The following is a 288,358-nucleotide window of genomic DNA, read 5'->3' as shown; positions in this document are numbered from 1 at the left end:
ATCATGACCTGAGTCGAAATTAAAGAGTTGAGTGCTTAACCAACTGAGCCACCCAGTCACCCTAGGTTAAATGTCTTTTTTTTTTTTTTTTATATTTTTTTTTTCCAACGTTTTTTTTTTTTTTTTATTTTTGGGACAGAGAGAGACAGAGCATGAATGGGGGAGGGGCAGAGAGAGAGGGAGACACAGAATCGGAAACAGGCTCCAGGCTCCGAGCCATCAGCCCAGAGCCTGACGCCGGGCTCGAACTCACAGACCGCGAGATCGTGACCTGGCTGAAGTCGGACGCTTAACCGACTGCGCCACCCAGGCGCCCCTAAATGTCTTTTTTAACATACATTCTTACATCGTCATAATTACCAGATAGTTTCTCAACATTCTCTAGAGTAGCTGATTTTTCAGTCTCTTCTCCAAAATTCCATGGACTTACATAACCTGATGAATTATTGAATGTATGTATGGCTATACAAATACAAATATTTTTAAGCTCTTCATGATTCACTGTTTCATTTAAATCCAAGGGCTATTTTCAAAATGTTCTGGGTTTTATTTAAAAAAACACAAGCTGTCTTTTGAGGTATTTATATAGATTTTAAACTAAAATTCACAAACTGGCAGGCTGTTTTCTTTGGCCTGAATGGCACTTTAATTTTTTAAATTATTTGATATCTTCTAAAATTGACATATTTCTGGCAGGATAATCAGATATGTTAGGGCTTGTATTTCCAGATGGCATCAATCAAACTAAAATGAATCATACCTGCCCGCTTTCCATGTAACCACAGGCAAACTCTGCCAAGTTCACTTATTTCATTACCTTGCTGGCCTCTGAAGATAGCTCTTCTTGTGACTCACTCCTCACCCCCATGATCACAGATTTAAGAATGGCAGATAAATTTTGAGTACCGAATCCTGGATCCCGATTACTTCAGGCCTTCATATGAGTACTGGTGAGTGCTGGAGCCATACCATGGAGATCTGTGATTCTATTGCTGACTTTTCTGCAGTATCTGTAATTTTCAGCCTGGGATTAGTTTGCTCAGTTCCCCAAGATGCCTCAAAAATACATCTTTCCAACTTTACACGGCACATTCTCTCTCTCTCTCTCCATGTTTCTCTCTCAGAATTAACATCGACTAAATGAGAGTGAAGCTCCAAAGATGCTAGGTGGCCTCGGATCATGAATCTTTTTGCCTTTTTGTAGGAAGTTCAGAAAACATCCTGGAAAATCTCTCTAGATAGCTCAGAGAAGAGTGGACAGCTACTGCTGAGGGGGAGGGTAGGGAGTTGAGATTGATGAGAACTTTGTGGCCAAATCATTGGGCAGATTCTAAATAAGATCACTTGATTTTCCTTACATCTTGTCTACACATTCAAGGAGACCATCACTTCAAGACAGTATATAACATGCAAGATTGCAAAACCAGATAAACTAAAAACAAAACAAAACAAAACTGATGGCTGTTTAAAATGAAATCCAGGGGCATCTGGGTGGCTCACTCAGTTGGTTGAGCGTCTGACTTTGGCTCAGGTCATGATCTCATGGTTCGTGGGTGTGAGCCCCATGTGGGACTGTATGCTGACAGCTCAGAGCCTGGAGCCTGCTTCAGATTCTGTGTCTGCCTCTCTCACTCTGCCCCTCCCCTGCTCGCGATGTCTCTCTCTCTCTCTCTCTCTCTCTCTCTGACAAATATAAATAAACACTAAAAAATTTTTAAAAAAAGAATTGAAAGAGTTTATCATAGTGGTCTACGTACACAAAATGTGCTGGTATAAAAATGAGGATATGAAATGAAAGACACAGAAGATGGAATCTTGTAATAAGCACTCAGACAGTAGTGATGGCCACCAGCAGAAGAAGGGTGTGTGGTAACCCAGGCCTCAAGATGGGCACCCACCTCTAGATGCCACCCATCAGTGGGTTCCAGGGGAGAGCTGTCAGCAGGAACTAACTCCCCACTCACCCCAGCCAGTATCTTGACCTCTGCAGGTGGAGTATCAGTGGAGAGGAAAGCCGCAGGGAGGGGATCCCGAGTATAAAGAGACTGGATCCTCTCTCCATCCCACCAAAAAGAGACATGTAGTGTATTTAAGTGTCAATTCAATAAGACCATTTCTTATTCTGACTCTTTAGCATAAACTAGTGACATAACATCAAAGTGAAATTACGATAAGTCATGCTTTAGATAACCGAGAGAATGCCAGTCTTGCCCTGGGGTGATCTGAATAAGTATAAGGTAGACTGCTTCAAGCTGTCCACTTTTAATGTGGTTTCTCTCAGCTGAGCCTTGGAAAAGGTGGAATGGCTGGTGAATGGAGGAGAACAGTTCTTCTACTGAGTGAACACCCACACCCCCTCCACAGTTGATTGACTATGGTTAAGATCAATGGTCCCTTGTGAGAGCTCAAGGCCAACAAAGGTTCATGCTTAATTAAGATCGTGTCAACTCTACACTGAGTGGAAGTGTAGGGTTGGTATTCCCCTTAAGCAGTTGTTTAGAATTTGCCTAAATACAGAGATAAATTTATGATAAAAGTTATAGAAGTCTTTGTCATATGACATGGCCGGTAATATTTCCATCTGGAGAACGATATTAAAGTAATCATAGACATGTATCTGCTTCTCTGAAGCTCCCATAAAATGCCTGTCAGAGCTGCTAATCTTTGTTGCACTCAGCAGATAAATTGTTTGCAAGGTATACGCTAGGGTAATAATACCACCACCAAAACTAATATTAAAATTAATTCTTAATATCCAGAAGCATCTATCAGAAGTAATTAGATTTTGTATTCTTCCTTGATGAAATAATTACCTGGGTAGAAGCGTCAGTCTCAGCCATTTCTCATTTTAGAAAATGATATCATATCATCTGTTAATAAATGAGTGTTGATGTTCTTTTTTCCTGATAGTGGGATGGCAGCTACCCAGTGGATCTAAAATGGTCTATTAAATTATGGAGAGAACAAAATGAAAGTATAGGGAAACATTGGTGAGATTTACAAGTATTGAAGTCCATTCAAAATCCTTTGTAAAAGCCATTCTAATGTGAAAATAAAGTTCGTACACACTTTCTCTTAAGAGGAATAGAAGAAATATTGTAACCTCTTAGAAAGTGCTTATTGCACATCCAGGATTTAGTATCTTAACTTTTTGGTTATTTTGAAAGGCATAAAAATCTTAATAGAACTTAGTTCTTAACCTGTTGTTTAGTTTGTTTGCTTAGTTCAGAGTTCATAGCCCTAATGATCTTGAATGCTTTGTGACCCAGTCCAGCAAATCTTTATCAAGCTTCCAGATTCAAGGTACCATGTCAGTTAAACAGCTGAATAAGATGAGTAAGTCATGACTTTTCCTTCTCAGCAAACAGAATAAGCCTCTCCAGCTTGATGGCTCAGATCATAGGTCCTGTAGTCAGACTGCCTGGTTTCACATCTGACCTGTCCCATTTAACTGTTTTATTTAACTTTGGCAAAGTAGTAGATGTCTCTGGTTTCAATGTCCTTGTCAAACAATGAGGACAGTACTACTTTCCTCATAAGACTGGCATAAGGAAGAAATGCGGTAATCCCTGCAAAGCCCTTAGTAAATATTCAACTGTTGATTATTAATTATTCTTATTTTTGTTGTTGGTGACATTTTGCAGACAGCCTTCCATGCTTTATGAGAGCGCACAGCATTTCCCAGAGGTCCAGTCACATAAACCAAACTCTCAAGAATTGTGAAGAAAAACAAATGACGCTTCAGGATATACGATGTGAAATGTAGCTCTCAAACAGGCTGGAATACCATTCTTTGCCTGACTAACCTATCAGATCGTGGGAAGGCACATAGACTCACCTTGTGTGCTTGGTGAAAGCCATCTTTCATATATGTAAGTTTTAGTCTTACAGCTGTAAACATCTCCTAGTTTAAGAGAGTCATCATTTCTCCAATGAAATAGAAATGGTCAGGGTCCCTTGCCTAAAGTTACCTTTCTTCCAGATTGTGATTAAATGGACACTGCCATTATTTGCTTCAATCACTCAGATCTTTCTAGTACTGCTTAGCTCATCGTCTCTCTTCCTACTTCCCCTCCCAAAGAACGCAGCCCTTTTTAGGCTGCTGAAGACACAGCTGGGTTGCAAATAGAAATTCTTGGTCTATCCAGTGCCTTTAATATGCCTTGGGATTTATCACTTAAATTATTTGGTGTGATTTTTAAAACTTAATAATAGTTCAGAGAGAGTCTCAATTGAGTGTCCCTCAGTAGTTTGCAAGAAGAAACAATAATGATCATGGATGGGAAGTAGGGAAAGGGTAAAAATCAGTACAGATTTCCATTTAGTTTGCATTTCCAATCGGGAGATCAAGAAAATTTTTTTAACATTATGTAAGAAAAAGTCAAATGACTCTGAAAGTACTAGCAATATAGCCCAGATTTTCATTATTTTATAATATACTTGTTTGCCTTACTGCCTTCAGAGACATTAAGAGAATGTTCCTAAAAAAGCAATTTCAATGAAAGATCTATTAAAATGTAAACACGAGGAACTTTCATATTGTTGCACCTAGAAAGATGTTTTGAACTGAAGTGAATAAATAATGTTTATTTATGATATGTTCACTGATATGTTCACTGTTGCCTGTTAGGTGAAAGATCTCTCTTCTGTTTGACTCTATATGAAAACAGGTGTGCATTTGACTATAAACACGCATGCACACACACACACACACACACACACACACACACACACACCAAACACATATGTATGGAATGACACAAATTATACACAAAGACTTTGTGATATACACAAAGGTTGATTTCATGCTTTCAAAAAAACTGGTTTTTATTTTGTAGACCTGTTGATCCTAATGAATAGGACTCAGGTAATTGGTCACATTTTGCTGTATTAGGAAAGAAGCCTCATATAGGAATCCTCAGCTTAAATTGTTCATAGGTTGCTTACAATGGATAGTCTTACGCGCAGATGAAAAAAGCATCTTGTCAGCTGGGACAGACTCTAACACAGACCAAGATAGAGACCCCGCTTTTCCTGCATGGTCTCCTGTATTTCTCCATACGTTTCTCTTCCTAGTGAAATTAATAAAAGGACCCTTAACATGAAAACTGTATCTGGCTTTAAATATGTAAAACCAATAGCAACTGTAAATATGACTTTAATTAATTTATTGAAATATATTCAGGATTTAATGCAGTTGGAGAGCTTAGATTGGCTCTCTGGTATCTTTTAATAAGGGAAGACAGATAAATATCCTTCATATTATCTAAATATGAGGAACAAGGAAGCAAATGTCAAGAGGTGGTACATCATAGCAATCACAATTATTATTATAATAATAGGATAATAGGTAACTTCCATTCATGTGTCCTCTATGCTGGGTACTCCTCCAAACATTTTTGTATGTACTAACTAATTTAATTTCTCCCAGTCCTGCTGTGATGAAAGTTATGTTACAGTTGTTATTAACATATTAGGAATCCAAGGCGCAGGAAGGTGCTGCCCAGGATTACCTATCTGCTAAGTGACCAAACACTCATTATGTAACCAGGAAGTCTGGCTAGTGAAATCAGTAAGTTGTGAGATACACACACACACACACACACACACACACACACGTATATTTTAAATTTCTTTTTTTATGTTTAATTATTCTTGAGAGAGACAGAGACAGAGTGCAAGCAGGGGAGGGGCAGAGAGAGAGTGAGACCCAGAATCTAAAGCTCTGAGCTGTTAGAACAGAGTCCGACGCGGGGCTTGAACTCGCAAAGTGGGAGATCATGACCTGAGCCAAAATCAGACATTTAACCGATTGAGCCACCCAGGAGCTCCAGTAAGTTGCGATACCTTTTATAGCAATGAAAGATAGAAGGAAGAAAACAAGAGAAAGCAACTGTTTTAGAGGCCTACTCAGTGCCAGTACCTAAACCAGGCATTGTAATTGTTATTCGCGGGTGATACCAATTGCAAGGCCTGAAACTCTTGCTCTTACATTTTTACCCAGAAGCCTCTTGGGCAGTTCATAATTTCCATTGCTTTCAGTGTTCTTCTCTATACATTAAGGGGTGGTACTTACTTCTTTCTAAGAATCTTTCCAGTTCTGATCTTCTGCTTCTATGCCTAATGATCAAATAAAACAGCTTTTCCTTTTTCTGTGACTACCTATGTCTGACTCTGTCACCTTCTTTTTAAATCTTGATAGGTTCTAACATTTACAGTCTGGTTTTGGAGAGTAACATTCTGCTTACATTGGTTTCTATGGTATCCTACCGCTTCTCCACCACAGTTCCGTGCCTTCGAATATAAATTCATTGGCAAAAGTATTTTGTGTAGGAAATCAAAGAAGTTTGTAGACTGCATCCTCTACAATTTGGTTTTGAAATTTAAGGGCCAGCTATGTATTTGGATCCGAGAAGGTGGTTTTTTTTTTTTTTTTTTTTTTTTTTTTTTTTTTTTTTTTTTTTTAACCTCAAAACGTGATGCAGAGCAAACCTCTTAGAGTATAATGCCTTTCCTCCTGCAGAGTAAATTCCTAATGGCTGCTGGATGTACCTATAATCCCAGGATTTAGGAAAGTTTTTTTCAGGGGAAGTGGACTGTGACCCCAATTTTCCAAGGGAGATTTAATACTCAAGCTGCTTCATACCACAGATTGAGTCAGGGATACCAACAGAAACTAACTCCCACTAGAAACAAACCCCTCTTCCTGTGAACCTTATCTTGTACCCAACTTCATTAGATGAAAATGATATCACAGTTCTTAAAGTAACAAAAAAAGGGGAGAAAGCATTTTAAACATTTATTTTCATAAAAAAGAGAGTTAGGAGTTCTTGAACAAATATTTTCTTTCCAAACAGTGCACTTTGATTTTTCTAAATGTGCAGTTTATTCAAATGAATAACAAAGAGGCAGTGATTGCATTCTGGGTAAATCACTGGGCTCAGCCTGTGGGAAAACAGAACTCTTGCTTATAAAAATAATCAGAGCACTCTAGGATATCAGAATTTATTTAGAAAAGAAGTGAAAATGGAAAAAGTAGTAAAATAACCCACAAAGGAGACAAGAGTGCTGAAAATTGTATGCGGATATTGTAAAGCAGTGGAACAGATAAAGAATGTTTTATAACGCATGGTGTATTTAGATGGATCCTGGAGAATCTGAAGGATAGAGAATCTGAAGGAAGCAATCATAATTGGTTAAACGTCCGACTCTTGATTTGGCTCGGGTTATGATCTCACAATTTTTGAGTTGGAGCCCTGTGTTGGGCTCTGTGTTGACAGCGTGGAGCCTGCTTGGGATTCTGTGTTTCCCTCTCTCTCTCTGCCCCTCCCCAACTCATGCTGTCTCTCTCCATCTCAAAATAAATAAATAAACTTAAAAAAAAATAGGAACAATCACTTTGTTGGATAGGTAACAAGACATCACTTTCAGTTACTATTCCTTCATAAAATTAACAGTCTTTGTAATCAGAGAACCAGAAAGATGGTTGATACTTCCTAGACTCCTCACCATTTATTTGTCAGGTTGTAACACAGAAAAAGGTGTCACTCAGTTTTCTCTCTCCTCATTGCACAAGCTTTTCAGAGATTTCTGTGTGTAGATACTCTTGAGCCCAGAGGAACAGGCACACACAAACAACCACAACAAGGTGACAAGTGCCAACACATGTATGAACAAATGAACAAAGTGATTTGGAAGGGCAGATGAAGAAGAACGTAAGAGAGATCACAAGATCTCAGGAGTCTTCATAGAAGAAATAACATCTGAGTAATCTTTCAGGATGAAAACCAGTCTTTCAGACAGGCAAGGGGGATTGGTAGCTGCTTTAATCACACTTTACTCTTTCTACCCTGCCATAACATTAATAAAACACATCAAAGTAATGAATTAAAGATTTGTGTTGGGGTACTTGGGTGGCTCAGCTGGTTAAGCACCTGGCTCTGGATTTTGCCTCAGGTCATGTTCTCACAGTTTGGTTCCTGAGATCAAGCCCTACATGGGACTCAGGGCTCACAGTGCAGAGTCTGCTTGGGATTCTCTCTCTTTCCTTTCCCCACTTGTGTGCGTGCTCTCTCTCTCTCCTTATTTCAAAATAGATAATATTGAAAAAATTGTGTTAAGCTTTTCTAACAAGTTACAGAATCTCAGTCCATAAACCAACTTATGAATCAAATTGTAACTTCCCATTATTAATATGTGTTCTCCGTTTGTGATAGGTTTGTTTACTTTGCATTGTTTCTGTAGATGCAGCCTTGTTATAGTCCTCGAGAAAGTTGTTTTGAATTGTAGATCTATGAGTTTTAAGTAAGTAAATGCTAAGTTTTAGACTCCTCTGCCTGAGTGAATTGACATACTCCACCAATCTCTGAAATGGTTTATTCTCTGGGAGAGTGCACTGATCCTTTTTGATCTGATTAGTCTTTATTAAAAGAATTGTATAATGAAATATATGTGAAACATGAGAAGAGTCTACTTTCATTAATTGTTGGCATTCATCCTTAATGAACTATGGAGCTATTTGGGGTATTCTTGCTCAAGTTATTTTTTTTTTTTTAATTCTCACTTTGGAAGGCAGTTGGCAGTTTCTTAAGAAACTAAACTTGTTACCGTAAGTAACTAAACTTGTTAACTTATTAGTAGCTGAACTTATTATTAAACTCTTAGCATATAATCACACTCTGTGGCATTTACTCAAAGGAGTTGAAAACTTAGGTCCACACAAAAACTTGAACACAGATGTTTATATAGTAGCTTTCTCCATAATTGCCCAAACTGGGAAAAAAAAAAAAAAAACAAGATGTTCTTCAGCAAGTGAACGGATAAGCAAACTGGTATTTTCACACGATGGAATATTAGTCACTGCTAAAAAGAAATGAGCTATCAAGCCATGAAAAGACACAGAGGAAACTTAAATGCATATTTCTGAGTGAAAAAAGGCAATCTGAAAAGGCTATATTCTATTTGATCTCAACTATATGACATTCTGGAAAAGACAGAATTCTGGAGACCATAAAAATATTAGTGGTCACCAGGAGTGGGTGGGGAGGGAGAGCTAAATAGGCAGAGCATAGAGGATTTTATGGCATTGAAACGAGTCCGTATGATATGATCATGGTGAATACATGACCTAATACATTTGTCCCAATCCATAGAATGTACATCACCAAGAGTGAACACTAATGTCATCTATGCACTTTGGTGATAATGATGTGTGGACATAGGACCATCACTTGTAATAAATGGGCCATTCTGGTAGGGAGTGTTGATAATGCTAGGAACTATGCTTGTATGAGATTAGTGGTATAGGAGAACCTTTGTACCTTCTGTTTGATTTTCATATAAACATGAAACTACTCTATAAAGTAAAATCTATTAAAATAATTTTTAGGGGTGCCTGGGTGGCTTAGTTGGTTAAACACCCAACTTTGGCTCAGGTCATGATCTCGCATTTGGTGAGATAGAGTCCTGCACTGCTTTCTGTCCTGACAGTGTGGAGCCTGCTAGGGATTCTCTCTCTCCCTCTCTCTCTGCCCCTGTTTTACACACACACACACACACACTCTCTCTCTCTCTCTTGCTTTCTCAAAATAAATAAACTTAAGCACATTTAAAAATAATTTTAAAAAGAGCTCTGATTTGCACAATCCTCAATCTGGTTGCATGATCCATCTTTATTAATGGTTGCATGTATCCAGAAGGATTATTACACATTATTATTAGATCACCTGATTTGACTATGTATATATCATGGTATCCCCTATGTCCGATAGCATGTAAAATTATGTCCAACTTTTAACATGTCGTTTTATTTGGTGTTAACACTATACTGTTGGTGTTAACACTCATACTATTTTAGAGTTCTTGACTTTCCATTTTATACTTCTTTTACATAGATTCCTGCCATTAATCATTGAATTATAGAAGTTTTTGTCAGGTTGTATTACATACATTAACCCTAAAATATTCCCTGTTGAAAAAGGGCAAACAAATAATAACACTAAGACTGCTATTTGTACCAAGGTATTATCCTGATTTCTGGTCATTGTTTTAAAAAGTTTATTCATTTTGAGAGAGAGGGCACACAAGAGATGGGCAGAGAGAGAGGGGGAGAGAGAATCCCAAGCAGGTTCCATGATGTCAGTGTGGAGCCCAACACGGGGCTCGATCCCATGAGCCATGAGATCATGACCCGAGCAGAGATCAAGAGTCAGATGCTTAACCAAATGAGCCACTCAGGTGCCCCAGGGGTCATTTATTTTTATATTTATGATCTTTTCTAGCTTAGTTAACTGATAGATTTATTTGATACTTTGCAATAATGTATTGTTCATTGGATGTTAATTATTTCTTTATTATTAATTTATTCCTTCTATATAAAATACTTCTCCCAAACTTCACTTTAGAACTCATTCCTTACATGTTTGATACTTTGTTAGTATTTCATATAATTATCACTTACCCACTGAATGAAACCTACGGAGGTTATTTTATACAAGTGATTCTGGAACATTTCACTTCAAACTTGTCTGTGGCTTTTCTTCTGGTAGCTAATGTCATTTCAGTAAAGTTCTCACACCTGTTTGGAAGAAGCATAGTCTGTTTTTTGTTTTGAAGGTCATGATTTACATTTTTATTAAAATCCCTGCCTACCTGGCTCTTTCATTCTTTATGTGTAGGTGCATATCTTTGTCCAGGTTGCTGGCCGGGAAATCACCTTTTTCCTACCAAAGGCTTGCATTCCCCAGACTTGGAGGGTTTAAGTTTGAAATAGAGATTTAAAAAAAATTTTTTTTTGCAGAGTATTTTGCTACTTCCAACCTCTTCTTTTTTTTTCAATGTGTTATTCATTTATTATTTAGCCCTGGCCTCCTTCCCCTGTGTTTGTGGTTTTACCTCAGCACTACTGTTCTGTGTACTACATTTCTTACCTTCATGTTTACATAGCTCTCTATCACCTGAACTCTCTTTTTTTTTTTTTTGTCTTTTGCTTCCCGTTTGTCTTTTCCTCTCAAAGCTTCTTTGTTTAAATAATAGATGGAGAGTTTATGATCCTAGAGTGTTGAGGGATGTATTTTATGAATAAAGAAGGTGAGAATAGAAGCAAAGTGTATAAGCTCTCATGATCTGGTTTATGGTTATAATGTTTTGTTTTTTCCCACAATATCTGAGGTTTCCCCAAATAATTTCTGTTGTCATCCCCATATGTGATATAAGGAAAACCTTTGGGTCATGTCATATTACTAACCATATGCATAAAATAGATACCCCAACTGAAGACACTCATTATTAGATTTCGTTAAGAAGAACATAGAGGTTAGGGTGAGAAAGTAATACCGTACAATTTTTTGAAACCAGAAGTGTAAGCCCTCGAAAAGAAATAAATGAGCCAAAGGGACTCTTATTACCTGAGTTACATGGCTTCCATTCCTATTAATTCTTATATTATTGTCATGAAGATGTTGGTGGTGTTTCCTTTATCATTTTGGACTCTACCTCCTAATTGTTTTATCTGAGGGCTCCATGGTACCTGTTTACCATCTTATCCTAGTCCCCTTTCTTCCTCTTTACTCTGTATGTGACCGTTCACGGCTGCGCTATTCCACTGAATTATCTCTGCCTAGAAGAGAGCCCCATTTCTTCTTGACATGTAGGAAAAGTGTTGCCAATAACAGAGGGCCAAGCTGAAAACTCTTCACGGCAATGTGACAGTTACTGAGTTTGAGTGATAGAGAATGCAGTTCTGAAAGGGAATGAGAACAGTTACCAGGTTAAATTAAGGAGAGCTCCAATTAACAGAAAGTCTGAAGAAAGAAATGATTTTCTAGGGCTATTCTTCAAGAAAGACAGCCTATTAACATTCTCAAATATTTGTAAGAATCTTGTTTCTGCATAGCATATAAAGATATACCTCCTCACCAGAAACATGCCTTTCAAGTTCACTTCCAGGAAGCACTGTATTTTGTTCCTCCACCAAAATGACAATTTTCATGACTTAAATCAGTCTATGAAATATAGGAAGGTATATAACCTCATATATCATATGATAAGGTAAGCATTCATTTATTTATTTATTTATTTATTTTAATTTTTTTAACATTTATTTTTGAGAGACAGAGACAGAGCATGAGTGGGTGAAGGGCAGAGAGAGATGAGGAGACACAGAATCTGAAGCAGTCTGCAGGCTCTGAGCAAGCTGTCAGCACAGAGCCCGATGTGGGGCTCCAACCCACAAACCGCGAGATCATGACCTGAGCTGAAATCGCTTGCCCAACCGACTGAGCCACCCAGGTGCCCCTATTTCTTGAATTAACCTCTACAGAGGATCAAGCACTCCTTAGGAATTGCTGATCTTTCTTAAGATGATGCAGCCTTTACTTTCAAGGGGTTAAGTTCATTGAAGAAGACACACACATGAACAGGTTTTCACCTGTTCAACAGGTGATTAACAGGTTATGGTGTACTGAATGCTCTGATATTTTGTGCCATGTTTTACAGTCCCTGTTCATATAGTCCGTTATGCCCTCTGTTCCATTTCCACATAGTAGTGCTAGACTCACCTGAATAGCGTAGAGATGTACCGATGTATATATGTTTGTTGGAGACCTTATGAGTTGAAGAAAGCATTGCTGGATAGCCTGGGACCTGCCACATTGGATGGATCCTTTTGCATGCCAATAGAGACAAATAATTATGTCTAAGATGCTGCCTTAGTATTTCCACTAGGGAAAAAAAATTCAGTGTATATAGAAATGGAGAGGTAAGACAGGTAAAGAGTATGATCAGAATGTCTTCCCAAGTCCTACTATGTTAATATTAACCTTTGGAGAAAAATAAGAAAGATGGATAAAACTGGACTTTACATCCCTTATCATTTGAACCCGTCACTTTCTTGGCCAAGCCATGTTTGAATATGTTGCACATTTTTCCATCTATGATAGATAACTAAAATTCTTTAGAATTCCACCATGTGTATAGAATTACATATCATAAAAGTTGGTTCACTCTCCTTGTTAGTCCAGTATACCGTGCTTTTATTTATTGTGCATATTGAGAAGAGTAATTTCATGTGTATGGTAATAACAAGCTAATCCAGGGACGCCTGGATGGCTCAGTCAGTTAAGTGTCCAACTCTTGATTTCGGCTTAGGTCATGATCTCATGGTTCATGAGATCGAGCCCTGAGTCGGTTTCTGTGTCGGTTTCTAACAGTGTGGAGCCTGCTTAGGATTCTCTCTCTGCCTCTCTCTGCCCCTACCCTTCTCTCTCTCTCTCTCAAAATAAATAAATAAACTGAAATAAAAACAAAAAGAAGCTAATCCATCAGTTAACTAAACCTGCGTGTAAATATATGTTCTTGTCCATTACATTACCCTGCTATCCCTTTGGTAATGTAATCTTACCCATCTCAAGTCTGTTCACCATTTATACACATACCTCTTAATGTGGTTTTGTGCACCTAAATATTTCCCAAGAAGCATATTTTCATTGTTCTGTTCACTTTGTTTAACGACCTCATACTTCACATAATCTTGGAGTTAAGATTTTTTTCACTAAATATTATTTGCTGAAATTCATCCATGCTGCTGCATATTAACATAATTTATTCATTTTGTCTGCTTTATGATAATCCATTGTCTAAATACACCACACCTGATCTGTGCTCTCATCACAAACAATTGGACTGTTTCCATTTGATTATTTGTTTTCTATTGTGAGCAATATTCCTATGAATATTCTTGCCCATGTCTTCTGTTGTACATGGACAAGAGTTTGTTCTGTGTTTATGTTTAAAAGTAGAATTATTCCCTTGTAAATTATGTGAGGTTTAGCCATAGGAGATAATGGTAAACTGTTTTGAAAATATTTGTACCTATTTATACTCTTAATACAAATGGGCAAGATTGTTTATGGCCATGTGCTCTCTAACATTTGCTACTATCACATTTATTTTTTAATTATTATTTTTATTGGAGTACAGTAGACACACAATGTTACATTTGTTTCAAATATAGGACATAGTAATTTTCAAGTTTATACATTATCCTATTTTCATCACAAGTGTCCCTGCCATCTGTTTTGATCAATTCAGTAATGTAAAAGGACATCTCATTGTGGCTTTAAATTTCCCAGACTTCTAATAGTTTTCTTCTTGAGCAACATGCCTATTCATAAATTTTGCCATTTATTTTTCAGTTCTATAGGTTTTGCTTTCCTTACTGATTTGTAGTTATTTTAAAAATGTTCTTCATACTATTCCTTTGGTGGTTGTTGACCTTGTAAATATTTCCCCCCATGTTTAATAGGTCCTTTTACTGTCTTGTTATCCCTTCAGATGAGAAACTGCCATTGATTTTAACAGAGTAAAATGTATTAATTTTTTTGAACAGTGATAAATGGGTTTTGTAATTCCCCCGCCTGAAGGGAATTGAAGGGTGCTTGGGTGGCTCATTAGGTTAAGAGTCTATTGGTTTTGGCTCAGGTCATGATCTCACACTTTGTGAGAACGACTCCCCCACCATGTGGGGCTCTGCGATGGCAGTGCAGAGTCTGCTTGGGATTTTTGTTCTCTCTCCCCCTCTCTCTGGCTCCCTCAAAATAAATAAATAAACTTTAAAAAGTTAAAAAAAGATAATTACATTTGAGGAGCACCCGGGTGGCTCAGTCGGTTGAACATCCGACATTTGGTTTGCGCTCAGGACGTGATCTCATGGTAATTCTCTCTCTCCCGCTCTCTCTCTGACCCTTCCCCACTCATAAACTCTCTCTCTAAAATAAACAAACAAACATACAAGTTTTACATTTGATATTAATATTCTCAATTGATCTGGAGTTGAATTGTATATATAGTATGTGTTCTTTATATTTTTTTTACCCTATATATAACCATTTTTTAGAGCATGGCTTTGTCAATGGTCCCTCATTCTTTGAATGACCTAGTGTTCTACCTTTCATATGTTGCATAAATACATGGTTTTACTACATTAGTGAATTTCTCTATTCTTTGCTAAATGCACACTGTCTAAATTTCTATTTCTTTGTAAGACCTGCTATTATCCTGGTGGATTTTGACTCTTGAATCTTCCATTTAAATGTAGAAACAAAACATTCCATTTAAATCAGTGTTGAAACTTTAATTTGAATTGTATTCAGTATGTAGATTACTTTGGGGGTAATTGACATATTTGTGACACTATGTGTTTTTAATCTGTGAATATAGCATCTCACTTCACTGAGGTCTTCTCTAAAGTGTTGTAATCAGTTTTTAGATTTTACCTGCAAGAGGTCTTGCCCTTGGATTCATTCTTAGCTAACTTTTTTTTTCATATTAGCATTTTCTCTTTAATTATTTTATTCTTTTAGTTGTTTATTGTTACATAAAATGCAGCTGTTTTTTCTTTAACATTAAGCTTACAAGCAACTACCTTGTTAAATGCTGATCAAAATGATTTTGTACATTTGTTCCCTCACTGAAGTTCCCTGAGATAGGGCCTTTCTCTGCTTCCCAACATTGAAAAGATCACTTTACAGACTGAAAACAAATACAAAATTTACCTGATTTATCTTATGAGCCCATAGTTCATAAAATACATTTGGTATTAGCAGAACTTGATCTAGTAGAGGCCTCATTAAATTTTATCAACAGAGAGTGCTACCTGCATGCTTCCAAATCCCAGGACCCTGAAACAGACAAGACCACCCACACCCATCTGGCTTTTCTTTAGGTAGGTACACTAAAAATTTACAGTAATAAAAAATATAAAGTTATACTGGTGATCTGTGATCTCACTACGTGTAATTTCATGATTGCAAGGGATAGAAATGTGATTTTTTTCACATTCCACAGAATTGGTGGTTCAATCTCCTCAGCACTCTTCTGCTTAAAGAAATTCAGTATTGGTGTGCCTTGGTGGCTCAGTTGGTTAAGCACCCAATTTCAGCTCAGGTCACGATCTCACTGTTTGTGAGTTCGAGCCCCGTGTCAGGCTCTTTGCTGACAGCTCAGAGCCTGGAGCCTGCTTGGGATTCTGTGTCTCTCTCTCTCTCTGCCCCTTCCACTACTTGTGCTCTGTCTCTGTCTCTCAAAAATGAGTAAATATTAAAAAAAAATTGTAAGACATTCAGAATTTTCCCATTGTTCACAGAAAACAGCACCAAATATCGATTATCAATGTATCATTTTATTTATTTACTTATCTTGGTGTGTAGGCTTGTTGAGATAATCTCTTTTATTTTGGGACAAATAAAAAGATGGGCTATTTGATGCTTGAAAGTCATACATTTCCCTTCAAATCACATGAATAGAGAAAATTAGCTAATTTTTGTAAGAGATAAATTTCCTTTGGAACTTGGTGTCTCCCTTCCAGATGACAAATTTTGATTCTATTAGCAAATAACAAACTTTGATTCTGTAGCAAATAGCAAAGGAGACCTAGATTCAGAAAGGAAGACCATGAATAATGATCCATTTGATTTGGAAAATGAATCTTGCACCCCACCCCTCTGGCAACCTTTGATTCTCTGTATTTATGGGTCTGTTTCTGCTTTTTGTTCATTTGTTTGTTTTATCTTTTAGATTCCACATAGAAATGAAATCATGTTGCCTGTCTTTGTCTGACTTATTTCACTTAGCATAATTCACTCTGGGTCCATCCATTTTATCACAAATGACAAGATCTCATCTTCTTTATCTATTCATCTGTGGATGGACACTTAGACTGCTTCCATATAATCTCTTTGAAAAATGTGTTAGCAATAAGTATTTAAACTTAAGGTATATTTATAAGAGTGCAACTGCAAAGCTTATGATCAAATAAAGTGTGTATATCTGTTCAGCAGTAAAAACTCAGTAATGCATATAACCGCACTGTTTATAATAGCTCCAAAGTGGAAGCAACACAAATGTCCATCGACAAGAGAATGGATAAATACACTGTGGACTAATTATAACAATTTATATGGCAATGAAAATGAACCAACTATTGTTATAAGCAATAGAATGAATTGATCGCTCAAATAGAATGTTTTAAAAATATACTAGATGCAAAAGAATGTATCTGTGATTCCACTTACATAGAATTCAAAAATAGGCAAAATTAATCTAGGGTGTTAGAGGTTAATGTTTCCTCTGCACAGGGAAATAGAATGTGTGACTAGAAAGAAACAAGAAGTGCCAGAGTTCCAGGTGTTGCTCTCTTTCTGAACTTAGATGGTAGTCACACTGTCAGCTACATACTTATGATCTGCTCCCCGTTCATTATGTGTGTTACACTTCATTCAAAGGTTTATTTTAAAAGTAAATGATTATATATATATATATATATATATATATATATATATACCATATCTTCTTTATCCATTCATCAATCAATGGATATTTAGACTCTTTCCATATTTTGGCTGTTGTTGATAGGGTTGCTATAAACTTTGGGGTGTATGTGTCCCTTTGAATCAGCATGTTTGTATCCTTTGGATAAATACCCAGTAGTGCAACTACTGGATCATAGGGTAGTTCTACTTTAAATTTTTTTAGGAACCTCCATACTGTTTTCCAGAGTGGCTGCACCAGTTTGCATTCCCACCAGCAGTGCAAAAGGGTTCCCTTTTTTCTGCATCCTCGCCAAAATCTGTTCTCTCATGAGTTGTTGATTTTAGCCATTGTGACAGACATGAAGTACTGTCTCATCGTGGTTTTGATTTGTATTTCCCTGATGATGAGTGATGTTGAACATCTTTTCATGTGTTTGTTAGCCATCTGGTATTTTCTTTGGAAAAGTGTCTGTTCATGTCTTCTGCCCATTTCTTCACTGGATTATTTGTTTTATGGATGTTGAGTTTGACAAGTTCTTGATGGATTTTGGATACTAACACTTTATCCAATATGTCACTTGCAAATATTTTCTTTTCCTTCAGTTGCCTTTTAGTTTTGTTGATTGTTTCCTTCACTGTGCAGAAGCTTTTGATCTTGATGAGTTCAGAGAAAGGCAAATATCATATGATTTCCCTCATGTGGAATTTTAGAAACAAAGCACATGAACATAAGGGAAGGGAAGGAAAAATAGGATACAAATAGAAGGAGGCAAACCTTAAGAGACTCTTAAATACAGAGAACAAATTGAGGGTTGATGGAAGAAGGTGGGTGTGGCTACATGGGTGATGGGCATTAAGGAGGACACTTGTTGGAATGAGCATTGGGTGTTATATATAAGTGATGAATCACTAAATTCTACTCCTGAAACCAATACCACACTATATGTTAACAAACTTGCATTAAAACAAAAAAAACTTAAAAAAAAGTAGAAAAAACATAAATCATTTTGGGTTTCCTGGGTAGTTCAGTTGGTTGAGTGTCTGACTCTTGATTTTGGCTTAGGTCATGATCCCAGTCATGGGATCAAACTCTACATTGACCTCTGTGTTGATCCTGGAGCCTACTCAATATTCTCTGTCATTCCCTCTGCTACTCTCTCCCTTTCATGCACACACTCTTTGTAAAATAAAAATTTAAAAGATAAATGCTTTTTGTCAACTAAATAACTCTTTTGAATTAATTTTCTGAAAGAAAGCATGGTAAACAAAGAGCCTATGATGGAAAAATGTAATGATTGTAGTACGTGATGAAACATGCATAGATTTTAAGGTTTAGATTTTATAAAGTACATTTTATTTACTTTTAAGATACATTAATTTACAAGTAAATCATTTTTATCTGGCTGGTTTTATGACATAGCACCTATGAAATATGTAAAGTGGTAGAGACAACTTTGTAGATATATCTGTGTGTTTGAGTTGTTTGTGTGCTTATATATTTTTCTCATTTTAGCCCAAATGTTTGTACTCCTTTCCTGATTTTTGTCTTTTACATACTTAAGTAAAATCAATATTCAATCAGTGTAGTGTATATTAAAGGCTTAGTCTTAGTAGCTTTATAAATGTGCTTTGATCCCTCTCTCATAGAAATGACAACTGAGGGACACACATTCACTTAGTTACCAACTCCCAATAACAAGGGACGGAATCAGTTTGAAAGTGCCATCTTTTGCTGTCGCTGAATTCCTAGTTCCACAGTCCTCACTTTCTTGAATTAGTTTTAAAATTCAGTGTCTCTCCCTTTCTAAACTTTAAGCTCCTTTACTACAGAAAACATATCACAATACCTACAGAAAAAGTAGATACAGATATATGTTGAATAATAGAGTATATTAAGTAAGCCTTCATACACACACATATACCATTATTCTTTTCCCATTGATGAAAAGCTCATTTAATCACAAAACCCTTCCAAGGCCTAATCGCCAATCTAGGCTTTTCATGATCTACATACAGAACTATCATCATAGTTTTATACCTTATTTTAAAAATTTTAATGCATCTTTAAATTTTTTAAAAAGTTGATTATTTTGAGAGAGAGAGAGAGAGAGAGAGAGAGGGAGGATATGCATTTGCGAGTTGGGGAGGGGTGGAGAGAGAGGGAGAGAGAGAATCCCAAGCAGGGTCCATGCTGTCAGTGCGGAGCCTGACATGGGGGCATGAACTCACAAGCCATGCAGATAATACCTAACCCAAAATCAAGAGTCAGACAGACGCTCAACCGACTGAGCCACCTAGGTGCCCCTAAAACAAAAATTAATGTATTTTTGACTATTAAATTAATATGCAGGGCCCCCTGGGTTGCTCAGTCGGTTTAGACTCCAACTCTTGATTTCAGCTCAGGTCATGATCCCAGAGTTGTGAGATCGAGCCCGGCATCAGGCTCTGCTCTGAGCATGGAGCCTGCTTGGGATTCTCTCTCTCCTTCTGCCCCTCCCCTGCTTACACCTGTGCACATGCTCTCTCTGTCTAAAATTAAAAAAAAAATAATAATAATTTTCAACTATCAACATTTTTCAAGTTTATAGTCTTTTTTAAATGAAGTATATAACTGACATGCAGTGTTACATTAGTTTCAGGTTTACAACACTGTGGTTCAACACTTCTATAGGTTACACAGTGCTCACCACGATATGTGTAGTCACCATGTGTCAACGTTTGACATTATTACAACATTCTTGTATGCTCTATGCTATGCTTTCCTTCTCCATGATTTGCTTATTTTATAATTGCAAGTGTGAACTTCTTAATCCCCTTCATCTCTTTAACCCATCCCCCCACCACCACTTCTGGTCTGGCCACCACCAGAGGTGGTTTGCCATATTTATCCTGAAGTAAATTACTTTGTTCTCTATATTTTAAGTCTGTCTGTTTTGTTTTTCTGCTTTGTTTTTTTCGATCTTCGTTTGTTTTTTTAATACTACTGAGTAATTACTCGATTATATGATGATAGCAAATAAAAAGTCAAGTGCACATTTTAATAAGTTATATTGAAGCCAAAACACTGTAAATGAAAAGATGGGCATTTTTTGTAGGTATACTTTTGCTGTTTTTCTCATTAACATGTTGTTGTGTTTTTCAAATAGTCATGCTTATTTAAATGACAGATTTCTTTATTTTCAGATCAAAACACATAATCAAAACATATTCCCAAATAAAGTATGAATGTTGGCAGGGGTTCAATATTCTTGATTTTAAAAGAAATTCTAGGAATCAAGTGGAATGAGCCATTTCCTTTAACTAATGAAATGAGATAAGGCACTCTATTTTCCAGCTATCTGTTCTTATAAGGGTTGGAGCTAAAGTAGAATGAATTGAGTGGTTTGACTATAAATAGGAAATAGAGCAGTGCCATTTACAACATAGTACGTTGAATTGTTTACCTGCCATATCCATTGGCAAGTGTAAAGTCCTCTAGTGAACCACTTACCTTGTTCTTTATGCTGGTTAAAAAAAAAATCCTCATATGTAAGGAAAAAAGAAAGTCACATGTCATTTCACTTCTTCAAATTCAATCTAGGCTTACAACTTGGTTTGCTTTTGAAAATGAGTTTTGTCTAGTATTTTTCTCTCAAGTACACCCTTAACACAGAAAAATACTCACACATTGTTTTTAGACAGATTCTTGTTTTTTTCCAGGATTTCAAATGGTTCTGAAAAGGAAAGTAAGTTTATAAAAGTACTACCTACATATACCATAAGAGTTTCTTTTAAAGAGGAAAACAAATCTGGAAAGTCTGCCAAGTTATCTCAATGTATATTTACTAACATTTTAGTAAATATTAAATGGTCTTGGTTCTGGATTTATGAAAACAAAACAAAACAAAAATACAAAAAGGACCACCTTGTCCTCCAGACAGTTTAACTATTACTGGGATATGGGTCTCAAGTGTTAGCTCAGAGATGGAGGGAAAAGACTTCATCAAGTAATTTTCCAAAATCACTTGGTAGAAATTTAGAAGAATTAGTGTAAATTATGGAATGCCCATCTTGCAAATAAGAGAAAACCAAGCAGGGAAAAACCATATTGCCCATTCTAGACAACACTGCACCTGTCCCAGGCTGGCTCCCAACCTCTTCTCTTTAAAATTCAGATTTTACCTTCCCTTCTCTCTATAGCGGTGCCTCTATCCCACCTTTTGGAACTCCTTTTACTCTATAATTTTCTATTGAGTAAAAGTTTTTTGCCTAACTCATCCATGATCTCTCCACTAGGGAACTGAAAGAAAAGAAAAAGGAAAAAAAAAAGGAAAAAGAGGAGAGAAGGGAGAGGAGAGGAGTGAAGGAAGGATAAAAGAAGGAAGGAAGGAAAGAGAAAACCTTTTAATTTTCAATGATGCCATTACTATTGTAGAGAAATAAGGAATGAGTAGCAAATTAGACGGGAAAATGTTATAAAATTTCTAGTTATCTTAGAGAGTCCTTGTAATTATTTTTTGGTTTATATTTATTATATATATTTATAAATATATAAAAATATATCAGTTTGCTTAAAATTTCTTCCTGGTAATACTGTCCATATATCCCGAGTTTCTTACCCGTTCAATCTTGAAACCCTGAAATGATCTTCAAGACATTCAATAATCTAATACCTGCTCTTTTATGGGCATCAGTCAGTTAGAAGAACATCAAGCTATAAACAACTCAATGTCCCTCCTGGTAAATGCATCCCACATGGAACTAAACAGGCATTGCATGTTTCTGTCCAGAGCTGGGTAATACTCAGGTCAATGTACCCCTTATTTTATAAGGAAAAGATCTCTCTCAGTCTTCTCGAGCTTAAGGTAGGTTTGACCTCCCTTATGCTAGTTGTTAACACATTTGTATGAATGTACTACCCACTTGTATTTTGTTCTCAGCCTGTATCATCTATTTTTCATAATCTCCTTTTAACTATCCAACTGACCCCCATAGTCTGCTCTTACCTGACATCAAGTATGTTAGGACAGAAGTGGTAAGATCCCGGAGGCAAAACTTTATACTATGCAAAGTTTTAGCTCTAAGCCCAGTAAGGATTAAAATGAGACACTTTTTGTAATCTAGTATGAAAAATAAGATGCAAATTCCATTGCTAACCAGTGCTTTTGAGCAAAAACAATTTACAGAAAGCTGGGAAAGACGAACTGTTTGGTTTTTTTTGACTTAGAAAAGCAGCTTACAGTTTCATAAAAATACCTATAATATTTTTGAAAGACTCCACCGTTTTGTGAAATGATACAAACCTTCCAAGTTTAGAAGGTCCATTTTCTGAACTTTTCAGAGATTAAAGCAGTCTGCAAATAGTGTGAACTCTGAGATTACCAGCCCCCTTTCCTGGTAATAGTAGTTTGTCTTTACAGGCAAGTGATAAAAATCACCACTTAAATCACCTGAAGGAAAAATACAAACAAAAGAGAAATGCTTCTTAGTGGCTAGAAAGAATACTGGAGCAGCTTACAAAATCAAAGAAGAAACACTTAGCATGAAGGCTTCAGACAAGATCCTGGGATTCGGGGCTAGCAGGACTCTCTGATCTCTGCTAGTTTTTACTGGATTTCATTTTTTCCATAAAGCTTATCTGCTTTGTGAGAAAGGTCTAATGAGAGCCCTGTAATCTTAATATTTATGATCCAAGACGATAAGAATCTTGACTTCCATTTGCAATTCAAAACTTACGGGAAGGACTCCAAATGACCAAGCCTCGGTTACATTTGTGCCGCTGCAGTGGCACAGAAGGCAGCCTGATGGTTGTTGATACTGCAGGAAATGAGTAAAGGGGATAGGTTTTCCAAGGGATGCGCAGTGTTCTTAGAAGAAGGATATTAAGAAACTGTCCTGAGCCTTGTGAGTATGAGCACCAGGGTGCCTACACACACACACACACACACACACACACACACACACACACACCACTCACTCACTACTTACCATGATTTAATTCAATAATTCACTTGGGGATCCCTTTTTAGGAAGTTAAATGTGTCCAGTGGGGACTGACCGTGAATGATGTAGTACATGCAGCATCATCCAATACCAGGCTGAAGAAGAGTGAACTGGAAACAGGGCCACGTGGCAACAGTTTCTGAAATATATTCTTTTGTCCTTTGCAGAATGGTAGCAGTCATGAAAATTCCTCTCAGTGAGGCAGAGATTGATTATTCATTGGATAGAATTATCAGAAACACACAAGAGTATGGGCGCCTGGGTGGCTCAGTTGGCTAAGCATGTGACTCTTCATTTTGGCTCAGGTCATGATTTCATGGTTCCATCCCCATGTTGGGCTCTCTACTTGGGATTCTCTCTCTCCCTCTCTCTCTCTCTCTCTCTCTCTGCCCCTCCCCTGCTCCCTTGGTCTCTCAAAAATAAATGAATAAACTTAAAAAATATATACAAGAGTAGATTTTGCACCGTGATAGACTACCAGGTTGTAAACTAGGAATGTATATGTGAGTCCGTGAGTCTAATTTTGTATTGGAATCCTTCATCCATTTAGCTGTGTTTTGGGCATTTGTGCATTACCTGCATGCAGAGATAAATCCCGTGAAAAAAAAATCCTGTCAGTTTCCTAAAAGGGCAGACATTTCTGTTCAACTTAATTCCACATATGTGCAGTACCACTTAGGCACATGATACTGAGGGGAAGCAAAAATGAAGAATTGTTTATTAGAGAGGAATTCGCAGTCTCCTGTGGCAACCTCTCCCTCCCGGCACGTGCAAATGCATAAAAATAAAAACTCATACAGAGTGGTGGAGCATTTAGGACTTAGTATTGCACTGTTAACCAAATACTGTGCACACACTCATGTGTGTATCTCTGTGTGTGTATATGCAAGAGGGGCTGTCTAGGAGAACTTTGAAAAGAAAAAAAGCATAGTCTGAGTAATTTTCCTGTAAGTCTGAATCCTTTCCCCTCTCTACCCTGTCTGGTGAACTTGTATATAACAGAACTTGAGGATGAGATTGGAGAGGAAACCAAGAATGAGGAGACTCCAGTGTTGGGGGAAGTTGAGTTGAGAGCTGAGTCAGAAAGCAAAGTTACCACGGGCCCCAAAGAATCTGGAAATGATTGCCCCAAGTGAAGGCTACAGAAGTAACTACCAAAGCCTGAAGTGGGGTTCCAGGAATCTGCAGTTGAGGAAAATGAGGGGACGAGGCCCATGGACTGGATCAGATGCAGATGGGCATAAGGAGAGGCACTCGGTGAGCCCCTGTTGCCTTCAACGATGTCATTGTGAGGCTCAGTCACTAAGGTCAACACGCTGTGGGTGGAGTAGCCAGGAAATGCATGCCTCCAGAACATAGCACTCTTCCTGGACACTGGTAAAGAAGTAGGCTTTGAATTTATTACCTTGATATATCATATGATATCTTACAATGCTTAAAAACAAACAAACAAAACAGTTGGGACAGATTTTTAAAGCAGAATAAGTAATGGAGATCGATAATGTACCAAGGCAGATGCACGTAATTTAGATAAATTGACCATATAATTCTGGCGGCAGCAGATTCATGTTTTAGGAATATGGCAGATCCAAAAGGTCTGCAAACCTTTAAGAGCTGGATAGAAAGGCAGTTTGGGTAGGGAATGAGGGGCGGGGGAGGGGGTGGGGGTGGGAAAGCCCTGTTTAGATAATAGGATTACCTGGTTTCCAGAAGTTTGTAATGAATGGTAAGAGCCTAGTGTGTTACAAACAGTATCTGCAGAACGTAATAGAGAATAAAATAATGTTTCCACAAATTAGAGCTTGCTGGAGATCCACTGCTGAAATATAAAATCACACTTTTAGACGATAGAACAAATACATCACTTAGACACTTTTCAGTGATAGGGTCTACCCATAACCGTTAAACAGACGAAACCATAAGCCAACATTATCCTCATATCAGAGTCTTTTTCTGTAAATAGTGGTTTCTTACAAGCGCTTGACATTATGCATGTGACTAATGAAGAAGACTGTGGTTATGCCAGTTATGTCAATTTGCTTTTATTTTTTTGCCCCTGATTAAAGAAACTTGGGTTTACATTTAATTCCTGTACAATGATGTCAAGCTGTGAAAAATTTTACCCAGTTTGAGGACCCCGCAGCTTTCAATTTATCCCAGTTACTAAGACAGATTGCAACTCGGAAATACCGTAGTGGTGCCTTACATAATTTTGAGTAGGGAAAATAGCTAGGGGTGATTAAATACGATGTATATTTTGAAAAGACACTTCTAAGTAACCCAGTGATTCATAAGGTAAATAAGTCACCCAAGGTTTTTATTTTGTTTTGTTTGTTTTTTGCTGAGGTATGTGGAGCATCTCTGGAGCCACAGATCATTTAAACGTTATGGGATGGGTCTTAAATTTCCAGCATAAGCTGCATCTAGCCGGCCGCTTGCAAGTTAGGGCCTGGTGGAGCCATTGTGGAGCTGACTTCAAATCCCTCCTACCATAAGAGGGCTTCTGGGAGGAGTAAAGAGATGGCAAAAGAAAGAGATAGGTGGGGCTCCTGGGTGGCTCAGTCAGTTAAGTGTCTGGCTCTTGATGTCAGCTCAGCTCACGATCTCATGCTTCATGAGTTCAAGTCCCTTATCGGGCTCTGTGCTGACAGCACAGCCTGCTTGGGATTCTCTCTCTCCCTCTTTTTCTGCCCCTCTCCTGCTCAGTCTCACTCTTTCTCAAAATAAATAAATACACGTTAAAAGAAAGATATTGATGAGAATAGTTACTTCAGGAATTGAGGAAGGAGTTGCAAGTGACCCCGTATTGATTGTATTGAGTGTATTGGTCATGTCAGGGAGCTACAGGGGAGAAGTATCAGTGATGAGATTCCACTACAGATTCCTGGTCACATAAGACCACTCCTGGCCCCTTTTCTCTTTTATCCTTGCTTCTCATCCAAAAACACAAGTCACAAATACAACATAAATACAAAACATACTTGTATATATAAAACAAATCTCTATATATGTATGGAGGGAGAGAGGAAGGAAGGAAGGAACTTTTTTAACTAGCTTCTTTCTAAAGGGCCCCTGAGTCCAAAGAACTGTTGCATCTTCAAAACATACTGCCTAGGGACACATGGGTAGCTCATTTGGTTGAGCAACTCCCTCTTTATTTTGGCTCAGGTCATGATCTCACAGTTGCTGGGATTGAGCCCTGTGTCGGGCTTTGTACTGACAGCATGGATCCTGTTTCGGATTCCTCCTCTGCCCCTTTTCCCCTTGTGCACTCACTTACTTTCTCTCTCTCTCTCTCTTTCTCTCAAAAATAAATAAATAAACATTAAAAAGAAAACCATACTGCTTCAGGCCCACAACACACTGATAGCTCATGGTTTATAGCCTGATGTCCGCCCTATGTGGGCAGTCCCAGTACAACAGTTCAGCCATGTGTGACTCATTTGTTTACCTCCCCCCACCCCGCCCGAACTGAACACTTTCATGCCTGTAGGATTTATAATTAAATAATCATTGAGTTAAATACACAAAATCAAGCTGTATTTTCATATCCAAAAATACTATTATATTCACAGTCAAGTGTAAAGGAGAATATGAAAGCCCCGCGGAGTATCCTTCTTGCATTCTGTTTATAATTCACTGTGGCGTTTGCCAAGCTTTTGCATTTGTTATAGATGGAGGTAGTATTCCGTTCAGAGGTTAAATTTTTGGTGCTGCCCGAAAGCGCTTCTTGCGGCTTGGCTTGTTAGAATTCTGGGGTGTTCTCCTTTTACAACTTTTTATAATGTATTCATCTTTGGATGGGGTAAAGGGTATCGCGTTGTGGTGATTATTAATAGATGAGGTGCAAGTATGCTCGGTCTGCCCATGATGCTCATTTCTACCTTCTCCTCAGTTGCTGTTTGAGATAGTCACTCTGGCTAAAGGGCTTAGGCTCATGTTTCTCTTTGTCTAGCAAGCTCTAATCTCTCTCTTAGGAACCAAGTACCTAGCTTCTTTTTTTTGTTTGTTTCTTTTCGTTTTCTGATTATGTGATCCCTTAATGGACTAGAAACTTCCAGAAGGAAGTAACATGGGGTTCTTCTTGTGTCTATTTGTACATAAACCTTTGACTCTGGGAACTGGAGCACCAGTATGAAATATTTCTCAGTAGTGTTCTTTAGCTTTAAAGGATTAATTTACTACTATGTTTATTTTAAAAAAAAATTAAGGGAAATAAAAGAGAGTCGAAACACACTTTTATTTTCTTGGGTTTTGTTGTTTAAAATTATAGGCAGTCGGGAGAAACTGATTCATGTTCTGTTAGCTAGGTGTCCAGTTTTCACCAAAAGACCCTCTGGTGTTTGGAGGTTGTTTTGTTTAACCCACAGAATGACATAACACATGATACTTCATTTTTTGTGCTTCCTCATGATATAGATTCTGTCCTCTAAAGACTTTGTAATTCTGCTAAAATCAAAATTTATTTTTGCAGTTCTCAAAAATTATTTAATATCTACTGTCTGTGTTGACAGTATTTCTTATTTACACTCCATATTACATTTTACATTTTTTGTGACAGTTAAAGGTAAATCATACTATCAGTATACAAATAGATGCTTAGTTGATCCATAAACATGATTATGGCTTAAGATATATTGTGACATATATTTACGCTCTTTTAAAGAATAAAAGGTCTTTGACTGTGATACATTTTTTAAGTTATTTATTTAATTTGATTGAGAGGGCACAAGCGGGGCAGTGGCAGAGAGAGAGAGGGAGAGAAAGACAGAATCCCAAGCAGTCTCCACACTGACCTCACAGAGCCCAATGCGGCTTTTTCACAAACCCTGAAAAGACCTGAGCCAAAACCAAGAGTCAGGTGCTTAACTGACTGAGCCACCCAGGAACCCCTTCAACTCTGATATTTAAGGATGGCCAATGGTATCCGCTTAGCATTGCCACACTAACCTGTGCTAATTCTTTATTTACATCTTACTATTTTTCTGAACATTGGTGGATGACCTAGACTGATCCTCAGCAGACAAAGATCAGCAGTGAGTCAAGTCTTCTGTAAAGGAAACAATTAGGTCATCCTTCTGTGAGTTGCTCGGGGATTTTGAGGAAAGCTCAAATCTGGCTAATTCAAAGTAAAATGGTTATGGTGATTTTTACAGCAATCTTGAGATTAATCACTGCTGTTCTTGGAAAGGCTGTGTGTTTTTTGCTAATTATTTTGAGCACCCTGAAGAATAAATGAATAATTATAGAGAATGGCTATGTCCTTATTTAAGAACAGAAGGGGATATAATGGTACCTCGGACCCAGACTGCTACCCTCACCTCACTGTGCATAAATTGTGTACCCTATTTTATACTACTTTCCATTTTTCACTCTCACAGATAGGAAAAACCTCCATGGTAACAGCAACCAGAGGGCCTTAGTTGACAATTTTTCACCTAAGTCAGGAAATGTAAAGATAGGCCATAAAAAACAAAATATGTAACTCTCTGAAAATTGCTCTATCTGGTAAACATCTCCTATATATTCTCGCAGTTTTAAGTGAAAAATAACATGTGCTTGCATCTTGAGAACAAAAGATGTAAATTATTTAAAAACAACCCATCTGCTTGATGCTATTCTACAGCACAGGATTCTAGAAGTTTTGTTTGCAAACATTAAAAGTTTTGGACACTAAAAAAAATAACATTCTGATTCTCACACCAAGGTGTGATGAACCTTCAAACCAAAGTTCAGACTGTCGAGCATTCATGATTTCAGCAGAGTTTTGAAAGAGAGCTATGAGACATTAGCCATAGGGAAAAAACAGGAGGAGAGAAATAGTCACTGTAACATGTAATTAATCCCCTGTTCTTTCTCGAGTTCTTGATAGGGATGCCTGGGGAGTGGGGAGGAAAATGAGAGCTTTGGAAAAAAAATGTCTGAGGATTTCCCACGGCATGTCCTCAGCTATTTATGTGTCTGGCAGAATGGATTTCTATTCTAATTCATTGAGAGCAATGCATATATTTCTGTGATTGTGTGTATCTAGGTGTTCCTATGACCCTTTGTAATTACTTCTCGGAAGAATATATAAGAGTTTCAAAATGACAAATGCTCCAAAGTGTCAGTATTACACGAATACATCTGGGCATAAGGATATTGAGAAATACTAAAGGAAATATTATATGTTACTAGCTAACCTGAGAATACCGTACACTTAGCAGTTTTTAAACTATGACTACTTTAAAGAGAAGAATTGAGAACATCTGGTTAGAAGCTTAAAACCTAAACAGTCCCTGAATGTTCCATGTGTACTTGAAGAGAACATATATTCTGATGTTGAATCTAGTGTTCTATAAATGGCAAATAAGTCACGGTGGTTGCCATTAGTGCTTAAATGATCACCTCCCCATCCTTTGTACTCTTACTGTCATATAATTCATTTTTATATATGTTCTAAGCTCAGTATTACATTGGTGTTATGTTTATTTTAAAAAGTCAGTAACATTTAAAGAGATTTTCTTTAAAGACCTTTATTTTTATCAATGTATTACTCATTCCACACTTCATTTGTTACCATAAAACTTGCTTTCTAAATGGCGTCCTTTCCTTCCAGAATAATAAAAAAGTCCTCATTCTTGTACGGCAAGCATTTTTCGGCTGTCAAGTGTCTTTATTTAATGTGTTTATTTCATTTCTAATGCCTTCATTTGTGATGACAAATTTAGCTAGTAAGAATTCCTGAGGACAGGCATTTTGTTTCTTTCAGTACTTCAGGGGTTTAATTCTGTGGTCTTCTTGACTGAGACACAATGTTTAAGATTGTTTCACTGTGTGTGATGTATTTCTTTCATTGAATCTAACACCATTTTCTTTCTCTTTCTGGATGCGCTAATGGTTTTTGCTTTTGTTTTGGATGTTGATTATGCTGTGCTAGGAATATTATTTTTGTTGGTTTGTTTTTGTTTTGTGTGTGTGTGTGTGTGTGTGTGTGTGTGTGTGTGTGTGTGTTTTGCGTTTTTCCTGTTTGGAGATCTATGAACTACTTGGATTTGTGTGGGTTGACATCTTGCATTAATTTATTATCTCTTCAAGTTATTTCTTCTGCGATTTTCTTTTTGTGGTGCTTCATTACCCCTTGTTAGACTGATACTATCGTGCAGAGCTTGGGCACTCTTTTTCATCTTTAGTACTCTTTTTCCCCATTATCTTTCAGTTTAGATAATGTCTATTGCTCTGTCCTTAAAGTTCACTTCTTTTCTCTTTTATATTTAACACAATTATATATCCATTGAATGAACTCTTTATCACTAATGACCATAATGTAACATCTGGAATTTTTTTTTTTTTAATGATTTCAATCCTGAGTAAATCTCCCAGCTATTCACATATGTCATCCAACTTTTCCACTAGTTGTTTGGAAGTTCTGGTCTAAAAGTTCTACAAATGGACCATCTCTGAGTCTGCTTGTATTGACTCCTTACTCAACAGTAGGTGCCATTTTCTTGCTTTCTTCATGTCTTACACTTCTTGACTGCATACTGGATATTGTGTGTGTAACAAAACAAAACCCCAAGGGGAGCCTGGGTGGTTCAGTCAGTGAAGTGTCTGACTTCATTTCAGGTCATAATCTCCTGGTTTGTGAATTTGAGCCCCACATTGGGCTCTGTGCTGACAGCTCAGAGCCTGGTCCTGCTTTGGATTCTGTGTCTTCCTCCCTCTCTCTGCCCCTCCCCCCTTGAGCTCTGTCTCTCTCTCACAAATAAATACACATTAATTTTAAAAAAATGGTATGGGAGAGGTAAATTTTGCTTACTCTTCCAAAAGAGCCTACTTATTCTTCTTTTAGGCTATTAGAGTGGGGATATCAGTCAATTTATGCTGTAATTTAGCTGGGTCTGGATTTTGCTGTTGCTCTAGTTAGATGTAGTGTATATAGTTCAGTTGATTTTGGAGGGTGGGACCGTAAGCTTCCTTTTATCAATCTCAGTGCCAGCCAATGGCACACTAAGGAGAAGCTAAGGGCTGGAAGTTTTGTCTCACATTTTCTATCCTGTCTTCCTACTTTGACTTGCCCCATGTGCCTGCACCTTCGGGGTGTCCCTCCCAGTTCTACCCCTTACCTAGTGGTAGACTGTGTTTTGGTTGACCCTAAAGTGAACTCCCAAAACCTGCTTTCCTCCGGTAATCTGGGCTTACTCGGTGGTTGTGCTAATGATGTGACAAACATGAAACATAAGAAATAAAAAATATATTAGTCTTGACACTAACAGAGATTCTCAAAGGAGGAGAGCCTTCAGAGGCCTGAAGTTGGTGGTGACAGGTGATTGGAGAAAAGGCAGGATTACAGCAGTGAAAGGAAGATTTCATTTCATGTGAGTTGCCAACCACTTGGGTGGATTTGAACCTTCCCTAACCCTTACAGATATTGCCAAAAACAGAGCTTCCTTTTCTAAACTGATCACAACATGCCGTAAAGACTGTTTATTGGGCCACTGGTGTGGCTCAGTCAGTTAAGTGATGGACTGTTGGTTTTGTCTCAGGTCATGATCTCATGGTTTATGGGTTTGAGCCCCACCTTGGGTCTGTGCTGGCAGCATGGAGCCTGCTTGGGATTCTCTCTCTCCTGTTCTCTCTCTGTCCCTTCCCCTCTCATGCTGTCTCTGTCTCAAAGTAAACAAATCAAATTGAAAAAAAAAATTTAAAGACTGCTTATAAATTTAACATACATGAGATGTTTGAGGTATCAGGTAGAGATACAGGTAGACTTGAGGACAGGTGAGTAAGGGTCCTTTGTGGAGCATCCCTGTTTCACACGGGGCCTATGTAAATAGTAGTTGGTTAAACTTTACAAACTGGTAGGTTCTTCTCATTGCAGATGGCCAGTGCCTCACCCATTGTAAGAAAGACCTGGAGTATGGAGAATTTTGGAATCTCTTCTCTGCCTTCAGATGATATACAGAAGGAGTGGTTTGTTTAGTTCTCAGGGATGTTTCTTTCACTTGGATTATCATACCCTGATTGTAGAAATTTGCTTGGTTTTCCTGTTCAACTTTCAGACCATCTCATACCTGGTGTACCTGTGCCTTCCAGGAGGTCTTTCTCATTTTTCTTCTTCTTCTCACCATTTTTGGAGCTTCATCAAAGCCTGTGAAAGAGAATTGGCAGGTGAGTGCAAATTCTCCTTGTGACTGGGGTACCCAAGGATTCAGGAGCTCATTCTCAACCTTTGCAAATTAGTTGAGAATCTGGGCATGTTTTCTGCATCTGTAATGGTTCCTTCCTTCCTCCACTCTCTGCCAGAACAGAAAGCTTGTGTCCATTGGGGGAAATTTCCTATTGGATTTTAGTTTATTAAGTTACTTTGCAACACCAGCTCTTTGATACGGTTAAAGTAAGCATGTTGTAGATAATTCATCTTGTTCTCACTGTTGGAGTAGGAGAGTTTTTACTTCTCTGTTGAGGCTTCTTGATTATGGATCTCACTTTTTCTGCAGGCCTTTTAATTTTTGTTAAAAGCTATACATGGTAGATGATATATTATGGCAATTCTGGAGTCTTTATATTTTCCTGAAAGTTCTTTAGCATATTTTCTGTACTTAATTGATGTAATCTGTCTCCTTCTTGGTATGTGGTTGTTGTTGCTTTATTCTTTAAGTGCTTAGTTTTTATTATTTTTTGCTTGGCTTCTGAATAGTTGTCCCATTGTCTGCATGTTATTGGGTTCAGCCAATTATTTGGGTAGCAGTTATGTCTAAACTCCTTAAACCCACAAGGTTGCTAACCTCTGCTCTTGGATCTGCATGGTCTGGACAATATCCTCAGAATTCAGCCTGTACTTACATCTCTCTTGGCTTTTACTTTTTTTTTAAATTTTTTAATGTTTATTCTTGAGAGAGAGAGAGACAGAGCATGATTGGGGGAGGGGCAGAGCAAGAGAGGGAGACAAACAGGCTCTGAGCTGTTAGCACAGAGCTGGATGCAGGGCTCAAACGCGGGGTTGCCATGAGATCACAACCTGAGTCTAAGTCGACATCTAACTTACTGAGCCACCCAGGTGCCCCATCTTGGCTTTTACTTTGTGTGGCACCCTGCCTGATCTTCCTTGGAAACATGCAGAGTTTCCCAGCAAAGTATATGAGAGGGACTTACTTTGCCTTATATTTGTGGATGAAGCAAGTTTCCTTGCCCACTTGGGATAGTGACTCCACGGAAGAGTTACATGTTTTTTCCTTTTTCTTTTCTTTTTTTTTTTCAACGTTTTTTTTTTTTTGTTTTTTTTTGTTTTTTTTTTTTTTTATTTATTTTTGGGACAGAGAGAGACCGAGCATGAACAGGGGAGGGGCAGAGAGAGAGGGAGACACAGAATCGGAAACAGGCTCCAGGCTCCGAGCCATCAGCCCAGAGCCTGATGCGGGGCTCGAACTCACGGACCGCGAGATCGTGACCTGGCTGAAGTCGGACGCTTAACCGACTGCGCCACCCAGGCGCCCCCCCTTTTTCTTTTCTAATGTGTTTGCTATTTACACTGGCATGATACCATGGGTTTTGCCCTCCACTTCAAATTAAATCTTCCTCCTCCGAAGTAAGGCTACTGAGTTTTCGCCCATATTAGTGGTTTGCGTGAGCCTCCAAACAGAAGGTTTTTGCCTATTAACATCTGATGTTGTAGATTAGTTCTGTCTGTGTTTGAACTACATATAAATAGAAACATGGAGGGGCGGGTGGCTCAGTCAGTTAAGCATATGTAGACTTGAAGAAATAAGACAAAGGAGCAAAGGAGCAAAACAAGACAGGGGCAACCCAAGAAACAGGCTCTGAACTGTAGAGTACAAATTGATAGTTACTAGAGGGGAAGGGGGCCTGGGGGAATGGATGAAACAGGTGACAGGGATTAAGGAGTGCACTTACTGTGATGAGCACTGGTGTTGTATGGAGTCGTCGAATCACTATATTTTATACCTGAAATTGATATTAGACTGTATGTTCACTCACTGGAATTTAAATAAAAATGTAAAAAATTATTGCAAGGAGTGCCATTTGGTGAGTCATTGTTATTTAAGAAATTGAGGATTTAGGTTTTTCCTAAAACACAGTATGATTCCCAGTGAAGTAATTGAATACATTTGCCAAATAACTAAATGGATACATTTGGGACTGATTCTCCAGCTTGAAGGATATATTTAATTCTATCAAAATGGAATGCAACTAGAAAATGTAGCTCCCCAAAATTAAAATTTATTCATAAGTATTTGAAGAACACAGTGTCACAATAAACACTGCCCAATATGATTAGCAGTTTCACAAAAATATAATATCAGAAAACATAAGCATCAGAATATCATAAGAAATGGTTTCTATTAAAGCAATACATAATTATTTTCATATATATATTTGTATATATATATATATGTATATATATGCATATATATAAGGAACTATAAGTTCCTAATTACTGTGATTCTATTCTGAATATTACATTTTGTTCAGTTTGATTAAACATAATTATGCTCAATTTGAACCTATTTGAAATACAATTATATGAAAACTGTTTTTGTATAAATTTACCAAATGATTTTTTTTGATATGATAGTTTATTTTTAAAATATTATTTAGTTAACGTACAGTGCAATATTGGTTTTAGGAGTAGAATTCACTGATTCTTCACTTACATACAACTCCCAGTGCTCATCACAAGTGTCTTCTCTATTACCCATCACCCATTTAACCCATTCCCTGCCCACCTCTCCTCCAATAACCCTCACTTTTTTCTCAATAGTTAAGAAACTGTTTTCTGGTTTCCCTTTTCCCCCCTCCCCCACCATGTACATCTGTTTTGTTTTTTAAATTCCACATATGAGTGAAATCATATGGTATTTTTCCCTGACTTTTCTCGCTTAGCAGAATACAGTCTTGATCCATCCATGGCATTGCAAATGGCAAGATTTCATTCTTTTTACAGCTGAGTAATAGTCTATACACATGCGCGCGCGCACACACACACACACACACACACACACACACACACACACCTTCTTTATCCATTTATCAGTTAATGGATATTTGGGTTCTCTCTGTAGTTTGCCTATTGTTGATAATGTTGCTATAAATATTGGAATGCATGTATCCCTTCCAACGTGTGTTTTTGTATCCTTTGGGTAAATACCTAAGAGGGCAGTTGCTGGATCTTAGGGTAGTTCTATCTGTATTTTTTTTGAGGAAATTCCATACTGTTTCCCAAAGTGGCTGCACCAGTTTGCATTCCCACCAACTGTGCAAGAGAATTTCCCTTTCTCTGAATCCTTGCTAACATCTTTTGTTTCCTGTGTTGTTAATTTTAGCCATTCTGACAGGTTTAAGGTCGTATCTCATCATGGTTTTGATTTGTATTTCCCTCATGATGAGTGATGTTGAGCATCTTTTCATGTGTCTGTTACTCAGATGGATGTATTTGGAGAAGTGTCTATTCATGCCTTCTGCCCATTTCTTAACTGGGTTATTTTTTTCTTGGGTGTTGAGTTTGATAAATAAGTTCTTTACAGATTTCTTTATCAGATGTGTCATTTACAAATATCTTCTCTCATTCTGTAGGCTGCCTTTTAGTTTGGTTGATTGTTTCCTTCTCTTTGCAGAAGCGGTTTTTTTTTTTTTTTTATCTTGATGAAGTCCCAATAGTTCATGTTTGCTTTTGTTTGCCTTGCCTTTAGAGATGTGTTTAATAAGAAATTGCTCTGGCTGAGGTCAAAGAGGTTGCTGCTGTGTTCTTCTCTAGGATTTTGATAGTTTTCTGTCTTAGATTTAGGCCTTTCACCCATGTTTATTTATTTTTATGTATGGTATAAGAAAGTGGTCCAGTTTCATTCTTCTGCATGGCACTGTCTAGTTTTCCCAACACCATTTGTTGAAGAGATTGCCTTTTTTTCCATTGAATGTTCTTTTCTGTTTTCTCAAAGATGAGTTGACCATATATTTGTGGGTCCATTTCTATGTTTCCTGTTCCATTGATCTATGTGTCCATTTTTGTGCCACAACCATGCCGTCTTGGTGACCAAATGTTGGTAATATGGCTTGAAATCCAGAATCACGATGCCTCTGATTCTGTTTTTCTTTTTCAGGATTGGTTTGGCTCTTCAGAGTCTTTTAGGGTTCCATACAAATTTTAGGATTGTTAGTTCTAGTTCTGCAAAAAGAAAAATGCTGGTGGTGTTTTATTAGGGATTGTATTAAAGGTGCAGATTGCTTTGGGTAGTATAGACATTTTAAATTTCTTTTTTTTTAAGTTTATTTATTATGAGAGAGAGAGAGAGAGCGAGTGCACACAAGCGCACAAACGGGAGGGTCAGAGAGAAAGGGGGGGGAGAGAGAGAATCCCAAGCAGGTCCCATGCTGTCAGTGTGGAACCTGATGGGGGCTTGAACTCATGAACTGTGCGACCATAATCCAAGCCAAAACCAAGAGTTGCCTGCTTAACTGATCCACCCAGGTGCTGCTGGGTAGTATAGACATTTTAACAATTTTTGTTCTTCTAATCTTTGAGCATGGAATCCTTTTTCATTTCTTTTTTTGTGTCTTCTCCAATTTCTTTCATAAGTGTTCTATACTTTACATAGTATAGATCTATATTTCTTAGGTTTATTTTTAGGTATCTTACAGTTTTTGGCGCAGTTGTTAATGGGATCAATCCTTAACTTACTTACTTACTTACTTTCTTTCTTTCTTTCTTTCTTTCTTTCTTTTGCTGCTTTATTATTGGTGTATAGAAATGCAACAGATTTCTGCATGTTGATTTCATATTCTGTGAGTTTGCTGGATTCATGTATCAGTTCTAGCAATTTTTTGGTAGTCTTTTGGGTTTTCTACATAAAGTATCATGTCATCTGCAAATAGTGAAAGTTTGATTTATTCCTTGCTTATTTGGATGCATTTTACTTCTTTTTGTTGATGGATTGCTGGGGCTAAGACTTCCATTACTCTGTTAAATAGTAATGGTGAGAATGGTTATCCTTGTCTTACTTCTGACCGTAAGGTAAAGGCTCTCAGTTTTTCCCACTGAGGATGATATTAGCTGTGCATCTTTCATATGGCCTTTTTGATGTTGAGGTATGTTCTATCTTTCCCTACTTTGTTCAGGGTTTTTATCAAGAAAATGCTCCATTTTGTCAAATGCTTTTTCTGCATCTATTGACAGGATCATTTGGCTCTTATCCTTTCTTTTATTAATGTGGTGCACAATGTGGATTGATCTGGGAATATTGAACCAGCCCTGAAAACTAGGAATGAATTCCATTTGATCATGGTGAATGATTCTTTTAATGTAGTATTGAATTTGATTTGCAATTATCGTGTTGAGAATTTTTGCATCCAAGTTAATCAGAGATATTGGCCTTTATATCTTCTTTTTAGTGGGGTTTTTCTCTGGTTTTGGAATCAAGGTAATTCTGGCTACCTAGAATGAGTTGGGAAGTTTTACTTCCATTTCTATTTATTGGAACAGTTTGAGAATAGATACCAACTCTTCCTTAAATGTCTGGTAAAACAATTACCCTCAGAAGCCATCTGGCCCAGGACTCTTGTTTGTTGGGAGATGTTTGATTTTACTGGTAGAGTTTCTTTGCTGGTTATGGGTGTGTTCAAATTTTCTGTTTTGTTCTATTTAAGTTTTGGAATTTGTCAGTTTCTAGGAATTTGTCTATTTGGTCCAGATTGCCCAGTTTGTTGACATATAATTTTTCATAGTATTTTCTTATTACTATTTCTGTGCTGTTGGTTGTGATCTCTCTTTCATTCATGATTTTACCTCTTTGGGTTCCTTATCTTTTCTTTTTTGTAAGTCTGGAAATGGGTTTATCAGTTTTGTTTATTTTTTCAAAGAACCAGCTCTTAGTTTCATTGATCTGTTCTTCTGTTTTTTTTTTAAATGCCCTATATTTATTTCTTCTCTAACCTTTATTATTTCTGGTATTCTGCTGGCTTTAAACTTTATTTGCGATTCCTTTTCTAGCTCCGTTATGTGTAAGGTTAGGTTGTGTATTTGGGAACTTTCTTACTTGTTGAGATAGGCCTGAATTGCAATACACTTCCCTCTTAGAACTGTCCTTGGTGCATCTTTCATTTACTTCCATGCATGTTTTATATCTTCTTTAATTACCTTCTTTAACTTCCCAGGTAAGCCATTCATTCTTTAGTAGGCTGTTCTTTAACCTCCATGTATTTGAGGGCTTTCAAATTTTTTTCCTGTGATTGATTTGTAGTTTCATAGTGTTATGATCTGAAAAGATACGAGGTATGATCTTCATCTTTTTGTACTTGTTGAGGGCTGATTTGTGACCCAGTATGTTATCTATTCTGGAGAATGTTCCATGTGCACTTTAAAAGAATGTGCATTCTGCTGCTGTAGGATGAAATGTTCTGAATCTATCTGTTAAGTCCATCTGGTCCAATGTATCTTTCAAAGCCATTGTTTCCTTGTTGATTTTCTGTTTAGATGATCTGTCCATTGCTATAAGTGAGGTATTGAAGTCCTCCTATTACTGTATTATTACCAGTGAGTTTATGTTTGTGATTAATTCATTTCTGTATTTGGGTGCTTTCAAGCTGGGGTCATAAATACTTAAAATCATTAGATCTCCTTGATGGATGGACCCCTTAATTATGATATAATGCTCTTCATCTTGTTACAGTTTTTGTTTTAAAATCTAGTTTGTCTGATATAAGTATGGCTACTCTGGCTTTCTTTTGATGTCCATTAGCATGATAAATGGTTCTCAATATTCTCACCTTCAATATGAAGGTGTGTTTAGATCTAAAATGAGTCTGTTATAGGCAGCATGTAGATGGATCTTGTTTTTTTTTTTTTAATCCATTCTGATACCTTATGTTTTTTTATTGGAGCTTTTACTCCATTTACATTCAGAGTGATGATCGAAAGATATGAATTTAGTGCTATTGTGTTCTCTGTAGAATTGCTGTTTCTGGTGATACACTCTGGTTCTTTCTAGCCTTTGTTGCTTTGGTCTTTGTTTTTGCACTCAAAGGGTCCCCCTTAAAATTTTTTGCAGGGCTGGTTTAGTGGTCACAAACTCCTTTAATTTTTGTTTTCTGCGAAACTATTTCTCCTTCTATTCTGAATGACAGCCTTGCTGGTTAAATTCTTGTATGCATATTTTTCCATTCAGCACATTGAATATATCCTGCCATTCCTTTCTAGTCTGCCAGGTTTCCATGGACAGATCTGTGAACCTTATCTGTCTTCCCTTGTAGGAGGTTAAGGACTGTTTTTTATTTTACCCTGCTACTTTCAGGATTCTTTCCTGATTGTGTATTTTGTAATTGGACTATATATGCCTTGGTGATGATTGGCTTTTGTTGATTTAATGGAAGTTCTCTGTGCTTCTTGGATTTTGATGTCTGTGTCTTTCCCCAGATTAGGAAAGGTTTCAACTATAATTTGTTTGAATAAACCTTTTGCCCCTTTCTGTCTCTCTTCATCTTCTGTGACTCCTCTGATACAAATATTACTATCTTTTAATCAGTTGCTGAGTTCCCTAAGTCTGCCTTTATAATCCATGACCTTTTTCCTCTCTTCTTTTCAGCTTCATTATATTCCTTAATTTTGCCTTCTGCATCACTAAATCAATTCTCTGCCTCATCCATCCTTACTCTCATGGCATCCATTTGGGTTTGCATCTAGCTATAGAAATTTTAATTTCAGTTTGACTAGATTGTAGTTCTTTTGTATTTACAGAAAGGGATTCTCTGGTATCCTCTCTGCTTTTTTTTAAGCCCGTATAACCATTGTTTTAAATTCTAGTTCACACTATTTACTTATGACTGTATTGAGTAAATCCCAGACCATGAGTTATATTTCCTGTTTTTTATTTTGGGTGAATTTCTCTGTCATGTCACTTTGTCCGCAAAAGAAAGTAAGAAATAAAAAAAGCAAAAATAAACAAACAAACAAAAAAAATGAAACAAGCAAAAAACAAAACACAACAAAACTAGAGCCTGTCTGTATTTTGGTATGCTTGTTAAAAGAATTTAGATACAAAAAGAAAAAGAAAAGGAAAATAATCAAAAAATATTAAAAATATATAAACACATACATAGAAAATAAATAATAAATAAAAAATGGAATTGAAAAAATAAAATGAAAAATAATTTAAAAAATAAAGAATAAAAGTAAACAGAAAGGTAGATCCAATTTCTCTTAGAGCTGATGCTTTGTAGTACTGTATGATCAGTAGACTTGGTGAAAGGGAGTTGTTTGTGCTGGTCTTCTGGGAGAGGGCCCTGCTACGCTGATTCTCTGGCTGACTTGTTTCAGTGGAAATGTGCCTCCAGGGTATAGTGGGGTAGGGCTTGGTGTAAGGGGATCCTGCCTCCACTAGGTGGTGCTTTTTGCTGAAGTCTTTCAACGCTGATGGATAGGATGATTATGGAAGTGCTCTGCTCTCTAGCCCTGGAGCTGAAGTATCACACACCCCACTCTTCAGGGAACCCTTACAGAAGAACAATTAATCACCCTTCTGGTTTCCCTGGTTTCTGTCAGAACACTGCATTCACCCCACCTGTATCCAAGCTTTCTTTATCTCAGGTGTGCCAATGACTTTCAAAACTCCCAATTTTAGGGACTCCTACATGTGGACTCACTCTCTTCCTCTGGGGAAGGGTCTTACCATGCTTTTGATTGTCCAAGTGAAGAAAGCAGCTCCATAGCCACAGAGCAGTTCAGAGTTTGTCAAAACAGAGGAGGGGCACCTGGAAGGCTTAGTCCGTTAAGTGTCCAACTTTGGCTCAGGTCATGATCTCCTGAGCTCGAGTCCCACATTAGCCTCCATGCTGATGGTGAGGAGCCTGCTTGGGATTCTTTGTCTCTCCCTCTCTCTATGCCCCTTCCCAGCTCACTTGCTGTCTTTCTCTCAAATAAATACATTAACTTAAAAAAAATAAAACAGAGCAGAAAGTTGACACCCCTGCTTTTTGCCCTCAGTCCCAGTCCCCCCTCCTATTCCTGAAAACAGTACAGCATGTTGGAACCACCCAACCATCTTGAGACCCAGGGGATCCTCAGACCACATTGTCACTCCTGAGATTCTGCCCTGCTTTGCCACCTGACTACCACCAGGCACATACCCCACTGTAGCGGACTTCTCAAAGTTCAGATTTCCTACTCTGCTGCTTAGAATACCTTGTGGTGACCTCTGTAAGCAGGCTCCCTCCCTATCACTGTACCCGCGGCTATGTCTCCCCTAAGTCAACCATCTGCACCTCTACTTTCTAGAAGGTGGTTGCATTTCTATGTGTAAACTTGAAGTTTTTTTCTTTCAGACTTTCAATTGATTTCTTGGGTGTTCAGAATGATTTGATAACTATCTAGCTGTGTTCAAAGGACAAGACAAGCTTAGGGTCTCCCTAATCCTCCACCATCATAACTTTACAATATCGCTTGAGGAAGGGTAGCTCTACAAGTAGTAATGGTGTGTAATGGAGTCTACTGAATAGGCTTCTCACAATGAAGAATCATCACGATTCCTGAGGAACAGTTCAGCACAATGTCAGCTAGTTCATGGTTGCTCTCCACTGAATAACTATTGGAAGAATAAACAGAAGGCATATAAACATGTCTACTAATATTTTATCTGGGTGGAGTTAGAGCCTTCATTTTGCTTTAGATCTCAAATCCAGAAAGGCCAGGGTCATCAATCTTTCTGATTTTGAACTATAGCTACACAGATTTTTGACCTCCAGTTTTTAGGGAAAGTACACCTATGTTAGTAAAGATTTGCAAACTCATTTTGCAATGTCTCTAGAGTATGTTTGATCTTCCTATGTTTAATACTTATGGATATAATAATCTAGGTATAATCTTTAAGGGGTTTCTACCAACTGGCATTCACACTTTTGAGCATATTTGAATCTCAGATACATATAATTATTAGCCCATACTCTAATGATTAAGGGTTTGCATCTTCATTTCAATAAAATTAATGCAAATAAGACTCAAAGGAAAGAAGGGCATTCCCCTTACTCTAATACTGGAAAGCTAGGGGAAATCACATTATAATATAGGAAACATTAAAAGTAACTCAATCCTAAAGAAATGTCCCCATAACTGATTGTCCTTGTGTATCATATCCTGGGTTACAGAAAAATATTGATTGGCAAGAACTATTCTGCCACCAACCAGACAACTGGAAGGTCACTGTCACACTCTGCATGCTCTATTTACTCTGCTAATCTCAACGCTTGTTTTCTTTGGAGCATCATCTTGGAGACACTAACATTTAAAATTAGCCAGTTGTGTACTTAATTGTATTAAGAGAGAAAGATTTGAAAATAAGGAACAGCTATAGCCTTGACTGCATTATTGGCCAAAGGAATCCTATATTAATAGTTGCAGCAGACGGTAGCATAAGGAAGATGTTTATAATTAGTCATGAATTATCCAAAATCATAATGGGAGGACAAATATGAACAAATTTTGAAGCATCAGAGTACATGCTTGCGTGTGTCAAATAAAAAAAATTATGGAATTAGATAAGAGAGACTTTTTTCAAAAGAACTATGGCAATATGGCAAACTTTGATCTCAGGATGTGCAGCACCTCCAAATAAAACCTGAAAACCTGTTTTCTTTTCTAGATAGGGATAAGCAGAGTTAGCAGGCACTTTTAAGAGAAAATAGGGCAAGCAGGGCACATGAATAGATAACAGGATTGGGGGGTTGAGAGGAAATGTTTTTTGCTGAGCTCACCTCATTCTTGGGATTAACTTTTTTGGGAATGTGTTCTTGCATCTTATTGCTTGCTCAGATGTGGTGGAAGGAGGTGCAAACTAAAGGTCAGGGGTCCCTGGGGAGAGAAGCCTGACTAATGTTTAGCCCATAGACAAAACAGGATGTCATATTGGATTGTTGAAGAGATGGCCTTTTTTTCCATTGAATGTTCTTTTCTGTTTTCTCAGAGATGAGTTGACCATTTTTTTGTGGGTCCATTTCTATGTTTCCTGTTCCATTGATCTATGTGTCCATTTTTGTGCCACAACCATGCTGTCTTGGTGACTACATGTTGGTAATATGGCTTGAAATCCAGAATCAGGATGCCTCTGATTCTGTTTTTCTTTTTCAGGATTGGTTTGGCTATTCAGGGTCTTAGGGTTTCATACGAATTTTAGGATTGTTTGTTCTAGTTCTGAAAAAAAAAAAGTGCTGGTGGTATTTTATTAGGGATTGTATTAAAGGTGTAGATTGTTTTGGGTAGTATAGACATTTTAAATTTCTTTTAAGTTTATTTATTGTGAGAGAGAGAGAGCGAGCGAGTGCACACAAGCGCACAAACGGGAGGGTCAGAGAGAAAGGGGGAGAGAGAGAGAATCCCAAGCAGGCAGGACCCATGCTGTCAGTGTGGAGCCTGATGTGGGGCTCAAACTCATAATCCACGTTTTTATGTGTTAATGTATTTTCTTATTCATGCATTAAAAATATATACACTTATATAACATTACCAAAAAAGAGGTTTAAAGATAATATTATTTAATAAGTTGAAATTTGAGGTTTTAAAATATCATTACTTTTATCTAACCTATTACAGAACAATATTTACAGTTCATTGATTGAATGAATTTGAATGCTAAATTGAAAAATACATTCTAAATCGATAAGAGTACATGACTGAAAAATACCTGGCACTGGGTGTTGGCCGTTCAGTGTCTTTAAATATTTATTCAAATTTTAATTTCTTTTGATATCTTAAGATATGTAAGATATAAGATCCTTAACAAATGATCATAGTGTTTCATTATTCCAAACACTAAAGTATATTAGAGATTTTGAGAAAACATTTTTAAGTTAATGGAATAATAAATTATAATTCATATTGGGAGTTTATTTTTAAAATATGACACCTAAAACTTTATTTGGATAATGCACATAGACTAACTTTGAGATCTAAGTATTTTTGGGGTAGGATGGGCAGGAAACAGCATATTTACTCTGTTGGCAAATGTCATGAATATGAAATTCATAGAATTATATTTATATCTGGTGGCCATCTGATCTACCAGGAGTTCTTTTAATTACATGGAATATATTGCTAGTACCTAAAAGCTGCATGATAGCCCATAAAATTTCTCTTAATATTTAATATCCTCAAGTTGGATTTTATTCTCTAGACTAACAAATTTATATTAAGTCTTGTAGATCTCAGGGGTAAAGGAAAATAATATATGAAATAGAATTCATATTTGGTCTCAAGGCTAGTGTTGAATTATTTAAGGCTTCTGTGCTTACAGATTGCTTAAATTATAAAAAACCATGCTGTAACAATTTATCATTATCTCACTAAAATGATAATTATCATTGTGCTTTATTAGAGATAATGTAAAGAAATTATTAAGTCATTACCGAGATCTTCTGCTATTACAGAGAGCACAGATATAAATAAAAAGAGCGTGAAAAATGTATCGCTCATGTACTTTTGCACTTTCTTACTCTAAAAGTGATTTTGTAAACCCATTTTCATCTTTCTGATCTCACAACATCTCATAGGAACCTTAGAGTTCTTTTTTCTGTCATTAAATTTCATCACTACCCCCCTCGCCCACCCTGGGATCTCTCTAACTGCAGTGCCTGTTCTCTGGGAATAGGGAGTCACCACCTCTAATTCACACAGTCCTCTGATGCCAGACTAATCCTCTTAAAACACTACTTTCACTGCACTTATCTTTCTCATAAACCTGCAAGATCCCCTAATGGCTTGTCACATTGAATTCGTGTTCTTAAGCCTTGTCTGATCGAATAATTTAAAAACCTATATTAACTTTTACTTTTGTTCTTCTTCCTGTGAGAATTCTCAGACTATTGTCTGAACGCATTTTGAAACAGAATGAGGATCTAGGACTAAGAACTACAGGATAAGAGGGAGAAGGTGAGGTGAGAGAGCAGGTAAAGGAACATTTTTGAAAAGAAGAAAGGAAAACAAAAGCATCTGGACCTTAGAATTCAACTCACAAAGCGGTCAGATTGAAAGAGGAACTCTGTTCTCCTGAAACTATGCATGGCTTGGATATTTTGAGGCAGTGGGCACCAGTAATGAAGGTAATTATTCTGAAGCATTCATGGCAAAGGTGGGAAGATCATCACAGAATTCCCATTTCCACTATGCTTTGAAAGTGGCCCTAGCCCCATGGTGGAATCCTATGAGTCAGATATTATAATCTTGGTAAAAAAAAAGGTATTTTTAAACTCATTTGCATGTATAATAACATTACAGAAACAATCTGTCATATGTCCACTAATGCCTTCAGGTTCACATCAGGTTTCCTTTTAGGGAATCCTTCATAATTTCTACCCAAACTTCTTCCAGCCTAGGATTGCAAATTCAGCTGGACTTTATTCATGTTATAAATTAGACGTTAAACTCTTGATATTACACATTGTACCTTGAATTTTAATCCCTAATGCTTACCTGGCACACGGGAGGCACGTCCAAAAATAAGAAGTGTACCATTCATATTTTAATGGAATATTGGCTTGTAACTATGTACTTGATGATGATCTAAGAATGAAGGGAAAAGCAGAATCAATAAACAAACTAAAATCATTGGTTTCATAGAGTTTCTACTCCAGTGGGTAGAGATAATAGATCCATAAATGAAAATAAAATATGTCTATGGAATAATAAATACAAAAACACAAGCATGGATTTTGTCCACATTTTAAAGACCCTTTCTTTGAATAGTATTTTCATCCTTCAGTCTCAAAAACCTAGAAAGCTTTGAGTTCTTTGTTCCCTATTAATTCTGAAAAAGGAATACAAACATATAAGAGAATAAAGAATGATTCAGTGGGGCATTGTCTTCCACATAGAGGAGTGGATCAAATGTTCTTGAATGAGATGGGCAGATACCTGCAGAATTGTTGGAGGCTCTGAGGCTGCATCTCGTTCAGATGATTGCTTCCTCTTCAGACTGTGTCTTCTCTTACCTTATTCCAGCAGTTTATTGGAAGCTGAAAAAACTGTATAGGTCAGTGGACACTGAGGTAAATATTTTTTGTGATTGTAAGCAACCACATATTTCCTTTTGTAAGGCTTTAGCTTGAGTTTTGGCGTTCTTGTAGTCAGGAGTTGACATAGAATTGGAGTTTGCCATTATGGTTACACTCAGTACACAACAGGTATCACATTTCTTGAGTGATAACTTGTTTTTCATTTGATTCCTCTTTAACCATATCTACTTCACTCTTTAACCAGATTATTCTCCCTGCACTGTGCACCAGATAAAATACAGCTTCTGTGGGTCTGTCAGACATGGTCTGATGTTATTATTAAAGTATGGTAGTATAGTGGTGGTGGGGGGGGTAGGATAAGGAAGGACATTCTCTGACACTCTAATTCAACCTCAGTCCAGGCAATGTAAACCTGGGACTTAACACTGCTGCTTTTACATATGTCTGTGCCTCTTATCCAGCTGCAGCGACAGGTCTAGGAAGCTTTTCTCCTGAGGTAGACTTCTGTAATTATTGCTCTCCTCTGGTCACAGGAAGCATTCACTGGTGCCCCAAAGCAAGCACTTTCATTATGTTTCTCCACCAGGATAAAGCGCTCTTTTTTCCTTAGGAGAAAAAGGAATTGGGTCTAGATGGAATTTTCTTTCACAGTGGCTGCTGTTCCCCTCTTAGAATTAAAAGAAAAAAAATGCTTTTCACAATTCCCAGTTCCTCCCTGTGTGGGTCTGGTAGAATTTGTGAAGGAGAAACCTGCAAAAGAGTTCTTGTATCTGTAGCTTTCCGGCTTGATGCTCTCATGTTGGCCCACACATGGCCTTCAGCAATTTGTTAAGGATTTTTTTCACTGAATCTTCTTCATGGCTTATATCCATTCATCAACATCTTCCCCAAATGCGTGGGTCTAATTTCCTCTTGAAGGCTTTTTTCTCTGCCCATATTTCAGCTGAGTTCTTGGCCCTATGTCCTCCACTCTCTCAGGAGTTACAGAAAAGTCATTTATTATCAATTCTCCCAAATTTTAAGAAAATTATTATAACAGTGGAATTCACTCTTTCTAGGTCTCTACATCTCTCAGCTAAACCTGGACATTGATATTTTTGAAACTACTCAGGTGACAGTTATGTGCAGCCTGGGTTAAGGACCCAAATATTATAATATGCATCTCAGACAGAAAAAGTAAAAATTTGAACTATGACTTGAGTGGTCCTACGTAATCAGTCCTCTGCCTTATTTCCCTCATTTTATTTCCTACCATGCTCATCCTGCCACGCTCATCATTTTTTTTTTGTTTATTTACCTATTTTGAGAGAGAGAGAGAGCGTGAGAGCACGCTAGCTCACGAGTGGGGTAGGGCCAGAGAGAGAGAGGGAGAAAGAGAATCCCAAGCAAGCTCCATGCTGTCAGCACAGAGACCAATGAAGGGCTTGATCCCGAGAACCATGAGATCATGACCTGAGCCGAAATCAAGAGTCAGATGCTTGGGGTGCCTGCATGGCTCAGTCACCTTGGTGGCATCTGACTTTGGCTCAGGTCATGATCTCACAGCTCCTAGGTTCAAGCCCCACGTCAGCCTCTGCACTGACAGCCCCTCCCCCCTTTTGTGCGATTGGTCGCTCTATCTCAAAAATAAGTAAATAAACATTAAAAACAATAAAGGAGAATATGTATATTGAAACTCTCTGGCTTATTTTACCAACACTTCTGTAACTCTAAAATTATTTCAAGTAAAAATTAAGACCAAAATACTTTCTCAGTCAAAAATTGAGGCAATGTATGGCCTGCAGAGCAACTCTTCAAGAAATGTTAAAGGAAATTATGGAGGCAGAAACAATGTCATAAAAGTCAGAAATGCACCTACTCAAGGAAATGAAGAACATTGGAAATACAATTTTGAAAAGATAAATTCCTTTTTCCTCTCATTTCTAATTTTTCTAAAAGATGACCATTTAAAGGAAGGCAGTAGCAGTGTATCGTGTGCTTAAAGCATACAAGAAAGCGTATACAAACATATATAATGTTAGTAGCATAAAGAATGAGAGGGAGGGATTTGGGTTCTTTTGTAAGGTCCTAACAAAACATGAAGCAGTGTCATTATATTCAATGGCATAGGAAATTATTTAAATGTTTCTTATAAACACTGTCAAGCCTCCTAAATCTTTTTAATGAGTTATACAGAGTAATTCTAAGTAGATAAAGTGGGATATAAAGCATACAACAATATTAAGCACATAGAAAACACAAAAAGTGAAAAAAAATACACAACGAATGCATCGAATGGAAAAGATCTAGAATAAGAATATTAATTAAATCTTATCAATATTCACTTTAAATTATAACCAAAAGAAAGCTGGAAGAGCTGCGTTAATTTCAGAAAAGTAGGTACCAGAACAAGTAACCTAATCAAGGATAAAGAGTAAAATGATGTATAAATAGAGGGGTAATTAAAATAATTAATAGTGTGTATACACTTAACAGACTTTGAAAATTGTGTGAGGCAAAAGGTATATGGAAAAGAAGGAATAGAAAAATTCACGACTATAGTCATGTACTTGAGCACATCTCTGCCAGTAATAACATAAAAGGATACACATGAGTAAGAATATAGGTGACCTGAACACCACTGTCAACCATCTTTACATAACTGACATTTATAGACCTACACAAATAGAGTCGGCTCCTTTGACAATGATTCACAGCCATTTTCATGAAGAAATGGTAGCCTTTTCCATTTGCCTCCTTGGACATCCATATGCCAGTAAATTAACCTTGACACGTATTTCATACCTTAGACCTCTATTAGCTCAAAGTATACTAGATGCCTAAATGTAAAATGTAAGACTATAAAACATCTTGGACACAAGTTTATATGACCTTGTGTTTGATGATATAAGGTACTTTACAAGGGAGTATTTAGGATGATGATACTACTCTGTGTGACATTTTGATGGTGGAGACGTGACTATGCCATTTATCTAAACCCGTAGAAAGGTACATCCCAAAGATAAACTTTTACTGTCTGCCTTCTTAAAGATGTATCTACAAAGGTACAGGTGAAATCCAGGATGAAGTGTAGAGTATAGCAAATGAATCCAGTCGTATTATGAATGTATGGTAGACACTCAGTACGGGAGATAAGAGAAAAGAAAGCAGAGCTAAATAACTCTGGCAGCAGTGTCTTGTCTAGATACTGTAAGGCTAAATATAAAAAGAACTATACATAAACACTCTGCTTGAGTTGGTAAATTTATTTTTCACATGGGTATGGTTTAATAATCTGGAAGCACCTTGACATGCATGCTAGGAATGAACAAATAAGCAAATAAATTATAGATAACGGAAGCCAGGTTTTCTACTGTCAGAGAAAAGAAGTTACAAATAATCAAGAGGAAGTCTATCACGGAGGCTGCAGTGCTGGATTATAGTCGCAGATACAATTATGAACTCATATTTACTGTAATGTACTTATAAATAGAGACAGAAATAAATATAGCCATGTACATAGACATAGACATATTTTCTCTGTGAGAGGTTAGAAACAGGGATATCCCAGGAGCAATTATTTCAGGTAGATCTTGGTTTTCAAAGGACACTGGGCCATTAAAGAAATGTCTGATTTGAAGTCTGGGCGAGGGAAATCTGAACTAAACCAAGGGCAGCATAAGACACAAAGTAAAAAGGTACAAAACAAGCAATAGATGAGGTATTTTAAAAGGATACAGGAGACTGGGACACCTGGGTGGCTTAGTCAGTTGATTGTCCGACTTGGGCTCAGGTCAGGAACTCATGGTTTGTGAGTTCAAGTCCAGTATTGGGATCTCTGCTGTCATCGCAAAGCCTAGTTTGGATCCTCTGCCCTCCTCTCTCTCTATCCCTTCCCCACTCATGGTCTTTATCTCAGAAATGAATAAACATTAAAAAAAAAAAAAGGATACAGGAGACAGTCTGAAAGGGCCCCCAGTGGACAAAAATCAAACAATTTGGGAAAAAAAATTGTAGTTATAATTAAATAGTGAAATCACTATTCATGAATCCATACTGGTATACATAAATGGTTGAGTAAGTAAGTAAATAGGGAAAAGATTTCCAAATAAAGCACATAAAAACAATGAAGGAATTATAAAATTACTAGAACACCCCCGTAAACATAGCTGAGGAACACTAAAATTAGTTGGCAAAGTGACACTTTAAGAGGAAACAGGACACTTGCAGTTAAAAAGAACTCTCTGCCTGATATCTATTAATTACTATAGTAGTTTTTGACTTATGTCCACAGTTCCTTGGATACTCTTCCTATCAGGAGATGGATTTTACTCTTTTGTTCTTTTTATATGGTTAAGACATAGTTAATCACTCCTAACCCAGTGGGGAAAGGAAAAAATAGTAAGTTTACAGAGGGAAAATTTGGCCAACATGACCTTAACCAAGTAATCCAGGTTGGTATGACTAATAATAAGTCATGTTTATGTCATGTATCCCATGACATGGTGCAGTGAGAAAGGCACATCATTTCTGTGATAGTCTTTCCAAAACTTTATAACCTCAGTCTAATTAAGAGAAAATCGACAAACCAAGTCAATGGATATTCTACAGAAAGAGGGATGTTCTAGCCTTCTTCAAAAACTATCTAAGGCAGTAAAAACAAAGAAGCAAAAACAAGGGAAGGTGAAGAATCTTTATAGATTACGGGAGGCTAAGAACATAAGGACTAAATCCAGTATGACATCCTGGATTGGATCCTGGAACACATGAAGAGCATTAGTGGAAAAACAGATGGAATCCAAATAAAGTGTCCAGTTTAGTTAATAATCCTGAATCCGTGTTAGTCTTGATCAATGTAGCATAGTTACGTAAGATGTTATACGAGAACTGTCTGTAGTATCTTCTGCTGCTTTTCTGTAAGTCTAAAATAGTTTCAAAATAAAACTATTAAAATTAAAAAAGAAAAATCCAGTTCCTATCTTTACTACCATATTTTAAATTTAATTGGTTTTGCTCAAACCTATCAAGGAGTGTTTCCTTTTAATATTTACAAAGTCGGTTTTTAAAAAATGGTTGTGAAGCAAGTTTTCATTAAATAGTGGTAATTATTACTCTAAATAAAAGAGATAATCAGCATTAAATATTTTTGGTGGGAAGAACTATTATTCTTCATTCATGGTCAATGTTGGATCTTGTGTGATGACCCCCCTTGAGTATGCGGATCTTTTAAAAACTGAATTCAGTCCTAGCTGCATGACAGCATATTAAAATTTCTTGGGTAGGTTTGAAAATATACGATCAGTATCTCTTAATTGAACTTTTTCTCTTTTTGTTTTTCCTGAAGTGGGATTAACATACAGCGTTCTCTTAGTTTCAGGTGTACAGTATGATTCAACCATTCTGTACAATGCTTAGTGCTCATCGCGATTAAGTGTACTCTTAATCTCCTTTACCTCTTACACTTACTTTAACTTTTAAAATTAACTTTCAATCATCTTTATTCACAATCATAAACAGTGAAATGCAAGCATTTTGAATGTGCCTTTGGATTAATTTTGAGAAATGTATGCATCCATGTAACCACCACGTCAATCAAGATACACAACATTTCTATCACAGAACCTTCCTCTTACCCCCTTGTATTAAATTCATAAGCCAATATCCCCCTTACACACCCAAATTCGGGGAGATGCTGATATGTTTCATTCAGTATTGATTAGTTTTGCCTCTTATAGAATTTTACATAAATGAAATAGAACAGTATGTAGCATTTTGTATCTGGCTTCTTTCTCTCAGCATAAGCAGGTTATTGGGTATATCAGTTTCTCGTGCCTTTTTTAAAAAAATAATGTTTATTTTTAAGAGAGATGGACAAAGGACAAGCAGGGGAGGTGCAGAGAGAGGGAGACACATAATCCGAAGCAGGCTCTAGGCTCTGAGCGGTCAGCACAGAGCCTGAGGTGGGGCTCCAACCCATGAACCATGAGATCATGACCTGAGCCGAAGTCTGACGCCCAACCTACTGAGCCACCCAGGTGCCCCAAGCTCATGCCTGTTTATAGACTTTTGAGTTGTGTCCAGTTTGGCACCATTATGAATTTTCGTGTGGTCATGTGTTTTTATGACTCTTGGATAAATTAGTAGGGGTTTAATCATATGGTAAATCTATGTTAAACTTTATAAGAAACTGTCAGGTTCTTTTTGAAAATGGCTACACAGTGTTATGCTCTATTAATAATTCATGGGAGTTTAATGACACTTCATTATTGCTGAGACTTTATATTGTCAAACTTTTATCATGTAATCTTGTGCAGTGGTATCTCATTTTACTTTGCATTTTTCCTGAATTAGTTATATCGAGCACTTTTTCATGTGTTTACGTTTCACGGAACTGTTTTTTAAAGTCCCTGTCTAAATCTTTTTGTGATTTTTTAATGCTTTACATTCTAATTGTTGAATTATCAGCATTCTTCATATTTTCTAGATATAAGTATTTTGTCACATGCGTATTAGAAATACTTTCTCCCAGGCTGTGGCTTGCTTTTTCATTTCCTTAACATGTTCTTTCCAAAAGCATGTGTTTTTAATTTTGATGAAACTTAATTTATCATCTATAATTTTTATCAGTTTTTTCCATTTATCTTTTTTTACCTTTCATGATTAGTGCTGTGAAGTCCTAAGAAATAGTTGCCTAAATTTCCCAAGTTCTTTTTTCCACAGTTTTTCTCAAGTACTTGAATTGTTCTAGATGCAATATTTTGTGAAATTGAAATTATTTTTCCTCTGAAATAGCTACCTAATTAGAAGCACTGCCTTATTTATTTTTTTTTTTTTTTTTTTTTTTTTTTTTTTTTTTTTTTTTAATGGGATATATATTTTTTTTTTATTTTTTAATATATGAAATTTACTGTCAAATTGGTTTCCATACAACACCCAGTGCTCATCCCAAAAGGTGCCCTCCTCAATACCCATCACCCACCCTGCCCTCCCTCCCACCCTGCCCTCCCTCCCACCCCCCATCAACCCTCAGTTTGTTCTCAGTTTTTAACAGTCTCTAATGCTTTGGCTCTCTCCCACTCTAACCTCTTTTTTTTTTTTTTTTTTTTTTTTTTTCCCTTCCCCTCCCCCATGGGTTTCTGTTATGTTTCTCAGGATCCACATAAGAGTGAAACCATATGGTATCTGTCTTTCTCTGTATGGCTTATTTCACTTAGCATCACACTCTCCAGTTCCATCCATGTTGCTACAAAAGGCCATATTTCATTTTTTCTCATTGCCACGTAGTATTCCATTGTGTATATAAACCACAATTTCTTTATCCATTCATCAGTTGATGGACATTTAGGCTCTTTCCATAATTTGGCTATTGTTGAGAGTGCCGCTATAAACATTGGGGTACAGGTGCCCCTATGCATCAGTACTCCTGTATCCCTTGGATAAATTCCTAGCAGTGCTATTGCTGGGTCATAGGGTAGGTCTATTTTTAATTTTCTGAGGAACCTCCACACTGCTTTCCAGAGCGGCTGCACCAATTTGCATTCCCACCAACAGTGCAAGAGGGTTCCTGTTTCTCCACATCCTCTCCAGCATCTATAGTCTCCTGATTTCTTCATTTTGGCCACTCTGACTGGCGTGAGGTGGTATCTGAGTGTGGTTTTGATTTGTATTTCCCTGATAAGGAGCGACGTTGAACATCTTTTCATGTGCCTGTTGGCCATCCGGATGTCTTCTTTAGAGAAGTGTCTATTCATGTTTTCTGCCCATTTCTTCACTGGGTTATTTGTTTTTCGGGTGTGGAGTTTGATGAGCTCTTTATAGATTTTGGATACTAGCCCTTTGTCCGATGTGTCATTTGCAAATATCTTTTCCCATTCCGTTGGTTGCCTTTTAGTTTTGTTGGTTGTTTCCTTTGCTGTGCAGAAGCTTTTTATCTTCATAAGGTCCCAGTAATTCACTTTTGCTTTCAATTCCCTTGCCTTTGGGGATGTGCCGAGTAAGAGATTGCTACGGCTGAGGTCAGAGAGGTCTTTTCCTGCTTTCTCCTCTAAGGTTTTGATGGTTTCCTGTCTCACATTCAGGTCCTTTATCCATTTTGAGTTTGTTTTTGTGAATGGTGTGAGAAAGTGGTCTAGTTTCAACCTTCTGCATGTTGCTGTCCAGTTCTCCCAGCACCATTTGTTAAATAGACTGTCTTTTTTCCATTGGATGTTCTTTCCTGCTTTGTCAAAGATGAGTTGGCCATACGTTTGTGGGTCTAGTTCTGGGGTTTCTATTCTATTCCATTGGTCTATGTGTCTGTTTTTATGCCAATACCATGCTGTCTTGATGATGACAGCTTTGTAGTAGAGGCTAAAGTCTGGGATTGTGATGCCTCCTGCTTTGGTCTTCTTCTTCAAAATTACTTTGGCTATTCGGGGCCTTTTGTGGTTCCATATGAATTTTAGGATTGCTTGTTCTAGTTTCGAGAAGAATGCTGGTGCAATTTTGATTGGGATTGCATTGAATGTGTAGATAGCTTTGGGTAGTATTGACATTTTGACAATATTTATTCTTCCAATCCATGAGCAGGGAATGTCTTTCCATCTCTTTATATCTTCTTCAATTACCTGCATAAGCTTTCTATAGTTTTCAGCATACAGATCTTTTACATCTTTGGTTAGATTTATTCCTAGGTATTTTATGCTTCTTGGTGCAATTGTGAATGGGATCAGTTTCTTCATTTGTCTTTCTGTTGCTTCATTGTTAGTGTATAAGAATGCAACTGATTTCTGCACATTGATTTTGTATCCTGCAACTTTGCTGAATTCATGTATCAGTTCTAGCAGACTTTTGGTGGAGTCTATCGGATTTTCCATGTATAATATCATGTCATCTGCAAAAAGCGAAAGCTTGACTTCATCTTTGCCAATTTTGATGCCTTTGATTTCCTTTTGTTGTCTGATTGCTGATGCTAGAACTTCCAGCACTATATTAAACAGCAGCGGTGACAGTGGGCATCCCTGTCGTGTTCCTGATCTCAGGGAAAAAGCTCTCAGTTTTTCCCCGTTGAGGATGATGTTAGCTGTGGGCTTTTCATAAATGGCCTTTATGATCTTTAAGTATGTTCCTTCTATCCCGACTTTCTCAAGGGTTTTTATTAAGAAAGGGTGCTGGATTTTGTCAAAGGCCTTTTCTGCATCGATTGACAGGATCATATGGTTCTTCTCTTTTTTTTTGTTAATGTGATGTATCACGTTGATCGATTTGCGAATGTTGAACCAGCCCTGCATCCCAGGAATGAATCCCACTTGATCATGGTGAATAATTCTTTTGATATGCTGTTGAATTCGATTTGCTAGTATCTTATTAAGAATTTTTGCATCCATATTCATCAGGGATATTGGCCTGTAGTTCTCTTTTTTTACTGGGTCTCTGTCTGGTTTAGGAATCAAAGTAATACTGGCTTCATAGAATGAGTCTGGAAGTTTTCCTTCCCTTTCTATTTCTTGGAATAGCTTGAGAAGGATAGGTATTATCTCTGCTTTAAAAGTCTGGTAGAACTCCCCTGGGAAGCCATCTGGTCCTGGACTCTTATTTGTTGGGAGATTTTTGATAACCGATTCAATTTCTTCGCTGGTTATGGGTCTGTTCAAGCTTTCTATTTCCTCCTGATTGAGTTTTGGAAGAGTGTGGGTGTTTAGAAATTTGTCCATTTCTTCCAGGTTGTCCAATTTGCTGGCATATAATTTTTCATAGTATTCCCTGATAATTGTTTGTATCTCTGAGGGATTGGTTGTAATCATTCCATTTTCATTCATGATTTTATCTATTTGGGTCATCTCCCTTTTCTTTTTGAGAAGCCTGGCTAGAGGTTTGTCAATTTTGTTTATTTTTTCAAAAAACCAACTCTTGGTTTCGTTGATCTGCTCTACAGTTTTTTTAGATTCTATATTGTTTATTTCTGCTCTGATCTTTATGATTTCTCTTCTTCTGCTGGGTTTAGGCTGCCTTTGCTGTTCTGCTTCTATTTCCTTTAGGTGTGCTGTTAGATTTTGTATTTGGGATTTTTCTTGTTTCTTGAGATAGGCCTGGATTGCAATGTATTTTCCTCTCAGGACTGCCTTCGCTGCATCCCAGAGCGTTTGGATTGTTGTATTTTCATTTTCGTTTGTTTCCATATATGTTTTAATTTCTTCTCTAATTGCCTGGTTGACCCACTCATTCGTTAGTAGGGTGTTCTTTAACCTCCATGCTTTTGGAGGTTTTCCAGACTTTTTCCTGTGGTTGATTTCAAGCTTCATAGCATTGTGGTCTGAAAGTATGCATGGTATAATTTCAATTCTTGTAAACTTATGAAGGGCTGTTTTGTGACCCAGTATATGATCTATCTTGGAGAATGTTCCATGTGCACTCGAGAAGAAAGTATATTCTGTTGCTTTGGGATGCAGAGTTCTAAATATATCTGTCAAGTCCATCTGATCCAATGTATCATTCAGGGCCCTTGTTTCTTTATTGACTGTGTGTCTAGATGATCTATCCATTTCTGTAAGTGGGGTGTTAAAGTCCCCTGCAATGACCACATTCTTATCAATAAGGTTGCTTATGTTTATGAGTAATTGTTTTATATATCTGGGGGCTCGGGTATTTGGCGCATAGACATTTATAATAGTTAGCTCTTCCTGGTGGATAGACCCTGTGATTATTATATAATGCCCTTCTTCATCTCTTGTTACAGCCTTTAATTTAAAGTCTAGTTTGTCTGATATAAGTATGGCTACTCCAGCTTTCTTTTGGCTTCCAGGAGCATGATAAATAGTTCTCCATCCCCTCACTCTCAATCTAAAGGTGTCCTCAGATCTAAAATGAGTCTCTTGTAGACAGCAAATAGATGGGTCTTGTTTTTTTATCCATTCTGATACCCTATGTCTTTTAGTTGGCGCATTTAATCCATTTACATTCAGTGTTATTATAGAAAGATATGGGTTTAGAGTCATTGTGATGTCTGTATGTTTTATGCTTGTAGTGATGTCTCTGGTACTTTGTCTCACAGGATCCCCCTTAGGATCTCTTGTAGGGCTGGTTTCGTGGTGACAAATTCCTTCAGTTTTTGTTTGTTTGGGAAGACCTTTATCTCTCCTTCTATTCTAAATGACAGACTTGCTGGATAAAGGATTCTCGGCTGCATATTTTTTCTGTTTAGCACACTGTAGATATCGTGCCAAGCCTTTCTGGCCTGCCAAGTTTCAAAGGAGAGATCAGTCACGAGTCTTATAGGTCTCCCTTTATATGTGAGGGCACGTTTATCCCTTGCTGCTTTCAGAATTTTCTCTTTATCCTTGTATTTTGCCAGTTTCACTATGATATGTCGTGCAGAAGATCGATTCAAGTTACGTCTGAAGGGAGTTCTCTGTGCCTCTTGGATTTCAATGCCTTTTTCCTTCCCCAGTTCAGGGAAGTTCTCAGCTATAATTTGTTCAAGTACCCCTTCAGCACCCTTCCCTCTCTCTTCCTCCTCTGGGATACCAATTATGCGTATATTATTTTTTTTTAGTGTATCACTTAGTTCTCTAATTTTCCCCTCATACTCCTGGATTTTTTTATCCCTCTTTCTTTCAGCTTCCTCTTTCTCCATAACTTTATCTTCTAGTTCACCTATTCTCTCCTCTGCCTCTTCAAGCCGAGCCATCGTGGATTCCATTTTGTTTTGCAATTCGTTTAAAGCGTTTTTCAACTCCTCGTGACTGTTCCTTAGTCCCTCGATCTTTGTGGCAAGAGATTCTCTGCTGTCCTGTATACTGTTTTCAAGCCCAGCGATTAATTTTATGACTATTATTCTAAATTCACTTTCTGTTATATTATTTAAATCCTTTTTGATCAGTTCATTAGCTGTTGTTATTTCCTGGAGATTCTTCTGAGGGGAATTCTTCCGTTTGGTCATTTTGGAGAGTCCCTGGCGTGGTGAGGACCTGCAGGGCACTTCCCCTGTGCTGTGGTGTATAACTGGAGTTAGTGGGCGGGGCCGCAGTCCGACCCGATGTCTGCCCCCAGCCCACTGCTGGGGCCACAGTCAGACTGGTGTGTGCCTTCTCTTCCCCTCTCCTAGGGGCGGGATTCACTGTGGGGTGGCGTGGCCCGTCTGGGCTACTTGCACACTGCCAGGCTTGTGTTGCTGGGGATCTGGCGTATTAGCTGGGGTGGGTAGGCAAGGTGCACGGGGGCTGGAGGGGCAGGCTTAGCTCGCTTCTCCTTAGGTGATCCACTTCAGGAGGAGCCCTGTGGCAGCGGGAGGGAGTCAGATCCGCTGCCGGAGGTTTGGCTCCGCAGAAGCACAGAGTTGGGTGTTTGCGCGGAGCGAGCAAGTTCCCTGGCAGGAACTGGTTCCCTTTGGGATTTTGGCTGGGGGATGGGCGGGGGAGATGGCGCTGGCTCCTTTGTTCCCCGCCAAGCTGAGCTCTGCCGTCCGGGGGCTCAGCAGCTCTCCCTCCCTTTGTCCTCCAGCCTTCCCGCTTTCCGAGCAGAGCTGTTAACTTATGACCTCCCAGACGCTAAGTCGCGCTTGCTGTCGGAACACAGTCCGTCCGGCCCCTCCGCTTTTGCCAGCCAGACTCGGGGGCTCCGCTTGGCCGGCGAGCCGCCCCTCCGCCCCGGCTCCCTCCCGCCAGTCCGTGGAGCGCGCACCGCCTCGCCGCCCTTCCTACCCTCTTCCGTGGGCCTCTCGTCTGCGCTTGACTCCGGAGACTCCCTTCTGCTAATCCTCTGGCGGTTTTCTGGGTACTTTAGGCAGGTGTAGGTGGAATCTAAGTGATCGGCAGGACGCGCTGTGAGCCCCGCGTCCTCCTACGCCGCCATCTTCCGGCACTCTCTCAGCACTGCCTTATTTAAAATGCCATCCTCTTAGGATTAGATTAGCATAAATTAAGACGTCCTTTATCCTCCTTTATCTCTCTCAGAAGCTGTATAAATAATTTAATTAAGTTCTGTAAGCTTTGCTGCAAAGAATGACTCAAAATACGTCTGTAGACCTCTGGGGGGTTGGGCCCTCAATTTATTTATAAACCAGACAATCATGCTGAAAAATATGTGGTTATTGAATTTATTTTCCCTTAAAGGATTGAATTACAACCTTCAAAAAGGGCAGGTGATATAATTAAGTTTGTTTATAGCTCATAGTGTCTGTATCTGATTAACATTCAACGAGCTCTCAATCTTCTATTATTTCTAGGTGCTTTAGTGTGTTTGATTACTAGTTCTGATGAATTTGGTGTATATTGTCTGTTTCAATCTTTCATGCTTCCTTCTGGGCAATGTTAAGAGGGTAAGTAACTAAAGAATGGATAAGTCTGGGAATCTGACCTGTGAATCACACTGTTAGCCTTGGGGAGCTTGTCTGAATATTCCCCCACATCTGGGAGTCCTTAGTAAGCACAGCTGACAGAATTGTAGAACATTTCTGGAATATCATTTACTTGGCAAAGAGTTGCTCTAGTCACTGTCTTTCCAAGCACATGTCAAACATAATTTCATGGGAAAATGTGGTGTCCAGAATAGGATTCTTGTGAGACCACAGTGTTTCTGGGTGGAGTGATGAGAAAAATCAACTGTTAATGCAATATCAGAACATAAATTATTTTTAAAAATCTAATAGAAATCCAATTTAAAGTCCCAGCAAATAAATGAATTTATATTTTTATGTGAAGTCTAAGGATTGAACGCTGCTTATTCCTAACGGCTTATGCTTATATATGTATATATATCCATACATACACACGTGTACACATATGTGTGCATTGCATACACACATATGTATGTGTGTGTATATATACAGAGAGAGAGAGACTAGGGAGTAGGATTTTTTATTAGAATGTTGAATCTTGGAAAAAAAGTAGACAGGATTTTTGTAGTGATTGCTGCCTGTCGCTATACACTTACATTACACGGACTTTATACCATATGATTCAGCATGTATGTAGTCGAAGATTATTTACTTTTCCCTCTTCTGGATTAATTGTCTTCCCAAATTTGCTTCATTTATATTTTAGTGCCTTACGAAAAACTGACCATGACCAGCTGACTGTCTTGTCAAGTTAAGGTAACCACCCATCCTGGGTCTCTGTCCTGCATCCCCCTATGGATGAGAAGGAATGTTTTGGTTGGGCTTGTTTATTGTAACAGCTAACTTAAGAAGAAATATAAATTGTTTAAAGTAAGGTAGTTTTCTCACAAAGAAATAGGGAACCAGGCTAGAGAAAAGTAGAAGAGGCAAGAGAGTTTCTGTTGAAGGAAGCACAGCCATGGTCATTCCTCAAGACCTGTCTGGTTAAGAAACTTCCTAGAACAATAGAGGTCTATGCCCTTGGAAACTTGAAAAAATTTAAACTCTTTGTGTACCTGTTACTTTCCAGAGAGGCACAGATCCCCAGAAGGGACATTCTGCTATCTAACACTTATCAATGCCTGCATTCTCTTGCTAGGTTGGGAAGAAGTAGTAGAAGGTTTCTCGACTTTCTTTAGTGGGTAGAGGAGATTTCCTCCTCCTAAGACACAGCAGTGGTGATTGTATCAAATAAGAATTTTCTTTGGATAAGTGTAGTATAATAAGTATTAAATTACCACAGGCTGCATAGATTCCAGGGTTTTCCATTCATGTGCAAACCTCCCCACAGTATATTGGGCAGCCTTTTGGATTCTTGCATGTTGATGTAAGGTAGTTAGGGAAAATGGGGCTGAGCTAACTCAGGACAAAATCCATGAGCTTCAGAGGGATGAGGAAAAAAGACTTCACAGCTGAGGCCTGTAGTTTGATAAAGAATGGGAGAAAAGGGGTGGCTGGGTGGCTCAATTGGTTAAGCATCTGACTTCAGCTCAGGTCATGATCTCACAGTTCGTGGGTTCAAGGCCCATGTTGGGCTCTGTGCTTATAGCCCAGAGCCTGGAGCCTGCTTCAGATTCTGTTTCCCTCTCTCTCTGCCCTTCCCCTGCTCTCACTCTATCGCTGTGTCTGTCAAAAATAAATAAAAATTGAAAGAAGTTTTTTTAATGGGAGAAAAAGTGAAGATGAGGCAAAATCTGAATCTCCTTTCGATAGAACTGTCAAAAAGTCAACATATACCCCTTTTTTCCCTCTATTTTTACTTAAACTATGAAATGAATGCTATTTCCATAGTTCTATGAGGTCCTGAAAGTGGTTTTGTTTTTGTTTTCATCTTACCATAAGCATACATAAATCTATTTTAGTAGATTTAAATAAGAAAGTATATGTTAACTTCCTAGTACTGTTGTAAGCACATAAGAGAAGTGCATCTTCTAATATACTATCAAAATCTCACACAGTGTATTTTTCTTTTAGTTTATTTATTTTTGAGGAAGACAGAGACAGCATGAGTGGGGGAGGGGCAGAGAGAGAGAGGGAGAGGGAGAATCCCAAGTAGGCTCTATGCTGTCAACACAGAGTTCAATGCAGGGCTTGAACTCATAAAAGTATGAGATCATGACCTGAGCTGAAACCAAGAATCATACACTTAACTGACTGAGACACCCAGTGGCCCCTAACACAGTGCATTTTAAATATTTCTAATCATTTGCCTCCTGTGTCCTAATGCAGGCCCATGGTCGGTAGTTTATAATGGTTGCCGAATGAATAATTTTTTTCTTCATTCTTTCTCTCCCTTTACTTTGTTTCTTTTCCTTTCTTTCTTTATTCCTCGTCTGTTTAAAGCACTTCTTTCAAGATGTCAAAAAATTGTAGAGTGACAACAAGTTTTGAAAGAAAAACAGATGCTAAATTATAATACTGGACAAAGAGAAATATATTTTCATAGATAATATGTACTTGCATATTTCTCTCTTCTGAGAGAAAAAAAAATGGAAATCTTCCATTTTACAGATGAAGGAATTAAGAAGGACAATGAAAAGCAACCCCCTCTCCCCGATTTATTTGTTTCAATATTGTCCCTTACTGTGATCTTTTATCAAGTTGAAAGCATATATTAAAAAATAATAATAACTGGAGGGACCTGGATGGCTCAGTTGGTTGAGTGTCCAACTCTTGATTTTGGCTCAGGTCAGGATCCCATGGTTGTGGGATCAAGCCCTGCATTGGACTCCATGCTGAGCATGGAGCCTGCTTAAGATTCTTTCTCTCTCTCTCTCTCTCTCTCTCTCTCTCTCTCCCTCTCTCTCCCTCTCTCTCTCTCTCTCCCTCTCTCTCTCCCTCTCTCTCTCCCTCTCTCTCTCCCTCTCTCTCTCCCTCTCTCTCTCCCTCTCTCTCTCCCTCTCTCTCTCCCTCTCTCTCTCCCTCTCCCTCTCCATCTCCTTCACCTTCCTGCCCTCTGCTCCTCCCCCTCCCCTTGAGCACTCTCTCTCTGGAAGAAAGAAAGAAAGAAAAATGAAAGAAAAAATGAAAGAAAGAAAAAATGAAAGAAGGGAAAAGAAAGGGGAGAGGAAAAGGGAAAGGAAAGGGGAGAGGAAAAGGGAAAAGGGAAAGGGAAGACAAAAAAGGAAAAGGGAGAGGAGAGGAAACTGCTTAAAAAACAACTAGTATGCTTTTTGAGCCTTTCCTTTCCCCCCATTAATATGTTGGCAAGATGGTGAATGATTAAAGCTAATACGACAAACATTACCCATAAAATTAATCAAACACTAGAATAACTGAGAGGATTATAATTTATTCTTTCTTACCCAGTGTTAACTTTGGAAAAAAAATTATCTTTGAAACTAAGTTAATATAACAAACTTTTAAAATATAATTTATTATCAAATTGGCTTACATACAACACCCAGTGCTCATCCCAACAGGTGCCCTCCTCAATGCCCATCACCTGCTTTCCCCTGTCCCCCACCCCCCATCAACCCTAAGTTTGTTCTCTGTATTTAAGAGTCTTTTAGGGTTTGCTTCCCTCCCTCTCTGTAACTATTGTTTTTTTTTTCCCTTCCCTCCCCCCATGGTCTTCTGTTAAGTTTTTCAGGATCTGCATATGAGTGAAAACATATGGTATCTGTCTTCCTCTGACTGACTTACTTTATTTAGCATAATACTCTCCAGTTCCATACATGTTGCTGCAAATGGCAGGATTTTATTCTTTCTCATTGCCAAGTAGTATTCCATTGTATATATAAACCACAACTTCTTTATCCATTCATCAGTTGATGGACATTTAGGCTCTTTCCATAATTTGGCTATTGTTAGAGTGCTGCTATAAACATTGGGGTACAAGTGCCCCTATGCATCAGTACTCCTATATCCCTTGGGTAAATTCCTAGCAGTGGTATTGCTGGGTCATAGGGTAGATCTATTTTTAATTTTTTGAGGAACCTCCACACTGTTTTCCAGAGTAGCTGCACCAGTTTGCATTCTGACCAACAGTGCAAGAGGGTTCCCATTTCTCCACATCCTCACCAGCCTCTATAGTTTCCTGATTTTTTCATTTTAGCAACTCTGACTGGCGTGAGGTGATATCTGAGTGTGGCTTTGATTTGTATTTTCCTGATGATGAGTGACGTTGAGCATCGTTTCATGTGTCTGTTGGCCATCTGGATGTCTTCTTTGGAAAAGTGTCTATTCGTGTCTTCTGTCCATTTCATCACTGGATTATTTGTTTTTAAGGTGTAGAGTTTGGTGAGTTCTTTATAGATTTTGGGTACTAGCCCTTTATCTGATATGTCATTTGCAAATAGCTTTTCCATTCCGTTGGTTGCCTTTTAGTTTTGTTGATTGTTTCCTTTGCCGTGCAGAAGCTTTTTAATCTTAGGCAGAGATACTGAATCATCTTATAAGAGAAATAATCAGAACCTAGAGGCCAAATTTTAGTATGGGGACAAGTTTTATTGAACATGCAATTTCTGAGTCATGTGAATTTTTTATGAAAATGTGAGTTAATTTGTGTATGTCTATGTGGTAGGAAGGTGGTGTATTCCGGATTTTCTGGGAAGTTAGGGGGTAGACATTAGAGAGATGGAGTGAAGGATTGAATCCACTAGTATTTTTTTTTCCTCTTTTATCTTGGAATGATAATTATATTCATATATAAGTTCACACTTTTGCCAGTTAATCTTTATTTTTCAGCATGACTTAAAATCAGGACCAAATTTAATAGCTAGAGGTACTAGTGAAAAGAATACAAGTTATAACTACACTGACATTTCTGTAGGTCATATATCCTTCCTTAATTTCAATAGCATTACAAAAATTTGCAACAAGGGGCAAGTGCTGCTAAGTTAAAAAAAAACAAAAAAACCCAAAACTATTTCATTAGCTACTCTTCAGTAAGGGAGACAAAATTCTTCAGCTTTAAATCCCATCAGTATAAGCAACTTCCCTTTTTCAAGTTATATGTCCATTCAGGGATATTTATTTTTTCTTTTTTTATAGAAACTAAGTTTTTTTTTTTTATTTTTTTACGTTTTTTTTTCTTTTTTTGAGAGAGACAGACAGACAGACAGACAGACATGGGGCTCAATCCCACGAACCATGAGATCTTAACCTGAGCCAAAACCAAGAATCAGACACCCAACAACTGAATCATCCAGGCACCCCTTATTCAGGGATATTTCTAAACCATACATTTCATTTGATACTTGCTATAACTTAATTACATCAGGAACTATTTCAAATTTGCCATATATAAAAAGTAGATACAGATAAATTGATACATAGGTAGCTACTATGTGATGCACATATAATCATAACAATGTATAGATACTGGATAGTATAAATAATTACCTAAGTAATTTTAAAAAGGAGATTTTTCTTTTATGCATGTATCTATTTAAAAAAATAAGTGATCTAGATTGTAATGTGACAAAGAATCACCAGTAACATTATTTGTAAAGGTCTAGAATTCCAGACTCCCAGAATAAACATCTTGAATAGCACAGAAACTGAATTTTTAAAAACAATTTATTAGCATAATGTGGTTTTTAGACATGAACAGATTGATCTAGACTAAAATGGTGGTTAGAAATCCAAGGCAACAATTAATATTAATACACACAGAAGTCTACGTAGAAAAATGTTAGTTGTAAAGACCTAAAATGTATTAATCTTTCATATTAATAAATCACGAGGAGGGAGATGGATGGGGATGGGCTAGATGGGTGATAGGTAATTAATAAAATAAATCATGAAATGTGTGTGTGTGTATATTTCTGTATAGTTGTTACATCATAAGGGACATGGTATTCAATGATTACACAGTGAAAACTTCAGATAATTATTGAAATATTAGCATGTTCTAGGGAAAAAAAGCTCAAACATTTGGGACAAAAATGGGCATGTATTTTGTTACTTGATTTGGAAGACTTCTTTGCTTCAGATGTATTTCACAACATGAGCTCAGGTAGATATTTTTCTTCATGTTTTAAAATTGACCACTTTTGTAGTTTTTACATATATTCTAAAGGATGTTGAAGTATATACACAGAAAAAATTACTGCCTAAGCAGAGGTTAATATGTTTGTTGTTTCATGTTGAGTACTTCTTCTAGCATGTAGTTATGCGTTGTTATTTTCAAATAGTTTTTAAAATCACGGTGGTTGATAGAAGGGTCTTTACTACAAAGTCAAAGAATACAAAGTATTCATTGCTTTCTCAAAATAGTCTCAAATACCAGTACATCTTCTGAATATTATGATCCATACACTATTTTTCATGATCTAGTGATCCTAAGTCTGTTTTATGACAGTATTTACATAAGTAATTGGGAGGGAGTTACTTTGAAAAGAACATCTAGCTATTTTGGGGAACGAAATTTAAGGCCTCCTTGGTGAGAGAACAGTTCTTGTAGCTGTAAAACACTCTGAACTTAAACATTACCTGACTGACCAATTGAAAACCTCGTTGGAAAAGACGAAGTATTTCCTTGGAAATGAAATGATCAACTCAACGATACACTATTGTTTACTTTGTTGTGAGTAGTTCATATTTCACATTCCTGTTTTTTATATTTTTAAAGTTGATTATTTGGGCAATAAAATAAACCAATATCACATTTATCTAGTATAAAATGCTCAGTTTAAAACCACATGATTTTTTTGTCAATACATTACCTAATAAATTAGAGCTATTCAAAATGCAGAATCAATAAATTTTCTTCATTAGAATCCCAACTGCCTCTTAGGGGCTGAGACTCATTCTGGCCTCTATGTTATGATTCTTTTCTCCACTCGGAGGGGAAGAAGAATAGAGATTTTAGGGTTGAAAAATTGGCCTTTTCACAGGCAGAGTTACATGAACTTTGTCTTACTGTCTGTCTTGTCTCTCAATTCTTATAGTTAGGAATACAAAATAACTCAGGAGGGCTTTACCTTAAGAAAGACAGAGAGAATTAACATTTGTGTTTATGAAAAATGATACTGCTTCCATGGGAGGAGGAGGAAAACCTGGTCTACTTTTGAGGCTCCTCCCCCTGCTGTTAATAATACTAATTTAGCATTCTGGTGGGGACCTTATATATAAGAGGCTCTAATAAAAGTTATTACCCTTTTAATTTCTCATGTTGTTTAGACATTACTAAACTAGATGACAGCTCCTGAAAATTATATCACCTTATAGATGCTAATCAGCTTATAATTTTTAGGTAATACACTTATATTTTAAGAGCAGTCTTTTGAAATTATAACAACGTAGGTAGAATGAGTCATCCTCTAGTGAACAGGGTAAACTTGATTGCTGGTCATCAGGGGGAAAGGATATTCTGGTACTAATTCTACCCAGCATATCACACTAGGTAGGACACCAGCCCCTCTGACTGAGGTGATACTGAAAAAGTAGTGAGTTACATTCCCCAAAATTCATCAGAGAGAATTTTAGCTTCCTGCACCCTTTTTATCACTTGTAATATTTCAATGTTTGATGACTACAGTTAATATGTCTACTACAAATACAGAATATTTCTTTAATCATTGCTTTGCAGTGACATTCAACTTAGGTAAGGTTCAGTGATAAAACTATAAGTCTGCAGTTTAAAGGTCACCTGCCCCTGGCTCTTTGTCCTGGAGAGATAACAGATAAACTTACTGGGTTTGAAATATTTTAGGATAATTGGAATGGTTGGTGTTTTGGAGAATATATTGTGGTTTTGTAAGGGGCTTACCTAATGATATAGTTTTCAATAAAATGCTGTAATGTGTCACCCACAGTATAGCGTATTTCAATTCTCCATCATTAATTTGCTGTCAGGATTGCATAATTGATATCATCGGTGACAGTTTAGTGCTTATACTGGTAATTCTAGGACTACGTGATAAGCGTGATTGTGTTGCTCTGTTTTTTCTTAAATTCGTTTTTATGATTCGTGATAGTTTCATGTCTTCTACAGAAAAACATAATAGCCAAAGATGTCAAGCAAGGGCTCTGCTTAGACATCATATGACCTAGGATTAATTTTTCATTCAAAAATAACATATTGGAGGTTATCATTAAAATTGCTGTGTTCACTAGTTTGTTAGGATCCCATCGATGTTGCATAGATGCATTATTTTAAATGCATTTTTATTTTTCCTCAATTCAGACCTTTCTTAAGCAAAAAAATGAAGCTCTGTAATTTCTGTATAAAGGACTGGTTAATAATGAGAGTGTTTTAAAGGCTTTTGGGGGTAGAGGTGGGCGGGGAATGACTCCTGACCAGGGATATGTAAAGTATTTACATGCAGTGCTGACGATACTCCTGATGATACTGCTGAAGTTGGGGAACATAAATTTTTGTGGCTCTAATTCCAACAATTGTGTACTTTTCCCTGGCAGTGCTCAGCAACCCAGGTTTAAAAGCTTAATTATATTAACAAGACACAATGTAATCAAGAGTTAATTGTGCTTATAAATAAAATGGTGGATTCAGCTCTCATTGAGTCACTTTCCTGCTTGAATACCTGTTTTGCTCTCCATCCCTTGCTGAATAAAGTCTTAAATCTTTACCTTGGTATTCAGTGCACACACACCCCCATCACTGTCCTATACGTAAGCATTTTTCTTCAGCCCCTTTCACTCTCAACAGTGATTATTGTCCATTCTGCTTGCTGCTCTCTTAACTGAATTGAGTCACTCACAGCTCCACGAACAATCCTTTTTTTCTAGCCTTATTTGCAAAAGACATGTCTGATAAAGGGCTATTTTACAAAAAATACAAAGACGCAACCATAAACGAACACACACACAGTTTAAAATAGTTGCAAGACCTTAACACACCTCACCTAAGAAGATACACAAGTGGAAAATAAACACGTGAAAATCACATGTCACCGGGGCAATGAAAATGCAAACGAGATATCGCTACAGTAGTATTAGAATGACCCAAGTCTGTTATAACATTCACAACACCAAATGCTGGTGAGGATGTGGAACAATAAGAACTCTCATTCATTGTTGATGGGAATGCAAAATGGAACACCTTGTGGAGGACAGTTTGGTGATTTCTTATAAAACTAAATATACTCATAACATATGATCCAGCAATCATGCTCCTTGGTCTTGACCCAAAGAAGTAGAAAGATTAGGTTTATATCAAAGCCCACGTACCCAGTATTTCATGGAAGTTTTATTCATAATTGCCAAAACTTGGAAGTAACCAAGAGGTCCTTTAAGTGGAGGCAGAAATAAACTGTGGTACCCCCCAGATAATGGAAATATCATTCAACACTAAAAAGAAGTGAGCTACCCAGCTATGATAAGACATGGAAGAAACTTCATTGCCATTTAATGGAACTAAATGAAGTAAATGAACAGTGAACTCAATGAAACAAGTTTCTAAATGAAACCAATCTGAAAAGGCTACATACTATACAATTCCAGTTGTATTATATCCTGAAAAATGCACACTATAAAGTTATTTTTTAAATGTTTATTTATTTTTGAGAGAGAGAAAGAGAGAAGACCACAAGCAGGGGAGGAGCCAAGAGAGAGGGAGACATAGAATCTGAAGCAGGCTCCAGGCTCTGAGCTGTCAGCAGAGATCCCTGTCACAAACCCAAGATCATGACCTGAGCAGAAGTTGGACGCTTAACCAACTGAGCCACCCAGGTGCCCTTGGAAAATGCACACTATGGAGATAGTAAAATGATCAGTGGTTGTTGAGAGTTAAGGAGGTAAGGTAGGGATGAATAGGCAGAGAACGTAGGATTTTTAGGGTAGTGAAAATACTCTGTATGATACCATAATAAGGAATAACTATCATTCTACATTTTTCCAAACCCATAGAACGTGGAACAGCCCAAGTGAACTGAACTGTAGATTATGGGCTCTCAGTAATAATCATGTGTCAATGGTGATGATAAGGGAGGCAGTGCATGTGTGGGGACAGAGAGTTTATGGGAAATCTCTGTACCTCCCTCTCAATTTTTCTGTGAATTTTAAACTGCTGTAAAAAAATAGTCTTAATTTTTTTTAAAAAAAGTGAAAAAAAAGTGGGCAGAGTTTCTGAAGAAAAATTTTTTAGAATCTTTTTTTAAATGTGTATTTTTGAGAGAGAGAGCATGAGTGGGAGAAGGGCAGAGACAGAGGGCGACAGAGGATCAGAAGTGGTTCTGTGCTGACAGGAGAGAGCCTGATGTGGGGTCAAACTCCCTCTTGAACTTGGATATCCTGGCCTGAGCCAAGATCATGACATGAGCCAAAGTGGGATGCTCAACTGACTGAGCGAACCAGGCGCCTCTGGAGTTGTTTTTTACAGCCCTTAACTGCTGTCATCCCCAGGGGTCAGTTCTAAGGACTCTTCCTTTTTCTGCTTCTTGGAAGTTTTCTCAGCTCTCTGGTTTCCAGTGCAATCTCTATGCTGATAAATTCTAAATGCAGTGACCTCCCCTTTTCCGTTGGGGGATACACTTAAGACCCCTAGCACATACCTGAAACCGTGGATAATACCAAACCCTACGTAGAATATTTTCTCCTATACACGCACACTTAAGATAAAGCTTCATTTATAGATTAGGCACTGTAAGAAATTAAAACAATAACCAGTAAAATGGAACAGGTATAACAATATACAAAATTAAAAGTTCCACAAATGTGATCCCTCTCTCGAAGGATACTACTGTACTATGCTCACCCTTCTTCTTATGCTGACGTGGACATGATAAGACAGCTATGTGATGAAGTGAAGGATGTGGACACGGTGATGTAGTTAGGCTAATTTTAACCTTCTGACAATATATCCTGAGAGCCATCTGCCCTTTAGACCATAGGTAACTGCAACCACAGAGAGCAAAACTGTGGATAAGGGGGTGTTACTGCATCTTTTGAGTTACATTTATGTACCCTTTTGTGAAGGGAAATTTTCACTTGAATATTCATGAGGAAACCCAATTGAAGTATTTCAAATATTCTTCTCTATTCCCAAAGTGTTTGTACTCTACTGTTTCCTGTTTGAGTAAAGGGCATTGCAATTCAACTAGTAACCTAAAATCAGAATCTTAGGCATCTCTCATAACTGCCTTTAACTCAGTCATCCCCTATCCAGCCAATCGTTCCATCCTGTCATTCATCACCAAATGTGTTTGGACTCTGTGCTCTTTTTCTTTTTCTTTTTCTTTTTCCTATTTCTATAACCGTCATGGTAGTGCCACACTAAAATAGTGAAATGTGTATTGGAATTATTTCTCTCTCACATGTTCTCTCTCACCTGTAATCTGCAGACCTATTGATCTCCTCTCCCCCACAAAAAAGTAAAATGAAATCTGATTTTACCACTCTTTGTATTAAAGCACTACCTTTTTTTTTAAATGTTTGTTTATTTTTGAGAGAGAGAGAATTCCAAGCAGGCTCCTCACCATCAGTGCAGAGCCCAGCCTGAGGCTTGAACCCACAAACCATGAGATCATGACCCAGCTGAAACCAGTGAAATCAAGAGTTGGACGCTTACCTGACTAGGCCACCCAGGTACCCCTAAAAACACTTCCTTTAATGGTACTCCCATAATTTTAGGATAGCTAAACCTCTTGGGACAAGGCTTTCAGTGACTGATGTAATCTGCCCATCTCTTTAGATTCTCTGTCTCCGTATTCAATCTCACCTTCTGTTCTCTAGCCAGCTAATTGACTTTTAGGTTTTCAAGCTGCTCTGCTTCCTTTGGTACTGGGCTTTACCCCACATGGGATGTTTACTCTCCTGCTCAAAGTCACCTGCCCAGCTCTTACATATCCCTTAGGTGTGTTCTATGTCCAGAACGCAGCTTTCATTTTCAGATCCAGGCAAAGAATCTGGAACACAGTAGGAGAACGTAAGACATGTTCACTTCTCAATAAATACCTACTGAGTGAGTTTTTCTTACCTCACAGTGTCTCAAGGCTCTTATTAGACTTCTGTTTACATTTCTAATTTTGTATCAATATTATTTAACCAAGGGTATCCCACAATGTGAAATTCTCTACCTGTGATTCTTGCTTGTTTGACTTTATTTGTGTCTTCCTCCAAGTATGCTTAATGACCTATTGTTTTATAAATACTACTATTTATAATACTACTATCCCTATTATTGCCAATGCTGATAACAATGATATACATGGTAATTATAATAACTAATATGCATTGAACCATTGTGGTAGAATTATATTGTGTCTTCTTTTACACAACTGTAATGGATATTGTACATTTGAGTAATCAAAAGGACTAGAAAACTGGCACTAAACAGCCTCTAGAGAGATGTATTTGGTGACAGAAGTATCAAGTTGGATTTCATATTTAATCTATTTTGTTTCATTTTTTTACAGTGTTAATTCATTTAGTATGTGTGTAATTAAAAGATAAGACAAAACCAACAAGCAGGGCAACCAATGAGATGAATAACATAACCAAGGTTCTAGGTAAAAAGAAAATAGGAACCATCTAGAAAACAATAAGAACTTGCCATTATGAATTTAAGGCAATATTTTCCAAGAACTAAGCTAAATTTTTTACATAAATCATTTCATTTAAATTTCATTGTGCGAGGTAAGTCATGAGTGTCATTGTTTATGAACTGTATTCCCGTCTAGGTAAATAAATAAATTATTATGAATTCTGTCTAGATCATTTTGATTTCATAGGCATGGAACCTCTAAACTCAAGAGACATGGAAAAATTTACATAGAACTGAGCAGAAAATAAGGAAAAACAACAACAACACTCATTACATTTCAGAAACCAAATCAAGGCAGCCCAAACCATCTGTTAAGTGATGAAAAGAAACTGTTAGAACAACAAGGTGTCTGAGTGGGGGGCAGAACCTCACCCTCCAGGGCAGATAGAAAAATAACTTAGGTTAAAAAAAAAAATGGCTTGAGAAAGCACAGATAGAATGAAGACACAATTTACATTTAAAAAGAGGAAATTTAAATTTCATAGAAAAGATAACTCAGATAACCCACCCTTTGCTATGTTTCTCTTTCCCTCTTAAACAGATAGATGAACAAATGGGTAGGCAAATAACAAGGCATCTGAGTCTCTGTTCCTTCTTTCCTTTATATTTCTTAGTATTGATCACCTTGTCCGCTTTCTGCCAATTGTATCGTTTCACATTGTCAATAGAAAAATAATTACCTCTACAATTAGTTGTCAGTTTAAAATATCTAATTGAAAGATTTTAGTGTCAATGAGATCTTTTGTGATGCCTCCTTTTATATGTTCATGTCACCATTGCCGTTCATTTCTGTAACATTTTGGAACCTTTTTACTACCTGCATTCTTAACCTTATTTAGCATTGCTCTTCCTAGGGATCTGGGGTTTCCATTTGCAGTATTGGTTATTAATTTGTAATAACTGCACTTTTTCTTATTAACAGAGGTAGGCTGAAATTCAGAATTAATCTCCCTAAGTTAGGAGGAGCACACAGTTTTCAAAGTTGCCATATTTGCTAAAGTAAAGGACTGTAATTCGAAGTGATCTATTTAATTATTAAATTTTCTTTCACTCTTTTTGATAAATGAGCTGTACTTGTTGGCTTGGAAAATGCATTTAAATTTAAATGAATTAAGAATAATAATTTTGAAGACCTCTTGATCTTCCTAAAAAAAGTCATTGCCTACATGGATCTTCATTAAAAAAAATAAATCTCACATAAACACCTAGTCCCATTTTCTTGTTTGGCACAGACCTTGCTATTTAAAAATGTGTATTTAAATAAAACTCTAGGGACCCAAAGGAAACTGTTAAGGAATTACCTAATCATTCAAGATGCAGGTTGATTTCAGGTGCCTGGGTGGCTCAGTTGGTTAAGCGTCAGACTTGGGCTCAGGTCAGGATCCCACAGTTTGTGAGTTTGAGTCTTGCGTGGGGCTCTGTTCTGACAGGCCAAAGCCTGGAGCCTGCTTGGGTTCCTGTGTCTCCCTTTTTCTCTGCCCCTCCCCCATTCTTGCTCTGTCTGTCTCTCTCTCTCTTAAAAATAAACAAACATTAAAAAAAAAAGCAAGTTGATTAAATTGTATTTGCATGGCCTTCTAATGTACTTACTTTTATAGAAAAAAAAAAAACTAAGTGGAAAGGTTGTTTTCATTCACTATTCCCTGAGAAGACTCACTGCAAACAGTGTAGTTAGTTAGGTTTCTCAGTGTATTATAACCAAACCAACAGTGAGTTCGCTTTTTGGTGAGTCAGAAGCTGTGCCAGGTTGAGTTGATGCACAAAAGAAACCTTGATTTGTAGCAAATAAGGAGATCAGGGGGAAGGCTTGCCTTCAGGGCAAGGATGGATGGGTTCCTTTTATTTAGGGTTAGGATGAATATTTACATAGGGGAGCCAGGTCATTGGATATAGAGGTGGGCATAAGGTCACACATGTGCCTTAAGGGAACGTGCCTATACACACATATGTTATGCCACTGAGGCTTGTGCTCCTCCTTGGGCAGAGTTTTTTGTATCCTAATGAGGTAAGGGTATTTGTATGTCATTCTAGAAGTCACTCCATGGGGGGCACCTGGGTGGCTCTGGGTTAAGATTCCGGCTTTACCTCAGGTCATGATCTCGGTGAGTTCGAGCTCCCTGAAGCCTGCTTCAGATTCTGTGTCTCCCTCTTTCTGCGCCTCCCCCACTCACGCTCTGTCTCTCTCTTTCTCAAAAATAAATAAACATTACATTAAAAAAAATTAGAAGTCACTCCATCGTCCACAAGTACGAGTCAGAGTTTGGCTCAAAGTGGTCTGGGTGGTCTGGGCCAGGTGGAGGTCTTGTCCAGTCAGGTGCTTTTGCTCAAGGGGTGGTTTTGCTTTCCATTTACCGGAACTAAGAGAGGAGCTGGAAACAAGAGAGCTTTAGAAGGAATGTGGATCAAAGGTCAGTGAATACAAGCATGTAGGCAGTAAGGGTCAGGTCTTGGGGTCTAGCTGGTGACAGTATGACATCATGTAAATTACACCTGTTCCTTATATTGTAACACTGACACAGTAAGTTCAGCATACTTCAGAAATTCAATATTGGAACTCTTCTGTTGTAGTATTTCAAAAGTCAATTTGAAATATTAAGCTGTATTAAGTTTGTGTGTGTGTGTGTATATATATATATATATATATATATATATATATAATTATGATGAGCATATACATATATAATATATAAAGTTATATTAACATTTTCTTACACAAGGTCATTTATAATTTCCTCAGTTCAGCAGTTCAACTTAAAAAAACTTGCCAACTAAAAAATCATGTTATTTTCTTCTTTTACTATTTTTTCTTTTACTATTATCTTAAAATAACATTAAACATACATAAAAATAACATCCACACTTTGGGCTCTGTGCTGCCAGCTCAGAGCCTGGAGCCTGCTTTGGATTCTGTGTCTCCCTCTCTCTCTGCCCCTCCCCGACTTGTGCTCTGTTTCTCTCTATCAAAAATAAATAAACGTAAAAAATATTTTAAAAAATAACATTAGATGATGCTATCAAGTGGATTACTCCTGTATTGGCTTATTTCTCTTGTTCTCTTTAATATGGTGACTTCCTCAACATCTGATCATGTGTTTTATTTTCTCAGAAAATCAAGAGCACTGTGTCTATCTATCTATCTATATTTCTTAATTCATAAGAATAAAAACACAAGAACATATATGAACAACTGTTAAGTGGTATGTATATGAAGCTTTCTCTCACTGTGTAATTTAAAAATTTTTTATCTTGTTACTGATATTTAGCATTTGGGTACCAGTAGCCAGGCATGATGGACTATTCTGATTGGTCAGATGACTGTTCTGATACAGGTCTATATATACTTTTACATTTTTTTAATGTTTTATTATTTGTTCTTGAGAGAGAGAAAGATGGAATACAAGCAGGGGAGGAGCAGAGAGAGAGGGAGACAGAATCTGAAGCAGGCTCCAGGCTCTGAGCTGTCAGTGCAGAGCATGATGCAGAGCTGGAACTCACAAGCTGTGAGATCATGACCTGAGCCGAAGCTGGATTGCTTCACCGACTAAGCCATCCGGGTGCCCCTATGTATATTTTTATATACTGTACTGGTCAGTGTATATTTTGAATACCATTTCTGCATATAATACGGAATGAGTAGGTCCATAGAGGTATTTTCACTATTGAAAAATATAAACCAGTCACAATAGACCATCAGTCTCCAGTTTGCATTTATTGAGTACTGGTCCATACCAGATACTGTGCCGAAAGCTTTTTGTTCATTAATTATTTAAATCTTCACAGCTACTACACAAGTAAGCTACTATAGTTAGCCCCATTTATTTTTTATTTATTCTTTAATGTTTATTCATTTTTGAGAGAGAGATAGACAGAGCATGAGTCAGGGAGGGGCAGCGAGAGAGGGAGACACAGAATCCGAAGCGGGCTCCAGGCTCTGAGCTGGCAGCACAGAGCCCCATGTGAGACTCGGACCCACAAACTGTGAGATCATGACCTGAGCCAAAGTCAATTGCTTAACCAACTGAGCCACCCAGGGGCCACTATAGGTAGCCCTTTAAAGGGAAAACAGAAACACCAGAGAGTAATCAAATTTTATAGAATTCTTCGGTAATAGTGAGTTGAAACACTAATCCACTACTCTTTGATACCAACATCCACATTGTTTTAGTCCCAAACTGCATTGTGTCTTGAAAAAACACAAAATGCATTCTTGTCTCTTAAAACTAAAACATAGTTTGTCCAGTTCAGTATTTTAACTGATCCCGACTCATAGAAGATTGTTTGTAAATGTTTTTATGGTGACCAACATACTTTACTTAAGTTGATACTGCAGTACTACTCTGATTTAGACTCTGGAGTGGTTATTTTTTTCCTATGTGAATATGTTGAAGAAAATACAATAATAGCTATTATTTTGTGAGCTCTGGAAATGATGAAATCACCGAACCAGAACTAGTGGCCCTTTTGTTATCTGCTTGACTTAGCTTGTATGCAAGTATGTATTTTAAAGTAATTTTCGTTGTTGTTGTTTCTTGTGCTGACAGTTATGGAAAATTTAATGAAATTAGGCATATAGATTGCCTTGGAACTTCCCATACAATGACAGTGAATATGGTGATGGCGCAATCTTGATACCGTTTTCTGGAATAATCATCCTGCGGTGTGAAAGCATGATTTATTCTTACATTAATTAGGATGGTCAGTCCAAGTATTTCTTTGAGTTCATATTGATACTCTTATTTTTGGTGTTATGGTTTCTGTTTTTCTGCGTGAGAATTACTATAGATGTTGCTATTAAGCAGAATAAAATGTCATAAATAATGAAATCCTTTACTAATTTAATAATCAGTGGTGATAAAATCTGAATTTAAAATCTTAATTTCATGAACACATACTGGCAAGCAGAAGTGCTTAGGTGTAGAATAAAAACACGCTCATTTCCTTGTGTTATATGACTGACTGGTGGAGTTCAGCTTATTGTTTATATTCAAATTAGGGAAATATAGGTTCAAGTATGGGTATGTAAATTAACAACATTTAGGTGTTTCAAATGTCATGTTGCAAAGTGGATAACAACAGAGATGCATTTCACATTTTAAAAAAGCAAACAAAAATATTTTTAAAAACCAGAAAGCCGAAAAGATTAAAAAACAAACACCCAAACTCAGTGCCTATTATAGTACTTACGAACTGCATCAGAAACTGAAGTTAAAAGCTCACTAAACTTGTTGGGGTGCCTGGGTGGCTCAGTCGGTTAAGCGTCCAACTTTGACTCAGGTCATGATATCATAGTTTTTCAGTTTGAACCCCACATATGGCTCTGTGGAGCCTGGAACCTGCTTCAGATTCTGTGTCTCCCCCTCTCTCTGCCCCTCTCCAGCTTGCACTCCATCTCTATTTCTCTTAAATGTAAATAAACATTGAAAAAAATTAAAACAAACAAAAAAAAAACTCACTAAATTTGCTTAAAAGCAAAATTAAGTAAGGTTGCTTAGAAGATGCTTAAAAATGAAATGGTGCAGGTTAAAACTGAAAACATGAAAAGAGGTATATCATTGACTCTTGAACTGCACACTTCAGTTAGGGGAACTGACCCCTGTGCAGTATAAAATTTGTATATAACTTTAATTTCCCAAAAAGTTAACTGCTAATAGCCTACCCTTCCCTGGAAGCTTTCCCAATAAAACCAGTAGTTGATAAGATCCTATTTTGTGTTTTATGTACATTGTATTCTTACAATAAAGAAAGCTAGAGAAAAGAAAATGTTATTAAGAAAATCATAGGAGGAGAAAATATATTTACAGTACTGAACTGTATTTACTGAAAAATGTGTGCACATAAGTGGGCCAAGTGCAATTCATACCTGTGTTCAAAGGGCAACTGTATAAAATACATAATATAAAGGCAAGAGATGTTCAATTCCAATAGAAACTTTACTAATAAAACATCATTACATTAAACCAAAAAGGTCATTGTATAAAAATGTAAATAATGTAAAATTCAGTATATCGCATGGGAATGCAAGCTAGTGCAGCTGCTTTGGAAAACAGTATGGAGGTTCCTCAAAAAACTAAAAATAGAACTACCCAACCACCCAGCAAGTGCAATACTAGGCATTTATCCAAGGGATACAGGATGCTATTTCGAAGGGACTTTTTTGGATGTAAATTTAAAATAATAAAAAATAGAACGAGTTAAATAAAAAAATCAGTATATCTCATTCATGTATCAAAACACCACATCAAACAAACTAGAAAAGGATAAACAGATATACATTAAAAAAAGTTGTTAAGAATACAGCTTTACTGTGGAAGTTTAACAATTTTTCTGTCTTTGATATGACATTTACCAAAAAGTTAACTTTTTTGTATAGATACATATATTTTATCCTTATCATTATGAAAGGTAGTTAATAGTTAGACATGACATTGAATAGTTAGACATGACAATGAAAAGGGAGATAATGTGTCTTCTTTCCAAAATCAAACTATTTACATATAAAATGCATATATTCAACAAGTTAAAACTTCCCTAATTTGTAAATAATACAAAATAGAGACTGTATTTTATCATAATTTTAGGACATTATCATTCAATTTTAAATAATAGCAAAAAAGAATACAACTACAAAGGAAAATAAAACTGACAAATTAAAGAAAATGAAGAGATAAAAACTAAAATTATAGAATGTGAATTGGTGAGAGAGAAATGACATCTAACAATACTTATGGAATGACATCGTATTAATAATTGATAAAAAAATCACTAAGAGTGTAGATTATGAATCTGAAATATTGAAGCCAAATTAGCTGAACATTGGCTGGATTTTAGGATCATATGAAGAATCCCACCTGAGTCTATCTGGTTAAATTAGAAAGAAAGTCCGCCTATGGATCTTAGCATTCACGGTATTTTGTCTTTTATAAACACGGAGCGTGATTGCAATGTGCAGCAAATGTTAGGAAACACCAATCAGAACATCATAATGAGACATTACCAACTAACAAAAGAACAGAAATTAAAGAAAAGTAAAAATGAAAGCAAAGGACAAATTTATTAGAAAACAAAAAATAACGTAATTGAAAAATCCGTAAGCTCTTTGTAGAAAGGTTAGTGAAGTAGATTAATGCTCAAGAACCTGGTTGCTAAAAAGAGAAAGTGAACATCGGGATCAAGATAAGCAATTAATCAGAAGGGATATTATCTTAATAGATTTCATAAAGGCTCATAATAAGAATCATACATTTATTGTATTTATTTAGTTAATTTTACCTTCTTATTCTCAAGTTAGTTAATGTACAGTATAATCTTGGTCTCAGGAGTAGAATCCAGAGACTTACCTCTTACATATGATGCCCGCTTCATCCTGAAAAGTGCCCTCCTTAATGCCGGTCCCCATTTCACATCCCCCTACCTTCCTTCAGCCCTCAGTTTGTTCTCTGTATTTAAGAGTCTCCATGGTTTGCCTGCCTAAGAGTCACATACTTTTGATTATAAACATAAATTATTTATAAAATGGGAAAGTTGAAAAATCAACATTCGAAAATGAATAACAAATATTTACTAATTAGAAATGAATGCTTTTTAAAATCTCCTTTCATAATACCAACTACAAAGCAGTAAAAATCAGAAGAAATGTTCAAAATCTCTATGAATGAAAATAAAGGTTTTCATTTCAAAACAAAAGAGAATCGGAATCAATTGAGAGTGACCCTTCAGTCTTGTATAGGAAGGCTTAATATTCAAAGGACTGAATAATTCTTCAAATTTACCTCTAAACTTTGAATTATTTCACTGAGATTGTTACTAAAAATTAAATGAATCCAAAATTCCATCTGACAGAAAGTAAACAAAAATTGAGATTACATGGAATTTTTTTCAAAGTAAAGATGGGAATACATGCACTGTCATCTATTAAACATATTATCAAATTACTAGGAAAGCAACAAGCTGATAATATCTTCTTGATGTTAGGAATACTCACTGGAGCAGAAGAAGATGTCTAGGATAGAGGTCATCATTCATGGTGCATGACAAAATTGGCATCTCAAATCATAAGTACCTTTTGTTTAAAAACATTTTTTTTTCTTTTAATTCCCTTGCCTTTGGGGATGTGCCGAGTAAGAGATTGCTACGGCTGAGGTCAGAGAGGTCTTTTCCTGCTTTCTCCTCTAAGGTTTTGATGGTTTCCTGTCTCACATTCAGGTCCTTTATCCATTTTGAGTTTATTTTTGTGAATGGTGTGAGAAAGTGGTCTAGTTTCAACCTTCTGCATGTTGCTGTCCAGTTCTCCCAGCACCATTTGTTAAAGAGACTGTCTTTTTTCCATTGGATGTTCTTTCCTGCTTTGTCAAAGATGAGTTGGCCATACGTTTGTGGGTCTAGTTCTGGGGTTTCTATTCTATTCCATTGGTCTATGTGTCTGTTTTTATGCCAATACCATGCTGTCTTGATGATGACAGCTTTGTAGTAGAGGCTAAAGTCTGGGATTGTGATGACTCCTGCTTTGGTCTTCTTCTTCAAAATTACTTTGGCTATTCGGGGCCTTTTGTGGTTCCATATGAATTTTAGGATTGCTTGTTCTAGTTTCGAGAAGAATGCTGCAGCCGCTCTGGAAAGCAGTGTGGAGGTTCCTCAGAAAATTAAAAATAGACCTACCCTATGACCCAGCAATAGCACTGCTAGGAATTTATCCAAGGGATACAGGAGTACTGATGCATAAGGGCACCTGTACCCCAATGTTTATAGCGGCACTCTCAACAATAGCCAAATTATGGAAAGAGCCTAAATGTCCATCTACTGATGAATGGATAAAGAAATTGTGGTTTATATACACAATGGAATACTACGTGGCAATGAGAAAAAATGAAATATGGCCTTTTGTAGCAACATGGATGGAACTGGAGAGTGTGATGCTAAGTGAAATAAGCCATACAGAGAAAGACAGATACCATATGGTTTCACTCTTATGTGGATCCTGAGAAACATAACAGAAACCCATGGGGGAGGGGAAGGGAAAAAAAAAAAAAAAAAAAAAGAGGTTAGAGTGGGAGAGAGCCAAAGCATAAGAGACTGTTAAAAACTGAGAACAAACTGAGGGTTGATGGGGGGTGGGAGGGAGGGCAGGGTGGGTGATGGGTATTGAGGAGGGCACCTTTTGGGATGAGCACTGGGTGTTGTATGGAAACCAATTTGACAGTAAATTTCATGTATTAAAAAATAAAAAAAAAAAAACAAAAAAAAACACATTTTTTTTCAAATTATATATTAGATTCCAGGTTAATTCTAGTTATGATTATACGATTTTTAAAATGACTATAAATTGCATGCTGAAAATATATACCTGATCATTGTTAGAAAATATTTTCTAATCATAAAAACAAAAGTAGTTTATGATTCCACTTAGAATGTAGAAATTGACAAGAGAGGGTCACTTACACCCTAACAGCAAGTAATAGATAATTTAAATGCTTAATTTGATAAAGCCCATGAAGGAGCTGAGTCACAAGACACCCAGTTGAATTAACAAAGATGACAGGTCAGGGCACCTGGGTGGCTCAGTCGGTTGAGCTTCCGGCCCGACTTCCCCCCAGGTCATGATCTCAATGCGTTCTTGAGTTTGAGCCCCACATCAGGCTTTGTGCTGACAGCTCTGAGCCTGGAGCCTGCTTAGGACTGTGTATGTGTCTCTCTCTCTGACCCTCTCCTCCCCCATCTCAAAAATAAATAAACATTAAAAAATTTTTTAAAAGATGACCCATCCCTCTCTCAGAGAAAGGATTGGATGCAAGAAAAGTTTTGCCTTTTGGTGAGCACAGAAGGAAGAGGTAGCAATCATAAAAGACAATAAAGTTTCACTGAACAGAGAGGGCATAAAAATACAATTTAATAAATGCTATTAATGTATACCAGCTGGAGTAAGAAAACAGCTAAATGCCCAGGAAATTGTAATTCACAGAGGATATGATATTTTTAAAGGTCAGAATTCAGTTACAGAGAACAGAATACACTATGGCTGGTTTAAGCAGAAAGAGCCTTGATTCCTGTATACTTAAGTCAGATGCTAAATCTTTAGGACATCTGAAGAATCAAGAAGTTTGGTTTTTAGGATTGGCCCCCAAAGCCACCCTCCAGACCTGAGCCATTGAGAAACTTCATCTCCTGGGATCAGGAATCTGCATGACTATTCAGCAAGTTTCAGTGGTAGCTGATGGAGTTAGAACCAGATCACCACTCTGCAGTGGGGAAGGCAGATAGGAACTGACTTTTTTAACCGCCCAGCATGAGAACAATTCCATGCTTGGGGTGCCTGGGTGGCTCAGTCAGTTAAGGGTCCGACTTCTGCACAGGTCACGATCTCATGGTTCCTGGGTTCAAGCCCCGTGTCAGGCTCTGTGCTGATAGCTCGGAGCCTGAAGCCTGCTTCTCATTCTGTGTCTCCCTCTCTCTCTGTCCGTCCCCCAGTTGTGCTCTGTCTCTGCCTATCAAAAATTTTTTAAAAAATGTAAAAATTAAAAAAAAAAAACAACAACAGTTCCTACTTGCCATCACCCTTACCAGCAGATCAAATGCTCCACACCTCTGAAAGCCATAAAGCCAATGACTACACATTGCAACCGCAGTTAATATTTCCCCAGGAAAAAATAATTTCACCCAGATTTTATTTGCCAATAAAAACAGCAGTAGGATTCAAATCTATGTCTCCCTTCTGAGTTCCACATTTGGAGTACATCTGACTGGTAGATACCAAATTCCTTCTAGCCGCTACCCTGGCTGCAGAGGATTCTAGAAAATGTAATTTTTAGCCTCCCAGTCTCTACCGAGGAGGTTTTTCCATTGGAAGCGGGTTGAGATGGGCTGCATGGTTAATGCCATTTCACCCTAGACACTACTAAAATGTTTGCACTGGGCATTAAAGAAGAATAAAAATGTGCCAGGAGAGGAAACTGGAAGAAGTTCTTAGGCAGAAGAAGATGTTGGCAACTGTAAAGTAGGAAAACAAATAAAAATGAATTGAAGTTTATTTTTGAGAAGCACAAATAGATGGGGTGAGCAAAAAATGTTTGTGTGGATGGCTGGTGGGGGATTGGAAGGATTTTGAGTACCATTTTACAGTAATTACATTTTGCTTTCGGAGGAATGGGGAGCTGATAAGTCTTTAAAACTAAAAAAGTACTGAATCCTACTTTTAGGGAAAATCAGGATGATATTAATGATCCAAGAACTTTTAGTGTTTCTTTTAATGTTCCTCCTAAAGGGATCTTGACGTACCCAAGAACATGTTAGCTTTCCAGCCTGAAATCTGAGCTGCGATGTAGAAAGAATGCTCAGCATATGTGTGTAACTGACCTGAATGTCCTAGGAACCAAGAAGTAATTTAAATAAGAAAAATAACAAGAGCCTAAAAATTAAATGTAGGCTTATCTGATATGGTATATATTTTTATAGAGTATATAAAAACATGTGTATATTAGGGGCACCTGGGTGGCTCAGTTGGTTGAGCATCCAACTTCGGCTCAGGTCATGATCTCGCCCCTCGTGGGTTCGGGCCCCTCATCAGGCTCTGTGCTGACGACTCGGAGCCTGGAGCCTGCCTCAGATTTTGTGCCTCCCTCTCTCTCTGCCCCAACCCACTCGCATTCTGTCTCTGTCTCTTTCAAAAATAAATAAACGTTAAATTTTTTTTTTAAATATGTGTATATTATATATATGATATCTGTATTAAATGAGCTCAGGAAAGAGAATCATAAACTAGCAAGGAAAGTTCCTTAGAAAAGCAAATTTGGGAATTATGGAGTTAAACACATTCTCTTGGTTTACTGCAAAATGCTCAGGTTTTATAACCTAATGTGCAGTTTGAATCTTCATGTTGCTGATGTATTATGCATCGTTTTTCACAATTATTTGACAAGGGAAGTATATTTTCCTATAGCATTTTGGAGGACTAGTGTTTCACAGAACAGATTTTGGGTATACTGACTTAAAGACATTGGATTTCTTAATTATTTCCAGACCCCTTGGGAAATAATATATTTTAAAAATTTAGGTTAAGCCATCAGTTAGTTTATCTTTGGATATTTGTATTCATTTTTAATGTGTTTCCCTGAGCATTTACAAAACTAGGCACTTCTTAATTTAACTTGGCAGCTGGAAGGGAAATACAGCATGCACAATTAAATTTATAGATTTTTTTTTTAAAACATCCTTTACCCATTTTCTTTATACCTCCCCACATAACAAACATATTTTTGTAAGAAATGGTAACAATTTTTGTAAACTTCGCAGTATCTACTTTACTTTCTTATGTTTACCTACTAGGACAAAACAAAACAAACAAGAAAACAAAGCCTTAAACAGACGACAGGAAATTGGACAAATGAAATAAGTGTTTGGGAAACCCATAGGCAGAATTTGATACTCATTATTTCAAATGAAGAATGTTGATTTAAATATACGGAAAAGACGTAGAATTGATATTTCAGCAGATGTCAGCACAAAAACTGCTCAACATAAATTGGACCAAGTTGAACAGGTAAAGGAAGGCTTTTATTCAAGGATAAATAAATGGTTGGAGAAGCCATTCTGAGCTCAACTTTCCTTGAAACATTGGGCTGGAAAAAAATTTTTTTTTCCAAATTTTTACTTAAATTCCAATTAGTTAACATACAGTGTAATGTTAGTGTCAAGTGTGCAAGTGAATGATTTCATCACAGGCAACACCCTGTGCTCATCACAGGTGCACTCCTTAAACCCCATTACTCCCTTTTTCTAAAAATTTTAAATTCTTGCTAATTAACATATAGTGTAATATTGGTTTCGGGAGTAGAATTTAGTGGTACATCACTTACATAGAACACCCAGTGCTCATCTCAACAAGTGACCTCCTTAGTGTCCGTCACCCATTTAGCCCATCCCCTCACCCACCTCCCCTCCATCCACATTCAGTTTGTTCTCTATCATCAAGTGTCTCTTGTGATTTGTTTCTCACTCTTTTCTCCCCTCCACCCATGTTCATCTGTTTTGCTTTTTAATTCCTCATATGAGTGAAATCATATGGTATTTGTCTCTCTCTTCCTGATTTATTTCACTTAGCATAATACTCTTGCCCCATCCACATCATTGCACATGGCAACATTTCATTCTTTTTTATGCCTGAGTCATACAGGGCTCACGAATTTCTAAAAGCTAAGTTGGGGAGATCATAGGACATCTCTGCTTGATAATTGCCTTTAATCAGAGCAACAGTAAACTTTCTCTTATTTTCGTAATGGGAGGTAGTTTTAGAATTTGGAATAAGTTGTTTTGCAGAAGGTGGGCTCCTATCTTCCCACAGATACTGAGAAATTGGGGATCGATCTTCCTGGATGAACTACACTTCCAAGGGAGGGCTCCCAAGTCCTTGAGAAAGACTGCCTAGATCATAAAACTTGCAAGCAGCCTTTTAAAAGATTTACATCTAAAAGGGCAGTGAAGGGATTTACAAGGAAATGTTTTCTGAACTAAATGTTCTAAGAAAAGGGAGATCAGAGGTCTGCAGTGAGGAAGAAACCTATCTAAAGTTGAGTCAAGCTGAGAGGGAGATGAAGGCTGTCTTGGGCACAAAATACAACCAGAGATGGTGGGTGTACCAGTTTCTAGGCATTTCCACAATAGTAAATTTAGAATGTATGGATTGCAAGATACACAGATCAGTTGGAGAATATATCTTCTCAAGGACTGGACTAAACCAATATTTTTACTATTTCTTTGTTTCCAAAGAGTCTGTTGACTGAAAAGCAAAACAAGAAGGGACATATTTTATGACACTCCTTTGAAATTGCTGTCTGAAAAAATAAAGAATAACAATTGTAATCCTAAAATTCCCACTGCAAACAAAAAGCAGCTACATGCTAATACTTAACACTTTTCTGTGTTAAGTTATGTAATAACGTATTCACATTAGAAAATGTGTATAAAACGTTGTCATTCTCTCTTATGATTTACTGTAGTGTCCTACTTTTCACATGTGTAATTAGCCAGCAGTTACAAATAAGACCACATCTCCTGGCTTTATATGTCTCTTTTATTGGCACTGTTTAGGTTAAATACTTTTAGGAATGCCCAGGGTTAACTCCTTTGTGCTCAAGCACAAGTCTGGTCAGCCACCTTGTGACGTCTTTTTACACAATTTCTGCCATTGAACTTGCTTTCTCCGTGGCTGGATTTCACTGCACACTCAGGGAAGAGTATCAAGATGTGCTGGGTGTCTTAATCTGGTCTTTTGATAATGTCCTAATGTTCTTTCAGTGATGTTTCTGACACCCTGGGGTTTGTGATTTTCTTTCTTATTTTTGCGTGAAATTATTTTTAGAAAGTCATGAAACTTTTGCTATGTGTGCTTTTATATGTTACAGAATTGTAAGTTACCATTTTTTCCCCATATTTATTAGTGGTTCTTCTCATCAGGACCCTTATAGAAGTCCATGATGAAATAAATGCTACATTGACTACACTTCTCCACATTCATCTTCTGTCTGTCCTTGAGGCTTTATGAGTGTGCTATCCTTGTCACATGCGCCTCTGTCTTCTTTTGGGATTAGTTCTTTCCAAGAGTCTCATAAGATACTCATGCATACATATCTGACTGAGCCACCCCATGCATTTTCCAGACTGTACACAGACATGCCTGATCTGTAGTTTAGGTTTAGTCTCGAATCTGTAATACTTGATTTTTGGAAGCAAAAATTCTCTTACTCATTCTTTTTCTTCTTGTATTGGTTCCATTAATTCAAGGGTATCATATCAAATTGTGGTCCCCCAAATGTATTCATTTTAAGTAGGTACGTAAATTTTAGTTTTATTTTGTATAAATATTGCACACACTTTTCAGAAATAATTAGAACATGGCTATGTTGTACAATTTGCAAGAAAGGTGTGGCCCATGTACCACTTGAACTTGAAACCTCTGCTCTTTCCTTCAACAAAATGCCCATCTTGTGTTAGAGCTAGGAATGTGGCTACACTAGTGAACAAAAGAGGCTAATATTCTTGTCTGCAAGAAGAATATATATGTCATATGTATATAATAAGTTATATATTGTGTGTAAATATACATATATATTCCATATAAAAAATTGAGAAAAGATTAAGAATTTATCTTCCACATGTGTGCCAATAACTCCTTATTGCTTCTTTTAGCCTTACTGTCTTCATAATGTTTTTCTTAATGAAGAAATGCAAATTTGTATTCTATTAACTGTAACAGCTGCTTCACTGTCAATGAGGGTTCCTTTTATAGGAGACTGTCACTTAATTTTTTTTTTAATTTTATTTTTTATTTTTTAAAATTTACATCCAAATTTACATCCAAAATAGTGCAACAATGATTTCAGGAGTAGATTCCTTAGTGCCCCTTACCCATTTAGCCCATCCCCCCTCCCACCTACCTCATGTAACCCTCAGTTTGTTCTCCATATTTATGAGTCTCCTCTGTTTTGTCCCCCTCCCTGTTTTTATATTATTTTTGTTTCCCTTCCCTTATGTTCATCTGTTTTGTCTCTTAAAGTCCTCATCTGAGTGAAGTCATAGCATTTTTGTCTTTATCTGACTAATTTCACTTAGCATCATACCCTACAGTTCCATCCATGTAGTTGCAAATGGCAAGATTTCATTCTTTCTGATTGCCGAGTAATTTATTGTATTTATGTATTTATAAATACATAGGTGTATTTATACCACCTCTTCTTTATCCATTCATCCATCCATTTGGGCTCTTTCCATACTTGGCTATTGTTGATAGTGCTGCTGTAAACATGGCAATGCATGTGTCCCTTTGAAACAGCACACCTATATCTCAGACTGTCACTTAATCTTAGGAGGAAAAATATAAACTTGTTCTGTTTTTTCCTAAACAAACACTCATGGTAAAAAAGGCAAGACAACGAAAAAGATTTCAAATCCAAGAGTCCTCTTCCTTCCATTTTTTTTTTTTTTTTTTTTTGTAGGTCAGTAACCAGGGACTAACTACCTGACTACTGTGACTCACTTTCCTCATCTGTAAAATACAGCTAGTAATAACTTTTTGAAAAGGTTGTTGTAGCAATCAAAGAGCATAGTAACTATGGGCTGATGTTGCACGTGGGACTTGATGGGCACTTACAACGTTGATTAGGTTCCCTTTCACTCCAGGTCTCAAAAACTGGGACTGGCTATTTGCAGGGGCACCTGGTTTTCTCTGTGGGATAAGCTTCTGACTCTTGATTTCAGCTCAGGTCTTGATCTCACGATTGGTGAGTTCAAGCTCTGCATTGGGCTCTGCGCTGACCACACTGAGCCTACTTGGGATTCTCTGTGTGCCTTGCTCTTTGCCCCTCCCTCAAGATCTCACTCTCTTAAAAAAAAAGACTGGCCACTTGCAAATCAGATTTGTGCTGCAAAAACTTAAGAAACCTGATAAGACTGAAATAAAAATGGCCCTAGGAAATTTGAATCTCTATTCTTCATTCTGTCTTATACTTAAATTTTGAATGAAACACTTAATAATACTGTCTTGTGTTATGTTTTTTTTCTTATCTCATGTGTCCTGCTATAGTATGAAATCCTTGATGGTCATGGAAAACGAGCATCACCTCTTTATTCTAAAGTGCCCTTGGAAAGGACTTTGTACCAAATCCACTCTTCTTATGTATTTTTTCTGTTTTTAATCTGTGTCTGTATCTCTCTCAGTTCACATAGATCACCCCTCCCCATATCCATAATTAAAACAATAAGAGTATGCCTTATTTTAGTAGCTTATCAGGAAGAGTTGATAATATTCACCTTTAAAAGAAGTTCTTGGGGCACCTGGGTGACTCAGCATGTGCAGTATCTGACTCTTGATTTTGGCTCAGGTCATGATCTCACTGTTCTGTGCCATCAGCACAGAGCCTCCTTAGGATTCTCTCTCTCCCTCTCTCTCTGTCCCTCCCCCGCTCGCTTGCACACTCTCTCTTTCTCCCTCTCTCAAAAATAAATATTAAAATTTTTTTTAAGATTTTCTCATTTTATTTTCCTCAATTTAGCTTTTAATTGTCAGCATTTTCAAATGCATGCAGACATAAATTCCATTTCTTTCTGTATCCCTGGGTGTCTCTTAAATATATTGCTTCTGTTGTTAGCGACAACCAAGATAAATTATATCGCACTGTTATGCATGATAGAGCAGCAGGGCACCACTGGGCCCAATTCACTCGATTTCTAAAAGTCTGTTAGGAGCTTTCACACCAGAAGCAGGGGGTTATATACACAGAGAGAGTTATGTATCCCAACCAGCTACTCCCTCTCCTGTTGTAAGTGGAATCCATGCTTTGCCACATCCAGCCTCCTCAACTACGTACCTCACAGGTAAATAAACCACCGAGGAGATCAAGTAGGCAAGATTTGCCTGTCAGTCAGTAATGGCACTCACAGGGAAGAAGTTCTCAAAAGTATCTGAATATGCCAGATGCCTATTCACACAGGAGAAACTGTAAACAGTGGCTCTGTTATGCCTCATGTTACTTCACCTTCACCAAACTAAAAAAAAAACTTTCTCTGAACAACCGTCAGTAAGATCTAGAAAGGTACGGGTATCTGGGAGTTTGGGATTCTATCCTCCTTTCCTTCCTTACTGACAAGGTCGTTTCAGCAAGTTCTTGAAAGGTTCTATGTCCTTTTAATTCATTCCAGAAAGCCAGAATTGAGAATTGGATATCTTCCACTAAGTGGACAGGAAAACAATGAAGAAATCAGATTTTAGTTTGCCCAGAAATACTTCACTGACCAAAATGACAGAATGGCATGTAAATTTAGATCTGTTAGGCTTTCATCTAAAGGCCTGAGGAATGCAGTACTTTGAGTAGAAGAGTCTGGAAGTACAGTAGGGAAGCTATGAGTGCTAAAATTGGCATAATTTATTGTCGTAAAGATTCCATGGTTATTAGGGTTCATGGGCAGCTCAGTCACTTGGGCATCGATTCTTGGTTTAGGCTCAGGTCATGATCTCACAGTCTGTGAGTTCGAGCCTTGTCTCAGGCTCTGCACTGTCAGCATAGAACCTGCTTGAGATTCTCTCCCTCTCTGCCACTCTCCTGCTTGTGTTCTCTGTCTCTCTCTCATAGTGAATAAATAAACTTAAAACACAAAAGATTTCATAATTAGTGTCATCTCTTCTCATATATGGACCATACTCATCCAGTCTTCCAGCAATAGTAGCAAGAAAGGGTGGTGGGAGAATAAATTACAATTGGGAGAGAGGGGCACCTGGGTGGCTCAGTCAGTCAGAAGCTCAGTAAGAAGCATGTGCACCTTGATTTCGGCTCAGGCCATGACCTCACAGTTCATGGCTTCGAGCCTGGTGTAGGACTCCATGTTGATAGTGTGGAGCCTGCTTGGGATTCTCTCTCTCCCTGTTGCTCTGCCTCTCTCTTGGTCTTTCTCTCTCCTTCTCTCTCTCTCAAAAATAAATAAACAAGCTTAATAAAGAAGATTGGGAGAGAGACACAGAGTTAGGGAGGAAGGGAGAGAGAGATAACTGAGGTGCTTTGTTTTGTTTTAATTAGATTTGCTGGTTTCATCATGACTGTTCACCACAACTAAACATTTTACCTGATAGAAGAGGCAAGAATGAGTATAATACCTGGTTTAGAAAACTGAAACTGGGGTACTCTGGCTACATTGTTGGCTCTGAGAAAGGTCTCTTGCTGTTCTTGAACAGTCGCTCTGCTTTCAGGGAAGCCACGAAAACATGACCAATGATTACAAGTAACTAATATTTATATGTTGGCATTATTTTGTTCTTTAATTCTGGTTACCTATGAGGTAGGTCCTTTATGATTCCTGTTTTGCAGATGAGGAATAGGAGACTCATAAAAGTGAAAAGAAATTTTCCACTTTACATGCCAATTATTTTTATATCTAGAACTTGGTTCTCTTGATAGCATAGTCCAATTCGTTCCTAACTTTATATAATAGCATTGTTTTGTTCGTTCATTGAGTATATATAAAGATGCAGACCTAGGTGAGCACTTATTATTTAGAAAATCATAAAATTTATTAAATGTATTGATTTCTTTTGTGATAGGAGGTGAGACAGTCTATCCAAATTAAACATAACACTGAAGATCCATATTTCAACAAATAAACTGATGAAACAGTAGAGAAATACCTGAAAAAACATGCCAAAAATATTACTGAAGTTAGTGCACTAAATTAGGTTTCTACTTTTCTAAATGCTAAATCAAACTATTGCGTTGTGTTAAAAGAAAATATGTGGGGTGCTTTGTTGGCTCAGTTGTTGACTGTCCAACTATTGATTTTGGCTTACATCAGTATTTCACAGTTTTGTGGACTTGAGCCCCACATCGGGCTCTGAGCTGACACTGTGGAGCCTGCTTGGGACTCTCCTTCTCTCTCTGTGCTCTTCCACCACTCATGCTCTCTCTGTCTCTCTCAAAATAAGTAAACTCTAAAAAAATTTTTTTTAAAAAGAAAATATACAAGCTCACACATAGAGAAATGTTTCCTTTTAATATTACATTATAGAAGAATTTTGTTGTTATTTCATTCTTTAAAGAGGGGGCATTGGGCTATAACAACAATAAAAAATAGTATCTACTGTCATTTTGCTGAAAGATATATTTTTAAAATATGTTAATTTTTTTCATGATGTAAAAATAAAGAGTTGAAGATACAAATGAGGGAAGCTAGTTCTTGGGAGGTTAAACTTACATGACCTCACTTTACTTCTTTGGATCATGTAATTCCACGTTTCCTAAAATGTGCAAAATAGCTTAGCAGGATGGCAGCGATTCCTGGTTAAAAAGCCCCCAAGAGAAATAAGCTTGCAAATTCTGGGTCAGATTGAATAGTTTTATCTTCCTCATGGTGACCAGATCTTGAGTTGTGAGAGTGGTTACTTCAGTTTTTGGAGGTAATTATGGTGGACAGTGTTTCCCAACATCAGTGACCATACCACCTTTATTCTGGAGCATCTTTTGGGAACCCACTTTGGAAAAGGAAAGATCTAATTTACTGCTGTGGTAGGACATGGGCAGTCCAAAGCATTAACGACACCTGCCTTATGGATTCTCCCTAAATGCTAACTTACAACAAAGTCATGATTATAACCCATCATAAATGCTCTGCATTGTTCATTAAGTTGTGTTCCAGATCCTTTAGTTAGCAGATACATATCATGCTTTTTAAAATAGAAAAAAGCAGTCCTTGTTTTAGAATCCCACTAGTTTATTTCCTCGAGATGCAGGAGGGATAGTATTGCCCAACTATCAGTCTTTTTAGCTTTTTTTTTTTATTAGTTTGTATTCACATATTTTTTTCGACCATCTGCGACAAAAAAGAAAAAAAATGTGAGGCACAGGATGTGGAAGACATTATTTTGTCTTGGGCAACTATAAAGATAGGATTACTTCTACTATGTTGTATCTATCAGAATTCTTTGCTAGGTAAAGTTGTAGTGTCAACAAACCCCAAATAGGTAGCTTACAAAAAGATTGATTTCTTCCTCATACTGTTGTTTATCTACAGATTGAGTCTTCTGTACTTCTGTTCTGTGTTTCCTATTCCAGGATCCAAACAGAAAACAAATCTTCTGTATATGGCTCGTGTCTCTTTCTTCTTTGCGGCAAACACTACTACTGCTCACGTGCCCTGGTTAAAACCAACGGTGAGGCTAAGCCTAATGTCAATGGATGGGAAGTGCATTATTGGGGAGCAGTATTTAAACCTCTTATAGGAGGGTGCACTTTTTTTTTTTTTGAGAGAGAGAAAGGGCATGAGTGGAGGTAGGGGCAGAGAGAGATGGAAAGATAACTCTACGAAAAGTCAGTGCTGTCAGTGAAGAGCCCCATGTGAGGATCGAACTCATAAGATCACGACCTGAGCTGAGATCAAGAGTTGGACGCTAAGGTGACTGAGTCATCTATGTGCCTCAATACATTTTTTTTTTCAAATAAGTTATTAAGTTTTGATGTTGTAATATTTATCACAGGAAAGAATGGAGTTTGTTGTTTTTGTCATACTCAAGTAGGCTCTCTCAACTCTTATATATAGTATCTTTTTTACTGCATTTCTGATTATGTTGAATGCTTCAGTCACTTGCAAGTTAATGTTTACATTTAATATATCAATTTTATTCCAAATTATTGTGATATAAAATAACACTTGTTGTCTTACACATTTCTTTTCACACAAATTTTAAATGTCAATTCTTATATGAATCTCTAAATACAAATTTTTCACTTTTAAATTTTATGTTGCCATATTTGACACTTAGCAATACCTCACTACAGTATTTGCCACTGAAATTTTTATTGTATGTTTTCATAATATGGCTGCAAAATTTGTATTTACTCTTTGTGTTTTACATATTGTTCATAATATCTTGAATCCTTTGTGCACTGTTTCTCCTAATAAGTTTTAGAATTCTCTGTCTCTCTTTTTTTTTTTTAACTGAAATAGAGATAAAATTGGTCCATCTTTGATTGCATTTGCAGTAATATTACAGAGTAATGTCAAGAGAAGTGATGGTCATTCATCTCACATTTTGTTTGGGATGCTTTTCCATGTAGGGAAGATGAGCAAAAGCAAAATATTACAATAGGCCTAGAACATTATAGATAATATGTTAAGAGAATGGATAATTAATAATAGCATGGAGTTTATGATGACCATAGACATGTGTTAGTACAATATCTTGGGTGAGGGCCATAATTTACTGACCCTGCTGCACACCTCTGGACCCATCACTGCCTTTACTGTGTGGACACGTGCAACACAGGAAGCTCCACCCAGTGGCTGAGCATGGCAGAGACCCATCATGGCAAGATGTGGACTCCTCCAGTGGCTAAATCTGGAGGGAAGACTCTTTGCTCCAGGCAGAAATTTCTTGAAACATGGTTCCTGTAGTCTGAAACCTTTCCTGTCCAATTTTCTTCCTTCTCTCTGTCCTTTTATAAGGTTTCAGATCCACATCTTGGTGTGTAGGCTTTCTCGTGTTCACACCCCCAACATATTTTTTGGCACATGTTATCGTTTCCTGGAATCTCCTTTTCATAACTGAGACTTGTGCATGGTAGATATCTAATAAAATTAATTCATTTTTAAGGCTGTAGCTACTATTGTCTCTAAGCAACGTGAAAGTGCAATGTGCATGGTTACAGGAATATTTATTTATGAATAGATACTCGTTCTTTGAAATTAATTTAAACCCGACCTAATAGTCACGGCGTGAATATTTTGTTCAAGGAGATTGGAAAGCAGTTTAATTTCCGCCCTGCCCATTTCTCTGTTGCTTTTCACATGGCATTCTGTCTTAAATATACCATCAGAATGTCATATAGTGTTTGCATTTCAAAAATTATTTCCTCCTGGGTTTGACGTTGCCTCCAAAGCCCGAATCAGGGAAATAGGCACTAACTCCTACTTAAGTGGAGAGGGTAAAAATTGTCCACTTGTTTAAGATTAACATGTATTTCAGGTTGTCAAAGTTATAATTAATTAAAACACACAAAAGGTGCTTTTCTTAAGGATTTACCTGTCTCCTCAATATTATACAGGTTGTACATTTTTTTAGGTGATATTAATATGTCACATTTGTGATACAGGTCAGTAGAGAGGAATTTTAGACAAAAAATGAATCTTTGACCTACCTGTGATACATATATATAATTAGATAAGTTCACAATTGAATCAGTCTATGTTCGAGCTTAAAATTATTCATTGTGAGCCATGATCAGCATTAAGGACTCAAATGACTGACAGACTTCTTAAGGTTCTATCACTGTACAAATAGTGAATCAAGTTTTAAAAAATATCGAAACTGTATAACCTCTTTTTTTCTCCACTTTCTGTGGTGGAATTTTATGAGAATGTCCCTGTCTGGCCTTGCTAATCAGTGTGGCTAACTGACTTGTAACAAATTCCTTTGTGAAGCCATCATTTACTCTGAAGGTGTTGCAGTTCAACTAATGACTTGGTGGATGGGTTTGTCAGGACCTTCTGCTGGGATTAATGTTATCTGTCTTCCCTGAACAAGTTAAAGAACAAAAAAAAATTAAGAAATAAAATGCAGAAAGATTTGAGGAAATAATGATCAATATTTAATGTTATTGGGAATTTCAACTATTCTCATTAGAATTGATCCTAATATTCACCATTTATACTATAAATCTTAGGATAAATTTCACTGGTTTATTATTTCCATGTAGCATAGTAATTTACTTGACTTATCCAAAATAAGTATACATGAAACTACATTTTTTTAATAACTATTTTTGCGCTTGGCAAAAGCAATAAACCCAAGATGTTAGAAAAGAATAAAATAACGCCTGAATTAATGGTACCAAAGTATGAATGAAAATAACATTAATGCAATGTAAAATACAAACAAAAACAGCTAATGAGATAGGGATTCAAATAGAAAAAGTTTAGATTCAAGAGAACTCACAAATTAGAATTATACTAAAATACAGTCACCTATTGAGACAAGGCAGTAAAACCAATAGTACACATTGTTTCCTAAAAAGATGGTAAATCAGCATTATTTCTGTTTCCAGGTATCAATTAAATGTGTTAAATCATACTGTTTGTTATGGTAGCAAGAGATAGAGAGGTTTGAACAAAATTATTTTGGATCAAGGTGATGGGGAAATAATCTTCGGTAATCATTTCTGCTATTTAACTGAGGAGATTATTATTCCAATGAAGCTAAGTAAATAGAGGTGAATGAGAAAATAAAGAGCACTGTGTTTAAATGAATTCATTTATTTTTACTAATGTGGAAGAAATGTTAACGGTAAAACTGGTGAACCTAGGATACATGTACTTGATTACTGTAGGTTTGTTCATTTTATTTTCTTGCTAAATACACTGAAATTAAGCTTTACTGAGGGAAAATAAAGGATAAGGGTTACTTTGAAGTGATGCTCTAATCCCTTTTGTTTGCTAATGTATGTGGAAATAGCTTAGTCGGCCCTGGTGTTATCATAAAATACTATAGACTGGGTGGCCTCAACTGTAGGCCGTGATTTCTCATAGTTAAAAGCTAGAGGTCCAAATTCAAGGTACTAGCCAGCTGGATCCTGGTGAGAGCTCTCTTCTATTCATAGGCACTTTTTCACTGTGTCTTCTTCATCTAGTCCAGAGACAACTGTGGAGCCTCTTCCTTTCCTTAGAAGGACGCTGATGCCATTGGGAGAGCCCACTCTCATGAAGCCACTTTTACCTGAACCTGTCTCATTTCCAACCACTGTCACATTGGGATTTAAATTTGGGAGGGCACAACACAGGCCATAGCAGTCAGGTCTCAAATCATTAGTCGTCTGTAATTCATTTTGTGCTTATAGGCTTGAATACAGAGAAAAGAAAAAAACTTGAACTTTTCCATACTCCTTTCTTTAGAAAGGATAAGAAGCTGCTGAAGCCTTGCCCACTTTTTTCTTTCTTTCTTTTCTTTTTTTTTCTGAATGTCCATCTGGTGACAGGATTTGGAGACGAGTACGTATCGGCCAGAGGACCCATCAAGGTGGGAACGGCTGTGTTTTTCTTATCCGTACGTGTGCCTTAAAGTTAGTTATTAGAATGTCCATATGGCAGTAGGAAAAATAGCACTCAGTAGACAGATGTTGAAACAGCAGACAGTGATGCGGTTCAGTTTGCTTCGTGCTGCCTTGAATTCATTTTTTTATTAATTGAGTGCGGTGCTGCAGGGAAAGGAGGGAGTACGGTGTACCTGTGTGATTTTCAGATGTGCAGTAACATTTGTATTTCCTCTCCACGTCTGGCTGGTTCTTGTTTAATGTTTTAATATCTTAAGTTGTGATACTAGATTTAGATCTCTGTTCCCATTTGAATATTATTTTTAAATAAATAATTCTGAAGTTCCTTTGATATTCTTCAGTAGATTATTTTTCTTACTATTTACTTTTGAGGGGCGCCTGGGTGGCTCAGTCTATTAAGAGTCCACCTGGGGCTCAGGTCATGATCTCACAATCTGTGAGTTTGAGCCCCATGTTGGGCTCTGTGCTGACGGGTGGGAGCCTGGAGCCTGCTTCAGTTTTTGTGTCTCCCCGTCTCTCTGCCCCTCCCACTCTTGCGCTCTGTTTCTCTTTCTCTCTCTCTCTCAAAACTAAACACACATTAAAAAAAAAAAACCTAAATATTTATTTTTGAGAAAGCACGAACAGGGGGAGGAGCAGAAAGAGGGGGGACAGAGGATCCAAAGTGGACTCTGCATTGACAGCAGAGACCCCAGTGCAGGTCTTGAGCTCATGGACCAGGAGATCATGACCTGAGCTGAAGTCAGATGCTCAACCAAATGAGCCACCCAGGTGCCCCTCTTCAGTAGATTATTGATGTGCCTTAGAATATCTGTCCATTGAATGTCAGGTCAGATCTTCAATTCTCTGGAGTCACAAGACAGTATGGAAAAGTGATGGCTTACATGATGGGTTAATCGAAAAGAGACAAAGTGGCAAACCATGAAATAGTCTGATTCAGGTCTTTAAATGTTTACCCTGACCCATAATCTAAATCAGTGCATTCACAAAGTAGGTTCACAGCTGTCACGAGGAAAAGACTCGATGCTGATTCTTGCCTGATTGTTTTACAAGCTGTAATACGGTAACAAACAGGGCTCTTTATTTATTTTTGTCTGTTTATTTATTTATTTTTGAGAAAGAGAGGGGAGTAAGGGAGAAAGGAAGAGAGAGACAGAGAATCCCAAGCAGAGTCCAAGCTGTCAGTGCAGAGCCCGGCATGGGGCTGGAACTCATGAACCGCGAGATCATGAACTGAGCCAAAATCACGATTTGGTGGCTTGACGGACTGAGCCAGCCCATGCGCCCCAAAAGGTTATCTTTGTTGTCGCTCTCGCATGCGTGTATTAGGGAGTGTGAATGCCCTTCTGTGTTCGTGGTAATAATTTCAGGAGCAATTTGTTGCTTCAAAGATGATGATAATTTTCAAGTATGCATACCTCTGTTACTATCTTCTTTTGCTCGACATAATGCCCTCAAGATTCATCCACTTATGTGAAGTATCTAAGGTAGTCAAACTCAAAGAAATACAAAGTAGAATGAATGGTGGTTTCCAGGGGCTGGGAGAAGAAACTGAGCACTGACTGTTCAATGTGTTTAGAGTTTCAGTCAAGCAACATGAGAGTTCTGGATTCTCTTGGGCTTAGAGTTGACAGAACTGTACTGTACAATGACATTGACTATACTCTCCACCTAAAAATTTGTTAAAGGGGTAAATCTTATGGATTGTGGAGGTTTTTTTTTTAATGACAATTAAAAGGTAAAAAATAAAAATAAGTAAAAAAGAAAAGTGTTGAGGGGTGGGGCGCCTGGGTGGCTCATTTGTTTGAGTCCAATTTATGATTTCGGCTCAGAACATGACCTCATTGTTCATGAGTTCGAGCCCATATCGGGCTCTGTGCTGGCAGGGCAGAGCCTGCTTGGGATTCCCTCTCTCCCTCTCCCTATGCCTCTGCCCTAGCTCTCTCTTGCTGTCTCAAAATAAAGAAAAACTTAAAAAAGAAAAAGAAAACAGACAGTGTTCCTGCCGGAGTAAACAGTGCTGCAAACCCAGGGGATGGATATATATATATATATATATATATATATATATTTTTTTTTTTTTTTTTTTTTTTCTTTTAACGTTTATTTATTTTTGAGACAGAGAGACAGACCATGAATGGGGGAGGGTCATAGAGAGAGGGAGACACAGAATCCAAAACAGGCTCCAGGCTCTGAGCTGTCAGCACAGAGCCCAACGCGGGGCTCGAACTCATCGACCGTGAGATCATGACCTGAGCTGAAGTCAGACGCTCAACCGACTGAGCCACCCAGGCACCCCCTAAACCCAGGAAATTTGAAGGCACATAAATTATCAGAGTGTAACTGGTTTACAAACTGCAGTAGCCATCTAGCTTCTGAACGGCCCTTTCTGTCTCAGTAACTGACATTTCATCAGGAGGATAAATACATTTGTGCCCATAAAAATATAATTTGATGATCTCGATAATACATATGATAATCATATATAATAAATTAGTTTAATTTACAAATGATGACATTTAAAGAAGAGGAACCCAACTGTAACAAAGAAAGATGCATAAGCCTAAGAGAGATGCGAGACAGTTGCTTTTTATTAGAAAAGTCAGTGCCAGGAAAATGAATTTGTAAGGAAACCTCTGTAGACGATTACGCTGGGATAACTTGAAATATATGCAGTGTCTGTATATGTTTTCAGATTTCCGCAATCCTGCACAACAAGTATATGGACCCCTCTCACACCTATTATAGCCATCACCTGTACAATCCACTTAAAGTAAGGTCACTAAATGTGGCTTGAGCCGAAGGTTAACACATGTCATAAGATTTGCTTGAGTCATCAGGTCTTGTACTGTGGGGAAAAAAAAAATCCATCTTTGAAAAGAGTTTGAATAGTCACATGGTGGCATCTGCTATAAGAATTTTCTTCATTTAACATTCATTTCAAGGACCAACGTCTTCATTTCCCATTCAGTTGCCATATCACGCTTATGACCCTGAAAATGTCAGTATCTCGTTCTTTCACCTTGTTGCCCTGGGGTTAGAGAATACTGAAGTTGTAACTCTGCTCTGTTGGAAGAATTACAAAGGCAATGTGTAGTAAATTTTAGTCTTGCTGGTAATACTGTATTTCTCAAAGAAAGTATCTAAAATAAGAAAAATGATTATATATATTTGGTGGCACTAGTTTCATGATAAACATTCCTTTAGTTTTCAACTGTTGAAATACAAAATGTGTGGGGTGCCTGGGTGGCTCAGTTAATTGAGCTTCTGACTCGATTTTGGCTCAGGTCATGATCCCAGGGTCGTGGGGTCGAGCCCCACGTTAGGCTCCATGCTGAGCGTGGAACCTGCTTAAGATGCACTCTCCCCCTCTGCCCCTCTCCCCTACGTGCATGCTCTCTTGCTAAAATAAAAATAAAAAGTAACATTCTCATGGGGAGCAATTCTGTTTCAGTGTCACCTTGGTACACAATGACAGCTATAAACTCAGGAGCCTGGGTTTTAATCCTTTATCACGTTCTGTACCAGTTATCAATTACTTACTGTGTAACAATTCACCCCAGTACTTACTACCTAAGAACAGAAAAAAAAAAGTTTATCATCTCGCAGTTTATTTTCTGTGGATGAGTAATGTGCAAACAGTTTAGCTAAGTGGTTTTAGTTCAGGATATCTCAAAGGTGTGCAATCTATATATTGACTGAGGCTACAGTTAATTTAAGGCTTGTCTAGGTTGGGGAGTGTGTGTTTCCAAGCTAACTCATGTAGCCCTTTCCACAGGGCTGGCTCGGACCATGGCAACTGACTTGCCCCAGAGCAAAAGAGTCAAATAGAGTAAGAGAGCTTGCAAGACAGACACTACAGTCTTTTACAATCTAATCTTAGGAGTGACTTTTGATCACTTCTGCCATGTTTTTTGTTGTTGCTGATGTTGTTAGAAGAAAGTCAGTAAATCCAACCCAAACTCAGGGGGAGCAATTACACAAGGGTGTGAATATCAGGAGGGAGAGATCACTGAGGGTTGTTTTAGATGTTGGTTCCTACCACCCTTAGCACATGTCACGTTTTTTTGGGTTTTTTTTTTTTTTTTTTTGCTTGCATAATAGGACTAATGATACTAGTCTCATGTAAATGAATTGGTCTTTGTAAAGCATACAGAGCAGAGTAAGCTCTCAATAAGTGTCACTGTGATAAGGACTTCTTTTGCCTGAGTCTCTCTTATCTTTAGTCCTAACTTCTCTGTCTAGCTTCAGGTTTTCTCTGCTTCCATCTCTTCTCCTTTCAGGCCACCAGACTATTTTTATTGAAACACAACATTTATTGTTCACTTGTATGGTTTAGACTCAAAGTCTCTCTCACAAAGTTTACACCCTACCTTTCACTGTCTTTTCTAATCTGGTCTCATATTTCTCAGGTACCCAAACAGACTTGGTTTTAATTGGGGGAGTATCTTGATTTTCCTTGTATCACACTGGGTTTTGCCTTTTCCCATAGTTTTGTCTACATTAAGTCTTTAATGCAAGTCTCCCTGACTAATACTGCTTTTTTAGCACTATGAAGACAATGTTGAACAAGGTAATGCTTGTCCTTAGGGAACTTCTGATTTCATGGAAAAACAGTGACATAAGGGAAGATGATGATGGAGTAGGGTACATTTTTCCAATAGGTAATGGGCATTGCTGCTACAGAAAATCCATGTTAATACATCATAACCTAGGTTAAGGATTAAAGAGTACATCCTGAAAGCAGTTACATTTAATATTATTAGATGGGAAGGAGAAGAGGAGATAACTAGTTAAAAAGTATAAGAACTGATGGGTTGGGAGAAAGGATGGATGGAAAAGCAATTTTAGGGCATTTGCAAATAAAAAGCTAGTCACTAGTTGTTTCATTTCAATAGGTTATACTTAACCAATGTGATTATAACTAACCCATCTAGTAAGAACACTCTTCCTAATTCTCCTCCATATCTTCTACTCCTAGATTCAGACACAATAGACGTTGCATAGTAAGAGCTTAACAAAATACTCATTTGATTAATTTAGTGTTAATGAGAGATTCCCCTTCAGGCTGTGCTCATATTCCACATTACCTGATGATTTTTCATAAGCGATTAAAACATGTATTAATAGGAACACAACACTGTAACTTTCAATATCCCTAATGATTTTGTGTTTATTTCTATGATAGTGTATATACCTATAATAATTTTAAGAAAATATTATAATTTCCAGTAGGGGTTCGTTTTAGATTGTGGTACTATGCAAGGAATCTTACAAGTCTAGGTCCATTTTAAAGAGGGAGTTCTCTGCATTTGCCTTTTACTCTAGTTTGCCATTTTTATATGATGACTTTGGAGTCAGACTGTCTGGGTTCAACTTAGAGGTAGCTAGATAAATGAGTATATTTTATATTGAGGAATAACTAACATATAATAACATTTTATGAGATTCAGGTATACAACCTAATGTTCTGATCATTGTATATATTGGGAAGTGACGATCACAGTGTCTAGTGAATAGTCACCACACCATTACAATGTTTTTTTTTTTTTTTCTTGCAATGAGAACTTAAAAAAAGATGTTTATTTTTGAGAGAGAATGAGCTAAAGCATGTGTGGAGGAGAGGCAGAGGGAGCGGAGAGAACGACTCCCCAGCAGACACTGAGCTAAGACCCCCACATGGAGGCTCCCTCTAACGAATTTCGAGATTATGACCTGAGCCGAAATCCAGAGTCATATGATTAACCGACCGGACCACCCAGGCGCCACACTTGGGATGAGAACTTTTAAGATCTCTCTTAGCAACTTTCAAATATACATATGGCATTATTAACTTTAGTCATCATGCTCTACATTATAATCCCAAGACATACATATTTTATTATTGGAAATTTGAACTGGAACTTTGAACCTCTTCAACCGTTTCACCCACACTTCCTTATCCCTAGCTCTCATAATCACCAATCTATTATCTGTATCTATAAACTCAGATTTTTGTTTTCTGGATTTTTTTTAGATGCTCTATATAAGTTAGTAGATATGGTATTTGTCTTTCTCTGCCTGACTTATTCTATATATCATAATGCCCTCCAGGTTCACCCATGTTGTCACTAATGGCAAGATTTCGTTATTTGTTATAGCTGAATAATATTCCATTTTGTGTGTGTGTGTGTGTGTGTGTGTGCGCACATGTGTTTGTAACAATTTCTTTATTCATTCCTCTATTGGTGGACACTTAGGTTGTTTACATACCTTGGTTATTGTAGACAATGCTGCAGTGAACATTGGGGTGCATTATTCTTTTGGAGTTAGCATTTTCATTTTCTTTGCAAAATAGCCAGAAAAAGACTTAATGGATCATATGGTAATTCTATTATTTTTAATGTTTACTTATTTTTGAGAGAAAGAGAGAGAGAGAGAGAGAGAGAGAGAGAGAGAATGAGTGGGGGAGGGACAGAGAGCGAGGTAGACACAGAATCCAGAGCAGGCTTCCGCATAGAGCCCGATGCGGGGCTCAAATTCATCAACTGTGAAATCATAACCTGACCCAAAGTCAGACACTTAACTGACTGAACCAGCCAGGCACCCCCAGTAGTTTCTATTTGTAATGGTTTCAGGAACCTCTGTACTATTTTCCATAGTGCTCCACAATTTTACATTTCTACCAACAGTACATGCGGGTTTCCTTTTCTCCATATCCTCACCAATACTTGTTATTTCTTCTCTTTTTAATAATAGCCATTTTAATGAGTATGAAGTGAAATCTCATTGCAGTTTTGATTTAGTTCCCTGATGATCAGTGATGTTGAGCATCTCTTCACATAACTGTTGGCTATCTGTGTGTCTATTCAGGTCTTTTGCCTGTTTTAAATTAGATTGTTTTTTGGCGATTGAGTTCTATGAGTTCTTTATATACTTTGTATATTAACCTTTTCTCAAGTATAAGATTTGCAAATAATTTCTTAAATTTGGTAGGTTGCCTTTTCATTTTTTTTTTTTTTTTGATGATTTCCTTTGCTGGGCAGAAGCTTTTCAGTCTGATTTAGTTTCACTGTATTTTTGCTTCTGCTGTCTTTGCCTAAATATTTTAAGATAAGTTATTTAACCTCTCAGTCTCACTATTTTCATATCTAAAACGGAAGTAAAACGGCCACTTTATGAAGTTTTAATAATTACATCATGTAATGCACTTGGCACCGTGAAGGTATCTCCAGCCTAAAATGCATGATTTAATGAGCATTCATGGTGTTGAAGAAATTTTGACTTAGTATCCATTGTTTTTATCTCAGGGTGATGCTGAATTCATTCATTCATTCATTCATTCATTCATTCACTCATACATCTATTCATTTATTATAAATCTGTCTATTCATTTATTATTATAAGATAGAGTATCTACCATGTGCCCGGCTTCTGTTGGGTGCTAGTGAGGCAGAGACGGATAGTAAACATTCCCTGCCCTGTAGTTGCTTATAGGATACAATGTAGAATCGATATTGGGGCTGTCGGATGGAACAGTTTGGCAAATGTGGTAATAGAGCCAGTGTGGTGGTGTAAAGAAAAGTTGATCAACTTTGTTTCAGGAGGAATAAGGCAAGAAATGCTTCCTGGAGTAAAAGCATGTTTGATCTGAGTCTCAAACAATAGGAATTTACCATGAAGAATATCCAAGGAAATCCATTCCCAAAAGAGGAAAAGTGTATAAAGAATACCCAGGTAGCATGGTGATTGTAAAAACTGTAAATAGTTTGCTATGGATAAATACTGAATTCAGGCATGATGTTTTGTTTTAGGAAATATGTGCGTGTTGTCTATTATCATGCATGGCATCATTCTTCCCGTGTACATTAAAACACTGTGTCTCTTCAGTCATATTCTTGTCATCGTTTCATCCTAGTTCTGTTTTTTTAAATGTTTATTTATTTTGAAAGAGACAGATAGACAGTAGGGGAGGGGCAGAGAGCAAGGGAGAGACAGAGAATCCTAAGCAGGCTCCCCATGGTCAGCACAGAGCCTGACATGCGGCTCAAACTTGCAAACTGTGAGATTACGACCTGAGCCGAAATCAAGAATCGAATGCTTAACCTACTGAGCCACCCAGGCACCCCTTATCTCAGTTCCTGATATCTTTAAGGCAACATCCAAATTTAACATAGGTTAAAAATAATATCTGATAAGGAGACTTTGGGTGAATTTCTGTGACAACAGTTTCTTCTCTTCTTCCTGTGTTTATAACACACATTTGGGCAGGATAGGGAATAGGTAGTGTCCAGGGAGGGCAAAGGCATGGATGGGAGTGGGCAGGTTATTTACTAAATAAATAACAGAGTTCTGGTGAGCCAGAACTACCATAAAAGCAGCATCATTTACTCTTGGAATAGGGACAGAGTGGAATGACCTGCTCCATTCTGAAGATGAGCTGTAAACTCTGTTTGCCTCAGTCATTTCGGACCGGTTACATTTACTACTGTGGAAATAAGTACAAAATAACATTCACCCTTTAAAAAATATACATAAGGCAGAATCTAAATGAATAAAAAGAGAGGTGTCAAATTTAAATTGCTGAAAACAGCTGAAGCAAAAAACTATTGTCTTTTGAAATAAAGACTAGTGTCTTTGTAAGAACAAATAACAATGCCTACTGGGCTGATTAAAAAAAAAAAAAAACCGGGGTGCCTGGGTGGCTCCGTTGGTTAAGCATCCGACTTCGGCTCAGGTCATGATCTCACAGTTCCTGAGTTCGAGCCCCGCATCGGGCTCTGTGCTGACAGCTTGGAGCCTGGAACCTGCTTCAGATTCTGTGACTCCCTCTCTCTCTGCCCCTCCCCCGCTCGCACTCTGTCTCTGTCTCTCTCAAAAATAAATAAAACATTAAAAAAAAAACCTACATTTTGTCATACTCGCAAAAAAAGATGTTTTACTGCCAATGTAGATGTAGCAGTGAAATAAAGCTGTCCCCTCCTGCCATAGCTCCAAAAGGAAGCAGACGATCTTGTGTGTTTCAGGGATAACTATGCTTACCTCTACAATGCCATCAGTATAGCTCAGAAAATGGACATTAAATACATTTAGAAATAGCATAAACACTTTACGACTTGTGAACTGGGAAAGTGTAAATAGGCCTTATTTGTGTAGCTGAAATAAAATTGAATCTTCAGTATGTTCTTTTAATACAAATTAAAGCAATTCGTGGTCTTTCAAATGAATTTAAGCTGTAAGCATGATGGATGATAGGTAGTTATGTATAACCATATTTTAGTCCCAATTTATATATCACATGACTTCATTTTGAACAGCAAAATATCACTAAATAAACTCATAAACATTATTGAGTTTGTGTCTTTCTTTCTTGATCTCAATGATCACATCTTAGGTTTGTGGATTTAGAAAACACAGAATTTTATTGTAAACTAATTTTATAAAAATGTTGCCATAATATTCTTAAAATAACGGACATTTTAAGTTAACTTGTATGGGTTTAGGTTTCGAGTGCATCTTAAAATATTGCATTGATGTTTAAAAAAACTATTGATACAATGATTTATAAGCCATATTTCAGATAATGTCACTTTGGAAATATTCATTTTAGTAACTACAAATAAAGTACAAAGAGACTTCCACACATTGGGTTGACACTTCCTGATTCATTATGTATAAGACTGTTTTGCAGAAGTAAAAATAAATCTCTAGATATGTCCATTAATAATTGGTTTTTTGGAACTTGGTTGCTTAGTATCTATACTGTGACTCAAAAGAGACCTAGCACATAAAGTGGGCTTTTAAAGAAAAAAAAATAGGGGTACCTGGGTTGCTCAGTCAGTTGAGCATCCGACTTGGCTCAGATCATGATCTCACAGCTTTTACGTTCAAGCTCCACATCCGACTCTGTGCTGACAGCTCAGAGCTTGGAGCGTGCTTTGGATTCTGCGTCCCCCTCTCTCTCTGCCCCTGTCCCCTTTGTGCTCTCTCTCTCAAAAATAAATACACATTAAAACAAAATGAAAAAATAATACAAAGAAAAAAAAATAAACATAAGTCACCCACTACTTGAATTATGAACAGTCTGGAAATGTCTAATACATAATAATGACTCTATTCACTGTCTTTATTTCTCCATCCCATGCTGTCAGAATTATTCCAGATAAGACCTGAACCAGCCTTATGCAATAAGAATAGGGCTACCTGCGGTCAATCCTTACATCTCTGATCCAGATTTTCTTACTGTATGTTTCTTCTCAGATACACTTCAGGTAATTCCTTTTTTTTTTTTTTTTTTTTTTTTACAGCTAGGTAGATATTTAATTTTTTGATAAATTTTCTTCACCCTCTCAGTAAAACAATAGGACATTCATCTTTTCCCCCATTTTCATTCACTTGCAAATCAATTTTAAGTCCTGATTTTAACTGGGAAGTAGCTGAGGACATTTAGAAATAGAGCTCTATGAAGGTACATGAAGGAAATATAGGTCACATTTTAAAAACAGAAATTAAAAAAAAAAAGATCTCTATGGTTTAATAAAAGACATCAATCACTTAACTGGAGATTCCATATGGAAATTTTGGAAACATTCAAACACTTTCATTACCTCCTGTTTCCTAACTAACTAAATTTATGTTTTTCAGGTTCAGGAGTTTAGTTATGCTTAAACCAATGATATTTATTACACAGTTTGACACTTTTGTAAGTAGTATTATTTCAGTTTCTGACTTGTCATTTGTAGCATGTAGAAATATAATTTATTTTTATATATTGCCCCTTTATTCTGCAAAATTCTTAAACTTAGTAGTTACAGTTACTTTGTGTAGATCCCATGAAATTTTGTTCATAAGACAGTCCTGTAATTTGTAAGTAAAGAGAACTTTGCTTCCTACCTTCCAATATGGACAATTTTCTTTTCTTGCCTATTAGGGTGTATAGAACCTCCATAACAATGTTAAATAGAATAAGTGAGAGCAAACATCCTTGTTTCTTCCAGTTTTATCTGGAAAAAAAAAAGTATTTGACCATGAACTGTAGTTTTGTTGTCGATGCCATGTATGAAGTTAAATCCTCTTCTGTAGTTTACTGAGAGTTCTATCAGGAATGAATGTCAACTTTTATATAATGCTATTTTTGCATTTGTTGATAGGATCATATGGTTTTCCTCCTCACTCTGTTAATGGGATGAATAACACTGGTTTTCAAATGTTAACCATACTTATATTCTGGTTAAGAATTTTTGCATCTGGGGTCACCTGGGTGGCTCAGTCGGTTAAGCGCCCTACTTCAGCTCAGGTCATGATTTTACGGCTGGTGAGTTTGAGCCCTGCGATGGGCTCTATGCTGATAGGACAGCTCAGAGCCTGGAGCCTGCTTCAGATTCTGTGTCTCCTTCTCTCTCTGCCCCTCCCTAACTCACCCTCGCACCCTCTCTCTCTGTCAAAAATAAATAAACTTTAAAAAAAAAAAAAGAATTTTTTGCATCTATATTTTTGAGGGATGACAATCTATAGTTTTCTTCCATTTTACACCCTCATGTAGTTATAGTACTAGGGTAAGGTTGGTCTCATAGCATTAGTTGGAAAGTGTTTTAATTTTTTCGAAGAGTTTAGGTAGAATTACATCTTGCTTAAATGTTTCAAAGAATTAACTAATGAAATCATTATTTTTTTTTTTGGCATTTCCTTTTAGGGAAGATTTTTAGCTATAAATTCAATTTCTTTTTATTTTTTATTTAAAAAAATTTTTTTAACGTTTATTTATTTTTGAGACAGAGAGAGACAGAGCATGAATGGGGGAGGGTCAGAGAGAGAGGGAGACACAGAACCTGAAACAGGCTCCAGGCTCTGAGCTGTCAGCACAGAGCCCGACGCGGGGCTTGAACTCACAAACCACGAGATCATGACCTGAGCCCAAGTCGGATGCTTAACCAACTGAGCCACCCAGGAGCCCCTAAATTCAATTTAATAGATCTAAGGCTATTCACATTACTTTTTTTTTTAAGTTTGTTTATTTATTTATTTATTTATTTATTGAGAGTGTATATAACCCAGGGAGGGACAGAGAGAGGGAGAGAGGGATTCCCCAGCAGGATCCACCCTGTCAGAGCAGAACCTAGCGTGGGGTCCATCTCAAGAAATATTAAATCATGACCTGAGCCCTAATCAAGAGTCAGAGGCTTCACTGACTGAGCCACCTAGGTACCCATCACAGTACTTAATGAGTGAGATTTGGTAGTTTGAGACTTTAATGGGATATTTCTCTCTCTTCTTTTCTCTTCTCCCTCTTTCTTTCTTTCTCTATATTATTTGTATAATTAAGTTATAGATTTATTGCTTATATTTGTCAATAATGTTTCTTCATTATTTTATAATATCTGTGGAGTCTGTATTGATGTCTCCTCCCTCATTCCTGTTAATGTTAACTTGTGTTCTCTGTTTATATTCCAGTCAGTCTGGTTCAGGTTCCTCAGTTTATTGATCTAAGAGCCACCTTTTGGTCTCATTGATGGTTCTCTATTATTTTTCCTTTTGCCATCTCATTGATTTTCCACTAAGGTAATTATTATTTCACTTCAGTGACTTTCTTTGCATTTATTTCCCTTCAGTTTTTTTAAAATTTATTTTTGAGAGAGAGACCATGACGGGGTGAGGCAGAGAGAGAGGGACAGAAGATCTGAAGCAGGCTCTGAGCTTATAGCAGTGAGCCTGATGTAGGGCTCAAACTCACAAACTGTGAGATCATGACCTGAGCTGAAGTTAATGCTGAACCCACTGAGCCACTGGGGTGCCCCTCCCTTCAGTTTTATAAAGGAAGGGAAGGCACTGATTTTAAATCTTTTATAATATAATGTTATCAATTTCCTGCTTCAGTTGCATTCCACAAATTTTGGTGTGCTTTGTTTTCTTTTCCTTCAGTTTCAAGTGTTTTCTTTTTTAAGTTTATTTATTTTGGAAGGGAGAGAGAGAGGGAGAGACAGAGAGAGAGAGAGGGAGAGAGAGAGAGAGAGAGAGAGGACAAGCGAGCCTGTAGAAGGGGCATAGAGAGAGAGAGGAAGACAGAGAATGCCAAGTAGGCTCTATGCTTTCAGCATGAACTGGGTCCAGGGCTCAAACTCATGAACCGTGAGATCATGACCCATGCCAAAATACAGAGTCGGACGCTTAACCGACCGAGTGACCCAGTTGCCCCTGGTTTCAAATATTTTCTAATTTCTATTTAGATTTCTCACTTGACCTGCTGTTTTTTTAAAAGTGTATTGTTTACTTTTCAAATATTTGAAAAATTTTAGTTAATCTTCCTATCATTGATTTTTTATTTAATTACATTGTACACAAGGTATACATTGTATGAAATGTATGTATGCTTGTATCTTTTTATATTTATTTATATTTATTTATGTACTAGAATATACTCTGGTAAATATTCTATGTCCACACAGAAAGAACATATTGCTGTTGTTGAATGAAGTGTTTTATAATCATCAATTAAACAAAGTTGTGTGATAATGTTGCTTATAGATTTTGTTTGTGGTATTTTCTTTTTACTCTAGCAATTATATTTATTTATTTATTTATTTATTTATTTATTTATTAATTAAAGTAATATATAACTTAAAACCCTGAGATCACAAGTCACATGCTCCATTGACCCAGCCAGACAGGGACCCCTCACTAGCAATTATTTAGAGAAAAGTATTAAAATCTCCCATTATAATTGTGAATTTTAAAAATTTCCCTTGCATATCATTCAGCTTATCTTCTGGAATGTATCATGTATCTTGAAGGTCTTTTATTAGATGCATTAACATAAATGATTCTTATATCCTCTTCAGGAATTGACCCCTTTATGAATTCACCACAATTTTTTCCTCCTGTAATATTTTTACTCTGAAATGTATTTTATGTGATATTACTATGGTTATTCTAACTTCGATTACTGTTAGCATTTTTTTTTCTATACATAGCATGCAGATGAGTCTTTATGATCTGGCCATCACTTTTCATTGAGGTGTTTAAACCATTTACATTTAATGTGATTATCCGTATTTTAGGTTTAGTTCTACCATCTTGATTCTTGTTTTTCTCCTTGTTCCATTTGTTCTTTGTTCACTTTTCTGCCTTATTTTCAGTTTACTGAGTAATATTTTAAACTTCTAAGGGGCGCCTGGGTGGCTCAGTAGGTTAAATGTCTGACTCTTGATTTCAGTTCAGGTAATGATCTCATGGTTCATGGGTTCAAGCCCTGCATCAGGTTCTGCACTGACAGCCTGCTTAGGATGCTTGCTCTATCTCTCTTTCTCTCTCTATGTCTCTCCCTCTCCCACTCTCTCTCTGCCCCTGCCCTGCTTGTGCTCACTCTCTCTCAAAAATAAATGAATAAAACTTAAAAAAAACAACTTCTATTTTACCTTCATTTTTGGCTTACTAGCTATAACTCTGTTACATGTATGTGTGAGCATATGCATGTATATCTGTGTTTTATTGGTTGCTTTAGGATTTACATTATAAAACATTAACTTATCACAGTCAGTGTTCAAGTTGCATTAGGGTACTTGACTTAGAAGAAACTTGATACAGTAAGCTTTCACTTCTTCTTAACCTATTTGTATTTTATTTTTGTTTTAAGTACTTTATTTATTTATTTTTTAATAGAATTTATTGTTAAATTGGCTTACATATAGCACCCAGTGCTCATCCCAAAAAGTGCCCTCCTCAATGCTCTATTTTTTAAAGATACATAAGAAGTTAGAACATTGTCTTTATATTTCCCCATATAGTTGCTGTTTCTGCTACTTATTCATTTGTGTGGATCCATGTGTTCATCTGGCATCATTTCCTTTTTTTTTTTTTTTTAAGGACGACTTTTATTTATTCACTAAAAAAATTTTTTTTAATGTTTGCTTATTTTTGAGAGAGGGAGAGAGACAGAGACAGACAGAGAGAGACAGAGCCTGAATGGCAGAGGGGCAGAGAGACAGAGGGAGACACAGAATCTGAAGCAGGTTCCAGGCTCTGAGCTGTCAACACAGAGGCTCTGGAACCCACAGACTGTGAAATCATGACCTGAGCTAAAATCGGATGCCCAACCAACTCAGCCACCCAGGTGCCCCTTATTTATTTATTTTTTAATGTTTACTTATTTTTGCGAGAGAGAGATAGACAGGGCATCTGCAGGGGAGGAGCAGAGAGGGAGGGAGACACAGACTCCGAAGCAGGCTCCAGGCTCCGAGCTGTCAGCACAGAGCCCAATGCAGGGCTCGAACTCACGAACTGAAAGATCATGACCTGAGCTGAAGTCAGACGCTTAACCGACTGAGCCACCTACCCCATCTCGCATGTTTTCTAATAAGAAATTTATTATTTTATTTTTTTCTCTAGCTTCTAAGATTTTTTATATTTGTTACTGTGTATTATTTGTCAACTATTTAATAACAAATTACTCCAAAGTCTACTGGCTGAAAACAACGAATGTTTGTTACCTAAGAGTTTATGTGAGTCAGGAATTTGGGCACAGCTTAAATGGTGGGTGTGGTTTAAGTCTCTCATGAGTTTGTAGTCAAGTTCTCAGCTGTGGTTGGGGCTTCACCTGAAGACTTGACTGGAGGAGATTCTTTTTCTAAGTTTTCTCACATGCTTATTGGTAGGCCTCAGAATATCTATCTCTACAATCATCCATGAGAAATCCCCCATAATGCTGCCTTATGATATGTCATCAATTTTCTTCACAGAGAGCCACTGAAGAACAGAAAGGAGACAGAGCCATATTTAAAGAAGTGATAGGCAAAAATGCATCAAATTTGATGAAATTATAAACAAATAGATTCAAGAAAATTGAAGAAATAACTAGGGCAGGAAAGTATCTTAAAAATATATTAGATCACATCATTATCAAGTTGTTTATAATATATATACACACATTTATACACACACATTAATACATTTTTCTGCTTGGTGTTCACCACTCTTCATTGATACTATGTTTACTTTTTCTGTTTAATTTTCCTCTCTTATTTTATTTTGGATACTTTGTTATTTTATTTTCAGGTTTATTCATATTTTTTTTCCTCCAATATCTTATCTGCCACTTTATTTCATCAAATGTATTTTCTATTTTTAACTCCATAAGTTTGATTTGTCTCTTTTTAACGTATCTTGTGTACCTAGTTAACACATTAAATCTTTACTCTAGCTTCTTGAGGGGCAGTTGAATAACTTTTAATATTGCCCATGTCATTTTTGGTTTAGTTTGATCAGTTGGTTTCTCTTTTCATTACGAATTTTAATTGGATGCCAGACACTGTGAATTTTACCCTCTTGAGTGCGGATATTTTTGTATCCTCAAAAATACTCTCGAGCTTTATTCTGGCATATGGTTAAGTTACTTGGAAGCAGTTTCATAATTTGGGGTCTTATATTTAAGCTTTGTTATGTGAGACAAGAGCAGTGTTATGTCTAGCATTATTTTTTTTTTCTGACTCATAAGACAGAATCCTTTTGAATTCTAGAAAGTTCTGTGAGTTAGGAGGATTTTCAGTCTAGCTGACAGAAGCAGGCACTTATCCCAGTCCTGTCTGATCTGTACACACTATTGTTTCTAAGTCTTTGGGGGTGGTTCTTTTCCTACTCTTGGAGTAGTTTGGTCATGTATACGTGCTGCTCAGTACCCAACTGAATCCATGAGCACCCTGTGTAAATTTCCAGAGTTCCCTCCATGAGTAGTTCTCTCTTCTCTAATAGTCTCCTTCGGAAAGTTCAGTTGCCTTGTTTTCTCTGGTCTCTCTCCTCAGGTCACGTAGATTATTGGGCTCTGTCTGGCTTCCAACTGCCTGAACCAAGATCTGTCGATTTACTTCAGGCATAGAGCTGGGGCAGTTGTAAGTTTTACATGTCTATTTATCTCTCTCAAAGAGCATGATCTCTAATTACCTCATTTCCAAAATGTTGAAGAGCATTGTTTCATCTATTTTGTCTGTATTTTTCGTTGTTTCTGGCAAGAGGGTAAAGCAGGTCCCATGCTCATCTTGACCACAGAAGTTCTATGCCCCCTTTTAAAGTGGCTGATGAGTAGATACATGCTGTGATAGAGATGTTAACAGTGTCTAACACAAACTCATCATTTCCAGCCACGAGCTTCTCTTCATTTTTTTCTCATTTTTATTCATGGGCCTATTATTCAACCTGTAACTACAGCTTTTTGTTTCTATCAACTTCTCGTATCAGCCAATTGGTTGCCCTGTTCTGACAAACTTATCTTTTTTTAAACTTAAATTTTTATAAACTCTTGGGTCATCTTATTTTCCTTTCTCTTGTTATCACCCATGTTCACTATTATTTGTGTTTTACCTGGGCATAATGTAATCTTTAAGCTAAAATACATCAACCTGACTCTCAGATCTAAAAGTCGTGTATAAGTTGGTTGCATGTAGGATAAAAGATAAAAATTTTAAGTGGGCTTTAAAGCCCTTAGTATCTAGTGTCTTCATATGGCTGTAAATTTATCTCATGTTGTTCTGTCTACAAATTGCTTGTCATGTTTTTCTTCTCTCAGCTACTTGGAGACTTTTCCCACGTTGAATTCCATACACATGCTGTCCCCTCTGCTTCAAGAGTTCTTTTACTCCTTTGTCTCCTTCAGGATTTAGCTTGGATACTATTTCCTGAAAGAAAACTTAAGTTACCACCCAACCCCAAACAAGCCTGTCTTCCAGATTAATCTCCTTCTTTATCTTTCTGCTTCTAGGGATAACTGTAACTTTTAAGAAATCGATTTTAAATTAGATTTGCAGCTTTTAACTGTTTTTCCCTTACCATAAACTACACAGCTTACACATTTGTCTCTTCCCATTACTGTGGCTGGCACATAGTCCATGAACGCTCAGGAATATTTGAATAAACAAATGAATGAATGAGCTGTATTCCATGACTCTTTTCTTAGCTTCCATTTTGACTTCTGCTTTGCTTTCAGAGTAATCTTCCACAACAAACTCCAGGTCACTTTTTTTTAGATCTAAATATTATCAAAATTCTCTAAGTTCTTACGAACTTTAGAATGATTAAAAAATACTGACACCTAATACTGACTTCTAAAAGAAGTCCCAGACTTACCAGTGTATTTTTATGTGATACTCTGACAAAGCTTATTTTCTCACTGTATGGTTTTCACAAAGTTACTCTCTGTGGGCAAAACAAAAACAAAGAAACAGAATTCTGTTGCTCTATACCTCTGCTTGTTCTTTCTGAGCCCAGCTAAGCTCCATTGTTCAGTGAAGCTATCTCCCCATGGGCTCCATGTAGAAGACATCCTAGCAACTTCTAAATCCCCAAATCTCTCTTCCCAAATATCTTTGTAATACGCTCATCTGTAAGATTGCTTCACATTAATCCGATGCTATATGCACTTCACAGAGGGTTTGGGGCTATCCTAGTCTCTTTAGTGTTTACCTCTAGAATTAGATGAATATTTTTACTAGAATAATTACCACAATTTCATACACCACGGTGAGTACAGACTAAAGTGTATACTTGAGGAAATACATATAATTTTTTAGACCAACACCTATAATTTACTTTCAGATTTGTCCACACACTGTGATACATGGTGTGTGTTTTGCAGTTTAAACTATAATTCACATACAGGAAGTGTTCTCATTAAGATCACACAGTCCAGGGGAGGTCAGATGTTGTTCTAATCAGGAAGTCCTGTCTCGACGCTGCTAATTAGTATTCTGAATATCAGGGGTTTTTTTCTTTCTTTTTTGTAGGACAGTGGTTGAATGTTTCCTCACATTACAAGTGTTCAAGTAGACTCTTCATAAAATTCAATGTAGTGAAGTTAGTGGGTTTGCATCAAATATTTTAGAGTTATGCCTCAGTCTACATGAACTAAGTATGGGAATGCAGCCAAGTGTGGAGCCTAAACTACTAGGCTTTAGGAAGAGCCAGGTCCTGGCCCTGTGTTCAGTCAGGGGCTTAAATTTCAGCTCCTCTGGTGCTGAAGAAAGGGTAACAGTTGTGCCTCTGGGATGCTGCTGTGTGTGATATCAAAGAATCCTAGAAGTTGTCACACCTGCATTTGGCATATTATACCAAAAGTATTTTATCCTTCAAGGAATATTTTTCTTCTCCTTTGCTTTAGGAAATGTTTTGGAAAATATATCTATATTCATATTAAAATTTGAAAACTTTTTCCCTGACTTGATGATGAAGACAAAGTAATTCATGAAGCTTTTCTGGATCTTTTATTAAGCTAATTTTGCCTCAAAAGTATATAATTCATGATAAGGAAAGCACACATATTTTATTTAAATATGATTATGTATTACTACTAAGGCAGATTCTCTCAGAGGTGAAAAATATATATTCAGATGCTAACAAAACTATCCACATCAGCATCAGTTTAAGAGAAACTCTATAAAGGAATTTGTTTCTTACTATGAAAGATTAACTCATATTTCACTTTTAGAAAATTTTAGAATAATGTTTTCTGATGCCTACAGAACACTTCAACAATGTGGCCAAAAAAAATTTTTTTTTGTAGGTCTATCTTTTCCTTTTACGTTGCACAACCTCCCTTTTGTTATAAGGCTCAGCATACTTGCTGATGTCCAAAATGCTGGGCACAATCTTCCCTGACTTTTTATCCCTGTTGAGTTACTCTTTTTTTAATCTGTTTTGTAAATCACAGATGGCCTTCAATTGCACTTCCTATATTCCACTTCCAGTCAGCTGTCTCAGCCTACAGTCTTTTGACCCAGGTTGGCCCGTTATTTTTTTTATTAAATTTGTTTTAAGTTTATTTCTGAAAGAGAGCGGGACAGAGCATGAATGGGGGAAGGGCAGAGAGGGAGACACAGATCCAAAGCAGGCTCTAGGCTCTGAACTGTCAGCCCAGAGACCGACACAGGGCCCCACCTCGCGAACTGCGAGATCATGATCTGAGCCGAAGTCGGACACTTAGCTGACTGAGCCACGCAGGTGCTCCCCAGGGTAGCCTCCCCCCACCCCTTTTTCAGTTATCATGTATTGTCTGAAATTTCTGTTTTCAGTGTTTTAATATATATCTTAGATTTATGATTTAACTGGAATTCTTGGAGCTTCGTTATTATTCACACTGTGCCCAGAATTCTGTCTTAAGCCTAAAAAACACTCCATAGGTAACTCTGTTGATTATGACAACAAGGTAGTACTCTAAAAAGAGAGATTTAAAGATTTAAAGTGATTTAAATTATGCCACTAATTTGTACATCAGGTTATTGTCTATAGATGCTCAATTTTCATCGAATATCACTTGTACTTGTTTTTAAATCTGCATTCCTTTCCATCATTGTAATATTTCCATTTTGCAAAACTCTCAAAAAATAATTTGAGAAGTTATAGTATCTTTTGTTAGAACTGATTTTGTAATAGGAAATCAGATCCAGAGCAAGATGGCCCTGGGATAATAATGAACACATTTGCCTCTTTTCCAGAAACTAGTATTTTGGAAACAAATTAATATTTCCAAACAATATTTGGAAACAAATGGAAATTTCAGAAAGGAGCCACATCTCAAAGGAGCCACTAAAATTTAAAATAAGTTAGTCTAAATGTAAGTAGGGAACAAAGTAAATGGAGAAACAAATGTCCTCCAATGCTTTTTAAACATATCCTTAAACTAATAGTTAATTTGAAAATATTATTAAATATTTACTATGTACCAGACACTGTTCTTAGTGCCTGGGATAAATCATCAACAGGAACCCTTGCCTCAGTTTTCTATTATGGGCCAAATACTGGCAGCAGAAACCTGTGGATTGTATATACTACTAAGCAGTGATAATCACCTTGACTAAAGTTCAGGGTAGATCAAGCAATAGGTGGTAGAAAGTAAGGAGGACAGCAGCGATGGAGGAGAGGCTACTGTAAAGAACATCCTTGTAGAAGGCTTCCCTGGGAAAGCAGTGCTTGAGTTTATGCACGAATGAAATAAGGGGGATCTATAGAAGAATCAGATAGAATAAAGAGGTAAGAGCAGGGGCAGAGTTCTGGGGAGGGCCTGAGTTTGGAGATTTCCTTTCTGAAGAAATCCAAGATGGCTGGGGTGACAAACGCTGATAACCACGTATGGCTCTCTAACTTAGAAAGGAGTAAGGATTATTTTCTAAATGGGATTGAAAGCCAATGGGTGGTTTTAAGCAGACGAATGACAAATGACTCGTTTTGAGGTCTCTTTCCTTTTTTGCTCTCTATTCACTTTGTGCCGTCTCCACTTCGTCCAGAGTGCACGATAGTCAGAGGGAGAGTCACATGGCTTCAAACAAGCTGGACTCTGATCACAGCGCATGGCTGGCTCATCCATGTTGCCTGATAGTCTGAATAATCGACTGGTCGTAAGAAACTATGACAGTTTTCCCATTTTGTTCAAATTTGTCAACTGATTTATTAATGTCTGTCTGGAATTAGAGAATAACTTAAATTGAGATATTGGGATAATGAGTAGAATTTTTTTTCTTAGAGGAGTGAGAAATAATTCTGAGTGCTGGGTTTTAAAGCTCCCCAAGCCTTTGAGACAAATATCCATGATGACAGAAGAGACAGACAGGCAGAAAGAAGTATCTCTTCCTCTCCTCTAAGGGACAGGATCTCTGTTGGGCTAATTGAGGGTGCTTAAAGGCCCTGGGTTATATTTCTCTTCCCAGACCCACCTGATAAAAAGATATTTTTTATAGTATTTTGTTAATCATTATGTTTTATAAATATACTTTTTTATGGAGTCTAGTATTGTATATTGCTTTAATGATAGCTACCTTGTCTTAGGTGGACTTCAATATATCATCTTTATCTTCCTGACAGGTACTTTCTCAGAATTCACTGTCTGTGCATTTAAGTAAGATGAAGTACTCTGTTCCCTATCACACTGTATCCCTGGGTGGTTCGTTTTACGATGACAATGACATGATGTTGATACTGAAGTGATACGGAAAGTCACGTCTTAGGATGCAGACAGACGGGGCTTTATTTTAGGTGCTGAAATGGTGAACATGAACTTCGTATCAAATGACATACATGGGGAAATCATTCAGTATTTTTAATATCTGCCGTCATAGTTTATTCCATGTTAAAACATGCACAGAACCAGACTCTGTTGCCAGGTCTTGTTCTCTTCAAGATTTTATGTCACAAACTGACCAGTAAGTACTTCATTGTCTAGACACCTCAGAACCCATGAAAACTCATTAATTCTTTGCCCTATTGCTATGGACATTGTTCTCCTAGTAGGGCAAGAAAGTCAGCACTCCCAGCATGTTGACTATCTCTTGATCTAAAATGCATTTTAATTTCTTAATGAATTCAAGAAGTATAAATAGAGCCATAGAGGCCGACTAAGTCAGTATTGTTGTTATTATTGTTATTTTTATGAATTTAGCATGAATGTATAAATGTAATAGTGCTTTTCAGTATGTCCTAGGCATTCTTCATGAACTTCTTTTTTTTCTGTGTAATTAAAAAAATTTTTTAATGTTTATTTATTTTTGAGAGAGAGACACAGAGCGCGAGCCAGGGAGGGGCAGAGAGAGAGAGGGAGACACAGAATCTGAAGCAGATTCCAGGCTCTGAGCTCTCAGCGCAGAGCCCAATATGGGGCTTGAACCCACAAACTGGGAGATCATGACCTGAGCTGAAGTCAGACACTTAACTGACTGAACCACTCAGGTGGTTCACTGACCACCACTTTTTAAAATTAAAAAAAAAAAAAAGTTTTTCTGTGTAGTTTTAAAAATCTACTAAGGTGCCATGAGTGAAACCATGGACAAGCTTATATAGAAGCTTGACCCTAGGGTTTCTTTATTCATTAAAAATGACATGAAAGAAAGAAAAAGTTGAGATAGCCATCCGTAGTTTTTGTTGTTTGGAAAAGTACAAATGGAGCCACCATCAACTGAGAGGTTTTAGACAGGTTTAGCTGGAGGCATCTTAACATTCAGTGGAAACGTTGAGTAGGTAGCTGCATATAAGAGTTCAGAGTTCTTCAGAAAGATCTGTGTTAGAGTTAGACATGTTTCAATAGTCATCATACAGATTTTATTTAAAGACTCAATGGGAAAATTAATGCTATAAGTTTAAATAGATGACTCATAAGTGAGTTTTGGGATACTTCAATGTTAAGAGGTCCATTAGATTCAAAATAAGATATACTTGAACTCGGTAACTGCACATTAATAATTTGCTCCAAAATGAATCAAGGAAGAGACAAGATATTCAATGCATACACAATGGAACTATAAGTGGATACATAGGTTTTTTTTACATTAATATTCTACAATTAGGTACATGATAGATTTCTAGAGAGCAAGAACTATGCTCTTCTCAAATTATTTTGATGATTTATAATGTTTTCAAAATATTGACCTCAATTTATAGTAGAGAAATAAGAACTGTATATTTTTAGATTATATTTTCTATGTTCTCAAGAGGATATCTGGAGACAGGGCACTTACTTCATTTCTTAAATTCCTATTTTCATTAAAGAAACCTTAAAATGATATCTAAAAATGGAAATCTTTGCAATTTTTATTGCATTATTATCAGCTCTTTTCAGGTGTTGCATACTTTATTCCCTTATTTTTATTAAGACTTTGAGCATTTCCTTCAATTATTTAATTAAAGTCGCAGAAAAATAACATAGGTTTCATTCTAGGACATATACTCTAAGATTTCTTAACTTCTTTGGCTCTATTAAATGTTATTTGTGTCATGAAATACTATGTTTTGGATATGATTGACTTAGATTGTATGTTAGCATCTACTCAAACTTAATACACATATGCTTTTGCAAATTGAAATTTGCTCTTAATCAAGAGTTATCATGGGAATTAGGGTGGTCAGGTATGTATTTCCGTGCATGTGCTTGTGTGTATATGCATGTGTATCTCATGTGTCTATGTGTGTGGTATATGTTTGTCTGAGGGCACAGTGTTACTGTTTACTGCTTTTTATATTAATCTTCATAAAACAGGCATAGATATGTATAAGTAATGCAAAATTAGTATATATTGATCATCTGTTAGAAGCCAGTCATCAAGGAAGGTAGTGGTTATACCAAAAAAGGCACTATCTTATCTCATAAACTTCTAATTTACCTCTTGGAGAATTTAAAAACTGCAGTGATTTGTTTCTCTAAATTTGCAAAGAAAGTTCCCTCATAGCAACTGTTCCTTTAGAGAGCTCAGTTGGGTAAAAACATACCAAACATTATTATGATATAGTGGGAAAAGTGAGGCAGTAGAAAATGAACAGCTAAAGGGACTGATGAACTTTACTGGGCATAACAGGAAGGGTTTCCATATGGTAGGGGCAGTCGCTGTACTTCTGGAAGCCTGTCTTAAATTCCTGCCATCCCATCCCTTTCTTCTTAGTTAACCGCTTGTCATCCACCAGGTCTCAGTTCCTGTCATTTCTTGGAGATGCCTTCCCCGACCCTCCGGTTTATCATCTTCTTTTGTTCATTTCCTACCACTGATCTGGTCTGGTGTTTGCTTTTTCCTTTTTCTTTTCCCTTCCCATTCCTGTCCCTTGCCTTGCCTTGCCTTGCCTTGCCTTGCCTTGCCTTCCCTTCCCATACCCTTTGCTCCTCCCCTTTCCTTCTCTTCCCTTATTCATTTATTTTGAGAGAGAGAGAGAGACAGAGAGAGGGAGAGGGAGAGAGAGGAAGGGAGGGAGGGAGGGGCAGAGAGAAAGGGAGAGAGAGAGAATCCCAAAGAGGCTCCACTCTGTCAGTGAGGAGCTCCTTGCAGGGCTTGAACCCATGAACCATGAGATCATGACCTGAGTTGAAGTCAAATGCTTCACTGACTGAGCCGCCCAGGTGCCCCTGGTCTTTCTTTTCTTAATTTATAATAATGAATTCGCCACTGAAATGATGTGCATGCATTTCCCTGAAGTACCTTCCCTTTTGGATGCCTCAGTGTGTCACTTTGTTTGCTTTGGTATCTCAGCCCCTAACAGAGTGTCTGGCCTGACCAATAGGAAGAACTCATTAACTGCTTACTGGATGAAAAATTAAGACATTAAAAAAGGAGTTGAACTTTTGGATACCTTGGTAAAATAGAAGTGTATAGTCCTATTAGATCTTTTAAATAAGTAATTGACATTTTCATACCTCTTTGTACTAATTTTATGCAATTCGAGTGATAATTGGCATCTTTGGGCTATTAGATATAGTACTTCCCAAACACATTTATTCATTTCGCTCTCTAGTGAGTTTACATATTGTCTTAGTAATTCATACATTTTTCTCTCTGTTGATCTTCAGTGTCTCCTCATAATTTAAGTCTTTTCCATTTCAGCTTCTTCATATTTCATCCAAAGTACTATATTCTGGATTTTTTTTCTTGGCAATGTTTTTTTAAATTTTTTTTAATGTTTATTTATTTTTGAGAGAGTTAGAGAGGGGCAGAGAGAGAGGGAGACACAGAATCTGAAGCAGGCTCTAGCCTCTGAGCTGTCAGCACAGAGCCCGACACGGGGCTCAAACTCATGAATCACAAGATCATGACCTGAACCAAAGTCGGATGCTTAACTGACTGAGCCACTCAGGCACCCTGATTCTTGGCAATGTTTTTAACCTTAGCCTCTTCCCACCCCCAAATATAGTACGCTGGGCCTGTCACTCATAATTTATTCTAAATTCTCTTTGCAAAATTGATAGTAATTATAATAGATGACTGTTTGCATTTAAAAATGATGTTTAATTTTTAATCATTATCCAATGTGTTGAAATTCTAACATCAGAAAAAAAAATGTTTCACCTCTGGAATACACTTTCCAAAGGAAATGGCTTTCATTGAGTGTATTGTTTTTTCCACAAAGAAGTTGTCATTTTTGGTGCATGATTACTTAGAATCAGTTTTTTTTTAAATTTTTTTTTAACGTTTTTATTTATTTTTGAGACAGAGAGAGACAGAGCATGAACGGGGGAGGGGCAGAGAGAGAAGGAGACACAGAATCGGAAGCAGGCTCCAGGCTCTGAGCCATCAGCCCAGAGCCTGACGCGGGGCTCGAACTCACGGACTGCGAGATTGTGACCTGAGCTGAAGTCGGCTGCTTAACCGACTGAGCCACCCAGGCGCCCCAACTTAGAATCAGTTTTAACTAATGAGACTAATTGCTTTTGTCAGACAGAAATGAGAGAACTTGGTCTTTCGTAGCATTACAAAGATTTTCACTTGTTGGCAGTTTTTCCTTTTGAATTTCTTTAATCAAAGATGAAACATGTAAATTGCCATCAAAAGGAAAATAACCTACAGTGCTTTATGAGAAATCAAGTTGGGGCAAAGAATATTAGAATCCTAGGGAGTTGCAGTGCATTAAAAGATATTACATATTTATGGGAAAGAGCATCATACACGTTTTATACAAAATGAAGGTGGCCAAATCTGTGCATGGGCAAAAGCTAATTCTCAGTTGTTTTTGAAAGGAATATTTTGAAGACAGTGGCCTCTGTCCACCCCTAATATAAAATCTCTAAAATTTCCACTGCTTACATTAGAAAATCTCCCTTAGAGCGAACCCTTTGTTGTGAGCGTATCTCAATGATACATATTAGCGAATGGACATGAACTGTGTATTGATTAGTCAGTTAACTAAAATCAGGATAGTGGAGCAAGAAGATAACGTTGAACTACTTAGATGTATAGTGTAAATATCATGCTGTGAGGACTCTGGATTCTGCTGTGCTTCTTGGAAGAGTATTGAGGTCTTCATTTCAGCCTAGTAGGCATTAAATTAGTTGGACTCAAACTGTAAACTCTTGTATTTCGGTGTCAGGTCAAAAGTCTCCATCTGTTCTTCTATTCCTGGCTGGGCTGCTTTGGGGTACGACCTACTCATGGATGACTCTGGTTTGCTTGGAGATTCTGGAAGAGTTTACATACAGATTTGGAATATTTCCTCTCTAGTTCTATTCTTGATGTGATTCTCCCTACATCTCCAAGTTTGTTGTCTCATATTCTCTCCAGCTCCTCAGGCCATTTAGAGTTTCTCCTGGTTCAACCATATCTGGCCTCAGTCCAGAAGGCACAAAAATGCGAAATTCACCCACTGCCACTCTCTTCTTCCAAATATCATCCCCTTTCCAGAATCATCTGCCTCTTAATTTTTTTTTCTAAAGTTTATTTATTTTGAGAAAGAGAGAGAGAGAGAGAGTACATACACACAAGCAGGGGGAGGCAGAGAGAGAGGGAGAGAGAGAATCCTAAGGCAGCTCCACACTGTCAGTGCAGAAGCCCAGTGCAGGGCTGGATCCCACGAACCGTGAGATCATGACCTGAGCCAAAATCAAGAGTCGGACACTTAACTGACTGAGCCACCCAGGCACCCCATCTGCCTCTGTTCTCCCTTTACTACTTTGAGAGACCATGTTCTGTATTCTGTCCAGAGCTTACACTTATCTCCAGGGAGAGAGTTGTTCTAACAGAAGCTTATTTCGTCCTCCGTATGGTTTTACAATCAAAGTGATTGATTCATTCTAATTTTGTCTGAGGTCATCTATGTATCAAGAGTATTATATGGGCTTCTTTTCCACTGCAGTATATAAAATCTCCGTATTTATAAACTAAAACTTAAAGATTTAAAATAGTATGCCATAGCTTTGAGAGCTCAACGTTTCTTATTTTTAAAGCCATTAATAAGTCATTATGGGGGCGCCTGGGTGGCTCAGTCGGTTGAGCGTCCGACTTCAGCTCAGGTCACGATCTCACAGTCTGTGAGTTCGAGCCCCGCGTCAGGCTCTGGGCTGATGGCTCAGAGCCTGGAGCCTGCTTCCGATTCTGTGTCTCTCTCTTTCTCTGCCCCTCCCCCGTTCATGCTCTGTCTCTCTCTGTCTCAAAAATAAATAAACATTAAAAAAATTAAAAAAAAAATAAGTCATTATGAAACTGAAAGTGACGACTTTGCCTTTCTTTAAACTGCAGTTTTTAGCCAGATGAAATGATACTGGCATCTCTTAATCATTGAAGTTTACTTTGGGCTCCTTCTGCCAAATGTTATGGTGTGTTAGATCTGTTTATCTGGATAACATACACTTTGAGTACCCATAACATGAGAGCAGAAGCTTGTGGTGGCGTAACCTCCAAAGTTTTCCCAGAGAGAGAGGTAGAAAGGAAAGCGGACAAAAAGGACTGTGACCGAGAGCTGCCTATGGCCAGAAATAGAGATGGTGGCAATTGGTGCTTTAGTCCGAGGCAGAAGGTCTGAGCAGGGTGAGCTGTAATTCTGAGGTTTACTTTTGAGAATCAAAGAGACAGTGGAAGGGACTTTGCTGGGTATACAGAACCTTTTGTGTTAAAAGATTGTTTCTGAGATTCTCTGATTAAAGGTATTTCTTGCCACTTCTTGAACTTTTACTTGTATCATTGGAAAATTGGGTGTCAGCTGTCACAGAATAGAACATTGATGCTTCCAGTGACCTTCTTATGTATAATACTGACAGTTTTCCATTTTCGGACTACACCAATGAATAAATGAAGGAATGAATGAATGACCAATTGGAATTGGTTAGGAAGGCCTGGAATGTATCTGGCCAGGACGAGACTGAATTCTTCAACAAATTTTTCTTTTCCGTGCCAGGACTTAGCGAGTCCTTAATCATGATACAGAGAATTGAACTAAATCAGGGTTTAAAGATTTTATATTAGGAAACATTTCAGTCCCTTTTATTAGAAGATTACAATATTAAGCGATACTAATGTAGTATAAACACTTCAGCAGACGGAGCAGAAGGGAAATGTAAGGAGGAAAAAATGTGTGAAATGATCTTTGGTGGATTACCCTAAGGAAATATTAAGTTTCTCACATTTGTAATAGTTTTAGTTGAAGAGTCTTTTTAGTGAGATGATTCTAGAATTCGAATTGCATTTCAGAGTCTCATAGTATTTCAGAAATGCAGACCATTAGATATGCAAGATCTTTTTTGTTCTAATGTGCCCCTCAAATAAATAATATTGTTTATGCTACAAAATGTCTCAAGATAACTCTAACATGTCCTTAGTGGAAGTATGACAGTGCATAGATCTATATGATATGAGGTCCATTATAATATGAACAGATGATGTGGTGTATCGCCCAGAAGTGGCACAGAAGTACATTGACATGACCCAGTGTGACACTTAAAAGCTATAGAAGAGGGGTGCCTGAGTGACTCATTTGGTTAACAGTCCAACTCTTGGTTTCAGCTCAGGTCATGATCTCGTGGTTCCTTAGTTTGAGCCTCACATCAGACTCCACACTGATAGTGCGGAGCCTGCTTGGGATTGTCTCTCTTACCTCTCTCTGCCCCTCCTCTGCTTGTGCTCTCTTTCTCTCAAAATAAATACATAAACTTAAAAACAAAGAATTTCTTAAAAGAAACAAAAGCTATAGAAGATCGTACTTATGCAACCTAATGTCTCTAGCATCTGGCCAAATTTGCGGAAATAACAAGGATTCTCAGATCTGCAAACTATGACAAGGTTAGGAGTCTGAGGTGAGGATCTGGAGATGATGAATTTAGATTATTCTTTTAATAAATTGATTGATTAAACTATCTATCTATCTATTATTTATTTATTTATTTATTTAGAGAGTGGGCATGTGAGCAGAGGGCTTGGGGGAGGGGGCGAGAGAGAGAGAGAGAGAGAGAGAGAGAGAGGGGCAGGGCGCAACAGACAGAGAGAGAGAATATCCCAAGAAGCTGATGTGGAGCTGGATCCCATGACCCTGGGATCATGATCTGAGCTGAAATCAGAAATCAGTTGCTCAACTGAATGTGCCATCCAGGTGCCCCTAGATTATTACTAAATATTTTTTTAATGTTTATTTATTTTTCAGAGAGAGAGACAGAGCATGAGACAGGGAGGGGCAGAGAGAGAGGGGGAGACACAGAATCCAAAGCAGGCTTCAGGCTCCGAACTGTCAGCACAGAGCCTGACGCGGTTTCGAACTCACAGACCGCGAGATCATGACCTGAGCCCAAGTTGGACGCTCAACCGACTGAGCCACCCAGGTGCCCCAAATTATTTAAAGACATTTTGAAGGAAATGAGAAAAATAAAGTGCCTGAAGACAATGAAAGTTGGGTTTTCATTGCATTCAGTATTTTAAGAACATAGTGATCTTTGCCTATTGACAATAGAGATAGAAAGTAGCTGAGAGAAAGATCATTTAGGTGTCAGGAAAAGGAAGGTGAAGCCACAATATTTGAGGAGTGATTCCCTTTAATGGGAGGAGACACCAGTTTTGTAAGAAGAGCAGAAAAGGAGAAAACGACTTGAGAAAGCAAAAATTGGCAGAAGAAGAAAATTAGCATGGGGGAAGCCTCGAATAGTATGTGCTATTACGTGATCACTAGAAGCTTCAAATACCCAGAGGTTGGGAACCTTTTTTTGAATTATATGGATGTTATGCACTTTCTCTAATCTAAATCTTTTATTAGCCTTTTGTCTTATAGGAAATGGAATGAACTTTTCTGTGTTCTGTAGACTATAGTAATCAACTGATAAACTTAACAAAATGAACTTAGTATCTTGAGGACATTCCCAGAGTGGAATGTCATTACTCTAAGTCTGTAGTTTGCACTATGGTTCAGTCTTGGTGGTTTACATTTTGTAGGTTTGTACAAATTTATAAGACATATTACTGCCATTATAGTATCATACAGGGTAGTTTCACTGTCCTAAAATTCTTCTCTGTTCTGCCTCTTCATCCTTCCTACTCCCCAAACTCTGGCAACCACTGATCTTTCACTGTGTCTAGTTTTGCCTTTTCCAGAATGTCATATAGTTAGAATCATTAAATAGGTAGCCTTTTCAGATTGTGTTCTTTCACTTAGTTGTAGAAGAACCATTAGAGGGGCGCCTGGGTGGCTCAGTCGGTTAAGCAGCCGACTTCAGCTCAGGTCACGATCTCGCGGTCCGTGAGTTCGAGCCCCGCGTCGGGCTCTGGGCTGATGGCTCGGAGCCTGCTTCCGATTCTGTGTCTCCCTCTCTCTCTGCTCCTCCCCCGTTCATGCTCTGTCTCTCTCTGTCTCAAAAATAAATAAAAAACGTTAAAAAAAAATTAAAAAAAAAAAAAAAAAAAGAACCATTAGTAATTGTTTATGTCTACTGAGCATACACTTCATGAATATTACACATCTAAGTTTTCTCCATATCTTTTGATGGGTTGATAGTTCATTTGTTGCTTTATTTATTTATTTATTTATTTATTTAACATTTTCTATTTTTTATTTTTAATTCTATTTTTTATCTTATTAAAAAATATGTTTATTTTTGAGAGAGAGACCTAGTGTGAGTCGGGGAGGGGCAGAGAGAGAGGGAGACACAGAATCTGAAGTGGGCTCCAGGCTCTGAGATGTCAGCACAGAGACTCAGGTGGGGCTCCAACTCACCACTATGAGATCATGATCTGAGGTGAAATCAAGAGTTACATGCTTAACTGACTGAGCCACCCAGACTGATTTATCTTCAGTACTCATTTATTTTCAGTACTGGTTAATATTTCATTATCTGGCTGTACCACATTTTACTTATCCATTCAGTTACTGAAAGAACACCTTGCTTACTTCTAGGTTTTGCCAGCTGTGAGTAAAGCTGCTGTAAGTATTCCCATGTGTAGGTTTTTGTGTAAACACATGTTTCCAGCTCTTTTCAGTCAATACAAAGAAGCACAATGGCTAGTTTGGATAGACTGGTAAAAGTATGTTTAGTTTGGTAAGAAACCACCAAAGTGTCTTCCAAAGTGGCGGTACCATTTTGCATTCCCACTAACAATGAATGAGAGTTCCCTTTGCTCCACAAACATCCTCACCAGTATTTTGTGCTGTCAGTGTTCTGGATTTTGGCAATTCCAATAGGTACGTAGTAGTTTCTTACTGTTGTTTTACTTTGCATTTCCCTGATGACATGTGATGTAGAACATCTTTTCATATGCTTAGTTGTTTGCTATCTGTATCTCTTTTCTGGTCAGGTGTCTCTCAAAATTTGACCTATTTCTTAATTGAGTTGTTTATTTTTTGATTATTCTAAGAGTTCTTTTTATATTTTGGACAACCATCCTTTTTCAGATGTGCCTTTTGCAAATATTTTCCCCCAGTTTGGCTTGCTTTTCATTCTCTTGACAGTGTCTTTCATAAAGCAAAAAGTTTTAGTTTAAAGAAGCCCAATTTATCATTTCTTTCTTTCGTGGATTGTGGCTTTGGTATTGTATCTCAAAAGTCAACGCCAAGGGGCGCCTGGGCTGCTCAGTCGATTAAGCGTCCGACTTAAGTTCAGGCCACGATCTCGCAGTTTGTGAGTTCGAGTCCCGTGTTGGGCTCTGTGCTGACAGCTCGGAGCCTGCAGCTTGCTTCGGACTCTGTCTCCCTCTCTCTCTGTCCCTCCACCGCTCACACTTTCTTGGTCTCTGTCTCTCTGTCTCTCTCTCAGAAATAAACATTAAAAAAAAAAAGTCAGTGCCAAACCCAAGATCGTCCAGATTTTCTCCTGTATTATCTTCTATGAGTTTTATATTTTTGCATTTTACATTTAAGTCTGTGATCCAGTTTGAGTTAACCTTTGTGAAGGGTGTAAGGCTTGTATCTAGGTTCATTTTGTGCATATCAATGTCTAGTTGTTCCCCAACTAGCAATAAATATCACTCCTCCATTTTATTTCCTTTTGCTCCTTCGTCAAAGATCTGTTGACTCTATTTATGGGGTTTATTTCTGGTCTCTCTGTTTTGTTCCATTTATCTATTTTTCTGTTTTTTGCCAATATCACACTATTTGGCAATTGTACCTTAATTGTAATCTTAAAGTCTGGTAATGTCAGTCCTCCAACTTTGCTCTTTTCCTTCATTATTGTGTTGGCGATTCTGGGTCTTTTTCCTCTCCACATAAATTTTAGAATTAGCTTGTTGATATCTACAAATAACTTGCTGGGATTTTATTAAGACTACCTTGATTCTATAGTTCAATTTGGGAAGAAGTGACCTTTTGACAAGGGTGAGTCTTCCAATCTCTGAACAGGAACAGCCATCTTTCCAAGTTTTATTTGATGTTTTTGGGAAGACACAATCTCAGGTTGATAAGGAAATGACAAGCCTTTTATCAAATCTTAAACTTCTGATTCTATTGTCTTCACTTCCAGTTTTCCTATTAATAATATTTCCAGGGACACAGTTCTCATAGTAGAGGCAAAATTATGAACATCTCTGAATATAAGCATTGCTGACACTGCCTTCCCCTCTCTTCATCTTGAACTTCTCTTTCTTTACAATTAAATGTATATTTTAAGCTTTCATATCACATCCAACTATAATTTTTGTTCATACTCTTGTAGAATATGTTTTCCCTACATGGTTAAAAAAACCCTCTGAAAGAGTCATCAGTGGGGATGACCCTGGCTGTGATAAACTACTCTTTAATGGTAAATTGCTTTTACACATAAGAACAATTAACAGCTTTAATGATTTAGTGATTTGCTGTTTCCACTAGTCCAAATGTTTCCAGCAGAGAGTTAAATGTATTGAATTCTGTAAATGTATATTTCTCAAGGGGATCAGCAGGGCATCAAGAAATAGTAATAATAATTAATAGTATAATAGTGACTGACACTGTAATTCTTAATATATTTGTAATGGAAGATAAGTTGAAAATTTTTAGAGCTGGTATTTTCCTAGTTCTAGAAAGAAAGAACATGGTTTGTAAAATTAAGAAAGAAATTGCCTTGCCTGGAAAAATGTCGAGAGCATACCACATATAATTGACTTTTCACTTATTAATGCACCAAGATATATTCTGGGGGCACCTGGGTGGCTCAGTCAGTTAGGCATCTGCTCTTGATTTTGACTCAGGTCATGATCTCACAGTTTGTGAGATCAAGCCCCGTGTCAGGCTCTGCGCTGGCATTGTGGAGCCTGCTTGGGATTCTCTCTCTCCTCCCTCTGCCTTTCTCCCACTCGCATGCTCTCATTCTCTCAAAATAAATAAACTTTCAAAACCCAAATATAGTAAAACCTTGGATTTCAAGTAACTTGTTCTATGAGTTCTATGAGTGTTCCACAAGACGAGTAAACATTTCTAATCAATTGTAACTTGATAAACAAGCGATGCCTTACAATACAAGTAGTACATGATGTTGAACATCACATGATCACAACTTAGTGGTCCTTGAAGTTCACTTTGATGCACAAGTGCTTTGGACTACAAGCATGTTTGCAGAATGAATTATGTTCATAAACCATGGTTTTACTGTCTTCTAAAGACACTGTTGTGGGGATATAATAATCAGGAATGAATAAAACTTGTCTCCTTGTAGTTCACAACCTAAAATAGAGATTAAAAAATGCGGCATAATTAAGACATAGTTAGATTGAATATCTGATCACCTAATGAGCGAATATAAGTAATTTTTGAATTTATGATTATTTTGTGATAAAACCAAATTCAGATAAGCTGATGACAGAAACAGCACACATTTATTTGGCTTTGGGACTTTATAGGAGATATCCACCACATTTGACTGGCTGTTCTGATGTAACTTCTGGGATAACTGAAAGGCTAACAGCTCTGGAATGAAGGAAGAGTAGCAAAGTCTCTGTGGTTGGTGCATACTGGGGTGAAAGGAATTTTCCCACTTGGCCCCTGTGACACACCCATACTGTTTATTCACCTTGAATATGTTGATGGCAGATCGAGCCCATGTCTACTTCCTCAGGAGCCCTGCCTGAACTGCAGTGGAATGGTTTGGAGTTTGTTTACAAAGCATCCCAGCTTGGCCAAGGAATGCAGAGGTAGCTGTCATTAGGGATGTAGCTTTGCAAAATAATAAAGATCAATTATAGGACAGTGGTTTGTTGGGAGAACAAAATACGAACAGGAAAATAAAGGAGCTGTATTTTTGGAGCACCTGGGGGGCTCAGTCAGTTGAGGGTCCAACTTCAGCTCGGGTCATGATCTCACCACTGGTGGGTTTGAGCCCCACGTTGGGCTCTGGGCTGACAGCTCAGAGCCTGGAGCCTGCTTCAGATTCTGTATCTCCCTCTCTCTCTGCTCCTCCCCCGCTCTCTTTCTTTCTCTCTCTCTCTCTCTCAAAAATAAACATTAAAAACAATTTTAACAAAAGAAGCCGTATTTTCATTTTTGAATGTATTGTAATTTAATTTCTACATAAAGTTTCATCTGGGGGCACAAGGGATTTTGAGTGTGGGGAAAAATACACACAGAAATGCCTTTATATGTGGAAGGGTATACTAATCTCTTTTCAGATATAAGTTGGTTCAATTAGTGTTATCTTACTTGTGAAAGAATAATGCTAGTTAATTCTTAATTTTGGAAGTTTTTAGTGACTGAAATGGTTCTTCAGATAATAGAGGGGAATTGTACGTGGGATAGGAAACTGAGGTCCTAAAATAACTATGGCTGACTTGGGGAGCAAACTGAACCAAAGTAATGCAAAAGCAGGTGGGAATACAAGTAAAAGTGGTGATGATGATGTAAATAGGAAATCTAAGATGCCAGTGATCATTCTGACCCACTGGCCAACTCTGTTCTAGGAAAAGGAAATTATACTTCATTATAATGCTGCTGGCTTAATAATCTGTTTTAAATGATGGGGTTACCAGATGTTTCTCTCTGGGTATGCTCTTGGGCCTAATTCACCAAACAAGTTTGACTTTGGTGATATTCTAACTAGATTTCCACATCGTTGTATCTGTAATCATTTCTTTTCCTTCAGTGCATTCATTTGAGTATACAGCAGTTTTTGAGTGCATAGTAACATGAGAGTTCATGCCTAGGTGCTGTGTTCACATTGATGAACAGAAATGATACCTGTTCTCATGAAGTACATGTGTTCATTTAGAATCATATTTGATGTTGACACTGGCACTACTTTTTAAAATTAATATGACATAATAAGCCTAATTTAGATTCAATAATAGTAGGGTTGAGGTATATACCAGTCTTTGCATCTTCTTCGTACTTCCTGTTTTAGGTAGATAGCCTGTATAGATGTAAAAAGCATATATATATATTTCATTTAACCTTTAAAAGGAGAAGAAAAATCGTCAGTTCATACTTAGAGCACATTGACACATACTACTGTATCAGCCAGATATGTACTTGATATATATCTGACAGATGTTTATATTCTACGTAAGGACATACAATAAGGTCGAGAAGTATAAAAACCTCATAATAGAGGTGAGCCTTGATAGGGACTTAAAGGATTCACAGAGTTTAAGCAACTCTTTGGCATCATTTCCGTTTTTCGAAGTTTTTCAATTCAGCGTATTACTTGTATATTTTAAAGGTCCTTTATTAGTCCTGTTTCTGAGAACACGCCTCATGCCACCTGCCAGACAGCAGAAGGTTAATTGGAGCTTAGCTGCCTGGAATGTGGATTCATGATTGTACATCTTATTTCACGATGACCTGACATCAGGCCAAGGGGTGAGGAATAACATTCACCTCTAGAATTTTCACCAAGGAAGTTTTAAACCTAAGTACATTAAAATTGTCATCTCTTTTCATGGTCTTCCATGGGACTAAATTGACAATCAAGTTAAAACAAGTCAAGGTATAACCGACTTAGTTCCCAAACGGACTGATACAGTAAAAACTATTAGAGACACAGTCTTAGTAGATGCACCAAAAATCCTCTTTAGAAATCGTTCATTTCAATATGCAGTGTTCCGTTTAATAGAATACAAAACCAAGCCAGAAATTCGGACTTATTTATGTAAATCTGACTTATTTCACATAAGCAAGATATGTGGCTTAAGCCAGTTATTGACTTGTGAACTATTGTAGGCTTTTTCTGGATTTAAAATGAAATAAATATTGAGTGAAAATACCAGGAAATGTATCATTTACTTAAAGGATTATGAAGAATTGACATAAATTAATGACTTTGAAATTGGCTAAGTTGTTAAAATCAAGGGGTTAAGCATAAAAAAACACATTTGCATCAGTGTATATTCTTTAATCTTTTTCTTGATACAGACAAAATTCTGTTAGAAGATTAACAGGTTGAATATTCACAGCATTCCAAGGATTTGCTATAAATAGGAATAACAGTAAACATGAGCAATTTAGACTACAGGAGAAACAACACATTAGAATATTACTAAATGTTGAATGAAAGAAAGATTTGTTTGAAGGCAAACTTTGTGTATGTTGTGTTTGTATATGTGTGTGTGTTTGTTTTCTACATGCTAACTCACTGCATTTCTCTGAGCATCATGAGTTTGCACAGCTCTTCTGTATATCCTCACATTATATGTCCATTACTCCAGGCATACAAGCTTCCTTCCTATTCCTAATGCATGCTAAATGCAACTTACATACATGGCTTTTACACTTCCCTGTCTGCCTTGCTTACTTCCTCACTTCTTTCAGTTATGTGTCCAAAGAACACTTACGAGGTCTTCTCTAACAACTAATAAAATAGCGAAACACTTAAAGGATTCCCAATCTAAGAACACCTGCCCCGCCACCACCATGACCCCCATGACCACGAGCACCACTATATCTTGACGTTCTTGACCATCCCCGTCATCCCAGCCTCTCAGCCCCACCCCTGCCTCAGTGTCAGGTGACCACCATCACAACCTCCTAGCCTCTTTACTGACTCTTTCTCAGTGAGCATGCCACCATGTGACATATCATATATTTCTTTCCTTAATTACTTTTTTCTTCCACCAGATTGTGATTTCTATAAAGGTTGAGACTGGTTCATGAATGTATCTTCGGTCCTTGAAACAGATGGTAAAGTTTGGCATTTATAAGGTGTTCAGTCAATATTTGTAGATTGAATAAACAAATGATGTATAATTTCTTTTTCTCCATAGAGAAAGCCAGTTTCCTGAACACTGTCTTCAGTATAGTTTCCACGGCCCCCTTTGGCAGTATAAAATTGTGTTACAGTATGAATATAGCTAAATTCTGCCTTAATCCCATCTGTCTTTTGTCTCTTCTGAAAGTGTTAGCATATTTTTTAGTTTCTGAAATTTGATAATATATCTCAATTAGTTGGAGAGCAAATACCATTTCTTTGTTATTCATTTTCAGTGAATAACTATTTGCATTCAAATAGTTGTCTTTGCATTTGTCTTTATTGTGTTTGAAATGCATTGCATTTGTCGTTATTTTGTTTCAATAAAAATAAGATTAATCTGGTTAATATCCTATAACAATACACCAGAAATTTGTTTTGTAGCTGCAGAGAATTGAGACCTCTATTAGGGGAAATAGGCATTTGAAATAATTTTGGTACCTAAGGACGTTATTAGGTAGCGATTTGGTACTTAGGGGCTATGTCAGTAGATACAGCACTTTCTTTTTGATGAGTTCTAGTTCTAGGGGTCACACTTAAAAAAGGTCACGCCCACTCCTAGATTTAAACTACAACTAGTACAACTTTCTATTGTTTCCTTCTATTATTTTTGTATTCTCCATATCTTACTGGTCTTCTTATTTACATTTAAGTCTCCATCTGTATTCCCATGTAAGATGTGAGATCCGAGTCTAAATTTATTTTTCCACAAATATCTCATCCATTTTGCAAAGCTATTTCCGGAGTTCGCGTTTCTTCCACGCTGATGTAGCCATTGTTTTCCTGCTTTTCTTGTGCAGATGATAGTCTTGCACAATTATAGCACTCGTACCGGTCAATTCCAAACCTGGACTTCTTATTTCTTCCTCTTATTTTAATGATGTCTTATGTCTAACAGCAGTGACTAAATAGTAATTTATATAGTGATGTCTTGAGCTCAGTCTTACAGGGAAGATTTCTCCATTAAACATAATATTTATCATACATTTTCTCACTGTGTGGCCTGCCTCCTCACTCTCTTAATGATAACTTTTGATAAACACAAGATTAAAACATCTTAACAAGCTTTACGTAATGAGCATGTGTAGACTTTTGCACTCAGTGACTATATAATACCATTGTTTTCGTGAAGGACAAATGATAATTACAAAAAATGGACCACAGACTGGAAAGTAGAGAAAGTTAGAGTACCTTTCAAACAATTAGAATCACAGAGAGCATTTTCTTTGGCCTGAGTGGAAATGGCTGAAAAATAAAACTAAAAAAATGATAATGGAAAAATCCCCAAACACTACCATATATATTTCTCAATAACCCATGGATTTTTTAAATGTAATGTAAAAAAAATTTTTTTTAGAGAGCATGAACTGGGGAGAGGGTCAGAGGTAGAAAGAGTCTTAAGCAGGCTTCGTGTTTTGCACAGAGTCTTACACCAGCCTTGATCTCATGACGTTGGGATCATGACCTCAGCTGATATCAAGTGTTGGTGGCTCAACCAACTGAGCCACCCAGGTGCCCCTAACACACGGATCTTTAATAATATCATGATACAACTTAGAAAATGTTTTCAGCTGAATAGTAATGAAATTGTGGCACATATGGACTTAAGAGAACCAACTAAAACAGCACTTACAGGCAAAATTATAGATATACATATATATGTGTATATATGTATATGTATATATTTGATTTGATTCTCAACATCTGATTTTAGCTGCACGAATGTTACCAAGCCAATTAAAATTACCTGGCTTCAGTTTATCACTTTATTTTTTTTAGATGATCATTTACTTATTTCGAGAAAGAGAGTATGAGCAGGAGGAGGGGAAGACAGAGAGGGAAAGAGAGAATCCCAGGCAGGTTCCATGCTGCCCGAGCAGAGCCCGACCCAAGGCTCGATCTCATGAAATGTGAGATGCTGACCTGAGCCGAAATGAAGAGTCAGACCCTTAACTGACTGAGCCACCCAGGTACCCCTCAATTTATCCCTGTGGAACAGAAAAAACAAACAAAAACAAACAAACAACTATTTGTCTCTTTAGATGGTTGTGAAGATTACAGAAGATTTATTTTATCAAAAATGTTTTTCTTATAAAGGAAAACATAAGTATAACAACAACTTAGACACAAGTACAGTTTCAGCCAAACTTTTCATTTTTCGTCTTGAAGTGAAAACAGGGAACAATAGTCCTGTGTAAATATAAATCTCTTACTATACTAAGTAACACCCACTGAGGTCATGATATAGTTAAAATGCTTTGGTTATCCCTCAAATATTATGAAAAAATAGTTCATTGCCAAATGGATCTATTACTTTAAGTGAAATCTCTATGAACCCTAAAACAGATTTTGGATTGTGATTTTTATTTCCACATTCTCACTATTAACTAATTACAGTCTGCCTGGGGAAATATACTAATGCTTTAAAAGTAGATTGGACGAGTCAATGATGGAAAAATAGTGACCGTGAGCCAACATCAAGCTGAGAAAACAGGAACCCATAATCTCCATATGAGATGAAACTATGTGGAAAGAGGAATTCAATGGGTCTGGGCTCAAGCAGTAAAAACATGATGGGTGTAGTTAAAGTACAACTTTAAAAATCATCCTTGGGAAAATAGAGCAAGGACATTCAATTTTATTAACAGGGAATTAATTTAATTTTAAATCAAAGTAAAAAATACAACCATTATGCTATAGAGGTGGTCAGTGGAGTTGACATGGTAAGAAACTGGTTAGTGCTTTCAAAGGGCTTCAACATTTTAAAGTCATAATAATGTTTATCTTGGACTAGGTTAAAATCATAAAGATATCAAAATTCAAAGTAGGAAGTTAAATGCCATTTTGGGGTCAGGAAGTTTGGGAGTCAGTAACACACATATTATCTTTTATTCATAAGAAATTAAACCCAGCCTTTTATTTTTCTCCCCATTTAATATAGCAATATGGCAACTTTTGCCAAGTAAGAAATATAAACATTGGGGTTGCTTTGGGTAAGTCTTTCTCTTTATTTTTCTTCTTAAGAGCAGCCATGCTTTCCATTTTTATGTAATACTGGAAATGTTTCACTGTAATTTTCTTTTCTGCAAATCATCTCTCAATTCTGCTTTATTACTTTTCAAACATTATCTCTCAAGTTCATTTTCTTTGTTTACATTGTAAGCAACGTTGTTTTAATTTCTTCACATTTACATTATAAATGATAGCTTTAACATTCTGATTCTAATCCTGGTTCTTATTTAAAAATTAAAACACCATTTTTCCCACTTAACCTTTTTGCATTTTGATTACGTGATTGATTTTAGTTTATATGTAAATATTTCTGTCCTACCATCTTCATATTTCATATTTTATTCCAATTTGTTCCCAAGGTGCCTCTGTTTTCAGTTTCAAAACTTTGGGGGAGAAGTAGTTTCATTTTTCTTGAGGAAGTGGAAATATTTTAAAAATTGTATTTCCTGTTATTTATGGGGCAGCTACTCTTTGTTAATCCTTGTATTTAGAATAGGCCCAGTCCTCAAAATTTACGATAGTTTGTATTAAGCAAATGAAATACATGTGAAAAGTAAAGATAACAGAAGCTAAGTTGCCAGAGTCAGCTAGCGACTGAGCATTGAAATCAGAATTTGAACCTGCTTGGTACGCCTTTTCGTCTGTTTCATTATATCAGGTTGTTGTAGAAGAAGCAGAAGATTAAAGATCTGACCTTAGCACTTTTGCGATTTTTCTTTGTCACATCCTTTAGCATTTGTTCCTTATATTATTTAAATTTGTACTAATCTGACAAGTTGCACAGTGAGTGAATAGTGTTTTATAGAAGTTCAGTGGATTTTATATATGTTATGAATTTGTCAAATTAATACCTACTAGGTGAAGCACAGGCTGCAAGATGGTGAGCCTTGGCTCCACAATGGATCTCAAGAGGACTTGAAATAGAGAAGTTTATTATTCGTAGGTTCCAGAGGAAAAACCTGAGGCACTTTGAGAGGCCACATAGTGAGGTCAAGACACAATGCAGACAGCAGGGCAAAATCTGGGGGCACATACTTTTATTAGAGCCCATGTGTAGCATGCTTTGGGGTTCCCAGACTAATGCCATATTGGTCTATTCAAACTTAACAAGCCGGGTTTTGGCAAGCCACATGGTTGTTTTACCTAAAAGGCACATAGCAAAAGGCCCTGTGAGACAGGGGAGACTATTTTGATCATGAGGGTTGTTGGAGAAGTCATATCAAGAATTTGTGTTGCCTTGTGACTCTGCAGGCTGTTATCTGGGGCATATGCTTACATTGAAGAGGCTAGTGTCAGTATAAGGTCACTGCACACTGGCTGGCCAAACAAAATGGATGCCAAGACAGCTTAGCTAAACTCTCGACAATAGAAATTTATGTTATGTACTTTGTTGTTGTTGTGTGTGTATACCAGTGTATTATTTTATGCATTTATATATTACATATTTATAACATCTTATATACAAATACCAAAGGGCATGTATTAAATTACCTCTTCTCAATGAATACCATTTGCTTCTGGATCTGCGAACTGAGAATAACAGTTTAAAATGTGAAAGTAGACCTAAGTTTAAATCTCGGGTTTATTGCCTGGTATTTAACTTACAGAGTTATTATGCCATTTAAGTAAATAGCTAATAAATAGAAAGCACTTGGCACAGTGCTGGGTAGCCAGGACTGATCAATTAAACAATAGTGATGTTGTGAAATACCACTATGTCCATTTTACAAGGTCCTGGGGCGTAGTCTGTATTATAACCTTGGATGTCAGGACACCCTAGCGTGGAGTTTTGTTGTGGATGGAGTGATAAAGGAAGGTGGGAGGCATGGAGTGGTAGTTAGGCTAATTTCACTTTCATGTTGCTACAGCAGTGTACCCTGTCCCAAAAATGTCCCACCAACTCACAGCCAAGTTGGTTGTCCCACCAACTCAATGTCCCACCAACTCACACAGTTTTCTGAAAGTTCTTGGTATCTGGTAGTTGCAGATGATGATGAAGAGGTGTCAGTTCAGTGAAACCCTCTTCGGCATTTCCAGTGTGAGTTACTCACTTCTTCCTCAGAGCGAATCTGGCAGAGTCCTCTATCCTCCCACTGCCTCAACACCTCGACGCTACTCTCTGTAAGATTTTCAAAAACCTGATCAGATCCCAGATTCTCAAGGAACTCTTTGCTGCCAAGTTATCCCAAATATATTTCTGTGTTTATTATGTCTCAACTCAAAACTCACATATCTAAGTTAACTTCCACTTGTTTTGTTACGTGTATGTTTCTCCTACTACAACCCATACATTCTACAGAAAGTAGTTTTGTAATTTGACTCATTTAAGTTGCATATACTTATTCTATAAAATCATTCAGCATTTATTCAGTGCCTGGGAAAAGTCTTGCAGCTAACATTAAATAAGTACGTCGTCATTTTATTTATGCCATAAATAAATAAAGATTTGGCAAGGAGTGATACAAAGGAATAATTGAAACTTTCCTCAATAATTCAAGGGAACAGGTAAACAGTTTTCTTAGAAAGAAACTGGAAATACCTTTTAAACCATCTGTGTAAATAATATGCCAGTTGACATAAGTTTTTAGCTTTCAAAGATGAAAGAATTAGGTTTTTTCCCCCCTAAATTAATAAAATAGAGTGGAAACATCATCTGTCTGTCCTACAAAAGTAAACTATACTCCAAGGGCATAAATAATAAAAGTCTGCTCAAGCAAATGCAGTCTTTGTTTTTAAAGTGTTCACTAAAATGTGGCTTTGGAACAAGCAAAAAATAAATCCAATGTCAGACTTTTCTAGTATTGTTTCCAAACATTTGTTTGTCCTCCAGTAGTGTATTCAAAATAAAATCACTGTACATTCCCAAGTGCAATCTTTTCTCGTATGAAATAGCAATTTTGATAGAGGCTGGATTAGTGAGGTAAGATTCTCAGCAATTTGGAATATATTTTTAAATAAATATTGGTGAAAGTGTTTAGACAATAGAAAGGGAGGAAGAAAAAAGGTGAGGGTGTCAAATATTTTATTAAGTGGGATAAACAAGGGATAGGAAATGCTCTTTGTCTCAGAAGCACTCTATGAAAGTGATCGATATGGATGGTTTATGCAACTTTTACAGTGATTTTCTAAGCAATTAGGTCATCGTAAGCTTTGATTTTTCAGCAAAGCATTCTCTCCAACAGTAGGTTTAAGCCTTACCATTTGTTTCTACAGTTGGGGCATTTAAGAAAAGGGTATATTCTTTGCAATGTGTGTAAGGTACCTGAAACGTTTAGTGCAACATACTTCTCTGGTTACTTTTAAAGATACTTGTGAATGCCAGTGTTGGCGATGGCGTGTGGGCATGGGAAGGATGAATGTTTTGCATAAGTGTGTGAGGGAGAAGGCTAGAATTAAAATAATGCCCCTGTGTCAAACAATTTTACTTTGCTTTCCTTATCCTCTAATTTGATAAAGAATTTAATGGCTTACCTAAGCTTCACGCCATGTATTTTAAGCTTTTATTCTAAATCTTCTATTGATCTATCCATCCCAAGGAGCCGTATAACATATGTCGTATGTTCGATGCGAACTACTTGTAAAAAAAAGTGACGTATTATCAACGCTTTCCCTGTAACAATAACCAGGGAAACAGTTGTGTTTGAAACTAACAGATATTCTGTATTAAAAACATAATCATTGTCGTCCTACAAACAGGAGACAGATCACCTTAATCTTAGCAAGAGCAAGTTCAGGTAAGTATGTAGGTCTCAATAAAAACCATGTAGAATCTTACATTTATTTCCATTCAGTTGAATGCTTTAATACTGCACAGTTTTATTTGCACAGATAACAAATAATCTTATAAAAATATAGGAACCGATCCCATTAGTGTATAGCTAGTCACAATAAGAACTAGTAACGTCAACAAGTAGTAGATGCGTAGAGCAAATATACACCATGCAGTAGCTTCTAAATATTGTTTCTATTCGTCCAAGGTTAACTATCTATGATTCAAGGCCCAATATCGGCTGAAACTGTCATTAGCATTTATTTCAAATACATTACCTTGTATATCAGAGAAATTATAATGTGTTTTGCCTTATTGATTTCATATTTGTTATGAGTACTAAATTAAGTTCTAAAATTTCTTTTTAATGCTTTAAGCTCACGTTTTATTACTTTTGGAGAATGCAGGTATGAAAAATATTTTTTAAAAGTATTCTAAAAATTACTTCACCCTCAAACCTTGCCAACCTTACATTTGTGAAATAAAAAAATTGCTTTAATAAGATACTGTGAAGTAATACGTGTTTTAAGATCAGGTGTTTAGATTCATTCCCTGATTTTTTTAACAAATAATATATACACTCAATATATAACACTCAGACACTTTGTGTATCTCCCTTTTAATTCCAAATATACGCCTTTGTTGGGTTTGGCTGCTTTTTTTTTTCTTGTAGATCAAAAGGTCTTCCATTTCCCATATACCTCTCTAAATTAGTCTCATTTCTAAGAAAAAGTATTCTTACTGGCATTGAACTATATTATAATTGGTTTTGGTTTCATTATGTAGGCCCCAACAGCTGGAGGAAAAGAGCTTCTATAGAATATACCAAATTCTGTCTTACAGCTTTGAGCACAATATATATTTTCATAGCCAGTTTCATTCATCATAATGTGGTGTATATTTATGCCAAAATGACAGAAAGGAAAAATCACATTGTTTTTTCTTAATACTATAGAGTCCAGAGTGTAGTCTTAACTGAATCAGAATTCTGATTTAATTAAGATATTCAGTTGATATTATTCTCTGAAGCTTTGAGATTACTCAGTGTGTAGTTACTGTCTTACCACTAAGAGAAATATTGGAATAGTATAGTCATCTGAAACAATGCTAATTGAAAGAAGAAGGAAACCCATAAATCTTGTCTGTTAGGAAAGGTTAACACAGCCATGATGAATATATATTCCATGAAAAGAACCCTGGCACTTAACTCTTAAATTTACAGTGACATTTCTCTATCTGCATGAGAAAATGTTTCTTTAATAAAGAGGTATGGGGTAAAAAATATAAAGCACACAGGGTGCCTGGGTGGCTCAGTCAGTTAAGCACCTGACTCTTGGTTTTGGCTCAGGTCATGATCTCATGGTTTGTGAGTTCAAGCCCCACATCTGGGCTCCAACCTGACTATAGAGCCGGCTTGGGGTTTTCTCTCTCCCCTTTTCTCTTTGCCCTTCACCCACTTGTGCTTCCCCCCCGCCCCACTCTCTATTTCTCAAAATAAATAAACTTTAAAAGTATATATGTAAGCACATAGGAAAAAAATTAGAAGAGCATTAACCTTGAAGTAGACAAAGAATTCTTAAATTCACACAAAAAAAGCTTTATTTGGTAAGCATTTACAAATTGGACTTTATTATAACCAAGGAATTGTTCATCTGGGAGCACCGCTTACAGTATAAGAAAAACATATGGAGAGACGATATATGCAATATGTAGATTTGACAAAAAGCATATCTAGCATAAATGTGTATATATATGTGTGTGTATATACATATATAATTATGTGTATGTGTGTTCATTATTCCCTATCAGTAACACAGTAGAGTCTATAGAAAAATAGGCAAAAGAATTGTGTAGGCACTTTGTAGAAGAGACAAAACATAAGAAAATAATAACATCATGAATGAGCAGGAAATATTTAAGTTATAGTATTATACCACTAACATAACAGAATGGCTAAGATTGAAAAGACAGTCAGTACCAAGTGCTGGGGAAGATGGGAAAATGTGGAACTCTTTTGCAGTATCGAGGAAAACACAGTATAACGAAAAATAACATACTTAGGTGCAAAACTTGTACCATACTAACATGTATGGTATCTATATGACCATTACAAAATGCTAATGAAATAAATTTTTGAAAAGAACTAAATAAATGAAGATTTGATTTTTGAAAAAAATCAAGATAGTGACGATGTTAATTCTCCCCTAGCTGATCTGTAGGTTTCATGAAATTCCTATTAAAATATCAGAATTTTTTGTTTGTTTGTTTGTTTTAGACAAGAAGTATGGCTGGCCAAAGAGTTCTTAGAGTTGACACCAAAATCACGACCCATACATGGAAAAATTTATAAGCTGGATTTCATACAAATACTATAAAATAAGAACTTTTGTTCTGTGAAAGTTCTTGTAAAGAATATGGGAAAATTCACTGTCTACTCGGAAAAAATATTGCAAAATGCTTATCTGACAAAAATGTAGGTAGGTTATATAATGAACTCTGAAAACAAAAATATGTAATCTATTTAAGTGGGAAATAACACTACACAGACATTTCACTAACGAATATAGGCAGATGGCAAGTAAGCGCATGAAATTGTTCGACATTATTAGCCATCTTAAGAAAATGAAAGTTAAAACCACAGTCGGTGCCATTAAACCCCTATCAGAATGGATAAAATAAAAAGTAGTGAGAACACCACATGCTAGCAAGGGTATGGAGAAACAAATCACTCTTACATCAGCGGGAATATAAAATGGTACAGACACTCTGGAAATGAGCTGGGCAGTGTGTGAAAAAACAGAACAAAACTAAGCATACACCTGCATATGATCTGGCAGTTGCTTTCCTGCTCAGTGATCCCAGGGAATTGAGAAATTATGTTCACACAAAACATGTGCATGAATGTTCAGAGTACCTCTATTTACCGTAACAGAACACTGGAAACAGCTCAAATGTCCTTGAGTGGGTGATTTATTTTTCCCACTGGGTGAATTTTTAAACAACTGTGGTACATCTATAACATAGAATACTACTTAGTAATTAGAAGGAACAAACTATTGAAATATGCTATAGCTTGGATGGATCTCAGGAAATTATGCTAAGTGAAATAAGCGAATCTCAAAAGCTATATGCCATGCAATTACATTTGTGTAAGTTCTTGAAGAGACAAAATAATGGAGATAGAAAATGGACTCCTGGTTCCCAGGGGTTAGGGATAAGGGTGAAGGAGAGGGAGGATGGGAGAGAATGCTAAAGGAAGTGGATGTGTCTACGCAAGCGATAGCAAAGCATGAGGGATCCTTTAATATTATAACTGTTCTTGGAGCTTGGCTCTACTTACATGTACTTATATCTGGGCTATACTTACAGTTACATGAATATAGACATGTGACAAAATTTCAGAGAACACAATACGTGCACATATGAATATGCAAAATGTGAGATCTGAGTAAGTTTGATGAATTGCATTAATGTCAGTTTTCCAGTTGTGATATGGTACTACAATTGTGCGCAATTTTGCCATTGGGGAAAACTGGGAGAAGGGTGTATGTAATCTGTACATACTATTTCTTAAGACTGCATGTGAATTTACAACTATGGCAAAAGAAATAGTTTAATTTAAAATGAGTTTATAAATAAAGCATCCACAAAAGTAAGTCCAGATTGGCAGAAATAATCCATGGCACTACACGTCAGGATAGTGGGGAGGGTCATGAATGAAAACGATCATAAGAAGAACTTCTCAATATTTTGTTTCTTGATCTGGTTCTAAGTTCTTCCATTTTGTGAAAATTCATTAAGTCATATACCTATGATTTGTGTATTCTTTTGTTCATATCTTTTTTTTTTTTTTTTTTTAATTAAAAAATAGTTTACCAGGGGCACCTGGGTGGCTCAGTCTGTTAAGTGTCCGATTTCAGCTGAGGTCATGATCTCAAGATTCGCGGGTTTGAGCCCTGCATTGTGCTCTGTGCTGACAGCTCAGAGCCTGGAGCCTGCTTCGGATTCTGTGTCTCCCTCTCTTTCTGCCTTTGCCCGCTCATACTCTATTTCTCTCTCTCTCAAAAATAAATAAACATTAAAAAAATTAATAAAAGTTTACCAATAAACTTTGGGCCTAGTACGGGAAAAAGTGAGATCAATAATTAAATCTTTTTTATTAAAAAAATTTTTAATGCTTATTTATTTTTGAATGGCAGAGAGAAAGCATGAGTGGGGGAGGGCAGAGAGGGAGACCCAGAATCCGAAGCAGGTTCCAAGCTGTGAGCTGTTAGCACATAGCCCAATGCGGGGCTAGCACTCATGAACCATGAGATCATGACCTCAGCTGAAGTTGGACCTTCAACCAGCTATGCCATCCAGGCACCCCAATAATTTAATTATTTGAACCATTTGATTGAGGTAAAGTTGACTTGCAGAAAGCTGTATTTAATGTATACAACTTGATGAGTTTGAGATATACGCCCATAAAACTATCACCAGAATCAATGCCATAAACATACTCATCACAGTAAAAAAGGTTCTGATAGTGTAGTAAATACACCAGTTTAATCTCTTCTCCAAAGTTATAAGCACAAGATTTCTCTAAACAGTTGGATCACAGAACTATTTAAAAAATACATGTATATATATGTATATAAGTTGGGTATTTCATGAAATAACTTGAGGAATTTTGAATTAGTGAGTCAGAAGGCTGTGTGTACAAATACCTGTGAAATCCTTGAGACGTTAAAACCCCAGAGTTCTGAAAAATCTCTGAGATATGGACAAGAGTAATTAAAAAGCAAGGATAGGATCGCTTCATGATATCATCACCTACCTTTTGAAAAGAGAGAGTTTGTAATTAAATCACTTACCTTTTAACATTAATCTACGTATAACAGTTTGGAGGGAAATTTATTACTGATTAAAAGACCGTTTGGGAATATTCTGTAGATTTCACTTCTTCACTTTGTATCTATTTTCCAGTCAGCTGGGAAATAATCTGTAAAATACAGAATATGAGGATGGGTGGGGGGGGAAGAATTCTGAGACAAATGACAAGAAATGTGTAAAAGACTGGAGGTGTTTTCATTCACACTGGACTTCAGTTATGAGTACATTGGTATGTAGAACATTCACATACTTTGGTTACATTTGAGCATAAAAAGTGTGGGGATGTAACTCTTGGGGACAGATGAAAAACATGGTTATTGAGTAGTAAAAATAGCAGGTCTACCTCTTTTGTATTTATCCACATTCTGTAGTAGACTCTAGGTCCTAAGACTCTAATTCTTATTAATATATTTGCCAAGAGGCCCCGGTTATCAATGGCCTATTGTGGCTCTAGAATGCTCTAGAATAGAAGCTGATGGAACTATATTGGTTATTCTTATATAAAATAATATCTACACACACAAATACACAATTCCCTTCTCTGTTTCTTATCTTCCTCTAACGCTATTGAATTTTAACTTACGCTCTTTTTAAAAGTCCTATGATCTTGCTATTGGAGGTGATTATTTGTCTGACATAGTTGCATTTTTCTGAGTTGAATTTCATTTTCTTCTGTTTATTACTATATTCATAGTCTGTGTGGTTCGATTTATTTCTCTGTTTATTCTCCTCTTTAGTACACCTGCCAGTTTATTATCATTCACACCTCCCACGAATGTGCAGTTTGCTTCCCTTTTTACCTCATTAATTTAATACTAAAGAACATTACAACTTAAGCCAGCCTTCTAGACATTCTCTCGACACTCACCACATCCCAATTCAATGACAGGTGTGATAACCCTCTCTTTATAAATTTAGAGCCCTTTGTCAGTCTACATAATTGTTCTTCTCCAAACCCATTCAAGCTAATTTTGCAAATATTATTTTAAGACGTGATGTCAAATAATTCATAAACAGATAGGATTTTACAGGATAATACACACAATATCTGGTATATATCATTCATTTTCTCAGGAGATAATCTACAAATCTGTATTTTTAAGTTGCTGACCATTACATCAATTTTGAAACCTTAAATAGGGATATAATTGGTTCCTTATAAATTCAGTCAGTGTTACCATATCAATCTATATTTATCTGTCTATCCATCTATCAATGCATGTATCTCCATAAGCAAATAGAGACATACACTCACATACACACACACTTACTTTAAGTTCTTTTATTTAATTTCTCACTTGAAATGTAGTATTAAACATAATTAGTTTGGGGGCTCCTGGGTGACTCAGTTGGTTAAGTGTTGGACTCTTGATGTTGGCTCAGATCAGGATCTCATGGTTAGTGAGTTCAAGCTCTGCATCAGGCACCATGCTGACAGCGTGGAGACTTCTTAGGATTCTCTTTCTCCTTCTCTCTCTGCCCCCCTCTCTCTCTCTCTCAAAATAGATAAATAAACATTAAAAAATAATTAGTTAGATTCCCTTTGCCACCCCAAAGTTGTCCTCAGTCAGAAAGAATACAGTTGAGTCCATTCTTGGTTTTTCAGATTGTAGTTGTGGCCAGTATACATTTGCCAGTTCCTTTCGGTTCACTTATATTCTGTAAAGCACCTTTCATAATGATTTTTTAATAGGTTCTACCATAAATACTGTACCTCCACAAAACTATGTGGTTAGCATAGTAACTGTTAGCGCTCCTTTTGGTAAATAAACCAAGTCTGTGTATTAGCACAAGTGTGAACAAGTTAGGTTGGTGAATAATCTCAACTTTTTATCCATTTGGTATGTATTTTATTTAGCACCAATTACTTTTTCATGCAGTCTTGTGGACTCTGAAGATATCATAGAAAACATCATTTTAAAAAACAAAATTTTAAGGATATGATAGTCTGCCTGAAAAATATTTCTGGGAACTCAGGATGAGAGCAAATGGGAACCACATAAATGTACATTGTAACTTCGTTATGCTAGTTTTGTTTTCATAGAACACTTCAGTCATTTTTGTGACATTCAATTAGGGTAGGTCATATATATATATGTATATATATATATACACATATATATATACATATATATATATATATTTTAAATACTGTAATTAGCAAAACTGTGAGAAATCAGATGGGTATTTTAATTTGCCTGGAAATAATTCTATTTTATCACTTTAGTCTTCACTTTATTTATCTTTTAATTCATTTTCTGAAGCCGTATATTGTTTGGTATTTTTAAATTTATGACTTAAGCCATAAATTTTTTCCCTAACGGTGAGAATTTGCCTCTATCTGCCCTTTTCTATTCACTTCTTACTAAAGGTAGAATCTTCCTAGTGTATATAAAATCCTTCTCCACTGGAATATAAAAATCTATATTTTTTTTAGGAAATCACAAGATTTCTCATTTGCCATTGGCCAACCACAGCAAATTTTTTTTGAGGTAACTATCCTGAGATTATTTATTATTAGAAATTCAGATATTTCCCTGATGACTGTTTAAATCCATAGCAATTTCTGGTTTTCTGTGTCACACTTATGCTTCCAGTTTTCTTTTTTTTTCTCTTGCCCTCATATGTCATACAGGAAATAAGTGGATTTCAATTCACTCCATTTTACCACTTCTTATTACTTCTAGGGAGGGAGATACTTTGAAGATAGATATTTTTGTTAAAATCAAGTTTTGGTATAACTTCTAAGTAGCTTCCAATTTCAATTTTTTTTCTATTAAAATAGAAATTATTTCAAAGAAAAAGCTTTTTGGGGCACCTCGGTGCCTCAGTCGGTTGAGCTTCTGACTTCGGCTCAGGTCATGATCTCAGGGTTCGTGAGTTCAGACCCTGCGTGGGGCTCTGTGCTGACAGCTCAGAGCCTGGAGCCTGCTTCGGATTCTGTGTCTCCCTCTCTCTCCTCCCCTGCTCGTGCTTTGTCTCTCTCTCTCTCTCAAAATAAACATTAAAAATTAAAAAAAAAAAAGCTTTTCCTATTGAACTGGGGGCCAACTTTTCCTTTAACTACAGTGCTGGGGGCGGGGGCTCATTACTTTTAGGGATCCACAAAAATGCTTTGACTTAGTTTAAAATCACAAGAAAAGAATGAGCTCTTAGGTCAAATAATACATATTAAATATAATATTAATATATTCATGTTTATATTCATGTACTTACAAAACAGAACTTTGAATATTTTTGTGTGTGTTTTCATGCAGGAAGGGGCAAAGGAAGGCAAAATTGCCTACGACCCACAGAAGTCATAATACAATCCTAGTTGATCCTGTTTCTCTTTATTGAAACATGGGAAGCTGTGGAATTATTGATAAATCTAATCAATGAATATATGTGGAAGATTCTGCTATATACATGCATCCATGCATGCTATTATGTGTATAGTTAATGAGTAAAAGCCATTTACAAGAATTTTGTATACTCTTCTAATTCTCACTAGTTCCTTACATTAAAGAATTAATTGTGGGGGCGCCTGGGTGGCTCAGTCGGTTGAGCATCCAACTTCGACGCAGGTCATGATCTCACAGTCTGTGAGTTCGAGCCCCGCATGGGGCTCTGTGCTGATGGCTCAGAGCCTGGAGCCTGCTTCCGATTCTGTGTCTCCCTCTCTCTCTGCCCCTTCCCTGCTTATGCTCTGTTTCTCTCTGTCTCAAAAATAAAAAAAAAAAATTAAGAAAAAAAGAATTAATTGTGAGGGAAATGCAGTTGAAGGAGCAAGTTGATTTTGTGTAGAGAACTCCAAGTGAACCCTAAAGCATGCAACTTTAGTATTAAAATTAACCAAATATATAGATTAATTTCATAATCAATATTCTCTCTGGTAGTGGGAGTCTCACATTTTTATAAAGTCTTGCTCTGAATTGTCTTCTTTGTAGTTTGGAGATAATTAAGTATAGAGGTCTTTCAAAACTAACTCAGAAATCACTAATAAGTGCCCTGATTGGTCTCTAAAGTTAAAAAAGAAAAAAAAAATAGGAATAAAATTGCTTCTAATTGTTTTGTTTTGTTTTGTTGTTTTTTGGTGGAATACTTAGGGTTTTCTATGTATAGTATCTTATCTGCAAATAGTGACAGTTTAATTTCTTCTTTACCAGTATTTAGATGCTTTTTCTTGTCTGATTGCTCTGGCTAGGACTTCCAGGACCATGTTGAATAAGAGTAGCAAGAGTGGACATCCTTGTCTTGTTCCTAATCTTAGAGGGAAATCTCTGTTTTTCACCATTCAGTATGATGTTAGCTGTGGGGCTTTCTTTCATATGTGGCCTTTATTTTGTTGAGGTATGCTCCCTCTAAACCCACTTTGCTGAGACTTTTTATCATAAACAGATTTTTTGATCAAATGCATACTTTGCATTTATTGACATAGTCCTATGATTTTTATCCTTAGATGTGTTGATATGGTATGTCACATTGATTTGCGAATAGTGAGCCATGGTTGCATTCATGGAATAAATCCCATTTGATTGTGGTGAATGATCCTTTTAATTTATATTGAATGCAGTTTTCTAATAATTTTTGAGAATTTTTCTTCAGGGATATTGGCCTATAGTTTTCTTTTTTTGTGATGTCTTTGTCTTATTTTAATATCAGGATGATGCTGGACTCTAAGGATGTATTTACATTCCATACTAAACAAATAATAATAATAATCTGATTAAAAATGATTATGGGACCTGAATAGATTTTTTTCCAAGGAAGACCTACAGCTGGCCAATAGATACATGAAAAGATCCTCTATATCACTCATCATCAGAGAAATGGAAATCAAAACCACAGTGAGATATCACCTAAAACCTGTCAGACTAGCTAAAATCTAAAATATAAGAAATAACAAGTGTTGGTGAAGAAGCGGAGAAAAAGGAACCCTTGTCCACTGTTTGTAGGAGTGGAAATTGTGGAAAACAGTATTAAGGTTTCTCAACATATTAAAAAGAGAAACAGTATGATCCAGTGTTCCATTATTGAGTATTAAAAAAAAAATCAAATAATGTCATTACTCTGATCAAACTCTCCAAAGGCACTCCAACTCCTTTATGACAAAATCTTTGTGACAAAATCTTTTTAAAGAAAAACAAAAATGCTAATTTGAAAAGATAAATGTACCTCTTGGTTTAACGCAACGTTTTTACAGTAGTGAAGATATGGAAGCACCCTAAGTGACCATTGACAGGCAAATAGATAAAGAAGATATTGTGTGTGTGTGTGTGTGTGTGTGTGTGTGTGTGTGTATGTGTGTGTGTGTGTGATAGAATATTCCTCAGCCATAAGAGCAGATGCGCTCATGCCATTCATAACAACATGGAAAGACCTAGAGGTTATTATGCTAAGTGAAATGAATCAGGCTGAAAGACAAATACTATATGACTTCATTTACATATGGAATCTAAGAAACAAATAAAGGAAAAAGCAGAGTCAGACCTATAAACACAGAGAACGAGTTGATGGTTGTCAAACGGATGGGCTTGTGGGGAGGAGCCAAAGGGTGCAGGGAAGTGGTATAGGCTTCCAGGTAAAAAATGAACAAATCAGGGAAATTTGCCTTTTAGGTATAGGCGATATAGTCCCCGTTATTAATAGCACTGTTAATACATTGTTACCAATAGCAGCCTAGAGTGGCAGATGGTACCTACACTTGAAGTGAGTATAACAATATTTAAAGAAGTTGAATCACTATGTTGTATACCTGAAACTAATGTAACATTGCATAACAGTTATACTCAATAAATAAATAAATAAATAAATAAATTAATTAATTAATTAAATTGCTAATTACTATATAATAATGCAAAGATCATTGTTCTGTAATTTACATCACTGTCTCATTGTTTGTATTGTTGTTTATGTGTGACCATAATTATTAAAAATATCTTCATTAATTAATAATGTGGCCTCCTGTTCTTATTCTTAATTCCGTTATTAATCTTTCCTTCAGATTTAGTTTTAAGAATACTGATATGCAAAATATAATTAAACTGTCTAATTGAAATGCATACAGTTTAATCTCACTGAAGATGATGTGGAAGCATTCATACACATGTTGCTTTTGTAATTTTCTGAATCTAGGAAGCAAAAATATATCAGAAATTGAATTTTAGGTTTTAAAGTTTGTATATTTCTCTACTATCAAAAAAATGTATAATTGTCTTGTTATGTGGTATTAATTTACTTAAACTGTGATTTTTGGGGGCGCCTGGGTAGCTCAGTCGGTTAAGTGTCCGACTCAGGTCATGATCTCGTGGTTTGTGAGTTGAAGCCCCGCATTGGGCTCTGTGCTGACAGCTCAGAGCCTGGAGCCTGCTTCAGATCCTGTGTCTCTTTCTCTCTCTTCCCTCCTCTGTTTTCACTCTGTCTCACTCTGTCTCTCAAAAATAAATAAACGTAAGAAAAAAAAATTAAACTGTGATTTTCGGGTGGGGGACATTCTAGACAAGATTAAAATTCATTAGGATGATCACATTAACTTTTATTAAAAATATTTCAAAGATGTTCACTACTAAAATAATACCATGGAAAATAAATGGATATTATTTAATGATCTGGTTAATTTCATCATTTCGGGCAATCAACATGTGTTATTTTTTTTAATTAGTTTCTTTTTTAAATTTTTTTTAACGTTTATTTATTTTTGAGACAGAGAGAGACAGAGCATGAACGGGGGAGGAGCAGAGAGAGAGGGAGACACAGGATCTGAGACAGGCTCCAGGCTCTGAGCTGTCAGCACAGGGCCCTGTGTGGGGCTCGAACTCATGGACCACGAGATCATGACCTGAGCTGAAGTCGGGACGCTTAACCGACTGAGCCACCCAGGCACCCCTAAATTAGTTTCTTTAGATGATATACAATGTCACATTAATTTCAGATGTACAACATAGTGATTCAACATGTTTATACATTATGTTATACTCACCATAGGTTATTTGATCCCTACCTTGTACCACAGAAAGAAGACACTGGAACTGAGGTATATATAAAGTAATTTTCCCAATACATTTGTCCTGTATTTGTTTGCCAAGCTGCCCGGACTCGGTTTTGCCCAGTAAATCTTTTGTCAGATCTGTCACAAGGTTTCTGGGAAAATGTTTCTTCCTGAATAAAAAGAGTATGTCTAAAGAGGGGCACTCTTTCAGCTATATTCCTTTGATTGTCTTTTTTCCCTATGGTGGATGTAATCTTTAGGGCATTGGCATATATAGGACATATGTAGGACAACATTTAAGAATAAAACGCATGTACATTGCAAATAGTAGAGCAGAAAGGCAGAGTGCTGGATCCTTGATCTTTTTGATGAGCTGTACCAAACCCAAAAAAACCTACTTCTACATCAAAGTGTTGTCTTATAAACCACTCTTTTCTTTTTTAAGTGTATTTATTTATTTTGAGACAGCGCTCGTACATGCATGTGCGCATGGTGTGGGAGAGGAGCAGAGAGGGAGGGGCAGACAGAGAATTCCAACTAGGCTCTGCGCTGTCAGCATGGAGTCCAACCTGATGCCAAGAAATCATGACCTGAGCCGAAATCAAGAGTCGGACACCTAACTGACAGAGACACCTAGGCATCCCCTTACAAACAGTTCTTATTTGTGCCTCCATTTTATCACAGCCTAAGGAATAAAATAATTTCTTTTAAACTCATTCTATAACTTCTTATTTATATTCCTTTCTTGGAGTACCTTTGGAAGCAATCTTCCATTTACTTGATTGGCATATTTAGCTACTATGAAAATAATTAAGAATTTTGTTGTTTCACAGGTACATTCAGACTTGGATTTATGTAAGTTTTCATAGTTTTGATATTGCTACATTTATTTATTCATGCCAAACTAATGGTTATGAGAGGTTTAATTTGCAGTTCCCTGATTACCAGTGTGATGAAACTTCCTTTCATATGTGTGTTGGCCTATTGTGTTTCTTTTCCAGTGAATTGCCCTTCATATTCTTTGCTCATTTTTTTATTTACTTGTTATTTTGTTCTCACAGATTTCTTTGTATTGTTTACAGTTTATAAATACATACATCAAACTTGTTAATATTTTACTCTTGAAATGCCCTTGCTTTTTGGTGCCTCATCAATAAAAATCTTTCTTCATTAACATGATTAAAATATTTTCTTCTTTTGGGAAAACATGGATGGAACTTGAAGGCATTGTGTTATGAAATAAGTCAGACAAGAAAGACAAATACTGTATGATCTTAAAACACACACACACACAGCCAAACTCATAGAAACAGAGAGTTTCTAGGATTGGGGGGGGGTGGTGAGTGGGGTAGAGGTATGAGATGGGTAGAGGCAGAGAGAGAAGGAGACAGAGACTCTGAAGCAGGCTCCTCACTGTCAGAGCAAAGCTTGAAGTGGGGCTTAAACACGAACTGTGAGATCATGACCTGAGCTGAGGTCAGATGCTCAACTGACTGAGCCACCCAGGTGACCCGACAATATTATATTTTATACTTGACAAAAGAGTAGATCTTGAATGTTCTCACCCCACCAAAACATTTTTTCATGGCAGGTGATGGATGTGCTAACTAAGTTTTTGAGATAATCATTTTGCAATGTGTGTGTATATCAAATCATCCTATTGTATATCTTAAAGTTACACAGTGTTATATGTCCGTTATATGTCACCAAAGCTGGAAAAGACGAAGATCATATGGTCTCTATTGGATCCTCTTTCCTTCATGTTGAACTTATTTGGTACAACTAAATGTCATATTGCAGAGACATAATGAATAGTTTGGGTGATAATGGAAATAAGACACAAATATGGCAGAATGAATTTATCCCACGTGGGAAAAGATTCAGGTAATATATTACAGATTGAAAACTTAAATCCATGCCATTGTTAAAAGTAAACTGGAGGAATAATGGAAGTAGAAAATTTTTCACAAGAAAGACTAATTACTATTGCTTGCTTGATTGATTTGGAAAAATGTTATTTTGTCTCATCAAATATTAGCAAGCAGGTCATTTGACTATACTTTAACGAGATGTTCTTTATAAATGTGGACATATGATATTTCTCTTTGGGACTTTGACATTGCCAATAGCTCTTGCTTACACAGGGTTCTTTTATCATCTCTCTTGTTCTCGGGTTTCAGTATGAGACACTGTGCAATGGTTTCGCCATGTGGCTGATCATGTTGCATACCAATTCACAGCTTTTTAAAGGCAGATAAACTTAGTTCAACAATGATTACTAGTTTATTTCATTGCCCAGATTACTTGAAGGATCTGGTTTGTTGTCCTTTTAAAGATCAAATATTTTGTCTAAATCCCAATCTCATTAGTGACTTATTTTCTAAATGTTACATAGTGTGTTGTGTATAAATACAACTTCACTCCAAAAGCCATTAACCTGAATTTTAAAATTCCTACTGTAGGACAGGAATAAAGCACCAGTATAAAGTAGAATGTGTTTTCAGGTAGCTTGTTTCTCTACAACCATCTCATTTTATTGCCTATAATTATTCCATGCTCATTGAAACCCACTGTTGGGTTTTTTCCATGCTTTTAACATGAGACCACAGCCCAGCCCTGGATATTTAGCATCTGATACTATAAGAGCACATGCACATAAACTCCATTCATACAAAACAGCTTATCTCTGAATATCTTTCTCTTTCTCTTCTCAATCATGGTAGTATAACTCGGCCTCTAAAGCCACTTACTTTTGGACAGAGTTTTTCTTTGTTAAAGTAGAATGTGTTTATAGTTTGTCTATATTTGCGACATGTGTTTGCTATGTAGTGAAACACTAATATTAGCTGTTAAATTATAAAAGGAATCCATGAAGAGACATGGGATAGCGTAATTCCACTTGACCCTCAAACAACAAAAAGGTTGGAGTATCAATCCCCTGCACAGTTGAAAATCTGTGTCTAACTTTTGACTCCCCCCAAATTTCGCTACTAATAACCTGTTGACCAGAAATCTTACCACTAACATAAACAGTCAATTAACACATATTTTATGTAAGTATTATATACTGTATTCTTATAAGATTGTAAGCAAGAGCAAAGAAAATGTTAAGAAGTCATAAGGAAGAGAAAATGCATTTATAGTACTCTACTGTATTTATTGGAAAATAATCCACGTGTCATTGGACCCTCATTTCAAACCTATGTTGTTCAAGGGTCAACTGTAATAGTATATGTGACTGTGGATTTGCAAAAATATGAAAAACATTCTTTTTTTTTAATTTTTTTAACGTTTTTATTTATTTTTGAGACAGAGAGAGACACAGCATGAACGGGGGAGGGTCAGAGAGAGAGGGAGACACAGAATCGGAAGCAGGCTCCAGGCTCTGAGCCATCAGTCCAGAGCCCGACGCGGGGCTCGAACTTGGGGACCGCGAGATCGTGACCTGAGCCGAAGTCGGACGCTTAACCGACTGAGCCACCCAGGTGCCCCAAAAAACATTCTTGAAATAGATATTTTCTAAAGTGTCAGGGGCATAAATATATTTATTTATATAAATATATTTATATAGTATTTAATAATAAATATATTTATTTATTTATATACTTTTATTTATAAAAATCATACTTTTAGGGATATTATTTCACAAGGATCAAAGAATAAATCATGCAGGTATTTGGTTTTCTTTTTACTTAACTGTGGAATTTTTAGAGTTGAAAGGTGCGCTTCTACAAACAAGTTGTCTCCAAACTTGGAATCTCTTCTAAATCTCTTATGAGACTGCAGATAAATAGATTTTTGTTGTTTTCCAAAAGATTATGATTTTATATGTCTAGGATATAGGAGTTCATATTTTTGCTTTTCCTTTTTACTCTTATTATTTTTAATTTAGAGAGAGAGTGAGAGTGTGAAGAGTGAAGAGGGGCAGAGGGAGAAAGAGAGAGAGAGAGAGAGAGAGAGAGAGAGAGAGTAATTCTTAAGCAGTTTCCATGTTGAGCATGGAGCCCAAGGCAGGGCTTGATTCCACAACCTTGGGGTCACGACCTGAGCTGAAATCAAGAGCTTGGAGGCTCACTGACTGAGCCACCCAGGTGCCCCAAGAGTTCATATTTTTAATAAGCTTTCATTTGCAAACACCACTTTAGATTCCTTCTTTATCTCTCTCTAATACAAAAGTCTAAAGTGAGCTTTCAGAAAGCATTAAATTACAGCCATTTGATATGGAGGCAGAACACAGGAGTGACTCTTTCTGATGAAGGCTGTCATTTATTTTTTCCTTCAGAGATAAGCTTTATACACTGAGTTTTTGGACATGTATTCATTGCAGCTTTGTAGTAAAGTAACAAAAAGAATGAAAAATCACCCCTTGATCAGGAATGTAATAAGAGTTGATAACAGCAGTCTGTTGCCTAAGTTATAAATGAGTATCACCGTACCCATTATAGAAAATAGATACTACATGATAATTATCTTCTAGTTCCCACTCTACCCCTGAATTCAGAAAGGTTTGGCTAGCTTGGTAATGATAGACAGTATAAGATAATAAAAAAGAACTGAACTCAAATAATTATATAATAATAATAAGATTAATGATATTAACTAATAATAATAGTTATTACTCTTATGGTACAATTGATGCTAGTTTGTCCTAAGAATTGACAGCATGGATAAGAATGAGGTGTTTTGTTGATTACATACTGGTATGTGATATTTAAACATGAAAGATGGAGGGACTGCTGTAAATGCCAAAATGTAATACTATTTATTATGTGTTGTTTTCTCAGTGATAGAATATATATCCATCAGAAATAGAATCATTGGACCTAACACATGCTTGCTTCTTCTGAAAGATCTTTTGAGAAGCATGCATTCTGAGAAACATTTTTTAGAGAAATATATTCCAACAGTTCCCACAGGTAAAGTTGGCCTCAAGTTTTAAGGTATCAAGGAAATTAACAGATCTGTAGTATAAAAGTCTTCAGTATACATATTTTTTTCATGAGAGTTGACCACACTCTGAGTTCATAGTTCATCTTGTTTCATGTTAAGTGTCAGTCAAGGTTAAAATAAATGGCAAATTTGAGGCTAAGATACTATCTAGTTTTTTTCTGTGTTATTATTTGAGATTTTTATTAAGATATTTCCAAGTAAATAGAGTTAAAGAATCCCAGTAACTATCTCAGTAAATATAGTTAAAGAATCCAAGGAAGATCTACAATATGTAAAGTGTTTGTAGCAGTAAATGTTTACTGACCTTCTAAGGTAAAAGCAGCTCTGATCTGTAGCATCTGCCAATTTGAGTGGTGTAAATATACTAACAGTGGCTGATGTCAACTTACTAGTTTTATGCCGCTGAACCTGAGGTTGGGAAGGGATACAGGATTAGTTCCACAACAGGTATCTTCCCAACTTCAGGAGTGGTGGGTATTACGGTGTTCCTTCTTGCATCTATCTCTTGGTGATAGAATGGAGATGGTAGTATTAAGAAGCAGATGTCCTCTCCTCTTGCTTGACTGACTGTGCCAAATTTGCTGAGCTCTTTCAGTTTGTTGTCATTTCTTCTCTATTTAGTGTTAACTAGAAGGTGGTTTCTTGTGGCAGCAGTCACTGTAGTGTTGATTCTTTTGAGATTATTTGTTTGTTCTTCTGGAACCTTGCTTGTTGCCAGAGATCTGTCTAACGTTTCTTCAAAGCTCTTCAAGTCACCTTACTACCTCTGTCCTTTGCTACTGGTGATCCTTTGCATAAGCTGACTTTTGCTCTATAACAAACCACTCTAAAAGTTAGTGACCTTATTGTTGTTTATAGTTATTGTTATGTGGCTCTTCTCTATGGACAAATCTATCTAATCTCTGCTTGGCTAACTCTTGTATCTGTAGTCACCTGGCCAATGAGATAATCTGAAACAACATTGCTCATGAGTTTTGAGGTTGATTAGTGAAGAACCAGAGATCTTATCCATGTGTTGTTATTGTTTCATTTTCCAGAAAGTTAGATCAGGCTTGTTCACATGGTCATTTAAATTTTTCAAGAACTGTATGTACAAGAACTTTCCAGAGTAATGCTTCTTTAGGAAGATGCTACTTAGATATCTCATGCTTCTTTCCATATAAGTAAGCTCAAGAGAGGCATTTTGGGCAATGCAAAGGAACAGATAATGTTCTAGTTCTTACAATTTGGTAGTTTCTTCTGCATTCACTCTTCCTCTTTAAATTCCTTAAATTTGTTGTATAATTTGTTGTATATATGTTATTTTGTTGTCGTAGACTCTAAGTCTAAAGTTCTCTTTTGGGCAGCAAAAGAGTGGGATGTAGGATTAAAATGTGAGAGATGGTTAATGTCTGGGAAAAGACAAGAGCCCTGAATAAGGGTTTTCGCCCCGTATTTATTAAGATCAGAAGGCTTACAAATGTGATGGGTGTGCACAAAGAGACAAAGAAACTGGGAACATTAACTTGGGGACGTGAGGGCAAAGGGGGTTTTGAAGACATATGGTGTTTGGGGTTTGGGTCAGTATAAAACAAAATCCTGGCACCGGGCAGATGGGTAGATGGTTGTTAATGGCAGACAGGAGACCTTGTCTGTTTATCTTAGATAAACTAGAGGATAAGGCAGGTAGGGGAAATAGCCTCAGGGTTAACAAGGCACCTTTTCTTTTGTTAATCATCTCCACTCTGGGCTCCTTCACCTGCAGTGCAGGGGTCTATAGCCTAATTTACCTGTTTACCTAACTTGGTGTATCCTGTGAAAGCAGCTTTCTGCTATAGTACTAAATTGGGGGACACTTTTGCCCTGAATACCTAATCTTGTTTATTTCATATACCTATGTATTGAGTGCCTTTGCACCCCTCTCTATTCTGGGGTGCCTTATCTTGTTTACCCAAACTCAGGTGGGAGCATCCTATGGCTTTGTAATTCTTTATGTCTTGTTAACCCATTGGTGTAAGCCCAGGAAATTGCTAAGCTTATTCCCCACATTTTGTAAGATATATTTTAATATACACATTTTTTAAAAACATTGGTAACAGAAGAAATTTGCAGACCTATAAATTAAATAGACCGACTGACTCATTTGGCACCTAGCACTCGTTAACGTTAGCAGTATGAGAATTAATCAGTTACTCACTGAAAAATAATTGAAGACAAATAAGAGTGAAACAATAGATATAAGAAAGTTGGACTCCTTTACAGAGCAAGTGCATGACTAAAACTAAAGCTAGTAATATTTACCTTCCTAAATTCCTATTTTGTGTCTGATTGAATGAAATTAAACTGGAAATATACAAAAGAAAGATATCTAGGAAATTTCCCCCCAATTTAAAATGAAATGGTACACTTATGAATTGCATAAGGGTCCACAAGTATAGAGCAAATGTTTTGAATCAAATCCATAGAATGTCCTTATTAGAAATACTAATCCTTTGTGTGGTTGCAAATAACTTTCTATTCAGGGCTTGTATTTTCACTGTGTGATATTTTTAATTTTAGTATAGTCTTCTCAGTCCTTTCATTTATGATCTGTGCTTTTGTCTTGATTAAACTATTTCCCTTTGTCCTAAAGTTTACTAGATACTTCTAACCCAATTTTTAAAAATTTATTTATTTATTTATTTATTTATTTATTTATTTATTTATTTAGAGAGAAAAGCGTGGAAGAGGGGCAGAGATAGGAAAAGAGAGCAAACCCCAAGCAGGCTCCACGCTGTCAGCGCAGAGCCCAACGTGGGCCTCAAACTCATGAACCATGAGATCATGACCTGAGCCAAAACTAAGAGTCAGATGCTTAAATGACTGGGCCACCCAGGCACCCTAAAGCCAAAGAATTTCTTATATTACTTCTAAGCCTCCTCCTTCTATATTATTCTCCATCTCAAATGATAGAAATGCTATCCTTTTAGTTGGTCAACCTCCAAATTGTGGATTTATCTATGGCAACTCTCTTCCACTCACATTTCCCACTCAGCGTATCAGGAAATCCAGTCAACCTTCTCTCCAAAATATTTCCCAAGTTTGACATCTGTTATCTCCACTGTCATAACCTTGGTCTTGTTATCACACTAATACTATACCATCTCAACTTTTCTCCTGCTTCTCATCCCATTTATGTCAATATCTTCTCAACATAGCACACAGGGTGATAACTTAAATGCAAGTCACTCGTGTCACTCTTTTTTTTTTTAAACTGTGTCTCCTGTTTTCACTGTTGAAAAATTTTAACTATGTATTAAATTCTTTAAAATCTCCTGGGTAAATTCATTTTTTAAAACTTTATTCTTGGCATAAAAACAGAGAGATCAAATGGAACTGAATAAGCAGCCCAGAAATAAACCCACACATATATGGTCAATTAATTTATGACAGGGAAGCCAAGAATAGTCAGTGGGGAAAGGACAGTCTCTTCAATACATGGTGCTGGGAAAACTGGATAACTAAATACAAAAGAATAAAATTGGACCACTACTTACAGTATAGACAAAATGAACTCAAAATTGATTAAAGACTTGAAACTATAAAACTACTAGAAGAAAATGTAGGCTGTTCCCACTTTGGCACAGGTCTTGGCAATGACTTTTTTGGATCTGACGGCAAAAGCAAAGGTAACAAAAGCAAAAACAAACAGTTGGGAATATATTAAACTACAACGCTTTTGTACAGGAAAGAAAACAATTTTAAAAATGAGAAATTAACCTATGGAATGGGAGAAAATATTTGTAATCCATGCATTTGAGAGTGGATTAATATCCAAAATATGTAAGGAACTCATACAGCTCAATTGCACAAAACCAAACAGCTCAATTAAAACTGGGCAAAGGACATGAAAAGTCATTTTTTCAAAGGCATACAGATGGCCAGCATACATATGAAAAGCTGCCCAGCATCAATCATCATTAGGGAAATGCAAATCAAAACCACAGTGAGATAGCACTTCATACCTATTAGGGTGTCTGTTATCAAAACACCAAGAAATAACAAATACGTTGAAGATATGCACTGTTGATAGGAATGTTAATTGGTTCAGCCATGACGGAAAACAGTATGAAATTTCCTTAAGAATTTAAAAATACAACTATCATGTGATCCAGACATCACACTTCCTGGTATATTTCCAAAGGAAACAAAATGATCTTGAAGAGATATATGCATTCCTATGTTTATTACAGTGTTATTCACAATAGCCAAGGTAGAGAAACAAACTGAATGTCCATTGTTCACTGACAGATGAATGGATAAAGACAATGTGGTATATGTATTTGCATTTATATATTTAAAACATGTACTCAGTGGAGTATCATTCATTTGTACAAAATAAGGAAATTGTGTCATTTGATACTGTATGGATGAATTTGGAAGACATTATGCTAAGTGAAATGAGCCAGACAGAGAAAGACAAATACTGCATGGTATGAAATATTTGTGAAATCTTAAAAAAAAAAAAAGAAAAAAAAAGGTCAAACTCACAAACAGAGAGCAGAGAATTAGAGAAATAGTTTGCCAGTGGGTAGAATAAGTAGAGAAGTTAGTAACAAGAGAAGGTCATTATTTTTCAGTCCATATTGATAATTTTTCAAGGTATTTCTCCATTTGCATAGATTATAAGTTTATTGGCATAAAAATTTCTATAATATTCATTATGATCATTGCCTGTGGCACTCGTGAAAATTACTGTTACCTTCTTTTTTTTGTGATCAATTATAAGACAGGTTTTTAAAAATATGTATTATTTTTTAATAGAAATAATTTGTTTTGTTCATACTCTATATGTTGCATTAATTTTTCTGTTATTTTTGCTGTCCTTTTTCTGTTTTCTATTTTAGCTTTTAATTTTTTCCTTTGTTATTCCAATAGAAGCATTGGAATCTTTGATTTTTCCTTCAAAACACTCTTTTAATGGCATTCCACAACTTTTATTGTGTCATATTGTTGTTAAAATTAAGTCCCAAATACTGTCTTACTATGTTAGTAATTTTGGCCCAATAATTGTTTATAAATGGACTTATTTTTTTTTTTTTTTTTTTAATTTTTTTTTTTTTCAACGTTTTTTATTTATTTTTGGGACAGAGAGAGACAGAGCATGAACGGGGGAGGGGCAGAGAGAGAGGGAGACACAGAATCGGAAACAGGCTCCAGGCTCCGAGCCATCAGCCCAGAGCCTGACGCGGGGCTCGAACTCACGGACCGCGAGATCGTGACCTGGCTGAAGTCGGATGCTTAACCGACTGCGCCACCCAGGCGCCCCTAAATGGACTTATTAATATACAGAAACACAGGAATGTTCTAGTTATATTTTAGCTGTTAATTTTTTAAATTAATTGCACTGTAGGCACAGGAAATTTTCTGTAACTTCAGTATTTGAAATTTATCGAGATTTGGTATGAATCAGTATACGGTATTTATAAATGTTTCATGAAGGCTTTAAAAAATGTGTGTGTGGCATAAGTGTAGAGTATAGTGTTCTGTACATATCTATTAAGATGCTTGTTAATTACAGTCTTCAATACTTGTATATACTTAATGCACGTGGCCTTTTTATTTTGTAAGTTACTGAGAGATGTATTAAATATCTCCCAGTATAATTGTTGATTTGTTTTTTTTTATATATTTATGTAATTTGTTTTCTTTTCTATATTTCATTTCTGGGTTATAGACAATTTTTATATTTTTGGTAACTATATGTGTCTATTTATGAGACACTCATTTATATCTCAAACTTTTCTCTAAAATCTGTTGTATCTATAGTAATATAGCTACATCAACTCTTTTTAATCAATTTGCATACCATATCATTACTATCTTTCCACCTTTTATATTTCTATATTCTTTTTGTTCTCTGTTTGTTTCTTTGTCTGTTTGTTTGTTTGTTTGTTTGAGGTAAGCTTTAAGGCCAATGTGGGGCTTGCACTCATGACCTTGAAATCAAAAGTCACATCCTCTACTGATTGAGCCAGCTGGACATCCCTATGTTTTACACTCTTTTCTTGATATTTGATGTATTCTTCATGAATCAGTGACATTAATGTGTGCATTCATTTAATTAGCTCTGTAACCTGTCTCATTGTTCTATTTGCCTGCTTTTTTGCCAAGCTCTCACTCTTACATATGTAAGTCTTTAAAGTTGGCAGCTGTTGTGTCCTCCAGTAGTGTTATTTTTCTTCAAGATTGACTTAGCAGAGCTTCTCCTCTGCCTGGGATGTAGAAAGCTGAAAAAGAAACTCACTCAGTTTTAACAAATGAGTAAAAGTTGGATGGTCTACAAAACCATAACTTTTATTGAGTCCATCAAAGTTGAAGGCAATCAAGGGAACTGAATTCCAAAAAATGACATAATCCTGTGAAGAAAGACAAGACATGAACCATTTCACCTTTGACAAATTATGGAAGGAAAAATTGGCTGCCATAGTTAGAGGGAAGAATAAATTATCTCAAACTTTAATAAATTTCTAAAATTGAGTTTGGGCTACGACATCAGTTTAGAGCAACTGGGTTTCCAGATACAAGGGTAGCTTGTAGACACACGTGCTTTTCTGCAAAGACCTCCAGTAATTGTTCCAGAAAGAAAAATCTCTTGCTCCTGGGACCTTGTATCAATATAAAGAAGAGAGTTGGTACAGATGTGGGCAGAGAAAGGAAATTTATTCCTGCCCAATCCACTAGGCTTGGAAAACACAGAATGGTGGTCATGTACTGGAAAGGATTAGGAATGCCGGGATATTCCTCCCACCAACCACCACCACCATTCCCAAGTGCACAGAACTTCCTAAGACTATGATCTGACAAAGAAACTGAGAATATTCTTTTGGCTTAAACAGAGTTATCCATGAATAGTACACAACTGCAATTTGCTACTGGGGGATGGGCGAGAAGATTGTGAAGGCAGGAGCTCTCTGTAAGGCAGGCAAGCTTGCAAAATATGCTGGAAGAAAATAAAGAAAACTTAAATAAATCATGTGGATGGATGAAAAAGGTCAATTTTGTTAAGATGCCAATTGTCCTAAACATTTACAGGCCCAACAAATGACATCAAATTATATAAAGTAGTAACTGAAAGAACTGAAAGGAAAAACTGACCCACAGTTATACCTGAAATATAAGTATAAGGTACAGAGTGCTCCTCTCTCTGTAACTGACAGAGCACATAGACAAAAAATTAATAAGGATGTATGGGACATGAACAACAAAATGAAATAATTTTACCTTTTTAACTTTTAGCGGACTACCCAGCAATTCAAGGGCACCCGCTGTTTTTAAGTAAACCTGGACATTGACAAGGATCATATTACTTAGGTTATTGAAATATACAATGTATATTTTCTGACCCCAGTAGAATTGAACTATAAATCAACAGCAAAAAAATACCTGGAAAATCTCCTTTAATTTAAATACACAGTACATGGATTCAAAAAAATTACAAATGACATTAGCAAATATTTATATTGAATGAAAAGGGAAACACAAAAAAACTTGAAAGATGCAGTGAAAGCAGTGCTTAGAAGGAAATGCATAGCATTATATTCTTACAGTAGAAAATTAGAGCTATCCCAAATGTCTACCTTACATAGAAAGAAAGAGCAAATGTAATGCAAAGCAAGAAGAAAGGTGATGATGAAGAGCAGAAAACAGGGAAATATACACAAACACACTCCTGCCCACACAAAAAATACATACTCAAACACACACAAAGACATACACACACAGAAAATCAAGAAAACCAAAAGCTGATTCTTTCTAAAAAATTAATAAAAGTGATAAAACTCTAGCAAGATTAATAGATAAAATTAAAACAATGTCATGAATGAAGGGGGAAGCATACATCTTACAGTAAAATTATATTAAGTAAACAGCTTGAACAACTTTATACCAAAATTTTGATAATGTAAATAACACAGAAAAATTCCTTTGGGCTAAAACTAACAACTTATTCAAGAAGAAGTAGATACTTTGTATAATCTTAGCCATTATATAAATTGGGTTCATTGTTAAATATCATCCTATAAAGAAAACTCCTGGTCCAGATAAATTTGTTACTGAATTCTAACCAACATTTAAGCAAACAAATACAATTTATACACAAACTTTTCCCATAAATAAGAGGGAACATTTCTGAATTTATTTTATAAGGACAGCATTTATAAGGACCCTGATACAAAACCAGTCAAAAGCATTATAAGAAATGTATCTATAGACCATTATCCCTCATGAATAAAAACACAATATTTAAAAATTTTTTTTAACGTTTATTTATTTTTGAGAGAGAGAGAGAGAGACAGAGCATGAACGGGGGAGGGGCAGAGAGAGAGGGAGGCACAGAATCGGAAGCAGGCTCCAGGCTCTGAGCCATCAGCCCAGAGCCCGACACGGGGCTCGAACTCGCAGACCGCGAGATCGTGACCTGAGCTGAAGTCGGACACTTAACCGACTGAGCCACCCAGGCACCCCAACACAATATTTTAAAAATTATAGAAAATAGAATTCAGGAATATATAAAAATGGCAATATATTATGACCAAATTTTTCAGAAATGGAAGTTTGTGCCAGTGTGCCAGTGTTTAAAAACCAATCAATATAATGCACTATATCACAGTACTGTAATGAAGTAAAATGATTATCTCAATACATGGAGAAAGAGCATTAGTCAAACTTTAACTCATGATTTAAAAGAAATTTCTGGTGCGTGTAGATAGAAGGAATCTATGGTCCTGCATCGAACACAAAACATCCACTAGGAAACTGATCCTGAAATATTAAGTACTTTCCCAACACTCCCTTCCCTATGAAGACCACAAAGAGAGGATATCTACTCTTATGAGATTTTTTTCAACATTTGATTGGCAGACCTAATCAGGACCAGAAAAGAAAAAAAATATAAAAAGCACAGAGATTGTAAAGAAAGAAACTGTCTTTATTCATTTAGGACATATTTTCCTATGTAGAAAATCCCGAAGAAACGACAATAAAGGTAGTACAACAAATAAGTGAGCTGAGTAGTGTTAGAAAATACAAGAGCAAAATACAAAAATAGATTATATATCTCTACAGTGAGCAGGAAGAGTTGGAAATTGAGATGATAATGGCATATATTTTAATAACATGAAAGTATGAAATACTTAGGGATTAATAAAACAAAATATATACCTGATTTGTATGCTTAAATAAATAAAACATTGATGAAAGAAACTAAGAATTCAGTATATGAAGTAATACACTGTTCATGCAGTTACTCAATATTATTAAGATGTCAGTAGTCCCCCAAATTTAACTGTACATTACATGTGCTCTCAATCAAAATCATAGATTTTTTTAGAAGTTGACAATCTAACTTGAAAATTTATAATGAAAAGCAAAGAAAGCCAAAATAGTTTTAAAAATATTAAAGTTGTTGGACTCTACTGTCTGATTCCAAGACTTACCCTAAAACTAAGATAATCAAGACAGTATGGTATTGGAATAAAAATAAACATATGAATCATTGGGACAGAATAGAGAGTCTAGGAATAGACCCTTATATTCATAGTGCCAAGGTAATATAATAAAAAGAGTAATTTCAACAAATAATGCTGGAATACTTCAAAGATAATGAAAACAAATAAACCTTGTCCCTTCTTACAGCCATATACAAAAATCAAATTAAATGTGGTCAAAGACCTAAATGCAAAGAGAATACTTACGATAGAAAAAATAGAAGAAAATTAGTGACCTTGATGGACAAAAATCAAAATCATGAATGCTAATTATATATTGAACATCCTTCACATTAAAAGTTTTTTGCTTTTTGCAAATTACTATACCAAAATACAAAATCAAGCCAATACTTTGAGAAAATATTTGTATACACATATCTAACAAATGACTGGAGTCCAAGTTATCTGCAAAATTCTCATAAATAAGACAATGTAATAAAAATGGGCAAAAATGTGAGCACTTAACCAAAGAATATTTTTGAATGAAAATGTGTACATGGCAAGATATTCAATGTCATTAGTCATTAAGGAAATGACAGTTAAAACTAAAGCCAATACCGCGAGTACATCTTCACAGGAATGACTAAATGAAAAACAGAAAGGCAGTTAGTAGGGTGGGCTCCATTGTGGACCAAGTAGAATTCTCATACATGGTGGTGGAATGCATAGTGCCTGAAAAGGTGTTAGCTCTTGGAGAGATTTTTCCAACTCGGCCATAGTTTTTCCAGAAATACAAGAATCCTAGAATAATAATTTACTACTGTACGCATACTTTCCACTCTCATAGACCTCACAAAGCATAGTTTACATATTCATTATACATGTTTTTTAAAATAATGAGATTGTACCATTACGTTATTACTTCTAGGTCAATTATAAAAATTAGGAAGCAAATTATCTACTTATATTCTAGAGAAAGATTATCATTTGTTCATAAAAATTTGTCATGAAACCAGACTGGAGTGAATACTGCATAGACAAGTATATTTGCACCCATTCAAATTTTCATTTTTAAATTACGTATTTGTTCTACATGTTTTGTTAGATAAGTTGAACCACGTACGGAAATGGTGAAGAAAAGGGTACTTGTGCCATTGTGTGAACCCAACTTGGTGAATATCATACCCACAGGTTTAACCAAGGATTCTTTTCAGTCATACTCGGTCCCTGGAGAATATTGACCCACATGTTTTGCTTCATTTCATTATATTTGCTGTGGCCTTTCAGTATTCCTGTACTTTGTAAGGGTCTAAGAGAGATTGGTGGTGACCATCCATCTACCCTTTCACCCGGTTGGTTTTATGTGAATACTATTAGCTTATTTCTCCTGTTTATTGAAAGAAAGATGTACAAAGAGTAGGGGAATACCTGTTACACACTTATTAAATTTACATGCTCTTGTACAAGGGTGAGATTATGCTCATTAATATTGCAATTTCCTGGCTATTTCATGTCATGTTTTCTAAAAATCTTTTTTTTTCTTGTTGTTCCTTTAAGTCACAAAGTATTTGAAGACTGGAAAACATTGCAATAATTTCTGGGCACTTGGATAAAATTTACAACAACGCTGCTTTATACATGCCAAAACAGTTCATTTCACTCAATGACAAAAGAAAAATCTGTATAAGCATGGGATCCCTTTATAAACATGTTTTAAATGAGTAAATTATGAAACTTTCTATTTGCCTCTATAAAGCAATTTGTCAGCCTATGTGCTTGGCATGGTTATGAAATATTTGTCCATAATGTTTATAAGAACGAGACATTCTGCTTCAGCTCTCACAACTGTGGAGGCAAGATAATTGTCTCCATAATTGATAGCAGTTTTGTCTGACTAATCATCAAACTTTGTAGACTGTGCAGAAGCAACCCTTGCTGCTTTGGATAATTACATCTTGATATTCATCAGTGTCTTCATAGGGCATCAAGTGAGTGGGTAAAAGTTCTGTCAAAGTGATTCTATTCAAATTATCAACACTTTATTTTAAGGTCACTTCAGATGTGCTGCTCAGATATGACGTAGATGATGGTTAATGTACAATTAATATTAAAAGAGTTAAAATTTACATACAGATGACTCTTTAGAGCATAAAATGAGTCAATGTAAGGAAGCAAAATAGTTTACTAATTTAAAGCATTTCTAATTTAAAGATCTGTGGTAAATAATTTCTAGAAGCATGAGGTATTTCAAATTTCTCAAGAGATTTAATATGTGCCCAGAACAAGGCATTGCTATGAGAGGATGCAGGGCATTGTCAATTTACAAAACATGTTTTACTGCCCAAGATTCACATTTACTACCATGAAGTCAGATGTAATTCATGGATGCAGAATTAAAATATTCTAGAAATCTCTACAGCCCGAACTCAAGGCTGTGTAACTTCAAACTCCCGTGATTTTTTGCCCTGTTCCACTGCGGTCTAGAGCCTCTGTATTAAGGAACTCAGCTCTACTGAGGATCCCTGACATATATGCTCTTTGCTTGAGAGAAATGTGTAAACCAGGAGCACCTGGGTGGCTCAGCCAGTTAAGTGTCTGACTCTTAATTTTGGCTCAGGTCATGATCTCATGGTTCATTAGATCAAGTCCCAGGTCAGTCTCTGTGCTGACTGCTCAGAGCCTGCTTGGGATTCTCTCTCTCCCTCTCTCTCTCTCTGCCCGTCCCCTGCTCATGTTCACTCACTTTCTATATAAATAAACTTAAAAACAGAGAAATATATAAACCAGTAGTGGTTGCAATCATCTGGCACATTCTTGACTTTCTGCGTATCACATTCTGCTGTTTCCTTCGTTGGGGTCTGACAGCTAGGTAATTGTAAAAGCAGCAACTTCCGTGCAGTCTAAAATTGAGAGTGCGTAAAATTCTGCATTTCAGAGAGTGGAGACTTCTGTGGCATGGACCCCTGACTGCAGGAAAGTGTGAAATAATAAATATGGATTGTTTTAAGTCACCAAGTTTGTGATAATTGGTGACACAGCAATCCAATAGTAGTACAGTAAATGCTCAACAAATATTTGTTAAACATTTTATTTCAAAATGTTAACTGAACCCTGGACACTGGCCTTTGCCTTGATTGTCGATCCACCATTAAGCCAGCAGGCATAATTTAACTTCGATCATGAATGATAACAAGCAGTGGGATGTTTCTGGTGTATATCACGTGAACACAATCTTACACATAAAGCTTTTCTGACTTCTAGATTGATGTGCATTTAGCGAGATGGTTTTGAAAGTCCAATGTTTTTTGATTCTGTACATTGATAGAGTGATCAATAAGCACTTTTGCTCGCTTAATTTCCTGTCAGTCTGAACAGTTGTTTGCTGATTATTTAAAAGAGTTTTGCAGTGATGTGCTTCCAAGGTAGAGTCTGGTATTCAACTGTGAGCTTTGGTTTGGCAGGAAATGTATGTAATTAAGCGTTGCGTGTTCACCACCTCACCGTTTCTGACGCATACCAGGGCCACACTCAAAGTTTCTTAAAAATCGGTGTGCACAGTACATAGTAGTAGAGCATTGTATTTTCTAAAAATACATCAGATGATAGATTTTGAACAATTTTATTCATACAGGATAATTATAAGTTATAAAGCAAGCGTCACTGGTATGTGACAGCTCTAATGTATAATGTGTAGCTGTCCAAATGGGAAGCTTCCAATATAAATTACAAACGTGGTGTAGATCTGTTCCTTGCTCATATTCCCGTTTCCTGGAAGTTACACCCATCTCCCACTTACTGTGCCTGTTGGTTGCTGATTTGCTGAATCCGTCTCCAGGGAATGCCTCAAAGATGTGACAGTTCTTTGTTGTGATTGACACTCCATTGACTGGTAATGGAGAAGTTCACTGAAGATTACTTCTTTGGTTTACCCTGTCTTGTTTTCCTTTCTGTCTTCTAGGTTTATTTCTAAAAAAAATTGTTTGTAATGTTTGTTTATTTTTTTTAGGGAAAGAGAGAGACAGACAGACAGAATGTAAGCAAGGGAGGGGCAGAGAGGGAGAGAGGGAGACACAGAATCCGAAGCAGGCTCCAGGCTCCGAGCTGTCAGCACAGAGCCTGACTCGGAGTTCGAACTCAGAAACAGTGAGATCATGACCTGAGCCGAAGTCAGAGGCTTAACCGACTGAGCCACCCAGATGCCTCTAGGTTTATTTCTAAAGAGTACTGTGTAAGTCATGTGCATCTGTATCACAATCCACGATTTCATGATCTATATATGATCCATATGTGAAAGAAGCTTCTAGGCTGCCCCTTGTCCCAGGTGCTTCCTCTTTATTCTCCGCACCTAAAACTAAAAAGATATACTATCCACCACCAGTCCCTCTGCCCTCAACACACATACAGTGGTCAGACGTTGGCAGGATAGCCGCATTCAAAGAGAATGGAAATGGAAAATACTGTACGAGTCACTGGCACATAGCATTACGGAAAGGCATCTGAGCACATCTGTCTAGGTCCTTTTGTTTCAAAATGGAATGTTCTTTGACTCTTGAACAGTTCCACTACCTGGGAGTTGTTCCCTTTTTTTTTTTTTTTTTTTTTAACGTTTATTTATTTTTGAGACAGGGTGAGACAGAACATGAACAGGGGAGGGTCAGAGAGAGGGAGACACAGAATCTGAAGCAGGCTCCAGGCTCTGAGCTGTCAGCCCAGAGCTTGACGCGGGGCTAGAACTCACGGACTGCGAGATCATGACCTGAGCTGAAGTCGGCCGCTTAACCGACTGAGCCACCCAGGCGCCCTGAGTTGTTGCCTTTAATCAGCTATTTGCCACATCTCTTTGCTAAACCCTCAGAGTGTTTCCTTCTTTTCCATAAGAAGTGTCCAATGTTTGGAATGCACAGCTTTCTTAATCTGTTTCCTGCTTGTACAACGTTGTCAGCCAGAACCTACTTTTCTTTCTTTCTTTGTTTCTTTCTTTCTTCTTCTTCTTCTTTTTTTTTTTTTTAAGTTTACTTATTTATTTTGAGAGAGAGAGAAAGAGCATGTGTGCAAGCAGGGGAGGGGCAGAGAAAGAGGGAGACAGAGAATCCCAAGCAGGCTCTGTGCTATCTGCTCTGTGCTATCTGCTCTCTGTGCTACATGGGGTTTGATACCAAGAAACATGAAATCATGACCTGAGCCAAAATCAAGAGTCAGATGCTCAACTGACTGAGCCACCCAGGCGTTCCATACTTTTCATTTTTATTCTCTCATGCCTTTATCATCTGTGCTGGTGGTGCTTAGGCCAGGACATCTCTCTTAAAAACATTGTTATAGTTCTGTGAATCTCTCTGTCCCAAAAGTGATATCCAGAATTATTTCTGAGATTCATCTCTCTCTATTTGCAGTGAGGTAGGCTGCTATGGGATAACGCTCTTAAGATTCATTTAAGTCCTCTGTATTTCATAGAAATTAGTATCTGCTTTGCTTATTTCTTTTTTGCAGTATCTTCTAGCACTCAGTGGGAAAACTCATTTGGCACTTTCAACATTTTAACTGGATACCTCCTTGTCCAGATCAACAAGTCTCTTAAAGAGATTTACTAACTTCCAGCTTCCCTCGGCTCATACTTTCTGCCACTTTTTTTTTTTTTTCCTACCAACACTGGGCTTGATTCACCTTTTTTGAGACTCCAATGACATCTTCCTTTCTGTCTCTTCATGCTCCACAAGAGTTTGCCATTTATTCATCCTTCTCAGCCCCCTTATCAGTGTTCTAGCCTTTTCCTGCTGTCTGATTCCAAATTCAGTGCCACATACTTTAGGGTTTTGTTACAATGCTGACTACCAATTCCTGTGTTATTTGTCCATTTCTACATAATAGACCATCCCTGAGTAGAGTAGTATCTTCAGATAATAATCATTTGTTTGTTCTCGATTGAATGGATCAGCAGTTTGGCCCATATTTACTCATGAAGATGCAGTCATCTGGCCTCTCAGATGTGTCTGTATTTTGCAAAGTGGCCCCAGTGCCTGCTCTGTTTGTCAGCCTGGCTTTTCTTTCCATGTGGTCCTTTAACATACAGGCTTTCTTATATAGAAGCAAAAGGGTAGGCTTTCTCACCTCCTGAGAGGGTGGAAGGTGCAAGGCCTATTAAAAGCTAGGCTGGAAAGTCACAAAACTTCATTTTTGTTGAGTGCTATAGGTCATAGTATGTCACAAAGCCAACCCAGATTTAAGGATGTAAAAACAGACTCTGTACTTCATAGGGGGAGATGAAAAGGATTATGATACAGGAATGAGAGGGATTGTTGTGGCCATATTTGCAAATAATCTACCACCGTTGAAGAATTTAATTGGTGGATTAGCCTGCATGATGTTTTTTATCCTACGATTCCTAATAACAAAAAATGGTTGCTTTATAGTGCTAGAACTTAACATTGACAGTGATTTCAAGCAACTCATCAAATATAATTCTCTGGACCAAATTCTCATATCAGAGATAGTTTCATGTCCCATTGCCAAATTATTAAGGAATAATAATAACTTACCAGTGGGCAAGTAAATTAAACTCCCAAGAGATAATTTGACTTATATTTATTTTTGTTTGTGTTTATTATGAATAATTTTTTTCCTCAGTGTTATATTTTTTTTCTTATTTTCCCAAATTGTCTACTCTTTGTCATAGTTACCCTGTTTAACATTATTGTACTTTGACATTTTCACGTATCCTATTTTATTTGAGCTTTTTAGTTACATTTGCTAACTTTAAACTGCAATTAAAGAGATGTTATTCTCTAATGGTTAAAGCGTTCTTTACCTAGCTAATTGAAATAATCTCAGAACATAATTTTTCCTAATATATTTAAGTCCATTAAAATGTTTTAATAGTATGCTAAAAATCTTAGCAGATTGTTAATAGTTATAGTTTACATCCTGAGTATTTTGAGAGGTAGTTTGTAAGCTCATAGTAACTTTAACAAATTAATGCCATGAAACTGACTCATGTTTAGTCTCAACTGACTTTTGAGACATTCTCTGTGCCGTTCAAAATTGTGTTGAAAACCCTTGTTTTGATTGCAGAGTTCCCCTAGAAATTATAATCATTATTATCCCAAGTATCTGCCATACATTTTACCTGGTCCAAATATAGAGCAGATCATTGTGTTTATGAATATTTATAGAGAAGAACAATCTTAAAGTCATTTGCAGCTCATGAAATGATGCTCTAATGGGTTTCCTTTAACTTTATATTAACGTTTATAAGAAAGTGGTCTAGAAAAAGTATTTTAATATTTCTATTCTTCTTTTATTGAAGTGTTATTACCTATACTCTGATAAGTTATAAAATATCAGACTAACTCTGACTGTTCTAGTTTGCCTTCTTTGTTTTCTCTCTTTGTTTTGGCTTATGACTTACTGTCTCTGCTAAAAATATCAAGAATATAAATTTCAAATTTCTCTAAAAATTGCTAAACTAACATTGAAAAATTAAGCTAGTAACTAAAATCTAGTTTTTCTGGCATATATCTTCAGTAACTTTTGTGTAAAAATAAAACAGTTGCAATCACAAGTAATGTTTATGTGTTTAGAGATAGTAATTCTCATGTTTTTTGGTATAGAATGAATTGTGTTCCTCCCAAATTCATATGCTGAACCCAATCCCCAAAATGACTGTATTTGAGATATGGTGTTTAGGAAGTAATTTAGGTAAGCCAAGGTCATACCTGTAGTATCTTAATCCTATAGGATTTGTGGCCTTATCACACGAGGAAGAGAGAGGCTCCTGGGTGTCTGAGTCAGTTAAGTGTCTGATTCTTGATTTCAGCTCAGGTCACTATCTCAAGGTCATGAGATCAAGCTTTGAGTCAGGGTCTGCGCTGGTGTGGAGCCTGCTTAAGATTTTCTCTCTTTTCCTCTGCCCCTCCCCTGCCCTTGTGCACCAGCATGGGCTCTTTCTCTGAAAAAATAAAAAATAAAGAAAATTTTAAAAATTGAAAAAGAAGAAGAGAGAGTGATGACTCTCTACTCTCATGCACCAAGGAAAGGCTATGTGAGCACACAGTGAGAAGACTGCCATCTGCAAGCCAGGAAAAGAGATCTCATCAGAACGTGACCATATTAGCACTGTGATCTCAGACATTAAGGCTCCAAAACTCTTAAGAAATTAAGTTTCTATTGTTGAAGCCACCTGGTCTATGGTATTTTGTTATGGCAACAAATATAGTGCTTTAAAGTTTAGTTCTGTGTAGATTTTAATTAAATGGCTTAAAATTGCGAAGCCTTATTCCCCAATCTGGTTCTTTGAGGAATGATTTCACAAAATTTTCCTGGAGGAAAGCTTCTGTGATTAAATAAATTGGGCCAGGCTGCATAATGTAGTCCCCTCTTGGAAATTCACAGTATGCATTCATGTATCATACGTGGGCTGCTGTCATCCCACTGTTTACTGCTGTGTAGCCCAGATAAAGCTAACATTTCTTAAGATAAAATTTTTAATTCAAATTTCATCTCAGCATAAAAAATAAGTAAATAAAACCCATTCAAAACATTGAAAAGCAGTATGTTCTTTCACTGAAAATTTATTGAAGACATGGAAGAGAGGAGTCACAGAAGTCATTATACAGTAACACTGACTAAAATTCTGGTTAGCAATGTAGCACTCAAAATTCCACACCAACTGTAGTCAACACCTCTTTCACCTTTCCCTCTAAAAAGTTCCTTGAAAAGTCCTATTTCCATGCCTGTTTTGATTTTCTTCTCTTCTTCCATATTTAGATCTCCCAGTGGTGAGTTTACTTCCTTAATATAGAGATTTATTTTATTTATTTTATTTTATTTTATTTTATTTCATTTCATTTCATTTCATTTCATTTCATTTCCACAGGACATTTTAGACCTGCTCTCACTTCTCTCATGTATTCCCATAGTTTGATAAGTAACAAAGATATCTGCTTATAAGACCATGTTTTGACATTTTGTTGTTTCACACAGTTGCTTACTCTGTACTCCATACACTTTATGTTATAACACGCCTATCAATATCATAAGGGATGAGTATTTTATTGGATGCAAACTAGGAATATGTGTTATGAGCATAGTTTTGTGTCCACATGGGTTGAAACTTCAGTTATTCCTACCAATGTACCTTCCAAATAGCAGGTGGATAATAAATGCACATTTAAAAAGTAATTGAATGTTGACATGCCAGCATTAAAAGAAGCACACCAAGCTTAAATGTTCACTTCTGGGGCAAAATATAATCACATTGAGATTCTGATGGCCTACAAATACTTAACTAGTGTGGGAAAAATGAAACAGAGTCAAAACCAATTCCCCTTTTCTAGATTTATTAATAATCCTTGTCCTTTTTAACAGTGTGCACGTGGGGTGGTAATCTTATGTATGCACATGTCTGAAACATAGTGAAGTACCTTCTTTAATATCCTAATTATAATCCATTTCAAAGCAATTACAATACCAGTTTTCTGAAGAGCTTAATGTCCCTTTCTGCAAGGCCTCATAGTTCATAGCCAGAAATTTTAGTTTAAAATACACAACACAGTTCTACTCATGAAGGATTGACTGCCAAAAAAACCAGTCCTCTCTCGGTAAACAACTAGAAAACTGAAAGAAGACATAAAACAGGTTTTTACACATTGGATAACAGGCCCCATAAGTCAGATCCCTGAGAAAAGAATTTCACCAGCTTGCTACCCGGAGAGTTTCCAGGCCATATCCAAGGAAGATGAGAGTGAATGTTCTCAGTGAGTTAAGTTGGTGTATTTGAAGGGCAGGGAGGTCAAGAAACCAAAAATTTGTGAAGAAGATTATCAGAGAGCTACAAAGAGAACAAGCTTTGGTGATGGGCATAGCCTGTGGCTGAACGCCAATCTATGCATCAGTGAGAGAAAAACTCCCTGAGGCTGTTAGGGAGCACCATGAGAAATCAGTAGGCTGAAAAATTCCCAAGGCTCATACAAGCCTAGGAGTAGTTAATTCCCATCAGCCATAGATAAGAGATGTCACATTACTTGCAGCATTGAATGGATACCCCAGAAAGGTGTAACCTTTGTAGTGGTGATAAATTAGTTCCAACAAAAAGGCTGCTTGGGGTTCACCATGGCAAAGCTTAATAAAGTAATCATTAATGAGGCCAAATTGGTTTAAAATTTATTTGACTACACATCTCTTGCTAAAACCAAAGACAGAATTTTAAAAGCAGCAAGAGGAAATAAGTCTTCACATCCAAGGAAATCCCGTTTAGGCTATCAGATTTCTCAGGAGAGCCACAAATGTCATACCACCCTGAATGTACCCAATCTTGGAAGCTAAACAGTGTCTGGCCTGGTAAGAACTTGGATGGGAGATTTCTCAGGAAAAATCTTGCGGGCCAGCAAAGAGTGGGGGGGATATATTTAAAGTGCCAAAAGGAAAAAAAAAGCCAATCAAGGACACTTTACCTGGAAAAGCTGTCTTTCAGATTGAAGGAGAAATAAAGATATTCTCAGACAAAAAAAAAAAAAAAAAGCTGAAGGAGTTCATCACATCACCATTAGACCTGTCTTATAGGAAAGAAATGCTAAAGGGAGTTTTAAGGACTGTAACTAATAATATGAAATTCCATGAAAGTATATAACTCACTGGTAAAGTTAAGTGGTAAGTATGCAGTCAAATTCAGAATGCCCCAACACTGGAATGTGGCAGTGTGCTATTACTTAAGTCTAGTAGAAAGGTTAAAAGACAAAAGTATTACAAATGACTATAGCTACAATAATTTATTAATAAATGCACAGACAAAAAGAGGTAAATTATAACGTGAAAACATAAAATGTAAAGAGGGAGGTGAAAGAGGGGTGTGTGTGTGTGTGTGTGTGTGTGTGTGTGTGTTTTAATGTTTATTTTTGAGACAGAGTATGAGTAGGGGAGAGGCAGAGAGCAAAGGGGACAGAGGATCCAAAGCGGGCTCTGTGCTGACAGCAGAGAGCCCTCTGCAGGGCTCGATCTAATGAACCATGAGATCATGACCTGAGCCAATGTCAGACCCTTAACTGACTGAGCCACCCAGGCACCTCAAGAGTAGCAGTTTTTTATATAACTTTATCATATTAAAGAATTTATAACTCTAGACTGTTACAACTATATGATATTTTATGTATGCTTCATGATAACCATAAAGCTTAAAAAACTACACTAAATATGCAAAAGATGAAGAGAGGGAATCAAAGAGTGGCTCTACGGAAAATTATAAATTCTCAAGGGAAAACAGTAAGAGAGTAGGAAAGAACAGAACTATAAACCAGCAAAGAAACAGCAATATGGTATTGGTAAGTCCTTACAGATCAATAATTACTCTAAATAGATTAAATTTTCTAATCAAAACACATAGAAAAAATGATTGAATGGATTTTTTAAAAAAAGAAAACAAAACAAAAAGACCAAACTGTATAATGCCTATAAGAGACGTGCTTTAGCTTAAGGATGTACATCGGATTGAAGTAGGGGTACAGGGAAAAAAATTTCCATGCAAATGAAAACTAAAATAAACAATGATATTTATCCTTATAATAGACAAAACAGACTAAGTAAAAATAATTGTAACAAGAGGTTAAAAAAATCATCATATAATAATAAAAGGGTCAGTTAATCAAAAGGACATAACAAGTTATGCACCCAGTATCAGAGCACCTAAATGTATTAAACAAACACTGACAGCTATTTCATTGATCTAAGCAAAGAAGTGAGAGATTGGTACCCTGAAACCTAGAAGACACCGATGAAAGAAATTGAGGAAAATATGAAAAATGGAAGGGTATCTTGTGCTCATGGGTTGAAAGAACGAATATTGTTAATAAGTTCACAACACCCAAAGCTATCTGCAACTTTAAAAGGACTCCTATCAAAACTTGTTTGGCATTTTCTAAAGAAAGAGAACAAGCAATCCTAAAATTGTATGGAATGACAAAAAACTCTGAATATCCAAAGCAATCTTGAGAAGTAAGAATGAACCTGGAGACATCACAGTTCTCGATGTCAGACTACATTGTGTAGCTGTGGTAGTGGTGACAGTGTGGTGTTGGCATAAAAACAAACACATGGATCACTGCAGCAGAATACAGAGCCCAGAAATAAACCCACGCGTATAGGGTCACTCATCTTTAACAAGGGTGCCGAAGACACACAGGAAAGAAAGAGAATCTCTTCAATAAATGGTGCTGGAAAAACTGGATTTGCACATGCAAAATCATGAAACTGGATCCTTATCTTACAGCATTCATGAAAATTAACTCAAAATGGATTGAAGACTTAATTAAGTGTAAGAGCTGAAATCATAAAATACCTAGAAGAAAATATAAGGAAACAGCTTTTTGACATTGGTCTTGAATGCACCCATGTAACTACACCCAAAAAAACTCATCCACCTCAAACCTGTTTTATTTGATAATATCATGGACTTCAAGCCTGAAACAAGTATTGTCATAGATTTAGGAAGTTTTTGAAGATGCGTATGTTTTGAATGTGAAGGAATATGCCTCCTTCAGGTAGGGGGAAAATTGTCACAGCTGGTCTTCAAGGCTGCTACCAAGAGAATCTTACTTCTTGGCCTTAAAACCCGATTACATATAACCCTTTCCACGTTGACTCTGGGCTACCTTTGCATAACTGATCGAGTGTGGCCAAAGTGAAAAAGTGAAACTTCCTCAGGTCATAAGAAAACTTAGTTTCCACCTTGGTCACTTGTTTTGGATAGAGTGAGCTTGCATGGATGTTTATTCAGAGACTACTGCCGGGGCAAGAGAAACATCAAACTAGCCACATAGAGAGGTCACGTGTAGAAACCTCTCCTGAGATGGTTAACCTGTTCCAGATTTGTAGGCATCCCTGCTGAAATAACAGATGTAGAAGTAAATAAGCTGTCTTAGACTGAGTCATAAGGTACCATGATTCCAGTCCACTACTTACTCCAACTTTATGAGACATACCCAAGTATGAACTGTCTGCATAAGTTCATAAGTATGACTGTCAGTCAATCCATAGAGCTTGAAAGATAACAAATTATTATTTAAGGCACATAATTTTGGCATGGGTTATTAGGTAGAAATAACTAAAGACCACCTTAAAAAACCATTATAGTGGGCATTATGGATCATTTTAAATTCCATATGTATGTTAGAAGCAACTTGTTAGTTACTTCAAAATGCCTCCTGTATTTCTTACATGAATTCCATTGAAGCCAAAGGTTGGATGTAATAGTTGTGAGTGTTTCTACCCATGAACAATGCGTCTCTGATTTCATTTAGGTCTTACTTCATTTATCTTAGAAATGTTTTAGAATTTCAGTGGTAAGAGCTCTTGCATGGGTTTTGCTCAATTTATTCTGAAGCATGTTGTGTGTATGATGCTATTGTAAATTACGCTTTTTGAAAAAGTTTGATTTTCTAATTGCTTACGGGTTGTATACAGAAATAAGATTAATTTTTTAAAAAAACTGGTATTCTTAAACTTCCAACCCAGGTAAATTGACTTTTTAGTCCTAGTAGATTGTTTCCCTTTTAAACCCAGGAGATTTTTATAGAGTCAAGAATTTTCTATATAAATCATGTCATCTGAGAAAAAAAAATATTTCCTTCCTTCTACTTTTTATCCATTTCTTTTTCCTATTTATACTAGCGAAAGTTTCCATTGAAATGCTAGATAAAAATTATGAGAACAATTGTACTTGCCCTCTTGAATTTATGAGAAAAATACTTAAACTTTCCATATTATGTATATTATGTTATTTTGTAGATTTTATTGTAAGACTCAGGTGATTTCCTTCTATTCCTGCTTTACTGTGAATACTTACCATGAATGGCTTTTTCATATACTAAAGACAATTTTTCATGATTTAAAAAATTTATCTATAAAAGTTTTAATGACTGCATATGCTCTATTGTATGTTTGTACCTAACTTTTAGCAAAACCCCAGTTATTTAGAGTTAGAATTCTTATGCTCTTTTGTATACATTGTATTAAATAATTCATAGAAGAGATTCGCTAGACAAAATGGTGTACACTGTTTAGAATTTTGATATATTTGGCATGAGGTTAGTTTTGACTGAAAGTAAAAACCCTGAAACTTGGAAAGCTTACCAAAAATAGGGAATAAAACAAAATCTTTTGAAAATGAGAATATCTAAAATGTTTTTTCCTGTACTTTACTCAATAAGATGAAACATAATGTATGAGAGAGAAAAATACAGTTTTTCATTATTTACACAGACATCTGCACCTTAAAAATCACTTTTCTGTGAAATGTGTCCTCAAGTGTCAGCTATATTTTGGCCCAATATATAAAAACCTTTATGTAGTTATGCACACCTATTCGTATTTTTTTCATTTTTAATGAGATTTTGAACATGAAACTGAATAGTCTGAAATTCAGTTGCTTTTATATAATGAAATTAATGAGTACATTAGTTGTTAATCAAATTACCTTTACTTTTTTTGAATTTAAAAAATTTGTGCTAAACTCAAATATAGGGGTGCGTGGGTGGCTCACTTGCTTAGGCACCCAACTCTTGGTTTCAGCTCTGGTCATGATCTCACGGTTTTGTGAGTTCAAGCCCCTCATCGGGCTCTCTACTGGCAATGTGGAGTCTGCTCGGAATTCTCTCTCTCTCCCTCTTTCTCTGCCTCCATCCTCCACTTGCACTGTTTCTGTCTGTCTCAAAATAAATAAGTCACCTTTGGAATAAATAAACAAACTCAAATATATATATTGTAATTGGTAGATTTAACAAGTTAGCAGGTATAGTGAAACCTTGGTTTGTGAGCATACTTGTTCTGAAAACATGCTTGTCATCTAAAGCACTTATATATCAAAGCGAATTTCCCCATAAGAAGTAATGGAAACTCAGAAGATACGTTCCACAACCCAAAAATATTCACATTAAAATTATTACAATACTGTAATATAATATAAAACAATATAGACAATACAAAATATAAAGAAAAATAATCATATTAACCTGCACTTACCTTTGAAAACCTTAGAGGCTGGTGTGAGGGAGACAAGAAAGTAGAGAGTTATTGTGGAGGACAACTTTCGCTGTCGCTAACCGATGTTGACTATAGTACAGTTTTGATGAACTCTGATCATCACGTGCATTGAATGTAACTGGCAATAAGGCAGCAGAGGAAAGGGTCTCTATCTGCAGGTGGCCTGACCTGGAATGAAACAAAGCATTTCTAAGCTTACCTACCATGGAAAAGCAAAAGACTGTCCATACTGCTTTGAGGTGACAAAAAAAATACTTTCGTGCCAGTCGTGGGTACTTTCCAACGTTCTGAAAAATCACTGATTTCTGCCAAACACTGTGGCCTGAGACCAAGCATATGAGCATGGGAGACAGTCACTCACAATCCCACAGAGAGAGAGAGAGAGAGAGAGAGAGAGAAGAAACAGTGGCTCAGTTGTGATCATGTGACCTTTGGCATCAGGTAGTACTCGCATTGCAAGATATTGCTCACTTATCAATTTAAAATTTATTAGCAATGTTTGCTGATCTTGGGGAACATTCGCAGAACAAGTTGCTCGCAATCAAGATTCCGTGTATCTCCCTAGGATTTTTTCTTTTTCAAAAAACTAATTAGATAGAGCCTGTAAACTAAAAAGTAGAAAGCTAAGCATTAATTGGGTTCTTTTTTGGTAATTAAAAAATATTCCTTAATGTGGTATTTTTATTACTATTGGTATGTCTTAACCTTGTATAAAGTCTAATATACTAAGAGCCACTGTCAGCATTTCTATCAATAAATTAAGTCCCCTTTCTAGGCCTTTTTAAATGGTATTCACATTTTTTCTTTTGCTACTGGAGTGTAACTTATGTGAAGAATAGAACTGTTCCTTTGGTTGAATGATGCTTCTCACTCAGGTATTCTGGAACATAGTAGGTGCCCAATATGTGTTTCTTAACAAAATAAATAATATGTACACATTTTAATTGAAATATCCATTGCAGAAATGTCACATCTTAAATACCAACTTAATGATATAAGAAAATGGAGGCTTAAGAAATTCAAGTTACCTTCTATGTGTATACTTTTAATATGGTATTTCAATTACAATGTCGATTTCCATTAAGAAATTTAAGACGGTCCACCAACAGTGCACTTCTCACTCTTCAACTTTATTTTTCTCTTCTAGTAAACATATTTGGTTGGGTCAGAAAGGTCATGTCATATCTCAGAAAGGAAAATCATGAGAAGAGATAAGTTTTAATTTCAGGTCTCAGAAATTCTGGTATGAAATCAACTCCTCCCTTCCCCAGTAAGGGAGACGGTTTATTTTAATAGTATTTTGTGAATAATGTTAGGTGGGAAACTGGTATTTGTTACATGGTTAATAATTGCCAGTTAGTTCAAAAATTGTAGGTTGAGCTTAAGAAATTAATTATCTGAAACATTCACACAAATTGGATTTCTGAAAAGAGTATCCCAGAGGAACGAATGAATAGCTAAATTTTTCTCAAACCAGAGTACTTTTAATTTAGACAACTTGATTATTAGTACATAAAAAGTGATGTATTAAGAGTACTCTAATACATTTTAATATTTCCAAAGGCACACACTGTCAGCCTTTTGAAATGTTTGGATACTTCTGAGGTTCTTAGACATGCTTTATGACAAGATGAACTGTATTCCACAGGTATAATGGGACTTAAGTTTTAATTTGCCTTTTTATCTTGTCTTCTGATAAATTGCTTTTAGCAAATGTAAAATTAATAAACAGTGATTTCTGAGCTTTTTATTAATTCCTCTGTGTAGCAGATTATTTATAAATTTATAGTAGCTTACATTACTTCTAGATAAATTATTAATGAACTGTGAGAGTTTAAAGCCTTACAAATCTCTTACATTCTCAACTGTTGTTTTAGTAGGAAAATTTGGTTTAATAATTATTAGATTTAACAAGATTGTATTCAAGTACCTTATCTATAGTTGCATTGTTCTCACAGATTATCTCTTGGGATTCTTTTTTTTTTTTTAGAGAGAGAATAAAGTTAGAAGTTAGCAAAAAAAAAAAAAAGAAAGAAAAGAAACAACATTTCATGGTCAAATAAGTGTGAGCAACTCGTGTGTTGTTAATGTTTTTTTTATCATTTAAATTTTTTAACAGTTATTTATTTTTGAGAATGAGACAGAGTGCCTGCAGGAGAGGGTCCGAGAGAGAGGGAGACACAGAATCCTAAGTAGACTCAAGGCTCAAGGCTCTGAGCTTTCAGCGCAAAGCCCAACACAGGGCTCAAACCTGCAAACCGTGAGATCATGACCTGAGCTGAAGTCGGCTGTTCAACCGACTGAGCCACCCAGGCACCTCTGTTTTCTTTATCATTTAACATAATGTATACTCAAAGTAGTTCTCCAATAAATTGTTAAATTATATTAACCGTATTTATATCTAGTAAAGTAGGAGCTCAATACATCTGCCCTGTCAATGTCCAGCAATTTACATGAGAAGTTTCTAATCCCAAATTGCACACAGAATTCTAATGTCAATCCTGACCCAAAGTGAGTACCTTGAATGATTAAGTCTTCAATGCTACACTCAAATAAAATACTGTTTCACATATGACTTGGTGATTTACCCCATATAGTAGTATATCTGATAGTATTGCCTCTAAAATATCACCCTCAGCTTATTGAGTGTAATGTGAATAATGTATTTTTTATTTTAATGTTTATTTGTTTTTTAATTAAAATTTTTATTTTGAGATAATTACAGATTTACCTGCAGTTGTAGAAAATAATATAGAGATACCACATTATCCTTTACCTAGTTTCCACCAATGGTAGTATCTTGCAAAACTGTAATACACTATCATGGCCAGGATATTGACATTGATACAGTGAAGAGAAGGGACATTTTCATTACCATAATAATCCCTCATATTGCTCTTGTGTAGACAGCACATATTTGGGTTATGTCTTGTAGTCCCATCCTGCCATCCCCTATCTTTAATTAGCGTTTTCATATGATTTACATATGATTTAATTATTGAAATGTTAAGGATTAAATCTGGCATTTTTTTTTTTTTTTGGTTTCTATTCTCTCCGTTTTTCATGGCTTTGTTTTCTTTTTCCTGCCTTCCTTGAGGTTACTCGAACATTTTTTTTAGAATTCCAGTTAGATTTATCTATAGGATTTTTGAAGTGATTTCATTGTGTAAGTTCATTAATGGTTGCTGTAGGTATTATACATACAAAACTTGTCACTGTCTATTGGTAGTATAATTTTATCAGTTCAGATGAAATAGGAGAGTCTAGCTTCCCTTTATGTACATTGGCCATCCACCATTTATAATCTATTCATATTTAATATTCACTTGAATAATATATTCAAGATATATCCAATTCAATATAACTAATTATAAGATATATATTTTACATATAATATATATTATATATAATATAATGTATTATTTTGAATATAACCACATTAAATAGTATTATAATTTTTGTCTGATTAAGCATAATTTGGACACCTCAAGATGAGAAAGAAGGAAAGCCTGTTATATATGCCCATTTTTTGCTGACTATGTTCTCTCTTCCTTCCTGATGTTCTAAGTTTCTTTCTTTTGTTATTCTCTTTCTATTTACAAAACTTGTTTTAATTACTCCTTTAGAGTAGATCTGTTGGTAATAAAGTCTCAATTTTCCTTCATCTTAGGATGTCCTGATTCTTCATACCCTCAAAATATTTTCTTTGCATAAAGTATTTCAGATTAACGACTGTATTCTTTTAGCACCTCAAAAATATTATGCTCCTTCTTTTTGGGGTCCTTCGTTCCTTATGAGAAAACAGGTTTCATTCTATTTGTTTTTCCCTGTGGGTAAAATGCTGCTTCCTCTGGCTACTTGATAGACCACCTGATAGAAAGTTTGACACCAACCGCAGGATCAACTGCAAAGTTGATACACACAGAACTAGAAGTGGCTCTATTGTGCTTTAGTAAAAGTTCACAAATTTCTTTTCCTCCCCTTTGGGAGGCCAAATGAAAGTTAATAGACAGTGAGCTTGGAATGGGGCAGTAGTAGCAAGGGGGAAGTGATGAGGCAGTGTTGTGACACAGGTCTGGAATTGATAGCTACTCCATAGGCCAGATGGAGAAGGTGAATGAGACTTCGAGGCTCTGCAGGGTGAGCCACGGTGGAGGTAAGTCAGGGACAGAAAGCAGTATATTTGACTCCTAGTGTGCAGAGGGATTACACCATGGGTTCTGTTAGCTTTGGATTTGAGGAGTGAAATGCAGGAGCACATCCAGTCTCTGTGACAACATTTCATGTCCATGAAGGTCAGTGAGAGATCAGAGGAACAGCAAAGAAAATGCTCAGCTTAGGTTTCCTGTGGCGTCTCCTCATACGCCAACTTCCGCGTGGAGAAGGAAAATTATAGAGATGTATGTATGTAACAAGAAAATTAGTCCTTAAGTAGAATTTATGACTTAAAATCTTATTAAAACTTACCCAAACAAGGATGAAATAAACCAACCTAAGTAAGAAGACTGATAGACTTTTAAAATAAATGGCAAGTGTGTGTGTGTGTGTGTGTGTGTACAAAGGTCAGGATTACAATGTTGTAATAGTTGTGCATTATGTTGTATATTTTTGGACACTCTTCTCTCTTTGTTCACATCCAACTAATATGTCTGTAAAAGCCACTTATTTAACATAAATGCTTTACCTGGGCTGGATGGGAGAAAATAGTTCTAAGCTACTAATATTGGCTCTTAGTATGCAAGTGCCTACTTAGATTGCCTTGTAAAATACTGTTCAGATACTGCAAACAGCCCCTCCACCCTGCAAAGATCTGTTGTGGCACTCCTAAATCTTTTGGTAAAGATCTCTCTTCTCCACAAGGCAGAATGAGCCATCTTTGAACCAGTTAGAAGGTTTAGAGAGTCACTCGCTGATACACAGCCTAAAATTATCTCCTCATTACCTCTATAAATGGTCTAGAGTTACCTCTGCGGGTCTATTCTTTCATTTAAAAATCTTTTATATTGAAAATGAATGTCTTACACCCCAGTAATTTATTATAGAGCCTGTTTTGGCTTTCCTTACTGCTGTCATTATTGTACCCTGAATGAGTTCCATTTTGTACGTTCCATCGGAATTGTGGTAATTAGGATTAAATGCTGTATTTCTGCTAGAACCTGGCCAGCTCCAAATGCACTGCAGGCGACTGTTTCTAGAAAACACTGAACCGCTTGACTTGCAATCTGTATCTGATGGTCTTTCCTTTCTTTATTTCACTTATGTATTTTCCTTTTCCATTATAGTAGTAATGTACTTCACAGAACATTATATGTTTTTTTTTTCCTGCACACAGTGTTATACTTTTCTTAAAAATAAAAATTATCTAAAAACGTTCTTTGGCATCCTGACGAGAAGGTCGAACTCCCAATTAGTCACACCTGCTGTAGTAAAATTGTAATTTGGGGACGACTCATCAACAAGTAAAAGCAATGAAACAGATGAGGCTGGATGCTGAGAGGGTTTAAAAGCGTGACGTCAATCACTGACAATCATTGTGTCAACAATTGATGTCAATCTCTTTCAGGAAGAGATTACAGGAACAGGAAATACATTGCTTACGTAGGTCAACAATGGGAGAGTTATCATCAGATATCAGCTCGAGCTTGGGTCTCCCAGGAATTTGGAGATAACTAAGCAATCCCTAAATCCCAGGTTGTGATTTAAAAAAAAAAAAAAAAAGTCCTAGATACTAGAGGGAGCATGTGCCTGAATGAATGCCATCAATAAGCTGCAAATCTATTGTTCCACTTTGCAGTTTTGGGCTCAAAGATAGAAGATCCATATTCTGGCTTACTCTCTGTTTCAGCTGGCTAATCTCATAAAAAGTGTGACGTAACCAACCACCTAGACTTTAGTGGCTTAAATCTGAATATTTTATTCTCTTCCCCTATGGGTCCCCCAAGAGTCCCGCGATGTAGGCTTTGCTCAGCTGGACAACTCTGCCAGCGGAGGCGGCAGCTGGCGAGCACCTGTTTCTCATTGCAAATCTATGATTCAGCTCGCTGGCTCCAGGTGCTTCTCATGCTCAAGGAACCAGTGGGCTAGCTTGGAGCACACGGGTCTCGTGGCAGAACAGAGATAGAAGAGTGTCTCCTGGGTCTTTTAGGGTCTTGGTTTGGAACTGACCCTGCGTTCTTTCCGCGTCGCCACAGGGCAAAGGAAATCGTCTGATGTAAAGCCCCAAAGCAAGACAGGCAGAAGTGTTACCCACCCACAGCGAGGCTTCGGCAAATGTAAGATTATTAAGGGGTGTCCCTTCCTCTGCCCTACTCTGTGTTAAGACCAGAAATTGATGACAAACACTGAACAGTAGTGACCGCGGGGATGGTGAGTGGTGCGGGGAGAGCCCCAGGGGCCGGTGCAGACCCGCCGCCCCGGCCTTCAAAACAAACAAGCAAACAAAACCCAGAACACCGTAGTTTCTCTGCTCCATCTCAAGCTGACCAGTCTGAAGGTCTTAATTTTTGCACCTGATGTAAAATAAACTTAGATCCAGAAACTTGAGCCCCTGTGAATAGTAAGATTGAAAACCTAGAAATGGAGGGGGGAAATGAGAATTCCACACACTTTTCTTTGTTAATCTTGATTTCTCTCTGATCCTGAGTTCAATTTTCCTTTACTTTGCAATTCAATTCATTCTGTCTTCTCTTTCTGAATTCATTATGCTTGTCTTAAATTTTTATTTATGTTCAAGATAAATAGAATATTACTCCATTTGATTTCTGCAGTAAAATAATATATTTTTGAGTAAGCCTCTCAGAAAACACACAATGTTGTAATCGTGTTTCAAGTGTCTCAGTCAATTTTTTGCCATAAGACGTCATTGAATTTTTGAGAAATTTTTTTGGATCCACCATGTTGGAGGGCATTGAGAATGAGCCATCTTGGAACCAGGTATAAGGTTTAGAGAGTGACTTGCGATACACAGCTTAAAATTATCTCTTTGTAACCTCTATAAATGGTCTAGAGTTGCCTCTCAGGGTCTGTTCTTTCAGTTACAAATCTTTTATATTGAAAATGACCTTGAGAGTAAAAGAATATAAAAATCACATTTGCCTGAGTTTTGATGATGGGCCTTTTTTTTCTCTTTTAATGTTTGTTTGCTTGTTTTGAGAGAGAGTGGGGGGAAGGGAGAGAGAGGGAATCCTAAACAGACTCTGTGCTATCAAGGCAGAGCTCCACTGGAGGCTCAATCCCATAAACAAAGAGATCATGCCCTGAGCCGAAATTAAGACACTTAACCGAGTGGGCCACCCAGGCATCCCGAAAATAAAGAGCTTTAAGAGCTTCTTGACTCATTGCTTTCATCCTGATAAAGCAATGTCTCTCACCTGTGCCAGGAAATGCCAAGAGACTATTTCAAACTTCTTCTTAGATGGAGAGTTGAAATAAACTTGGAATTTATGCAGAAATGTTCGCAAGGATACTAATATGGGATGATTTTTAAAAAGGGGCTTAAATATAATATTCTAAAATTCTTTCCAAAATCTTACAATCATCCTCACCCTGAACACAGCTTTACTTGTAATTTTTAAAAATTTTTTTTTTTTTTTTCAACGTTTATTTATTTTTGGGACAGAGAGAGACAGAGCATGAACGGGGGAGGGGCAGAGAGAGAGGGAGACACAGAATCGGAAACAGGCTCCAGGCTCTGAGCCATCAGCCCAGAGCCCGACGCGGGGCTCGAACTCACGGACCGTGAGATCGTGACCTGGCTGAAGTCGGACGCTTAACCGACTGCGCCACCCAGGCGCCCCTACTTGTAATTTTTAAATGGGTACGGTATATGCACGTGGTATACTTTCTAGTATCTATTTAATGTTCTGTGAAACTGATACTCAACATGAGGATAAATGTTAACTTCCAGTTACTATATTTTTTATTTATGCCATGATGTTTCTATAAAAAACAGCTTATCTTAAAATATGTCCTATAAGTAAACTACCAGAAACTAGCTAAGCAAGTGCTTTTGTAACCCATGAGGTCAGTGCGATGAAACACCAGTAATATAAATTGCAAAGATCAAGGTGAAAGCAAACTTTAAGCAAATTGAGTGGACATCTGTATGTGGACGTAGAATACTTTGTTGTGGTGCCTGGGCGGCGTAGTCGGTTAAACGTCAGACTTCAGCTTAGGTCATGATCTCAGGGTACTTAGGTTTTAGCCCAGTATTGGGCTCTGTGTTAACAGCTCAGAGCCTGGAGCCTGCTTCGGATTCTGTGTCTCCCTCTCTCTGTCTGCTCCTTCCCGCTCATGCTTTGTCTCTGTCTCTCAAACAAACAAACAAACAAACAAACATTAAAAGAAAAAAAAAAAAAAGGATACTTTGTCAAAGTGGTTAGCTTGTTGACACTTAATAACTTGTTTCCAGGTCTGATCTTTACCTCTGGGGTTTAGACCTGAGGTACCCTCAATCATCTGATGAATCCAGATACTGAGATAACAAAAGAAAAATTGTGATTCCAGGGAAAACCTTAAACTGATGGTTTCCATTTCACATAGTGCTGTCTGCCAGCACTTGTGAGTACAGGGCTGGAGAATGGGTGCTCTACAACACTTCAAACAGAGTTGTCTTCGCATTCAGCCAATGCTTATATCCCAAAATGCCAGTCTTGGTGTCCAGCCTGACAGCACCCCTAGTTTCTACTGAGCAGGATAGCTTTCGGGTACCTGCAGCCTGAGTAAATTCTAGACACGCTGCTCCCTGACTTTTGATGCCGACTTCTCTTTTCTTAAAGCATTTACGTTAGAAAACTTGGAATTGTACGTTCTTCCTCTGCCTCTTTGAGAGACAAATCTCCTAGACTTTTGCCAGTTTTACAACTCAGAAATAGGTTTCTCAAGGACTGGGAGCCATCCCTTTGAAATGTAATCATGGAGAAATAGAGTGTCTCCGTCTCCTAGTCTGTGTGGGAAGGTAGAAGACTCCATTCAGTTAGTAAATTAGTGTCACTTAGCAAACACCAGTGGTCTAATCACCTTGGCCAATGTGCCTTTGTCTACCTCCCAGTACTTTTTCTGCTAGCTCACTCCGCCCTCTGTTTCATTGGAGTTGAATTCAATCTCTTTTCAGTGGAATCGTTTTGAATTAAGTCTTGGCTGTTTCACATCATCCGTTCAGTGCAGTTTTTCTTGGACATACATACAGAGAGGAATAGCTCTGTCCTGTATCTCTATCCATCAAGGTATATCTCTTGTTCTTTTTGTGGGAGGGATCTTGAGAAATGTGTACACAGAGTGGATGTGGCAGCTTGTGATAACAACAAGAATTCAATTTGAAACCTGTCTTAACCATTCCACTATAATTCATGTTTAGTCTTTAAAGTCTCATTTTTGTATTTTCGAGGCCGCAATTGCTATGGAAATCGTGAAGTTACCTCTTTGAATAGTCAATGGCATTGCAGTGCAAAAACAGGAAAACTGTTCACTGGCAGAGGAAGGATTCTGAGTCTGGAGCTTTTGACAGTAGGGCTAACGAGACTATTCAATCATTTTTGGCCTCGTGTGACTCCTCTATTTCTTTGGGCTCTACTTACCCCCCCCCCAAAGTTTATTTTTGAGAGAGAGAGAAAGAAGCATGGGGTAGGGGCAGAGAGAGAGGGAGACAGAGGATCCAAATGGGGTTCCTCGCTGACAACAGCGAGCTTGACATGGGTTCAGACCATGAGCCAACAAATCATGACTTGAGCAGAGTCTGAGCTACCCAGACCCCCCTGGGCTCTACTTTAAATAGAAGGATTGAAGAAGAGCTGTAGGCAGGCAATGGAATAAGGGACAATGTAGGATCCTTCTCTTGAGGAATAAAAAGGAAGTGACTAAAGGTAAGACATGAATTAGAAAGTTGACACTATGACCAGTCATACCTGAGCATTTAGACTCAGATTACATATTCATCATCTCTGTTTTAAAGTGGACAAAACTTGGGGTGCCTGAGTGGCCCCGTCAGGCATCCAACTCTTGGTTTCGGCTCAGGTCATGATTTCACAGTCCCTGAGTCCGAGCCCCATACAGGGCTCTGTGCTGACAGCGCAGAGCCTGCTTGGGATTCTCTCTCTCCCTATCTGTGCCCCTCCCCTGCTTGTGCTCTTTCTCTCAACTAAACTTTAAAAAGATAAAAAAATGCATTAAAAATAGGATAAAACTTACATTTCTATGGGTAAGATTTCTACCTACCTTGGTGAATAAAGCTATATGAAATTCTGATAAATAGGGTGCCTTGATTAAAGATGCCTTATTTCATCATTTTCATGAAGGTTTATGTTGACCTGAAAATCCTAAGTACAAAAGACCATCTTTTTCTATTGAAAGATTGTACAAGCCATTTCTCAGGGCTCCTGGCTGGCTTAGTCAGAAGAGTGTGATTCCTGATCTTGGGATTGTGAGTCCTCATCCTATAGAATCAATAAAGGAATAAGTTACATATTTCATACATGTAATCTAAAAATACAAGTATCCCAGAATGCTAAACCAATATATTAACAAAATAATTAACATTGACTTATTCTCAAACATGGAGCTATTTCCAATACTTCAGTTTTTTCACAAAATAGAAAGTCTAATGCTACCAATTTTTAAGAAGGTTGTGAGAAAGAGAAGTCCTAACCTACCTCTGATGGATATAAAAATAAGATTTCTCGGAAAAAGTAGAAAAACTGTGGCAACATTTTTTTGATGATAAACATGAATATATTCCATACAACAGCCGTTCAATTTATGCACATTCAAAGTGTTAATGTGCATTTGTTCACAATTAAACATGTGGGAGCATTTTTGTCTCCATTTGTAAAAGTCAAAATTTGGAAACAAACAAAATAGCCAACTATGGAGAAATGCATGAACAAAACCCAGTGTCTTACCGAAAGTCAAAATGGATAAACCCGGTCTGTATCTGTCCATATAGCCCAGTCTTGACAGTCATAGGTGTCTGTATGCTGAGAGGGAAAAAGTGAAAGCAAGTTAGAAGAATGAACGCAGGAAGAAGAGAGTCGTACATACAGTGAACAAACTGAAGGTTGCTGGTGGGGTCTTGGGTGGGGGTGACAGGCTAAATGGGTGATGGGTATTAGGGATGGGTTTGTTGGTGTGAGTACTGGGTGTTATATGTAAGTGATGAATCACTAAGTTCTATGCCTGAAACCATTATTACACTGTATGTTATCTAACTTGGATTTAAATAAAATTAAAAAAAATTAACTAAAAGAAAAAAAAAAGAAATGGAATAGAACACAATTATGGCTATGAAAAATAAGATACTGCAGTATTGTCCATGGATTCACATAAAGTTTTAAATTTATTTAAAAGATGCATTAGAAGAAGCTGCATTGAGTTGAGGAAGGTGAGTGAGGACAGTTAAAAGAGCAGTGAAACTTCAGCTTACTTTCAGTACTTAATTTCTTAAAGTCTGAAATCTGCAAATATGTTCAAGTTATTTACTTCACTTAAAAATAGAGCTTGACAAACATGAAAAAAGTAAGAATTTTAAGTTTAAATCAACTGATAAATAGTATCACAACCGTTTTAGCATTTTTTATGTAATCAGGTGGTCAAGTAAACAAGTTTTTATATTTTACTATAAAAATATTTAAGTTTGGTGGATTAGAAATCTAAAAAAAAATCCATACTGTATACTGACTCAGTGGAATATGAAGCAAAAATGTATCTAATGCTGGAATGTGATGAGAACAATATGTAATGCTTAGAAGGAAAAAGTGGAATTGTAAGTTTTTGTGTTTTTTTTTTCTTTTAAGACTTCAGGTAATCTTTGCATCCAACATGGGGCTTGAACTCATGACCCCAAGATCAAGAGTTGTATGTGGCACCAACTGACCCAGCTAGGCGCCCCGTGTGTTCTTTTAAATGAAATAAAACCACATAACTTCTCAAAGTCTGTTCTCAGCGCAGACATACTTTCTAAATTTCAGAATTACTAGTGTTTCTTTTAATTTGAATTTGGGGCCAAAAACAAATCACGTATTTTCTTTTTGTTTGGGTTTGTTTTTTGTTGTTTTTGTTTTTGACTTGTATGATCTTCCAAAAACACTTGGGGTTAAAACCAATTGAATAGATGCTATCTGAAGCAATTGGAGATCTTCTGTCATTCTTCATGTTTCTGACAGATGAATAGCCTCATTGTTCGGATTATCTGTATTCTCAGTCCTTGTTCCTGATCTTGGCGGGCCACACCCTTGTTGATCTGGCCCAAATTATTCCCCGCTCATTTTCCATCAGTCTTCCTTCACTGACATGGTCATAATCTTACTGTCATTCAAACAGGTTATATATCCACCTAACTGTACTTTATTTGCTTCTTCACATGTCTGTCACCTAATCCCATTTTTTTTCTCTAAAACATGAAATTCCATAACCCCCTGCATTGAAGTAGATTTGGATCTAAAGCTATAAACATGTTGTATGGTTTACAGTTGGTGAAATATACTTTAAACATCTTCATTTTATAATATGAAAGCTTTTGCATAGTTGTAAACATTACATTAATCTTAATCATTAGCTACCTGCCACAAGAATATGTCTTACTGAGTAAGAGACTAATTAGATATCCTTTTTTACCAGTTTGATCTTGAACACATATGCCATCTGTTCATATTACTCAAAGAATAACTTAAAGTAATTTGTCTCCCTAATTGAAATACTAATGAGTTCTGAGCTGTAGTTTATTTATGCAAAAGTATACCATCTGAAGACAGGAGCATGGTATGTGGATTAAAAGATCAGACCAGCTTTGGGGTGCCTGGGTGGCTCAGTCAGTTGAGCTCCTGGGTCTTACTTATTTTTAGCTCAGATCATGATCCCTGGCTTGTGAGATCAAGCCCCATGTCAGGCTCCACAGTGAACATGGAGCCTGTTAAAGATTTTGTCTCTCTTTCCTTTCACCCCTTTCCCCAGCTCATGCTCTTTCCCTCTCTTTAAAAAAAAAAAAAAAAAAAAAAACAAAAACAGCTTTGACCAAGATTTTCTATTTTGCATATTAAATCATTTTCTTAATGAGTCTTGTTGGAAACGATAAATATTCTTCAGATTCATTTTATTGACCAAACGTTTTAAAATTACATATTGTGCACCGAAGCTTCAAATACGCTGTTTTCCCACATTAACTAAATGTACCGTGGGGTTACGCTTCACCTATGAGGTATCCTCAGGTACTTAAATATGTGAGAACATGTATTGGCAAGTATATGTTTTATGTATAAAACTGACGTTTATGAGTAGTGTCCTAGGTCATATCATGGTTAAATTCCAGATGTAGAATTGTGGCTGATCTAAGTTCCAACAAATAATATTTTAACGCATTCTCCCAGTTTCACAATGAACCAAGGAAGACATACTTTTCCTTTACCTAAATGTTAATATCTATGTTTTTAAGGTTTTCACTTTTTCTATTGACTACTTATTCTCTTTCTTTTTAATATATAGCTTTAATAATTTTTATGATAATGGAATTAATCTTAACATTTGGTTACTCTTTGATAGGCTAATTGAAGTCCTTTGTAATCTTCTATGTAGAATGTGGAGACATAAATTTGGGATAATCATTTAGTAACTTAATTGTCTAAAGATCTTAGCAATTACTGGTTGATAAATAATCAGGAGAAGTACTTCAATAATAAAATAGTAAAATATAAAGTCAATGATAGGTGCAGTACCAACATTAAAGTTATTTATAGTAAATGAAGAAACAAAAATATGCCTTTTATCTTTGATAGTTTTCTTTGCTCCAGAGTTTACTTTGTCTTACATTATATAGCCATTTTTGCCTCCTTTTAAATAGTGTTACTAATGATTTTCCCCCATCCTTTTAGTTTCAGCCTATATCATTATATAGGCTATATCATTATATATATCCTATATATAGGATGTATATATATATATATATATATAAAATGATATAACCTATATCATTATAGTTGTAACAAGTTTTTTGTTGATTGCATATAGTTACATCATGTGTTACTTAACCCATTATGATAAATTCTGTCTTTTAATTGATATTTTTATTTATTTTTGAGCAAGAGTGAGAGTGTGATAGGGAGAAGAAGGGGAGAGAGAGAGAGAGAGAGCGCAAATATCTTTTTTTTTTTTTAACATTTATTTATTTTTGAGACAGAGAGCGACAGAGCATGAACGGGGGAGGGGCAGAGAGAGAGGGAGACACAGAATCCGAAACAGGCTCCAGACTCTGAGCTGTCAGCACAGAGCCAGACGCGGGGCTCAAACTCACGGACCGCGAGATCATGACCTGAGCCTAAGTCGGCTGCTTAACCGACTGAGCCACCCAGGCGCCCCAGAGAGCTCAAATATCTTAATTAGGCTCCATATTCAGCACAGAGCCCAAACCTGGGTTCACTGTCATGACCGTGAGATCATGACTTGAGCCAAAATCAAGAGGTGGACGCTTAATAGACTGAGCCATCCAGGCACCCTAACTGGTGTCTTTAGATGATTTATTTTAACATAATTGTGTGGCTTTGAGTTTATCATTTTACATTTTATTTTCTGTTGATTTTCTTCTACTTAATGCTTGCTGCTTTCTTGGAGGTTTATGAAAAATTTGTAGTATTCTATTTTAAAGTCTATATTGTGACTTTTAATAGATGTCACAGTTTTTAATTGTTAATCTGGGGTTTACAAAATACAAAAAGAGCTCTGTTGAGAGTCAGTTCTTTCTTTTTTTTTTTTTTTTTTTTTTACTTGCATTGGAATGTAGAAATGTTACCATCATAGGGATTTCTTCACTTTCTTGTTTTAATGCTGCTGTTGTCTTAAGTGCTACATCTCCATATATTTAAGATTTCTTTTAATGTTTTTGATTGTTTCCTTTGTGCAGAAGCATTTTACCTTGATGAAGTCCCAATAGTTGACTTTTGCTTTTGTTTCCTACCTCCAATGACATGTCTGGTAAGATGTTTCTCCAACTGCCTGTGTTCTCTTCTAGGATTTTGATGGTTTTCTGTCTCACATTTAGGTCTTTCATCCATTTCAAATTTATGTGTGTAGTGTAAGAAAGTGGTCCAGTGTCATTCTTTTACATGTTATTGTCCAGCTTTCCCAGCACCATTTATTGAAGAGACTGTCTTTTGTCAACTGGATATTCTTTCCTGCTTTGTCAAACATGACTTGACCATACAGTCATGGGTCCATTTCTGGGTTTTCTTTTCTGTTCCATTGATATCTGTACCTGTTTTTGTGCCAGTACCATAGTGTTTTGATCACTACAGCTTTATAATACAGCTTGAAGACCGAAATTGTGATGCCTCCCACTTTGTTTTTCTTTTTCAAGATTGCTTTGGCTATTCAGGGTCTTTTATGGTTCCATACAAATTTTAAAGTTGTTTGTTCTGGCTCTCTGAAAAATTCTGGTGGTATTTTGATATTCATTGCCTTAAATGTATAGATTTCTTTGGAGAGTATAGACATTTGAACAATATGTGTTCTTCTAATCTCAGAGCATAGAATGTTTTTCCAAAAAGAAAAAAAAAATCCTGCTAAGCAATGGTTTAAGTGTTGCAAATGTCAAACCTATTTTGAAGTCTTCAGAGAAGAGTAGCTGATTTACAATTCTCTAGCTTTCTTTCTTATATTCCAAGTTTCCTTCTGAAATCATTTCTTTCTATATTAAGAATTTTCTTTAGCACTTCTTTAAGGTCATGTCTGTTGGCTACGATTTTCTTCATTTTCTTGATAAGACAATGTTGTCATTTTAACTTGATTACTTATGGTTATTATCTCTGGATTCAGAATTCTAGGTTGACAGAGTTTTTTATTTACTATTTTGAAAATATGCCACTTAAGTCAATGGTCATGGAGAACATGATACGAAGTGAAGTAAGCTAGACAGAAAAAGACAAATAGTATCTGATCAGACTTATTTGTAGAATCTAAAAGAGAACAAAAAGGCAAACTCAAGGAAATAGAGTAGAATGGTGGTTCCTGGGGGCTGATGGGCAAAGGAGGTAGAAATGGGGAGATGTTGATAAAAGGGTACAGAGTAAGTGTTGAGTAGGATATGTCTAGATATCTAATATACACACATGATGCCTGTATTTAATAATAATGTGTGGAGCCCCGAAAATATGCCAAGAGAATAGATTTCAGGTACAAGTGTCTCATACACTGGGGCACCTGGGTGGTTCAGTTGGTTAAGGGTCTGATGTGGGGTTTGTAAGTTTGAGCTCCACATCAGGATGTCTGCTGTCAGCGCAGAGCTAGTTTTGAATCCTCTGTCTCCCTCTCTGCCCCTCCTACATCTCAAAAATAAACACTTCTTTAAAAAAAGTCTCATACACAAAATAACTAAAGAAATATGTTAGCTTGGTAGTAATTATTTACATATGTGTTGTACCCCTTAAATATATATAATTTTTATTTAAAAATAAATGAAAACAAGGTGCCCCTCTTCTACTCTTTGTAGTTTTGCTGAGAAATCTACAGCCCTTTGAATTGTTTGCTATTGTTAATATGGCTTTTTTTTTTTTTTTTTTGTCTGGCTGCTTCCATATTTTTCTCTGTTTTGTTTTCAACAGTTTGATTATGATGGCTCTGGAGAAAGATCTATTGAGTCTATTACATTTTTAATTCATTGAATTCCTGGAATTTAGAAATTTGTGTTTCACTAAATTAAAGAAGTTTTCAGACAGTGTTTCTTGAAATACTTTTTAGTACCACACTCTTTCTTCTTGGCTTTTGGATATCTAGAACCTGAACTTGAGAGTGCTTAGGAATGTCTAACAATGTCTGAAGCTCTATTCATTTTTTTTCCATCCCTTTCCTGTGCTATTTAGATAGATCAACAGAAAATAGTCTCCAGGAGTTCATTGACTCTTTACTCTGTTCTATCCATTCTGCTACTGAGAAACAATCCAGTGAGATTTTGACTTCCCTTATTAAATTTTTCAGTTCTAAAATTGCCATTTCTTTGTTAATCTTCTTCCCTTGACTTTCTAAATGTTTCAATGTTTTAAAAAAAATTTTAATGTTTTTATTTATTTTTGAAGGAGAGAGAGAGATAGAGCATGAGCAGGGAAGGGGCAGAGAGAGAGGGAGACACAGAATTGGAAACAGGCTTCAGGCTCTGAGCTGTCAGCACAGCTGGTCTTGAACCCACAAACAGTGAGATCATGACCTGAGCCGAAGTAAGATGCTTAACCCACTGAGCCACCCAGGTGCCCTTAATTTTTCTATTTTTAAAGGAAAAATCACCTGTTGGAGCATTTTTGTAATAGTCACTTCAAAGTCTACCATATAGTAGATTGCCTGTGTAATTTTAGTGTGAGTTTAATTTTTTGTGTGTTTCTTTGTGTTCCAAATAAATATAAATTGTAATCTGGTTATTTTTAGTATTACATTAACAAACTCTGGGTCTTGTCCAGTTTCTACTGAGGATGGGGTCATTCTTGTGCCGCTAAGCAATGAACATGGTGAAGTTCAGGCCACAAGTTCTAACATAATTTGTTGGCTCCAGTTTCATTGTTAAGTTTATTTTTCCAAATCTTTGCATTGCTCTTTGAATTGATGCTATATGTGTACTACCCAAGTGATCATTCTAGAACCTGGGTTATCGTCTATCCATTAATTCAGTTTTCTAGGTTTTTGACTAGCTTATTAAGAACAAATCCAGGGGTCCTGGGTGGCTCACTTGCTTAAGCATCCAACTTCAGCTCAGTCATGATCTCATGATTCAGGAGTTCAAGCCTCGCCTTGGGCTTGGTGCTGACAGCTCAGAGCCTGGAGCCTGCTTCGGATTCTGTCTCCCTCTCTCTTTGCCCTTCCCCACTCACGCTCTGTTTCCCTCCCTCTCTCTCTCTCTCTCTCTCTCTCTCTCTCTCTCTCCCTCTCTCTCTCCCTCTCCCTCTCCCTGTCCCTCTGTCTCTCTCAAAAGTAAATAAACATTAGAAAATTAAAATAAAAAAAAGGAAAAAAATCCATGCATGTTCAGCATGGTGTGAACCCAGTGTATTAAAAAAAAAAAACAAAAAAAAAAAAAAACCCAAAAAACTGTATAGTGTTTCTTTTCTGAATTTCATTCACTTTGCAGTCTTCCCTGTAATTTCCTCTTCGATGAGATTACCCTTGTCATTCAGCCAAAAACTTAGAGGAATAATTACCTTGCTTGCTGTACACTTCTGTGATTATGTCTGTGTCTGGCATGGAGTAAAGGAAGAAGGGAAAGTGAAGAAAAATAAAACATTGTGGAATGGCCCTGCCCTCTTGGAACTGTGGTTTCACTAAATGAAGAAGAAAGTTTCTATTCCTTAATTTTGAGCCTCGTGTAGTTACCATTAGCTTCTGCTGCCCCCATGGAGATGGGCTGGTGAGTTGGGCACTGAGAGAACAGAGAAAGGAAAACACACAATAAAAGGTCTCTATCCATCCCTCACTGAGCATTAGGAGTTCCTTTTGTTTCCTCAAAAGAATATCTCGGAGAGCTATGTATGTGCCGCTGTACCGACTGTGGTTTCTGTTCTCCAGTTCAGGCTACAGAATGTTGGGGGCGCTGAGAACACTGGTAACTCTGTTAACTGCTCAGTAATACTTCAAATTTGGTGTTTTTCCTCAGTTTGCCTGCTACTATTTCTTTTCATAGTCTTCCAACAGCTGTTCTCCTCAGTCCTTTCAGGTTTAATAATTGGATTCATTGGCAGAGAGCAGATGGAGTATGGTTATTCAGTATTACCCAGAACCAGAATGGATACAAATATATTTATGTTCACAGAAACGTCGAGAATCCATGATTCAGACGCTACAGAGTTAGACTGTGGTATCAAGGAAAGTTGGGTGTTGTTTTTTGTTTTGTTTTTTTAAATAATCTTGTACTATGGTGAGAAATGTTTCTTTGGCGTGTGTTCATTCAGTTGGTAAAAACTATCTGTGGTATACTGTTTGCCAAAATGACCTTGATTATTCTTCTCCCTGTATTCACTTTCCATGAAATTAATGTATAGATGGTCTTGCCATGGTATAGAGACTGTTTTTTTATCCCTTCAATTTGTGTTGCCCCTGAGATTTTCTTGGATACATAGGGTCTGGCACGAGTGATAATGTGCTCGTGTGAGCCTAAGCATTAAGACGTCTGCCATGTTTTTGCCTTTTTTGACTGAAAGTATATGCGCGAGTCCAGTTTGAGACCAGCTCGAATTGCTGACCTGAAGAACTAGATCCAAATAAATTGTTGTACTTCTGAGTCTAAATAAGGTAGAATTATAGAGCAATACCATAGTGAACTGTAATTGGTACATACACCTGTAATTATAAAAATTTGGGACTTGCAGACTTGACCCTTTCCCCATCAGGTGACCTATGCTTTGACTAAATAATTGAGTGTTTGGGGAAATGGTATAAGTTGGGACAGGTAGAGTTCCATGTGGTCCCATAAACAAAAATACTTTGTGACATCTTCATATTTGCACATCTTTTTGTCCTACACCAGATTGTCTATTCTGCAAAGTAAAATAAATTTCCTTTTCTCCAAGGCTCGGATTGCCAAAAAAAATCTAAAAGTGACTAATTTTACTCGCTTTAATGGATCAATCTTATTATGCTGTGTTGCTTTTCTGCTCAGTTCAGTGGAGTCGCCAATTAAAATAACAGGTTCAAGCAGATGGGCTTTGAGGTGATGAGAGGTCATTTTCCTGTGTCAAGGAATAACGAAAGGAACCACATTGAAGCAGTTTAGTAAGAAGTCATTTCAAAGAGCTCATACTTCAAATTGAAGTGTGTTCTCCAGCGTTACTCATTTATAACTTTTTAGTATATTGCATTAGTTATCAATTAAATTCAACATTCTATCTCTTGTGGAATTTTATTTCTTTTGGGCACGTATAGCTCCAAAAAAATAGACTTGCTTCCTTGAAACGTGTTTTTACAATTAATGAAATGTTTTTTCATTTTGAAGATTTCTGGGCACAGTTGTTGGACTCTTGGTAACTGGCATAACATTTGACCTCATTCTAATTTGCAGAACATAATTGGAGCTGAGGGATATCATTATTCATAATACTTTTCTAATTGTATCAAAAAAGAGATAACCTTTGAATCAAGAATGACATTCAAAGAAAACTGGCTTTTCCTTCTCTTAAATGTGGATAAATCAGGACCACTTTTTGCTAATTTTTCTGCTACTAATACTTTATCTATAAAATATGCATATGGTCTCAGTGTTAGTCTTGGGAAAGTATTGACCTACACATGTTGGATGTTTGGTAAAATAGACCCTTCATAAATTTATGAGCTTTTTTTTCACATTAATGTCCTCATATTGAGTTAAATTTGAAGACTGGAAAAAGAGTGTAAGTTTTTGGCACCTGTTATTGCTAAGGTGAATTGCTTTCCTAAAATTTGGTTAAGTTCTTAGACTCATGTCTACTTCTGAGATGAGTCCCTTGAAAACCAATCAAAAAGTGTTTTCAGGACCAGAATTTATTGCAATATATAGCAATAAATTTAGTCTGTACACACACACACACACACACACACACACACACTCTATAATGGTACATATATATTATATATAATATATATTATATATATATTATAAAATTTAGTGTGTGTGTGTGTGTATACGCTACAATTGCCATTTTATTTGTAGCCTTAGAGACTTAATATATTATACTGCATAATTTAAAAATGTAACCCTTAAAGAAAGAGTGATCTCTCATGAAGCAGGATGCTTAGTTTTGCAATCAACTTATTTAAATTCTGTAGCTCTTAGATTATTATAAATAAAATGAAGATCAATCTGTTTTTCCCAATTCTGAGATTTTATAACTGATGAACTCTTCTAAGAAAATTACTGATAGATTTATTGCTCTCATTTGTGGCTCTTGTTTGTGAAAGAATTCAAAACACCTAAAAGCTAGCTATTGATTAGAGGTTTATTAAAAATAACAGCTACTGTTTAAGGATTTCTTTCTGTAATAAGTTAGAAAAATGTGCATGTGATTGTATTTAATTATCAGAAAATCAATTTGTGGGTCTGAGAGTTGATGTAACTTGTTCTTGGTAAACAGCTAGTGTTTGGAAGAACAGGAATTATAATTGGGGCACCTGGGTGGTCAAGTCGGTTAAGCATTCGGCTTTAGCTCAGGTCATGGTATCTTGGTTCTTGGGTGTAAGCCTCTCATTGGGCTCTGAGCTGACAGGCAGAGCCTGGAGACTGCTTCAAATTCTGGTGCTCCCTCTCTGTCTCTGCCCCTCTCCCTCTTTTGAAGGATTTTGAAGATTTCTGTCTCGCTCTCTCTCACTCTCACTCTCTGTCTCTCTCAAAAATAAATAAACCTTCAAAAGAAAAAAAGAAATTATAATCCATGATTATCTTATACCATGTCTACTGTGCTATTTTTTATTGAGATACAATTAATACACAACATTTGAGTTATAGGTGTACAACATAACGATTCGGACTTTGTGTATAATGCACAATGATCACAATAAGTCTAGTCAATATCTGTTACATTCTCAACTTTCGCATACGCAGTACATATTAAGTGTAGTCAGTGTGTTACATAGTACATCCACATGACTAATCCCTGAAAGTTTCTAGTTTCCAACCCTTGAGTGCATTCCCTACAACCTTTTACTGGTAACTGCCAAACTGTTGTCTGTATCTATGAATTCGGTTTGCCGTTGTTTTTGTTTTTGTTTTGTTTTTAAGATTACACATACAAGCGAGACCTTAAAGTATTGGCTTCTTTCTGTCTTTGCTTAATTCCCCTTAGGAAACAGCAGTGGCTGTAAAGGTACTCAAGGTCCATCCTGATGTTGAAAATTCTTTCTCATGGATGAATAATAGTCTATTGTGCATTTGTCTGTATGTATACATAGTATATAGAGAGACACACATTTTCTTTTTCCATTGCTTCCTTGATAGAGTTTGTTTGCATGTCTTGACTATTGTAAATGATGGCAAAATGAACACAGGGGGTGCATACATGTTTTTGAGTTGGTGTTTTCATTGTCTTTGGATAAATACCCAGAACTGTAATTGCTGGTTCACATGATCATTTTTCATTTTTTGAGCAAACTCCATAGGGTTTGCCATAATGGCGACACCAAGTGACATTCACAGCAACAATGCACAAAGGTTTCATTTGCTGTACATCCTCATGAACACTTCTTGGTTTTTCGTCTTGTTGATAATGGCCTTTTTTTTAAGTTCTATTTATTGAAGTACTCTCTGCACTCAGCATGGGTCACCTGATAATGGCATCTCTAACAAGTATGAGGGGACCTCTCATTGTAGTTTTGACTTATATTTCCCTGATTATCAGCCGCATTGAGAACCGATCATGCATCTGTTGACCATCTGTATGTCTTCTGTGGAAAATGTGTATTTGGATCCTCTGGCCGTCTTTTAACCTGATTTTTTCCCACATATCTGTGGATTTTGGATATTGGCTTTTTGTTGGATATGATTTGCAATTCCATAAGTTGCCTTTTAATTTTGTCAATGGTTTCCTTTGTTGTACAAGAAGCTTTTTAGTTTGATACAATTTCACTTGTTTGGCTTTTGTTGCTTTTGCATTTGGGGGTCAAATATAGAAAATCTTAAGCAACACAAATGTCAAAGAGCTTTCCACCTACGTTTTCTTCCAGGAGGAAGGTTTCAGGTTGTACTTTCAAGCCATTCATCCATTTCGAGTTAATTTTTGTGTGTAAGGTAGAGGTTCAGTTTCATTCTTTTGATGATAGTTTTCTAGTTCTGCCAACACTATATTCAAGATATTGGCCTTTCCCCCTTATATATTTGGCACTCCTTATTTGTTTTTGTTTAAAAAAAAATTTTTTTAATGTTTGTTTTTGAAGGAGAGAGTGACAGAGCATGAGTGGGGGAAGGGAAGAGAAACAGGGAGACACAGAGTCTGAAGCAGGCTCCAGGCTCTGAGCTGTCAGCACAGAGACTGACTCAGGTCTCAAACTCACAAACCGTGAGATCATGACCTGAGCAGAAGTCAGATGCCCAACTGACTGGGCCACCCAGGCACCACAGTATTTTCCTGTTTTTGATGCTACTATGATTATGAATGTTTTTTTTTTTTCCTTAGATTTTTCATTGTTAGTGCTCCAAAATGAAACTAATAGGTTTGTTGATTCTGTATCTTGCACTTTTACTGAGTTACTTCATTGGTTCTACCAGCTTTTTGGTAGCGTCTTTGGAAATTTCTCTATATAAGATTACATCATAAAATTCGGGTGTTTTTTATTCCCCTTATCCTATTGCTCTGGCTAGGACTTTGCGTACTGTGTTGAATGAGAATAGTGAAAATATGCACCCTTATTTTGTTCTTGATCTCTGAGGAAAAACTTTTAACACTTTACAGTGAAGTGTGATCCTAGCTGTGGGTTTGTCATACATGTCCTTAATTATGTTGAAGTAGGTCCCTTGCATCCCAAATGTCTAAACTTTTTTATAATAAAAACATGTTGAGTTTTGTTAAATGTGGAGAAAGATGAGATTCAGGATAAAGTAACATGTGAATTGAAATAAAATAGTTCAAAATTAGCATTATTTTTTCCTTTAAAAAGTGTTTGAAGTGCAGAGATGTTTGCCTGATAATGAAAAATATCCCAGCAAGACTTGGCTAACTCTCTTCCACACATAGTTAAAAATATAATTACCAGAAATATCACATTAAGTTTGGCTTCAACTAGATTTTTTTTTTTATTCCTCTTCACAAAGAGATTTCAGAAAAGCTCATTAATTGGGTTAGGAAACAGTATTTTTAGAGCCACACATTCTACAGAGTTGTAAGGATTATGATCACAATTCTCTCCAGAGCTCAGTAGAACATGAAGTATTTCTTAGAAATAGGTTCTATTTGTGCATGTGGTAGGAGATGGCAGGCAAAATGTTGAAGTGTCAGTGTTGTCCTTAACATATCTAATGGTTCCTCTAATAATTGCAACATGTGGATTTTTTTTTTTTTTTATTTTTTGGGCATGTGCTAGGTCCTCCAAGTATATAATCAGACTCTTGGCTGGATATCCTAGTAGTCTCAGATTATCTTTGCTGCATTGTCAATTGTAACCGATGAGGTGTTAGGAAATATGGCAGACTTGGTGGAAGACTGAACTGTATGTATGTGTAGGTGATGTGTCTTTGTTATGTAACACAAAATACCAAGAACTTTAAATTTGGATACCTGTCAGTTCTTGTGGCCAGCTTTTCTACAAGCCTTAATAAATAGTGCGAGAGCCATCTTTACCAATGTTCATTCCCCCTACTTGATATAAGTGCTAGGTATGCCCTTGGAAGAATAATGCTATAATGAATTGTTAACTGTATAATAAGAGTTGAGGCAGTTGGGTTCCCAAAGAATCACTTTTAAAGCCTGGGGCCCCATAGAAGATGGGTGTTTTGGTCTTTCATAGATGAGTCAGTGACTATGCTGCAGGGATATGGAAAAAAGCATCTGTTCCCTGAAGATTAAAAATAAGGATTCCAAAAATGCATGTACACATTACTGCCTTAAGATTGAGGCAACAGTATTGAGGTGATGACTTTGTAATGGGATGCGAAGCACAATGTGTATTGGCAGAATATAGTGTAACTACAGAATTGGAGAACAGCCCTAAATAGTGGCTGTGGTTGGAAAGAAACATGGTGGCCAAAGTGAACTACTTTGTGGTTTTGTGTCCGTTAGTGAGGCATAGTGTGGCATGCATCTCCGTGAATCCCATAGTCCAAGAACAAGGAGAATTTGAACAGGCAAACCAAATAGGGCTTGTTGGGGGATGAGGCAAACCATTAAGCACACTGAGTAATGTAAGGACATAACCATATTTGCTCTCTTTATTCTCAAAAACTTCTTCCCTATCATCCTAAATAGAGGAAGTCATTCTGTAATTAGGAATACATTTAAAGAAAGCTTTATATACAATTTGAGATGGGAGTTTTAAGATAAACTAGACTAGGAAAGTACAATGAAAAGTATTTTAGTAAATTAAAACTAACAGCAACTCAAGAGAATTGTGCTGAGAATTCAATGAAGAAGTGATTATCAAAATGGAATCCATGTGTGGAATGGAGGATTTATTTTATTTTATTTTATTTTATTTTATTTTTATTTTTTTATGTTTATTTTTTTGGGAGAGAGACAGAGTATGAGTCAGGGAGGGGCAGAGAGAGAGGGAGACACAGAATTTGAAGTAGGCTCCATGCTCTGAGCTGTCAGCACAGAGCCTGATGTGGGGCTCCAACTCACAAACCGTGAGATCATGACCTGAGCTGAAGTAGGACACTTAACTGACTGAGCCTCCCAGGCACCCCGAGGATACATTTTAAATAGAAATATATAGAGGCACCTGAGTGGCTTAGTTGGGTAAGCATCTGACTCATGATTTCAGCTCAGGTCATGATCTCATAGTAGTTTCAGGCTCTGCACTGGATTCTGCATTGACAGCATGGAGCCTACTTGGGATTCTCCCTCTCTTTCTGACCCTCCCCTGCTCATGTTTGTGGTCTCTCAAAATGAACATTAAAAAAATAGAAATATATAAAATCTTGTTTATCCTTAAATGATTTGGAATTCCTTCTCAACTCCATTAATCTAAAATTGTGGATAAATAATAAGGTGCATAGTTAAACCAAATGAGAAAATTTGTTCATGGTATTATGTAAAGTGAGAACAGAGTACTTTACCATGGGTATTAGTAAAACTAAAATTATAAAGTATAAGGAAATTCTTCACATAACATGTTGGTTTAAGAATCAAAGAAAATGAGAAAAAAAAATTCCAACTGAGTAATAGGAAAATAAACCATATCAACCTGAATTAGTGACAGCAAAAGGTTTGTTTAGATGGATGTTGATAGCATTAAATGTTTATAACAGAAAGGAAAAATTATTTCAAATCACTCCACCAAGCAGCTAGGAATATTACAGTGACACAATGTCCAAGTATGTCCACAAAACTGAAATATTAAAGAAGACAACAAACGAGAAAAACGGGCAAACAATTGAGAAAATAAAGCCCAACGCTGATTTATCCAAAAGATTAATAAATTGCATAAAATCTAAGCTAAACTGGTCAAGAAAAAAAATCAGGAAAGAAATCAGTAGCAGCAAGAATGAAAGAAGAGATATCAATGCACATCTTACCAACTTAAAAACAGTAATCAGAGAATAGTAGAAAGTGTACCAACAAAAATTGGAGGCAATGATAAAACTAGTGAAAGACACAAACTTGAGAGGAAGCAAGTAAATTGAGTAGTTCTGTTATCTATTAAGGAAATTGAATTTTCAGGGGTGCCTGGGTGTCCGACTTTGGCTCAGGTCAATGATCTCACCGTTCGTGGGTTCGAGCCTGTGCTGAATGCTTGCTCAGAGCCTGAAGCCTGTTTTAGATTCTGTGTCTCCTCTCTCTGTCCATCCTCCACTCATGCTCTGTCTCATTCTGTCTCTCAGAAATAAATAAATGTAAGCAAAATATTGGATTTTTAGCTTAGAGGTAGTATGGGCTGAATTTGTCCACCCCTAACATTCACAGGTTCAAATAGTAATCTCCTCAGAGGTCATTTTCCACAAAGGATTTCCTCTCCAAAATGTATTCTGTTGTCACTTATATCCCCTGGTGAAAATCCTTTGTCTGAAACAGAACCTGAGGACTCAAAGGTTACCCACATACAGTAGAAAACTGTCAAGCTGGCTTCAAAGAAGGCTCTCCGGGTCTCTTTCTTGAAATAAAGCTTAATCTGTTGTTTGGAAGTCTCTGGGAGGGTCAAGTTAAAATACACATTTACCCTAGAAAATTCATTACACTGAGAGGAAGGCAACATTTAAATCCATTCTGAGGAAATGGGAACTAAATATGACTCTTAATGGGCATGTTGCTTGCTTTTCAGATAAGGTCACTGGATTCACTTATTATTCGGGGCGGGGGGTGGGGCATAGGTTTCCTACCTGAAGCACCCTGACCCATCCTGTAATTAAGAGGGATTATTTTCTATTAATTGCTGATGTACATATGTATGTATGTAATTATGAGAAAGAGCACACAGGAGCAAGATGGGGAAGGACAGAGGGAGAGGGAGAGGGAGAGAGAGAATCTGAAGCAGGTTTCACACCCAGTGAAAAGCCCAACACAGGGCTAGATCCCAAGACTATGAGATCATGACCTGAGCTGAAATCAAGAGCCATACGGTTATCCTACTGAGCTACCCAGGCACCCGTGTCAATCTCTGTATTATGTCAGAAGATCAGAAAATACTGTTGTTTTCCTCCTAACGTTTAGGTGGTGGTGGCCACACTGTGTTATACAAAACATGAAAAGCCAGATGCCAGAGTGTTCAAAAATGTATACAAAGTCACCACATGGAGACTATAGTATGCAAATTAATATTCAGAGTATCTTTTGCAAATCCTGATAACTAACAATTATTTAGGCTTTTAGCATGTGCTAGAGACTATTCTAAATGAGTTATGTGTACAGTTACATTCCAGGTAGATAAAATTTTTATGTGTATTTTACATAATAAACGGAGGTACAAGAAGGTTGAGAAATTTGATGAAGATCTCACAAAGTGTGGAGGATCCATAATTGAAAACGAAGCCTTGACAATTCTATCCTCCATTACGGAAATAAAATAAGTGGGAGGTATCTGTTACCTTTATATAATTACTTAGCACAATCTAACTTTCTATTAGCAATAAATTAACCAGAACCTAATGAAGTCTGAGAATGCCAGTTTCTACAGGAAATGATGCCATGAGTGGTTAGCCACATAGTGAATGTTGTATATCTGCTATTCTCTGAAGTGGGGGAGAATATTGGGACTTAGACCCCAACCCAAGCCAAGTAAAATGGGCTCAAATAAAATTTCCTATAGCCCTCATGTCTGGATTCTTCTACCTCTGTTACTGGCTAGACGACTTTCCCTAATACTCCCTTCTCGGTGTCATGAGCCCAGAGTAGCATTTGGTGAGGGAGTTGTCAGGAATACCTGAAAGAGGTTTTGTGGATTTGAGAACACAGGTGAACAGAGAGGCTGGATCCTACTATCTCCCCAACAAACTTTCTGTAACCACAAAAATGAGACAAAAGGATTACGTTTTCAGCTCCCATGAAGATATTTTACAGAGAAAATGGTGGAGTACATGAAATCAACTAGTTGGGCCTTACTGGGTCTAATCTTCCTAAATTTCCCCATGGGAATTTCCTTCACTGAGTCCCAGTTTCTTAAATACTCCTTTGTGAGAAGTTCACATAACTGTTGTACTAGGTATATTTTCCCAGGGGCAATCAAATGTCTATCCATGCGTTATAAACAAAGTTGAGTGTGTGTCTCAGGGTCACAAAATCTCTCTTGAGGCCTTGGGAAGGAGTTCAACTCTATCAGCCTTGAAGCCACTTTGACATATTCTTTCCAAAACTTTAATTTGTGTGCATGTAAATCATGTGATATTTAAAGAGGTGATTAAAAGTGAGTGATTTCATATTATGATTGCTATTCCTATCAGGAAAGCTTTCTAAAAGATACCAGATGTGAATTAAACTCTTCAAGGGACATCAGTGTTGTTTCTTGGTCTGTCGCACGATAAAATGTCAAAAGGAAGATAAGGAAACAAATTGGTTAAGACGGTATATTTGTCATGATGGAACATGGAGGTTTTATCTCCATGAACAGATTAGATCAAATTGGATCTTAAAATTCTGATTTAATTTGACCTGCCTTGCCTGTCTACAGGCAGATTGTTACGAATTGGAATATTCAGTGCCATATAAAAAAGATAAAGCAAAACGTTCTTACTTTGGTTCCAAGGTATGATCAATAATTTTCCTTTAGGCACTTTCTGCCTTTTACAACCAAATCCCTCAGCTTGGCATTGTGCCATGGGTATGCCTAATTAAAAAAAAAAAAAATTCAGTCAGATAAAATGCTATTACCACCTGTTTTCCCCTGATACTTAGCTTATCAGAAATAACAAGTATTTTTCTCCTGAATACACTATCATCCCACCTGGGAATATCTGGGAAGGTATTTTCATTATTTAAAATTACGGCAGTGCGCCTGGGTGGCTCAGTCGGTTAAGCGTCCGACTTCAGCTCAGGTCACGATGTCGCGGTCCGTGAGTTCGAGCCCTGCGTCGGGCTCTGGGCTGATGGCTCAGAGCCTGGAGCCTGCTTCTGATTCTGTGTCTCCCTCTCTCTCTGCTCCTCCCCCATTCATGCTCTGTCTCTCTCTGTCTCAAAAATAAATAAAAAGCGTTAAAAAAAATTAAAAAAAAAATTACGGCAGTGCAAATATAATCTCCAAATTGGGACTATCATTTTAGATTCTCTCAATAAAATTTTATTGATATTTTTGAAAAAGAAATAATGATTAAAGATAGAAAGAGGTTTGATTCTTTATGAATTAAAATCTGGCTATCAAATATGTATAACAAGGAATTGTACACATGTTTAAGTGTGTCTTAAATCAGAAAAACATGATCTCAAGTAATGATAATTGTTTCTGGGAGTCCATTAGAATACAAAGGTGGCCCAGGGTATATACGTATATTGATACATGAGAACATATTTTTTTATGTTTATTTATTTTGAGAGAGAAAGAGATTGTGCACACACAAATACATGCACAAGTGGGGGGAGGGGCAGACAGAAAGGGAGAGGAAGAAAATCCCAAGCAGGCTCTGCACTGAAAGCACAGAGCCCAATGTGGGGATCTATCTCAGGAACCGTGAGATCATGACTTGAGCCCAAAACTACCAGTCAGATACTTGAACCTACTGAGCCTCCCAGGTGCTCTGACACTTGTGAAGATTTTAAAGAAAAAGATCTTCAGGAAACAAAAGACCTTTATTACACTCAATTTCCTCCCAAATTATATCTCACTGTGAGAGCACAGTTCAACAGACTCAGTGTAAGTAACTTGTCCATGATTAGGAATGTGTGGAAGATAAATTGTTTCTGTAATTCTTAAATAAGTTTGGAAAGAAGCATTCATTGCTCTAGATGCCATTTGAAATTGGTTGTTCACAGTTTCAATCTATATCCAGGGTTTTGGATATCACGAAGTCAAGAGAGGAAAAACAATTCCCTGTTTATATTTAGAGTTTGGCAATTTTTCTTATACAGAGATACTTGTCTGCAGCTCATCTGTATGTTCACCAGGGAAAAAAGGATGTTGCAGACTTTTTTGCTTGGAGGATTTCAAATAATCATCTAAATAGATTAATTGGGGCTCAGTCTGGGTGGCTTAGCCTATTAAACATCTGACTGTTGATTTTGGCTCAGGTCATGATCTCATGGTTCATGGGATCCAGCCCTGCGTTGGGCTACTTGCTATCAGCACAGAGCCTACTTGAGATTTTCTTTCCCATTCTCTCTCTCTTCCTTCCCTGCATGCATTCTCTCTCTCTCTCAAAATTCAAGTAAATAAATAAATAAAATTAATAAATAATAACAGCAAAAGAAAAAAAATGATTTACACTTATATAACTGTGAAGTAAATTTCATTTGAGTGGTATATTTTTCTTGAAACACCAAGCAAGATATATTATCTGCACTGTCTTGTACTCTGAGGTGATTAAAGCTTTTCTAGAAACACGTGGTACTTTGGTCTTCACTGAATAAAGATAATTCTTGAAAACATACAGGATATGTGCTCCCTGTTCATGTAATTCATACATGTACATGGTTTTTGTTTTGCATTAAATTGAAGAGAAATTTCCACTGAATATGACAGCAGGTTGTTTTCATGAGCAAAGTAGAAAGGTAGAATGTGCAGAGAACTTGCCAGAAAAATCCCTTAGATCCAGACCAAGTCACTAAACTGACTCAGAGGTAGGATGACTGAAATGCTGTTTCTGTGTGCTAAATTATTATGTACCTAGTTGTTGTATTAAACATAAGTATTTTTATGAACAGAATTGACAGAAGATACATAACAGGTAAATAGGTGAACAGTGGGGAAGGACCCCTGTTTTGTGCAATGTTAAGTCAGTCTGATGCTACAATTCCTTAGGGTGAGTAGTTAAAAAAGTCTTACTATTTTCTGTATGTTCGCCAATTAATTGAATACTCTCCTAATGGGTATCCATTGAGGTAATACTGGTATTTCTTACCATAAAATGTGTGTTGGTTATAATAGGAGATTTCCCTTCTCTGAGTGATTGTATTAATTTGCTGGGGCTGCCTTAACAAAGTCTCATAGGCTGGGTGTCTTAAACAAGAGACATTTACTTTCTCACAGTTCTGGAAGCCAGAAGTCCAAAGTCAAGGTGTTGGGATTTGGGTTCTTTCTGAGACATTTTCCCTGGCAATCTTCTCCCTATGTTTTTGCACACGGACATGTCTGTGTCCTGTTTACTCTTCTTATAAAGACACTGGTCCTAGTGGATTAAGGCCCACTCTGATGATTTCATGTTAGACTAATGACTGCTTTAAAGGCCCTATCTCCAAATAAAGTTCGATTGTGAGGGCCTGGGTGTTAGGACTTTACCATATGTATTTAGGGAAGGATACTGCTCAGCCTAAAACAATGACCCTGTGCTTTTTTTTTTATGGGCCTGGGTTCTGCCCTCCAGCTGTGTGTTTCAGACCAGGATCACAGACCTTCATAAGATGCACTGACTGTGATAAACAGTATATCAGTTGTGATGCCTTATCACCCTTATTCAGGGTCAACCCAGGCCCCTCCATCATTTCTCTGTTCACACCTGACTCTAGCAGGAGTGTGGGAATTTCTTTTTCCCAGTGATGGTGACACTCTAAAAATGCACATCTCCCAGTGCAGCTGTTTTCTGCCATGGGGGGAAAAAAGTAGCTTTAGTAGAAGAAAATAAAAACAGCATGCCTGTGTTAGCTGGGATGAGAAGCAGAGAAAGGGAGTCCTGACAGCTTTGCAATTAATTTCTGCAGGAGTCCCACACTTGCTTTGCTGTGTATTTTGGTTGTAGGAGCTAGTGAATTGTGCTTGTTGCCTTCTTTGTTTTTGCTAAGTTAATACATAAAATGGAATAACCTTGAATAATCATTCAAGCTATATAAGCCTGTGGGTTTTAACCTTTTTTCTTTTTTGGTATTTTGGATCTATATATCTATATCTATATCATCTATATCTGTGTATATACATATCTCTATCTCTATATCTGTATCTCTTTATCTGTATCTGTATCTATATATCTATGTCTCTTTATATATTGTACTTAATCTTTCAGCGTAGCAATGGAAAATAGGGAGACTTCTCTATTTTGGGTTCAGTTTGAAACCTAATTATTCAAAGTAAGTACATGTGGGGCAGAAAACACTATGTATCCACCACAATGTCAATACATAAAATATTTAGTTAATCTGGAAGCAAACAGATTAAATAGATATTTCAGTACAATAATTTACAGTGTCAGAAAATAAAACTCTTTTATAACATGAATTGCACCTCTCACATACTCAGTTAATGTACATCTAATGTCAATTTAGAGGTTGTTCTTTTATTCTGTAATCTGTGTACCTGGTAGAGTGAGGAACAGGATGATTGGATTTATTAAGTATGCTTAAAGCCTGAAGCTGCTGCGAACATCACATTATCCCTTAAATTGAATATATTATACTAAGAAATGCCACATGCACATAGTTCTCAAGTACTTATTTTCAAATATGAAAACCCACTAAGATAATTTGTGCAAAAATTACATCAAATCTAATTTATATGTTATTTAATTCAGACATCAGTTCAAAATAATTCTAGATTTTTTTTGGATTTTTATTTAATGTGTTTATTTATTTTTGAGAAGAGAGAGACAGAACATAAGCAGGGAGGGGTAGAGAGAGAGAAGGAGACACAGAATCCAAAGCAGGCTCCAGGCTCTGAGCTGTCAGCCCAGAGTCTGACACAAGGCTCAAACTCACAAGCCATGAGATCGTGACCTGAGCTGAAGCTGGACACTTCACCGACTGAGCCACCCAGGCGCCCCAATAATTCTAGACTTTGAACATCATAAAAAGTATCAAATTCATCAGAATACTAGGGAACGTTAAAAAAAACAGAATTACTTCTTAACAGGTACCTTGTTGCATACCTGTTGTGTATATCTGTAAGATCCAAATAGAAAGAGTGGAGAAAAAGTCCATCAGAAGAGAATATAAGAGAGACCTCTGAATTGAAACTACTTCCAAGGGTGGCTCAGTCAGTTACGTGTGCCCCTCTTAATTTTGGCTCACGTCCTGATCTCACAGATCATCATCTCACAGTTCACTTCATGAGATAAAGACCCGAGTCAGGCTCCTTCCTGTCCCTGTAGAGGCTGCTTAGGATTCTCTCTCTGCCCCTCTCCTTGCTTATGTTCTCTTTCTCATCCTCTCTCAAAATAAATAACTAAGCATTAAGAAAAGCTATTTTATTCTGAAAACTTGGAAAATACTTGTCTATTTTAGTAATACTGGTGGCAATAGCTTACTCATCTACCAAGTAATGCTTTATGAATCAGTTAAGCTTTATCGCTAAAACCATATATAAAGGGTTTTATACCCTTTATACCCCCTTTTTTTTTTTACCCTTTTATACCCTTTTATACCCTTATTTTATACAATAAGCTTTTTGGATGTGAAGATAAAACTTAAATATGAAAATGTTTATAAAAGCACATTAGAAGGGGAAGATGACACCTGGGGCATGGCAGAATTTCTAATATCCTCAAATGTCCACACAGAAAACAGTAAGGTTTGCAAACTTAAAATTACAAGACTGATAACAAGGATATATCAAAAAGAACATGAAATAACCTATTTAAGAGGCTAAAGGAAATAAAATGTGTGCCAAGGCCTTTACATGTAGAAAACAAAATTGAATTACAGGTATGAAGGTCACAGGTACACTGTTATCCTGTATAAAAATCTCAGAGAATATTTAGGAAGATTCTCTTCATTGGTTTCTTAAAGCATTTCTTTTCAAACCTAGATCTGTGTAGGAATTCCTGGGGATCTTTTGGAAGTGTGGGTTGTGATTCAGTAGGTCTGGGGCAGGGTATGGAAATCAGCATTTCAATAAGCAGCTTCAAGTAGTATAGTGCTGTTGGTCCATGGGCCATATTTGTATAGCGAAGACTTAGGTGCATGAACTGCATAACCATCCTCCAAAGGGAATCCTTGTCTAAAATCACATTAATTACATTGCAGAAAAATCTTAAAAGCCTTAATACAATAATAATCACCTTCCTGGAAGGTGAATTATCTCCTGCAAATATATATTTTTCCTTTCAGTAGAGAAAATATCTGCTGCGCGTATAGACGAAGACTCTCCTCAGCCAAATAAGCCCATAGACCACGGCTTCATGGTCTGTTCTTGTTGGGCCTCCTGGATCACTAACAGCCAGAATCTAGGGAAGTCATTTTTGCAAGAATGCTCACCCTAGATGTCTGACACCCAATATATCCAAGAACCCAAGAACATTGTAACTGTGCTTATAATCTATTATTAAGAAGCAAACCAGGAGCATTTTTGCACTTGTGAATCTTCACAGTCAAAGCCAACCTGAACAAAGAAAGAAATGTTGAGCTGAGTCATTTCTAAGAAAACTAATACTTGAAAATATGCATAAATACTGAAAATTTGCAGTACTAGCAATAAAAGAATATGAATAATTTTTTTAAAACAGAAATTAAATAATATATTTGAACACTAAAAACACAACAGCAACTGAAACAACAGCAACCTTTGAAAACTGTTCCTAGTGGGAAATAATTTCGACCGCAAGTAACAAAGACAACCTGACAGGGACCTGAACAAGACAAATTGAATTTTCTCCCAGAACTGAGAGATCTTGAAATCTATGACTGAGACTGTTGTAGATTTGGTTAAACTGTTCAAAGATGCCATCAAGGACACAACCTCTTCTTACTTCATATCAAAAGGTATTTCATACACACACACACACACACACACACACACACACAATTAACTATAGAGAATAAACCGATGGTTACTAACAGGGATATGGATAGGATGAATGAAATAGATGAAGGGGTTAAAAGTACACTTACCTTGATAAGCATGGATTAATTTATGGAAATGTGAAAGTAAAATAGCACTGTGTGTTAACTACCCTGGAATGAAAAGAGAAAAAGGGGAAAAGGGAGTTCAGTAGGAACAAAGAAGAATGAGACAACTCTTAGTCTTTTCCTCCTTCTCCTCCTCCTCCTTCTTTTTCAAGCAAGTGAAAATTTTAACACAACCACCTCTTGCCTGGAGAGGTCCTCTTTTGTTTCTTTCTGTCTCTCTCTAGATACACAGGAAACAGGAAATGACCAAAAAAGAAGTCATGTCTTAAGATCAACACTTATACGTAAGATTAGAGGAAAGTAGCCTAGGATAGTGAGATCCTCCATGGTGTCTCCGTATCCAGATCCTTTCTTCATGGTGCTGGGCTAGATAACAGTGAACAATGGTCTTTGGGCCAATCCAGATGACCATCTGCTTTTGTAAACTTTTATTAGAGCACAGCTACATCTATTGGCTTCTATATTGTCTGTGATAACCTCCCCACCCCGCCCCCCACCACTACAATGGCAGAGTAGATTTAACTGAGACTATGTGGACAGACTAGAAAGTTTAAAACGTTGATTCTGTAGCCCTGGAAAGAAAAGGTTTGCCAATGCCTCTGTGCAGCCATCTTTAGCACAAGGCTGTCTTTCATGGTTCAAGGGTTTTTTGAGTTCCACACTACATGTTCATCTTCAAAGTAGCTTTAAAACAAATGGAGCAAAGATTATAATTCCTTTTCTCTATCAGAGTACCCCATGTGTGTCCCTTGTGGTTCTTTGGCTGCCTGTGACTTTGTGAGAAATTAATCATGTAGCCACGATGGGAAATGTGAACTTACATGTCAAGATTCTCCCAAAATGGCAGCCTCAAATAGCCTCTTCTTTAAACTGTAAACAATTGCAAACTCCTTGTTTAGTCTTTGGGTCTTGACCATGTAAAATGTATGAACTGGATTATGAAGTTAACCATCACCAAGACTCCTAGTGTGAAAAAAAATTTTTTTTTAATGGAATAGAAGGGAAGAGGTGAAAATGGTCAAAGGACAAGAACTTCCAGTTATGAGATGAAAGAGTTCTGGGGATGAAACGTGCATCATGGTGACTACAGTCACCAATACTCTGTATATTTGAAAGTTGCTAAGAGTAGGACGTAAGAATTGTCATCACAAGAAATTAAAATTGTAACCATGTGAGGAGATGGATGTTAACAAAACTTGCTGTGGTCATCATTTTGCAGTCTGTACATCTATCATTATGATGTACACCTTGAACTAACACAATCTTATGTGCCAATTATAGCTATAAACTGAAAAAAATGAAGAGACAGAAGGAGAAATAAAATAATAAAAATAAAAACGTAGAAGATCTCTAGAAGTAGAACACATAAATAGCTCCTATCATCCTTTTTTTCTGCCACTGGTCACAAGACAACAATGTATTCTTTGAATATTTCCTTGTTTGTCATTTTGGCTTTCTGGCTTAGTTTACCTAAGTCCTTATCCTGAAGGATAGAAATTCTTCACGATCCTTCTTGTATTGAATTTCTATAGTCTTTCATCAACGTTAACCACTGAATATGGCGGTGGGAAGAGATGCCCCAGAAGATCCCCTAGATGTCAAATACAGAGGCATTTATATAGATAGGTATAAAAAATATGTAGATGGAAATTGGGGGTTCTCTCTGGAGGCACTGTTAACATTATGAGCTTGATAATACCCATTTCTTGGAAAAGTATGTGCAAACCTGCTACTCTGTTTCTCTATTTTGGTATGTTTGGCTTTACATTTTTTAAAAAATTTAGTTCCAGTATGGTTAGCATACAGTATTATACTTCAGATGTACAATATAGTGCTCATTGTATAAATTACTCAGTGCTCATCACAATAAGTATATTTTTAATCCCCTTCACCTATTTCACCCCTTCCTACCTTCCCTCAGGTAACCGTCCGTTCTCTATAATTAAGACTCTTTCTTGGCTTGTCTGGGTTTTTTTTTCCCCTTTGTTGATTTATTCTTTTTCTTAAATTACACATATGAGTGAAATCATCCCGCATTTGTCTTTCTCTGACTTGTTTCACCTAGCATTATAGTCGTTAGATCCATCCATTCTGTCATGGGTGAATATTACTCCTGTTATATTTGTTTATTTATAATTTTTACAATTTTTTAAATGTTTATTTTTGAGAGAGAGAGAGACAGTATGAGTGTGGGAGGGGCGGAGAGAGAGAGGACACATGGAATCCGAAGCAGGCTCAGCACAGAGCCTGACACGGGGCTTGAACTCATAAACTATGAGATCATGACCTGAGCCAAAGTCTGACATTTAACTGACTGAGCCACCCAGGCGCCCCTACTCCTGTTATGTTTAGTGATGCTTTGTTTTTCATAGATAGATAGATGGATGGAGACCTCAAAAGAGTTTATTTTGTTTTTGTAAAGTTTATTCTTTTGTGGTGGGGGAGAGGGACGGAAACAGGGAGAGAAAGAGAGAATCCCAAGCAAGCTCCACACTGTCAGCACAGGGCCCAACATGGGGCTCCAACTCAAAAAGGTGGCATCATGACCTGAGCTGAGACTGAGTCAGATGTTTAACCAACTGAGCCACCCAGGTGCCCCTCAACATTTTTAAATGCCTGTTTTACTGTATATCTGCACACCCTTTACTAGTAAAAGAGGCATTTAGAAATCTTGGTATCTGTACCAGCTCTTTGAAGTTATGTAGTATACATAGACGTTTGTGACAAAGGTTACAAATCTAGAGAATAGAGATGACAGACTGCGATGTAGCAGATAGTAATCTGCGTATTTTTAGTATAAAGTCATTGCTTCACTTTTTTTTTTAACTTCTTTAGGTCTCTATTCATTCCCCTTACCACCTTCAACAGAGAAGAAGACCATTTTTGTGGACCAGTGTCAAAAAACAGAGGAAATTTCTTATTTCAGCTGAATGTCAAGGAGGGGAGCAAACAAGCTGTAAGTACTTACCCCTTCTTTCAGTATGAGATTTTCTACATATTCGTTTGAAAAGATCATTGAAAAGGATGAGCTTCCACTTCAGTGGTATTGACTCAGAATAGAGTTGGAAACAGAATGTGCCAACATAGAAAAATTTAGTAGGTAGGAAACTGTATCCTTGCTCCTGTAGAACAACAGAGTCGGGTGGTTGTGAATGGCAGTAGCCTTGCAGGATGGATTATGAACTGGTGCTAAGGGACCATCCATTCTCAGTAGGAGCCTCTGATTTATTTGTCAAGAACATAAAGTGTACACAAGTGAATTGGTGTTTGGGTATCTCTGGTTATATTACAAACCCTCCCAGGACTTAATGGTTTTAGGGCACCATTTGTTTTCACCTGTGCTTTGGTGAGTCAGGAGTTGGGAGAGAACTTCTCTGATGGCTTCCTTTCTGATTCGCAAGGTGTCTGTTGCATGAGCTGGGGGTAAGGAATCGGCTTCCAAAGTGGTTTCTTCCCTTTTCTCCAGGATTAGACAAAACTAGACAGAAGAATAAAGAGTTTAAATAAACTTTATGAACATTGACAAAAATCTGAAATAAGGACTTAAACATATAAGTATGCCCACTTCAAATAATAATATCAATAAATATCAATAAAATTATCAATTAACATATTTTATCTCAGGAATGGAATAAGGATTATCTCATTCTTTGGATATCTATGAATAGAGTTTACAATAGGAAGGTAAGTATGATAAAATTCATATGATCATCGTGATGGATGTTTAAGAATTTGGTAATATTTCTGAACAAAAAATGTTAGCAATTTAAGAACAAAGAGCTATTTCCTTACTTGGCCTAATGTCTCTAACCAAAAGTATATCAAATGATAGGAAAAAATCAAAATATTTTACATATAAACTTTAAAATTATTGCGTTACTACTGTGATTTTACTGTGATGGGTTTTAGAGGTTTTAACAAGATTCTGCAACTTTCATCAATTTTCTTAAGACATGTAAACTACTAAGTTTTTGACTCTATTGTAGCCTTGCTCTTTCACACCTCCATTCATTATTTGCATTTATCTTTTCTGGTTTTTCTGACTGGGGACTTCTAAATCCCCGTCCACTTCTCAGCACAAGTTTTATCCCTTGACTCCTTCAGAGTTGTTAAGTCCGTTCTCTCTGACCCTGTTCTGTAATGCTCTTGAGATTGAATTGTAATTATGTCTTAATGTCAGTTTTTTCCCCACCAGAATAAGTGCTCTTTGAGGGCAGGGGCAAAACATTAATCATTGCATACCTGAAATTTAACACAGTGAGTGGTGAATTGTAGGGCTTAAATGTGGGCTTTTAAAACTATAGATAAATCTAGAAGGTTTACATGATGCTTTTAAAGGAACTTGATGTTTTTCTCTTCAAAATCTTGATATGTTTGTGAAATTACATGGTGTTATTGTGTGTCATATATATCAATTTACGGTTCTTACATTTTAGATGTAATAAAAGGTCATATACTCCCTCCTGTGTGGTGATGGAAAAATGACTGTCATTGTCTTGTAAGTAAATAATTATTTCTGTTAGGTCATCTATTATCTCAAGTATCAGTTAATATATATTAGCAAAGTAAGATGATTTTCAATAACCACCTTTAGAAAGGCAATAAAAGTACCTCTAAAAGGCAGCACATACAGAAAAATACCGTGTATTTAAAAAGAGATTGGACATAGGATGGTTTACAAAAGTGGTTTGACAGATTATCTTAAATAGGTAATTACATACGTATAATGTATGTATAGTATAAAATTGTATATATAATATATATGGCATATTTATAGTAGAAATATGCTTTATATTTTATTCTGTAAGGTATGCACTGTGAATATTCTGTACATAATATGTATGCTGTCCATACATTATAGTAAACCTGTGTGTGTATATATGTGCACAGATGATATATACACACGCTTATTATTCAACTTGAAAGAAAAATGATCTATTTCCTCTCCTAGTATGATTGTCACCTTATGCTCTTGCTTGGTTTCTTCAAATTATGATATGAAACATTTGATATCATTGAGATGAGTGGGGATGTATCAAGGTTAATGATCCTGTCTATTGATAGTGAGGAAATTAATAGAGAAAAAAATCTGCCTAGGTAGGTTTTGGAAGTGACAGTCTAAAGTAAGGGTGAGCACGTAAGAAGAACCGTGAGGATGACTTGAGCTGATGAGTTATTGTCCACGTGAGCTTATGTGACCACAGTGTTGTCCCCTTGGGTAAAACCTCAGCCTCATGCCATGGCATCTTGGTAGCAGTCACCTGCGTCCCTTTCCTCTTTATGGCACCTCTGCAATTATGGCTGACTCCAAGCCAGGTTAAGATGTCCGGCTAGTCGTTTGAACATGGTGGAAGACTTTGAATTCTCATACAGCATTATTGCCTTGGACGTTAATACATTAATACTCTTGAAAGATCACACCCACAGATAACCTTCAGAAACTGAAAACTGTTCTCAGATTTTCATGATAGTGTACATTCAATTTAATGGCTTTCTCATTACCTAAAGCACAACCGTTTCATTGAAAACGATGTACTTAAATTCTCTTTTTGAACAAAATTATCTTATTGGCATCATTCATGTGGGATATATCAATAGAGGCTATTGCTTTTAGAAAAAAAAAATTAAAGTAGAAAAGGACAGGGCAATATTTGTGCCTTCTGACTCATCCTTGAAAATATGACAGATTCCTCAGGGCATCTGGGTGGCTCAGCTGGTTAAGTTTCCGACTTGGACTCAGATCATGGTCTCACGGTTCACAGGTCAGAGCCCTGCATCAGGCTCTGTGCTGACAGCTCAGAGCCTGGAGCCTGCTTTGGATTCTGTGTCTCCCTCTCTCTCTGTTCCTTCCTTCCTCCCTCCCTCCCTCATGCTCTGTCTCTGAAAAATAAATGTTAAAAAAGATTTTTAAAGAAAATATGACCTATTCCACCTTTTTTTTTCTCTTACCATGAACATTGGTTAAAAAATAAATAAAGAAAAGAAAAAAAAGAGCCAATAGGATGCCATGGAATACAAAGCGATTTTATCAGTTTATGTCCATTTAGAAACATGCACTATCAAAACACAGTGTAGCTCTCCCTTGTAACATGATTCTGCTTGAATCTTGAATGGAACAAACACGAAAAGAGTTTGAACGGAATTCCAAGAGTGCAGAGATATAGTTTCCAGGGAAATAAGCCATTACAACTGCACTACAGTTTATTTTGTGCTATAAAACTGGGGGGGAAAAAAACTCTTCTAATTCCCATAACCTATTGAGGTACACCAGATCCACATGTTTATTTACAGATCTTTGGGTGATAGGTATAGATTATTTTCCCAGATAACTGTACTTTATAAATCATAATCTACCATAAATTGACCAGTTTTACATGTAATCTTCTGTAATCCATTTGCAAGAGTTAAATAATCAAGGTTTGTTTTAGGGGCTTATGTACCAGGCTTGGGGCCCTTTGATGTATGGGAGTACCTAAATCCTTCTAGATTAAATGACCTGGGACAACACAGACAAAACTAGAATGGATGCAGGCATGCTTCCCTTATAGTGAGGATCTGGAAGACCCCTGCCCCATCATCCTTCAGTGTATATTCATTGACTTGCTTCCAGAAATATGTGAGAATTTAGGATACATCCAACAGGCCAGAGAATAAGTCTTAATGATTTGAGTTGAAACCTATAAAGCAGGGTGCCTGGGTGGCTCAGTAGGTTAAGCGTCTGACTTTGGATTTCAGCTCAGGTCATGATGTCTTGGTTCTTGAGACCAAGTCCCATGTCGGGCTCTGCGCTGACATTGCAGAGTCTGCTTGGGTTTCTCTCTGTGCCTCTCTCTGCCCCTTCCCTGCTTGTTACCATGCTCGCTCACTTCCTCTCTCTCTCTCTCTCTCTCTCTCTCTCTCTCAAAAAATAAATATTCAAACGGTTTTAAAAAGTTTTTGTGGTTTGATTACTACCATTTGTTACTCTATTTACTTATTTATTTATGTTGTGAGTTCAAGTCCCGCATCATGTTCTGTGTTAACAGTGGTAACAGTCCGTGGGATTCTCTCTCTCTCTCTCTCTTTCTCTCTTTCTCTCTTTCTCCTCCTCCTCCTCCTCCTCCTCCTCCTCCTCCTCCTCCTCCTCCTCCCCAGCTTGTGCGCACTCTCTCTGTCAAGATAAATAAACTTGAAAAAAAACCCTATAATACATTCTGCAGAAATTTCCTTTTCAAGTTCGCCATAGTAAACACAAGTAAATACATATTGATAATCCTCTCTTGCTACTACTAATTCACCGGGATGAGATTTGCATGATGCTGAGAATTAAGACTTTGAAATTGATACTTACTCTTTTGAGCCTCTAAGTACTATTCAACCGGCTCACAATGATCTATGCACAAGAACGATAAATGTACTGAAAGGAAAACCTGACTTCTCCAAACAGACTATTTTCAGTCCATAATTTTATTTGAATGAGGGCCTCTTTTTTTAAGTAATTATTTTCTTTGTCCTTTCTAAATTTTCAAGAACTTCTAATGAATGAGGACTATTGGATATCATGTAAGATGTGGGGTACTTGGGATGGCTTGCTGAAGAATAACATGACTCACAAAGATCAAAACAATTTTGATGATCTATAGCAGCTTCTTCAGTGTGCAGTTGAGCAAAGATAGGAGCCCCCTTGTCTGCGTTAGTTTTCAAGAGAACTCAAGACTGTTTGGGGAATAAAGCTGGGGAATAAAATGCTTCTGTGCTAGAAAAAGAGGAAAACAAATAGAATATAATAAAAAATAGGAAATGGTTGACCTAACCGAGAGAAGCTCACAACTGACTTGACTGAAAACCCGGAAGATAAAAATCGGAAAATCTATGCAGAAGCTTATTATGTCATACCTAAAAAGAAAGTGACTTTGATTAATACTGACAAGGACTCATTAAGCTGAATATGTGTTATCTTTTTCATAAATTTGCAGACATGAAGAAAGTCAGACCCGTTTCCTCATTCAGGAATATTGCATTTTGTTCTACAGACAGGCTTCAAGAATTGTACTGTGGAGCGTAACAATATTCATAGATAAAATAAGAGGCCAAATGAGATCCTCGCAGCCCAATTTATAGAAAGGTGGAAGAGCCCTGGTTTCACCCTGACAAAAAAAGGAAAAAAAAAAAAGGTCAGATAATCAGCAGAGTCATAATTGTCCTTGAACGGCTTCCGTGAGGTCATGTGGCCGGGCAAATAGCTAATCTGAAATTGCAAGATAAGCAGCTTCAAAGAGAAATAAAACACAAGCCCCAGTTTACCTCTGGTAGGGCAAAGAGGAAAACCTGGCTGCAATGCATGGAGAAAAAAATGGGGTAAGAGTTTTAAGAAATTGCTGAAGATTGAGTACGGTCTATCAGGAAATTGTAGAAGTCATGGATAGAGCAGGTGAAAGGGGAGTTTGTGTCCAATTATGGGTTATGGACTGTACTAGGTATTCGGGAGAAATCCTGAGGACAGTGCTGGATCCTGGAGAAAGCTCCACATGGTGGGCTAGTCTGGAAGACGGGACAAGCTCCCAGTGTAGGAGACGCCAAAACTTTGGATAGATCCTCCTCCTGTATAGACAAAATCCTTCTGGCCCCTTGCCTGCCTTAGGGCAGCAGGTGAAGATGTAAAGCAGCAAGGGAAAGAAAAAGAAACTTCTCATTGACAGTGTTCCTCTGGAGTTTTCTTGTGATAATGATGGGTGTTGGTTTGGCAGAGTTTTCTCTGTTTTCCTGTTCACCCCTGACTTGAAGCCATGTCAATGCACCTGGACATCAGAGCATGCCTCCCTCCACATTCATTCAGTCACCAGTGGTCTTGCTTTTCACTTAGTGTTTATTAGCCTAGTGGAAGATTTTTTGAGGATAGGGAACCTGAGCTCCCTGGGTAAGGCTTTCTCTACAACCTACCCTTCTCCTAACAGCACTACCTCAAATGGTCAGGGCCCAAGGTGAAAGAATTAGCACCTGGGGAGCAAAGGATTCTAGACCACAGGAACTGTCAGTACAAGGACTTAAGATAGGGAACTTGTCGCGTCATAGTCAGGGTACATCAAGGAGGTCAGCATGGCTAGACTGAAATAAGTGAGATGAATCAGAATTGTGCAGTTTTATCTTGTGAGATCTTAGATATCACTAGAAGGTCTTTGGCATGGACTCTGATTGAAAAGAGAAGTATTGGAGAATTTTAAACAAGAAAGTGACTTGATATGACTTTTGACTTAAAAGAATTATTCTGGCTGAAGAGAGAAGGTAAAATCAGGATGATTGGATAGGAGACTAGTATTATAATTCCATAGTTGTTGGAGGCTGCTCAGAACAGAATGGTGGCTATGGAGACAGTGGATAGACTTTGAACATGGAAAAATGATGATAGTCTAATGCATGTCAGATGTGTATTGTGAATGTAATGTTAGGAGTATATGTAAAACTTTTGCTTTGTATTTTCCTTAAGACTTAGAGCTGCAGTAAAACCTTGGTTTGCGAGCCTAATTCATTCCAGAAACATGCTTGTAATCCAAAGCACTCATATATCAAAGTGAATTTCAAGAACCATTGACTGCGTTGTGATCATGTGACATTTGTATCACATACGACTCATATTGCAAGCCATCGCTTGTTTGTCAAGTTAAAATTTATTAGAAATGTTTGCTTGTCTTGCAGAACACCCGTCAAGCAAGTTATTCACACTCCCAGTATTATACTTAAATATACAATAGTCTGTTTTAACCTGATACCTTAAATTTCGATGTGTTCAGAACTTTTTTATTCTTCTTCCTCCTATGTTTTATGTTTTTCATTGTGCATTTTTTATCATTTTGTATATCCCTTAACTAACCACTATAGTTGTAGTTGTTTTTACTACTCTTGTAATTTTAATACTAGTTTCATAAGTCATTATCTGCCAACATCAATATATACTTGGCACTTTCTTATATGTTCTCTCATTACTGATGTTTTGACTATGTTAGTGTATTCTTCTCCATACAGTAAAGATGTTTATGAGCATTATTTTGGACTTTTTATCAGGTAAATCACTTTTATCTGTTTTGTTAAAGATTCTTTCTGTTTTATCTTCTTCGATTTGGACCATATTCTTCTGTTTCTTCATTTTCATGGACTCTCTGTGGTTGGTTTCTGTCTTATATGAAACAGCTACCTTTCCCAGATGTGAAGGGGTGGATGTAGATGTAGATGTACCCTTCCCAGATGTAGAAGATGAGCTTTATTTTTCAACCATGCACTCTAACTCGGTTGACTTTCACACCTTTGTATTTGTCCCACCAGCTTTATTTTACTTTTAATGTCTCCCAATAGTTTAGGGTATGCTAAGACTGGTCATTGTCCCAAAGGGGGGATCCCATTCAAAACCTCAATTCAGACTTACTGAAAGTAAGAACCTCGGGCAGCAGCTTTAATAATATGCACATATGCACAGGACTGTAGGATCAGGAGCCTAAGCCCCTTAGCCACCAGACCCAGGTGATTAAGAGACTTCCCGGGGTACAAACTGTCAAAACAGCACACCAGACATACAAAGGGAGGAACCAGATGCATATGTGACTGTGGTGTTCTGAAGCAGGGTGCCAGGAGGGTGAAACAGGTACCATAGCACCTGCGGGTCTGAGGTCTCTGGAAAGGATTATAGTCAGCCCTTCAGTGAGTGTTTAATTAAAGCCTGCCCTCAGGCCACTGCTCTGAAGGTAAGTTAACAGGCCTCTTTCATAGGAAAACTAGGCTCCTGGGTCTGTTGCCTCTAGCTGTGCCATGGAAAGCTTGCCAGGAGGCCCCTAGATGTGTGTCAAATTAGATGCCTGCCTGTCTGTTGCTTTAAGATAAGCAAATAAGCCTCTTTAATATACAATTAAACATTAAGTTGCCTCTTCATCAGCTGCTGCTTACCTTAGGTCTGGGCTGAGTGAGTCCAAGTGTGAGGCTCTTTAAGAGCTACCTCTTAGTTCTCCGAAGCCTATAGGTCTTAGGAGGTGAGCCCCATTGGTTTTCAAAGCTAGGTGTTCGGGGAACCTGTTTCTCAGGTGTAGGTCTTGAAAGCAGGGGTGGCTGATACGGAAATCAAACCTTGCACTTCTCAGGGAAAGCTCCAAGTTGATTTCCCTCCTCATTTTATGTCCCTGTCCCAAGAGTGGAGCTTATGGAAGGTCCTGGTTCAGCCTCTACTCCCTGCTTTGATGTACGTTTTTTTCTTGTTTGCCTGATGTGCCTGCTAGTTTTGATGTTTGGGTTTTTGAGGGTTTTTTATTTTGTTTTTGTTTTGGGAAATTGTTTCATATGTAGCTGTCACCTGAGTGAGGGTGTCTGTGGGAGGAGGTGACTCCAGGATCTTCCCGTGTCACCATCTTGTACCAGAACCCATATCACACTTTATTTATCCATTCATGTGTCAGCAGACATTGGGATTTTAGTGACGCCATGAACGTGGAAACCCTAAAATCTTTTTGCGATCCCGATTCAGTTCTTTGGGATGTATACTCAGAAATGGGATTGCTGTGTCATTTGGTAGTTCTAATTTTAATTTTTTGAGGAACTTGCGTACTATTTTCCATAGAGCCTGTACCCCTTTGTGTTTTCAGTAATATAGCACAACATTTCCAATTTCTCCACATCCTTGCGTACATTTTTTTTTTTTTAATAATAGCCCTCCTGCTGGGCTTTTGTTGCATCATTGTGGTTTTGCTTTGCACTGCTCTGATTATTAGTGATATTGAACATTTTTTCATTGGTGTGTCTGCCATTAGTGTATCTTCTTTAGCAAAAGATTTGGGTCAAGTTTTTTGCCCATTAAAAAAATTTTTTTAACGTTTATTTTTAAAAGAGAGAGACACAGAGTGCGAGAGGGGAAGGGGCAGAGAGAGAGGGAGGTTTACAATCCAAAGCAGGCTCCAGGCTCTGGGCTGTCAGCACAGAGCCGCACTTGGGGCTCAAACTCAGAAACCACGAGATCATGACCTGAACCAGTCTCTTAACCTACTGAGCCACCCAGGAGCCCCTTGCCCTTTTTTTAATTAGGTTATGTTTCATTTGTTGTTGATTGTAGGAATCCCCTTCTATATGTAATTTTTAATTGTATTTAGATCCACATTAGTTAACATACAGTATAATAATGGGTTTAGGACTTGTCCTTCTATATTTTGAAGATTAATCCTTTATCAGATATATGGTTTGCAGATGATTTCTTTCATACCATATATTATCTTTTTACTGTCTTATTGTTTCCTATGCTGCATGGAAGAGAATAAAAATTACTATAATTAGAGCTGAAAGGGGGTTTTAATAGGGAGACAGGAGAACTGAATATCTGATTTTGTATTAATATTTCTTAAATGTCCAGTGGGTAATTTGAGGGACATAAACTTTATAATCATTAAAATATATGGACAGATTTATTATATTTTAATAATGCCTTGAGTTTTAAACACAGGATTTTTCTGAAATCACTGCTGAAATATTACCAACTTGTCCCTTCCAGCTTTCAAGCAATAGGAAATTCTCATGTTAGATCTATTGTTTCAATATTGACAGTAACATTAAAGTTACAAAATTCATTTTAAGAAGTTGGCAACAATGAAATAACCAAAATAATCATATCTTTAGTCCACTTTTTGCAACAAACAAAAAATAAAACACAAATTTTCAAACATAAAAAATACAAAAACCTAGGTGCCTAAAATAGATGAAAGAAACATTCTGTTTTAAGCAGGGGTTTAGAGCTAACATCAGCTAAGTATCCCTCTGCAACTTTTACTCATTTAGTGGCCCGTGAATATCCTCCAGTATTCTGTAAGGCAGGTCAGATCCTAGTTTGATACATCCTGTGAGACAGAATTAAGAAGAGAACACTTTGGTTTATTTAATAAATTAGATCACATCTATGGGTCTATTAAAAAAAAAAATTCTGCCTCAAAAGGTGTTGAAAATGGCTTCCAAGGCACTGTCCCATAACACATCTTAGAAAACTTGAATTCAAAGTTGATTCCTCAACTTAGTAAAAGGCATCTATTTTGTTTTAATTTTATTTAAATCCAAGTTAAATATATACATATATATAGTATAATAATGGTTTCAGGAGTGGAATTTAGAACACACACCATACTTATTACCAAAATAAAATAATCTCAACCAAAATCTCAATTCCATTTTCATTTGGTTTTAATGAAATAATTCTGAAGTTTTTCTAAAAGCATAAAACTGCAATGAGCTAAGAATATGAAAAAGAGAGGAAACGGGGATTGTCAGTTAGATTGTAAAGCATATAATAAAAATAATAAAGGGAGCATAACACTGATGTGGGAATTTTTAAACAGTTTATTAAAATGTATAGACATACATATACATAACTATAATTATACACATATATAAAATATATGTATACATATATATAAAATCAACGGAGAAAAAAATCACAATTATATATCTGTGGGGAGAAAACAGTCAAATTAAAAAAAAAAAAAAACAAACCAGGGACGCCTGGGTGCCTCAGTTAGTTAAATGTCCGGCTTCAGCTCAGGTCATGATCTCGCGGTCCGTGAGTTCGAGCCCCGCGTCGGGCTCTGTGCTGACAGCTCAGAGCCTGGAGCCTGTTTCAGATTCTGTGTCTCCCTCTCTCTCTGACCCTCCCCCATTCATGCTCTGTCTCTCTCTGTCTCAAAAATAAATAAACGTTTAAAAAAAAATCAAAGGCAAAAACTTCACCACATTGCAAGAAATGTCCAGAGCCATTAAAGAAAAGAGATTTAGGGGGCCTGGGTGGCTCATTTGGTTAAGTGTCTGACTTTTGATTTCAGCTCAGGTCATGATCTCCCAGTTTGTGAGTCCGACCCCATGTCATGCTCTACGCTGATAGTGCAAAACCTGCTTGGGATTCTGTCTCCCTCTCTCTCCACCCCTTCCTGACTCATGCTCACTCACTCTCTTTCTATCAAAGATAAAAAAACACTAAAAAAAAAAAAAAAGAAGAAGAAGAAAAGTTTGAGAGCACCCGAGCCTAATATTTATATAGTTATTATTAATTTATCAAATATAGTTGTGAATAATTAATTTCAAGTTGAGCAGTGACCTTGTGAAGACAAAGGCATGAATCCATGAAGAAAGGATGGAAATATTTGCTACATGTTAAAGTCAAACAGCTGTTTATTTACAAAAAAAGAAATAAAAAAGACAATAAACGAAGCCAACGTGACCAAAGATGAATGTCCTAAACATATCTAGAGTCCCTCGTAACCTAATGTTATTAAAAATAAAATATAAATATAACCTATCACATCAACAGGTTAAAAGCAAAATTGCATAATCATGTCAATAGATTTAAAAGAAGTATTAAATCCAAAATCCAACACTCTTTAATGATAAAACTGCCCGTAAACTTGGAGTAGAGGGGTACTTCCTCGTCTTGATAAGGAACATCAGCTAAAAACCTCTGGCTAATAGCATACTTAATGGTAAGAAAGATGAAGTTTTCCCATGGAGATCAAGAACAAGGCAGGATATTTTTTTTTTTCTCTCTTTGATACCATTGTAGCAGAAGTGATAGTTGATCTAATAAGACTTGAAAAGGAAATAAAAGGTAAATACATATAGGGCACCTGGGTGGCTCATTCGGTGAAGCATCCAACTTCGGCTCAGGTCATTATCTCACGGTTCCTGGCGGTTCAAGCCCTGCATCGGGCTCTGGGCTAACAATGCAGAGCCTGCTGGGATTCTCTGTCTCCCTCTCTCTCTGTCCCTCCTCTCCTCTCTCTCTCTCTCTCAAAAAATAAACATTAAAAAAAGGCATACACATATGGAAGGGAAAAATAAAACTGTCTTTGTTCACAAATGACATGATAATCTGTGTAGAGAATCCAAAAGAGTAGATTGAGAAGAAATCTCCTGAAACTAAGTGGTTGATAATAAGGGGAAGAGGGATAAATAGGCAGAGCCCAGAGAATTTCTAGGGCATACTCTGTATGATACTGTAATGATGGATAATATGTCATTATACCTTTGTTCAAGCCCACAGAATGTATAGCACATGTATAGCCTTAGGGTGGCCATGATGTGCCCATGTTAATCGATAGTAATGAATGTACCTCCCTCATGGTGGAGGTGTTGATAAGGAAGGAGGCTATGCATGTATGGGGACAGGTAACATATGGAGATCTTTGTACTTTCCTCTTATTTTGCTGTGAACTTAAACTGTTCCAAAAAGTCTAAAATAAAAACTAAAGGGCGTCTGGGTGGCTCAATTGGTTAAGTGTCTGACTTCAGCTCAGGTCATGATCTCACAGTTCATGGGTTCGAGCCCCGCATCAGTCTCTGTGCTGACAGCTCAGAGCCTGGAGCCTGTTTTGGATCCTGTGTGTCCCTCTTTCCGTGCCCCTCCCCGGCTAGGTCTCACTTGCTCTCTGTCTTTCAAAAATAGACATTTAAAAATTAAAAAAAAAAAAAAAAGAAGTATACTTTAGGGGCGCCTGGGTGGCTCAGTCAGTAGGGTGTCTGACTTTGGCCTAGGTCATGATCTCACATTTTGTGGGTTTGAGCCCCACATCGGGCTCTGTGCTGACAGCTCAGAGCCTGGAGCCTGCTTCAGATTCTGTGTCTCCCTCTCTCTCTGCCCCTCCCCCACTTGCACTCTGTCTCCCTCTGTCTCAAAAATAAATAAAACATTAAAAAATGTTAAAAAAAAGTATACTTTAGAAGAAAAATTAAGTATCATCCAGGCAATGTGTCAAATATTTGTTAGAGACCAATAGTGATGAAAGAAATGCAATTTAGTGTTTTCCTTTTGTACCTTTCTGTGCAATTACAGTGACATTAATATAATTGTATATATATGCATGTACATTTATGATACATATACATTTTTATATGCTTTTTCTGATTATGGGTGGGGTTGCATGGTGTAAACTTGTATTCACTATCAGAAGGCATATAAATTAGTACAGTTTTGGGGCACCTGGGTGGCTCAGTCAGTTGAGCATCCGACTTTGGCTCAGGTCATAAATCTCACAGTTCATGGGTTCGAGCCCCACATCGGGCTCTGTGCTGACAGCTCAGAGCCTGGAGCCTGTTTCAGATTCTGTGTCTCCCTCTCTCTCTGCCACTCCCCCACTTGCACTCTGTCTCCCTCTGTCTCAAAAATAAATAAACGTTAAAATTTTTTTTTTAAATTACATTTAAATAAATCAGTACAGCTTTTTTGTTTGGTTTGGCTTTTTTTAATGGTCCCAGTTATATTTTTATTTGTATTTATTCAAATTTTTATTTAAATTCTAGTTAGTTAATATACAGTGCAATTATTGGTTTCAAGAGTACGATTCAGTAATTCATCACATACATACAACACCCGGTGCTCATCATAACAAGTGCCCTTCTTAGTACCCATCACCCATCTTGCCTATCCCCCATGTACCTCCCCCCATGAACCCTCAATCTGTTCTCTATCATCAGGAGTCTCTCATGGTTTGTTTCCTTCTGTTTTCGCCACCTCTCATATGGTCCTCTGTTTTGTTTCTCAAATTCCACATATAAATGAAATCAAGGTATTTGTCTTTCTCTGATTGACTTATCTTGCTTAACATAATACACTCTAGCTCCTTCCATGTCATTGCAAATAGCAAGATGTCATTCTTTTTGATGGTTTATTAATATTCAATTACATGTGTAGATACGGTATACATACATATACACACACACATACATACCATATCTTCTTTATCAATGCATTACTCAATGGACATTTGACTTGGCTATTGTTGATAATGCTGATGTAAACATCGGGGTACATGTACCCCTTCAAATCTGTATTTTTGTATCCTTTGGATAAATGCCTAATAATGTGATTGCTAGATCATAAGGTAGTTCTATTTTTAACTTTTTGAGGAATCTTTATACTGTTCTCCACAGTGGCTGCATCAGTTTGCCTTCCCACCAACAGTGCAAGAGGATTCATCCTTCTTTGAGTCCTCGCCAATACCTGTTGTTTCTTGTGTTGTGAATTTCAGCCATTCTCACAGGTTTGAGGTGGTATCTCATCATGATTTTGATTTGTATTCCCCTGATAATGAATGACATTGAGCATCTTTTCATGTGTCTGTTACCCATCTGGATATCTTCTTTGGAAAAGTGTCTATTCATGTCTTCTGCCCATTTCTTCACTGTGTGTTTTTTTTTTTTTTTTTTTTTTTTTTTGGTTGTTGGGTTTGCTAAGTTCTTTGTAGATGTTGGATACTAACCCTTTATCAGATATGTCATTTGCAAATATCTTCTCCTATTCCACAGGCTACCTTTTAATTTTATTGAGTGATTCCTTCGTTGTGCAGAAGCTTTTTATTTTGATGAAAGTACAGCTTTTTTGAATGGCAATTTGAGACTATGTTTCAGTATCCTTGATGTGTTCCTGCCAATATACACAGCATTTCTACTCTTTCAAATCTCTTACAAAACTAATACAGCACCAAAAACAATTTATACAAGGATATTCATTAGAGCATTGTCTACAAAAGCAAAATTTAAACAACCTGTATGTTCAACAATACTAACATGGTAGGATAATGTATGACCTCTGTATATGTTTGAATATTTTATTACAAATTAGATGTTTATTTAAAAACATAATGCCATAGGGGAAAACTTGGAATATTGTTTATGGAACACAGCAGAAAGCTTATGTATACTGTATTATTTTTTTATTGCTGGTCGTAAATTACTATGAACTTAGCAACTTCAAATAACACACAGTCATTATTTCATTTTGGACCCAGTAAACCGGGTCCTCTTGCCTGAGTCTCCTAAGACCTCTGTCACAGAGTTAGCTGTACTGCATTCCTCCCCAGGGCTCTGGGTCCATCTGGGGTTAATTTCAGAATTCAGTTTCTTAGAGTTCGAGGAGTGATGTCTCCCTTGCTTGCTTGTGGTCAGCCAGGGTCTGCTCTGCACAACTAGCAGCCCCTGAAGCCCCTGGCTGCATGGTCCACTCACAGTGCCTCTCACAACCTGGCAGCTTACTTCAAAGCCAGCAAAAGCCTTTCTTGCTGCAGTCTGCAAAGAGGGAGTCTTAGTTAATACGATATAATCACGATAGTGACTATCCATTACTTTTGCCATATTACGTAACTTATTAAGGGAGTGACTATTTTATCACCTTTGCCATAGGCTATTAGCTGGAAGAAAGTGACAACAAAAGCGGATATACAAGGGCATGTCTTCTTGGGGTTCATCTTAGAAATCCGCTTACCACATAGAGTGTGCTGTTGATTTTTGTAATCTGATAGTTTATTGCTATATATGTATACAAGTAGGATTCTAGAAAAAAATACTGAGTATGAGTGTGGATTGAGAACATCAAATATTTTGTATTTCTTAACACGATTCCTCAGATTCTGATTTATGAACTGTAGTCCCATAACTGATAGCTATGAATCGGTTCAACTCCTCATCACATTAAATACACTAGTACCTTATATTCTCCCCTTTACTGGAAGTCATTTTGTTTTATAATATGAGTTATCTCTTTGTTCTCCATGTGTATATATTATTAAAATTATTAAAAATATATTTATATCTAATATACATAAATATAAGAATAAATTAATATATATAAACATATATGTATTTATACATGTACATAGAAATAGCTTCATCTCACTTTTAAATTATTAAGTGTGTTTTATTGGAGTATATTAATATCGCAGTGCAAATGAAATTATGCATTACAGTACAATCCAGTGCTTATAAATTGTGCTATCATTATCACCAAAGGAAATTGGTGAAATCCTAGTTCTGGCTTCACTTTTTTTTTTTAACCTAGTTTCAGGGGCACAACACATTGGAAGTGTTTTGTTTTGTTTTGTTTTCCCATAATTATTCTTTTAATATCTTAAGCTGAAGGCACTTATTTCATACTGCACTGGCATTCCAGGCAAGTATTTGGGTATTTGAGTCTGGGGTTAGCATGCAGGAGGTACATAAATCCGTGCCACTGAACGAGAACATCTAAGTAGAGCGATTTCAGCGGAATGATGAAGACGTAGGTCAGATTGGATTACAGTGTCAGTGAGGTGTGAGGAATTGGAGGAATTGGCTGAAAAGAGATGTGAGGGAAAGAGGGGTTATATAGAAGGAGAAGTTATTCATAGGGTAGAGGGATAAATGACTGAAAAAAATATTTGAAAAGGGAAAAAAATGAGTTTCATGTCCAAAATGGAAGGAAAATAATGACAGAGAAATAAATATATTTGGTTTTGGAACAACAAGGGATTCCTCTCTGGTAGCTTTATTATCTCAGTAAATCATAAAATAAGTTATGAATCCATTTCTCTGTGCTTTTTAAAAAGTGATATTGCTAAGAATGCCCAATGATATCTCTCAGAATCTCAAGAAAGGTTGAAAACTAATGTTTTCTTATACTAACAACATATTAAGCAACTTTTAGGGATAGTGCATTTCGAGGAGATTTTTTGGTTGTTTGTTTTTCCCCTCCCATCCTGAGCAATTGAAGTATTTTAAATACTTTCCTATTTTACTTTTTTATATATGCTAATCTATTTGCCTTGGAGAAGAAAGAAAACTGAAAGACAATTTGTTCCTGATCTGTAGACCTAAAACTATTATTTGATTTGTGTTTCTGGAAAAAGTGTTATTTAGGCAATATACTTTGCTTAAAATGTGATTTGCTGAAATGTCACTGGTCACACACTTAAATCTAGGGACAGAAGTTGGCCACATACGTAATTTGATAAGGTCAAACTTTGTTCACATGATCACCTTCGTATCTCTAGACAGTTTGTTGACATTCTCACTTACCTCCTTTCTTGATGTTAGCACTTTCAGAAACATCATAAGGTGGAAATACCCAGTAGATGGAATACCATATAGGGTTATTATCATTTGTTTTCATTTTAGCAAATAGGACTTCAACCAATTAATTCTACTAAAGAATTCAAAGGAGACGGAGTAAGGCAGGTCTAATATGAGACCGAGTGAATGAAGAAACCAGGAGAGGCCTTGACGAATCAATTATTGCTTAAAGAATACAGGCTTTTAAGAAAGATGCCCGGGAATCGTGAGCTTCAAGGACAATTTTAGGCACACACTGACTGTTTAAATGAAAGAAAGAAGAGAAAGAATGATTCATGAGTTTCTAAATATTTAACTTACTCTCCAAGTTAAATATATCAGTATATGGTATATAAAGCATTGTCTGACCCCAGACTACTTCAACAGAACCTTCTACTCTTCTCTCTTTTCCTCACTTTATCTAGACAGGTGTGCCTTTGTTCTGTTCCTCTGATGATCCAAACTCTCTACAGTCCATCCCTTTGAACATGCTTATATCTTTACTATTCTTCATTTGTATTACTATTACTTATTTTCTAAATCTCCATCAGAGTGTTTTCCAAAGAGAAATCATCCCAACCCACATCTAAATTCATTCTCCCATGCTTCTCTTTGATTCCATTTTTTTGCTTTTATTTCAAAGTATTTTATTGATTTTTAATTACCTATATATTTCACTAAGAATAGTCTTATTAATCATCGTAAGCTGTCTTCACTGAATTCACTATTATACAGTCAGCGCTTAACTGATTAAATAAGCATGTGACCTTTATTGAATGAATGAATTAATATATTTAGTAGAACATCTTAAGTAAAAAAAAAAAAAAATAACAAATAGGGACACACACTTTATCTCTGTAGTGAAGTTGAGGAAAAAGGTGAAGAAGGTGATCTGACCTTGGAAAGATCAGATTTTTGTCACTTAGCCGTCCTGATTATATAAGTGACTGATCAGATCTAACTTGAAATTTGCAATGAATTATTTGCATTTCCATTTTGCCATGATAATTACGTGATATTTTAAGTTCATCATAAAAATAATGACATGTAATGTTATGTATACAGAAATATATGCCCCAAACATATAATCATAACTTCTGAGCCAATGTATGGACATTCTGACTCTGTATAAACAACAGCCAATGGCATTGTACGTCTGTATCAAACGTGAAGAAAATGACTTCTTTACAGGTTACTTGGTCTTGACTTTTTCCTGAAGATCCATTCCTTTGAATTTGCTTCTTGGTTGAAACACACAAAGCAGACCAGAATAAAACATTGACCTTGGAAAATATAATTAAAATAAAGAAGGCAAGTTTCAAAACGTTGGAAGTAATTCCTGTGCTAACTTTTAATAGTGTTTTCTGTCTGAAATTCTAAGATAGTTATTATGTATTTGATTTATAGAATGATAACTGTATATTGTCAGGCTTTATGATTATTTATATCTTAGGCCATTAAACATAATGTAGAAATTTTTAGATGCATATTTTTTAATAGAGGTGGTTCATCTTTGTCACATAAAGAGCATAGACAGACACTGTAGGCATCAGGCAAAGGTTACCGTGGAATGCTTAAAATCAGTGCGCTCATGACCTCCCATCCCCCAGCTTTCTGTATAGAGTAATGAGGTGTGCTGAAGTCAGTGCCGCCAAACTATGGAAAGTGCTCCAGTAGAGGGACAAGATGTCATTATTGAGTATATTTACAGGAGAACTAGGAGGGGGCCATGTAACAATGAGTGTTTTCTTTGATGGGAAACTAGCTTCATTTAAAAGGGAAGCAACAGATCTGAGGAAGAGGAATTTGTATAAAACACATCTTTTATCACAGCTAGACACTCTTGTTCTTTGTCGAGCTGGCCAATTACACCAAAGGACAAAAAGCAGTAAGGGAAAGGTTAGTGCCACCCAGGAAAGAAAAGCATTGTGTGTTTTTGATGTTCATATGGAAAATAAAACACAATGAATTCTATTGATATTTTTGAATAATGGCAAGAGAATGAGGTAGTATCACTAAAATCTATCTCTCATCACCTAACCACAATGGTTAAAAATACTGAAAGTAAACAAATAACTCACAAGTAACAACACAAAACCATTATTAAAAAGTATAAAACCTTAAGGGGCACCTGGGTGGCTAAGTGGGTTGGGCATCTGACTTTGGCTCAGGTCATGATCTCACGGCTCATGAGTTTCAGCCCCGCATTGGGTTCTGTGCTGACGGCTCAGAGCCTGGAGCCTGCTTTGTATTCTGTGTCTCCCTCTCTCTCTCTGCCCCTCCTCTTCTCATGCTCTGTCTCTGTCTCTCAAAAATAAATAAACATTAATTAAAAAAAATAAGTATACAACCTTAAAAAGTAAACACTTAGGAGAGGGTTGTAACAGATGACTGTATCCTGCATTGGCAAAAAAGTACAAGGATTGAGGTTGGGGAGAGAAGAAGGTGCGGAGAAGTGAAACCTTGCTGAATTCATCAGTTGATGAAGAAGCAGCCTGCAGTTTGGGCCAATATGTAACTTACACTTGTATGATTACCCATAATGCTATGTGCTCTTGAAAGGTAGTGTTGCACCCACCTCCTAAAGTATGATCTGGATGAACATGCTATTAAAGCCTTAGCTGGGAAAGCATCAAGGAGAATTTCTCCAGATGATAACGGAGTACGTAGAAATGAATGGAGTTGCCCATATTAAGGATATAAATAAAAAGACATGCAAGGCAAATTTAGAAACACATTAAATGGGAAGAGTGTGTGTGTGTGTATGAATGCACACACGCGTGTTCCTGGGAAATAGAAAAAAAAAATACTCTCCAGCCCAGCCCTCCCCCAACAAAGATAGTAGCAATTGAAAGCATTTATATTTTTGAATGAACATTAAACCACAGTGTAAGGCATGTAACAGGCTTTTAGCTAACTGACTGCAAAGGCATGAATCCCACCTCCTCATACAGCCACACAGAGATGATCCAGTAAATACATCTTTTCAAGGTGGACTTCTGGTCCTCAGGTAAGAGGACTTGACTGCTTCGTTTGTCACACATAGATGATCCAACTTTACCAAGTATCGGGGATGACCACCTGTGTTCGCTTTTTGGCTTTCTCCAGAGAGAAACAAACTTTTCCCGTCTTGATGGCAGAAGGCAGTTTAGGTATTTCAAGCAATGGTTAGGCGCCTCTAAGAACCTAGGCTTCCTGTCCTTGATGTTTCCATTTCAGAGAAATGGCTTCTTGTTCCTTGAGATAAATGTTTCTGTGTTTTAGAACTGACAAAAGGCCTATCTAGTTTTCTACAGTCAAAAAAAGAAAAAAATGTGAAATTACAAAATTTCCAAAACATCTGAGTAAAAGAAGTTGGGAGAAGATGTTTTCCCCCTTATTTTGAACAGAGAGATTAAGTATTTTATTTTTTCCTGTATTTTTCCTAACAGAATGTATGTGTATGAACATATGGTAAAGATTTCAGCCTGGAAGAAAACATAATCTATCAGAAATTTCCTAAAATACTTAAAAAATGAGGTATGCCGGAATATAGATATGGGTAGATCACTCATGGGATTGTGTTTTCATGTTTCAGCAACTAATTTATTCACACTAAATCTAATCAATAAAGCTGTGTAAAAACATATTAATTGTAGTTATAGGAAAAATAAAGAATTTAAATCTAAGTGCATTTACCTGTGGGAAATGGGGAGAATGGATAAAGAGACTAATATTTGATTTTATACCTTTATTATTGTTTTTAGTTTAAAAAGAAACCAGATGTGGGGCACTTGTCTGGCTCAGTCGGTAGAGCTTGGGACTCCTGATCTCCAGGTTGTCAGTTCAAGCCTCATGTTAAGTGTGGGGTTTGAAGAGATTACATCAAAATAAGATCTTAAAAAAATGTATTAATATCTAACTAGCAGGTAAATCAATAACTACAAAGTGACAGTAGAGGGGCACCTGGGTGGTTCAGTTGGTTAAGCATCTGACCTCAGCTCAGGTCATCATCTCTTGGTTCGTGAGTTTGAGCCCAGTGTCAGGCTCTGTGCTGACAGCTTGGAGCCTGGAGCCTGCTTTGGATTCTGTGTCTCTCTCTGACTTTCCCCTACTCACATACTCATTGTCTGTCTCCTCTCTCTCTCTCAAACATACATAAACATTAATTTTTTTTAAAGTGACATTAGAAAAAACATACATTAGAAGTACTTAGAACCAGAATGGACATGATTTGTACTTTAATCAGTGATGACCCTCCTTCTCAGAGTTGTTGGCCCTATAGAAGAGGTCTGTGCTATACTCTCACATTCTTTAGTGTGAGGTTTATAGTGTGCGTATAACTCATACCCTTTTATGTCTCTAAATGTTGACTTTTTAATTCTCTAGGATTAAAATGGTCTAAGTTATCTGTGCAATAAAGGCAATTGTTTTATAAGGAATTTTCTATTAATATGTATGGTACTTGTGAGTATAACAAACCAAAACTCCAAAACAATGCCTGGAAAACCCAGCAAAACTAGAAAGGATTTCCAAGTAAGAATTGATGGTACAAATAACATACATATTTTTAACAGCATATCTTAGTTTATGTTGTTTTTCCAAATTTTTCTATTGATTTGTGTAACACTTAAAAAAATTAGGTTTCATATATCATCTATATACTTTTTTTAGATTCTGCTTTTTCATTGAATAGTTATGAGTATTTTCTCAATTAAAGTTCATAGAAATTATTAATAGCTGACATTTCATTTTTCTAGGGGGGCTGTCATTTTAAACACATTCTTGGGGATTTTGTTGAAATATAATTGACATAAAGTATTCTATTAGTTTCAGGTGCACATTACAGTAATTCAATATTTTTACACATTAGGATGTGTAATTACCATTTCTCACCATACAGTTACTACCATGTTATTCCCTATATTCCCCATCCTGTACATTATATCCCCATGACTTACTTTATAACTGGAAGTATATCCCTCTTAATCTCCCTCACCTGCATCTCTCCTATGCTTACCCTCTGCTTTCTAGCAACCAGTAGTTTCTTTTCTATAATTATGACTATGTTTCTGTTTTGTTCATTTGTTTTTATTTTAGATTCTACATATAAGTGAAAACATATGATATTGGTCTTGCTGTGACTTATTTCATTTAGTGTGATACTTTGTAGGTCCATCCATTGTGTTGCAAATGGCAAGACTTTATTCTTTTTTTAATAGCTGAGTAATAGTCCAGTGTGTGTGTGTGTGTGTGTGTGTGTGTGTGTGTGTGTGTGTGTGTGTGATTTTTTTTTTTCATTAATCTGTCAGTGAACACTTAGGTTACTCACATATCTTTACTATTATAAGTAATGTTGCAATAAATGTATGGGTGTATATGTTTCTTTGAGTTGTTTTTCATTTTCTTCAGATAAATGCCCAGAAATAGAATTACTAGATTGCATGGTATTTCTATCTTTATTTTTTTGAGAAGACACTGTTTTACATAGTGGCTATGCCAGTTTACATTCCCATGAACAGCATACAAGTGTTCCCTTTACTCCATAGCCTTAACAACACTTGTTTGTTTGTTTTCCTTTTTCTTTTCTTTTTTTCTTTTTTTGTCTTTTTCATAAAGCCAATCTGACTGCTGGGAGGTATTCTCTCATTGTGGTTTGGATTGCATTTCCCTGGTGACTAGTGATTTTGAGCTGCTTCTCATGAACCTGTTGGCTATATGTGTCTTCTTTAGAAAAGTATCTATTCAAGTCTTCTTCCCATTTTTAATCCTTTTAAAAATACCAACTTGTAGAGGCACCTGGGTGGCTCAGTCGGTTAAGTGTCTGACTTCAGCTCAGGTCACGATCTCGCGGTCCATGAGTTCGAGCCCCGCGTCGGGCTCTGGGCTGATGGCTCAGAGCCTGGGGCCTGCTTCCGATTCTGTGTCTCCCTCTCTCTCTGCTCCTCCCCCGTTCATGCTTTGTCTCTCTCTGTCTCAAAAATAAATAAACATTAAAAAAAAATACCAACTTGTGAAACTTCTTTATATATTTTGGATATTAACCCCTTATCAGGTATATTATTGGCAAATATCTTCTCTCCTTAGTAGTTTGCTTTTTCATTTTGCTACTAAGATTTTTATCCTTCACTTTGTGAATGTAGTACATCATGTTGATGGATATACTGATGTTAACCCATCCTTTAGACTCAGGAATAAAACCCACTTGGTCATGTTACGCGATTCTTTCAATGTTGTTTTTTTTTTTTTAATTTAAATGCCAATTAGTTAACATACAGTGCAATAGTAGTCAGGTGTACAGTGTAGTGATTCAACACTTTTATATAATACTCGTTGCTCATCACAACAAGTGCACTCCTTTTGCTAGTATTTTGTTGAGAATTTTTCTGTCTAAGTTCTTTAGGAATATTGGCCTTTAATTTGCCTTATCATTATTATTATTTTTTGATGTCTCTCTGATTTTGGAATCAAGGTAATGCTGGCCATGTTGGAAGGATTTTGGAAGCATGCTTACCTCTTCAATTTTTAAAAATAATTTGGGAAGTATAAGTAGTAACTCTTCTTTAGATACCAGGTAGAATCTACCTGTAAAGAAGCTTACTGGTCCTGAATTTCTGTTTGGGGAGAGGTTTAAAATTACTGATTCAGTTCCATTACTTGTAATCAGTCTGTTTAGATTTTGTATTTCTTCCTGATTCAGTCTTGGAAGGTTGAACGTTTGTAGGAATTCATCCATTTCTTCTAGGTTTTTCACTCTGTTGGTGTATAATTGTTTACAGTTGTCTCTTAGAATCCTTTGTATTTCTGTGATATAAGTTGTTATTTCTTGCATTTCTCATTTTATTTGGGCCCTCTTTTTTTCTGAATCTTCCTAGAGATTTACTAATTTATCTTCTCAAACAACCATGTTTCATTTCATTGATCTTTTATCTTGTGTTTTTAGTTTCTCTTTTTATATTTCTGCTTTGATCTTTATTATTTACATTCTTCTAATTAGTGGTTTTGTTTGTCCTTTGCCTAGTTCATTTAGATGTAAGGGTATATTCTTTTTTTTTTAATTTTTTTTAATGTTTATTTTTGAAAGAGAGAGAGACAGAGTATGAGTGGGGGGAGGGGCAGAGAGAAAGGGGCACAAAGAATCTGAAGCAGGCTCCAGGCTCTGAGCTGTCAGCACAGAGCCTGATGTGGGGCTTGAACCCATGAACCCATGAGATTACGACCTGAGCTGAAGTCTGATGCTTGAACGACTGAGCCACCCAGGAGCTCCAAGGGTAGATTCCCTTTTTTTGAGGTTTTTCTGGTTTCTTGAGGTAGGCCTGTGTCACTCTGAGTTTTCTCTTAGAACTGGTTTTGCCACATCTGTTAAGTTTTGTGAAGTTGTGTTTTTATATTTGAGTCAAAGTATTTCCTGTTTGGTTTCTTCATTGACCCACTGGTTGTTCAGTAGCATGTTGTTTAGCCTCCCTGTGTTTACGTGTGTGTGTGTGTGTGTGTGTGTGTGTGTTTCCATTTTTCTTCTTGTAGTTGATTTCTCATTTCCTACCATCGTGGTCAGAACAGATGGTTGATATGATTTCAGTCTTTTAGAATTTGTTGAGATTTGTTTTGTGGTTTAACGTGATATACCCTGGAATGTATTCCATGTGCACTTAAAAGTACATAAATTCTGAAGTTTTGGAGTGAAATGTTCTGTATATATAGCCAGTAAATCCATCTGGTCTAATGTTTTAAAGCCACTACTTCCTTACTGATTTTCTGTCTGGATGTTCCATCTTCTGATATCAGTGGGGTTGTAAAGACCCCTACTATTACTGTATGACTGTCATGTTCTCCCTTTAGGTCTACTAATAATTGTTTTATATATTTAGATGTTCCTCTGTTGAATGTGTAAATATTTATAAATGTTGTATCCTTTCTTGGATTGACTCCTTTACCATTACATAACACTCTTCTTTGTCTTTTGTTAAAGTATTTATTTGAAAGTATTTTGTCTGATATATGTATTGCTACTCCAGCTTTCTTTTTATTTCCATTTGTGGGGAATATTTTTTCCATCCCTTCACTTGCAGCCCATGTAGGTCAGTAGATCTGTTGTGAGTCTCCTGTTCATTCAGCCACCCCTTATTTTTTTTAAGTTTATTTATTTATTTTGAGAGAGAGAGAAAGAATACAAGCGAGGGAGGTGCAGAGAGAAAGGGGAAGAAAGAGAGAATCCCAAGCATTCCTCACTCTCAGTGCAGGGCCTGGAGCATAATGCGGAGCTAGAACTCATGAACTGTGAGATCATGACCCGAGCTGAAGTTGGATGCTTACCTGACTGAACCATCCAGGTTCCCCAACCCTTTATTGGAGCATTTAGTTCATTTACATATAAAGGAATTATTGATAGGTATATAATCATGACCATTTTGTTAATTATTTTCTCTGTTTCTTTCTTCTTGGTCTCTTTGATTATAATCTGATGGTTTTCTTTAGTGTCATATTTGGGTTCCTTTCTCTTAATTTTTTTTGCAGGTTTTGCTTATGTGATTACCATAAAGTTTATATATATTGACCTATACATATAGCCATCTATTTGAAGCTGATAGTCACTTAAGCTCAAAAGTATTCCAAATTTTTAAAAATATTTATTTATTTTTGAGAGAGAGAGAGAGATGGAGCATGAGCCGGGGAGGGGCAGAGAGAGAGGAGACCAAATATCTGAAGCAGGCTCCAAGCTCTGAGCTATCAGCACAGAGCCCAATGTGAGGCTTGAACCCACAAACTGTGAGATCATGACATGAGCCGAAGTCTGACGCCTAAGCGACTGAATCACCCAGGCACGCCAAGTTCAAAAGTATTCTAAAAGCAGTTTCTTTTTACTCCTCCTCCTTACATTTTCTGCTTTTGACGTGACATTTTATATCTTTTTATTTTGTATATCCCTTAACTACTGGTCGATGATATGACATTTTTTTGTCTTAAACTTTCATAATTGCATTTTAAGTGTTTTTTTTCCATTGCCTTTACTATATATGTGCCTTCACCAGTAAGATTTTTTTTCTTGCATATATTTTCTCACCAACAGTTAAGGGATTTTCGTTTCTACTTAAAGAAACTTTCACATTTCTTGTAAGGCCAGTTTAGGAGTGATGAACTCCTTAAGTTTCGTTGGTCTGGGAAACTGTCACTGTGGTTCATTCTAAATGATAACCTTGTTAGGTAGAGTATTCTTGCTTGTACATTTGTCCCTTTAAGCCCATGAAGTATATCTTGCCACTTCCTTCTTGCCTGCAGGGTTTCTGCTTAAAAATAAGCTAATAGTTTTACCAGGTTTCCTTTCTTGGTGACTGTTTGTTTTTCTCTTGCCACCATTATGATTCTCCCTCTTATTGTTAATTTTGCCATTTTAATTGTAACATTTCTTGGTGTGGATATCTTTGGGTTTATGTTGTTTGGGACTCACTGTGCTTCCTGGACCTGCAGGTTTGTTTCCTTCCCCGGGTGGGGGAAGTTTTCAGTCATTATTTCTTCAAAGAAGTTTCTGCCCCTTTCTCTCCCTCTTCTCTTTCTAGAACTCTGATAATGTAAAAGTTAGTGTATTTGATGTTGTCTGAGAGGTCTCTTAAACTTGTGTCATTTTTTTATTCACATTGCTTTCCCCTGATTTGGTAATTTCCTCTACTCAGACTTTCAGATTCTCTCAAGTGTATTTTTTTTTTATTTCATTTATTGTGTTCTTCAGCTCTTTGCTTCTTTATTATACTTTTTATCTCTTTTTTGAAGTTCTTGCTGAATTCATCATTTTGTTCCCCTCAAGTCTGGTGAACATCAGTAACACCATAACTTTGACCTCTTTATCGGGTAAGTGACTTACCTCCATTTCATTAGATTTTTTTCCCCTCTGGCTTTATCTTATTCTTTCATTTTGAACATATTCCTGTCTTGCCTTTTTGTTTGACTTTCTGTATTCATGTCTATGAATTAGAAGGAACAGCTTCCTATCAGAGTCTTGAAGGAATGCCCTTCTGTAAGAGTGTCCCCTGTGTAGACCATGTGTGCTTACTGGTTTTGGGAGGCTGACTGGAATCGGCAGTAGGCACAGGCTGGGGGAATTCTATTTCTACCTGGGAAACATGCTTGGAGCTAGCATGAGCACAAGGGGGAGGTGTCCCAGGTCACACCATGCCAGGGTGACCCCAGCAGGATGGCTGGACCAAGTGGTGCAAGCCAGGACTGTCCCTAGATTTACCATGCCTTGGTCGCCTTGGCAGGACAGTCAGGAGATATAAATTCTTCAAATGTATTACATTATAAATAATTCCAGGACAACAATTTATATAGTAATAGATCTGTCTGGTATTCCTAATTACTTTCTCATGTTAAGGAAGTGCAATAATTTCTTACAATTTTGAAAACATTTTGAGGTTTCCTAGACAGAATGTCAGAATATCCCTCAGGAGGTTTGAATAACTTAGTATTTAAATAAATTAATAAGAATAAAAATGGATTTTTGCATATCTCTGTCTGGAGTTTGTATAGTGGTCCGAAAGGTATCTATTACCTGCTTATCCATGACCTTTCTTCATTGTCGAGATTAGCCTCCTTTTCCAAGTTAGACAATGCTGTTCCATCTCATTCACCTTCTTTACACTTTCGGTGAGAAATGAAGTTGTCAAAATATATGGGAGAAAAGTATGGGGAGGGTCATTGCGGGTGAAAAGCTGTTACTTATTTAAGTTTGTTCCGTGTCAGCAATTCTCCTTCCGAGCATTCTGTGACAGTGATGTTCAAGGAATGAAGTGCTGTTGGAGAATCTGCTTTCAAAGGAGTTTTGATCACCGGTGTGACGGCAATGTAATGCCACTATGATGTGGTGAACAGTTTATTTCTTTGTTTAAATTGTACTTTTCACCGTAACATTTCATTTGCATTGGTATGGAAGGCCCATGAAGATACCTTGGTCCTTGTCATTTACAAGTTTTATTAACTTGGGCAAGTCCCTTAAAAAACAACAACAACAACAACAACAACAAAAACGCCTTGGGGGATCCTGGGTGGCTCTGTCAGTTAAGCATCTGACTCGATTTCCACTCAGGTCATGATCTCAAGGTTTGTGAGTTGGAGCCCCACATCAGGCTCTGCGCACTGACTGTGCAGAGCCTACTTGAGATTCTCTCTCTCCCTCTCTCTCTCTGCCTCTACCCCATTTGTCCTCTGTCTCTCTCAAAGTAAATAAAATTAAAAACAAAATGAAAAGCTTGAGACACCTGGGTGGCTCAGTCGGTTAAGCATCCGACTGTGGTTGTCTCAGGTCACGACCTCAGATTTGTGGGTTCCAGCCCTGCATCAGGCTCTGTGCTGACAGCTCAGAGCCTGGAGCCTGCTTCAGATTCTGTGTCTCCCTTTCTCTCTGCTCTATCTCTGCTTGTGCTTTGTATCTCTCTTTCAAAAATACACATTAAAGGAGCGCCTGGGTGGCGCAGTCGGTTAAGCGTCCGACTTCAGCCAGGTCACGATCTCGCGGTCCGTGAGTTGGAGCCCCGCGTCAGGCTCTGGGCTGATGGCTCGGAGCCTGGAGCCTATTTCCGATTCTGTGTCTCCCTCTCTCTCTGCCCCTCCCCCGTTCATGCTCTGTCTCTCTCTGTCCCAAAAATAAATTAAAAAAAAAAATACACATTAAAAAAAAAACTTAATCTCAGTTTCCTTTTTCATATGTAACACTTGATCACATACTGTCAAAATCAGCTTATGTAGTTGCAAGAACAGAAAAGGAGTAAGGGAAGAAAGGATACATACAGGAGACAGAATAAGAAAGGAAGAGAGGGGCGCCTGGGTGGTTCATTTGGTTAACTGAATTCAGCTCAGGTATGATCTCGTGGTTCATGGGTTCATTTCCTGTGTCGAGCTCTGTGCTGACAACTCTGAGCCTGGAACCTGCTTCAGATTCTGTGTCTCCCTCTCTCTCTCTGTCTCTCTGCCCCTCTCCTGCTCATGCTCACACTCACACTCACGTGCTCTCTCTCTCTCTCTCTCCCTCTCTCAAAAATAAATAAAAACATTAAAAAATTAAAAGAAAGAAATAGAGAAGAAGAAGAACAAAGACAGAGAAACAGAAATTGACAGGAAAATTAAGGATATTGAGGTAAAATTTCTTTATTTCTTCATGGTTGTCTACATACTCAGTGGAAGACCCATGGGCTAGTCCTTCTGGGGAGGCACCAAAGGAAGACCATGCAACAGAACAAAAAGAGTAGCCTCTGTTTATTCTTGGAAAGCATAAAGAAAATCATAGATACAGTGCCGTAAATTCTTATAACTCTTTCATGTTTCTACTTAAACTTACAAATATACACATAATTAAATGTCACTGTTAAAAAAGTAAACTGTACCACATAACAGAACGTTAAAAGTTAGCAAACAATTTTAAATGATGAAGTGCGTACTGGGTTCCTCATCAGTCATTCATTTTCTCTCACTGGCTTCATTCGTTATACTTGAGTCATGTCACCCCATGAAGATTTCATTTGTTTGTCATAATATAGAATGGGTTAACATTAGTTGTTAAATTATTTTCTATCTTCTGTGAAGTTAATCTCATCTACACCCTCTAGCTTTAAGTTTTATCTTTCTTTTTCTCTCTGGCCTTCACACATGGACTTATGCCAGTTTGATTGATGCTTAAGCTGTGTAGTAAAGTAGGTCTCCTAGAAAATCACATTTACCTTTTAGGACAATAGCTTTTCAGGTTGAAAGCTCTAGAAACAGCCTATAAAGCGATTTCCCATGGTCAAAAGAGTCATTTTTTTTTTTAACATCTAAAATGGCCTCTGGGGCCCTAAAATTATTTAATCGTTGGGATAAATTAGGTAGAAAATTTAGACAAATAACCAATTTGTCTTTTTATTGCATGGAATTTTTTGAATGAGTTAATTGGTCGGTCAGTTGTAAAATTTGATTTAGTAAAACCAATCTAGCAATGCTTTATAATCAGAGAATAATAGCAAAGAAATTAAAATACCTGGGTCACCTAATAGCATTCTTTCATTTTTTTGAGAAGTCTATCCTGTGTTCTCAGCTGCAGGATCCTTTCCATCCAACCTGGGCATTTTGAGAAATTTACCAGTGGTACGACTACTGTGTACTATGATTTCTTGAGCTGAGACGCTTCACTGAAAGTACTGGGTCAGTGAACATGGCTTTTGGATCCCTGTGTCTGAAAACTAACTTGAACTACTTAGTAAAAGCAAAATCAGGGCTATAATAACCCACATAACCTGAGAGGTAGAGAATTTAACTTGGCTTATCATGTGACAGATTTAAGGTACCAAAGAGTGTGCTCATAGCCCAGTTTCAAAAAAAAAAAAAATCCCTCTCAGTATTCATCTGTGTAGAGAGAGCTGCTTACAGATGGCTAGGGAAAATGGTCATCAGCCAGTTTAAATATAAATGGTCCTTAGAGTTTATGGCTTAAGAAGGTGGGCTTCTTTGATTTTTTTTTTTTTTTAATCTCATGACCGTCTCAACCATACCTTTAGTATTGTAAGGAGTTGAGTTGGCTACTATGATGGGCATGCTATCAAAGAGATAGAACTAGGAAGAGGTGATTTTCAGAGTAAAAAAGTGTTAAGTTTTTTAGATTATACGGGAAGATTTGTTTGGGACAGCCAAACAATAAATACTATTTTTAGCAGCTCTGCTATTTGGCACTGCATCTAAAAGCTTGAGTTTGTGTGACATCTTCACTTAAAAGCACTTCTTCTTAAAACCAAAAAAAAAAAAAAAAAAAAAGTTACAGGGATGTTTTCTACTTAAAATTGCAATGACTGAACAGTTGTCATTGTGCTAATGAAGCTGAAAGAAAAGCAATTAAAAATCCTAATGTCTGAAAAATGACATCCATTAAACCTTCATTATACTGCTATTAACTAAGGGAGTCTATTATGTCACACAGTAGATGTTTGAGATGATCAGTTTGGAAGATAAAAGTGCCTTATTTAAATATATATATTTTTTTATGTTTACCATAGGTAAGTTTTTTTTTTAATTTTTATAGAACACATTAGCCACAAATTGTATTTAATTTTGTTATGAATCTCTAAATACATCCTGTATGAAGAAATTATAGATGTAAACACGCAAATTAGTAGCTTTACATTGATAGCATTATGTATAGTTGTATCTATAAGTTGCACATTTTTTTCGTGCTTAATTTTGACATGGTCACTGCTCCAATGTTTACCTAGCTCAACTAAATATTTAACCAGAATTGAAGAACATGGGCCCTGTTAAATAGGACCATATTAAACATCGATACGTATCTCCGAAATAAAGTAAGCATACCTAATAGCAACACGTTAGGAAAACATGCCCTTCAAGTGAGAATAATACCTCTGAAGCCACACAGTGCCAGATTTTGAACTCAAAAAATGGTTGGAAGTGAAAACAGTGTAGTTGATTCTTTAGGATAATGAAACGTGTATTGAAACATAGACTGTTCATAAAACTGGATGTAAGGACAATTGATAGACAAAATTGGAAAATATTCCTGCATTTACCTCTACTTTAAAGGAAGAGCACATTCATAGGTCAGCTCTCCAATTTAGAATTCTACTTTCTTGTTCAGTCATATTACTTATGTCTGTTATGTTTAGATCCCTGGGCTTGACCTCTTCTTGGAGATTTCTGCTTTCTTGGTCATCTTACCTTTCCTAAATTCTGTCCTTTCCTGGATTAGCTTATTCCCCCTTTGACTTTATTCTCTTTGGTTGTCTTTATGGTCTGAAAACATGTAAGAAAAGAAGAAGATTTTTTTGAAAAGGAGACATATCCTTTCCTTCCTCAGTGTTCATCTGTTGTGTTTCTCAAATTCCGCCTGAGTGAAATCATAGGGCACCTTTCTTTCTCTGACTGACTTATTTCACTTAGCATGATATCCTCTAGCTCCATCCATGTTGTTGCAAATGGCAAGAGTTCATTCTTTTTCATCTCTGAGCAGTGTTCTGTTGTGTATATGTACACCACATCTTCTTTATCCACTCATTTAAGAGGCTCTTAAATACAGAGGACAAACTGAGCGTTGTTGGAGGGGAGGTGGGTAGGGGGGTGGGTTAAATGGGTGATGGACATTAAGGAGGGCCCTTTTGGGGACGAGTACTAGGTGTCCTATGTAAGAAATGAATCGATGGGTTCTACTCCTGAAGCCAGAATACACTGTACATTAACTAACTTGAATTTAATTTTCTAAAAAAGGTGCCTCATCACGGGTAAAGAATTTATTTTACCTTGGTAATTTCATATTATGGGCTCATAGAACTATAATTCAGTTGCTACTATCTGCCTAGACGCAGTGAAATGCAGAAATTAAGGTTATTAGCTTTGGAGTCGCACACATTGGAGTATTACCAGTATTAAGTAAATTAAATTTCTGATACCTACTTTCTTCATGTGTAAATAAATAAAATATTAATACAAGTTCAACCTCATAGATAGGTCAACACTCAATAATTGCTTCACATTAATAGCTACAGTAGTAATTTGCTTCTGTGGAACAGGAATGTCTAAGTTTCAGAGGCACAAATAGGAGACACATGATATGATAATCTTCAGCTCTGTTGCTTAATGTTCTCAGATTAAGATGCTTTAAAAAGCAAAACCATTATCCAGGATGCCAAAGAATAATCTAAAAAGTATGCCCTATCCCAAGTTATTTTGGTATAATCTCAAATATGTATAAGACATTGAATAAATATCCTTTCCATTTCTTCAATTTTCTATCATTTATTTAACAGAACTAAACTTCTTCATTGATCATCAGGGTGTAAACTACCAAGGAACTGAGTGCAATTGCTTTCTGGAACTTCTATCTAGCATCTAACACCATACTCCTGTTAAATACCAACTATGAAAAGACCCAAATAACCCAAGGTTATAATGGAGCTATTTCATATTCTATTTTATTGCATTTCCACAGGAAAATCTTTTGTTCTTCCCTGACCAGCTTTCTCCTCTACTTTACCCATCAAGTCAAACTCAAGCATGAGCCATGGACGTGTTGAGTCTTGTAATATTTGGGTATTTTTACTGAGGCTTAGTTGTTGTGACCACATTAGCTTCTGACTTTTTCTAGGTTGTAAGTCAAATTATGTCCACAAATTTTCAAAAAATGATACTGTGCAACAATAATAGCAAATATATATAACCTACCTCTGTGGAGTGACCAGATGATACAGACAGTAAACTATAAACCTTAGTTTGAGTGGCAAAATGAATATCTCAGATCAGCAGAATCCAGGTCACTACCTGCAGAAGGGCTATAAGTCTGATGATAGATGCACAAAAGAATAGGGAACAGTAAGGCCTTAATAGAAGAAGCCAGACAACTCGAGCAAAGGTACTTCCTGAAGAAGGTGATTGCGTTCACCATCCAAACTCCGTGCCCATCTGTGTGAAGGCACAGTTCAGAGCCATCTCAGCAGATGAATTGAAAGGAAAATGTGTGGCACAGTGTGTTTTCTGGGGGGGGGGGGGGGGGGGGAGAAGCAGCTATTAAGGAAATGGACTAAAACTACTAAGGCTAAGAACTGGTTTAAAATATAGTAGAGGGGCACCAGGGTGGTTCAGTTGATTAGAGTCTTATTCTTGATTTCAGCTCAGGTCACGATTCCACGGTCATGGGATCAAGCCCTGTGTCGGGCTTCTTGCTGAGCATGGAGCCTGCTTGGGATTCCCTGTCTCTCTCCCTCTGCCTCTTTCCTCAGCTAGTGTGCTCTCTCTCAACATTAAAATCAAACCATACAAAATAAAATAATAGAGAAAACCACCACCACCAACCTCATTTATCTCTTGGAAATTTCAGTTGCTGGAAGAACTCATAGGGAACAGAAACAGTAATAGGAAATAGAAACAACGATCACAGAGATGTTGGCATTTGTGGACATAAACCTTAAAATAGTTATTTTACATAAAGCTTTTTATGTTCAGAGTTCAAAAGAAAACCTGAACATAATGAGGAGACAAGTAGATGATATAAGAAAAAGAATCAAATGGAAACTCTAGACCTGAACTAAACAATATTGAGGAGAAAATTTTTAAGAGATCACAGTAACAAAAAGTTAAGGGTGGTGGAAGAGATCATACACATACTTATCAGTAGAAAGCTAGTGTGGCTATATTACCATCAACTAGGTCACATGGGGCATGTTTTATAATAATTTATTCTGTATCTTTAATATAGATTTCTGTGTATATGTAAATATGTAAAATATAAAAAATTAAACACGCACTGAAGATATTAGTCAATGAAATCAAACAAGAGAAAGCAATTTGATGTATAACAAATGTGAAAAAAGTGGTGGAAGTAACTCGGTTAAGAGATGACTTTTTTGTATAGCTGAAAAACTGAAAAGACTCCATGGAAAAGCTATTACAACCATGAGAAAATTCATTAAGTGAACAGGATATAAAAGTGAATCTATCTAGGGGCACCTGGGTGGCTCATTCGGTTAAGTGTCCCACTTAGGCTCAGGTCGTGATCTCATGGTTGATGAGTTCAAGCCCCACATTGGGCTCTGTACTAATAGAATAGGGTCTGGAGCCTGCTTCAGATTCTGTGACTCTCTCGCTCTCTGCCCCTCCCCCACTCACACTTTGTCTCTCAAAAAAAAAAAAAAGTTAAATTTTTTAAAAATTAAATCTATCTGTCTTCATGTATGCAAACACTATCAATTTGAAGACACAGCGGAAGAGAAAATGCCCTTTTCAATATAAAAATAGGAAATATGACAGTAAGAAATATGTTAAACTTACAGGAAGAAAGTGTTAAGCAGATCCTAAGACACAGTAGTAGGCTTGAGGAATGTTGGAATACCAGAATAACACTGCCTAAAAAACCTAAGATACCCAAACCTAAGATGAAGCCTGCATAATCAAATCTAGATGGAGAGCCCAGTACATAAGAAGTTTAATATGGGTGACATTTCAAATCAGTGAGAAAACAGTAGACTTTTTAATAAATGGTGTTGTGCCACCTACATAGCTGTTTATAAAATGTTACCTCACATTGTATCTTAGGGTCATTTCCACATGGTCAGAGATTTAAAAATGTAAACCGTACCATTACTTAAAACAACATTGGTTGAATTCTTTCATAAACTTGAGTGAAAAGAAATTTTTGTTTGAATTCCAGAAACTGTGCAAGAAAATGGCAATTATTTTGATACTAAAATTCAAAGACTTTTATTTAAAAAAAAAAAGCAAAATACAAATAAAAAGTTACAGGAAATTAATTTCTAATTCTATGACAGGAAAAAGGTTAATCTCACAAATTCATTAAAACCTCCATGTTTTCAAGTAGAAAATGTCCAAGTTCCTGATCACGCAATGGTCAAAGACCATTCTTAATTAAAGAAATGCCAATAACCTTTAAGCATGTGAAAACAATGTTTAGATTCACCCTTGATAAGAAAAAAATCAAAACAACTCTGAAAATGTTTTCTAATGTCTCAGGGTAATGAAAACCAGACAGACAACAAACTTGGTAGAAAAGGGATCATTTTATTTATCGCTATATGGATGGTGTTCGACAATATCTATCTTATCATTTCAAAGAAAGCATTTTTTTTAATGTTTGTTTATTTTTGAGAGACAAAGCACAAGTTGCAGGGATGGGGGGGCAGCAGAGATAAAGGGAGACACAGACTGGGAAGCAGGCTCCAGGCTCCGAGCTGTCAGCACAGAGCCCAACACGGGGCTCACACCCACGAATTGGGAGATCGTGACCTGAGCCAAAGTTGACACTTAACTGACTGAGCCACCCAGGCGCCCCAGGGTAGTTACATTTTTAACTTTTTGAGGAACCTCCCTACTGTTTTCCACACTGGCTACTCCAGTTTGCATTCCCACAAACAGTATAAGAGGGTCCCAAAAATTGTTCTTTCCTATGTTGTTGATTTTAGCCATTCTGACAGGTGTGAGGTGATACCTTGCTGTAGTTTTGATTTGCATTTCCCTGATGATCACTGATGTTGAGCACCTCTTCACGTGTCTGTTGGCCATCTGGTTGTCTTCTTGAAGAAATACCTGTTCATGTCTTCTGTCAATTCTTAACTGGATACTTTGTGTTTTTGTTTGTTTGTTTGCTTGTTTGTCTGGTGTTGCGTTTTATAAGTTCTTTGTATATTTTGGAAACTCCCTTTTTATCAGATATGCCATTTGCAAGTATCTTCTCACTTTCTGTAGGTTGCCTTTTATTTATTTTTTATTGTTTGCTTCCCTGTGCAGAATCTTTTTATTTTGACTTAGTCCCAATAGTTTATTTTTGATTTTGTTTCTTTTGCTTCTGGAGGCATATCTAGAAAGAAATTGCTATGGCAGCATATTGATATCTTAATAGTCTTTTTTTCATCATCTCAGTGGAGATATGTGCAGAGGTGATAGAGCACGTGTTGGAATTGTACACCACGCAGTGCCACTGAAGGCAAAAGGGGTTGCCAAATTTATCCGTATAACCGAAGACTTCTAAAGCAATAGTAAGCTAGCGTCACTGATGCGTGCATTAGTCAGAATCACCTCTGAGATAGTGTGCGTCTTTAAACACTATCTGGTGAATTTGAGTGGAAATTGTAAGTTTTACCTGCTTCATAAAGCACAAAACTAAGTTTGCACTAAGAGCAGTTATTGTCACTCTTTTAAGTCAGAGATAAATCTCAACATCACCAATGGTGGGAGAACAGAGCAGGACAGGCCTCCTGACGCAATGAAATCTGAAATGTACAGCATCATCTCTTCAGTAATCTTGCCCAAATCATTTTAACCTGAATTTTTTTGGGTCTTAAGATAAAACATCCATTTTTCCAGTAATAAAAGGTTGTTGGATTGTCAAATGCCACTGTAACAGACCGATGCAGAAGGTAGGAAACCTCTACAGAGCAAAGCATTCATTCCCGTGTCAAAGGGAAGACACACTAAACAGACAGATTAAAACATTAAACAGACAGATTAAAAAGGCCATCGAAAGGTTAGATTATTGGATAATTATCACTTCAATGAGCTATAGATGATAGTGGGGGAAATAGAGAAAATATGAATATAGATCGGCTATTAGATATAGTTAGAAGATAATTGCTCCTTTTGTTATGTCTGCTAATCGTGTCACAGTTATTATGTAAAGGAGTTCTTATTTTTTAGAGATTCACAGGAAAGTATTCATTGTTGAAATGTAATGATGCCTGCAGTTTATTTTAGAATACTCTTGAAAACATAGTTGAGGTGAATAGTTTTAATTCTTCAAGCTAATATACTTACAGGTTTTCATTTTCTTCTGCACATTCCATTTGTTTCAAGTTTTTTTAATGTTTATTTATTTTTGAGAGAGAGTGAGACCATATGAGAGACAGAGCACAAGCAGGACAGGGGCAGAGAGAGAGGGAGACAGAAAATCCAAAGCAGGTTCCAGGCTCTGAGCTGTCAGCACGGAGCCCAATGCAGGGCTCGAATCCACGAACCGCGAGATCATGACTTGAGCTGAAGTTGGAAGCTTAACCAACTGAGCCACCTGGGCACACCTTGCATATTCTATTTGTTTTAAATGTTTCTGTAACTAAAAGGAAAAACAAAAAGACTGATTGGAGTTTTATTGCTTCTTGTACTTTTCTTTTTACCCATCCAGATAAACTCCAGAAGGAATCTGAACTCCTTCCATAATGACATTATTAAACTCAGACATGTAGATGACTCCTGTAAGAAAAAAAAATTAAATTCAAACCGACCTTTATAATTGTTTGAAGACAAGGACATGTGTTTTGTAACTGAAAAATAAAAATATATGTTATCAGGGTACCTGGGTGACTCAGCTGGTTAAGCATCCAACTCTTGGTTTTGGCTCAGGTCATGATCTCACAGTTCGTGAGTTCGAGCCCTGCATCAGGCTCTGCACTGACAGCTCAGAGGCTGTCTGGGATTCTCTCTTCCCCTCTCTCTCTGCCCCTCCTCTGCTTTCTCTGTCTCTAAAAATAAACACACACACACACACACACACACACACACACACACACACACACATATACACACACACACACATATATAATCATATATATATATATATACATATATATTACCATAGATATCAGGATATTTAACTTATTGTCAGTTTTTCAAAAAGACTAAGGATCAGCAGCTACCTTGGAAAGTGAATAAACACCGGAGAATCGTAAATGTTTGAAATTTGTATTGATCTATAAAATTATTATCCATCTGTTTTCTTAAATATATTCAAATACTTTTTTTAAACCCATTTTGTGTTTATTTGATAACCTTACCATTTTTGTAGAAAATAAACTTTATTTTCCCTAATCCCTTTCACCTTCCTCTTTGATCTTATTCTAGTAGGGGATAGGGAAGAATTTAATGAGTAATACCAGCATAAAAATTAGTTTATAGCCAGTATAACTAATCTGTTTGATCATTCAAAAAATATAGCTACAGTGTAGTGTGTATAAATCTGGATCTATGTACTAAATTGAGCTATCAAATCATGAAATAAATTGAGTCACCTCAATTTGCCTTTTAGTTAATATCTACTGTGTCAAGTAAGTGAGTTAAACTCCTGAGTTTGAAATTTGTGGGATGAGATGAAATTCTCCATCATTCCCCACCCACACTAGCCGTTTGATCTCATCAGGTCTTATGTTTGTACACAGTAGATGAAACGTAATTAACGCAGGGTAAGAGCCTTAGGAAAAAGTCAACTGCATCAAAGAGAAAAAAAAAATGTACAACATAACCCAAAGCTAAAATCAAATAAAATGCAGATTTGCAACTGGCTCAAAATTAATACAACAACTGCACCCTGGAAAAGAAGATTTAATAGCTTGTGTTTTTACAATTTCTCTATTATTAGAAGGGATATTGTTTGGAGCAATATTAAAAATCCCAGCAAGCAACACTGGAACTTACTCTTTAAAGAGAAATATTAAGAAAATATAATATCTTATTAAAATCACCTGTGGAAACAACAAAACCACAACATATCATCAAAATAAGAAAACATGTTATTCGCTAATACAAATTAGGAATTTAATAAGTTCGGAAATTTAAATTTTTATGCAAGTCGAAGAATCTTGTGATCCTGGATCTGTAGTATATGTTATTTTCATAAAGATGATTATGAAGGTTAATGCTTAATTAGCATGCAACTAATAATAGTAGGATAATTGACTGGTATGCAGGTATGATACATATAGATCCATACCTCTTATATAAAAATAATTTCCATTCTAACCATTTGAAATGGACTTTTCAATTCCACCTAATCAACAGAAGGGTGAAGTATATCTGGCATTTAACTTTATTTAAAAATGAAATAATGTGAGAGCATCAAATAGATTAAGCTTTTCTGTTGATTGTATTTAATTTTTTTGTTGTTGTTGTTTCCTTTCAGGTTAGCTTTATGTAAATAAAACCTCTTCAGAAGATCCAGAATAGCACCTCGTGTTTAGGTAGACTTGCCCCGTTATGACTAATACACACTTAGTGTTTCTATAGTAGTCAGAGTTGTAATTTATTGGTTCGATATTGTTTTTCACAAAATAAAATAAGCAAACTTATTTTTTTTAGGAGAAAAGGCACAAAAAAGTTATGAAAAACAACCATGCTGGGGAATGTTTTCCTCCTCTACAAACCTTTATAAATGGCTTCTCAAATGTCATCGTGATAGACTTAGCTTTTTTGTATGTTAACACTGAACTACCAAAACGCATTTCTACTGTCAAATGGTAGTTACCCTGAGTAACCATAATCAGTATTTGTTTCCCTCAATTAGTTACCTGAAAACGTTACCAGATTGGTTTTTAAAAGAAATCAAATAAATACACACTCTTGAATAATTGTCTACATAAAATATTAAGTCACTATAGGCCAGTAGATAGTAAAGATTCTATACTCACTTTTAAAATTAACTTATTACTCAAGTGAATCCATATAAATAGGTATTATTAAGAATTTTTCTTCTTTTTAAAATTTTTAATTCATTTTTTTCAAATTTTTCAAATTTATTTTTGAGAGGGAGGGAGAGAGAGAGCACGCACGCACACACAAGCAGGGGAGGGGCAGAGAGAGAGGGAGACACAGAATCTGAAGCAGGCTCCAGGCTCTGAGCTGTCAGCACAGGGCCCCACGCGGGGCTCAGAATCATGAACCGCAAGATCATGATCTTAGCCGAAATCAGACGCTTAACCGACTGAGCCAACCTGGCACCCTAGATTTGTTCATATTTAGTATGTTCAAGGGCTTTAACTCAAATTGAAGTGAGTTGATACGTAACTGTACAGACTATGGTACCAAATCACTTGTGTATGACCTTGGCTGTCTCTCTTTCACTTTGTGGCTTTGGGCAAGTTACTAATGCTGTGTGTGCCAATTTCCCAAGGTGCAAATGGGGGAAATAATGCCTAATTTTCCCAGCATTAGTTGGAATACTGTTTGCATATACCAAGTGTTCAATAGAGGTTGCCCATTAATAGCATTTGTTCAGGTATTTAAAACAATAACAACAACAATAATTTCCAGATGGTACACATGTTTTAAATGCCAAAAAATAAATCAGAAGATAATTTGTTTTATTATGTTGGAGGAGAGAACCCTTTCGAATTATGTCCCAGCCTATAAGAAATGTAAGAATATGAGGGAAATGGTCAGCAGCTGGCTTGAAATCTAATCCCTCCTTTCACCAAGAGGTTGCCGCCAGCAATGAAAGAAGGAAAGTGACCCAGACAATCGGGAAAATACACGAATGGCAGACCTGTGGGCAAATTCACTTAATGGTATTTCTACGGTAGAGACAGACAGCCCTTATCTCTAGTGCGCTTTAGGAGCGTGTAATTGGTGTGTCTAGATTATTTATGGTAAATTCAAAGGGAGTCTATATAATTATGGGTCATATAAAATACTATGTTATTTATACTGTCAGAGTATAAAGCAATGGTATGCTGTAAGACAGCCCCCTTCTGCATAAACGATCTGATCACATACAAAACTTAAAGACCTCAGACTTTAATTAATCTGACCCAGGCAAAGAAAATCCTAATATCGAAAGCAGGGACCTGGGGAGGGGTTCTCTTAGTGAACTCAACTACTTAAGGCTCTGCAGCAAGACAGTGTCTTCCTATATTCATTCAGTTATCACTAAAACTTAATACTGGTTAAAATCTCTTAATTTGTGCTGATCTAAGCAGCCTGGGGCTTGAAAAGGTGTCTCCTTGAGAGGTTGGCCTCAGGGATACTGAGCCTCATGCCATCTCTTCTCAAGCAGCTGATTCTCACTGTGATGCAAAATTCCTCGTTCCATGTCATTATTCCAGATTGTTGTCTTCCAAAGACTGGATGCTTTTAGGAAGATTTGTATGTAATAAAGTATCTTTATGTTTCCATAGTCTCACTTTCGTATGAATTTCTTCATCTACCTTTTCCTGAAGTAGACTTTGAGGTCTCTCTAATGCCAGAGTCCATGTTATTCCTTACCTACATGTGATGAACTTTACCCCCGACAAATCATCACTCCTCCCCCACCATGTCCAATGTATGTGGCTGATGTCATGATGAAGAGCCAGCACATTGTGCTACCAATCCCCCTATAGTTTACAACACAGGTAAATGGTACTTTAACACTTCAGGAAGCCCTGTTGATCTATAAAGTTCAGCTCTCAGAGTGAATTGTGTTTGTGATCCCCAGTTTTACGGTATTGTCTATGAGGAACAGTCTGACTGTCCGGGCAGACTGAGCATTAGAAATAGAAATAAAATTCTGGGAAAGAAAGGCTTGGGACATGTCTAGGGATGGAGAGAGAATTGCTGAGTCAGGAGCAAAGTCACGGTGAGAAATAGAACAGAGTCCAAAGAAGTAGAAACATTTCAGTTTGGAATGTCCTGGAACTATCTTCCTGTACGTATGGGTCAGTGTTTATAAATATATCACATCAACTTTCAATCAAGAATGCATTCACCCCATGTAAAACTACTTGACTTAGCTCTCTGGAGGTACAAGCGTGGCTGAGAATGTGTCCCGCAGCTCTCAGAGGAAGCTTTATGTGTATACATTCGATACATTAAAAGATATTTAGCATCAGTGCACTATTAATTAATGTGCTGTTTGCAGGATGAGTGTGTGTTCCATGCACTGCCTCTGGCTAAAACACCCGCCTGTTAATTTCATCTCTGTGTTGTATAAGGATCCTGTGCTTTGTTGTTGTTTGCCTTTTTAAAAGCATGCATATGCCATGTTAGTCGACTTCAGTACCTAAATACAAGAATATGGTAAGTGTTCTATAACATAGATCCAGCCAGGCAACAAAGGTGGTGACGACAGCCTCTCATGAAAACCAGCAGCCATAAGATGTATTAAACAGCAGCACTGTTTTTGGAAAAGCAGAAGTAACAGAATGAACAAAGGTAGTTAATGCATCAAGTACTGAACTTTAGGGACGTCTGGGTGACTCAATCAGTCAGGCATCCCACTCTTGGTTTTAGCTCAGGTCATGATCTAGCAGTTCATGGGTTCAAGCCCCAAGTCAGGCTCTGCGCTGACAGCTTGGATCCTGCTTGGCACTGACTCTCTCTCTGTCTCTCTGTCTCTCTCTCTCTCTCAAAATAAATAAATAAAACTAAAAAAAATACAGAACTTTAATAAAAATCTCTTGTGACAGTATATTTGTTTATTGCCAAGTGCTTAAACCAAAAACTAACAGAAAAAGCTGGCTTGTTGCAAGTGTCCACTTTGTCCTGAGCCAAATCTTGAAGCGCACACAGAATTTTTATAATAAAAACCCTAAAATGTGAATAGATGGTGATTAAAAGTGAACTTGACCTTATGCATAATATAGAAGTAAATCAAAATCTTCCACGATCTCTGCTTCCATTACACCAGACTTTTTTCATGTCACCAAGTGTCTGGTTTTTTGGTTTGTTTGTTTGTTTGGGGTTTTTTTCCCCTATACTTCACAGTCCTTCGACTCCACTGCCTTTTTGTGAGAAAAACAGAAGTGCTTACTGATTGGCCTTAGTGATTTATGGGGGGTTTTGGCAACAAGCTACCTTGGAAAGAAAGCATGTCCTTATAGAGTGATTTCATCTGAACTCAGTTTCCTGCAGGAGTGGGCCCCTAGGTGCTGGGTAGACTGCATTTCCAGCCCTTCTACCCCTGTAAGTGAGCTCAGCTGCTTGTGTGTTGAAGTAGTCTGTTTCTCTTTCAGTCCCAAACCACTCTCATGCTAACCCTGTAACATGGAAGCATAGAAAAGGAGCAAGGTCCTCCCCAACAGCCCACATGGCACTCTGCACTCCACTGTGCCATTCTGCAAGTTTCAGAGTGAATGGGTGGCCATGCTTCATTTCATCCTACTGACTTGTTTCTTCAGTACCAGGTAGAAACCTTGCTGGTTGCCCCAAGACCTTCATACATCATGGTGCTTGGGAAGATGTACCCCACATCTTGCTAATTCATTTCACTGTTCAGATCTCAGCTTATATACTTCTTTTTCACAGGTTTTTCTAAATCCCCCTAGTTCATCTCATTTACACATTCTTAAAGCTTCCTACAATTTTTATAGGTGTATTTGTGTAGCACTCATAATACTCTAGGTAGGGATATTTATTTAAACATTGTCTTCCATATGGGCTGTAATATTCTTGAGAGCCAGGATAAAGTGTATTTTCCTTACTGTTGAATACGTGGATTATGGAAAAGACTCAGTTCAAATAAGCAGTTGTTAAATAAATGGTTGAAGGGAATACCAACTGAGTAAAGAAAGTATAGATATTTATTATCTATGAATGTTATCCACTTCTTGTTGGATAAGATAAACAAGTATAGTCCATTTTCAGAATTTTGGTGAATGGATTTGATAAACCGTGCATTAAGGAGTTAATTGATATTCATGGATTCATTCTATAGCTACTTAGAAATTGCTCGTTGTATGCCTGGCCCTGTCCTGGGCCCTGGGGATACAGTGTTGGGCAACACATACAGTTTCTAACGTGGCTTACAGCTCTGTGGGCAAGACAGACAACAATTGATGATGCCAATAAATACTTCATATACTTAATATTCACCTGACATATCTGATATGAAGGATATGCAGGGTCTAAAGTGCAGTGTAATAGAACAATGACATAGTTTAAAATTGAGACTGGTAAATTCAAGTAAGAATGAGTTCTGAATCGCAAAGTTGAGTCATTCTTATAAACACGACAGCGTCAGGGGAAGACGGGAAACAGTGTTCTGGGACTGTGAATCAAGAACTTGTCAGAGTCAGTGTTCCACCAGGCAAAATTCATCATGTGATGGTCTTTGAAATATATCATTTTAGTGTTCTAACAAATGTAGTAGAGGTAGTCACAGCCAACCACAGGATCTGTGAGGAACATTGGAATTGACTCTGTTGAATTACTCACGCTTCTCTAAAATCCTCATACACAGCACATAAAATGAGATACCAGCTGATGGTTTTGTTTTTCGGATTTACTGTTTTAAAACCTCACTGTGAAAATTTCCCTTTATAGAGGATCAGTGAATAAATCATATATAAAGTAAATAGTTGCTGGATTACATTCGGGATATTACATTTTCTCTGACAATCCAAGGCATGGGTTTGTCGAAAGAAATCTCACCTGCCCAGTTTATTGTTAGCTAATGAGTAGACAGTGCATATTTATAGCTAAGATGGCATAACAGAGTAAGCTCTCCCTGTTCTGCCATAAAGCGTAGCTACTTTAATACTTGCAGTTCATCTAATATAGTGTGACAGAATTATGGCATACCTGTCTGCATGTAAATGAAAATAAACAGTTGAAAAGTAAACACAAAGGATGCAGTGACTCATTATGGTAATACTTAGAATACACTGAAAAGCACAATGCACAAACCACAAAAAATAAAAACGGGCACCAGACTTGATTCCCTCCCCCGTTTTTATGGACGTAGAGTAGACCCACAGTGTCACATTGGTTTCACACATACATAACGGTGGTTCAACATCTCTGTGCTTTATGCCGTGCTTACCACCACAGGAGCTACCATCTGTCCCCTACGACACTATTAGGACACCATTCCCCATTCCCCTTGTGCACCTTTTATTCCTGTGTCTTATTCATTCCACAACCGGAAGCTTGTATCTCCCACTTCTCATCACCCATTTCTCCCTGCCTTTTCCCCTCTGGCAACCACCAGTTTGTTGCCTGTGTTTACGGCTCTGTTTCTGCTTTGTTTATTCATTTGTTTTCTTTTTTTGATTCCACATGTAAGTGAATAAGAAGGTATTTGTCTTTCTCTGTTCAACTTCTTCCACTCACATCTTCTAGCTCTGTCCATATTCTTGAAAATGTCAAACTCTTATTCTTTTAAGTGACTAATATCCCATTGTGTATATACACTATATCTTCTTTATCCATCCAGTATCAGTGGATAAAGTTAGGTTACTTCCATATCTTGGCTATTATAAATAATGCTGTATTATATGTAGAGGTGCATATATCTTTTTAAGTTACTAGTGTTTTTACTTTCTTTGGGTATATACCCAGCAGTGGAATTACTGCATCGTATGTTATTTCCATTTTTAATTTTTGGTGCATCTTCCATATTGCTTTTCACAGTGACTGTCCTAACAGACATTCTCACTAACAGTACAGGACACTTGCCTTTTTCCACATCTTTGCCAACACTTACCATTTATTGTCACTTTAATACTAGTCATTCTGACTGCTCAGAGGTGATACCTCATTGTGGTTTGGGTTTTCATTTCCCTGATGACGAGTGATGTTGAGCACCCTTTCATGTGTCTTTGGCTATTTGTATATCTTACTTGGAAAAAAAACAAAACAAAACATCTATTCTGGTCCTCTGTCCATTTCTTTTTTTTTTTCCTCTGTCCATTTCTTAAATGGATTATTTGTGGGTTTTGTGTTGAGTTGTACAAGTTCTGCATATATTTTTGGTGTTAATTCTGTATTAGATGTATCAATTGTGAATACGTTGTCCCATTTGGTAGGTTGCCTTTTCATTTTCTTGGTGTTTTACTTCTCTGTGCAAAATCTTTTTATTTTGGTGTAGTCCCAGTAGTTACTTTTTGTTTTTGTTTCCCTTGCCTGAAGCAACATCTAGAAAAATGTTGGTAAGGCCAATTTCAAAAAGATTACTGCCTGTTTTCTTCTATGGGTTTTATGATTTCACATCTATAGTTTTGGTCTTCTGAGTTTACTTTTATGTTTGATATAAGCAAGTGGTCCAATTTCATTGATTTTCATGTAGCTATCCTGTTTTCCCAGCACCACTTAGTGAAAAGACTGTCTTTTCCCCATTATGTATTCTTACCCCCTTTTCTCATACATTAATTGACCATATATTTGTGATTTTATTTCTGAGCTCTCCATGTGAGCTCACTGATCTATGTGTTTGTTTTTATGTCAGTACCATACTGTTTTGATTACTATAACTTTGTAATATAGTTTGAAACCAGGGAATGTGAAACCTTTCAAGATTAATTTTGATATTCAAGGCTTTTTGTGGTTCCACACAAATTTTAGAATACTTTGTTCCCATTCTATGAAATGTGCCATTGGTATTTTAATTGGGATTGCATTAAATATGTAGATTATGTGGGTGTAGCATGGACATTTTAAAGTAGAATAATTTAATCCTCTCTTTATATATAAGTGGTTTACTCTAATATTTAGCTCTCGAGATGACATTGAATAAACACATTAAGGGTGTCAGGATATGGGTTCACTAAAGAGGAAAGAATAGGAAAATAGTACATCTTGTTTCAGTACAGATTGTGTTGAAAAGAGAACATTAAAAAAAAAATGAAAGTGAACATTTCTATCAAACGATCCTAATGGCTAACTTAGCAAAATTTTCAGAAAGTAGTACAACTTTGTTGTGGATCCTCTTGTATGCTACCCAGATCCATGTCAAAACTGAGAAATTGATCTCCCTGAGGATTGAAAGACTTTTGAGTAACAGATTTTGAACCCTTAGAATTCTAACTCAGCTGAAGAGAGCCTACCCCAATGTAGGCCTTTGTCAGAGACAGCCTGACTTTTTGCTACAGGGGCCTAAAGACCTAGGTCCCAAACAAATCCTCACAACTCAGTTGGGTCATCATTGCAGTGTTGGTTGAACCCTTCCTGGGACGGACTGCATTGCTGTCCATCTTCATTCTCTGTAGAAACTTGTATATTTATTTTCCCTTCCGCTGATGTTGATTCCAGTACACCCCCTAATGATTTTCCAATGGCAACCTGTAAGTCCGCTTCCCCAGAAACACAGCCTTGACATTCTCCAACCCTCTCCTCCTAACTACCATTATTAGCATATCGAGTAACTAAAGGACATGTCTCTCCCTGGCCTTCCCATTCTTCCTTTGGCAATATATCCACGCCTTTAAGTGAGGGTAAAGAATGTAAATTCATTGTAAGAATACTTGTTCCAAAGTTGGAGTTGTCGATGACAGGCTAGCTTTCTCCTGACTATTCTTGTCTAAAACCTCAAGATAAAATCTCCCATAAGGGAATTTAGTTGTTATGAATTGGTTTTTCTTCTACCACCCCTATTGTATTAATCCTTAAGTCTGTTACTTTACAAGTGTCATCACAAAAGTCATATGAGAGTTTTACGAGTTACCTGTCCTGAGTAAAATTTGCAATAAAAACCATGAGGAAGACCTCATAAGAAAGGGAGGGAATACTAACACCAGAATTTCATGCATCAGAGCAATCTGGTATAGGGACAATTTTATTTGCATGAAAGGGGTCTTCTTGTGGTCCTTTGTATTGCTTTAATTTTGAATGACGTCTAATCCTACCTGTTAAATCTCAATCCTTTTAACTTTTCATGATGATAGAATTTTCAAATATTCCTTATCATTTTTCTATCTATAATTACATAAATATTATCTTACCCAAATAATTTGGTCATTTCCATCTGCAAAGCTAGAAGGTACATTAAGGAATTATATAGGAGACATTTAGTCATGACCTGTTATGCTGGAAATTATCCCTCTGAAGATATTTTTTTCACATGGGATGAATTATAGACCTTCAGTGACCCTCCCTCACCTATTTGAACTCTCTCCATCCAATACTAGGCTTTTAGCCTTTGCACACCACAGAAGGAAAAGCTACCTGCTCCTTTTCAGATAGGCTAAAGAAGATAAACTGTGTGGATGTAATAAAATTGGTAATAGCCATGGGTGTTGCTTATATCCAGGCAGTGCTAATCCCATGAGAAAGACTATACCCTTATGATCTCTTACATGCAAGCACATGTCTGATGTTGATATGCAGACTGCATAATTGTAAATTACTTACAGCATCAGTTGAATCCTTGAGGATCTTATCTAAAATCTTAGGCCTTTTCACTTCTTGCATATGATTTCTTAATGTGCTGCAGAAGCCAAATGAAAGCATTTCTCAGATGTTATCCACAGTAAAATGTGACAAAACTGTATACACAAGTATGTTTTCTGGTTCATCTTTTTGTCTGTTTGGAAGGTATAGGTGGATCTGCCAATTCTCCATGAGAAAGATTGCTGGATATAAGACCTTTGAACAGATTATTTCTACATGCATCCATAGTCCTTCACATGCACCAAGCTGAGAGCTGGCCAAAACACTATAGGGTAAGACATTAAAAAACAATACTACATAAGCAAATTACTTAGCTGCTCATGTACCTTTTACTCTTTATTCAAGGATTTGCAACCTTAAATCAGTTGTGTTTCAGTCAATGGTTCTGGGCATCATTTGCTAGGTACTAGAAATTATAAGATAAAAAATAAAGTGTCCTCAAGGACTGAGTTTAATGCAACTGAAAATCAGAACTCAAGAATTAATTACAGCTCTAGGCCATAGAAAGGAGTTAGTTTCAATGCCACTGTGACTTGAATATTCTTCTGGTTTTACCTGAGATGGGATGATGTGAGCTGTAAGACAAAGACAAGAGTGAGCATAATCGTTTGAAGAGATTTTGTGTTTGCCCTTATCCCATCTCTTTGGAGTAGAAGAACCATTTGAGAGTAATTTCTCTTCATCCCAGTGCTCCCCCATCTATGGTGCTCCTTTTGAAAAAATATTTTTTTTATTAGTCCCTTTATTAGTGCTTGGGAGAGGACGACACAGATTGAGCATATTAGAGAACGAAATGGTGATGATATCTGTTGTTTGTGGAGAAATTTAGAAACTAAGAAACTAAGAAATTTACAGATGGGAAGACTGTCCTCAACTTGAAACAATGTCTTTCCTGGAGATAAGCTCTGGTTATTAGGGAATTTAGTTTAATTTTAAAAAGAATATCTAACTGAACAGTTGGTTGGAACTGTCTGTCTTGGAAAGATTTTTTCCTATTAAAAAGGAGGTCAAACAAGCAAGCTAACTTCTGCATCCATCAAAACTCTCTTGCTTACCCTCTCCAATTCTTTCCCTTGGTAGTAAAAAGAAACTGCTGCAAAGTTGACAGATAATTCCTAAAATCCTAGATTTGTTCTAATATTCCTTTGCTCAGGTTAAAATGTATTAATCCAACATTTTGAAGATGATACTATGTGAAATTCACTTATGAAATATAATTGCTATAACACTTCTTCAGTAGTGGTTCCTTTGGATGCTGCAATGCATGTCCAGTTCTAGATTCTCCTTTGTACTTAACCAGTAAGGCACAATTTTCACATTTCAACACATCGTTTAGGAGCACACAGGTTTGTACGTTTCCAATTTTCTTTTTCATTACTCTAGTGCCACAATATAATTGGATCTGCAATTACTAACATAGATCTCCTCTTAGAATCTCCCACCCTTAGAAATTTAGAGACTGAAATTCTGAGAAATGCTTTAATGGCATTCTCTTGACGTCTCCCTTATTCAAAGGAAAATTTACCCTGAAGTGCCACAAGACTCTTTCATCAGCAGTGAAGCTATATTGATTTATGAAATAGAGTACTTGCCATGCATTAATATGAAGGAAGAGCAGCCGTGTGTAGTGAATTATAGGGAGAAAGAGAGACAGACACACAGACAGACAGACACCTGGAAGAAACAGAATGATAGATGCACTTAATATGGTTCTGCAGAAAACCAAGGAGTTCTCTTTTACAGGAATAATAGAGAAATGATCTCTAGTAATAGTTCTGGATGTCATTCTCTCACATGTACAACACACTCCACAAAAATAGAAGCATTACATACAACACCCAGTGCTCATCCCAACAAGTGCGGGCTGTTGCATGTGAGCAATGAGCCACGGGAATCTACCCCCAAAAACCAAGAGCACACTTTACACGCTGTATGTCAGCCAATTTGACAGTGGCTTTTAGTAAAAACTAATTTAAAAATATAAACAATAGAAAAATAAAATAAATACAATAAAATATTTTATATGATGTAAAATATTATGCTGGGAAGTTCTTTAACTTTGTAAGTTAACCAGAAAAGTAAATAATTTTTACAAATACTCTACATGAGCATGCAATTAATAATTTTGCCCCCAAAGTTACCTTCCTCTGAATCTGGCTTCTTCTCAAAGAACCCGTATTGTATTTGTTCTGCCTTCCCTTGCTCACCCTCTCCTTTTTTTTTCTCTTATATGTACTGTGTGTGTGAGTGTGTGTGTGCGTGCACGCGCGTGTGTGTGTAGCTTAAAAAGTTAAGATCCAGGTGTGTGCTTACTGTGACCTGCCATATTTGTATTTGGTGTGTACCTAACATGTTAGCCAGCTGAATACACAATGGTCAACCTGATTGTGCACATAGGTGCCAAAATACAAAATCCTCTTTGTTTATTCTTCCAAATTATTACCCCAAATAAGACCCCCTCTTAATGAGGAGCTCATTACAGTAATTCCTCTTGATCTGCAGAGTATGTGTTCCAAGACATCCAGCCCCCAGTCGACGCCTGAAACCTAGATAGTACCAAACCCTGTGTATACGATGTTTTTTTCTAAACATGCATACGTAGGATAAAGTATAATTTATAAAGTAGACACAGTAAGAGATTAGCAACAATAACTGGTAACAAAATAGAACAATTATAACAGTATGCTGTAATAAAATTATGTGAATGCGGTCTCTTCGCACCTCACTCTCAAAATACTGTACCAGATTCACCCTCCTTGTGTTGATGCGACTTTACAAAGTGCCTGCGTGATGAGATGAAGTTAGGTTCATGACACAGGCACTGTGACTTAGTGCTTGATGATAAGACGTAAGGAGGATCACCTGCTTTGGGGCCTCTGTTAACTGTGAATTAACTGAAACTATGGAAAACAAAACGATGCATGAGGAAGGACTAATGTATTCCCAAAGAGTTCTGTTCCATAATCAGGTTTGGATAATATTAAAATTCTTTCTATTACATCAAAATCCATTACCCTGTATTTTCTGCCCATTTAACCTACTTGAAACCATTTCAGTAGTTGTAGTTAACTGAGTGCTATGGTCTGAATATGTGTGTATGTGTGTGTGTGTGAGTGTGTGTGTGTGTGAGTGTGTGTGTGTCCCACACCCTGCCAAATTCATATATTGAAAACCTAATGCCCAAAGGTATTGGGGCCTTTGGGATGTGATTAGGTCATGAGGACACAGCCCTTGTGTATAAGATTAATTTCTTTATAAACAAGGCTCTAGAGAGGTAGCTCCTCCCTTCTGTCTTGTGAAGATATGAGAAGTCTATGGAAGGGCCTCACCCAGCCATGCCAGCATCTTGATCTGGGACTTCTGGTCTCCAATACTGTGGCAAATAACTTTCTCTTAAATATAAACTGCCTAGTTCATAGTAATGTGGTATAGAAGCCTGATGGACCATGACCCTGAGGGGGAGTAGTCCCCAAGCCCCTCCCCCCCAGTCCTTCACTCCTGGTTTGCTGATAGGCTACTATCACTCACATATCCTACCAGAAGTATGCTTTGTTCTAACTTCATCTACAACCCCCTAACTTGAGGTGGCTTACCTTCCAGGACACATGGTTTTCCTCTAGCCTCATTTCATTTTTTCCCCCAGCAGTTGCATCATCTGAATGGAAGTAGAAACTTGTTCCACAGTAGTTACTGTGTTTCCACAAGGAGTGCACTCTTCTATTATTTCTTCCATGTTTTCTACATTTTTTTAATATTTTACAGGTTTCTCTTAGAAATAGTATATTTGTAATAGTTGTGACATTTAAAGTTCTTGGAGCTCCTGGGTGGCTCAGCCAGATTAGCAAACCACTCGTGATTGCCGCTCAGGTCATTATCTCACAGTTAATGGGTTCGAGCCCTGCATCGGCTCTGCACTGACAGCACAAAGCCAGCTTGGAATTCTGTCTCTCCCTCTCTCTCTCTGCCCCTCTCTGGTGTGTACTCTCTCTTTCTTTCTCTCTCTCAAAAATAAATAATCATTAAAAAAATAAGATTCTAATATGATGTTATCTTTTCCCATAGGAATTCATGAACATAAATTCTACATATCCCATAATTCCTGTTTCTTTATGTTGCATCTCATCTATGTTTCCTGCCCCCCCACTTGTTTCTTACATTTTTTGGATATGAATAGTTTACTATTCTTTTTAATGTTTATCTATTTATTTATTTCATTTTTGAGAGAGAGAGAAAGAGAGAGAGACAGAGCATGAGTGGGGGAGGGGCAGAGAGAGAGGGAAACACAGAATCTGAAGCAGGCTCCAGGCTCTGAGCTGTCAGCACAGAGCCTGACGTGGGGCTTGAACCCACTAATCATGAGATCATGACCTGGGCCAAAGTTGAATGTTCAACCACCTGAGCCACCCAGGTGCCCCAAGAGTTTATTTTAATTTAAACATTTTTTATTTGTCTGTACTCTTGTCTTCTTTTTTAGTTTTTATTTAAACTCCAGTTAGTTACCATTTATTCTGTACTAATTTCAAAGTGATACAACCTGTTTCTAACTTTTACTTCTTACCTAAGAAACTGCAATATGAATATTTAGTTTAATTTTGTCATCTTTAATCTCATGTGACTTACACTTGTTGTTGGAATACTTGTTAATTCTGTATTTTTAAAATTTGATCCCTAGAATATATCATTATGTTTTCAAGTAGTCTATATTTAATTAAGTTTCCTACCATTTTCCTCGTTACTTTTCCCCATATCTTTCCTGTCCTTTAAATCTTCCAGCTGGAATGGAAATTCAGCATTCAGAAATCCTCCAGGTATGTCTACATTTTGTTTTCTGGAAACAGTTTCCTTGTGGCCATACTCTTGAAATAAATCTTCACCAGGAATCTGTTCCTTATTCCAGCACAGACAGAAGGAAAGACCGTTTGTCTGTCTTCTGGATCCAGCTGTGGCTTCTGGGAAGTCCCTTCTCAGTCTGAATGTTACTTTTTAAAGATATTTTTGTCTATTTCTAAAATGATCTTTTTGTCTTATAGGGTTTGAAATTGCACCATAAAGTGTCTGGATGTAAATCTCCTTATATCTGTCACACTTGAGATTTTCTCTTTGTCTTGGTCCATTTGGGCAACTCTAACAAAAATTGATAAACTGGATAGCTTCTAAGCAACACCCATTTCTCAGAATTTTCTATAACATTACATGGCAGGAGAGGCAAGGGAATGTTCTCAGGCATCTTTTATAAGGGCACTCACCCCATTCATGAGGGATCCACTTTCATGACTTAATCACCTCCCAGTAACCCGACCTCCTAATACTATCACCTTAGGGGTAAGGTTTCAACATAGGAATTTTGAGGGACACAAGCACAGGGATCATAGCAATTTTTCTTTGATTCTGGATGAGTGGGTGGAGATCTTTCATCACTTCTGAAAAATTCTCTGGTAAGATCTTTTCTGCTATGGTTTTTCCCAAGGCATTCTGTGATCTTCTATAACATTGGTAAGACAAATATTTGATGCATTTCATATTCATATATTTTACATCCCTCTAATAGTTTGCATCCTTTGTGGTGCCTGGGTGGCTCAGTTGGTTAAGCATCTGACTTCCGCTCAGGTTATGATCTCGCGGTTGGTGAGTTGAGCCCTGCGTGGGGCTCTGTGCTGACAGTTCAGAGCCTGGAGCCCACTTTGGATTCTTTGTTTCCCTCTCTGTGTCTGCCCCTCTCCTGCTCACGCTCTGTCTCTCTCAAAAATGAATAAACTTAAAAGTATATATATTTTGCCTCCTTTATCCTTCTTTGGTATATTATTTGGCATATCCTTCTTTGGTATATTTTCTGCTGTCTGTTCAAATCTAGCATAATATAAAAATTATCCACTGGCACACACAAAATGGGCAATTGAAGAGATTTTTCTTATATATTTATTCCTTTAATTCCAGTATAGTTAAAATGCAGTGTTATATTAGTTTCAGGTATACATTAGAGTGATTCAACACTTCCACCCATCACCTAGTGCTCATCATGGTAAGTGTGCTCTTAATCCCCTGAACTTCTTTCACTCACCCCTCCACCCACCTCCCCTCTGGTAACCACCATTTCTCTGTATTTAAGAGTCTATTTTTTGGTTGGTCTCATTTTTAATTAGTTCTTTTTTTTCTTTCATTCTACATACGAGTGAAAACATATAATATGTCTTTCTCTGAGTGACTTAATTTCACTTAGCATTATAAACCCTAGATGCATCCATGTTGTTGCAATGGCAAGATTTCTTTTCAATGTCTGAGTAATATTTCAGTGTGTGTGTGTATGTGTGTGTGTGTGTGCGTGTGTGTGTGTGTGTGTGTGTGTGTGTGTGTGTAGATAGGTAGATAGATAGACAGACCACCTCTTCTTTATCCACTCATTTATCAATGCACACTTGGGTTGCTTCTATATTTTGGCTAGTGTAAATAATGCTGCAATAAACAGAGAGGTACATATGTCTTTTGAAATTAGTGTTTTCATAGTTGAAGTAACTACCCAGTGAGGGAATTACTGGATCATATGGTAATTCCTTTTGTTAAATTTTTTATTCAAATTTCAGTTAACTTACAGTGTAAGGTTAGTTTCAGGCGTACAATATGGTGATTCAACACCCACTGCTCATCACAACAAGTGCACACCTTCATCTCCATCACCTGCCTAACACATCCCCCTACCAATCTCCCCTCTGGTAACCATCAGCTTATTGTCCATACTTAAAAGTCTGTTTCTTGGTTTTGCTCTCTTTCTCTTTTTTCCCCTTTGCTTGATTTGCTTCCTAAATTCCACATACAAATGAAATTGTATGGTTTTTGTCTTTCTTTTATTTATTCCATTTAGCCTAATATGCTCTAGTTCCTTCTATGTCATTGCATATGGAAAGATTTAATTCTTTTTTCTTCTATTTTACTGCCATTTTTATTTAAGTAGCAGAAGTATAATAGAAGATTAGTTTGCTCTAGTGAAAATTTGTCCTTTTTTTCACAAACCAAGGAAGAAAATGGAACTGATAATCAAACGGGGGGCAATGTCACAGAGACATAATATTTTAATTATTATTTGTTATAAATTATGCTTTGAAAAAGCTAGACTTTTTTTCTTTTTTTAATTTTTAAATTTTATTTAAATCCATGTTAGTTAATATATGGTGTAATAATGATTTCAGGAGTAGAGTTTAGTGATTAACCATTTACATTTAACAACGAGTGTTCATCCAAACAAGTGCCTTCCTTAAGGACCATCACCCATTTAGCCCATACCCCCAGTCGACACCCCTCCAACAACCCTCATTTTGTTCTCTGCATTTAAGAGTCTCTTATGGTTTGCCTCCCTTTCTCTTTTAACTTATTTTTCTTTCCCTTCCCCTTTGTTCATCTGTTTTGTTTCTTACATTCCACATGAGTGAAATCATATATTTATCTTTCTCTGACTGACTTATTTCCCTTAGCATAATACACTCTTCCATCTAGATTGTTGGAAATGTCAAGATTTCATTCTTTTTGATCACCAAGTAATATTCCATTGTATATATATACCATATCTTCTTTATCCACTCATCCATTGATGGACATTTGGGCTCTTTCCATACTTTGGCTATGGTTGATAGTGCTGCTATAAACATTGGGTTGCATGTGCACCTATGAATCAGCATTTTTGTGTCCTTTGTATAAATACCTACAAGTGTAATTGCTGGGTCATAGGGTAGGTCTATTTTTAACTTTTTGAGTAATCCTCATACTGTCTTCCAGAGAGGCTGCACCATTTTGCATTGACACCAACAGTGCAAAAGTGTTCCACTTTTTCCACATCCTCACTAACATCTGTTTTTTTTCCCTGAGTTGTTAATTTTAGCCATCCTGACAGGTGTGAAGCAGCATCTCATTGTGGTTTTGATTTGTATTTTCCTGATGAGTGATGTTGAGCATTTTCTCATGTGTCTGTTAGCCATCTGGATGTCTTCTTTGGAAAAGTGTCTGTTCACATCTTCTGCCCATTTCTTCCCTGGGTTATTTGTTTTTTGGGTGTTGGTTTGATAAGATGTTTATAGATTTTGCATACTAACCCTTTATCTGATATGTCATTTGCAAATATCTTCTCCCATTCCACTGATTGCCTTTTAGTTTTGTGGACTGTTTCCTGTGCTGTGCAGAAGCTTTTGATCTTGATGAAGTCCCAATAGTTCATGTTTGCTTTTGTTTTCCTTGCCTCTGGACAGTTGTCTAGTACGAAGTTACTGCAGCTGATATCAAAGAAGTTGTTTTCTCCTGTAGGATTTTGATAATTTAGGTCTTTCATCCATTTTGAATTTATTTTTGTGTATGGTATAAGAAAGCAGTCCAGTTTCCTTCTTCTTCATATCACTGTCTGGTTTTCCCAACACCATTTACTGAAGAGGCTTTTTTTTTTCCAGCGGATATTCTTTCCTGCTTTGTATATGTCAAAAAGTAGTTGGCCCTATGTTTGTGGGTCCATTTCTGGATTCTCTCTTCTGTTCCATTGATCTATGTATCCGTTTTTGTGCCAATACAGCTTTGTCATGCAGCATTGACAATTACAGCTTTGTCATGCAGCATTAAGTCCAGAATTGTGATGCCTCCGGCTTTGGTTTTGTTTCTTAACATTACTCTAGCTATTTGGGGTCTTTTCTGGTTCCATACAATTTTTTAGCATTGCCTCTTCTAGCTCTGTGAAGAAGGCTGGTGCTATTTTGATAGGGATTGTATTGAATACGTAGGTTGCTTTGGGTAATATCAACATTTTAACAATATTTGTCCTTCCAATCCATGCTCATGGAATGATTTTCCATTTCTTTGTGTCTTCTTCAATTTCTTTCATAAGATTTCTGTAATTTTCAGCATACAGATCTTTTACCTCTTTGGCTACATTTATTCCTAGGTATGTTACGGTTTTGGGTGCAATTGTAAATGGGATCTATTTCTTGATTTCTCTTTCTGCTGCTTCATTATTGGTGTATATAAATGCCACAGATGTCTATATATTAATTTTGTATCTTGTGACTTTATTAAATTCATTTATGAGTTCTGGTAGTTTCTTTGTGGTGTTTTTAGGGTTTTCTATATATAGTATCATGCCATCTGCCAATAGTCAAAGTTTTACTTGTGCCTTACCATTATAGATGACTTTTGTTTCTTTTCTTCTTCATATGAATGTTGTGGCTAGGACTTGCAGTACTATGTTGATAAAAAGTAGAGTGGACATCCTTGTCTTGTTCCTGATATTAGAGGCAAATCTCTCAGTTTTTGACCATTGAGTATAAGGTTAGCTGTGAGTTTTTTGTATATAGACTTTATTATCTGGCACTGTGTTCCCTCTATATATACTTGCTCAGGGTTTTTTGGGGTTTTTTTTGTTTGTTTTTTTGTTTTTTGTTTTTTGTTTTTTTTTAGCATGAATGGTTGTTGTGCTTTGTCAAATGCTTTTCTTGTATCTCTTGGAAGAATCATAAGGTTTTTATCCTTTCTCTTGATGTGATACATCATATTGATTGATTTGCAAATATTGAACCACCCTTGCATCTCAGGAATAAATTCCACTTGATCATGACGAATGACTTTTTAATATGTATTCTTGTATGTGGTTTGCTAGTATTTTGTTGAGGATTTTTGCATTTACGTTCATCAGAGATATTTGCCTGTGGTTCTTTTTTTTTAGTCCCTTTATCTGGTTTTGGTATCAGGATAATGCTAGCCTCATAGAATGAATCTGGAAGCTTTCCTTCCTCTTCTATTTTTGGAATACTTTCAGAAGAATAGGTATTAACTTTTAATGGTTGGTAGAATTCACCTGTGATGCCATCTGGTTCTGGGCTTTTGTTTGAGGAGGTTTTACTATAGTTTCTTTCTTTCTTTTTTTTTTTTTTTAAGAGGTTTTAATGAAGGGGCTTTTGACATAGGTGCAAACAGAATTCAGGCAAATCAAAAAAAGTTGATGACATACACCTGGTATAGTAGCAGCAGCAAGCAGACTACCACCTCTAGACCTGAAGGGGCAAGTGGAGTGGGTTCTAACATCCAGCAAGACTCATAGCTACTAGGGAGCTGCCATGGTCTAGCAGCACAGGAGCCAGGGGACGAAATCCAAATTTCCCACTTCTCCCACTTTTAATATCTTAATGGTCTTTAATGAGCTCCTAATGGCAAAACCCAACTGAGAGACATGGGAACAATAAAGCCTGGACTGTAGGGTAGGAAGGAAACAATGGAGGATACACTTAAAGGAGCCAAAGGAGAGTATCCTGCTATGTGTGCGGTTTAAGGAAATGATACCTTGAAAACTAAGACAGATCTATTAGTCTATAAACTTGCAGACTCATTACATTGATAAAGAAGAAATAACATTAGAAGGTAAATAATGCCTAATTTTCTAAAAGCTATAGATATTTCTAGAGTTTGTGTAAAATACTACCAACAAAATTTCTCTTAAGCATAGACTCTAAAGTGACTTAAAGCATGTTCTTGTTTTCTTTTATGGGTCTATAAGTTTGAGTTCTCATAAAACTTAAGGTTATATTATGAGCAAAGACAAGATCTAGTCCGAACATTTAGCAATAAATACTCATAAATAAAAGGCTTTATATGAAATGTATATATAATTTATTTTATTTTTGTTAGAAATCGTGTTACAATTTTACATCATGAATGAGAGAGCTAGTTTCCAAGAATATTAAATTATATAGTTCTTTTACTAAAGTATGACCAAAGGAGACAAAATTAGGCTCATTGAGACATCTTGTTAAAAAACAAATATAAAACACAGGCACACCTTTATACCCTATGGGGCTAAAATTGACGGAGTGAAGAAGGCAAGTGAGAGTCAACACAAAGATGGCAGAAATTGGATTTCTCTTGACTATAATAGAGTTTTCTACCTTCTTCCTTCAATAATGAAATAATGCTAGATTCTGGAACTTTTCATTATATTTTAATTTCAGTTATTTCTGTGTTCTTCCTTTATATTAAAGAAAAAACCCCAAAATTATCCATCACTGCCATGTTAATCTTGTTTGTATTTAATTCAACTTAATACAACTTGGAACTTTTCCACCTTTATAATTTAAATGACATAAAAACCTTCTGATTTAAAATCTACAATTTTGAATTCCATTCCTCATATTGTCCATGCTTTTTGAGATCTGTGGAAATGATGTTATTTTAATTGGATATCATGGCTTATCACAATTTTTGTCAACAACAATACAGTGTGACTTGGTCAAACTTGTATTGGGAACTCAATTTCTTTTTCATGTTTTCCCCTAAGTTCCAGAATAATAAATTGTTATAAATCCCTTGGTCACCTGTGGATTATAATTTTAAGATACCCTAAGGTCACAGTTCCTCCAGACTTTCTCAGCTAGCTTTTGTGACAGTACTTTGAATTTCTGCCACTAATACTGTGATCTTAGAAGATTTTAAGAGCTTAAAAACTTAAACAACAGTATTAATATTGCAGCATTAAAAAGCATTGTAATGGACAGATAGAACTTTGAAAAAGACCCCCAATAATGGAACATAGGATACAGAAATGTGTATGGGTTGCCTTACAGAGGCAATTATTGATAATGGGCTATTATTTTAGATTCTTGTGCCTAAACTGGACTCCAAAGTGAAGATTTTCAGTAAATTATATTAGAATTTAGTGGAAAAAAAAAAGAAAAAGTGAGATGCTTGGTTATTTGTATAATGTATTTTCTTATTTTATATAATTTGTTCTAGAATTACTCAAGTTGGAGGAGAAAAATCAATTTTTAGTGCAGGCTGATTAGTCTTAGGCACCATTGTAAAACAACAGCCAATAATACCATTTAATGGCCAATAAAATATTTACAAACCTCCTCCCATTAGAAGATAACTTTAGAGCGATTTTGTGACAAGTGCATTGATGCACATCCTCTGTTGATCATGCTCAATGATGGTGAAGGAAATGACATGCTATAACCATTTCCTGTCTTCTTCTATAAAGAGGAAACACAGGGCACCTGGGCAACTCATTCAGTTAAGTGTCCAACTCTTGACTTAGGCTCAGGTCAGGAGCTCCCAGTTTGTGCGTTCGAACCCCACATCAGGCTCTGTACTGATGGTGTGGAACCTTTTTGGGATTCTCTCTTTTCTTCTCTCTTTGCCCCTTCCCCACTGGCTCTCTAAAAACAAAATTTAAAAAAAAAAATTTAAAAAAAGACACACATGTCCTACTTCTTCATGTAAAGCAGTATAAATTAAAACCATGCTAAAATGTTTATTTAGTTACCCATTATAATGTGCCAGTGCTTTAGAATTAGGGGTATTCAAAACAAGAGTCTACATTTCATTAATTCTGAGATGTACTTCTTTTTGTTTCTGTAATTGGAGTGTAATTGGAGTGAACCTACAATGAGTATGAACTTGTGGCAGTCTTGTCTCTTCACACTTTCTTCCTTACAATATATGACTAAATATATAGTATGCCATAAAATAAAAGGAAATTTAAAATTAAGGATATACAATATGTCATTCATAATTCAAGTTGTGTCAAAAATTAATAATATTTTGTAAGACTCATTAGTATTCCATTGTATGTATATACTACAGTTTCTTTATATATTGATCCATCTGTGCACACATTGATTGTTTCCGTATTTAGAATATTATTTAAAAAAATGCTGCAGTGGGGAGCCTGGGTGGCTCAGTCACTGAAGCATTAAACTTTTGATCTCAGCTTGGGTCTTCATCTCACAGTTTGTGGGATCAAGCCCAGGGTCTGGCTCCACACTGACAGCATGGAACCTGTTTGAGATTCTCTCCCTCTCGCTTTGCCCCTCCCCTCTTTAAGCGCTGTCTCTCTCCCTCTGTCCGTCCATCTCTCTCTCTCTCTCTCTCTCTCTCTCTCTCTCCCTCTCAATAAATACATAAAAAATAAAATAAAATAAAATAAAATAAAATAAAATAAAATAAAATAAAATAAAATACTGCAGTAAACATGGGTAACTTACCACTTTTCAAATTTGTGTTTTTGTTATCTTTGGATAAATACCTACAAGTGGCATTACTGTATCATATGGCCGTTCTATTTTTAATTTTGTGAGCAATCTCTGTACTGCTTTCCATAGTAGCCACACCAATTCATATTCCAAGGGTGCACAAGTATTCCCTTTTCTCCATATCTTTGCCAGCACTTCTCTCTTGTCTTTTTGTTACTAGCCATTCTTACACTTGTGACGTGATACTTCATTGCATTACTTTAATTTGCATTTTCCTGAAGATCAGTTATGTTAAGCAGTTTTTTGGGTACCTCTTGGACGTGTGTATGGCCATCTTTGAAGAAACGTTGGCATCTATTAAGATCCTCTTTCCAATTTTTAGTTATTTTTTTCACTACAGTTATATGAGATCTTTATATATTTTGGATATTATCCCTGTTGCATATATATTATTTGCAAATATTATCTCCCATTTGGTAGACTGGATTTTCATTTTGTTGATGGTTTTATTTTGGTATGCAGAATCCTTTTAGTTTGATGTAGTGTCACTTGTTTGTTTTTTGCTTTTGTTATCTTTGCTTTTGGTGCCAAGTCCAAGAAGTCATCTCCAAGACATGTGAAGGAGCTTAATGCCTTTGTTTTCTTCTAGGAGTTTTATGATTTCGGGTCTGTCATTCATTTTGAGTTCGTTTTTATGCATAATGTAAGCTAGTAATCCAGTTTTATTTTTTTGCTTGTGACTATTCAGGTTTTCAGCACCATACTGAAGAGACTATGCTTTCCCAAGTGTATATTCATGGTTAATCTTTGTCATTAATAAATCGACCATTTTGTGTGGGTTTATTTCTGGCCTCCCCATTCTCTTGGGTTGATATTTGCATGCCATTTGCATACCTTTTAGACTTCTATGGCTTTGGAATATATTTTGAAATCTGGGAGGATGATACTTTCATCTTTGCTTTTCTTTCTCAAGGTTGCTTTGGCTCTTTGGGGTCTTCTGGGGTCCCTACAAATTTTAGGACTTTTTTATTTCCATGAAAAATGTTGTTAGCATTTTCATAAGGATTATTGATTCTATAGATCTATAGACCTTTCCATTAATTGTATTTTCTTCAATTTCTTTCATCAGTGTCTTGTAGTTTTCAGTATATAGGTCTGTCACCTCTTAGGTTAAATTTATTCCTAGGTATTGTATAATTTTTGAAGCAGTTGTTAGTAGGATTGTTAATTTGTTTGAATGTTGTTATTCATGTATAAAAACTGGTTTTTGTATATTGATTTTGTATCCTATTTCTTGACTGAATTTATGTATGAGTTCTAACAGCTTTTTGATGGAGTCTTCAGGGTTTGCTCTGTAATATTTTATCCTGTCAAATAGTGACAGCTTTACTTTTCCTTTACAATTTGAATGACTTTCATTCCTTTTTCTACCTAATTGCTTTGGCTGGATTTTCAATACTAAGTTGAAAAAAAAAGTGATAAGATTGAGCATTCTTGTCTTGTTCCTGATTATAGAAGATTATATTAGCTGTGGGTTTGGCCCATGTAACTTATAATGAGCTATGTATGATTCCTTATATACACTTAGTTGAGAGTTTTTAATCATAAATGGATGTTGATGTTTGTCAGATGCTTTTTTTCTGGATCTCTTGAGATGATCACATAATATTTACCCTTCATTTTGTTAATGGGGTATATCTCATTGATTGATTAACAATGCTGAATCATCCTTGCATCCCTGGAATAAATCTCACTTGATCATGGTGTATGTTCCTTTCAATGATTGTTGAATTCTGTTTACTAATTTTTGTTGATGATTTTCGCATCTCTATTCATCAAAGATATTTGCCTATAATTTTCTTTTCTTGTGGTTAGCTATCTGTTTTGGTATCAGGGTAATGAGAGCTAGATAAAATGAGTTTGTTAATATTGCCTCGTTTTGTGTTTTTTGTAAGAGATTGAAAAATTATTAGTATTAATTCTTTAGTGTTTGGCAGACTTCACTATTGAAGCCATCTGGTCCTAGACCTTTGTTTGTTGGGAGATTAATTACTGATTCTGTCTCCTTACTAGGAATTGATCTGTTCAGATTTTCCATTTCTTGATGATTCAGTCTTGGTACTTGCATATTTCTAGGAATCATTTATCCTTTTCTTCTAGGTTGTCCATTTTTTTGGATATAATATTTCATAGTGACCTCTTATGATCCTTTATATTTTTGTGCTATCAGTTGTAATGTCTCCTATTATAGTTCTAATTTTATTTATTTCCCACTCTCTTTTTTTCTTGGTTAGTCTGGCTAAAGATTTGTCAATTTTGTGTATCTTTGCAAGTACCAGTTCTTAAATTTATTAATCTTTTCTATTGTCCTTTTAGTTTTTATTTCATTTATTTCCACTTTAATCTTTTACTTCCTTTCATTCTCCTAACTTTGGGCTTTGTTTGTTCTTTTTTTAGTTCCTTGAGGTGTAAGGCTGGGTTGTTTATCTGAGATTTTTTTTCAGGTAGGTATTTACTAATCTGAACTTTCCTCTTAGAACTGCTTTTCTTGTGCCCCATAAACTATGGTATGTTGTTTTTCCCTTTTGATTAATTAATTAATTAATTAGTCAAGGTGTTTTTTTTTAATTTCATCTTTGATGTCTTACTTCACCCATTGGTGATTCAGTAGCATGTGGTTTAAGCTCCATATTTTTGTGAATTTTGCAGTTTTCTTCTTGTATGTGATTTCTAGTTTCACACTATCCTGTTTAGAAAAGATGCTTTGTATGATTTCAGTCTTCCTAAATTGATTCAGACTTGTTTTGTGACCTAACATATGATGTATCCTGAAGATGTATCCGTCCCAAGCCTTTGGGAAGGATATGTATTCTGTTGCTTTTGGATACAGAAGTGTATATCTGTTAAGTCGTTCTGATCTAACACGTCACTCAAGATCAATATTCCATTATCTACCCATTGATGAAAGTCGGGGAGTAAAGTCTCCTACCATTATTTTACTGCTATCTTATTCTCCCTTTAAGTTTATTCGTATTTAGCTGCTTCTGTTTTAGGTGTATAAATATTTATAAGTGTTAGATCCTTCTGTATGATTGACCCTTTATCATTATGCAGTGCCTATTTTTCTCTTTTACTGCATTATTTTTTTTAAGTCTGTTCTGTTATGTGGAACATCTTTTTTCATCCCTTCACTCTCAGTCTGTGTGTCTCCTTATATCTCACTTGACTCCCTTGCAGACAGTATGTAGATGTGTCTTTAGTGACACTCGGTCTTTTGATTGGAGAATGTAGTTCTTTTATAGTTACAGTAATCATTGACGAGTGTGCACTTACTGCAATTTTGTTAACTGTTCTCTGGCTGTTTTGTAGTTCCTTTGTTCATTTTTTTCTCCTCTTGGACTCTTCCTTTCTGGTTTCATGATTTTCTTTAGTGGTATGTTTATATTAATATGTCTTTCATGTATCTGCTATAGGTTTTTGTTTTGTGGTTACCATATGGCATACATATAATAACATGTTTATAGCCATCTATTTTAGCTTGGGTAAATTCTAACGCCTTACATATTTACTCTTTTGACTCCCACATTTTATGTTTTTGAGTTATATTTTACGTCATTTTCTTATAAATTCCTGAGATAATTATTGTGGTTAGTTATTTTTTTACTACTTTTGTCCTTTTAACCTTCATACTAATTTTGTAAAAGCTTAATTCACCACCTTTAGTTTATATTTATCTTTATCAGAGAGATTTACACTCATGTCTTTTGTTGTTATTGTTGTTGTGTTACTAGTTAGCATGTTTTAATGTCAGCTTACAAAAGTCCCTTTTAACATTTATTTTAAGGCTCTTTCACGAGTGATGAAATCCATTAGTTTTAGACTGTCTGGAAAACTCTTGGCCACTCCTTCAATTCCCAAGGACAGCTTTGCCCTGTATAGCATTCTTGGTGGGATTTTTTTTTCTTTGTGCACTGTGACTATATCATGCCAGTGCCTTCTGGCCTGCCAAGTTTCTGCTGAAAAATCTGCTTATTGTCGTAGTGGGATCGTTTGTACATAACAGGTTGTTTTTCTTTTGCTGCTTTTAAGATCCTGTTCTTTCACTTTGGGCTTTAAAAGTTATAACACGTCTTGTTGTGTGTGTCTATTTGGAAGTCTCTGGACTTACAGGATCTTGATATCTCTTTCCTTTTGCAGGTTAGGCAATTTTTCATGCATCATTTCTTCAAATACTTTTTCTATCCCTTTCACTCTCTCTTTTCCTTATGGGACCCCCATAATGTGAATATTGGTCTGCTTGATGTTGTCCCATTAGTCTCTTAGCTTTATTCACATTTTTCCTTCTCTACATTTTTGCTGCTCTGATTGAGTGAGTTCTAGTGTCCTTTTTCTGAGTTCACTGATCACTTCTTCTGCTTTATCTGGTCTGTTCTTAAACGCCTGTAGTGTATTTTTCAGTTCAACTATTGTATTCTTCAGCTCTGTGACTTCAATTTGTACTTTGTTAAAATTTCTGTCTCTTTGTGTTCATTTTTCTCTTTAGTTCACTGAGCATGTTTATTATAATTATTTTGATTTCTTAATCAGGTAAATCACTTACCTGAGATTTTTGCTTTTTTTCTAAACTTTTCTTTTTATTTTAATTTAGATCCAATTCCTCTCTTTCTTTTTTGTTTCATTTCTCTCTCTCTCTCTCTCTCTCTCTCTCTCTCTCTCTGTATTAGTTAAGTACCTCCCCCTGTCTTGAAGGAGTGGCTTTGTGTAAGGAGACAAACCATATTGTTCAACCCTGCCCTAGTTCTTAGTTGTCTCTCCAACCTTTGCAATTGTTCAAGCATCCTCTTTTACTTATAATGACTCCCCAGTCTAAAAGGTCCCTTTCACTGGCACTTGAAACGGGACCAAAGGGAATCTGAAGATAGAACCTGCTGCCTTAGATCTCTGGAAAGGATTACAGTCACCTTTTAGATGTGTATTTAATTAGAAGTCGGCCCCTCAGGCCAACACTATGAAGATAACCTAATTAACCTCTTTCATATAAAGCCTAGGCTCTTGAGACTATTGATTCTTGCTGGGTCTAGGGAGTGGTAGTTACCGAAGAATCCTTTCTCTGTTAGGTATAGTCCTATGGGACCCCAGGTAATTAGCCCTGCAGGCCACTGGATCCAGGCAATCTGGTGTCTTTTGGGCGGCAGCCAGAAAAGTCAGGTTGCCGGAGGTGGTTACAAAGTCTTTTCCAAGAAGTAACATCAAGCTGGAGTCAAAAGATGGCATATACCGTGGAGCAGAGAGAGTATAAAAATGGTGCCCACCAGCCATCTTCCCTGAAGAGCATCCTAGTAGCCCTCTACATGTGTATTAAGTTACGTGCCCAACCCTCAGGCAGACAATTGAAGGTGAGTAAAGAAGCCTCTTTAACACAAAATCTGGGCGCCTATCAGTTAGTGCTTTTGCACTGGTCTCTGGAGCAGGTGAGTCCAAAAGGGTGATTTTTTGAAAAACTGTTTATCAGTTTGCTATAGGTCTTCAGGATGTCAATTCTACTGTTTTTCAAGGTTAGATATCTGAGGGTTTGAGGTTCCTGGTGTGCTGTTCAAACCCTTTGTTTCTCAGAGAGAATCTTCAAATTTGGAGTTACCTCCCGATCGTCACCGTACTGGAGGCATTGAGATTTCATTTCAGCCTCCATCATCGGCTTGTTGGATTTTGTTTTGTTTTGTTGTTTGCCCGATAAGTGTAGGTGTTGCTTAGCCAGTTTTTACGTTTGTTTCTGAGGAAACTGTTTCATATGTAGCTGTAGGTTTAGTGTGTCCATAAAAGGAGGTGAGTACCAGATCTTCCTATTCCATCATCTTGAAACAGAACCTTGTCTGTTAAGCAAATTTGAGTCTTACAGAAAATTCTCTTACTGATCTTGGATTAACTTTTCAATAACAGCACATTAAGAGTTTTTCAATTTGCAGTTCTTTTTGCTTTGATAAAATCTGCTTGGAAGTGCTTATAGTTAAGTTGCTTAAAGTACTCACCATCTAAAGGCTCCTGTGCCATGTTTTTATATGATTAAAAATAGATGGGTTGGTAAAATATTGATAAGATCTTTTTGACTCACAAATAGAACTATACCCCCATTGCACACTCTTTCACACTCTTACGAAGGTTTCCAGTATCTTTAGGAGACTTCAGTGCAAATAACTTTGAGAAGAAAAGCATTTGGAGAATGCTTTTAACCCACACATATTTTTCACTATTGAAATTGATCCTCAACCCGTTGGTAAGTTTTTGTATCAAGACAGTTCCATAGTTCTGTGGATTAGAACTATTCCTCTCTATTGTCCACTTAAAAAAAAACAGCCTTGGGGCACCTGGGCGGTTCAGTGGTTTAAGCATCTGACTTAGGCTCAGCTCATGATATCATAGTTCGTGGGTTCTAGCCCAGCATAGGTTCTATGCTGCCATCACAGAGCCTATTTGGGATTCTCTCTCTCCCTCTCTCCTGCCCCTGCCGCCCCCTCCCCAAAATAAATAAAGTTAAGAAAAAAATCAACCTTATCTCAACAGGGAATGAATAAAGATGAAAATCTCAACACCATATCTTTATTTTTTTATGTTTTCTTCAGTCTTTCCCATTGAAATTACAATATGTCTTCCA

This window comes from Panthera onca, chromosome A1 (genome assembly GCF_046562875.1).
Source record: "Panthera onca isolate mPanOnc1 chromosome A1, mPanOnc1 haplotype 2, whole genome shotgun sequence".
NCBI lineage: Eukaryota > Metazoa > Chordata > Mammalia > Carnivora > Felidae > Panthera > Panthera onca.
Note: the sequence above shows the minus strand (reverse complement) of the source record.